Source organism: Zootoca vivipara, chromosome 14 (assembly GCF_963506605.1).
Source record: "Zootoca vivipara chromosome 14, rZooViv1.1, whole genome shotgun sequence".
Taxonomy (NCBI): Eukaryota; Metazoa; Chordata; class Lepidosauria; order Squamata; family Lacertidae; genus Zootoca; species Zootoca vivipara.
This window is the reverse complement of record NC_083289.1, coordinates 25810619-26045373: the sequence shown is the minus strand read 5'-3', so window position 1 is coordinate 26045373 and position 234755 is coordinate 25810619. Positions and strand designations below refer to the sequence as shown.

Genomic DNA, 234755 nt, shown 5'->3' with positions numbered 1-234755 from the left:
GAAAGTCTTTCCTTCACAGCAGGTCATTCCAAGAACTGTAAGTATGTGTTGTGTACACACCAAGCCTTTAAAAAGCATTCCAAACACGTTCTTTTCCCTCCAGGCATTCTGGCCGCCGGAGTTTACCCCTTCACCGTTGCAATTCCCAGCAACCCTTAACAAACTGCAGCTCCCCGAATTTAATTGAAAGGGAAAGGATATGTTTGAATGTGCTTTTACAGGTATAATGTGTAGCTGTTTTGTGTTTTTCCTCCTCCCCTCCACATTCCCTTTCCTTTTGTGTTGTGTCTTTGGAACTAAAGCTGAGAGCAGGGACTAACCTATCATTCACATTGCTCTAGAAGCCTGATTTGCCTGAAGATTGAGAGTATTGAAAAAAACCAAAACATTAAAAAGCTTTAAAATGTCAATTTTCTTCCCTTCCCCCTTGAAAAATAGTCAGCAGTGGGGGCAGACCAGCTTCTAGAGAAGCCACTATAAACATACTATGTGCTGCCAAAGCAGCACCCTTTTCCAACTCCCTCCCCCCACCAAGCAGTAAAACACCAAGGAGATTCTCAGTGGTAAAGGGGAGATCTAGGGCAGATCTCTGAGCCTGGGGGATTTCTTCTGGCACCTTTACAGCATCTCTCTCACATACACCATATGGCAGCATATGTATTTTATATGTCCCTTACATTTAAAGTGCACTGTTTTCCGCAGAGAATTCTGGTGCTTTCCCCAAAGAATTGGGCAGTGCACAATGTGGTTTGATCTTTTGAGGGCCTTCGCAGTAGTGACGCCCGCCCTGTGCAACGCCCTCCCTTCAGGTGTCAAGAAAAGAAACAACAACCAGACTTTTATAAGACATCTGAAGGCAACCCTGCTTAGGGTATTTTTTAAAGTATTGATGTCTTTATTATGTTTTTGGATAGGTTGTAAGCCGCCCAGAGTGGCTGGGGAAACCCAGCCAGATGGGTGGGGTATAAATACAAAAATTATTATTATTATTATTATTCCAGACAAATCGCTGGTGACACATTCTGACTAATTCTGATATGAATTTGGGTTGGTGGGGGGGGCTAGATTTCCCTAAATTCCTGGATATAGTAAAAGTTAGAATTAATAAAGGTTTGATTAAACTTTGCCAAACACAGAAACCCTCTGGATTTAGAGCTAGGTAGCTAAATACACATGGCCCTTCAAGGAGGGCAAGACAGCCAGGCAAGGGGAGTCACTGCCCCTTCTTGGCAAAGGGCAGGTTCAGGGTTTCAACTTTGAATGACATAGGCTAGGGGAGGCCCTTCCTATCAGTTAGCAAGGAGAAGGAGGATTAGGGGCAGAACTCCATGTGGGCAGGGGACGAGGGATGATAGGCTGGAACTAAGAAACACTGAAGGTGGCTTTTTGCTGTCCTTTGAATCCAATGCTGCCCTTAAGCCAGACGCTCCATGAATGTGAATGCAATCCCTCCGTCTAGGTGCAGGTTCTATATATGTGCAAATAAAACCATATTTCAAAAAGACACCACAGTCTCTTGGTGTGCCTCATTGTCCCAACAGGGAACACAGACCAATTTCCACATGTTGCAACCCCTGGAATGTTGCACCTCTTGTGGAGATTGGGGTGGTGTGTTGCCATAGTTTGCAGACTTCTTCAATGGCTAGTGTTGAGCATGAAGCCATGAATGGCTAAGGCCAGGTGCGCTTTCTCCAGAAAAGGGTGCAGCTGACATACCAGATGAAGTTACTAAATTGCTCCCCCCCACCTGCATACTTAGTGGGTCTAAGACAGGGCTGGGCAGAAGGTACAGTGGGATCTATTGGTAGATCTCTGGGTGAGTTGCAGTAGACCAACAAGGGATTCTAACTGCTATTTAACAATATCAACAACGAAGAAGCTTACCCCTCTAAAGGATAAATGTTTCTCAAAAAGAATGTTTGGGGGCGTACCAGAAGTGGTGGCTGCTTTTTGTAGGTGGACTTCATGTGCTCAAAGTTCCTTAATTCTTAGCATTTGTCTCCCCATCCCGGTTTAGGAGTCTTCCCAAGCCAGAACAACCCCAAGCTGCAGACCTATTGCTTCATGGGGATGACAACCCTGTCCAACACACCTGGATTAGTAGATCCCCTGACCCATGGAGCCTCCATCTTCTCTCAAGTTTATTCCCATCCCATCCAAAATAGCTTCTGGACATTGGTAGCCCAAATCCATGTTTCTTATGGCTCTGCCAAGTCGGAAGTACAGTACCAAGAAAGCAAAACAAATTATCTTATTATGCACTGGTTTGGTGGTTGTTTTAAGATTTGCTCTTGACTCTATCCAGGATTAAGCCTTTACACTTGCTGTGAATCCTGCTCATTGAAACCTTTACAGGTGCCCAAGTGTCCCTTTCTTCTGCTGCACCTATGCCAGATTTCTCTTGCAACCCCCTCTCCCCTAACCCAACACATCTCTAGGACAGATTAAAAAAACAAGGAAATGAACGGTAGAGAGAAAGTGATCCATCCATCCCAATGCCCTAATACTAGCATTCATCCAATTAAATACATTGACTATTAAGTTCATTTCAAAAGGAAAATGCTTTTTCACACGATGGAAAATTAACTTTGGGTACTCATTGCCACAAGGTAAGTTTATAGTCACAAGTCTAGATGGTTATTAGCCATGACAATTGGACAGAACCTCCATGTTCAGTAGTAGTAATTTAGCACATACTGAGTGCAAACACCATGTGGTGGGTATCACTATAGCGCAGTTGTAAAAAAGGGGGGGCTGTCAGCTCCTGCAAAATAAACAGAGAAACTCATATAGTACAATACCATGTGTGAATAGGCTGTAGTCTTTATCATTCAGGGTAATTGGCGAACTTCATAATTTGATTCAAATTCATTACATTTCTCCCCCCCCCCAAAAAAAGAAGAAAAATAAAGAAGAGCCCTGCTACCAATATTTGATATAATTCATGAAAGTCTTTGGCTCCCACTCATTAAAATTCTAGATGGTTTAGGGATTTTTTTAAGTTTAATCCTTGAATGGCCATTAGCGAAGAGAAATTATCTTTCTGTTCAATAACTTTATAATTTAAACTGGTACCAAAAAAAAAACCTCTTAATAGTCTCATCTCGAGAATATTCCAGGAATAGTGACTGTCCACATGGACTTTCAGTGCTGTTGAAATGAACCTTCTGCCAGAAGTCCCTATGTACCATTCAATGAAAATTCATTTTCTATTAAGTTGTAAAGAATAGGCTATGAAATCACAGCTTTTCTATGGCCTTACAGTCCCACCCTAATATATATATATATATATATTCATTCATATACCTATAGGGAAAACCAATTCAACTTACCAGATTTGCATAAATATTATGTAGCTTTTCAACATGGCTATTCTCTGCCGCAATTCCTTATTCCAGTTTGCATTGAGACAGCAGTAATCAAACTTCAGCTTTTTAATATTTTTCCTTCTAAGGCACCTCAGATATTTGCAAAGCAGCAGTGTTTTCAATTCTATGGAGAATACAGGAACAAACAAACCAGCTACAGAGCTTAGAAAAAAATATTCTAGTCCTATAAAACAATGACTCTGACATTGACTTAGATTGCATACTCAAGATCACTTAATGTCAATGAGTTACCCCTTAAGACATTTATTGATTAATTTATTCAAAGCACAGTACCAAAGGAGTTTGCGTAGTGCAAAGGTTAAACAGATGAGAAGCATGAATTAATTCTACCAGACTCCAACTTACAATTTCCCAAATGTCACTTGTATGTTCCAAGCTCTACCAATATACGCTATCATAGAGTCACGGGGACAGTTTGCTTGATTACTGCAGCATCAAGCGGTGCTTTGCATGTGAGAATGAGTAAATATGGATCAAATGACACAGACAGAACTTTGGAAGCAGTCCCAGCACATAAACGTCTGGAGACCCCAGGTTGGGGAAGCCTGAAATGACTCAGGGAGGCAAATTCAAATATGTAAAAAAAATGTGTGCATACATTCTTTATCAACCCCCAAAACAGCCCTGGAGCCAAAAATATGTGCAAATCACTCTGCATTGCCAAGGCATACTGTATTTCTCAAATACTGTAGCAGTTTCCTACTCCACTTGGCAACAGTGGCAAGTATCTTTTGAAAACTGATAAGTTTGAAGCTGTTTGTGTCAGAAATATGGCACTTGTTGGCATCCGTCTGTCTCCCGAGACAATGGAGGAGTGTGCCTTTGAGGGTGAAGTTAAATTGTTAGGCTGTATGCCAATCTGGTTGAGCTCACAACTTCTGAGTTTATAACTTTATAATGCCTTCTGTGTTGTTTTTGCTGCTTTAGCCTGGGGAGTGTGTATCAAGGTTCTGGGCTACCCAGACAATATCCCCCTCTTGGACTCGCTGATGTGGTGCAAAGGAAAACGGAGCAATACACTTGGCACCAGTTGGGCTGCAGGAGTTGCCAGAAGGAGGCATACAATATGTCATCCAACTGCCTTAGGAACCCCACTCTTGATTTGTGTAGGGTTTACTGCTTAGCCTTTTCTTCTCCCGAAAATGTACCACAAGGCAGTGGATACAGATTGTTCTTCAGGGTTTACTCCCAAATCCTTTCTCACAAATGAGTATAGCCACAAGGCAGTAGAGGTTTAGGATCAAGAGTTTTCCTTCTCCTAGATCAGGGGTCCCCAAATTAAGGCCCGGGGGCCAGATGCAGCCCAGTCGCCTTCTCAATCCGGCCCGCGGACAGTCCAGGAATCAGCATGTTTTTACATGAGTAGAATGTGTCCTTTTATTTAAAATGCATCTCTGGGGTATTTGTGGGGCCTGCCTGGTGTTTTTACATGAGTAGAATGTGTCCTTTTATTTAAAATGCATCTCTGGGTTACTTGTGGGGCCTGCCTGGTGTTTGTATATGAGTAGAATGTGTCCTTTTATTTAAAATGCATCTCTGGGTAATTTGTGGGGCATAGGGGTCTGTAGTTCAAAAGCCCCCCCCAACTGTGAATATCCATCCAATCCTGAGCGTGCTCTTGAAATAGCTCTACGGAACCCAACCATGGTGACAAAGCAGATCAGTACCAGGAGACTGAATTCCTCAATACTGTACATCAAAAATGTACAGTAGTGGGAGTGAGAACACATTGATTAAATATTTCAATACTGCTTTTCACTTAAAATCACAAAGCAGTGTACAGCACAATGTAAAAATCACAGTAAAGCCAACACCTAAATACTGTAATAATCATAAGAACAGTGGAGCCAAAGCAAACAGATCAAGAATAGACTGACCATTAATTGTCAGAAATGGCCTGGGAGAAGAAACAAGTTTTCAACAGGCGCTGAAATACTATCGTTTCTGCCTGCTATAACTCAGGCTGTATGCACGCCATACATATAAAGCAAACCTTTCTCCAAATAATTATGGGGACTGTAGTTTACCCCTCAGAGCTACAATTCCCAGCACCCTTGGCAAACTACAGTTCCCAGTATTCTCAGAAGAAGTAATGTGCTTTAAATATATGGTGTGCATGCAGCCTTAGAGGTAAGATGGTTCTGTAGAGGGCATTACTAGAGAAAAGGCCCCTTTGGCATGCACAAATGCACCACAAATTTATTTATTTTTTTCTCAGTCTTAACAACAGTTTAGATATTTCAGCCAATAATCAGATTCTCATTTTTTTCTTCTAAATATCACTTTGGACCAGATTTGGTTGCTCTAACTATAACCCCCCCTGGTTACAGCGGGCTACCATACAGTAATGCATCATTTATTTTATCTGTACATTGACTGGTGTGTGCATCCCATTCCTTTCACTGCAACAGGGTGGCAATTTTGTCCTTTTCCCATGAAACAAAATGAAAAGGTGCTTAAGTGCAATATGCACTACATTATTACAGAACACATTCAGAGTGAAAGGTACAGATTGGGCCACATTAACTATGTTACTCAACCTCCTTCCACCAGCTTCAGGGGCTCTGTAATTGTTTTTGCCAAGCTATAAATTTTTGAGTAACAACAAAATTATTGTGATTTTTCTTACTAAATTATTCATACATTACAAAGCATATATGTAACAAGGCCCATGAATCACAAGGCATATAATGACCATATCTTAATGTCAGTTCTTCAAAGAAGAGGAATTCAAATAGATTTATGCATTTGGGTTAACTAAGGCACGTTGTTTTTATAGCGTTCATAATTCTACCTGTTCCTCCCACCCCCGAAAACAGAAACTTTATATGTTCTTTTCTTTAAAAGTGCTTTTTTAAATGAAAGCTTTGGAGGGGGCAGAATAGCAAGCAAGCCAGGCTTTTGTGTTAACAAGTGCTTTATATCACGTTTTGCACTTGGGTTCAATTAGTAGTACTAGTATAATTGGAAGAAAAGTTTTGTAATGAACCAGTCCAGAGCTCATAAACTGTGCTTGAAATGGTGAAAGCATCATTAAAGCAAATCTAAGGCCCGTAGACAGCCTATAAATTCGTGGGGGTGGGGTGGGGTGGGACAATGACAAAAAAAGTAGGAAAGTAGATTATCTGGTCTGCAGGCCTTTTTAAGATAGGTTCATAAACTGTTTTAAGTTAATCCTTATTTTTCGCAGCCTTACTGCAAGTTAAACATTCAAGCAAATGCACTAAGCAACTTCAACAATTGTTACCGTACCTTTCTTGCTACCAACTAGCAAAAAAGATTAAAATAAAAAATAACTCGTTAGTAGAAGAAACAAGAATAAGCTACAACTGGAGTATAGTTTATAGCCCTGTTCAGGGAAGTTTTTAATGTGTGACATTTTAATGTATTTCACATTTTTGTTGGAAGCCGCCCAGAGTGGCTGGGGAAATCCAGCCAGATGGGTGGGGTACAAATAATAAATTATTATTATTATAGTTTAGAAATCATAGTTTATAACAAACATTTTCTTCAATGCTACAAAATGTAGTATAAGTTCATTCAAATCCAGGGCTCCAGTAACGTCCTTATTGTAACTTAAAAGAACAGGATTACGGTAATTTAACGTTGATACAATATTGACAGTCACTATGGATGTACCATAAATGTAATTATTTGGGGGGGAATTTAGGGTGAGCTACAGATAAAATTTAGGGAGGCAGCCCACCAAGCTGCAAGCCTACTTGGCTGCCTGTGCATGCTACCTTGCTTTTTTTTTAAAAGCAGAAAGGCTGTTATACTATCCCTTACTTAGCATTGTATATGAGTGTCAATCCACATTTCCATTTTAAATAGCAAATGCTTCTCATCTGAACTTTGCTTAGCTGTACATTGTCAATGGAACATGCATGCCATCGAATAAAGTATTTGTGACCTGTTCAGCATTCCTCAAGAGCCACTTCATAGCATTGTTATTACAGTATTTAATTAAATTTAATTATTTTATAAAATATAGCACCATGTATTTAATATTAGAATTTTAGGAAATAAGTGATGTAAATAATCAAGCTTCACAAATCTATGTAGCATAAGCATATTCCACTGATAAATTTTCCTGACTAGTTTCAACTTGGGGTTTTGTTTGGTGGTGATGTACCTGGTTACCTGTACATTAATTTAATCTCTGTAAGTACCTTTACTGTGTTCTTCCAAACTGTTCATGGAAGCTTTTTTTCGAGTTACAAAATATCAGGTTTTGCAAGGTCAACAAATCCAAACAATTGGAATGGGTCAATTAATCATGAATGACAATAGGCATTAGTTTACTTTCTGTGTACAATTAAGAGTTTTTCAGCAAGTAAGGTAAAGGTAAAGGGACCCCTGACCATTAGGTCCAGTCGTGACCGACTCTGGGGTTGTGCGCTCATCTCGCATTATTGGCCGAGGGAGCCGGCGTATAGCTTCCAGGTCATGTGGCCAGCATGACAAAGCCGCTTCTGGCAAACCAGAGCAGCACATGGAAACGCCGTTTACCTTCCCGCTGTAGCGGTTCCTATTTATCTACTTGCACTTTGACGTGCTTTCAAACTGCTAGGTTGGCAGGAACTGGGACCAAGCAACGGGAGCTCACCCCATCACAGGGATTCGAACCGCCGACCTTCTGATCAGCAAGCCCTAGGCTCAGTGGTTTAACCACAGCGCCACCTGGGTCCCTTTTCAGCAAGTAGAGTACCTAAAATACAATTTCACAAGACTATTTTGAAAGGTGAAAGTCACTGGATTTCTTTTCTTTTTTTCTTTTCTTTTCTTTGCTCCTTGTGCTATTTATTGTACCTTAGCACTAATCCTTAAATATCTAAATGAACAGCTTCACTAGTTTACATGTTGGCTTATTTATTTAAAGGATTTCAACCCTGCATGCCAGTCGAAAGAAGACTCCCAAAGCAGCTTACAAATATCAATACGATAAAGCCAACCTTAAGGTTTACAGTCTGAAAGATATGACACAAAAGGAGAAGGGAAGAGGAGGATGAGGGGAAAGCAAGCACAGACACTATGAATTTGAGTTGGAAAGTTCCTGCAATGTCTAGCTAAAATAGTGAGTTCAAGGAGAGCAGGATCCAAAACTTGTTGATATCTCAGCTGAGCTGGCAGGTAAGTTCTGCGTTCCCATTTACATTATTGGGCTTTAAAAAAACACCACCAAGACAAATGGGTTTCCAAGTCTATGGTGTATGTACGCACATTTCCAAGTGGAACAACTCTCCATGACTTCTATCAGTTTTGTTTTTTCATTGCTTTTGATTTAAAACGTACAGGTTGAAGCTAGGTTTAGTTCTGAAATTAAAATAAATTCCCATCAGATATGAGAAATCGATCTTTATACAAACATAGATGCTTAAGACCATTACATATTGACATTAGTAGACATTAATGCAAGCAGGACATTAACACAAATACACAAAACACCCAAGAAATCCCAGCCATTTGGATTAGTAAACAATACGCCATGGAACAGAGCTTCTGTTAATAATGTTTCTTATTGTTGGGAAATCTCTAGTGGACTAAATTTGTCAAACACACAAAAGGTCTAAAAGTGAAATATAGTAATTAAGACTCTCACTTTATTGATTGGGCAGCTTAAGTAATTTTTCATTACTAACATAAGATTTAATACATATAAGTAGTTAAAGATTCTGCCTTGGCACAGGCCATTAGCATGTAATTGAACTAGTAAAAAAGATAAGTTTAACCTATGTTGATTACCACCTTATCTTTGAAAGGCAATTAAGGACCTCAATCATTGAAACAAGATTTGATTGTGTGGCCTTTATTGGACATTGATCTTTCAGCAAAGCGCAGTTACATTTTCCATTAATTTACAGTAACACAGTTTAACTTCGATACCTTAGACCATTGACCCAGGTAAGATGTCAGGCTAAGCACTTGTTTAGGTTAAGATGCTCCCACTAGTCATTACTGTTTAAAAGGGGATGCTGAAAAAATGCAGATACCTATCAACTGAGTTAAGACTAAGGTTTCAGTTATCGGCATTTGTTTCATCGCGCTTAACAACAAAGTTCTCGGCCTTTATAATGTCGCCCCCCTCACTCTTTTAAACATCATCCTTGTATAGAGTGAAAGAGATAATTAAAGCAAGAGGTACAAGGCCAATCCTATTGTGTTTCAAAGGAGAATACAGCAGATCACATTTCCTGAAAGTTTAAGGGTCATTATGTATTCCAGTCATCTTAAATATACAACACACGTACATTTCAGAAGTGGGTATAACTGCATGCCAAGAGTAATTTATGGCCAATTGTACAGAATGGTCAAGAATCAGCAGGGGTATTGGGGGTTCCCCTCAAATCCAAAAGCAGTTCACCATGTAACATGTATGGGCAGGGAGGTTATTGAGAAACATGAGCCTGAAGCCGTCAGCTGGAAACTGCTCTGGATCAACTGATTGAACTAATCCATGTTCCTCAGCTAGCAAAGTTGACCTGGAGCTGCTAATTGTTTAGTCACCAAGATAACTCTTTTAAGCTGATTTTATACTAGGTGCAAATGGCCCTTAACATCAATACAGTATTTCTGTATCTTCCCCGTTCCCATAGAGACCTTTTTTTTAATTTTTTGGTAAAGTGCTTATTACAGTCGAGTGGTATACTGTATATGTTTTGTTAAAAATACGTACATATCCATATATATGACCCTGTGGGGGTCCTGTGTGGACCCTTCCTGGGGTGCAAGACAAACAAGTGTCATGACCACAAAGCCCAGCAGAGACTAGGACATACACAGTCACTGGCTAGAAAGTTGGACTAGGTGAAGAAGAAGTAGTTAAATTTATATACAGTACTGTCCATCAAAAGATCTCAGGGTGGTTCACAGAATTAATAAATAAAACACAAGTAAATAATTAAACCAAAACAACAAAACAATAGCCCCCCTTCCGACAGGTTCTTGGCTCCGAGATGGATATTGGTGATCAGGGGACCCCTGAACTTGAGGCTGGCAGGCAAGCAGGAGCTAACTGAACAAGATGTCACAGCACCAGGGCAGGAACCTCACAGACCCTTCCCCTACCTTTTACAGTAAGTTGTCAGCCCAATGGCACAGTGAGCACACCAAGTCAGAACCCTGGTCCTTTCAATTTTCTCACAAAGTGGGAGGAGCCTTGAGGCAGTGTATGGGAAGCAGAGGCTTAAAGGGCCTCACTTGGCTTCCAACTCTTCTTGGAGCAGATTCATGCAACAAGTTGTTAGGCGAAGGACTGTAGCTCAGAAGCATACAGAAGGCCCCAGGTTCAATCCCAAGCATATCCAGGGAAACCTGGGAGAGTGAAACCTTCGAGAGCCACAGCCTATCAATTTAGACAATATTGAGCTAGATGGACTAATGGTCTGACTTGATATAAGGCAGAGAACAATACATGTAATTTAAATTAAATGGGAAATACATATGAAGTCCAGTCTATCCAATACATCTCAGATGTGTCAACAATTCCTAAAAGTTTGCGTAAAAAAGTCATGTTTTCAGTGGATGTTGAAATGATATTGAGGCATTGAGTTCCAAATTCCATAGTCACACATCTGTCCTACACAGCCATATGAGCAAAAGGAAGCAGGCTTCAGTTAGTTGACACCCTGAAGGAATAATCCCTGCAAAATAAACAAACTCTCTCTCATGTATACACGAGAAGTGTAACATTTTATGAGCAGCATTTGTTCCCTTCAAGTACTTCAACAGGTCACCCACTGGTCCTAATGAATCCAACAAGTGATATTATTATATTTGAACTCTGCCCTCAGCCATCTTCCAAGTTCATCCCTCACCATGATCAACTTCAGAAGTGCAAGAGGTCCATTGATTTTCATGTAATAAAAGAAAATGTTACATTTGCTTAATTGTTACACAGTGAGAGCAGAGCAAGAAATCAAGTCGCTATTTAATGCTGCAAGCAGCACTGAATTCTAGTGGATCAATAGAGTACTTTGTCAAAGAGGTTCTCCAAGGAGGGATGCCCATCACTGTATGGACAAGGAGTCATGTTGCCTCCACTTATCGAAAAACAGGTAAGCAAAGTCAGCAGTCTCCATTATCAGAAATCAAATACGCTGCAGCTAGCAGAGGGGCCACTCCAAGGAAAAACTGTATTTATAGTGTGGTAATTAAAAAACATTTTATCAGTCTTGTGTTGAGACCAAACCTTTACAGCAGAATATTGACAAAATAAGGAGCAATGAATGAGCAGTATTTGATTTTAAACTTATGAGTTGCACTTATTTAATTTTGCCCATTACTGGGAAAAATCAGTTCCCGCTAATCTAGCAAAATGCTAATACTCACTTTTTATTATTAATGAAGCTTAATATAGTACAACAGCTACTCCGCAATGTAAACTATTTATTTAACCTGTGTTAGAAATATTCCTCGGTACCAAATATATTAGGTTAAGTGTTTCCTTGATTACAGATTTGTTTACAGTTGCTTTGAAGAGAAGCAAAGCCATTCACAATTCAAATCTGAAGTAAGCATTTTAAGACACATACTTGTGCATACATTTCATTGTAGCTTTACGCTTTAAAAATAATTCTGTGATATTTATTTTCATTGCAAGAAATATCTCTTCCTGAGGGGAAAAAATGCTGAACTAATTTAAATCAAATTTATCCATAGAGTCTTAGTGCTGCCAGCCAAATTTAATCTGTCCTGCAACACTTTGTTCTTCGTCAATTAAGCAATAATAATAGGTTCAGAAAGTTCAAAGAAAACTATAGTGCATAAAGGTAAAGGACCCCTGGGCGGTTAAGTCCAGTCAAATTTGACTATGGGGTGCAGCGCTCATCTCCACTTTCAGGCCAAGGGAGCCAGCATTTGTTCGCAGACAGCTTTCCGGGTCATGTGGCCAGCATGAGTAAACCACTTCTGGTGCACAGAACACTGTGATAAGTGCCAGAGTGCATGGAAACGGCGTTTACCTTCCTGCCGCAGCGGTACCTATTTATCTATTCGCACTGGTATGCTTTCGAACTGGTGGGTGGCAGGAGCTAGGACAAAGCAATGGGAGCTCACCCCATCACATGGGGGTTTGGACCACAGCACCACCCATGTCCCTAATATGCACTAAATAGTGCATATTTAGTTTGGAGAGCACAAAACCATTGCATGCATTAACTATACATTAGCATAACCCAAAGTTACTTTTTAAAGTTCAATTGACTTCAATAGGAGTTAAGCAGATGCTTAAACCCATCTCTGAAATCAGTTGAACTGAACTGCTCAGTTTGGACCAGATTATATCCAAACTGTCTGTGTGTAGCTTCTATTAAGCACCACAACCTACTTAAGTAATCCAGAATGGTATGCACAAAACTACTAAGTGAAAATGAAATTTTTCTTCTTCTGGTTTTCTGGACTTTTACACAAAGGACTTGTTTACCTATATGGGAATGAACCCCCCCCCTTTGTATATCATTTTATTTTTGTTTTGAAAATCAAAGTTACTTCAGGGGGGTAGCCAACATTGAGTCCTCCAGATGTTGCAGAACTACAACTCCTATCATCACTAACCATTGGCCTTTCTGGCTGGGGCTGATGGGAAATGTAGCCCAAAAGAATCCGGAGGCACCATGCAGGCTATCCCTGAGGTAGTCACATTTGAATAGTGTTACAAGTGTTGGGCAACACTGCACCAAAAGATACATGATCAGTAAATAAGCAAAGACAATTCCCAATAATGTATATTTTCATTATTATATTTATTATTTGCAGACCAAAAGTTTTTGAAAACAAAAGTAGCTTCAAGTAATTTCCCATGGTTTTTTAAAAATCTATTCTGCACTTTGCCAGACTCAAAGAAAACTAAAATGGTACTGAAGGAAAAATAGGGACATCTTGAAACTTGAACATATTACACACAACTAGATTGCAAACAACAATCCCCCTCTGTCTGTCTTTTGCTGCAATATACCATGAAAGTGTCAGTCCTTGAAATGAGTAGTTTAGTACATGGCACCTTCATCTTCTTTATTGAGGAAGTAAATAGTGACTGGGCCACAATGCGTGTGAACAGTTTCTGTGACACTGACAAGGAACCAGGAGCCAATTCCATATAATAAAGTTGGGATACCTATGTATAAAAGGGGGGGGGAGAACAAATAAAAAAGTAGAACCTCATATAACATACCGGTAGTACTGCAGGACTCTACCCCACCTCCACCAACAAGTTGCAAGAAGCAAACTGCAAGGCTGAATTAAGACATGATTTTGCCACCCCTTAAAGCCAGGCTGGTTCCTTGACAACAAAACATAAAGCATGCTGAGGTAACCCATTATCTGCACTTAAAGATGTTCTGATCACCTTCCTGGTGCCATTCTTTATTTGGCAAGCCCCTGCCTTTCACTGCATGTGCTTTTACAAGATACATGCAAAAGCCTTAGTAAATATATTTTGTTCTTAAAGTATTGGCTGCATTCCTGAGGACTAGGAATAAGTAGTCCTGTTTTTTGCACATGTTCAATGTGATCATATCCCAGTGTTCTCCACTGATGTGGCCAACACTGCTATGCATTCAGAGAAATTCTAGGATCAGGGTAGGGAGCCTCAGGCCTGGGAGGGTCAAGTGATGCCTCTCTATTTTGTTCTCTATCCTACTCTCGAGACTTTCTGCATCTTGTGCCCTCTATCCACGGACTACACCCCTCTCTGACCCTGCTCCAGCATCTCTGCCCAGCTGGAACATGTCCTTGAACTGTGACAATTACTCTTGCTTACTTGAATGGATAGAAAAGTGTGTGTGTGTGTACGCAGAAACCTGGATTTGTATGGCTGGATTGTAGTGTACTGCGCAAAGGTAAGAGTCACATCAGTTGCCCTATGCACTTTTAATTCTGATCCTTTCCCTGTCACTTTTGGCCCTGGCCCTGTGGGAGTGAGTTCCATAGGTGCTGTGTAAAATACTTTGTTGTATCTTCCTTGGTTTAAGTCATCTCCCCGTTACATCAGGTGTTAACTCTATTCAGGGTCTCATTGCGCCTCTAGCCCTGGCTGTGTGTGCCACCTCTGTACAGGCACAGCCCATTCGAAGACGCCACTCACCAAAGTTTATTAGTTTGAGAGCTGTGAAGAAGTAGTTCTGCATCGCCAGGTCCTGGTGGGGCGCTCGGGAACAGTGGTACTTGATGAAAGGGAAGCAGCCGGTTCGCAGGATGTGGTAGTTTGTCCCCTTCACCTCCCAGTTGAAGTTGGAGAGCCCAAACTGGTCATTGTGCACCGCGCTGTACTTGACGCAGTAGGAGGTCCAGTGGGGCAGCCCCCTCTGCAGCAGGTGCTGGCTCAACACTTCGGAGGCTTTGGGCTTAGCAGGGCCCCCCTTGGGCAAGAGGGCCATTCGGAGGAAGCCCTGATGCACCTGCTTCAGGAGGGCAAGGCTACTTGAGGAGGGCTGGAAGGCACCCCAGCCCACCTGCCTCCCCATGTCTTGCTCTCCGACCCCACAATATCCTGGGGGAGGGTGGATTTCTGTGTCTCCTACAAATATGGTTCCCTCCAATGATTTTTTTTTGGGGGGGAGGGGAGACAGCCAATTTTTTTCCTTCAGACCCCCCACCTCAAACTACTTGCTGACCCCTTTCCCAGGTAGCTTCTATTGTTGACATGCCCCTCCCTCCTCAATTGTCCACGTTGCTGAGGGAGACTTTTCTTCAGGATCTGCTGCCCTTCTCCTAAAACAACTCCACCCCCTTTGCAGCCCCTCCCCCCTCGTTAATTGCCCCCGATCAAGGGGGCGAGGTTCCTGCTTCACTTACTTGCCCCTGGCAACGACCTTCCATAACCTGGAAAGACACGAAGCAACGCCACTCCCCCCCCCCCCCCGCATCCCGGGAAACAGCAGCGGCCCCTCTCCTCCCCCCTCTTCCTGGAGCTCCCCTGCACCCTCTGCGCCTGCGCCAGTAGCTTCCCGACAACCGCTCTGCGCCTGCGCCAGAGTCGGCCTACTGAATTTGTTTGACTCCTCGCGCGCTCCTGACTGGACGACGCGCGAGGCGGGGAAGCGGGGGCGCGCCTAGCCGTCTGCGAGGATCTTTTCCGCTGAGAGGCCGAGCTTGCGCGCCCCTCATGTCAACATAACACTAATAACAGCAAAACAACAACAAACAACAACATGGTCCTCAGCCTCAAGCACCCTTTTCTAATACAACTAGTACACACGACTTAAATTAAAAGTATTCTTTCCACCGGAGTGTTTGTATTAGAAAGCTGTTGCAATTCGAACAAACAAACAAATGAACTCTGTGGTGATTTATCTGAGGGAAACGCGTGGCTCTGAACCATTAAGCATCGTCTCTGATGTGAGGAGAATAATTGCGCAGAAGAGCGAGCGAAGAAATGGGAGCAGCCTCTCTTCCCCCTCCCGCTCTCACCCACCCCTCATCCTTCAAATTTGGATAATTATAAACAATATTTCAAACTCAGCAATCTTAGACCAGTGAGCTGTAGAGCAAGATTGTGCTAATTAATCAATTACTACGCAACCACGTACCCTGTTTATGTACTAGAATGCACTTACAAGCTACTAATTATTAATCATCGTCAGTAACACATTTTGACTCAACTTTACCTTTGGATAATTAATAGAGCAGGGAGAGCTTTAATATATTTCTTTATTAGCAGAAACAATGGGGGTGGGGTTGTAGGCAAGACAATAGAGACCTGGATACTGGTGCTAGGGTTTTTTGGGGTGGGTGGGGGGTGGGAATATGTCTCTAGAGCAGCCCTTTGGGTGCCATTGCATTTCATGGGCAGCCAGTATCTTGTATCCCCAGGACCTTGCCTGGGTTGGAATGAAATTACAATGGAAGGGAAAATAAGTGTGTGTTTGTGACAGCAAGAACTTGGATGTGCTAATAGTTTTGAAGCTACTGTTTTGGAGTATAGCGGCACATTGGGACTTTGAAAAGTCACCTGTTTGGGTGGGGGTGATGCTCTTGTCTCTGAAGTCATTATCAAAAAAAGGTGACAGCAGGATCAGGCCAGCAGCTGCTGTAACTAAAAGAGACCAGCTGTTGTCTCACCCTTCCCCTCCTGGCCCTGTTTCCCTACTAGCTGGTGTTTTTCAGCATTTTGTATCTTTGAAGAACTCATACTCAAGTTTGCTTATTTCCACCTATAACAAATTTATGGAGAAGAGGATCAGGTTATCAATGGATAAAGGACACGATGGCTTTACAATACAGTACCCTCCAGGATGCCTCTGGATGAGTGTTCCTGCATTCCTGAAGTTGGCCTGAGAATATTTTTATAGCATTTGCTTATCCCGATATTTTAAATTGTAAACCAAAGTGGTATATAAATGAAATAAATGCACTGTTTGAAGGCTTCTCATTGAAGTATCTGTCTTGCCGTTGTGAAAATAGAAGAGTGGACTACATGGGTCCCATTTGATGTGAGCCAGAAAGTAAGGTTCTTCTGATGCTCCCATTCGGTCTGTTTTTGCCTGTTGTGTTTAGATTGTAAACATCTGGGTATGGGACTCACCTATTTTCAATCTGTGTACTGCACTTGGAAAATGTTATATGTTTTATGAATGAAAGTGATACAAATAATATCACCAGGACTCAGCTCCAAAACCTTCCCCCAACCCCCAATGCCAGAGCTGAAACCCATAAAGACTTGTGAAGTGGAATATGAGCACACTTATATGGAATCTGGTAGAAGAGGAGTGGCCCATCTATGGACTCCTACAAATGTACTCTAGTTATTCAGGAAAAGGAATGTCCAAGAAATCCTGTATTCTGTTAGGAAAGCTTTCATATGGAAAAAGCTTGGGAAATTAAAGGATCCCCCCTCCCCCCAAAAAGGAAGCTAAAAATGCCAAAAATATTTTCAGAAATAAATACACTTAATTTTATTGGAAGTATATATCAATACTCCTCTAAGCTATATAAAGGTAATAACATCTGATACAAAATTTTCAGTGAAAACAAATTCTGTGAGTCAGGATTCACTATTGACACTGGTCTATGTTCTGATACACGTATTTTTCAACAGTCCAAAACACAGTTGTAGGTGGAGTGTTTATTGCAGTTTGGGGTACTTTAGCACTGGAAACCAGGCAGATAATTTAAAGATGTTCAGTGAGCTTCACCTACAAGAAGAAATAAATTATAACTACGGTAAAAAACAATTTAAGGTTTGTTTGTTTTTTTAAAAAAAGAACTTTTCCCTGCATTCAGTGCCACCCCACCCTAAAGCACAGGGAGAGATTTATTGTATACTAACATTTTACTATTTGTTTCTAAAGTAGTTGAATTATGAGAGCAAATATAGTGTAGAATTAAACCAAATGTGTCTCCTTCCACAGGTTGTATTTGGGATGTCACCTCCCCCCCCCCTGACATACTTTCACAAAACATAATTTTAAAAAACCAGACACAACCCAAATCTGAGAAATGAAGCTTTGACTGTTGTGGCCCAGGTGAAGGATAGGGTTGCCATGAGCCAGGCAACATGGTTGGGAGGTCAACAGACAGTCACACTCTGGCAGAGCTTGTGGGCATAAAGTGACTGAAAAGGGCTATTTGAAAATGAATAACTTATTTTCCCCAGAGACATGAGAATAAGGGTGACGAAAGATTACTTTTAATGTCTACTAACTTTTTTGTGGAAGCTTGTGCTTTCAAGTGCTCCTCTTCCTCTTCAAATTTTAACTTGTTTTCCTCTGTAACTCCCAGAATTTTTTCAATCTCTTGGACAGCTCTCTATAACAAAATCAAACACTTCAAGTGGTAGAACAGTTGTTTATGCTCCCTGCTCATCATTGCACCAGTAGTATCAGGAACACAAAGAAAGAGTCACTCTTCACGACTGGCCAAACCAACTGCCAGATTTGGCAGCCTCCTTGGTCTGAGTAGTAACTAAAGGCAACACAGAGCTGAAGCAACATGCTCAATCTCATTCAGGCTAAGGCTGAAGTAGTCAGGATTTGCAGTGTTTCACCAGGAGCAATGTGGGAAACCTTTGGACCTCTCAATATTGTTGGATTCCCAACACCCATTAGCCCCAGCTGGAATGGTCCAGAAACATCTAGAGGGCTCAAGGTTCCCCATCATGGGGCTATAGCACAAAATACTAGTAAGTCTCCTTGACTTCTTTGAAGTCCTGTGCGTTTTTTAAAAGGCCCAACTAATCTACCTTCTGACACTGCTGTGGAGTTTCGACCTAGATCATTTTGTGGCATGTCTGTCAGGTTCTCCTGATAGTTGATAACATGGCCAGTACCAGGCCTGAGTAGGCCTTTAGCTTAAGGCTACCAATGAGCCCCCTTGGTGCTGACTTGGACCCCACTTCAATCAGCCCCTTCCTAACCACTGGTGTCCACCATCACTTGCTCCCCTGGCACCACTGTACCTGCCAGTCACTCAATCCCTCCCACTAGATGAACTTATCTAGTAGCACTGCATTCTGGGAAATATAACATGGCAGCCACTCTGTTCTGATTGGAGCTAAGTAGCGAAATGGCTCCTATTCCAGAGACCCAGGAAAAGTAAGTGTCAGACTCAGCCCTAGTGGTAGGTCCTGCTGGGATGCACTAAAACAGAAGTCCCTTCTTTGGCCAGGGCATCAGAAACTAATCAAGCTTACTTATTTGTCATTTCTTAATGTATGTTTCAATATATCTTGACGGTTTCATTTTGTAAATCAGTAAGAGTAGGCTTTAGGAAGGACTGCATGAATACTTTTCTGTGCCACCAATTAGGAACTCCAAGAAAGGATTAATTTAAGATGAAAACCTAATTGCTTTTAAAGAATCCTTTCAAGCATACCAGTGGCTCCCAGCTCAAGCAAGTCTATGTTACCACATCTAAAAAAAATAAATTTAACTAGCAGATTGACTCAGAATCCTTCAATATTGACCTGTACCAGCAGTAAAACATGTACTGCTATGGAAAGAACCCAGGATGGCTTAACAGTTGTTTATAATACAGCATGAGGTGTTTTCTGTCCTCTAACAGAAATTTAACTGGGATCGTTAGTTAATTAACACCTCACCTTAAAATTGGTCTCGGCATGCATATTAGGTGCTGATAATTCTTGATAGATGATGAAGAGTTGCTGAGCAAAGGTCATGAGGACCCCCTGGAGATGTTCTCCAATTGTTCTGTTAATGATATCCAAACAAATGACTTTGCCAATGATTCCATTCGCAGGCTTAAGAACAATCGCCCTCTCATTTGGGCCTGTCAGACCAAGGAATTTAATGAATATTTTCAATCTCGTAAGGTGGCAATCTTCAGGGAGATATGAAAGATGAGGCTCCATTTTAACTTGTCAGTAGAAAGGATTTGTGTAATAAATATTTTTTATTAATCAAGTAGCAGAGGAGAGCAAGAGGTTGAGTCATTCCAAGCCTTTTCACTTTGGGCATCAAGTATGTGGCTAGATACCACCAGTGGTATGAAAACATCACTGTAGTACTAATATTAGAGCATGCTGCTGTAAACACGTCCCTTTAAAGTTCCACTGTAACAAGTATGGGTTGAACTGTTTCAGTGGGACTTGGGCAGAAGAGGACATGCTGCTTGGTCATGCTCATCTTCTATGTACATCTATGGAATTCCTTGCACCATTTGGGGGCCTTACCCAGGGCTAGGTACATCTGCGAATGAGTTACTTTCTCAGGAGCATGTATGGAAGACTAACCCTTAGCCCACAGAAGGGAGTAGAGGTGTTCAACTAGAGGATTTTCAAGATGCTTCCAGAAGTCACTCTTGAAAACTTACATAATTCCAAATTTGAGCCTTTTATGGTCTTCATACAGAGTAAAAACAGTTCCTTCTTTCTGCTGTTGGAGTAGAGGGAAAGGTGTTAGCATTGCACAATATAAACAACAACTCCTCTTTAAAAAAGTAAGATGCTGAACTGTATTACTATGTGAATAATCAGAATTAGAGAGAGGTGGGCACTTTAAAACCAGGCCTCAGAGCTTTTTGCTTCTTGGCTGACATGTAAAGTTGTCTGGAAACCATGCTAGCTGATCTATAAGCCCCACCCCCTTAAAGCCCATATGAGTAGAATCTGACAACAGTTGCAACAAGCCAGCAAGATGTGTTTCAATTCAGAAGCTTGAATTTGAAAAGAGGTTTTCAGGCTTTGAGATTGGGTTAGTGATAGATGATAATCCGTGTTAGACTCTCAGAGTTCACAGAAAGATTCTCATGGATTATGGAGATATGTGAGAGAATCACAGGGGCCAAAAATTAGGCGATACCGGTACTAACTTTTCTAGAATGGATTTGTGTGCTGTTCCTCCTTCCAAGCTACTTTCCTACCTCTATTTCATTTAAATGCAAATCTTCCTACCTGGACATCATATCCAACCCCATGAGCCTTGCACATATGAAGGAAAACATTATAGTAGATGAGGGAAAAGTTGGCATGTCTGATCGAATTGCTCATGGCAACATAGCGGCTGACCACAGCAGGCTGACAAAAAAAGCAGAAGGAAAAAAAACCTGACTGTGACGAAGCACTAATACAGCCTTCCCAGATTTGATGCCTTCCAGATGTTTTGAACTGCATCTGCCATCAGTCCCAGCCACCATGAATGGCTATGCTGGCTGGGGCTGATGCAAAATGTGGCCCAAAACACCTGGAGGGCACCAGGTTGGGGAAGGCCAGACATATGTATTCTTGCTTCGGTACAGAACCCTTTTACAAACATGAAGCTAAATCTGGAGTTTATTATAAATCCGGCAAAAACAATTTACTTCCTAACAGACACAAATTGTAATATTTGAGGCTAATTTTATAGTCACAGGAGCAATAATAAACAGTGTTTGGTAACACAATTTATTATTGTTATTATTATTGTTATTATTATTATTATTTTCTATGGACACAGCCCTCCCAAGGTGGCTCAGCAAAGATAAATAGCTTCATATACATAACAAGTGAAAACTGAAAATGCTGGCGGCTAGGGGCCTCTGCAGACAACAAGGTGGACATCAAGGGGTGGACCCCAAGCAGTGATTGCCTGTGGGCATGGGTTGGCGGTTCGAATCCCCGTGACGGAGTGAGCTCCTGTTGCTCGGTCCCTGCTCCTGCCAACCTAGCAGTTTGAAAGCACATCAAAGAGCAAGTAGATAAATAGGTACCGCTCTGGCGGGAAGGTAAATGGCGTTTCCGTGCACTGCTCTGGTTTGCCAGAAGCAGCTTAGTCATGCTGGCCACATGACCCGGAAGCCGTATGCCAGCTCCCTCGGCCAGTAAAGCGAGATGAGCACTGCAACCCCTGAGTCGTCCGCGACTGGACCTGATAGTTAGGGGTCCTTTTACCTTTTAAGCAGTTTTTAAACTGCAAAAACTGATTCTGTTTACACAGCTTAAAAGAGAAAGTAAAAGAGAAAGCATACAGCCACCGGAGTGGCATAGATAAATTTAAAAATGTGTTGCAATAGTACAGTGGTACCTCAGTTTACGAACTTAATCCATTCCGGAAATCCATTCGTAAACCGAAACCGTTCTTAAACCGATGTGCGCTTTCCCTAATGAGGCCTCCTGCTGCCAGTGCCCTTCCACCATTTGGATTCCGTTCTTAGACCGAGGTAAAGTTCGCAAACCGGGACACTACTTCCGGTTTTGCGGAGTTCTTAAACTGAATAGTTCATAAACAGGGCTGTTCTTAAACCAAGGTACCACTGTATCTGAAAACACCAATCCCACAAGATAAATATAATCAGCTGAATAGTCTTTACTTTATTGAAGCAAATTAATTATTATGAGAAATGTCTATGCAGTCCGGAAATTCACCAGAGATCTCATCTGGGGTGCCAACTTGAATAAAATATGGGGAATAAGTCCCACCCTGCATAATCAATCACAAGATGTGATATACACACATCATTTGAATGGCAATGCCATCAATGTGGGGGGGGGGGAAGCGCCCTCAAATATTTCATTGGGTAGTAGCAAGGGGACATTGGGCCCTAGGAGCTGGATCCTATGGATCCAATTCTGCAAATTTTGAAAGCTAAATTTCTTTAAATTTCTAGAGGGGGTCACCAGTAGATGTGCTGTAGTATTATATCCCATGCTAGCTAGGGATGTTGGGAGTTGTAGTTCAAAACATGTGGAGAGCACCAGGCTGACAAAGGTTGCCATATTGGCTCTCATGCAATTATAATATATGAACGCTCTCTGTGATTTTGCTTTTGACTTGCCGGGGCTTTTCCTAATGTAACGTATGGCATTTTTAAAGTGATGCCCTTGGGTGAACGTGACACATTACAGAAATTGTTTTTCATTTAAGTTTTCTGGGATATACCTTAAAACATGATCTTAAGAGCTTAGGAACTCTTTAAATAGTTGTTTTCTTAACAGTGCGGCACTGGCTGGAACTGAAAGCAAAATGCTCAGATCGATATGGAATTTTTGCCCAAGATGTGTTTTCTCACCTTCTTTTATTTCTTAGCAAAGTGCTATTGATTGGGCAGTTTCAATAAAGAGGTAAATAATAACGTGCAAGCAAAACTGTGCTCCATTTCTAGAAGAAAGTGGTGGCAGAAGGACAAAGGTGTTTTGACCACTGCGTGTGATATTTGCCAAGTCATTTCAGAGCCAATTCACCAAAGTGTTTTAATTTCAGTGGTGCATGCAGTAATACACAAGAACAATGGAGGAAGCTTAGTAGAATTTGCATGCATGTTATTTCTTCTTAATGGGCTTCCTTGATGTTCTGTACAAACTTACTTGAGTTGCATTAGAATCTTAATGTTAATGATCAAAATGAAAAGACTTCAGAGACCCCGAGATGCTTTTTAGTCTAACCCTCAGACCTAAGGCATGAAAACTGCAGAGGTGGCAGGCCAGCCTCATCCCCTCTCCAATCTGCCGCTCTGGGAGCTGTGATCTGTTGCATGCCATGGCTATTCCCAGTGGCACTCAGTTCCCCAGTTTTGCCTGCCATGGTTCGCAAAGTGACATTGCAGGCAGACTTGAGCTCACATGCACAATATTACAAGAATGCTGGCAGCCGCCAGGAGCAGCAGGGGCCACAATTTGGCTGGGGTCCTAGCCTGAAGCGCATTTAGCACAAGGGGTAACCCAGCCTTGGCTGAGAATACTTGGAGAACTAAGAGTATTCATTGTCCAATCAGGTACCCAAAGCTCTCAGAAATTCCTTTTGGCAACAGAAGGCCACAAATAAAATAAATGAATGCTTGATAAAATAATCCAAGTAGCAGTTTAACAAGCGTAAACTTGAATGTGGCGGCAATAACACAGAACTATTGTTTAAGCGCAGGCATCAGTTTGATGAGGTGCTTATTTCAGCTACAAAGCAGGCAAACACATGCATAATGAACTGCCGGATGAATTATTAATGTCTTGCTTATTTAGCCTCATCTGTCTCGAAGATAATGTATCCTAAGTATAATGAGTGATTGGTTTTGTACATAATTACAGTAGCAGCAGTATCTAGGAAATTTGCTCTTGCAAAGGAGAATTCTAAAAATAAAAATCATCACTCGCACTCGGTCACCGCTCCATTTTATCAAAATCAAAGCAAGCAGCCTGGTGAATGTGTAATAAATTCGCGGGGACGGAAGCATTATTAACATCATAATTTCACATAAAGTGTTTTTACTTAATCATTCATTACAGATCATGCGCTGTAAAAAGATTTGTCTCCTGTTTATTTCTCTCGGTTCTTTAAAAGATATCTCTGACACACTAGTCCTCTTTTTGTTGCCGCTGACTGCTAGGTAAGCAAGATTTGAAGGAATAAAAAAGGGGGGATTATAGACTGGGAGTGACAAATTTACGTTAATCCTGACAGAATTTTAATTAAAAAGTTGCTACTTGATTACTTTTCATTTCTAAAACATGTACTACTGGGACTAATCATATGTAATTTACTCCTCTCCAACTCAAAGTAGTGGTGTGACAAGAACAATAGATCAGAAGCTCATTAACCTCTAAATTACAAAGCTCTGACACTTTGGATGACATAAAATCTCTATCTGTAGATGGATAAGAAGAGGTTTCTGGACCATTCTGACCAAGCCTAAAAATGAGAGGGTTCCACCCCTAAGGCAGGTTTTAAAAAGACAAATCTGAGTTAATTTTTCTGCAGATAGCAGGTTCCCACTTCTACTACTGGAGTTAAACACTGGTTCAAAAAAATGCAAATATGTTCCCTTTTGTGCAAGAAGAAGATCAATGGCAGGAGTAGGTAAGAAGGTGGATTAAGAACACCTAGCTACTTTAAATGGCCTGAAGTCTCCAGGCCAAGGATAATGACACCCTAGAATGCTGAAGGAACCTGTAGGAGGTGTTATTTCAAAACCACTATCTTCAATCTCTGAAAATTCTTCAAGAACAGGTGAGGTGCTGGAAGGCTGGAGATGGGCAAATATTGTTCATATCTTCCAAGAGGGATGAAAGGCCCATCTGGGTAAGTAGAGTTCTACCAGTCTGACACAGATACTGGGGGAAATCTCAAACAGATTAATAAGTAGTCATCCTATGAGCATAGAAAATAATGCACTGATTACCAGTGGCCAACATGGGTTTCTCAAGAACAAGCCATGCCAGATCAACCTTATTTCATTTTTTGGTAGTTACTAGTTTGGTAGATCATAGAAACGGCACAGGCATAGTATATTTTGATTTCAGCGAAGCATAGGACAAGACCTCCCATTTTTTACTTGTTAACCAGATGGTAAAATATGAGCTGGATAATACTGTTAGGACAGATTGTGAAGCTGAGGCTCCAATACTTTGGCCACCTCATGAGAAGAGAAGAATCCTTGGAAAAGACCCTGATGTTGGGAAAGATTGAGGGCACTAGGAGAAGGGGACGACAGAGGACGAGATGGTTGGACAGTGTTCTCGAAGCTACCAACATGAGTTTGACCAAACTGTGGGAGGCAGTGCAAGACAGGAGTGCCTGGCGTGCTATGGTCCATGGGGTCACGAAGAGTCGGACACGACTAAACGACTAAACAATAACAACAATACTGTTAGGTGGATCTACAACTGCTTGAGCAACTGTACCCGGTGAGTGGTCATTAATGGGTCTGTGTCTACCTGGAGAGAGGTCTTCAGTGGAGAGCCAAAGCGTTCTATCCTATGCCCAGTGTCCTTCAATATTTTAATAAGATATGATGGGAAAAACTGGGCAGGGTAGCTAACACCATAGAAGACAGAATTAAGATCTGAAATGATTCCTGCATTATGGGGGGGATGGACTAGATGACGCTTGGGGTCCCTTCCAAGATTCTATGATTCCACAGGCTGGAACCGTGAGACAAACAAACAAACATAGTAGCATTGATCTGCCTTACTGAATGTCACAGGGTGGCTCAGAACACCAGTGCAATGGATCAGAAGGGTAGCCAATCCTGTTCTGGCTCCCAAGCAATTATTTGCCAACACAGTGGCTAGTAGGAGGTTACTTGGGTTATTCATCACTTACCTTGGGTGGTTCCTTAGGGGGGCGGCGGCTTTTTGGTTTACTTGGAATGACCTGGCATTCAAAGCGGCTTAACTCACAATCCAGTGTTCCGTTTGTAACATACAGCAAGACCTGTGTCAAAGCCAGATGGTCGCTGTAGTGCAGATCCAGGTCTATTGCCCATACCTAATGACAGCAGGAAAAGTAAGGAAAAACTTTGTGGCAGCACTCATGTAAAGGAATAGACATTTGCTTTCTGACAGTTAACAGCACAATCCACCTCCTCTTCTAGGCTGAGAAACAGACATCACTACTTCAAAGTTAAAATAATATTTATGGTAGAGCAGTAGCTGCAGGTAACTCTATAAGATGGACTAATTGTTCGGGGGGGGGGGGGATTAACAGTTTGTAAACATGTCTCATATTAGTTCCCTCCCATCAGCCCATAACCCAACCACCCCCAAGCTGGTGCCCTCCAGATGTTTTAGACTGCCCCTCTCATTGCATTTGTCCATTTGCCATACTGGCTGGGGCTGATGGAAGTTGGAGTCCAAAAGATCTGGAGGCCAGAAGGTCAGGGATGGTTGCCCTAACTAACAGAGCAATCCAATCCCCCTGATTTGCCATGCTGGAGTGGGTCTAAATTAAGTGGAGGTGTCCCTCTGTCCAGCACACGTGGTTCTAAGCAGTTTCCCATCCAGGCACTGACCAGATCCAGACCTGCTTAGCTTCAGCAAGGTGGCCTCATGTGCCTATGGACCACAGCCCAGGAGAAATGTACTCAAAGATGGAGAAAGAAGAGTGTCACTGCTGTTTATGCATGCAAAGCCAAGCACTTGCTTGTGAGCACATATGTGATCAATTCCACCAGCAAGAGTCTTCCAGCATTAACTGTGATGTGCTAATGCATCAGTCAGCAACAGCAAAGCATCTACAATCCTGCTAGGTAGACTATAAAAATATATATTTACAGTTGCATTTTAGGAGCTCTGAAGCTAACTTGCCCCGGAGACAGCTTTGGGATGCAAGCCATATCTCAGTTCTACAATCGGACAGAACTATGCAACTGAGAAAAAATTAAAGAAAGTTATTATCTGATTTCAGTTATACATTAGGGAGCAAGGGCAGAATTTAAGAAACTGGGCAAGGCAGATAAGACTACACAACTGAGACAAATTATTCTTGGGGGAAACCAAAGTATTTTTTATTTACTTATTTATATATAGCACCATCTATGTACACGGCACTTTGTAAAGAATCAGGTTTGACAGATCCCTATCTCAGGGGGCTTACAATATAAAACAGACACAGAAGAAAAACAAATGGGAGGTAATGGAGGCAGGGAAGAATATGTGTTGATTTCAAGTGTCTGTACTTTGGGCTTAGTTACATGATGATATTGTTACTAGGAGGGTGCTCCAAAGATTTCTAGGAAAGGTAAGCATTGAGGAGAGGGAGGGAGAGAGGGGGGGGAGGGCAATTCCAGACATCAGTAGCAGCAAGGAGGAAGGGATGGAGTCATTTCAGAGAGCAGAATGGGGACATTTGGGTAGCTTTGGGTGGGGCAGCTGGTTAAGTAAAGGTCACGGGAAGAAGGGATGTGACTAGATAAAAGAACAGAGATTTTGGTAGGTGGGGTGCAGGAAGAAGCTGATGGAGGGTTTTGAAGGTAAGCCATGAAGCTTATGCAGGATCTGGGTCTGGACAGGAAGTAATGAAGGAGTTTAAGGAGAAGAGCCATAGGATCATAGGAAGTTGCTTTGGACTGAGTCAGACCACTGGTCCATCTTGCTCATTATGGTCTACCTACTGACAATGGCTCTCCAGGGCCTCAGACAGAGAACATTATCATGCTCTGCCCACTGAGCTAAAGTCCTTTCCCATGTGACATATTCAGAGCAACAAACAAGGCAAATACAGCTGGCAGCAGAGTGCTGGGTACAGGTGAGTGAGACCACAGTAGGCGAGGCAATAGGAGACCCTAGGGCAGGCATGTCAAACTTGCGGCCCTCCAGATGTTTTGGACTACAATTCTCATCCTCCCCAACCACTGGTCCTGCTAGCTAGGGATCATGGGAGTTGTAGGCCAAAACATCTGGAGGGCCGCAAGTTTGACATGCCTGCCCTAGAGAGAATAAAGTTTGCAGCCATGAAGATGAGAGCTACAGAGGGCACGGAGATATTTTGCTGAGGGTACGGACAGCAAAGGGCTGTAATTTGTCATATTGTAAAGAGAGAAGTGGCATGATTTGGCAACAGATTGCATTTGTGGGTCCAAGGAAAGATAATAGAAAGCCAAGGCTTTATCCTGATCAACAGGGTGGATGGTGATGCTAATGGATAAGGAGTGGGAACAAGGAGAAATGGGAGAAAATGGGATAAATTTTGTATGGACACATGGAGCTTGAGACAATGCTGACGCACCCAAGCAGACGTATCAGAAAGGTAACTGGAGATGGAGGATTGGATGGATGGCAAATGATATGGATGGAGAGGTAGCGCTAGGAGCTTATAGGTGGCATTGAAAACCAATAGAAGTGATGAGGCTACCCAGGGGGGTAATGTATACAGAAAGAAGAGCAGAGGGCCAAACGCAGAGCATGCCAGACATCAATGTGGGAGGGGCCACAGAGCAGCCACATGGGCAAAGATGTCACATGAGACACCCAATCTAGAAGAGAAACCCAAGATGCATCTTCCAACTGGGCCCATGATCCAAAGTAGGCTAAACACTGGCTGTGGTTTGCCTATCATGGAACATCCATCAGTATTTCAACTGTTCAGAGTGAAAGTGTCAGCGACAGAATGTTAGCAAGCAGTCTAGCTTCTTTAAGGAAAGATCTATCTGTGTCTTGGGCAAGGCGAGAATATTGGGCAAGGAAAAAGGGGGAGCAGTAGTGTGAGGCAGTAAGGGCAAAGGAGTGACAGGTACTTTGACTTAACTGCCCAACTGGCTGGAAAGTTCTGCTTCTGTCAAAAGTAATCTTCTGGAATTTCTATTCTCCCCCCCCCTCCCAAAAAACCACCACAGTCCTAATGACACTTATATGGGCAAAGCATGGGTACCCGGATGGGGGTGGGGTGGGGTGGGTAGAGGAAAAATACTAGGGGTGGCCTGCAAAGGGAACTGAAGAAAGGGCAGCCCCCACACCTGCATTTTCCTAATTCCTATTAGTGCAGGTGGCCCTGGCAACATATGTGGCCCCAGAGTTCTCCCCCGTTCCCCGTGAGCCATCTACACACCAGTCTGATCTATGAACATCAGTCCTTCGGAACAAATCTCGCACACAATGACTTGAATAAGCCACTGAATGGTAAATGGCATCATTATAAGGCTATTAAGAGGTCAGGCAGTCAAGGCCTCTTGCTAAACTGGAGCTAATTTCTGAATCATATTCACAAAATAATGCCCTTTTTATAACAGCAAATAAATCACATCAGTAACAGTTGTTAATAACGAACTGCCAAGTATCTGTTGCGCGGTTAAATATCCTATTTGTCAACTTAAATATTTCCCACTGCATGGAGGAAAATGCAAATTGGATGCTGATGGCCAGTATTCTTTGGTACATTTCAGTAGGAAGATTTGCCAGTTATAATTCTTTACTTCCACCCTTGCCCACACCTTCAAATTTGCTCTGTGGAGAAATGAAGGCCCTTCTCTAGTCCTGGCTTAGCATGCTGCAGAAGCTTAGATGAGCTACCTGGGTCTGTTTATTTGTTTGATTGGAACCACCCTTTAAGTTACGCCATAAATCAGTGCCTCTTTTTTAAACAGTATGTGTGGGGATAAGTGCCCACCTTGTGAATCTGCTACCTTTCTTCAAAGCTTGCCACTGTTTTCTAGACCCACTAGAAGTGATCAAGCCTGAAACATTGCCTGTGGACTGTGGCTTCCCATAGCCCAGTTTGGATTCCAGAACTCACAAATGTAAACGGTGAAGAAAGGGAGCATTTTTGTTTCATTTTGTCCCTTGCACTTAGGAAGCCAGAAATGTGGGGTGTCCTACTCTCCCCCACGAGCAGAATGATTCATGATGAAGCATCTCTAATTTCCACTTAGTGCCATGGGGGAACTGCTCATACCTACACTCCCTACGTCCTGCACAACCATGGCATTGCAAATGTGATGCCTAGTTCACAGCCCACTTTGTTCAAATGTGTGGACAATCTCAGAAGCCAGTGGGAAGCTGAGCAGGGCTCCCATCCACATTCCTTGCTTCTTTCCCCGCAATCATTCCAGCTTTAAGGAATTGTTTGCCACCAGACTGATATGATGGCGGTACTAAAGCCCATTTGGGGGAGATTTCCAAGATGGTTTGTTCCCCCAAACCTGTTCCTCTTAATGATGTATAGGGAAGAGCAGGGTCTAGGATCGTATTGCCTTCTTATTAGTTGCAACAGGGAAATTGCACAGCACTGGCACTCCCCAGGCCTGTCTACAAAACTGATTCTGCAAGATTTGGCATTTTGCCCTTCTAGAGAAATTAACCCACTGAGCTAGATTATCTAGCGACCTCTTTCTCAGTGTGTGGCTTCTGTTTATTTCCTATGTTAACAAGAATATATCCTTCCCATGACCACCCTTGGCTCGTTTATAATTTTGGAAAGATAATCTTATTTAATGCATAGTTTTGTCTGGACTGTTCATTCTGAAGGCACTATTTGTATTGTGACTCTGCTTCTCTCTCTGGGTTGGGACTATTGTCCTGATTCGTTGTTTTCTGTTTGACTAGGTTTTCACTTTGAAAAACTCTTCAGCTAAAATAAAAGCACTAGCTCAATTCTGGGAAATGCAGGTTTATTAATTACCTTACATTTATATCCTGCCTTTCCTCCAAGGATTTCCTGCTTTTATCCTCACAACAACCTGCCATGGTAGGCTAGGTTGAGAATTGGGGGCAGGCCCAAGGTCACACAGGAAGCATCCTTGCTGCTTGGGGATCTGAACCTAGGACTCCAGCACTAACCATTGCACCATGCTAGCCAAGAACAGAACATCCATGTTCAGAGACAGTTTCTGATCATTGCAGGGGATTACAGCAGTTATGCATACCTTTGCCTGAATCACACCTCACTTTCTGGTTAATCCCACTGGCCTCTGATCCAATCCAGGAAATGCAATTCTTACATCTCTAGCAGAAACACAATAAACTATGCCAACTGAGCAGAAATAGGGCCAAATCCATTTAGTTTGCACATATTGCAGATTTTAAGTTTTTAATGAAGGTCAGCCCTGCCGCCGCCATGCGCTTCTACAGAGATCATGGATATAAATGGAACAGCCCCCCACCTGCATAGTGAGAAGCAGCAAAGGTAGCAGAGCACCAGTCTCAGCTGCTAGTGGTTGACATCTCATCTCAAAGTAGAGGTCCAGCATAGCAGATGGGGCCCCATTATGTTAAGTCAGCAAGCCCATGACTTCTCTTTGCTGGTGGGTGGGTAGACCCTCCCGACCAAACCTGTATTAATGAGCTTCAGGCTTGCACAATTATCCCAAACTGCTAACCGCCACAGTAGTGCCTTGCTGCCTAGTGCTCACAAAACCGAATTGTTTTCATTAGTTCAACATACAGGTAGTGATGTGCTTATTTTATGAGATCTGGAAAGGTAGGCAAACAGATGTGAATGGAATCCTATTAGCCTCTTGGTTAATGGAGACAGTTTCATTTCCTGGGGCCAGGGGTAGAAATCCAGCAAAGAGGGGAGCTAGATATTGATCTTGGAATGCCTTGAGCGGAGTGCTTCTGCTAAAATAATATTTCTCTCCCATTGCTATAATCCCATCACTCTTCCCCTTAAGTCTCTGTGCTGGCATCCATCACACCCGCTATGAACTCCAGGCTCCAATATGTTCATGTTCAAGACTCTTTGGGCCGCAATTATATCCTCGGCACCACCTTCTTCCCTTCCTCACACCATCCATTCTGCTTCTAGTCCTTCTTCTAGGAGCTAGCTACTTCTATAAAATTGCAATGCCTTCCCAAGGCAACCACTTATTAGGCTGTTCTCTTATCGCCCATGACCACCAGCTTGCCTTTCCCTGCTCACTGTGCAACCTTTGACAAACTCTCTGCTTTGGCAAGCAATGTGTTTCTCCTCTTATGTAGCGAACAGTCCCAAAGGAGCTGCTAAATCAATAAATGATAATGGTGTGAAGCAAACATTTGCTAGCCACCTCCAGATGTTTCCAACTCCCATAGAGGCCAGAGCCTGTTGAGATATTTTGCCACAAAAAGGGGCTGCCCTGCTTGTCCTGAGAGGTGGGCAGGACCTCTGCACTACTGCAAGGGACCTAGGCGGTATGTGCCCTGCACCACTAGAGCCTGATTGATTTTGTTGCAGTTGCTTGGGATGCTTCTGCTAGTCAGCCATGGCTGTTTATAAGGCAAGAACCATAGGAAGCTGCCTTAAACAGAGTGAGACCAATGGTCCACCAAGCTCAGTATGGTTTGCAGCTCTCCAGGGTTTCAGGCAGGAGCATCTCCTGGGCTTGCAGGGAGATGCTGCTGGGGATTGAACTTGGGAGCATCTGCATGCAAGGCAGATGTTCTGCCTTGAGCTACTGCTCTTCCCAGCCATGCTCCTCCAGCCCTCCTTCCTCCTACTTCTCCAGCCTTACTTGTGGGATTTGGGTATGTAATCAATGAGGGTGTGACTGGCTACTTTGAAATTCCCACATGGGGTTATTTAATACAGGACATGGTGGTGGGCAAGATCTCAGGTCGTCAGCAAAACCAGAACCCAAGCCATTGGGTGTGGAGTGTGGAGACCGCAAAATGAAAGCATGGTGAGTGAATAAAGTCACAGTTATGGTGTTATTCTTTACAGCTGCCATAAAAATGTTTCAGCTTTAAAATGCGAGAAGGACAAGGAAGCATAAATTCTTAAACAGTTACTAAATTATCGCTTTTCTTCCCTTGCTTTAATTGTTTCTTTCTGCCTCCGATATTGACTTCTACATTATTATACAGAGTACACCTGCCTTTTTTATTTTTTTATTTTAAAGAAGTGGCTGGATGACACTGTAAAAATGCCAATTAGTAAAATATTAATGCAAGTCGGGTTTCTCAGAAGAGAGCTCTCTTTATTATGGTTAAAATTCACAAAGGGACTGAATATTTTAGCCAGGATTGAAGACTGTTATCTTATTTGATTGCCATCTAGTGGTAATAGGTAGAATCCCTCCGATTTAAAAAGCATGTACGGTAGCAGCCAAAAAACGACAGTACAGAGGAGGTTGAAAAAATTGCTTTGAAACAACGCAGATGAAGACGCATGGTTCATTAAAGAGCCTGTGGCCGGCATCCAAAAGGTATGGATGTATCCAAAAGTATGCAAGTGGAGATTTGCTTCTGAATTTCATTGCAGTATTTCCAGTGCCGAAGAGGCAAACTGGGATGCAGGCTGAAAAGCAGATTGTCTCTTCAGTGGCAAGAAGAAGAAGAAGAAGAAGAAGAAGAAGAAGAAGAAGAAGAAGAAGAAGAAGAAGAAGAAGAAGAAGAGGAGTTTGGATTTGATATCCCGCTTTATCACTACCCTATGGAGTCTCAAAGCGGCTAACATTCCCCTTTCCCTTCCTCCCCCACAACAGACACCCTGTGAGGTGGGTGGGGCTGAGAGACTTCAGAGAAGTGTGACTAGCCCAAGGTCACCCAGCAGCTGCATGTGGAGGAGCGGAGACGCGAACCCGGCTCCCCAGATTACGAGTCTACCTCTCTTAACCACTACACCACACTGGAAGTGTGACTGCGAAATTATAAAGCAAATATTTGACCGTGCATACGGTTCTCTTCTTGACAGGCTTCTACTGCTCCATCGTGATTCCTCATTATTCTCTTGCAATTTCTAAGCTTTCTTGTTTCGTTACTGCACATGCAAGCTGCCTTGTGAGAGTATATGTATCCTGAAAAGGCAGGGTAAAAAAAGCAGATATAGGGAAAAACAACAACAAATAGATTTGGGTGAAAAGGCCAACTCCCTTAAAAAAACAAAAAAACCCAAACCTGACTCATTGCTTCTGGGAAAACATTAACAGGTCAGCTTATCTGGCCACGCACTGGAACCATTCACAAGGCCAGCCCAACATGCAGAAGCCCATGGAGTCAACACAGGTTGACTTCCACACGTGAAGAAGGGCCAGGCAAGTGTGATTTTCAAATTTATTTTTTTATCAGGGCAGAGGACTGCAGCCAAGTGACCATTTGCCTCCTTTCCCACTGAGACGCTTATTAATAGTGTCAGTCCCAGAACGTAGCCTTTGAGAAGAAGGTGCTTTGGATCCTGTTATGTCGAAAATTGACTGTGCAGCCTCCCTCTTTGCTGTCTCTCAGCCATTTCCCTGTCTCTGAAGTGCTCCATCCTTCACCCGGTGACTCCTTTCGTTTCCTTGCGAGGGACTTAGTTAAAGGCAGCTTGAAAGTTCAAATAAATTACACCAGCTACTTCTCCCTTTTCCAATTTTCTAGGGCAATGTTCAAAGAATTCTGAGATCGAGGGGGAGGGATGGCGGAGGAAAAATGACTTGGTTTCATTTCACAGCAGCCATATGGGCTCGCTCTTTTCCTCTCATGTTCAACGAGGTGTTTATAGAGTTCTATCTCCAGGCTCTGCAATTCATAACTTTCCAACACGGGAGATCAATGCAGCCATTCTACAGGACAGTGAAGCTAGACGTCTTGGCAGTTGTTTTTGAAAGGTTGCAATTCAGATTTCCTCATTTGAAGACTAAACACTGTCCAGGTGGAATCTGGAACGAGTTAATGCTACTCCAAAACTAGCAAGGAGCAGAACTGAGGGTGACTACAGTGGCTCCAACAACCCCACGATGCATTCCAGAAATTCTGGCTGCCTTGCTGAAATCCAGAATGCTTTTTGCTAGGTTGGTTGCACATGTTCTGCCTAGAATTCCAGTGTCTCTCCAGACTGATGTTTTATTACAGGTGTATTCTTTCCCATGTTCTTGACACCATAGTATTGCATCAGTGGTGAACTTATTCTGCTTTATTAGTTGCTCTGTAATGCTTCCCAAATGCTATCACATTATTGTTGTTTGGAGGGGCTATATATAGCACAATAGCAGTAGGACAATAAACAACAATAAAACACAACCAGAACTTTGGTGGTGTTTCAGCAGGAAGTTACAGGAAATGAACTGGTTTGAAAAGAAGCAGTACGATGACCCCATAACTTTTGCAAGCACAAATACCATTTAAATCAGGATTCCTTATAACTGTCCTGATAGCATCATAAGCACAAATAATCATGAATGCACAACGGAAAGGACATCTGGAGGGACCTTCAGAGGGTTTTGTATTGTTGTTGCTTTGCACCATGCTAAAATTCTGCATTCAGAAAATACAGATTTTGAACCAGGAACACCTGATTTTTCTGCTTGAGCAAACTCACATATTTTGTTTCGTTTTGCATAATTTGTTGCAATTTTACTCATCTTGGGGAGGTGCAGTGCCAAACACAGGGCCCCCGCCTACAACTGTTGGAAATCTGACCCAGCTGCTCCTTAGACATGGGCTATTTTAGCAAGCATCGTTCACACACTTCCAAACCAAACGTGTCCTGGAAACGTGTTACATTAAAAACAAGAATAACCCGAAACCAAAAGCTGATACTCTTGGGAAGCTAAATCCTGTGCTCACTTGTCACATCCTTCTCTTTCTCTGTGCTCCCGGGATCCTGGCACTTAACTCAGTTTGTTAATTCAATACCTGAATTTTAACGATATTTTCTTGAAAAACCTTTTCATTCCAGAGCACATTGCTGAACCACTGCTGTGCCCCAGTGCAAACTCTGCTGAAGGGAAGGCATCTGCACAGGAGCGGTTCCTGCAGGATTGTGCCTGCTGCCCTTAATTGGCTTGAAAACTCATCATCCAATAGAGTTCTCTGTGGGTTAGATTGGAAACTACAGGGAAAGCTCCAGCAGGAATTGCTGTGTGTTGCTAAACCACAAAGTGTCTGGGCCTTTCTATTACATCCCCCCTCCAATTACATAATTAAAGTCACCTATGATATTTTGAGGCATTCCTTTGACATAGGCTACATCCCACTGGAGATATGTATATAATGAAGGTTTATATGTTTTACAAAATGTTCTGTTTTCAACAATAACTTCCATTACGCCATTTGTCTCTCAGTAGACCCTGCTTCTGCCTTTATAGCACTTGTGAAAAACAAAGTGCTTATAAAACCAGGACTTGAGAATATAGATCTTGACAAGCAAGCAAAAACAGCAGTTAAAGGGCACTTGCCTCCGTCGTAACAAGGCCTCCGTTCTGTTTTCTGGGCTGCTTTCACTTAAGATTTTGATTTGCTTGCTTTTGCTTTAGAGTCGGTTTTGTTCAGTGCATCAAAACTTTTGAGTCCCTTAAATCATTACGATGATGTGCTATGGGTGGGGGTGGGGGTGGGGAGAGCTGCATATTCACCAGCTCCTCTTGAGCTGATTACATTATCCCAGTCAATAGGTTATTGGGGTAATTTCTAGGACCGTTTGTAAACCAGTTAAAAGGCATTTCCCCTCCTAGCTTTTAATCAATGGAATAACAGATTCAAATAGGTATTATTAACTTAGTGCAGATTTAACTTTGTGGATAGCCATTTTTTCTCAGCTAAATAATCATAGATAATTTGTTTGGGAAATCAGCTTAAAACACAGGGCATAAATAAAAGAGCTGTAAGCACACAAAGCTGGATGGAGAGAGCCTCACATGCGCACCAGGGACCTCACAGAGCTCCAATACACAAAGGCTCTCCCATTCACTACAACGGAGGGGTCAGCATCCTGTGTGCAGAAGGGACAGATGCATAGGGCGTGGCTCCCCCTACTGGAATGAAAGGAAAAGTCCCGGAAGGGAGGGGAACTGCAGTGTGCCAATCAAGAGCTCTCAGGCTCCTCTTTATTTTTGCCCATATTGACCCTGCAGACCAATAAGGTGTTTTCTTTCAACAAGACTTTTTACTATACATTTTCTCAAAGCCACCTCTGGTTTTCTGCAGGCTAGCTCTTCCTTACCATGACCACCAAACAAACGAGGGACAAATTGCCTTTTCATGTTATTTATTATTTATTGAAAGAAAATTATATGCTCTAAAACATCATGATGTTCAATAAAATTTCCTTAAAATGAAATGAAAGCAAAGCTGTGCCTTACAAACAAAACCAAGAACTGTACCAAACAAATAAAATAAAATAAAAACAATTAAGAATCAAGAGTCCAGGAAAGTTTGGTGAAGTACATTTTTTAAAAGAGGTGCTTCGAGGCCATTGCTGTCCCTTCCTCGCAAATTCTCTGAGGGGGCGCACTCCAGAGGGTGGGTGCTGTCAATAGGAAGGCACACTTCCATATTATCACCAAGTGATAATTCACTGGCCATGCTAAAACCAACAGGGCCTCCTGGGAAGATCTAAAAGGTGGGTTTTGTCTGTATCAGGGTTGTGGGGTGGGGGAGAGGCTGCTAGTTATCCCGGTCCCCAGTTGTTTCTGGAGAACCTTTTCGCAGCCTAAGGGCCACATTCCCTTCTAGGGAACCTCCCAAGGGCCGCATACCAGGACAGGGTCAGAGGCAAAAGTGGGAAGAGCAATGAATATGCATTTTACCTTTATGTACTAGGCTGGTTCCTATGGACACTTCCACACACCCCTCCCCATCTTTCAGTGAGGCATGTGCCCTGGGGAGAATTTCAAAGGTGAGATGTTGAGGCCTGGAAGGCACGATTTGGCCCTCAGGTCCGAAGTTCCGCATCCCTAGTTTAGGCCTTTAAATGTCAACAACAAAACCTTGAACTTGGCTCAGCAGCTGACAGCCAGTGCAGATCTTTCAACATCAGTGCAATATATGTACAGGTGGGTGTCCCACTAATCAACCTAGTAACAGCATTTTGTACTAGCTGCAGTTTCTGAACCAGGCATAAGGGTAGCTCTGCGAACAGTACATTACAGCAGTTTAATCGAAAGGCTATCAATGTGACCACAGCAATCAAGCAGCAACATGTTTTCTGCACTGTATTTCAAGTGAAGTGCCACTACTGTTTTGTAACCTGCCCATAATCTCCTTCTCTTTTGAAATCTGGATACTCACTCAGTCCAGCAGGAAGAAACTGGCAGCAAAGCAGGTTCTCCTACCTTCACACTTTCCTGCCTTGGCAACCACTGCAAAGTAGGTGTGCTATTCCTGCCTGGAGGCTAAATTCTAGAATCTTTTCTCATCAACATTTGAGGAATTTCTCAAGGACACGCATTTGAGACAAGACACATTTTATATCTGAATATGAATTTTGCAACAGTGGAATTCTCAAAACCTAAGAAAATTAACCAGTCAGCTCTCTACCTGATGTATGAACAACACAAGCCTTGGGCTCTAACAAATCAATAGAACGGATTTTAACTGCTGGAAAGGAGAAAACACAACACATTGATCTAGGCCATAATAACTCTTCCAGCTGGTCAGTTAATCCTCAGGAAATGCCCAGTGCCTATGGTGTGGTTCCTTGTGTAAAATGGATATAAAATGTATGCTTGGAATATGGTCCATCATTGAACGATGCTTGAGGTGAACAGGTTCTGTTGCTCTTCAGAGACTACTGGGGCATACGTAGCTTATCAGAAGACCCATACACACATGGCTTGGTTCCTGCAAACATATGGATGTCACCCTCTAAGTCCTACTCAGAGTAGTCCCACAGGTCTCAATTTACATAGAAGCAGCAACAAGATCAGCCATGAGATTAGCATGTGTTTAGAACCTAAAGGCTAGAAGATGAAGCCACCAAGAGACGTGATTACCCTTTCACATGCCCCCCCCCCACATGGTATGTTTCAGCACCAATTGCGTAATATATCAGAGTCACTCATGTCAGGTGGTGTCATGGGCTGTCCTCATCATCCTGACTCAGCCAACCCGTGACAGGTGATGGCTAGGTGCCCTTGAACTCGGTCTGATCAGTCAGGCTCAATGCCTTTCCTCCTACACTGCCAGTGTTTTGTTTCACAGGCTAAGCTCTGTACTGCAAAAGTGCCATCTAGGCCCCAAGAACCAATTCCTGTCCATCAGGCCCTACAAAGCCTGAGCCTTCTAATCAATTCATCATACTGGAGAAGAAGAGTCTGCCTTTGTATGTTTTTGGACAAGACTTGCTTTGGATCATCTTGCTTTCACTTGGAACCTTTGGGAATGTACTTGGCCTCTGACCTTTGCCTAATGTTTCTAGAACTTGACCCGGGAATGGTGCTACTACCTGCAGATTGCTGACAACCAGAAAACTATGGCCCAGAAGCCTGACCCCCCCATCGAACCCAGACACACAACTACTTTACTGTGCGCACAGTCTGGGCCAAGAGTCAATTCATGTGGAATACAGTCCCAGTTTTTAGACTCCCTTGAGTGGATTCATCTCAGCCAAGTGGATAGAAGTTAAATATCCTATCCTAACTGGTTTGGGGGCAGGCAAACAACAACACACTGCTCAAAGTAATGTGGAAACCAGGCGCAAAAAAGTAAGGGTGTGTGTGTGTGTGTGTGTGTGTGTGTGTGTGTGTGTGTCTTATTTCAGCAACTTTGCAACTGGTGTACTAAAAACTTTTCAATTCCACTTGATCCAAATTTCCATGATGTCACTAGGGTCTTTTTCATTGGCCCCTGTTCTCTTTCTAATCACTCCATTTGCAAATCAGGGCCATTTCAAGACACTGTGAGACCCTAAGCAGCTGCTTTGCACCTGATATGCAAAGCCAAGGATCTCTTGCACCTGAACTGATGGTGCAGCTTTCAAGTCTCATGTGGCTGGTTCTTGACCAGCTCCTGAGGATGGCAGGGTAGGGCAGTTGCTGCAGCCCATCAAGAAGGTCAAAGGAAGCAGTTCCTAGGCAGCATTGCTCCAGGGAATAATGAAGCTGCCTGTATGCCACTGAGCATTAGGTGGTGAAGGTTGTAAAGATTATTTTCCATGTGGCTTGGCTTGCTTGCATGAGCCACCTGGACTCTGGGGTGACCTCTCAGTCTGCCCACCTCTTTCACTCTTTGCAGGCCAAGGAAACACATAAATGCCTGGGGGTCTTCCTGAATCCAGCCTACGGCTGCTTCACTGGTGGTACCTAATAATATTGCCTCCCCAAGCAACTGCTTGCACAATCAAGCCAGACAGATGCAGGTATTTGTCACCTATGCCCAAATGTCAGGGACCCATTTTTTCCCCTTATTTTAAAGTTGTGAGCACCCAGTAAAAATCTGGCCACTTTCTGTTGCCTAAACAGCTGCGTTTACGCAAGAGATTCATATCACTATGACAGGTTTTTTTTGTGATTTTAAGATATTTAACTACTCTTTGACTGTACTGGTAACAGATGTTTAATGATATATTTAATTTTTAGATTTAGCAAAACAAGCATAGATCATTGGTTATTTTCTGTAAAGTACAACTCCGGAAGGATGCCTAAGTGTACAGTAAGTTCCAGAGAATTTATTTGAGCCTTTGAGCTACTGATCTAAAATGGGAACTGGGAAATTAGTGTGAGAGTGTTCGAACAAGTCTAACAGGATTTCTAGTTTGCCAAAAAAATAATGCTTTCAGAAGCACAATCTTTGGTGTAATCTCTCTCTCTCACAACAAGACAGATGGCATCATTAATTGCCTCTATATCTAATTAAGTTGGGGGGGGGGAACTCAGCTTAACTAATGCTAAAGTTGTGGCACAAGCTCGGAAATGCAGGAAATTGCAAGGTAGAACAACTGAGTGGAAACGAAAAGGAAAGAGGAGCTGATGAGAATAATAACAGAGCAGGAAGGTGTGTTTTTTTCTGGTGATGAAAATGGGGTGAGATTCTTCCTATGGAACTGCCATCACTAAGGAAGGTGGGTGATATCAATCCCTTACTTTTCTGAGTAGAGCAAATTTACCCAAATATTGCAGTTTATTGCCTATTAGAAATGTTTATCATTGATGACAACTACACATTTTCTGCAATAGAAAAAAGTTAATGGACATGTTTTTGTTTTTCTTTTAGCCCCTATGCCTATCTATGTTTATCTATAGACTTAATTATTTACTTTGGGCTTTGGGGGTTAATTTAGGATCCTGGGTACTGAGTTGTAGTATTAATTACAAGCAGGCTATTCTGTCGTGCTGGGTTTGTGTATTATTTTTTTAAGCAACTGAATATGCTTGGTTGTAAGTTGGTTTGGGCAAGATAAAGTGACTAACAAATTTAATAGATTAAAAAATAAGAAAATACAAATATATTACGGGCTTTAAATATTTAATTGTTAAATGTTCATTTAATTGTAAACTGCTTTGATAGGCGGTATAGAAGCCATCAATCAATCAATATTTCTGCCTCAAAGATTAGTAACAGAGAGGTCAATTTGTTATTGTGCTGGGGCCACTGTCAGCCAAGGGCACTCAGCGTTTATCTCCCCTAAAAGATTTGGTCTAACAAGCCCCTACACAATACTAACACCTCTCAGTTCCTGATGTGAACTTCTGGGTCACACAGCCAGAGTAGGGGTGGGAGGAGAGAGAGGAATTACTGGTATATTCAGTTCATATTTAAAGGCAAATCTACCTAATTAATGTTTCCTGAAACATGATAACTGAAATGCAATTGTCCTTCGAATGCAGTTCTTCAATCAAGGCATGTGTACAAAAATACATATACATAGTACACCATATTAGGAAAAAAATACTTGCAAAATGTGTATATTAGGTAAAAACACATACAATTTGTAGATTTAGGAGAAATTCAGACTAATATGCTGATGAACTTTCATGAGGACTAAAAATAAATTATTATTTTTTTTGCAAACTGATGTGGTAATATGAAGAACTGAACTTAAGAGTGGAAAAGTGAGGAACTGAGAGAAACCGAAACTGACAGATGGGACCACCCTTAAGCCAGGCAGGTCTAAGGACAAAAAACTTGATTTTTAAACAGTGGTTCCTGTTTTCAAGGTAATGTGTTGTGAATCTCACCCCTGGAGAGAAGAGGGAATACAAGCGAAATGGTCATGTTGCCACTTTCCTCTTGGATTCGTGCATTGGCTCCCAGTACGTTTACAAGCCCAATTCAAAGTGTTGGTGCTGACCTTTAAAGCCCTAAATGACCTCAGCCCAGTATACCTGAAGGAGCATCTCCACCTCAATCGTTCAGCCCAAACATTGAGGTCCAGCTCCGAGGGCCTTCAGGCGGTTCGCTCCCTGCGAGAAGTGAGGTTACAGGAAAGCAGGCAGAGGGTCTTCTCGGTAGTTGCGCCCGCCCAATGGAATGCCCTCCCATCAGATGTCAAGGAAATAAACAACTATCTGACTTTTAGAAAACATCTGAAGGCAGCCCTGTTGAGGGAAGTTTTTAACATCTGATGTTTTATAGTGTTTTTAATATTCTGTTGGGAGCCGCCCAGAGTGGCTGGGGAAACCCAGCCAGATGGGTGGGGTATAAATATATTATTATTATTATTATTATTATTATTATTATTATTATTATTCCAATGTGTCAACCTTTCTGGCCTGATCTTTCCCTCCTTCATTCCAATGGAACCTCTGGAAAACCACCATTTTGCCAAACCCATCCAACCTGTCTTTGTAATACAGCATGTTTTCCGAGGATGGAAATTACTAGCCTGTGAGAGGAGGAGAGTGCCCCCCCCACTCCACCTTTTATCATGATCACATTTCACAGTATCTGCAAGCGTGTCATAGGAATTTAAGATTTCGCTTCGCCGACTCACCTGCTGCCCCATAGTTTGAGGGTGGATGAATGTCACAAAGTCAATGGAGAAGTATCCAACCACTCCTCTGGATCTGCAGGCCTCTCCAATCTGAAGACACAGCGTGTTAAGGACCCGCGGCTCAACAGAACACTGTGGAAGGGTGGTTCCTGTGGAGCACAGGGGACCATCCGCATGGAACTGGTCTCCAGAGGAAACCATTGAGATCTCTCCAGTTGGCTCTATTAGCATGTCCACTTTGAGGCTAGTTATGCTGTCTGAGGGCGGGAAAGCTTCTATGATGCCACCTAGTTAGAGAGAGAAAAGTTGCTATATAATAATAATAATTTTTTATTTGTACCCCGCCCATCTGGCTGAGTCTCCCCAGCCACTCTGGGCGGCTTCCAGTCGAATATCAAAACAATACAGCAATAGCACAATTACAAAAGTCACAAACAATACATAAACCACATCAAAAAAAAAAAAAGGATTCCATCAAGCAGTGCCACCCCATAGTACAAATCAAATGCTTGTTCTGGGATGCAGTATTGCCAGTATTTTCTCTTTAATGATTGTTGCCTTCCAAAAATAAACAACTTACTACGGAAGGTCCTGCCTGGTTCAATGGAAATATTGAACTTGACTATCACCAGGCACTGTGACTTTCAGTTTCCTCTGTGCTCACGTGTGAGGGGGAAGGAGTACAGAGAGCCCCCCCATCCTGAGGAGCAGCTCCTCCACCAGCAGCGGCGCCATAGCTGCCAAGTTTTCCCTTTTCTCGTGAGGAAGCCTATTCAGCATAAGGGAAAATCCCTTTAAAAAAGGGATAACTTGGCAGCTATGAGCGGCGCCAGCGGGGAGGGGGAAGAGTCCAGTGAGGAAGGAGGAAGAAGGAGATGGGGCTCTGGCAGGATAGCAGAGCCTCTGCTGCACGTGGGAGAGGAAGAGAGAGGGGGGAAGAGGGGGAGAAGGAAAACATGGAAAGGAGACCCCTTTTCCCTCCGGTTCTGGAATTATGCAGGAGGAAGTGCGGGAGGAGATTTGGGGTGCCCAGACTCTTATGTTGGAAGAAGACGCGGAGCGCGCCATTCCAGGGTTCTGGGTCAGACTGAGAGGATGTGTCCTGTATAGCTCTAGCACTGTAAATAGCCTGCACTTAATAAAAGCATGAAAAGGCAAAGGTCTGGAGAGTCGTTACTCTAGAGTAGTCGCAACACATCCCCTGTGACATTACGGTTATAAGGAGAGCCATTTTCTAGCCTTGGATGCCACCTGAAAGGGCATGTTTGTTGTTAGAGAGTAATTATTGGGACTGGAGGGATATAATTTTGTGTACGTAGCAGTAGAGATGAGATCAGGATTACCCAGGAGAAAGATGGAATGGGCATAGCCGCAAAGCTGAGCTCCCTGGAGAGGAATGGCATAACAATGCAACCAGATCAATAAATATGCTGTGCTTCCATAATTACATGAGCCAGCACAAAACTTGAGACACTTTGCTTCAAGTTCATGAAGAAGTTGTTTGAGATATCGGAAGCCAAAAGGAAGTGCTGAGCAGGAGTCCCATTGGTCAGGGAATGAGATTTCCATGATCTCCATAGCTTCTTGACCCAACTTGATTCTGACTACCCAATCTGAATTGCTAATGAAATAAGTCTAAGGAGAATATGAATTGGCTGACATAAGGTCTTCAGAAGGTTGCAGAATTCTACAGTGTAGAATTTAGAGGTACTTTTATTGCAATAATAGCTCACTAGCCTCGGAAAAGCCACAGAACACACTAACGCCACAGCTAGAGCACTCTAACTTGAAGCCACAAAATGTTGCCAGTAGTCCTTTGAGATTTCTTTCTTCTCAAAGCTTCTTCTCAAGCATCTTTTGCCACCCAGGCAATTCCTAGCCATATGTCTGTTTCCATGTGTTTTCTAAAGTGTTCAGCAGTTTCCAGCAAGGAAGCCAAGCCCACCACAACTAGGCGGAATCAAAGATGGCTTCCTACATCTTATTTTTCAACAGTTAAAACTGCAATGGGGAAATGAAAAGGGGCAGAGAAATATCTAAATGAATGAGAATGAAGTACCGGTGATATAATTATCCCTCATAGCACTTAGCAGGAACTTAGCAGTCTTATTTACCTTGACTCACAAATGTTTGGAGGAATTTCCCCCATGTAGGAAATCGTTTCTCATTGACAGCCTGAGCGTGCTGTGCTAAAAGGCCCGGCAGCTCCTGGGAGATCTTCGCCAAAGCTGGTTCCTGCAGAAACAAATTAAATAGAACCACAAGCAATTTTACTGCAGAAATGAAAACTGCTTGTGGGGTGATTAAAAACCAGGCCTCCAACAGGCTGTGTGGTTACTGTTTAACCACAGCCAGAAAGCCTTTTTTTAAATGTTTCCTTTATCTTTTTCCTTATTCTTCTTTCATCCATCTGAGAACATTTCCTCATCAAAGATACTTTCTTTTTAACCACTGGTTCTATTCTTCATTTCTTTTATCAGAAAACTGAACAAAATAAACAAAATGGGAAAGATGGCAGGCTGCAAACATATCTGTTGGTCTACCAGGGTGATGGTAACTCTAATAATAATAATAATAATAATAATAATAATAATAATATCCATTCATTAGCTCCTTATTCAGATGCATGTTCCCATTCTCTCCCGAGGGTTCATGAGGGCTCTCCATTTGGCAACAATCTACTCTGGCTTGTCTCCTGGACCTCACCAATTTGGCTAAACCTTCTGGGCATACCACTGTTGTCACCTCCGAGCACCTTGACCTTGGGTAAGGTAGCAAAACTATTATATTAAGTCACCGTGCATGAAGGAGATTCAAGGGATCAGCAATGTACGAGATTAGCAGCATGTAGGGATGGAAAAAGGCAGAGATTTCTGTTCCAACCTGTATTCACCACCATCAATGCCGTTTCCATTCTGCTGCAGTTCAGTTCCTACCAAAAACAACACTGCCTCTGTCTGCTATTTGGTGTAGGTTACATAACTTATGTAACTATGTAACTTATATTTATTTCAATGTAAAGGAAACATCGAAACAATGTAAAAAATGAGCAACTAATTACGTATTGTTTGCAGACTTAACACAACAATGGAAACAAATACTGATTTCCATTCCTGATCACAGGTGAACTCACCATCAACACAATTTCTACTTTCTTTCCTGTTTTTGTCAGTATTCTCTGACATCTGTAGCAGCAACTCAGTGGAAACATCTTCCTCCATATAATATTCATAGAACCAAACACCCACAATGTTGCAAGCAAGCAAGCAAGCAAGCAAGCAAGCAAGCAAGCAAGCAAGCAAGCAAAGAGAACCCAATATTAATTTCACAGCCTTCCCCAACCAGATGTTTTGTACTGGCTGTGGCTGATGGGAATTGTAGTCCAAAACATCTGGAAGGCATCAGATTGGGGAAGGCTGTCAAAAAGTCAGAGCGCTGAGCAAGCACATCAAGCTTAGGGACTCTGTATGTTAAAACTCCAGGTCGCTTTTCTCTAGCTGCATCATGATCACTTCTTTGCTTCCCTTGGGCCTCTTTCCTTCTGCTTCATGACCCCTTGAAATTGGAAATGTCCCATGCTCCAAAAGAGGACCAATTGCCCACTTCGCACACCAATCCCGGGACTCTGTTCTTGCTCCCCTGGACTGCAGGATGGACTAGTGAAGCATCATACTCATTTCTTTTCCTTGCTAGACAGAGTTTCTCTTCATTTTTAAATGCTGTGTTTTAAATGCACTGTATGTGGAGGCAACGGCTTCTCTTAATAACACACTACAAAGTAAAACTGCTCTGTTGTGTTTGCCAAAAGGCAGTTTGTGAATTCTGAACACAAATGAACATCTTTGAGCCTCAGCCTGGGAACAAATTACCTTTCCCTGAAGCATATGGTTTAACTCACTTGCTTAAGATATCTAATGCCTGCAAAGCAGAGAGCGCTCCAGAAACTAGCCTTAAAAAAAAAAAAGCATCTGCAACAGCTACAGGAGAAGCACTCCAAGACATTAGAGACATGTCAGCCTATCCTTCATCCCAGGCAAACTGGTAGAAAGAATGATTTTTGCTAAAACTGTTAAACACACAAACATATACAGTATAGAAGAACAAGCCTTGTTGATTAAAAAAATCAGCATGGCTTTTGAAAGGGAAGGTTTGGCCCAATCAACTTTTTGGAATTCTTTGGGAGTGTCATCAACCTTTGCTCTGGAAGATACTGTATATTTTGATTTTTTTAAAAAAAAAGATTTGAAAAAGGTATTATTCTTACATTACATTCTTCATGTGACAGAAAGCTTGATGGTGCCTATAAGGGCACCAGTACCAACAGCTATTACTGGCAACTAATACTGGAGAGTCCCCTCTAAACTCCTAGAAAAGAGAGAAGGTGCAGGGTATCTGTATACACTGAGGGAGGATTTGTTAATAAGTTATAGATTCCAATGCCGTTGCAGTAGCACTGAACCAGCTGAAAAGCACCATATAGACAAGAGAGGGAAGAATGAATGGCTTGTGCTTTTCTTTCATGTATAACTAATTTAAGAACTAGTGAGAACTAATGATTTCCCATATTGGGGGAGGGGATTGCTTGGTCCACATAAATTTTCTCTTCATTGATTAATGCTAGCAAGATGCTCTATCTACAAATCAATAGGTACCATTAAGTTGCTTCTGTCTTATTTGCAGTGCACTAGATAAAGCCATTCCCTCTAGTCACTCTGGGCTGGATCCCAATGCATATATTTGTTGCTTCTAATCAGGGGGTTGGGGAAAGAGAGAAAATCAGATCCTTGCATTGCACAGTGGCTGTTGAAGTTGTTTTTGCTTCACAGTTACAGTACCCAGTATCAATACTGATGTCACATCCTATGAGACTAACTGGTTTATTGAAGAGCGCTGGACCAGGTAGATCTGGAGAAAATAGGATAGCCTTCTTCATATATATATATATATATATATATATATATATATATATATATATATATAGGGGTATCACACTGAAGTGGGAGTGAGCTTGTTTTCTCCTGCTCCAGAGGCTAGGATCCAAACCAAGGCCTTCAAGTTACAAGAAATGAGATTCCGACGAAACATCAGAAAGAACTTTCTGAAAGTAAGAGCTGTTTGACAGTGGAACAGACTTCCACATGAGATGGTGGACTTTCCTTCCTTGCAGGCTTTTAAGCAGAGGTTAGATGGCTGTCTGCTATGAAATTCCTGCATTGCAGGGGTTAGACTAGATATCCCTTCAAACTCTACAATTCGTTGATTCTATGTTTCTAAGCTAATCACCATCTCCCACCTAACCTAAGGTTATGCACATGTGGTGAACAAAAAATGAAAGGAAAGCCTAACTGTTCTTCAGGAATGGACGAATCTATCAATTTTGATTTCTCTCATTTTTCCAATGTGAAGTTCAGTTCACCCCATCTCCACATAAGTTTGTGATTTTTTTAAAGTCCTCATGAAAATTTGTCAACATTTAAGTGAGCATTTCTCCTACATTACATATATTGCTTGCTTTATTTGCAAGCACTTTCCCCTAACATAATGCATTTTAATATCTTATTTTCACTAATATATGCATTTTTATGCACATACATTTGTCCCTAACATATCATATGGAAGAACTGCACTGCAAAATTCGTAAAAGCGCACATTTCAAAGTGCACGTTGCGTATTCTTTCAGGAAGCGTGAGTTAAGTAGGCTTGCATTAAAATGTGAACCAGACTGAATTCATCCACCATCACTACTATTCACAGGAAAAGTGAGATAACAAAATGAAAAGCGATCCTGGCGGTTGTACTTTTCTTCCCCCAGATGGGTGCATTCATTTCCCAACTTCTGAGCTCTTAAAGGTAAAGGTACCCTTGACCATTAGCATAGCTGCCAAGTCTCCCGTATTCCCTGGGAAACCCCCATTTTCCCCAGCCATTTCCTGCTGGCAGCCCGGATTTACCCCCCCCCCCCCGGTAAATCCCCCGGATTCTTACCGGCCCGGGGAAGCTCCTTCTGCGCATGTCTGGAGTCTCTGGACATGCGCAGAAGCGATTTCTGGCGCTGCGGCCATTTTGGAAATGGGCAGAGCATGCATAGAAGAGACTTCCGGTGCTGCTCTGCCCAGTTCCAAAATGGCCGCAGCACAACTTCCGGTGCTGCGCTGCGCTGATCCCGGATTTTTCAATCTGGGAGTTGGCACCTATGCATTAGGTCCAGTCACGGATGACTCTGGGGTTGTGACGCTCATCTCGCTTTACTGGCCGAGGGAGCCGGCGTACAGCTTCCAGGTCATGTGGCTAGCATGACTAAGCCGCGTCTGGCGAACCAGAGCAGCGCACGGAAACACTGTTTACCTTCCTGCTGGATCAGCACCTATTTATCTATTTACACTTTGTGCTTTTGAACTGCTAGGTGGGCAGGATCAGGGACCGACCTTCTGATCGGCAAGCCCTAGGCTCTGTGGTTTAACCCATAGCACCACCCGCATCCCTGAGCTCTTACCACTGTTTAAAGTTCTCCCCAGAACCCCAAGGACTGAAAAAGTACTTAGCTGAAAAATCCACTTCCCAGTCAAAAGTTGTCTCTCATGGTTTCAGCCACTGGGTTTAAGAAAAAGCTTATTGTGAGGCAGCCTGAAATGGAAACGCTGTTGGGTTCCTTCCGCTAGACACACCATCCAGCAGTTTGCAAGTACTTTAGAATTTGTTTCGTTGGTTTTTTTGGGGGGGGTGTTACTCTCTGGTGCTGCAATCTACGCAAAAGAACAAAAATGCTGGAAAATGTTTTTGGAAGCGATCAATCGCCTTCCACACTTACTTAGAATTCACATGCCGCTTTTAGGGCTGAATGCTTGAGTGTGCAACTGCAAATTTTAAAATTAAAAAAGTCCCGATTTTGCCTTTCATGAGAGACATTCTTTTGGAAGGTAACATCATGTAAAACAGCTGCCATTACCAAGTCACGCAAATGGTTTTTGTATGTAAAATGGCTTTGTAAAATATTTGCTCCATCTGCTGAAAGTAGCAAAAGACAATTTTCCCCGATACCTAATGGCCCATTTCAGCTGGATGGCAAGCGATTCGCCGGGGTAGCGCCTTGCATTATGTCGAATGGCGAGAACACTCCACAGAACTCTCCACTTATGCGGTATTATCTCCTCTCTGCTTCTTGAGAAGCCTGTCCCTCATTACCACGGCCCGTCGCTCTGGATCAACGCACAGGCCAAGGGGCTGCTTTGGGCTGAAGAGGGCCTTTGTCAAAGGGAGGCACATATGCTGCGCTTCAACAGCGGACCGCCAAGCAGCCACTCGCCTCGACTATTAGAACAAGGAGGTTAGCCCTCTTTCAACTTTCCACCACTTAAACTGCTGCTCCCGTTTTCTCCACACCACATGGGTCACGCTATTCTCTTCTGGCTCGCTGTGCTCGCTGAGGATTTCAGTACGTACAGATTAATCAATCCCTTTTCATTCTGAATTTGGCCACACACACAAAGCCTAGAGAACATTGTTCTAGCCCCAAACAACCCCCTGCAGCTCCAGGCTTCATTGTGGAGAGATCTCTCCATTTAGAAGCACATGGCTGCCTTGTGCCCTGAACCACGTCAACATCTGTTAACAGGCCAATAAAAACAAACAAACTAGAATGGGGGGGGGACTGCGTTCCCCCTCCCCAAATCCAAGCCCAATGAAGAAACTACATAGGGACCACAGGGGATCTTTTCGGGGGGTGGGTGTGGGTGGGTGGATATATGTCACAAAAACTGGGATCAACCCAATGTTTTAAAATAAAGGCAATATACTGAAACACATACAGGACAGCTTTGTAGTGTAGTAAAGAAATATCACATATTTATACAATTTTATTTATTCATTCATTCATTCTATTGTTGCTGCTTTTTGTTTTTAGCAAAGCAATCGTCTGGACAATTTATTTTGCCAAGGTGCTTAAAATCATGCCATGCCTAAATATAGAGCTGGTCAGATTTCATTTCTTTAATAATGTCTAATAGGCATTTTTATTTAAACAGGGAACACTTGTTAATACTCAAAAGCTATTGTCACTATACATACTTATTTCTTTTTATAAAAACTCCCTTCCTCAAACAATAATGCAGAATTTAAGATTTTTTTATTTGTTGAACAAACAAAAAGGCCACAGTGCAAAGGGCACACCCCTTGCACACCTCCCTATTTATTTTGAACTGCCTTGTGCAGTTCCACCCATGCGAAGTGTAGTTTTGCACTTGTCTTGCCACTGAAGTGCAAAGTGGGATCAAGAACAAACGTGAAATATTCTTTCCGGCTGCTGTGGTTGAACGTTTTCCAAATACTTCCATTTTTTAAAAAACAACAACACCAAAAATATAATTTTAAATAATTTATTCCCTGATGTTATGTTCTTTGTTTTTATTTACTTCTGAGAGGAAGTCTACAAATGCTAAAATAGAATAAAAATTAAGTCCTTGGAAATTCACAGGAGCCCCCTGTTAATTGTTAGTCATTGAGTTCATTGTTACTGTTGAATTAACTGTTGAGATAGATGACTTTCAAATACCCCTGCCTAATCCCAAAATAAAACAAAAAAAATCACCCTTTGCAGCAATGCACAGTTGAAATCTGCACTCATTTTTAGCCTGCCTGTGCTTCTTTGAATTTAGCAGAATAAACATTTTAATATAATCTACAGAGGCATTTTATGGCATGTGATAACACTGATGAATTCCAGATTTTCTTTCGTGATCTTGCTTTATTCTCCTCATCTCTGCACGGTTACTGCTAAAAACTGGCAGTTAAATTCAATTGATTCAAAATATTCTGAATCCATATGGCCTAAAACCCTGAAGCTTGAAGCTCTGATATTGCCTCACTGCTGTTTTGTAGCATTTGCAAAGACTTCAGTCCCCAGATGGTAGAAGTAACATTTAAACCTCCTTTTCTCTGCTTTGTACAATAGACCTTGGCATCATTTCAACTGTTTACTCCGGTAATTAACAGCACTGATACCACAACAATTACAACTCCTACAATCTTAACACAATAATGCTATGAATTAGTGAGAGCTAATGGCTGGAAGGTATAGTGGTTCCAGACTGCGAGATCCGTGCATTTTCCCCGAATAAAATAAAAGGTACCAAACAGCACGGCTCGCGGTAGACAATGATTACCTAGTAATTAGTTTACACAAAGCTTCCTATTTAATGGCAAAACGCTGTAATTAACGCGTGACAGAAAATCAAAGGGTGCTTTGTAAGCATATGAAAAATTAACACCGCAGGCCCATAGCTTTATGTACTGATTAGAAGAATATTAAATCAATAGGACATGCAAACAAACAGCTTGCATATCTGATTATTGTAGGTCCTAGGAATTTAAACAAGGGACATAATAAAATAACAAGACACAACAATTAAGGAATCAGGGAATCACCTGAAACCCAAACACTGGTAGCCACATTAAATATAATAACCGACTGAGCAGGAGAATCACAGCTTGTTCTCTGATGTAATAGGTAAACACAACTTGATATCCCGTCGATGGCTATATAGTTTAGAGACTAGTGTAGACCTCTTCTGCTAGCCAATATAATTTTAACATCCACTATTAAGCTACATGACATTCGGAAAGAGCTATCAAAATACTGCTGCTGGAAATGGCGTTTCTTTTTTATTTCAGATCATAATCGGTCTGGAAGACCATGTTCCCTATGTAACAATTATTACATAAACTCTGTAGTGATAGCTGGTGGTCACATACCAGCAGCATCTCTAGAAACATAAACCACAACGGTGCCTCTGGGTGTGTGGGATCCAAAACACATCCCTTCCCTTTCCCTGAGCCCATTCCTGGCATGGGGTCAGGTGGTTGTTGTTGTTTAGTCGTTCAGCCGTGTCCTGCTCTCTGTGACCCCATAGACCAGAGCACGCCAGGCACTCCTGTCTTCCACTGCCTCCCACAGTTTGGTCAGACTCATGTTGGTGGCTTTGAGAACACTGTCCAACCATCTCATCCTCTGTCATCCCCTTCTTCTTGGGCCCTCCATCTTTCCCAACATCAGGGTCTTTTCCAGGAAGTCTTCTCTTCTCATGAGGTGGCCAAAGTACTGGAGCCTCAGCTTCACGATCTGTCCTTCCAGTGAGCACTCAGGGCTGATTTCCTTCAGAATGGATAGGTTTGATCTTCTTGCAGTCCATGGGACTCTCAAGAGTCTCCCCCAGCACCATAATTCAAAAGCATCAATTCTTCGGCAATCAGCCTTCTTTATGGTCCAGCTCTCACTTCCATACATCACTACTGGGAAAACCATAGCTTTAACTATACAGACCTTTGTCTCTGCTTTTTAAGATGATGTCTAGGTTTGTCATTGCTTTTCTCCCAAGAAGCAGGCGTCTTTTAATTTCGTGAGTGATCTGCAGTGATCATGGAACCCAAGAAAGTAAAATCTCTCACTGCCTCCATTTCGTCCCCTTCTATTTGCCAGGAGGTGATGGGACCAGTGGCCATGATCTTAAGTTTTTTTGATGTTGAGCTTCAGACCATATTTTGCGCTCTCCTCTTTCACCCTCATTAAAAGGTTCTTTAATTCCTCCTCACTCCTTCATGGATCACTGCCTTATCGTGGAGAAGGGGCTTGAATAACTCAGAGAAGCTATGAGCTATGCTGTGCAGGGCCACCCAAGATGGACAGGTCATAGTGGAGAGTTTTGACTAAACGTGATCCACCTGGAGCAGGAACTGCCAAGCCACTCCAGTAGCCCTGCCAAGAAAACTCCATGGACAAAGGGGTCGGGTATACGCATGCAATTCAGGAACCAACTTTATGAAATGGAGGGAGGTTTTCCCTGACGCTGGTTTATGGGTTCATGTGGAAGCCCTGCTGAACGTTCTTGCAGGGCACACTTGTCCCCGTTCCACAGCTATAACTGGCTCTGCATGGTCTTCTATCAGAGCATGGCTGAGGGCACAAGTCCAGTGCTTGACAAGCTGCCCATATGGGGCCCACCCTTATTTGTTATCAGTCCTACTCAAGAGAAACATGGCGAACTGCCTTACACTGAGTCAGACCATTGGTCCATCTAGCTCAGAACTGTATACAATTGTTTGCAGTGGCTGGTCAGGATTTCAGAGAGGGATTCTCTCCGAGTCCTACCTGGAGATGCTGGGGATTGAAGCTGGAATCTTCTGCATGCAAAGTAGATGCTCTACCACTACCACTGAGCTGCAGCCCTTCCCCTGGCATAGGGAGTTGGGTAGGACCACACAGTCGTTTGCTTCTTGCATTTAAATTAATGAAGTTACCCTTGTGGGGTGGAGTAATTGCGTGCAAGCACTGAAACTCCCATACTCCTGGAAAGTTGTCAAACAAAGTTTTGCAAGGCATATTTTAATGATTTGGGTCCTGATAATGAAATAACAAGTACTTTCAATACTATAAAAAACAACATAAGAAATGTCTTGCTGGATCTGACCATTCTGTTTCCAGAAGCAGTTGGTCCAATGGACTCTTTGGAACATCACAAACAGGGCATGAAAGTGATGGCCTGCTTCTTTCAAACATTTGTTGGTGGGGTGCCAGTTTCTTCAGCTCCTAGTAGTTCTTCTCAAAGCATCTTCCGTGACAAAAGATGCACAGCTTTCCACAGACTATAGCTTTGTGGGGTTTTTTTTTCAAGAGTTGGGCTGACTCTCCTTTGTGATGGGCAATCGCATGAATGCCACTTGAGAGCTTAAGGGTGGAGAGGTATAGCTCAGCTAAAAGTTAGTCAACCAGTAGTTGGTAGGAAAATTATCGATGTGTTTTACCTACACGTAAGTCTTTAGAATGGTTGGTTATGTGTGTTGGACTGAGGGCACAAGCATTGGGGAGTGTGTTGACTTGACGAGATGATTCAAATTGCCACATACGCTCTTAGACCACGAACATCCTCAGGATTTCTCTTGAACTCACAGAAAGTTTCAGAGGAGATTACTGTGATGACTGTCTGTCCTGAATGGAATGGTCAACATCCTGGTCTGGAGGATCCAACAATTAAGACTCCATTTTTACATGGAATAGACACTCAGTATAAACTCCGGTAAACCACATTATGTTTAATCGGTTGCCCTACTACATACCAATGAAGGAAAAACCTTGGGATTGTATCATAAACCGCTATGCAAATGATGCTATTTGTAAGTATTAACATAATTTAGTGCTTAGAGTCATATTCTCGTTTCTAATAACTCTACCGGAATGGAGAGTCTTTTGCCATGTACTCCTAGCCTGCAGGATAGTCTTTCATCACAAAGCTGAATTTTTTAATAACCTGCCAGCATATGTTTGGTAACGTGGCAGCTTAAGTCGATGACACAATGTCTTCATTATCGAAAGCAGGTCTCCATACTGTAATAGGACATTAAAGCATGCCTGTGCTCATAAACTAATGCTTTGATGTCTAAATGCAGGAGCATTACAAGAGCATTCAGTAACAAAGGAGGATTCTAATCCTCTGCACTCATTGGAAACATTCAATGGAGACCGCAATTCGTTTCTAAATATGAAAGACTGGTGCTGCTGAAAAGCCAGGTGAGAAATGGCAATATATTATTTGGAACGGGGAGGGGAGATGCTCTCAAGGAGTTTGATCAAATTGCTTGCAGTCTTTCTCCCTATTATATGTGTACTGTGACACTTCCATGGGAAGAACACCAATGGGTCAAATGCAGCGTAACAGGGCACTCAGGCCCACTCTGGACTGCTATTTTTTGTGTGGGCATATCCTGCAACACAGCATTGATGCGCAACAATAGTGCATTTGTGGTGTGTTTGTACTAGATCGTCTACACACCATTCAGCTTTATTAGTTGCTCCACGATGCTTCCCCAATGTTACTGCATTATTTGTTGCTGATGGCAGCACTCTAGCAACACAAGTGGGACAACCCCCCGCCCCCCCCCCTAAAAAACACAAGCTGTGGTAGAAAAAAGGTACAGGTAGGTAGCCGTGTTGGTCTGAGTCGAAACAAAATAAAAAAATTCCTTCACTAGCACTTTAAAGACCAACTAAGTTTTTATTTTGGTATGAGCTTTCGTGTGCATGCACACTTCTTCAGATACCACTTTTTGTGGTAGAAAAACGTTACAGGATTTCAGCAGGAGACCAACATTGCTACCGGTAGGAAAAAAGCAGTATGACCACGATGAATCTTTTGATGATATGAACATTATTGAGAATTGTGCATAATTGCTCTGAAACCATCATCTGAGTACAAATAATCATAAATGCGCCATAAATAGGGATGCGTGGAGGGTCTTCACACTGGGGTGTAGTGCCAAAATGAGTAGATTGCAACCAGTATGCTTCTGAATACAAGTTTTGGAAACTACAGGAGGGGATAACACTGTTGCACTCAAGTCCTGCTTGCAGGCATCCACGTGGCTACTCTTAGAACTAGATGGGCTACTAGCTTGATCCAGCAGCAGGGGTAACTTTGGTAATACTTTGTCCTGAGCGAGGACAAAATTTGACACCCTAAGTATTTATTTGGCACCTTCCCCCCTCTCACCTTCCATTCTGTGCATGCTCTCAAGTGCATTACATCATAGTTGCAGCAACTTAATCACCTGTCTGGCACTACAGCCCAATAGATTATGAGCATGGAACCTTGGTTTTGCAAGCCAATAACCCTGCCTATAACAACCCCTCGTTCATTCTAATGGTGGAAGCAAATGGGAAGTCTAAGATGCAAATTATTGCCCCATTGAAATGAATGGGGCACCCTGTACAGCCTGTAAAAGATCTGTGAGTGCATCTGATCATACACAGAGACCTGGAGATCAAGGTGAAACAAGTTATTTAAACTTTGTTTCATCTCTGTTCCTAAATGGAATTTAACTGGATGATTTTAGTTTAGAGACTTCTCAGTTTGGGGCTATATGTTTTCAGCAAAGCAATTCATTACACCATGTAAGATTTCAGCAAAGCAATTCATTACACCAACATGTAAGATTTCTCACCAGAAAGTCCCAAGGTGGGTTGCAGAAATACAATTAAAAAGAAAAATAAATAAAGGAAGCTAAACAGTTTGTATACAATTATAAAAAACACAAATAAATTGAAGCAAAAGGATCATCAGGTTGATTAATCCAAACAGAAGAAATACACACACAAAAAAACTTAACTGTCAAAGACTAGGGTAAAGAGGTATTGTCTTCAGCATACTACAGAACTATGTGATGAAAACATTAGATCAGGCATCCCCAAACTGCGGCCCTCCAGATATTTTGGCCTACAACTCCCATGGTCCCTAGCTAACAGGACCAGTGGTCAGGGAAGATGGGAATTGTAGTCCAAAACATCTGGAGGGTCGAAGTTTGGGGATGCCTGCATTAGATACACCTCTGTGAGAACAGAGCTCTACAATGTAGGGACTGCCACAGAGAAGGCCCTCTCCTAGGCTACCATTCCCCAAATTTCTGAGGGCAATGGAACTACCAAGAGGGCCCTCTCTGTTGATCTCAACACCTGAACACATAAGAAGTGAAGGCGGTGGTCTTTCAGATATTTGGAGCCTAAGTTATTCATGGCTGTAAACACCAATGTGAGCCCCTTAAATTAGCAACCAGTGCAACTGTTTCAAAATAGGAATTACATGAGCTCTAAATGGAACCCTGACCAGTAATCTGGCTGTTGAATTTTGCACATGTTGAAGCTTTTGAATCATCTTCAATGGCAGCCCCATGTCAAGCGTATTGCAATAATCCCATATAGAAGTTATCAAAGCATGGAGCTCAGTAGCCAAGTCATCTCTGTCCAAGAGGAAATCATAGCTGTCAAACCAACCACAGCTGGAAACAGGTACTCCTTGTCACGGAGACTACTTGAGCCTCCAGTAGCAGTGTTAGATCCAGGAGCGCACCCAGACTAAATAAAAAATGGCATGAAGGGAGAGTTCTGGCTTGCCACCATGAGAACAAGGTGCTGAAATAGATGGGCCATTGGGCTGATCCAGCAAACTCCTGTTATGTTCTTGTGGTTTTATGTGGGAATATGCATGAGATTATTCTGGTCCAAGCTTGGCAAGAAGAAAGCGCAGAACAGAAAGAACTTCCAAAGCCTGATTAGTTTCAAGAAGCCAAGAGTATGAAAACCACTGCAACACCCCAGATATACACAAGGTGGGGTAAGCCTAATGAAAATGTGCTTTGCAGAGACAATCTGGAGTGTAGCAATAGCCACTAATCCAAAGAAAGAGAATGTGAAAGTACGGCAGTGACTGCACACTGTGGTTCATGGCTAGAATGGGGTGCTTTTCTCATGAAGAGAATATAAAATGGGTTAAGGTGCTTCAGTTAAGAGAACAGATGGGAAGGAAGGTAAATCATGGGTGTCTTTGATAAAATGAATCATGATTGGTCTTATGTAGATTTCTCCTCCATCCTGTCCCAAAGGCATGTTACAATACATACCACACTGAGATGACCCCGGTGAAGATTTTACTAAAATAAAAAGTAACTTCTCAATGCCAGATTTTACCTTTAAAGTCCTAAGCAACTATGCCCCCAAATTAACTGGGAACGAATTCTTAACAAGTGTTCCCTATTTCATACAGGACGGTTTAGGTGCCTCTCTCCCCTTGGAACTCCTAAGACCTGCAATGTGCCAGGTACCAGAGGTTATGTTGACACCTTCAAAGTAGCTCAGCTTCTATTGCACATAAAATATGAACTCCAGGAGGCACTGGAAAAAGTTCAAAAATGAAAGACACCTGAAAATGACTAATGGACTTACATGCGCCCACTGCAACTTCCATATCTCAGGGCCGTATCTACGCATCTCCCTCTGAAGCCAGGGGTAGCATTTGAGGTTCACAGAGATGTCACAGAATGCTGTGCCATTTCCTCCAAAGTCGCTGTCCACTTTGAACACCCAGCGTTTCACTTCTGGGTAGTCAATTATCAGCTGACTGAGGACTTCAACCATCTAGGAAACACACATACACACACAAGGTTTTCAGTTAAATCCAAATGGATGTCATCTTAGCCACTCTCCACCTGAAACTGATCGCCTCATTTTCTTACAAACGTGTAAGACTCAGGTGAGACTACAGGGACAGTTTGAGCGGGGAGGAAAAGCCCACAAAACACTGTATTTGTGTAATGGCAATGAAGACTGTACTTGAGCTTTATATTATTTATCCTTTTTTAAACTAGATGGTTCTAAAAATACCCTTTTCTATCTTGAGGCTTCATTGTTGGTGGGTTTGACTGTAACTGCAGAATAGAATGTCTCAGGAAGTGTTTGTTACAACAGCCATTCCAAAGCACTTTTTATTATTTGAACTTCAATCACAAATGGAATTATTATTTGTTTGCTCTGTGTCCCGTTATTTGTTGCTTTTGAAAGCCCAATAAATGGGTTTTCTGTTGACGACTCCCCTACAGAAATGAAATGGATCGATAGTATTGTAAAGATTGCACCAACGGAAAGAGTTATGAGGTATCTTTAAGTGAAAATTGAACTGTGCCTTAAATTATTGTCATCTTCCTTTGATTATTTAACGCCTCACATCAATATTTCCTGCTGTAACAAAAACAATCTGAAACAAATTGAAAGGGAAGCTAATGTGTACAATGGTTTGGAGGGTACCATTTATAGAGAAGCAATATTAAAGCCAACTCTTGGGACAAGTCTAAGCCTGTGAGATTTGTAATGTTGTGGTTTACTTTGGCTATGAGTTGACCTTCTGCCATCTGCTTCAGCATTTAACGCATGGTTAAGGGATGCAGCCACTCTGTTGAGGATCTCTGGCCCCATGAAATGGTCAGTGCACAGCTGTTTTCTCTCTAAGCAAACAGAATTCTTACAATTCTGGTACGAATTGTACCCCACCTGCCATCAATGTCCCACCCAATGAGGGTGCAAATGCAACCTCTTTGAGCACTTGTCCCTCTAAGTCTTGACAAGGCAATTCTAGCTTCATTTCCTGTCTTGGTTTACTCATCCTCAGCTCTGCCTTGTTTTTTGCCCTCTCATTCTACCCCAACCTGATCCTACACATCCTCCTCTCTGGGCAGATCAGTCCTGCTTTTCACTTCTATATGTTTCCTTAGATTATTTGTGTGTGTGTGTGTGTATTTAAAGGTAAAGGGACCCCTGACCATTAGGTCCAGTCGTGACCGACTCTGGGGTTGCACGCTCATCTCGCATTATTGGCCGAGGGAGCCGGCGTATAGCTTCCAGGTCATGTGGCCAGCATGACAAAGCCGCTTCTGGCAAACCAGAGCAGCACATGGAAACGCCGTTTACCTTCCCGCTGTAGCGGTTCCTATTTATCTACTTGCATTTTGACGTGCTTTCGAACTGCTAGGTTGGCAGGAGCTGGGACCAAGCAACAGGAGCTCACCCCGTCACAGGGATTCGAACCGCCGACCTTCTGATCAGCAAGCCCTAGGCTCAGTGGTTTAACCACAGCGCCACCTGGGTCCCAGTGTGTGTATTTAGTGTATACCAAATAGATTTGATGTGTATCTCAGATACCTTAAGTCAGCACTAAGATGAAGGAAACATTTAGAACAGAAAAGATATTGTTGCCTCAGTCTGAGCACTGGTGATGTGCTCTATCTGCCATCTGGAATATGCAATAGATTTGGTTATCTTTTGTTATTTACAAGCCATTGTTTAAAATGGCCCTTCTGAAAACCAGCATCATTCATAAATCAAAGAGTAATCACAACCTCCCCAAAATCATTATGATTCATATCAATGACAAACAAAGAACTATTGATTCTTTTCCTTGGAAGATATAAAACAGGATGCAATTTTCAAATTGCAACACAAAGAGTCAGGGTTCTTGTTTCCAAGGAGCTTTCTGTGTTATGTAATCGGTTCAGAACTGTCCAGGGAACGTTTACGGTACATGAACCAAATTAGGAGTGAGTACTGAAATAAATTTTCATAGCTACTGATACTCCTGAGTGTTTCAAGACTTAGAAGACACCATGAACTGGCCCCACACTGAAGAACAATGGCATGCATCAGATTTTATCCATGTTTGTCAGATAATTTGGTGGTGCAATTTGCATTCATGCATAACAGGGAGGGAAAACCTGTGGTCACCAGAGGTTGTTGGACTACAGCTCCCATCATTCCTGACCACTGGCCATGCTGGCACGAGCTGTAGTTCATCAACAACTGGAGGGCCACAAGTTCTCCATCCCTGATGCATGGTTCGCTTGCAATTATTTAGCAATCATGGTTGATGCCCCAGAAAACTCATATGCTCCATCAGGATGCATTTACTGAGTTCGCATTGTCTTTAGCTCTTTGCTAACTTGGCTTTGCTAATTGTTGTGAACTCAGGTGAATTCCGGGTAGTATTCCTACATCCCAAGACACTGTCTTGCCTTTGACTGCTAGATAGGGCTATAGACCTGACCTGACCCAATAATCTTGTCACCAAATCTTTTAGTCCAGGGATACTTTACATGCATCAAATTATCAACAGAAGATGAACATGCAACATTGATCTCTGAGACTGACAGGCAGGAGTATGCCTGGCGGCTGGCATAAAATGCTCAGATCCTTTTCATCTAGCGTTGCCTGTTCAACAGAGCATAAGCTCTCTGCTGCACTTCAGGCTCCTGCTTTCAGTTTGAGTCTGAATCAGACCATGACTGGATTCAGCTTTTGCTGCACAAAGCCCAGCCTGGCCATGACATCTGGGAAATTCTCCCCTAGAAAATGGGAAGGAGGTTCAATACATGGGGGCTGCGACCGAGCAAGCCTTCTTAGTGGCTGCACCTTTTCTTTGGAGGCCCAGTTCTCAAATGCAAAGGATGTTGTGGAAACTGATCAAAATGGTACCTTATAGAGGCAGCCGCATGGTAGAAGCAGTTTTGGTTGAAGCAGCTTCCGTGCATGCAGGTTGAGCAGTTGCACATGCAATTGCCTCGAACATCTGGTTAGTTACGTGGAGCTGCCCCCGGGCACTTATGTTTTAATTGGTTAGCACAACCCTATTCATATGTATGAGCTGGGGCACAGTTCAGGAAATTTACTGAGAGCTGTTGTGCAGACTGATGCTAATGCAAACACTAGCAATTGGCAACAACCACCCCAATCCTAAGCACAGATACTTGAAAGAACGTCCCGTGAATTTCAAAAGAACTGACTTCCAAATAAATGTGTTCAGCAATAAAAAGGTGCCAGGCTCTAATTCACAAACCAGGGTGGTCTCATTGAAGTCGTGCAAGAGGTTCAAGGGTTGTAATGTATGAACGGTTGGACGTAGGCCAGCAAGACCACAGTTCAAATCTCCATTCAGCCATAAGGAGGCAATGTGATGCAGTGGTTAAGGTGTCAGACTAGGATCTACGAGACCAGGGGTTCAAACCTCCAATTAGTCATGAAGTTCATTGGGTGACCATGGGTCTCTCAGCGTAATCTTACAGTGACGGGCAATAAATAAATAAATAAATAATAAAATTATAACCTACCTCACATGGCTGTTGTGAGAATAAAATAGGGAGGAGGAGAACCATTTATGCTACCCTGAGCTCCTTGGAGGAAAGGTGGGATATAAATGGATAGAATAGGAAAGGGTAGGGTAGGGTAAGGTAGGGTAAGGTAAGGTGATAGGATAATGGAATAATTAATAAAATAAAGCTCACTGGCAAAGACGTTAGTATCCCACTCATAGATCCTAGGGCTGGTCCCTGGCACTGAAAACAGTTTCCCGGACTCAGTCCTTATGATCCCTGGTGTGTGTGAAGACTTCACCTTCAAAGTAAGATTTGACTGGGGACACCCAGATGTCTGAATGGCCCAGGTTCTCCGAGTCACCAAAACTGCCACCAGTCTTACCTGCTGCCTGCTGTAGATGTCATAATGCCCTGGGGGTACTGGCACACAAGCAGCTGCAAACACCCTTTTGCTTCCTGACTTGGAACTGTAGAGCTGAGCTACTTCCGGGGTGGGACCTAAAATGGGCACATTCAGCTCATCAGCCACTGCCAGGTCATCTTGGCTTAGAAGCCCTCCGACAATGTAGGCGTCTGTGCCCTGGATCAGCTTCTTGATCCTTTTGATGGTCTTGGGGCTGTACTTCAAGAAGGAAGCCAGGGACATGGGGCGGTTCTGTATGAAGATCACATTAGTCTTGTTAAGAGGTGCTCCTTCGCTTTCTTCCACGGAGCTAATTTATAATGTTGAGTGCAATAAATACATTATTAATAGCAGGCTGGGTTATGACCTATCCTGTAGCGTAGCAGTTTAAATTGATAAAAGCTGTTGGGGTGAGGCTCCATAATCGCTCACATCTTTAGTGTGTCGGAAATGGGCTCGCTGGGAATAGAACTAATTACTACACATCTGTATTTATTTGATCCACACGGAATTCTCCTTCTGTCACTTGGAAGAGAGGCTTGCGGCCTTTGGATAACGGTGATTCATCTAAACACTTCTGGCACGGGTTGACTCTACTGCGTCAGGGGGGAGAAATCAATACAAAAAAATGAAGAAGACCCACTCCCACAACTGGGCAATATTTCACTTTATGAGGAGCAACATCTTAAACGGTTCTTTCAGAACAAAACACTCTCGAGTTACAAAAGACCTTTGCAGATCACATGCCGTTCTGTGGGATGAACACCTTTTCATTAGCCACACAAAGTTCTTATTGTAATTATAATCCTGGTCAAATACAGAAGGAGGACAACTACTTAGAAACACAATGGAATATACAAGTCACGGCTGCTTCTCACGTTACAGTTTTAGCTGTATATGTAAGAAAATGTGACATGTGAAGGTCACAAATATTGTGCTTGCAAATACAGGCAACTCCCCACTTACGCAGGGGGGTACATTCTGGGTCCCTGCGCAGAAATGTGTTAGAAGGGAGCCCAGAACAATATAGCTTCCCACCAAACAGCTGTTGAGAGGGGTAGTGCAGTAGCACCGATACTTCCCACGTGAAATTCTGGAGTCTTTTTTCCCCTGGACTTTGGGTTCTGGGGAGGGTCTCCTTGCAAGCCACGAGGACCTCCCAGCTCTCTCCTGCCATTTCATGTTAGTATTGCATTATTTTCTGGCACCATGCGTATACATAGAAGCATGAGAGTTGATCGCTTGCAAGTGGGGGGATGCCTGTATGTGCAACCACATTTATCAGGGAATTGTGCTGAGCTGCAGTTTCCTCTTAATGGTGAGCTGAATTGGCAAGCGCGGATTGTCTCTACGTAATGTGAGAAGAGCCCTAAGACTTTACTGGATTTTTAAAACTTTGATCTATGAATCTAGCGTATAGGAATCCCGCTGTCCACAGAAGAGATTAATCTCTTCTAAAACTTCCCTTTAGAGCAGGGGTGGGTAACCCATAGCCCAGATCCACCATGCAAAGACTTTTTTATTGGCTAAGTTCCCCATAATTTGGAATTTAAAAATTATTTCAAAGTCTGGCGTTGTCCCCCACCATGGTGCTATCGTGTTCCTGATGTGGTGCTGTAGGGGCCCTATCAGTTCTCCAAAAAAAATGGGCACCTTTGCCTCTATTTGCGCTGCAAAGGGGCACCCTTTCTCCCATTGGTGTGTCTTAGAGCTCAGAGAACAAGACGCAACTTTCTTTTTCAGAACCCCTAAGACCTTGCAATAACACTGCACTTGATAGAGAAGAGGCTCCTTTGCAACACAGAAAGACCCTTGAATTGATTTGCTGTCAGCATCCCCACACATTATAGTGTTAGGGCAGGAGAAGAGCCTCCTTCCTCAGGGCTGCCATGGGGAGCAAAAATGCTGGAAAGTCTGCTATCCACCTGTCTGCATTAAGGTGTGTGCATACCGTAAAACTTCCTGTCTGCTTTTCCCCACTGGTCTGCTAAGCATGGGTGTATCTGCCTACCTGTATGCTGCCTCTCCCAACTGACAACTGAGTGTGTGTGTGTCTGCCAGCTGCCTGAATGTGTGTGAGTGTGTCTGCCTGCCCATGTGCATGTGTGTGCATGCAATGGCCATGGCCATGGCCTTCCTCAGAGGGGTGGCCAGCCCTCAGAGTTTAGAAGGAATGAATGGAAGTTGTGCACAAACTCATCTCCGACTCCTACCCATTTAAACCTTAGAATTGCACTGGGAAGAGCTTAATCTCATAAAGTCTAAACATCCCCACTGTCATAGCCAGTCTCATGCATGACATAAGTCTGCTGATCTGAGTGGGTGACTTAGCTGGATACTATAACCTTCTGCATCGTTGTTTTACATTTTTCTTTAGAACAGCAGCCCTCATATCACAACGCACCTTTGAAAGTTTCCAAACTTTCCAAAGTGCTTTGTCCTGTGGCATCAGGGGCCGTTGTCTGAGAAATCCACGCCCAAAGCCCTTTCAGGCATGCAGAACTAGCTGCTAGGTTTTATGGATTCCACTCCCCCACCCCCAGCTTCAAAGAAAACTGGGTTTATCTGCTTTTCAAACCTCTTACTTTGTGGGCCTCTGTGCAGCAGATTAACTGCTAATGATGTATTTCCATATATGGAGCTGAAGACTGCTGCCCACCTCCACAATTCTCACCCTTAAGTACGCCTGATTGAAATATGCAATTAAAACTTCAGTACAATGGACTGTGCCTGTATTACAAAGAATCCACGTCCTGCTTGTGCAAGGTATTCAACATTCACCCTTTGTCCTCCAAGTATGTGAACATGTGAACATACACTTTTGCCCACTTTTATGATGGTGAGAAGCCCACTGGTGTCGATAACATCCTTAAGGTCACTGCGCACCGAAAAGCTTTGCGAGACTGAGGCTGATAAGCTGGAGGCTGTTTGGACTGAACTAAAGGATGACTTAACTGTATGAAAATCATGGATTGGCTGAACTGAAATAAAATAATAATAATAATAATAATAATAATAATAATAATAATAATAATAATATATTTATACACCGCCCATCTGGCTGGGTTTCCCCAGCCACTCTGGGTGTCTTCCAACCGAATATTAAAAACAGTACAGCATCAAACATTAAAAACTTCCCTAAACAGTTGTCTTCTAAAAGTAAAATAGTTGCTTATTGATTTGACATCTGCTGGGAGAGCGTTCCACAGGGCGGGTGTCACTACCGAGAAAGCCCTCTGTCTGGTTCCCTGTAACCTCACTTCTCGCAATGAGGGAACCGCCAGAAGGCCCTCGGTGCTGGATCTCAGTGCCCAGGCTGAATGGTGGGGGTGGAGACGCTCCTTCAGGTATACAGGACCGAGGCCGTTTAGGGCTTTAAAGGTCAGTACCAACACTTTGAATTGTGTTTGAATATGTTTATAATAGGTCAAAATTTAAGAGCCAACAAATTTGCATGTTGCGATTACTGTTCTCGTATGGTGCGGCATCATAGTTTTATAGTACAAATAATTACCCAGCAGCAGTGATCTTGCAGTTTAATATTAAAAACAAACGAACAAAACGGGGAAGGGACAAATAACAGTAGCTGATGATATAGCCAAGATCACCAACTTACAGCTGAGGCTCGGAGTTCAAAATGATCCAAGGAGCATCCAAACGCGCCCTGCCATAAATGAGCTTTACTGCATTGCAGCATTATCAAAAGCTCTTCAACAATGCAAGGGTACAGTAGTTGGAGGGGCAGAAGAATGGGGTGGGGGTGGCAGTTTCCTTTCAGAGTGAATTCTAGAGAATTAAAACCAACTAGATGGGTTCAAAACAACCAAGATATCCAACACCCCTCAATTAAAGCCATTAAACGATCCAAGGGAAAAAAGAGTGTCTTAAATTGGATTTTGCCACAATAAAAAGCTAGAGAGAAGGGAGGGAGGGGACTCACTGTCTGCGCAGCTGCAGAGAAGGAAGCTCTGAGCAGCAGAAGGCATTTTGAGTACTTAGTTTTCCATTGCATTATAAATCTATTTAAGTTCAGAGATCTAGATGAGGCCAAGCGTTGGGCAGGGACCAGTGGAGAAGGGCTGAGCTCAGCTCAACTTTCAGCCTGCAAAGCTAAACCAGGATATTTCTAACAGTCTTAACTAGTCACTTAATCTGTGAAGCTCTTAAAACTTGCAATAATATTTCACTGACGGCTACCAGAGCGTTGCAAGTTATAAAATTTCCAATTTAATTTTACGGCATTCCCCCCAGCTGTAGTAATTAGAAGACACAAACTCACAGGGAAGCTCTTTATGGCTTCAGGGGTGAGGATTTTGAACCTGTCCTGCAGGTCACCAATGTCCTTAGGGCTTCCAGATATAACAGCTGGCTGCAGACCCAAAAATGTATTGTAATAGTGCAGCATCTCATCGCTCAGTGGGAAGGGGCAAATGTAGATGACGTCCACATTAGGATCTTAAAGACAAACAAATGAACAGGAGACTCACTGTTAATTATTGGTAGAAAGGTAACTTTGCTTGCCGGTATTACTTTTCATAACCACTTTATTTATTTTACAAATATCTTTATCTTTACACATGTGTGCACACACCTCTGTTCCAACCTCCCTCCCTCCCTCCCTCCCTCTCTCTTAAGAAAGTAGAACAAACCAGCCAGTTTTCAGAACCAAGTCCACAAAACACAAACTGTGGTATTGTTGGCTAAAAGTTCAGAAGTGTTGCAAGAGAGACTTAGCTGAATGACCTGTTTTAATATGGATGGGAATTGTGTGGGGCTTTGGAAACACCCGCCATTAAAAACCATGGTAGCTTATAGCTTTGAGAAGGTTGAAGAAGAAGCAGTTTCACACACTGCCCAGACCAATGGTGGAAGGAACTCCCAATCTTGTAACAAGGAAGTCTTGAAGTGTGTTTGGTCAAATGTACAACACAATACGGTGTGTAAGACACAGTACTTTAGGGACTGCCACTTCCCATATGAACCTACTTAGATCTTGCAGTCATCATCTGAGGCTCTTTTCTGTGTGCCCCCTCTGAGGGAGGTTAGGCAACACAAGAACAGCCTTTTCAGTGGTGGTTCCCTGACAGCGGAATACTCTCCCCAGGGAGACACACCTGATGTTAAAAGGCGATTAGACAAATTCATGGAGGATAAGGCTATCAGTGACTACTCACTAGGATGGCTATGCTGTCTACTTCCATTGTCAGAGGTAGCATATCTCTGAATACCAGATGCTGGGAACCACAAATGGGGAGAATGCTTTTGTTATCAGGTTCTGTTTGCAAGCTTCCCATGGACATCTAGATGGCCTAGAGGGATATTTGGCCTGATCCAGCAGGTCTCTTCTTATGTCCCTGCTGTATTATGTTAAAGCCAAACTAGATTTCACAATGGAAATGTGTGAATAACTAGTTAGTCTCTTTACACACTTTGACATTGAAAAGGTATCATACTGTTGGGAGAGGGAGGCATATGACTTACCAAAAAACATCTTCCCCAATTTGCCTCCTGAGTTTTCGTGTTCTCTCCACTCATGGAGAAGCCAATAAAATCTTTCCCAGAGGTGAGTCGCAAAACACTAGCTACTCCAATCTAGCTACTGTGTGCTAGAAATGCTGCCTTCTTTGCCTTGAATTTTTTTATTTGTTTCCCACTGCTTGTCACCACTTGCTGAACCACCAGTCTTCAGTGCTAGGCTTAGAACAGCCTTCCCTTCTCTCTGCTCTCATAGGTTTCTAAATCCCTGCCTGTGACCTTTACTCCCCCAACTCCAGCTTCCACCTGCACCCTGGAATGACCCCACCCTTCCTCTCCTGCTGCCATGGATATTGGGAAATGCTTCCTTCCTAATATACCTTTGTGATGTTACTTCTCACTTCCTTTAAATCCTCCTCAAAATGTTTTCTGTGAAGCCTTTTGCAAAATCCAAGGGTCTCCATAGCCTGCTGTAGCGTAAGTCCCAAGTACATATAACTAAAATAATCACATTCCCTCCCCCCAATTACTCCAGTCTCCATTTCACATCCTGATATTTCCTGCATGCTGTGGACTGCTGTGTTGCTGATTTGAAGCTATCATTTGCCTAGGTGCAGATCCATTTTGGAGGGACAGCCCAAATACACATGTAACCCAAGTAGGAATTTGAGAAAGTAGTCTTTTAATATCTCCCAGGAAGCTTCTTGGGGAAAGGTGGGAGACAGATGCAATAAACTAAGAGGGGGAAGGAGGTTTTTAATAGAAGGAGCTGCAAGCCTTCCAAGTGGTAGTGTGATATGGTGCCTGCAACTTTCCCATTCATTCAGAAGTAACAAATCTTTCCTAAAATAAACACTACCACATAAAAGAACCGCACTGAGGACAAAACAACATTAGTGCCTTCATAATATATAAAGGCAATTAAGTGATTATTTTAGACCCCTGTAAATTTTCAGAACTAATGCATTTTTGTGCAAAATTCGCTAAATGGCATTTATGAAATAATAATGATGCTGAAATATAAATGAATCATGTAAAGTATGTCATTCTGGGGAGCCAGAAAAGTTGCCCATTGACAAATTAATATTCTTTGTTCCTTTGCTTAAGGAAGGGCTGCCACACAGGGGACCCTCCCCAGTTCAGTTCATGTCCCTTGTTGACTCCTATTCACTTATAATATTTCCTTTAGAATACTTTAAATAAGGGATCACCTCCTTGCAACCCTTCAAAGGAAAACCTTGTTGTGAAATTATTTATAGCTCCAATTCTGCAAAATGCCGAACACCCACATTTGACTTTTTGGGAAATGTATTTATTAAAACATTTCTACCCTACCCTTAGGGACCCAGGTGGCGCTGTGGTTAAACCACTGAGCCTAGGGCTTGCTGATCAGAAGGTCGGCGGTTCGAATCCCTGTGACGGGGTGAGCTCCCGTTGCTTGGTCCCAGCTCCTGCCAACCTAGCAGTTCGAAAGCACGTCAAAATGCAAGTAGATAAATAGGAACCGCTACAGCGGGAAGGTAAACGGCGTTTCCATGTGCTGCTCTGGTTTGCCAGAAGCGGCTTTGTCATGCTGGCCACATGACCTGGAAGCTATACGCCGGCTCCCTCGGCCAATAATGCGAGATGAGCGCGCAACCCCAGAGTCGGTCACGACTGGACCTAATGGTCAGGGGTCCCTTTACCTTTACCTTTACCCTACCCTTCTGGTGCACAACCACCACTGAGGACATTTAAAAATTAGAAATTTATAAAACAATAAAAAAGCAACAGGATCAGCAATTAAAACTAACACATACAAATAATTATCTGCCACATACAACAAAGGTCTGCCAGAATAAAAAGGTCTTGAATGACTAGCAAAAAAGAGAGCAAGGAATTGAGCTAACCACACTTTATGAGTTTCATAGTCTGGGCATAGTCAATAACCCTAGAAGGGACACTCCTTCTTATCTTAGGGAACATGCATGATGATATGGGAGAGGGGTAATACGCCAAAGGGTAATGCTTTGAATTGTGTCTGGAAGCAAATTGCAGGATTGGTGTAACATGATCCCATGGCTAGGTGGTGGCTTTCGGGACCAACTTAAGCACCTAAAGATTCCTCAGACGCGGTTCTATTTACATAGTAGTAATCCAACGCGGGTGGCGCTGTGGGTTAAACCACAGAACCTAGAGCTTGCTGATCAGAATGTCAGCGGTTTGAATCCCCACAATGGGATGAGCTCCTGTTGCTCAGTCCCAGCTCCTGCCAACCTAGCAGTTCGAAAGCACGTCAAAGTGCAAGTAGATAAATAGGTACCACTCTGGCGGGAAGGTAAACGGCGTTTCCGTGCGCTGCTCTGGTTCGGCAAAAGTGGCTCAGCCATGCTGGCCACATGACCCAGAAGCTGTACGCCAGCTCCCAATAAAGCGAGATGAGCGCCGCAACCCCAGAGTCGTTGGTGACTGGACCTAATGGTCAGGGGTCCCTTTACCTTTAATCCAACCTAGACACAGCAAAGGCACAAGTTGCCAATCTTTTTCAGACCAGGGGGCATATTTTGGATTTTGAGAGTGCTAAGGGCATCAGTCACAAAACAGCTGATATGGGGCATGGTATATAACACAACATTGGGGGCATGACACAATACAAAATTAGATGGAGTACAGCCATTGCTGCTCCAGGGGCAACCTCATGTTTACTATGGGAAGTAAGCCACGGTCTCTGGTTCTGATTGTGGAAATATACCTGTTAAAGGCACAAAAGAACTGTTCCCCTCAATACCAATCTTAGCCTAAGCTACTATTCTGCACCCACTTAGCAGGGAGCAAGTGTCATTAAATGCAAACACTTTTGAAATTGTGACGTATACCACTGTACTACATGTTAACTTTACATTGAATTCTTAATGGGTGCCTGAACAACAGCTCCTGCCCAATAGGCGACATGCCTAAGCCTCTTTGCAAAGTTTTCACATTTTGCATTTGCCGTTTTGGGAGGGGATTATTTAACATCCACCTGCACTTATTGTGCAATAGTCTTTGCAGAAAATAACTTCTAGGGAGTACCTCATCTCAAACAAACCCACAACAGGAAAGATGCATCCTGGTTGCTGGGGGGAAAGGAACGGCAAACGGTGGGGATTCCAAAAGCTACTAGAAAATAAGACTGAAGGAAGGAAAGTGCAGTAAAGGGGAGGGTGGAAGTGCTTTTTTAGGACCCCAGGGATTCCTATTACTGCGTGTCCAAACAAATCACTTATCAATCACAGGTCTGACTTCACTCAGTTCTGACAGGTAGGAACAGCCAGGCTGGCTCATTTCACAGAAATCACATGGAAAGGTACCCACACATCTTGCTTCATAGCCTTATTTCTAGGAGGACTAGATACTTTTTATAAAATAACACAAAAGCTCAAATTCGGGAGTCCCTTCCTCAGGGCACCAATGCAGGCCTTTGTGAGCGCCATGGCCATTCTTGCCATAAGCCAAAGGCCAAGGTGCCAAACAGTATTGCCTCAACACCCCTGTCCAGAATCAGCTTTCAAGGAAGAACCAAAACCATCACAAAATGGTTACTCTTAAATCTATTCCCATCATGGTTACTTTAGAGTTGAAATTGTATCCCATAAACTGCTTTGGGATCCTTGATGGGAAGTGGTCCATAAGCGACTATAATGAATAATATGTCTTTGGTGGCAACAAATGGTTGCTTGCATTGGCTTGGAAACATGTATCCACTGAAATGGGTCTTTTTTCCTTTGGCAAACATGAAGGATGTATGACAAGTAGGAGCATGTCCGTACCTCGTATTTCACAGAGTCTTCCAAACTGTGTCCCCTGATAAATAGTGAAATCAGGAGTCGTCTCTCGAACAGAATATGCATACCCTGAAAGAAGCCACAACAACACATTATCTGCAAATTGCACTTGCAATGATCTCCACACATGGGGCTGTATCCAAAGCTAGTCATACTCAGAGCAGATCCATTGAAATTAATGCATATGCCTAACTCGCATCCATTAATTTCAACTGGCCTACTCTGTATAAAACTTAGTTGGCTACAGCCCCAAATTTAAACCTAGGGTTGTACACTTGGATGGCTGTGTTCTTTGTCTCACCTAGGAAATTTTGATGTCAAGGTTTTGTAGCAGTTTCACTGCTTAGAACGAAGCCTGTCCACATATGAAGTTGATATTTGGTACAAAAGTTGTCCAACTATGTACTGCAATCATCAGAAAAGTCTTCAAATAAGAAATTTTTTGCCTTAAAAGACCTCAAGACCACAATCCAAATAATAAATAAGAAAGTATGGGAAACATTACTGTGCACACTCAAAATCACATCCTTGCACTGGGCTTTGAATCCAACTGAAATCATAGCTGCCAAGTTATCCCCTTTTTTAAGGGATTTTCCCTTATGCTGAATAGGCTTCCTCACGAGAAAAGGGAAAACTTGGCAGCTATGCTGAAATGTGTTAAAACTGTGTCTTGGATTCCTTCTGAATATGGCAGTCAAAATTCTTTCCTGTGAATTACAGAAAATTATACTTCCATTAAACAGAGCAGGAGCCTAGATTTCCCTCCCCCTTTAGTAGAAACCTAATCTACAGCCTTTTAAAGAATCTCTAAGTGCCTAAAATATCCACATCTCTCTGTAATACTGTTCAGAAGCAGGAGAAATGAGGCATACCCAGGTTCAAACATGGCATTCCTAATTTAAGATTTTTAATTGTCTTGTTTACTATCACTTCTCCAAAAGCAAGCCATGAACTAAGGTTTTGCGTAACAGAAGACAATGAACAAAACTAGATTATTTGCATTATTATTGAATAATACCACACACAAATAAACCATGTTAAAAGGAGACTGTGATGTTAAAGCTACATAAAATTCATTCAGCACCCATATGTATTTTTATTTTAAAAATGTAAAAGATAAATAACCCATAAAAGCAAGGCTATTTTTTGAGACAGCAACTTGAGACATTTTCAGTTATAAGTTTGTTTGTTTTTTTGCAGTTTCGCACACACTCTGTCTCATTAAATGCATATTTAGTTTATAATAGCTGTGACATCTGGAACACTTTTCACCCATTCAACTAAAGACTTCTGCTCCCCGTTTGTTAAAGTAAAACTTGTGTGGGGTTCCCCAGAACACACTGCTTAGGGAATAGCAAACCTTTTCTTTGTCATAGGACTGAAAATGAGTACATAGGATACATAAACTGTTAAAGACAGAACCATAACTACAAACCAATGACATGATTTCCTTCAAAATGGTTTATACATAGCGACTTGTTAGTATGTCCAATTTACAACTTTAAACTTAGCTAATTCAATGTTAGCCTGCCTAAAAACTGTCCTAATGTAAAAAAAAAAAAAAAAGATCAATTGGCAAAAGAAAGGGCTGTCATGAAATCAATAGCAAGTGCTATTTAACAAACACAGGCTTGATGCGGGTTCTTGAATGGTTTGCTAACAAGATTAAAGCAATGCCTTTTCCATAGGACTAATGTACCAAGAATCTTGAGAAACAGGGCCAAAATTCCTGGGGAAAAGGGCTACAACATGGAAAAGTTGTCCTCAATGCTCTCTATGTTTGTCTGTGTGGAGTGGGTGGGTGAAAATTCAAAACTTGATCCCGGGAAAAAATCATTATACGAACATATATATGAATGCTAAGTGGCATAGCATCATGCTTCCAACAGTAAAATGAGCTTTTGGAAAGTTTACATGCGGAGTATGAAAACAAAAGTTTTTCTCTGTCGTTCATATCTAACATCAGATAAAGACTACGTAAAGGTGTAAGACATATGCTACAACTGAAGTTCTATTTAGTTATCATTTGTGTTAACAGAAGAAGCTATCAGAAAGTAACCGTAAGCAGCAACCAATCTCCTTAACTGGATTAGTATCCTCCAAATCATAACCCACAATACAGTGTTCCTAAGCATATTTCTTGGGGGTGGGAGTCTGGCTGGGGAAATAGAAGTGTATACCGAAATAAGGGCACTTAAGTTAGCAATTGGAGTTATCATCTCAGATGGTCTGGACCATCTGAAAGAATAACCGAAGGTGCAACAAGACGGTAGCAGAGCAAGGAGAAAGTTTAGCAAATCCTTTCCAGATGCTCATGTGAGCAAACCAAATTATGAGCCACAATGGAAGGTGAAAGGTAGCCCAGCGGTTTCCCCTAAGGGGAAGTTCCTTCTGCTCCCCAACATGATGATTAATTATTAGATCCTGAGTGAAAAAGCAAAATCTGCCAAAGCTTGACAAGAAAAACAGAAATCTGCTTTGAGACTAACACCCCAAGCTGGTCTGAATAAGCTATCATGATGCATGTCCTTAATAATAATGCCATGTGCACTGTTTGTGACATTATCCTGGTGTCACGGCCAGGAATCCCTAAACCAGGAGATATGAGGCACAGCCTGACCTTCCCAAGGCACACACTTACCTGATTCTAATAGTGAGAAGCCTCTGGTACCTCAAAGGAAGCATTTGTGGATGGGTGGCAAATCTTAGCACAGCCTTCATCGACCTGGTGCCCTCCATTTTCTTTGAACTACAACTCCCATTAATCCCAGTTGCAGTCTAAAATATATGGAGGGGATCAGGCAGGCAAAGGCTGCCTTAGCATAAAAACATAGAAGTATAGAATCATAGAGTTGGAAGGGATCACAGGGGTCATCTAGTCTAACCCCTGCAATGCAGGAATCTTTTGCCCAACCTGGCACTTGAACCCACAACCCTGGAATTAAAAGTCTCATGCTCTACCGACTGAGCAGGCACATGTTATGAGCATATAGTAGAGATAGCAATATTGCTGCAATGTCATGAAGACTACACATTTCCAAAGGAGAATTATGAGCTGAAATTGAGCAGTAAATCTTCAGAAGCTCTCTGTGGAGCTCATGGATCATAAAATCATAGAATCATAGAGTTGGAAGAGGCCACAAGGGCCATCCAGTCCAACCCCCTGCCAAGCAGGAAACACCATCAAAGCATTCCTGACAGATAGCTGTCAAGCCTCCGCTTAAAGACCTCCAAAGTAGCAGACTCCACCACACTCCTTGGCAGCAAATTCCACTGTCGAACAGCTCTTACTGGATGTTACTAGAGGGTCCAAATCTCCTGCCCATTCCCCACTTTTTTACTTGCTTATGGGGAGGATGGGCACACTGAAAAGCACAGCACTACTGGTGAGAATCCAGCCACCTGCCATCTTAACTACCACAGAGGCATCTATACGTAAAAAAATTCTATACAACAGGAAACTGAGATCTGCTTAAGGATGCTGGTGGACTTGGGTCTAAAAGGCAGATCTTCTCCAGGCAGCTACATTCAGCCCACAAACAGATGTTAGGTTTTATTCTGAAAATCCAATGGTATCTCAGTAAGATCACGGCCTTCTAAGAATTGCCAAGCAGGGCTCCTTGTACTGAGGAACTGCCTTTGTGACTCACTGCTCTGCACATGTGTAGCAAAACTGGGTAGTAGTCAGAAACAAAAACTCCATTCAACAGCTAAAGGAGGTTTAAGATGGGATGGTGGGGTTAAGGGGAGAAGGGAATGCTTCCATAAATCATACATTATATGCAGCTTCCCCAGAGCTGTGCTGCGGAGCAGAACTGTTTATTTTATTAGGATGTAACACCACAATAGCCCAGTGTTTGACTTGGCGAGAACCCCTTTCTGCACCATCATAACCCATAAATCATGTCCGGAACGCTCTATTGCAATTTCAAAAGTAGTATTAATTTTTAAAATTCACATGTTAATTTAGGAAACAGGATGGAATGTTTTTTATTGAAGAACTGCATCCCACTACGGTATTTGCCTAATGTGTTCATAGAACGGTCCTCTGTGTAATCGGGAGATTTCCTAGAGGTTACAACAGATAATGGAAGGGAACTGGACAAGGCAGTAGATTAAGCACAGCCATAGATTTAAATATTAAATATTATGTAGTGCAGGGAGGGGATCTGTAATTCATTTGAAAATAAAAAATCCAAGTGGAAGATTTATGCTAAAATCACAGAAATATTCTCACAATGAATGCAACCTATGTTATTGCCCTTTAGTATTACCACAAATGAAATGGGCCACTAAGATGACATTTCAAAGAAAAAATAATAATTTATTATTAGCTAAATTCTTAAATATTTTTATTAATACTCGACTTTTAAAGCTTGATAATTTGAATTATTTTTGAAACTGATTACTACATCTCTCCCCCCCCCCCTTTGACCTGTCCTTTGCTTGTTAAATATTATGGTTAATAGATGAATAAATTGTTTGTTGCTGGAGCGATTTCATTTTCCCAAAATTGCACTGAAAATTTGCAAGGCATTTTGCCTCTACTGTACTGCCATCAAGATAAGCTGAATATGAACAGAGAAAAATGAACCACATACCCAACTAATCAAAATGTCATTTCATTTTTCCAATTCCAAAGGTTTACATAAGTCAAAAACTATATGCACACCATTTTTAATATCAGCTTTTTTCAAAGAGAAAGCATCATTATAGCAGGCTGGTTACAGAAAATGCATTGTCTCCCCATACAGCACTCTCAACAAGTGTCTCTTAAACTCAGGCAAACTATTAATGTTAGAATTATGGCTGTTCCTCAACAATACTGTTGCCTTGATGCTCAAGAATCAAAGCATAACATTCACAAGATACACCGTGATCAAGGAAGGGCACATGGTGTGCTTGGATTTTTTTGCACTTTCATTTCTAGTCTTAAAATGACTGACTCTTTCAGAGACAAAGTTGCCAGTAACATGGCTTGCACACAAAAGCAGCAAAGGAACAAATATATTTGCTTTAGCTTTATCCACAAATATTTTGAAATGCAAGTTTAGCCTGCTGCCCAAGCTGAAACATTAGCAAACACCAGCATAACATTCCAGAAACACCAGTTTAATGGCATGTTTTGTGCTATGTGGTAATTCTTTTTGTGTACTGTGGTGATTCTTTTTCTCAAGCATTTGCTGCTACAGAGAAACTGACAAACTGATCCTAATACTGGGAAGAATGCCTCACTCATCTGAATTTATGTGCAGTATGTATAGTTATGATTGCCAATCTAAGGATATGGCGACTTGCCATACGGACAAAAATGAAGCTTGGCTTCTTTATACCAACACATACTTGTGAGTGGAGAGGAGTGGTCTGAGTGTAGTAAAAACAACACAAAAACAGTTAAGTAGACTTCTCCTGCTTTGATATAAACATTTAGTAAAAGTGTTACATCAGTTTGTGGATTCTTTTTTTTTTATGTCCTGAAAATTCACCAGCATTTTAGTGCAAAGTTATCTTGATATATAGATTATTGTATGCAATTTCACCTAATACACACATTTTGGGAAGTGATTTCTCCTAACATAATGCATTTACCTAATATATAGATTTTTGTACACATTACTTGATTACATTGCAAAATTTGGGTACTTTAAAATATCAAAGGATGACTGTGTTTCAGTTTACATATTGTTTCAGGAAGTGCAATTTAGCTAGATACATCTTCAAATGCAAACTGAATGAAGTATCTCCCTCAGCCTGACTAGAGAGTAAGTCCCATTGAACTCAGTGGGATACTTCCCTAGAATTTGTGAGGTTCCTGGATGCCAGAAAGTGTTCTCCATAGATCAGGCAAAATGTCAATTTTGAAACGGAAATAGTCTTTTTAAAGTGCAAATATTCTAAAGACGCTAATTGCTACCCCTTTAGTTATAGCACCAACATTTTATTTTTCTGTCAAATGTTCTCCAAAAGGAGAAACAAATTATTTCTTTAAAAAACATCTTCAAGACATTTGCATAATCTCCAATGACATTTGTATATTTTGCTAGAGGTAACAGAAAGCAAAAGGTTATATAGAATATTAATGGGGCTCACTTGCAGAAAAATCTTCATCTATTTTTATTATATCAAAAGAATTAGAAAGGACTTCTAAAAGCACTAAGCATGTGGTAATATTGCTGACGTCTGATTCCAAAGATCTAAAAATGTTTGTTTGCCAGCCATAAAAATTATTGCCCAACTCCTCTTTGCATTTTAGGTCAAGAGCAGTAGAAAGTACAAAATAAAATGTTAAGGTACTATGGTAGAAAAGGAAGCTAGGCGGCATATTCCAAACCAGTGTGACACTTTACATGTGGCTTTGAAGAGGAATGACTAAATAAGACCAACGGATTGCAAACAATTGTTGGGACATTCACAGCTACGAAATTGCCCCTTCATTTTGTTCATTTTGTGCCTGCCAAGTCACCCCAGAGGTTCACCCCCTCCTTCAAGCTGAAACCATAAGCAAGAGCAAAGATGCATATATTGAAGAGAAGCATTTAATACTTCTTGCATAGTTTTCACTCCTTTGGATTAAGCCAATTACATTTCCTGAATTTAAATTGATTTTAAAATGTGCGACCACGGCTTATATTTTCACCAATTTCCTAGAGAGAATATTTCTACCCTTTTGAAAAAACACTCAGGCTACCCCATCACTTTCCAGGAAAGACTTTTTAAGCCCCCCAATTCATAAATGTAATTAAATAATTACATTAGCGCTAATTAACATGAAACTGCAGATTATTTAAGTACAGGGGGGAAACCCCACTATTCAACTTCTTAATTATTCTTGTGCACATAGCATCTCCTTTTGCTCAGGCGCCCAAGGTGCAAATAAAGCATCCCATCTGCTCGTAATTAGAACTAAATAATTTCAGAGAATGCAGCTTATCATTTTGACTGCACATTTGATTAAAAACAGGGCGCAAGCAAGATCCCAGTTTATTGGTGTAATAGCAACGAAGCAGGCAAGCCCATGTCCCCCCTGTCATTAACAGATACTGGAAACATTATCTGCTATATTGAGGGGAGGGGAGGGGGGAAGAAGGGAGGGGAAAATACAACTTTTTAGTTCATTTCATACAGATGAAAGCGAATTACAGCAAATCACCTCTCCACTGAATAGCGGCCTCTACATAATGACTTTATTTGCTTAATCCCCAAATTAAACGCCGTTTCAAGCGAAGGCCCTGTGTTATTACTCTCATCATGTCGACAACATTTTCCTGCCGAGACCAATTTGAATAAAACAAGGGCCTTCCTTGAACTCAATCAAGGAGTCATAATGTGGTGGGTAATAGAGGTTGCTGATAGATCCACAGACAAAAGCGTTATACCTAATGATGGGATATGGATAATGGTCCTCCTAGAGGTCCTGATGCGATTCCAGTTGGCGGCCAGATGCTAAAAATCAAGAGAAGGCATTGATCAGTGACAGGGGGAAGCTGTGGCGGATACAATCCAGTCAAACTTCAGCTGTTTCTCTCCCCCCCCTTCCCTTTTCCCACTGTACAGTTAAGCCAAGCATAAATTATATTAATTGATTTAATCACATACTTAAAACATCTTCCCCAATTAATTTAATTAGATGGCTACATGAAGCTACTGGCAGGGGAAGATTAGAGGCTGATCACTTAATTAACAGAATATGAATGAAAAAAAAGAAAGCAAACATAAATGAAATGGTGAGCACTAATTAAAAGCCTGTCTGCAAACTTAAGTACTTTCTGACAAAGTAGGGACTGCTACAGAAGCAAGTGAGAATTCTCTCCACCCCCACCCCCAAAATCAAGTGCACAGCACAGGTGTAACGGGAGAGGAAAGGTCAGGTAGAGAGAAAACATAGATGAAGGGAGAAGAGAGTGGAACTAGACTGGAAGTCAGATGTGTGCTTTAATACCCAAAATGGCAGCACTGAATCAAGTACACCCTACGCTCCCCTGTACTATTTCTAAATGGAAGCACAGGGTGGTACCCAACAAAATGCTTATGCTACTTTTGGTCATGCAAGGGAATTTCCTGTCCAACTCCTCTCCCTAAGTGACCTTCCAGTCTGTCCTAGAGTGACCCCCAACTCTTCAGACTTGGGAAGGGCCTGGAGAAGAGAGATGGGGCAAGTTTTGTTGCACTAACAGAAGCATTTCACTGGACACTGCCCATGTTAGGCTCATTCCAAATTTATTAATATTTTTATTATTAAAGTTATTAGTCTCAGGAATAGGGTGGGTCTTGAAAATACACATCTTAGGTGTCAATGGCCAGGGTAAAGGGGTGAGATTCAGCATATGATGAAAGCCGGGATGTTGAAAAGTTTTTCAGATTGTGCAAGTTAAGAGAGATGATTGAGTATTTCACTGTATTTTAAAATGCATCTCTTCATTTTTAGCTACGAGTTTATTATTGTACTCTTGTACCCCACTTAAAGATTTTTTTAATACTAAGAAGAATATTAACAGTGTACATAAATACATAGAATTATGGGGGAGGGGAAACGTAATAGGGTTGCCATTTTCAGCCACAATACGACATTCATTGCGGACTAATTTCAGCCTCTGTCAATCTATTTAGATAGATAGTTTTCTAACAGGAGTGACCCAAGTAAAAACAAAAGGAATTGGAGGACTTCCGGTTTGCCGCGCTGGCGGAGAGGCGCAGAAACCTCGAACTCTGAGGTTTCTGGCTCCACGGAGGGGGGGGGAATTCTGTGGGGGCGATGCGGATCCCCGTAAGAACCCCGGGTAGAGCATCCCGGGGGCGAAATAGCCCAGCAGAGCCCCAGGGCGACTCCCCCGCTGCCCGGTAAGCTTGTTAGAGCCCCGAGAGCCAGCGGAGTGGTAGTCGCGGGAGCCATTTTGGGCGCCATCGTTACCTCCACGAAGCAAAGCTCCGTGCCTGCAGTCTGCAAGCGGCGGATTATTTCCTTTAAAAAGAAGAGATTTGGATCAAGTAAGTCAAAAATTTGTGAATTGGACTTAGTAATTGGCGCTGGGAGGAGGCTTAAAAGGGAAGTCAGCCCCCCCCCACTTGAGTAACGGACAATGCAGTACAGTGGTACCTTGGTTTATGAACACAATTTGTTCTGGAAGTCTGTTCATAAACTGAAGCGTTCATAAACTGAAGCGAATTTTCCCACTGAAAGTAATGGAAAGTGAATTAATCCGTTCCAGACAGTCCACAGAGTACTTAAACTGAAGCGTTCATAAACTGAAGTGAACTTTCCCATTGAAAGTAATCCGTTCCAGACGGGTCCACGGAGTATCAACCTGAAGCGTACTTAACCCGAAGCATGGGTGTAATTGGTTCCGGAAGTCTGTTCATAAACTGAAGCGTTCATAAACTGAAGCGAACTTTCCCATTGAAAGTAATGGAAAGTGAATTAATCTGTTCCAGATGGGTCCGTGGCGTTCATAAACCAAAAATTCATAAACCGAGGTGTTCATAAACCGAGGTTCCCCTGTAAAGCTATGGAAAGCCCAGAATTTTTTTTAAAAAAAACTTTTTCCTGATGCAGAGTAAGGGAAAAAGATAAAGTGTGTATAAATCTCTGCAAAAGACTGTGATTTGACAAGGGGAAACCCCCCGTGAACTTGGAGTTGGGTCAAAGGAAGGACCGGCTAGCCGTCTTTATGGCGTCACAATAGAAAAGAATGTGATTGTTGGTATGAGTTTGAGACTGAGAGCTGCAGACAAGTAAAAGAGGAAGCTTTAAAAACAAATCTCAAGGCTGCTCAGTGCTGAATTTGAGACTGAATAATAAGAGAAAAAGTAAAGAAATAGAGGTTGGATCCAGTTCAGACGGGATTTTATTTTTTTTATATTTGGAAAATACAAAACAAGGACAATAACAATACCACTTCCTGCTCTGCCACAATTATGGAGGCGGAGAGCACCAACAGGAAGGAAGAGAAGGTTCTGGACTGTGAGAAGAATGGTACACAGTGGGACTTGATTTTGATAACAATTCTGGAAATGACAGAGGAGGTCCGCAATCCTAAAGGTGTTGCAATAAGCATGGATGAGAGGACTGATGAATTAATATTTTTGGGTAAAAGGGTAGAGAATATTGGGTAATAAAGGTAAAGAGAAGTATGAAGGGTAAACGGTTAAAAAGAAGTTGTAAACTGGAAGAAAGAATGTAATTCTAGATTTGGAAACTGCAATAATTAGTGATTAATAAGGAACTCAAGAAGGGGAAATGAGGAAGTCCGAAATGTTTATATTAGAAATTGGAAAATATTATTATGTCTTTTTATTTTTATTTTGGTTTTTTCTTTCTATTTTTCCTTCACTCTTCTATACAAAATGAATAAGAATTATTTAAGAATAAGGTTATGAAATGGGAGATAAGACGTAATTTTATGATGTTTAGCTAAGATTTGGAAATGGTAAGAGTTAATTATTAATAAGGACTGTAAGGAGGGGAAGTGAAGAAGTTTGAAGAGATAAGATGTGATAATATTGTTATTTTTGTTTTCTCTATTTTTTATTTTTTATTTTTTTTCCTTTCCTTTTTTTCCTCTATGTAGAATTCAATAAAAATTATTTTAAAAAAACAAAACACAAAAGGAATTGTCCCCCTAGTATGTAAAGGGGAGGAAACAGGCAGCAGTTCTGGGTGCCCCTCCTTTTTGTGGGAAGAGGGGGTTGAGGAGAGAACTTATGCACAGAAGAATGAACATCTAATGAAGGATGAAATGTGCTTGGACATGTGTACAGTTAAATGAAAAAATAGTAGCATTTTAACGCAACCACTCAAGCAAGTGATGTTTAGAGAAGGAGCACTGCCAGAACAGCTGGCAGCCTTGCCGACCTTGGCCCTGATGTAGAAATTCTCCAGGTGTTTCTGTCGCGATTCCTTCAGGGTATTTTTGACACGCCCCCGGTGAACATGCACAAGCCAAGAGATTGCAATCACTCCTGAGGCCCACTGCTGCTGCCTGAAGTCGATGTAGGCTTTTCTCAATTTGTAACACCTCCATAATGCCTGTATCTTGGTAGCTGCCACTGCAGTGCCATTTTGGCCTTTGTATCTCTGGCCAGGTTTAGTTAAGAGCTTTTTGACCGCCGAGATGTTCTTTATTACAGAGAGAATTTCCTCCCTAGTTGGCCTCTGGTTCAGCTCAAAATCTGGAATAATCTCCATCACTCTCTTCCCCTTGATGATGGCGGAGGGAACAGCATAGTCCTTCAAAAAGTTAGAGACGTGCTCCAAGAAGGAAAGGACACTTCCCCAGAACAAGCAGCAGTGTCTTTTAAATCCTTGGAGATCAAGAGCTGTGTAGTCTATGGCTCCCTTGCGAACAGGTATCTCAAACTCTAAAGAGATATTCTGGAAGGTTGGAGAGGATGTTATTTCTGCGGTCTATGGAAAGAGTGAAAGACGTAAAGAGAGTAAAACAAGCAGTGGAGACATGCTGTCCCATTAATACTTACAAAGAGATCCTAAGGACCCAAATCCTGGAATATGATGACTACCAATTCAACATGCATCCAGCCTAGCTATGATATCGCAAGCTCTGATAGCAAAAGCTTTGTAGTTTATTTAGGGTACCGCAATGTGCTCTATGTGGGGCTTCCCTTGAAGACCGTCCAGAAGCTGCAGCTGTCTGCAATGTGGGATAATGTATTACTGATCCTTCAAGCTCTGCATTGGCTCCTGCTGTGAAATTTCCTCCCACTGGAGATGCAGATGCCCTTCACCTTATCTGTTTCTAGACCTCACTAGATGTATTTACAGTGGTGCCTCGCTAGACGAATGCCCTGCAAGACTAATTTTTCGCTTAGCGAAGAGATTTTTCGAGCGGAGGTTGCCTCGCAAGACGATTTCGTTTTGTGAAAAATTCGTCTAGCGAATCGCGGTTTCCCATAGGAATGCATTGAAATTCAATTAATGCGTTCCTATGGGCAATAAATAAATAAATAAATATTCAATCCATTCCTATGGGATTTGCTAGACAAATTTTTCGCAAAACGAATTGACTCACAGAACGAATTAAATTTGTCTAGCGAGGCACCACTGTATTCCTTCAGGCCTATGGAAATGAGTGATTTAAGGACTTATTACTTTTGGTGTTATTGCTTTTTATGCAATACTGTCACGTTGAATTTTGTGTACCACCCTAGAAACCTTTGGGTTGAAGGGCAGATTATAAATACTGCTAACAACAATACTAATAACGTTGTCAATGCAAGGATGGTCTTGATCAATCACAAGAGAAATAAAATACTTTACGGGTCGACTGAAGAAGAGTAATGGTTACCTAAATGTGCACTGAGAAAGCTATTGGGGAAGAGGCCGGGGGCTAACATGACCAACCATGACATAATAGCTATTTTTCTTTGTCTGTGTGTCAGGAGGACTTTCATGGGGTCGGTGCAGCTAGTTCCATGATCTAGCAAATGTGCAGCTTGGAACACCTTCCTAGCAGTGAAGTACCTTCAGACTCTGGAATGGCCACTAAGTCCTCCTTGACAGAAACAGCTATAAAAAGGATTCCTCTTTGGTGTAAGATCTTGCCTGAGCAACAAGGTCTTCCTGACACTTGTATGTCTCTGACCCTGACTCTGACTACCAAGTTCCAGTTTTGGTTCACTTCAGACAACTGGATATAGCTCAGTCCTGACAATGTGTCCCAATCTACATTTGGAGTCTGTGAGGGATTCCCCGTTTACTTCAAAAGAGAGGGCAGCTCCATCCCCAGGGAAACTCATCTGCATACGGAGTCCTGAATGCTATATCATCCTTTCCAAATCTGGTGCCTACCACACGTACTGTATATTTTGGATCAGAACTCCCATCAGCGCCTGATCACTGGCTGCGCTGGCTGGGCTTGAAGGGCATTGGGAGTCCAACAACCTCTGGAGGGCACCAGGTTGTAGAAGGCCATATTAAAATTGCTTGGCTTGAAACGTGGGTTATGTAGCTGGGTGCTATGAATCAAATGGATACCCAACATTCACAGGATGGAAATCATAGACGTACCTTCAGCATCATGGAAGAAGACTTGGACAATGCCTGCTTCTGAATTGCCTGAATTAGGGGCAACTTTGATTTCTTGGGCGAAATAACAGAGATGCAGGATGGGGGTGGAGCAATGTTGCCCTTGCTTCCTCCTCTTCCCTTGCTTGAGGTGGAGGTGGAGGTAGGCCCAGACTTTCGATAAGGAGGAGGAGCTGGGACTTCCCCTTTCTTGCTCTCCACACCTCCATCTACAGAAGGGATGAATGTTTTGAACAGCTTTTATTAAACATAAATATTAGATCACTAAACCTCAGGTATCAAATCTAAATAAATAAATGAATAAATGAATAAATGAATAAATAAATAAATAACACTGATGAATGATGAAATACACAGGGAATTAAGACTACATCTGTTTTGTTATTCCCAACATTTCCAACGAAAGCTACAACTATAAGCATCCACTGTATTAAACTACAGGTTACAATTTGGACTCTTCCAGGCTGTAGCTATTTTCTGGGGAGATTCAATCACACATGGACAAATTCAAGTTGATTTGCACACGCAGAGAGACACTCAAATTAGACTTCTTACGAAGATGAAAGTGCAAGAAACAACCTCCCTGCAAACAAATCAGGATGAATGCTCAACAAACAGGTCAGCTGGAGGCAACCACAGACACAAAAAGCATGGCACTGGAAATGGTAAAACCATTGGTCAGCTCAAGCAAGCTTGGCAAACTGAACTCTATTTATTTAGAGCATTTGTACACTGCTCTTCACCCAAAAGTGGCTTACATGAAATCAAAACAAGACACTCCCTACCCACAGACTTATGTTCAAGCAAGCAAGCAAGCAAATGATAATACAACAGAGAAGGGGAAAGGGACAAGAAGAAGAAAATAAAATTCAAAACTCAGCACCAATTTCTAGACAGTTGTTCCTATATTGACCAACTTGTAAAGTTCAGAGGCAGGAGGTGCCTGATGGAGCTGGGCCTCTAGCAAAGCAGACAGAATGAGCCCTGATTCCCATCTCTCCCTCTGAGGCAGCCTAATGAAATGTTTGCCCTCAGATGACAGTTGAGGGGAGAGGAGGCCTGATGGAGCTGGCCTGTCGAAGCAGAGCTGATGGGGTAAGCTCTGCTACTCAGCTCTCCCAGTGCTGGAATGGCTGCCCTCAGATGAGAATAGGGAGGAACTGTTCTGGCAAGTTACCAGAAAGGAAGAAAGACCACCCTCAGACTCTACTGGGCTTGTCTGCTGCTGTGACCACTAGTCCTTAGAAACACCAATGCCATTGCCAAAACACGGAACACTGACCAGACAATGGAGAAAGTTTCTCCTTTACAGTATCAGCAGCATCTCTTTGTCCCTACCTGCAGCTGGTTTCTTGTGCTTTTCATGAGATTCATGAAGAGGAGCAGCTTGAGGAAGAATGGGAGGCTTCGCTAGAGTAATCCTAGCTGCACGTGGAATCAGGCCTCTTTCAATTAGACTCAGGATCCCTAGATAAAAACCAGGGAGACTCAACAAGTTCTTTCAGAAGCAGCTTGGTCTGGGAAGTGTAAACTCCTCACTCCTAAAGCCAGCCCACCAATATCATAGAACTGTACAGTTTGAAGGGACCCCGAGGGCCATCTAGTCCAATCCCCTGTTAACGCAGGAATCTCAACCCATGGTCCTCCATCCAATCTGAAACCATACTGGACCCTGCTTAGCTTTGCAAAATGTGCCAGCAGTTTTATTACTGCACTGCTACCAAGCAACATTTTTAAGACCAACATTTGCTTTTGGTAAAGGTGAAAAGGAGGGAGATGGAAAAATGCTGAGAGGAAGGAAGCGATTCCCTCTTGCTTCCATCTCTCTCACCCTTCGGAGAAAGGAAGTGGTTCAAAAAGGAGATCAAGGTAGAAGAGGAAGAAGAATGTATAAATGAGAGTATTCTTTTTCCTTTTCACTATCTCCTCTAGTTGGAATATGACCGAGGTGGGAAGGGAGCAGTGGTGGTGGCTGGTGCCCCCTGGGCAGAAGGTAAGGAGTAGCCCAACAGCAGGTAGCTCCTGAACCAATGATGGACAGAGTCAACTATTCTAGTTTACCTCCCCTCCCTGCTTAGTTTTTCACTAAGAAGGATGCTGACAGCCAGGGACAAACCCAGGACTGGTTGTAAATAAGAACATATTTGCCCTCACAGACTAGCCTATGGTTACCAGACGTCCTCGTTTCCTGGGGACAGTCCCCGGATTTACAAATTTGTCCGCAGACAAAATCTGTCCCCGGATTTCATTTAATGTCCCCGGATTTATATTTTAAGTGTTGTAGTTTTATTAATAGGGAATGAATGTTGCGTGATTGGTTCAACGGCACAAGAAACATCATATGGGGACTTCTGGCGAGGCAAAATGGTGGGCGCCACAGCAGCGAGCAGCTCCTGAAGAGAGCCAGAGCCAACTGCGCTACCAGGCTGGCTCCGGGCTGCTGAGACTGCTGCTGCCACTGCCACGGATGAACAAGGGATGCCCAGCGTGTCAACTGGGGGAACCGCTGAAACACACACCCCCACGACCCAAATTGAGCCAGGAGCGAGAGTGCCCGGCAACCCTGCCAACCAGTACTCTAGGTGAAGTTATATATGCCCAGTTACAGGTAGGTAGCCGTGTTGGTTTGACGTAGTCAAAACAAAATTTAAAAAATCCTTCCAGTAGTACCTACTGGAAGGATTTTATATATATATGCCCAGCGTAACATCATGCCAGGACAAGTATAGCAAAATAAATCCCAGCGGATTGGGCACACAGCTGTGACTGACCTTTCTCCGCATCTATTTCAGAAACTGGAAAGGAAACCTTCTTCAAATGGAAGGAAGGTGGAGCTACTGAGAGGTTGGGGACCGTAACACCTTTTGCTATCTTCTGAGTTGGTGCCTAAGGAGAGATGAGAGGAAACCTATTCCTTCATCAGCTGCAAACCTTTTTGATATCAAGGAGTTCTTCACGCACGCGTGGCTAAATAATAAATACAATTTCCGCTATGAATAGTTTCATTAAGGTTTAATAACAAAAAACAGTATGAGCTCAGATTTTACTGCTTAGAAACATGCCACACGATTGTCGACTGTCAGCGGTTGAAGCAATTTAAAGGAGAGTTAATTAAAATCTAATCAATGTCTTGTGATGTCCGCTATGCTATTAATAAAATAAATTTATGAAAACAAAAACACCCATGGCCTTTTACAAGGAATTAGCTAGGTTTCAGCAATGACACTATGTAAACCAAGGTTGGTTAACCTGTGGCCCTCCAGATGTTTTTGGACTACAATTTCCACCAGGCCCAGCCAACATGGTCGATGTGCCAGGGATGATGGGAACTGTAGCCCAGCATCATATGGAGGTTAACCACCCCTGCTGAAAATGTAAAACTGGTTATTCTGAAACAGCCACCATATTAAGGCCATTTAAAATAGTTCCCTGTGGTAGTTCATAAAGTGGTTTAGGCAAATCTCATCCTTCCACCACAAACGCTCCCTTTTGGGATATTTCTGGTTGCCTGGTGAAACTCACTCAATTCCCTGATATACGGTATACAGTGGGCCAGCAGCTCATGCATAATCTACTTAAACAATCATAATTCGAGATGAGTAGCCGAAAATTAATTAAACAAATAGGAAACCTGCCACAGAAATAGCTTTTGAAGCCCTCTGCCTTGATTACTGGTCTCTTGGAAGATCACGCAAGGACCCTGGAACACTCCTAGAAGCCTGCTCTGGACAGGTAGGGATGGTTGCATGGGAATGATGGTTCTGAGCATTCCTGGCTTTATGTGATTTTGCCTTTGCATGTGGACCCCCAGGACAGAACCCTCACATAAGTGATAGGCCCCGTGTACATGAATGGCTCTTCATCATATCTAACATCTGCAACATGGAGCAGTTTTAAGTCTGGTGTTTATTCACTACGGTACTTCATGTCAAATAAGTAAGCGGCAAAATCTGAGCTTAGGCTGTCAATTTACACCTCTGTTTCAGCACAAAACAGGGGGTGGGGAGTACAGAGGCGTTGGACTTGACCATCAAAGGCTGTTCAATTATCTTCACAACTGAAGATATCTTTCATCAGAAGTGAAGCAAAGGCCACAGCAAAGAGCTGTCAGGAGAAAAGAGATGGAGAATGAATGACACACCATAAGGAAAGCAGAAGGGGACAAAAAGTGCTTTGTCCATCCTCCACACCTCCATGCTTGAAGTATCAATTAGTTAGATAGGAAACAGCTCCTTACTAACCTAGAAGAGAATGGGTGGGCTACAGACAGATTGTGCCTACAGTATTTGTCATACATGACAGTGTTCTTAGGAAGAGAATTGGGGGCAAAGTTGGGAGGCCAAAAGGATCCAGTTCATTCCAGATTTCCAGATTTAGGATAGTGGAGAAAGGCACCCATTGCCCACTGCAACACACTCCCAGCTGGTGGTGTGAAAGTTACCTAGGAAGTTGCCTAAACTCAAAGACTATGGAATGCTGCCATAGGTAAAAAAAACATAAAGCCATAGGTAAAAACAAAAAGAAGAATTTAGTTTTTTTCTAACCTTTACACTACTGTCAAGTGTAAGTTCCTTCAATTGCAGTGCCATGTCTGGCATTGGTTCCAACACTAAGGCTGCAGTCCTAACCATGTCCTATTGACTTCAATGGAGCTTACTACCAAGTAAGAGGGGTTAGGATTGCAGCCTAAGCCATCAACTGATTGTAAGCCTGAACACACCATTTGAGAGCCTTTTCCAACATAGCATTTGGCAACAGGGGAATGCTTCCCCCCTTTCTTCCCCCACAGCAAGCACACAAGCAACCTTTCTTTGGACCAGGTTGACCACACAACATGGTCTGTGGTAATCTCAGGAGCACGAAGGAATCAGATTGAATCTACCATCGTAGTCACCAGATCTTTCTTGAAAAATCCCCACAGATGACTCATTACAACACAATGAATTTGACATATCTAATTTCACAGAAACATTCTGGCGAAGAGAAACATTACATCAGAACACAATTTTCAAAGGTTAGAAAAGAGATCTTAATTCGGGCTGCCGGCAAACATTTGCTCTGCATAATATGCCTGGAACGTGCTGCAGAAGTATTTTCTCCTGATCTCAAGCAATTCTGTGTATAATTAACTTGAGGCCTGAGACAAAACAATTCTATTAGTCTTTTTGAACTGCATTTCTCTTGTGGATAAGAACTCCCACTCAATATGGTTATTTTTCTCTGCTTCAATTTAAACCGAGCATTTCCCCCTCCCCCCCAAAAGCTTTTCTGTTCAGCTCATTGTATTTCTTTTGTTATTAAAAAGGAGTGCAGAGGCAAAAGAAGCTTTTGAGACAGAAACACATTTCAGAAAAGGGGAATGGACACTGGAGGTTACCATCACTCTGTCCACCTTATACTTGCATAGCTGAGTGGCTGACAGACAAGTTTTCTCTTAGCATCAGATCAGTGCTCATGACGGATCACAAGCAGATTTGGCTTCAGATGCTGCTCTTTAGTGACACTGACAAATTAGTTGGGCAATTATTTCATATTACTAGTGGCCCATGGAACTGATTCTACAAAATTATGGACACATGGAAAATATATAGTCCATGCGGAAAAAACAAAAACAAATACTTTCCATCTGTGATGAAACTCTTAAGTTTGAGTATTTGATAGTCTTCCAAAGGAGGAAAAAACCCTCCTGATTTTGTCACTCTCTATTAAAATGCTTTTTGACTGTGGAAAAAGATGTAAAGATAATGTAAACTACTGATGTTTTTACACATTTAGTAAAGCCTTAAATAAAGAGTACTGCACAATTATCTATTCTTAAATATTTCCATGCGTTGAATATGGCCCCTCTCTCTAGGTAGTTAGAAGCGCTTAACATATATGTCAGTAATCCTTCCAACAGTTCTGTAAGGTAGGCCAATATTAGTGGGGTGGGGGTTACGACATATTCAGGCCACTCAATGAATTCATAGCTAACATGACATTTGAAATAGATATTTCATAGCTCATCCCTTTAACCACTAAGTTAAGCCTGCAGCCTCCTTACCATCTCACTGAGTCAATGCCTTTCAGTTCTTTGTGTGCATGTGTGCACTGGTGGGGTGCAGGAGTCTGCCTTTAAACTGTTAGGAAAGACTTTTTTTACTGAAAACCTACCAAAAGTCCCCCCCCCTCCTCAAATCTATCCATCTCAAAACTCTGCCGTACCAGGTGTTTGTGCAAAAATAGCTACACAACTCCAGTCCGTGCCACATGTGCTTTTCAAAAAACGAAACAGAAGCAGCACAGAAGGAAGTGAGCGAGATAATTGCTGGCTTGAAGTGCCACACATTTTACTTGTGGGCAGAGGGCCAGCTTACACCAAGCAAAATTGGCCAGCGCTGCTTATTGGAATTCTGGGCTGGGCCTTCATTCTGGTCCGGCGACAGCTGTAAGCCAGCAGCCCATAGCATCTCAATCAGGCGCTGAGCTCCGTCAAAGAATGCTGATACGGACGGAAGCCGCTTCAGCTGCACTCCACCTTGCAGAATGACAGTCAATCTTGGATTCCAGATGACAAGAACTGGATAAAAAATGTAAAACAAATGGTGACCTTTCCAAAGATTAATTTGTTTACCAACAAAGAGCTCTCCGTTTGTCATCCAGGATAGGGGTGACCTTCACATTCCCATTTCTAGGTTGAGAGGAGGCTGAATGTAGTCATCTGTTCACTTAACTCTGTCTCACCAATTATTCCCTCTCTTATTTTTGGTGAAAGGGACAGTTTATTAATTCACTGTGGTCTCCTGTTATGTTCTTATAAATGCAGTCAACGTATTCCAGATTACTGCAGTGGAACATCAATTTGTTTAAATCTAATTCTGCTACTGATGCCAAAATTATGGTTTTCTTTGTAATTGCAGCCGTATGCAAGCATTTAAAGTGTGTGTGTGTGTGTGTGTGTGTGTGTGTGCTTCTATGTACAGTAAATTCTTTTCTTCAGATCTTACAGTGCTTCTATCCACTCTCCTGTTCATTTGAAATGAAAGAAATTGTTTTATTGCTGTCATTTTAAAAATGTATGCATGCATCCCATAGGAGATTAATTCAAATACATGCGTACATAGCACAAAACACACAGAGAGAGTAAAAGCGGGAAGAGGAAAAGGAGCAATTGGAGTAACTTAGTTGAACGGGCAGCAGAAGACAGCAACTCGTAAAAACTCGAGATCGCCACAGCATTAAATTCTTCCTTATGAATAAATGAAGAGGTTCCAAGTTTACATTATTTATTTATTTATTTATTTGGATATTGGGACCAAAATGCCAGTATAAGTCTATGGCTGTGCAGCAATCTTTATGAAAATGAGAACGATAGAATGCTCCTTCCAGGTCACAGCAATTATTTAGAACTATCATTGTGGCAATTTCAATGGCTATTTTCCTTGGTGTATGTTCTATGACCGAGGTGAGCAGCTCATTAGGCCATGTCAGAAATCACTGGCGAGAGGAATGTTAGAGGGATGCAGCTCATTTGCATCTCTAAGATGCAGGCAATTAACATAATTTGCATCCCATTTTAATTAACATTGCTAATCTGCATATTTTAGCCACATGTAATTAACATAATTTCATGTGTTCACAAACAATACTAAGCTATACATTTTAATTGCTTGCAATTAACGTAATTTGCATGTAATTTTAATTAATAGTGCTAATTTGTATATTTCCATTGCTGTAATTAAAATAATTTCATATTTTCACAAGTGTTGTCTTCTTGTATATCACAGTTGCATATAATTGATATAATTTGCAGATAATTTTTCATGAATACCAGTAAGTTATACATCCAAGTGGTTTGTAATTAACATAATTGACCTATCACTTTTATAAACAAAATGTTGATTTTCAAGGACCAGGATTTATTGTAAATGTGTATTATCTGAAACAACTTCCAAGATCCAAGTTGCTATCTTTTGTAAACTTATGGCCAAAAATGGTTAAGCACAGAAAACATGGAGAATCTAATTGAAACAGATTCAGGGCTAATTTGTATATGCAAACTAATCATCACTACAACATCAAGTGATGGGTTGAACATATGAAGGGGCCATCACACATTAAACACGTTAAACACAACTTTCATTCTACCTCCCATTGCCGCAGGCACAAAACTTTTTAATGGAAAGAGTTTACTCATCAATAAGGTGTGGTCGTCAAATGTAAAGAAATCAATGCAATGTCATTTGAAGCCCCATCTTCTGATGCTGATCTTCTAGAACTAGGACTGCATCTCCTAACCACCCACCCCGAAAATGCTGCTGCAATACTGCCTGCCTGGATTGTTTTGGGGAATAATTTACAATAGTAACAAAAATATTGAAACAAATAAGGCATTGAACCACATCTTTGTTACTTACAGGGACTGTTTGTCTCTGATTCATTATTGGGAAGTCAATTCCATAGCTCTCATTTACCAAATTACGATGGCAAGCATTGCGTGGATTGTACAAAATCTTCACCATCATTGAAAGTTTTTGCTGCAAGAGAAAAAGCAGTAAATAGATACTAAATGGAACAAAAACTAAGGTTCTAGAGAACTCATCTGCTGATAATTTGCACACATACTTTGAAAGCATGTGTGGTGTTGCTAAGGATGTATGTGCAATGGGTTTTCTTTGGCAATTGGCTTAGTGCACTGATGTACAACCACAAGAACAGAATGCAAACAAAATGGCTAACTAGAAAAAGCATACATATACAGTCCAAGCTCACATCCTGTGTGGATGAGGGAGGTCAAAGAATGGAGCACTAGAGTAAGAAACATTAGATTGTACTGTATAACCCCTGCTTTTGCCCTTCTGTCACCAAACCGGGAACTAAACTCTTAGCTACTACCCTCTTTGTGTCCCAAAACTCTGCAGTAAAGGTGATCCTAATCTCAGAGGCTCTTTCTGGCAACTTTGGCCTCACTTAAGTCAAAGAGCTCTGGACCCTGGGGCTGGCAGCCATACATTTGTTGCAGGACCTAGGGCTTATTTGGCTGCCTAGACTCAAAAGGGTATCCCATCACCTCTGCCTGAGCCTGACACCACAGAATACTTGAGCAGCTCTGTGGCAACCTCCCTGCAGAACCCTAAGAACATAAGAAGCCCCTTCTAGGCCACCACCCTGTTCTCACAATGGTCAACCTGTAAGTAGAACCTGAGGGCCACAGCACTCTCCCTACTTGTGATTCCCAGCAACTGGTACTGGTATTCAGATGCTTACTGATAAGCAGCCATTGCTAGCCTTATCCTCCATGAATTAATCTAACCCTCTTCCAAAGCCATCCAACTTGGTGGCCATCACTACCTCTTGGGGGGTAAATTCAATCCTGAGGGTACCTCCACCTAGCGGCACTCTTGGCTTGGCATGCTTTGTTAGGAAACTGCAAAGGACCCAAGAAGGCATGAATCAAGGCTTCAGGATATCAGCTGCAGGGACTGGGTATGAATTAGGAACTGGGTATGAAATACATTTTAAGTCCTTCAGCAAGAAACTATCCACATATTATTAACCTTGCCTTTTGTGGGCTAGAATCTTACCCCCCCTCCAACCCCCCCTCCCCCCACCAATGTTGAGATTCTCTGGATGCTGAAAAAGCCAGAAAATCCACTGGGCTCCTCCGCTTAGTATCTTTTGCTCTAAACATTCCACTGTGTGAAGCGGATGTAGTTGATTCCTAGTCTGATCAGCAGGCTACATTTGTGGTCCTGCCAAACTTGCTGTAGATTTTTATTTAGTTATTTATTTTTAAATCAGGGATTACCGGCCCAGTGAACCAAAACACCTTCCTCTGGTTCAGCTTCAGTTCACTGACTCCATGAAGGTAAAGAACATGCTTAGGAAGTAAATGGGAAATAAATAATAATTAAAGAAATGGGAATTCACAATCCTGAAGGGAGTGATAATACTGGTTTTAGCTGGATGGAATGTCTCCAGCTATTTTGCTTGCTTTAAAAAAAAAATCCAGCGGAAGAAAATCCTAGTGGAAAGGAGGGGGGACATATCTTTAATAAGCTCATCTTTGGCTTAATGAATATGATGCCTTCTGTTTTATGGATATAAAAATAGAAGCCACAGAAGTTAACACACAGAGTAGAATTATCCCTGTGTGCAGGCACTTGCGTTTCACACAGAGCCTGTCTTTTAATTGTGCTGAAAGGAGAGGCAACAACACATTTGGACCTGTATCAAGAGCAGTAATACCTCCCTGTAGTTTTCCCGTAAACATGGCACTGAAAATGAACATAGGCTTATTCCCCAGCTGATGAATGGGGTACAAGCATGGCTACTTAGAGCTCTGATTTTCTCTGCTCTTACTCAAGCAAGTTCAGCAATCTATCAAGGTTGAAGATCTGGCACCAAAATTGATTCAAAATTTATGCCATAACAAAGCCCAGGCCCTCAACATAATTATGCAGTTCTGCCAAAATGAGTCTCATTTTAATGATTTACTTGAACTTCCATTTTTGGGGCTTTCACAGAATCCAGAAATCATAGCAAGCAGGTAACAGGCAGTAATCTCTTAGCTGGATTTCACAACTGTTTCGTGATAGTCATTCTGCCAATGCACCAACAATTGAGAACAGCTGGCAAAGCAGAACTACATTTATTTTCTGTAGTTAAATGACGGCTGGTTTTTTTGGTCGGCAGATGCCATAACGACATGATATGAAAGGGCAGTGGGGCTTCAGCCCTACAAGATAAACCCTTGGAAGGCCATAGCATGCTCTTCTCCAAATTATGATCAACCATGCATAGTGGAGAGAGTTTGGAGGTTGGTATTAGAAGCAAAAAATATTTAATGCAGGAGCAGCCCCTTTCTCGCTTAGCCTACTGCCATTGTGGGTTTGGTCAACCTGCTTCTGATCTGTCCATAGATCCTCTACATATTTTGTGCTTCTGCTGCTCATTACAGCGTTTCATTTCCTTATGATATAGTTCACTTAGAGCACCCACACTTTACATTTAAAGAACATTTAATGCACCTTTAAAATATGTGGCTTCCCCCAAATAATTCTGTGGATTATAGCTTACGTTTTACAGAGGTGTAATTTTCAGCACCATTAACAAAACTAGGATTCTTTTGGGGAAGTCATTTGCTTTAAAAGTATGTTGAAGGTGTGACCTTGAACTGGATTACGCCTGCTGCACCCCTTTCCACCCCTCATTTGGCTCATGTGTGGTCTCACAAGCTACATCCATTGTCCTTGCAGACAAGGACACACTCCGATACACACTTTCTGCTTTGCAAAGCAAAGCATTAGGCCTGCCCTTTGGGACCTGAGAAGTTCTTTGAGAGAGCACTGGGGAAAAGAGACTCAGTTGGGAGCAAAAGACGGTTACAAAATCACTGGAAGGATTACAAGCCATGAGTTCCTTCAGACCTTTGGTGCAGAAGACCTATGTGGTAGTAACCTGCCGCAGGGCTGAGTGGTAATTGCAGACATCTCTGGGTAAATTATTTCTTTCTGTGAAGTCTCCATGGGGAGCCCCCTGAGAGAAATAAATAGGGAAATGTTGCAAGATTTGGTTCAGTTCCAACTTTATTTCCACACCTGCAATAGTTTAAACTGCTGCAATTTATTTATTATCTGTTAAATTTATATCCCACCCTTTCTCCCAGAGGAGCACAGGCAGCAAGCAACAAACAATAAAACAATAAAAAAACTTAAAATGTGGGTTAAGTATATGAACTTGAAACAACAACAGGAGGCATTATTAGTGTTCTTAACTCTGTAGACACAGAAATGTACAGAATCCTGAGAACAACTTGCCAATTTCTGTTATAAGACGGAAGGCATATCCTCTGATACAGCTTTTTGTGTGTGAATTTTTGACTATTTGTAATATGCCCTATGAACTCTAGGTAAAGGTAAAGGTATCCCTGACCGTTAGGTCCAGTCGCGGACGACTCTGAAGTTGTGGTGCTCATCTCGCTCTATAGGCCGAGAGAGCCGGCGTTTGTCTCCAGACAGCTTCCAGGTCATGTGGCCAGCATGACTAAGCCGCTTCTAGCGAACCAGAGCAGTGCACGGAAACACCGTTTACATTCCCACCGGAGTGGTACCTACTTGCACTTGACATGCTTTCGAACTGCTACATGGGCAGGAGCTGGGACCAAACAACAGGAGCTCACCCTGTCACGGGGATTCGAACCGCCGACCTTCTGATCGGCAAGTCCTAGGCTCTGTGGTTTAGACCACAACGCCACCCACGTCCTTTCTATGAACTCTACAAACTCCCAAATACTACAATTAGAATATAAACATCTATATTTAAAAATATACAGATAAAGTAGCATACACAAATAAATTTCAGTACTCTTACCATTTGGACACCTGTCTTGAACGCAGATCCACACCAGAAGGTGACGAAATCGTTAGCACAGTTTGGTTTACAGCATTTAAATACTTCTCAGTGTGTTTCTGTTCAGGGATAGGGAGAAAGAAAACATAGGATAATGAGGTGATGGCAGAGCTACCTGAGCCAGCAGATCTGAACAAATTTTGAGCTTTGAAATAAAAAATGAAAGACATCACCCCAGGCTCTGAATTTGACCAAGTTTATGCTATGTCTAAGATAGCCATATAATGCTGAGCACCCAAGAAGTACTGTCATGGCTCTAAAATACAATACGTGGCACTTCAAACCATTTACTATTCAGAAATGGAATTTAGAAAGTGATGAGGTGTCACATTTTCACTTGAGGATAAAATATTGATTAACACTTTCACTCGGAGATGTTTCCCCATTTTGTTCGAAGATTCTCCATCCACTTACCTTTAATCTGTTCTCTGTACTTTCAATAGCAGCTTCAAGGTTCTGAGCATCCTGCAGTTCCCAATCATGGCTGATGTCTCGCAGCTGGTCCTTCAGCTGTTGAAGATCTTCTTGAACCTAGAAAATTAATTGAAGCTTGCAGTAAATGCATGCATCATCAGAAGGTGTAAATATATTTAACAGAAACTGAAAGCAAAACAGATTTATTAAGCACTACACACAAACACACACTTCAGGGAGCGACCTCTGCAATTTTACAGAACACAGAAGAGGAGATGAGCAGGTTGAAAGGGGCAAGGAGGGGTGTAAAACATTCCACCCCAAAAAGCATGCAACAGGAAAAAAACTTTATAACTATCATTTCTTGTATACAGGCTGCAATCCTAAACACACTTATTATTTAAAATGTATAATCTGCCTTTCCGCCCTGAAGGGAACCCAAAGCAGCTCACAACAATAACATTATATAAAACAATGCAAACACTGCAACATGTCACAGACAGTACTTAAAATCAAAAGTGCAAAAGTTTCATTGCTAGAAAATGCAATCAGATTTTTATTTATAAACCTGCATAGGGTTGTACTGCTTAACTGCAATCCTACATAATAACAATAATTTATTATTTATACCCCCGCCCATCTGGCTGGGTTTCCCCAGTCACTCCGGGCTGCTTCCAACAAAATATTAAAAATACAACAAAACACCAAACTTTAAAAACTTCCTCAAACAGGGCTGCCTTCTAAAAGTAAGATAGCTGTTGATTTCCTTGACCTCTGCTGGGAGGGCGTTCCACAGGGCGGGTGCCACTACTGAGAAGGCCCTCTGCCTGGTTCCCTGTAACTTTGCTTCTTGCAGTGAAGGAACCGCCAGAAGGCCCTCAGAGCTGGACCTCAGTGTCCAGGCTGAACAATGGGGGTGGAAATAATAAGTCCTATTGGACTGAATGAAACTGGCTTCTGGGTACATATGCTTAGGATAGTATTGTCAGTTTTCTAACCTACATCATCCAAAATGCTTGAGGCAACTTACAACATAGTACATCCAAAACGGAAAGGGAAATAAATATGATGAAAATATCTATGAAATACACTGTCAATTTAAAATTACCTTCAGGAGCTTAACTGAAAACAATAAAGGTTCGCAGCACTTTAAGCCTGGACTTTGGCAACACTCTAAAGAACACAGCAACCAAATTATAATGTCATATATCATTATCAAATGAGCATCATATTATAACAGCAAAGAGGGCATTCTTAGCAGACAGCCAAGATGGTAATGAGACACAGGACTGGAGGTGGTTTTTTAAAATACACAGAGCCCAGTGCATGTGGGCCATGTTTTTCAGCTGGAGGACCACATTTCCTTGTGGGGAATCTTCCAGGAGCAGCATGCCAGTGGTGGGTGGAGCCAGAAGCAAAAGTGTGCAGGGCAACAAATGCACATTTTACCTTTGTTTCATAGGCTTCATTCCAGTCACACAAAGGCCACAGGTTTCTACGCCTAACACCTACCCCACTCTAGCCTCCATCCAGTCAAGCTAGAGGCATTATCACAGCCCAATGATACATCCCAGCCAAACAAAAGCACTTGAGAGGAGTGTGAAGCAGGGTAGGGGAAAGGGGTTATCTGGGGAACGGATGCGGTCTAGTGAGAGTCCTGATGTCCACAGGGAAAACATTTGGCTCCCAGGCCCAAAGTCAGCCTATTAAACAGGAATGGACAGCACAAGCACCTCAGATTGTACCTGGCATGAAGAGGAACTTCATGGAACATGCTTTCTGTAACCTTACTAATCCGAAAGCATGCATATTGCTGACAACATACTCCAAAACTCTGGATAGCCCCACTAAGCAGTTTCATGTAGATATTAAATAGCATAGGGGAGAAAATAGAACCCTGAGGAACCCTCACTGGAGGATCCACAGGGCTGAAAAGCACTTCCCAAGCATCACCTTCTGGAAATGACCATCCAAGTACACCACAAAGCAGTGCCAGCCCCCTAAGCATAGCTGCCAAGTTTTCCCTTTTCTCACGAGGAAGCCTATTCAGCATAAGGGAATTTCCCTTAAAAAAAGGGATAACTTGGCAGCTATGCCCCTAAGTCAGACAGCTGTTCCAGAAGGATACCATGATTGATCGTCTTGAAAGCCATTGAGAGGTCAAGGAGAATTAACAGGGACACATTTCCTTTCTCTCTCTCTCGACATATAGTAGGTCATCATACAGGGCAACCAAAGCCGTTTCTGTGCCAAAACCCCAATTGAAATGGATCTAGAATATCAGTTTCCTCCAAGAGCACCAGGGTCTGGTCCACAATCACCTGCTCAATAACATTTCTCAAGAAGTAGAGGATTAGCAACTGGGCAGTAGTTACTTAGATTTTCTTAGTCCAGAGAGGGCTTCTTGAGGAGTGGTTCTACCATTGCCTCCTTCAAGCAGGCAAGGACCACCCTCTCTTTTGTGGAGACATTAATCAACTCCTTGGCCCAGCCAGTTGTCCCCTCCCTGTTAGTTTTTATCAGTCAAGAGGAGCAAGGGTCCAGAACTCAAGTGGTTGCCCTGAGTGAGCCAAGCACACTGCCCACCTTATATCAAGTCAGAGTACTGCTCTTATCTAGTTCAGTATTATGTACTACTCTGTCGGAAGCAGCTCTCCAGGATTTCAGACAGGAGCTATTCCCAACCCCATCCAGCGATATTGGGGATTGAACCTAGGACCTTTTTCATGAAAGGCAGATACTCTACCACTGAGCTATGGCCACCATCTTTCCTAAACATTACTGTCCATTCAAGAGACTTTTCCAAAATCTAAGCTTTGCAAGATCAAAGCAAGGGTGTTCACTGCAGACTAATCAAACGTGCTACCTAATTCTAAGCATAGCTTACTCAGAAGCTAGGCCCAGAGTTCAATGGACTTTATTCACCAGTTAAGTGTGCATGACATTGCAGCCTCAGCTACTACAGAAAATCTCAGCTCCCTTGAAATTTTCAATAAACATTGCTAAAACCAATCTTTCTCTGCCAAAAAGCTATGCTTCAATGTGCAAAAGGAGAGGAAAAATAAACATTAACATTTGAAGAAAGCTGGGAGGCATCAAGGAAAGAACTCACAGAAGTTACGTAAAAGGTGCAATTTGAAAAACAGTTGGAAAGAGGGTCTGGAGCAACCAAAGCGTAGAATGTGTTCTTATTGTATCTTTCCTATGCCCAGAACTCAGTATAGCCCACATTTCATCCTCACAACAATCTTTTCAGTTGGGTTAGGGCGAGTATGTACATGTGTGAGATGTTAAGTCTTTACAGTGCCACATGACTGTTTTTAGTGAGATAGTTTGGTTTAATTTTCACTACCATTTCAGACTGGTGAGGGCTGATTTGATTTAAAACAGGGCAAGTCCCCACACATAGACATCTAGCATATCAGAAGGCTTGGTTAAAGCCCTCCTTTCTGATATGCTTTTTGTCTACATGGAGGGACTTCACCTTTTTGCATGAATATTTCAATAATAAGAGCACCCAGGAGAGGCACAGGGACTGACCACTTCAGAGGGGTCCACAGTGAGCATAATGCAGGGTCCCCAAACTAAGGTCTGGGGGCCGGATGCAGCCCAATCACCTTCTCAATCCGGCCCACGGATGGTCCAAGAATCAGCGTGTTTTTACATGAGTAGAATGTGTCCTTTTCTTAAAAAATGCATCTCTGGGTTATTTGTGGGGCTTGCCTGGTGTTTTTACATAAGTAGAATGTGTGCTTTTATTTAAAATGTATCTCTGGGTTATTTGTGGGGCATAGGAATTCATTCATAATTTTTTTTCAAAATATAGTCCAGCCCCACACAAGGTCTGAGGGACAGTGGACTGGTCCCCTGCTGAAAAAGTTTGCTGACCCCTGGATGTATGAGGGGAGATTTGCACTTGGGTTGGTGTGGCTATGTGCCCTATGGTGAAGGAAACATTTGTTAGGCTGCCTAGTCAAAACCTGGTTTAAAGAAATTCTAAGGGAGAAGGGAGAGCTTTAAGTTGCCCATCAACAATCAGCAAACCTGGACAGCAGAGGAACCACACTAATTCATCAGGTCACAATGGTGGCAAGATGTACAGGATTGCTGTTTAGGAAACAATGGGAGCTGCTTTATATTGAGGGGAAACCATTGGGCCTGTCAACTTGCACTGAGAGGTGGCAGCTCTCCAAGGTTTCTTTCAGCCAGGAGGTATTCTCAAACCCACCTGGAAATGCCATTGAGGATTGAATCTAGGACCTATGACATACAAAACAGATACCGGTACTTTACTACTGAATTACATCTCTTCTCTAAACATATAGAATCATAGAGTTGGAAGAGACCACAAGGGCCATCCAGTCCAACCCCCTGTTCCTGTCATGGAACAGTTTAAAATGCAAATGTAAGCTCCCACTGTGCTTATTTTTAAATGTGCATCTACACATATGAATTGGCATGTGCCACTTTTAAGCAAACCTGTGTCCTCCTTGTGGACGCTGCTGCTCCTCCTCGTTTTTTTCTTGGCTGGCCATTGTAAATTGTAAATGGCCAGCCTAATCAGGGTCTTCAGGCCAACACTGCGTCCAATGGGAGCGACGCAAGGGAACTTGGGAATTATGGCTGGGTGGGCGCGGGAGGCCATAAGAGCAAAGGTTCATGGGAGTTTGGTCAAGTGGCCACAAGGCCAATAGAAACGAGGCTAGTGAGGCGGCCGTGAGGGACTTGCCTGCAGTGCTATTTGGACCCACCTGGACTAAAATGTGCCCTATCTCCGCCCCCGGCCCGGCCACCTCAGCCATGGGTCCTGACTGAGGCTCCCTCCCCACAGCGGCGGGACTACGGTGCACCACGTGACCGTGGCCTTAGCAACGGGACGCGCGGCCCGGGCGGGACCATTCCTGTCAATCTGAGGGGTTTTTGTGTGGAGATGAAGCAAGGAGAAAACATAAGCCATGGGGTGAGGCGGAACCCAATGTTTCCCTCTCATTTCACATCTCGTTTCCTCTACACAAAAGACTTAAACCTCAGTCCGCAAACATTCTACGTCTCTGTCCCCTCACCGGGGCGGTAATAGTACGACCCAAATGGACCGGAAGGGGCGTGACCTAGACCGGAAGAGGAAGCACAGGGCCGTTTCAGAACATCTAGCGGGTGTCATGGCTGTTCCTTGCGCCTTGATCACGAGCTGCGCCGCCGAGTTCCCCGGGGAAGAGCTGGTGAAACGTGAGTCGGCTCGACCCTCGTCAGCCTTGTTGTTTTAAAAACTGCTGCGCCGTTGCGTCATCTCCCGGCGCAGCCTCTGATTTTGGTGCCGTTTCTCGTGGGATTTTCACCTCCCCCGCAGCTGCGCGTCGCAGTATTTGAGAACTTCCTCCCCCCCTTAAAATGCAAACAAGTTACTCAGTTACGTGGAGTTAGACTTGGAGCCTGCTTGCCAACTCCAGAGTTTCCCTCCTTTAAAATCAGGGAAATAATGGAGTGTCCACGAGCATGTGCAGAGTATCAACAACAGACTTGCTCTCGGTGTCAGGCTTGAAAATAGCTACTAATAAACGGGAGCGAGCGAGATAAAGTAGACTTTAGGCCTGTGCGGATTGCTCTTCCGAAGTGTGAGGAGTAAAGTGGGTTATAGAAGGTGCTCAGAGCTCAGACTCTGAACCTTTGTATTCATATCTTCAGACATGTGAAGTAATAAAGAGTGCTTTGGAGTATATGCAGAGATCATTTTACTTGTCTCCTTGGTGGCCACAGTCAGTCCTCGCATAGGTGGGAAGGGCTGTCACATTGGAGACCCATTTCCTCTCCTCTCTTGTCCTTCCTCCAGTACCTCCCGTATTCTGCATTTCACATTTCTCTTGATCTGGTGTTCTCCAAATGTACCTCTTTGGTATCTGCCATCTGTACAGCACACAATATCTGTGCAAAACATTGCAGTGCCACTTTTCTAGTAGTATATGCTCAAACCAGGTTATAATAAAACAGTTAAAACATATAATTCCAATAATTATTAGACAATTAAATGACAGCAATTTAAAACCCCAGAAACAAAAGGCATTGTCTGAATCCTCATTTGTTTGAAATCCGTTAACCATAGCTGCTGTTTCTCATATAATGGGAACTATGGTTAACTCTGGCTACTTAGACTATTTTTCTCCTTGTGCAATAGGACTGTGGGTGGATGCAACAAAGCTTTTACATAATCTGATTTATTATACCAAAATTTGATCATGTGAACACAGCCTGTAGATTTTCTTGCAATTCTGTGAGAGGTTTTCTGAAGTTTACTCCAGCAGGTGGCTCTCCAGACACATAAAGCAGGAGCTCTGTTTGCATACTTTCCCAAACCAGAGAGAATTACAGTAAATGAGATTACTTTAAAAAGCATTTGAAGGAATCAGAACTGCTTATACTATGAAGTAAGCTGAATACCTGTTGGGAACACTGTCAAAAGTCAGGCTAGAAGGAATGTGTAACTTACTAGAACAGCTAGTACCTAGTAACATACAAAGAATTTTTTTTTTTGTGTGTGTGTGTTCTGGATTGAAGTCATAAAAACAGCCACCTATTTATTTGAAATGGAAATTCTGCTTTTGCACAGTCACTGTCTAGTCTCCTGGGTAGGCTGGACTGGAATCTGTGGCAATATGATATTTTTTATATTAATTGATGTACAATTATATGAAATAACAACAAAACAACTAACACAAACAGGCATGGAGAAGAGAACATATAACCAAATATGAATACAGTCATAGCTGAAATCATCATACAAGTATATTACAATGTGATTACTCCCAAATCAGATTTCCAAAACAATAATTGAGATGGCAGGAGGGTGAATGTCTGGCGCCCCTGTGTTGATGTATATATGAGTCTAGCTTAGTTGTGTCTGTGGTCATTTGTTGTACACTCTAGTGGTACTACAGCTGAAATCCACCTGGGGCCACAACTGCTGATGTGGACACTGTCTTCAATCCTGAGTGAGAGAAGGTGGGCAATATCAGTGTGGGGAATTGTTACGGGTTGGCAGGCCAGATCCTTATTCCCCCCCCAATCCCCATAGGCCTATTTTGACAGATGGGTGGGATCACCCACCTGCCAGTAATAAAGATATCAGGTGATTGATGCCTGTCAAAGTTCAAAGGATGACACAGTGACCAATCATGCTGATTGTCACTTGCAGCAACATCTTTTGAAACTTGCAGCAACATCCTTTGAAGGTGCATGTTCAAGCACCAATCAGCTGGTTGATGCTGGGAGTAGATCTTCAGAGAGGCTCCTTGTAAGTAACAGTAAGATGAACCTTGGTTGCATGAAGTCCTTTTGAAGTCTCTGCAGAGGAGGAAATGTTCTTAAAATGGATTATTTCCCCCTCTGCAGAAAAAGCAGCTTGCATTCAAAGCACTCAGGGAACTGGTTTGAATACAAACTACTCCCTCCAATGTGGGGAGAAAAAAAGCCTTCAGGAGCAGGACCTTAACTTGAAACAAGAAAGGACTTCTGCTTTTGTTTGTTCTTGGCTAGAGCTCATAGTGAGAAGAGAGATTAACCACAATTCCTTGCATGGCATGGCTGTATAAAGGATGGGAGAGGAGCAAAGTGGCTGCAAGCACATTTTCCCAATCACAGAAAGCCATATCATGGTTTGCCTTACTGTGTCATGTGAATCATACCACTGCATAGGTGATTTAAGCAAATGTTCGGTCTTCGTGCTTTCCCCTGTTCTACGCTGACATCTTGCATGCAGAACCGGCCCTCTGGTTCAGATGGGAGCCCAAATCCACCCCTGTTCAATGTAGTTCACTTTGCAAATGTGAGTGAGCTGGGTGCCTGCTGCAGCAGATCTTCTTTGTCGGAGTACAGTAGGAAGGTGTCAAAGAGCTGGCTTGCGTTTTGTGAAAACACAAACCACAGAGGTTGGCCTTGAGGCGAGCTGAAGTGTTGTGGTCACCAATTGCGTCTGTTGATTTTTCAAAGCTCTTTGGATATGAAACCACAGACCTTCCCTATGGTTGTGGAGATCAAAAATGAAAAGCGATTGATTCCATCGAGACACGGTTGTTTCCAAACCCACGTACTTTTGCTTTTATAGCAGTTTTCTGAAAAGCCTTTTTTGGGGGCCAAAAGCAAGTGTGGACTTGAAAGCTTATCCTAAAATGGCTATGTTCTCTCTGCAGCTAGATATAGAAAGGTATCATTATAGTGGGAGGGCTCTATGATATTTGCATGAAAATGTACACTGCTTTTTAGGGAAACTTCTGAAACCCAATGGCTTGAATGCATCTATTCCAAGGTTCTGGAGGGCTTGTGGGTGCTTTTGCACACTAGCGTGTGGGATGTAAGTTAAAGTTGGAGCTATTTGATACAAATGGATCACACATGAATCAGGTTGCCCCTCCCTTTGGCTAGGCTAAGAGCTACTTTTATGGGAAGGCCACTTATGGGATGAAGGTGGGCCACAGCTCCACCCAACCCACAGAGTGGGCCGCCAGGAAGCCCTGCTGCCACAATCATCTCTCTCTTCACACACTTTTTGTTGTCTATGTTAGCAACTGGAGCGGGGAAACTGGCATTCCTTAGTGACTACCTTTGCCTCCACAAACCTCTTGTTCATTTCCAGGAGCTCTTCTCTGGGCCTATCTCTGCCTAAGGTGTAGTAGTGGTGACCAGGTGGGTGTGGTTTGGGTAAAAGTGCCTCCTGGGTCTGATTAGGAGGTTTCCCTATCCCTGGTGTGCAGCATTTTTATGCCCCCTTTAACAACAAATTCACTGGGTGGTGAACAGGGCATCTGACGAACAATAACAGCAACCCGTTCCTACAGTAACATCTGTTTGGGCAAGATTGTGCAAGCATGCTCTGGGTGTCCCTCTTTTCTCTCCCCACTCCCAGGGCTTCCCAAAGAGGATAGGGGCTGTGAGGTCATGATCGCCACCTCTTAAGGTCCTCCATATGTTCCTCTTTCAGGTATCATTGGGACAAATGAGCTTCCCGGAGATGTTTCCACGGGCAGCGGGGCCCGGTTTTACCCCTGGACAATAGAGAATAAATACTACTCAGCTGACATCCATCTCTGCGTTGTGACAAATCAGTTCCTTGTGACAGCTGAAATTGCTGAGTCTGTGCAAGCCTTCTTGGTTTATTTTGACAGCACATCAGTGAGTACTTCAGAACTTCAGTGCCTGCCTGTCTTAATGGATCATGTGTGATCTTTTAAAATTGCTACTGGTTTTGCTTGCTAGTTTGTTTTGCTTTCTAGGAGGGGGTTTGGTCTTGTTATTAGATTTTACTTTTGTTTTGTACTGTTGCAGTTTCCTGTAACCTGCCTTGTGTACTTTTGTAGAAAGGCAGGGAATGAATTCATGAATAATAATTTTGATCTCTGCAACCCTCTGTCTCTGGAAATTATAATGGCCAGTTCTGGAACTGACAAATAACTTGGTAAGTTCCTTGAAAGTAGTTTTAAGGTTGCCTGCCCCAAAACTGAGGTAAGGAAGAGCTTGTAAAAAGCAAGAGGGAATTCTTGTTTATATTTTGCTCCCAGACACTGGAACACCTTCATGTGATAATTCCAGCATGGATATTTATGTGCCTTTTAATGTTGGCTACTTTCCCCTCATAATAAATCAATGCAGTTGTTAGAACGTTTTTCTCTCTCTTCAACAACACCTATGTTGTGTAAATTAGCCTTTGCCAACTTGCTCTTTTGGATCACAACTTTTGTGCTGGCTGGAGCTCATGGGAGATAGGGACCAAAACATCTGGAGGGCACCAGGTTGCTGAATGCCTTTTTGGCTCTGTTTTCAGACCAACACCATCCCAGTTTTTGGAAATTCTAGCTGAGTTACATCATTACCATTTATATTGCACATCCATAATGCTTGTAGAAAAAAGGTTCCTGAGAAATTGCTAAGCAATTTCTATTTGTTTTATATAAATTAGTATAGCAGTCAGGGGTCGCCAACATGGACTACTCTCAGCTGTGTTTTCTTATCAGGGCTATGTTATTTATTTACTTTGACATTTATATACTGTTTAATCATTAGCTTTTCTAAGTGGTGTACATAAAAATAAACTATGCAGAGAATAAACAATTAAACCTAAACACTACCATAAAATGCCTGCTGGAATAAGAAGGTTTTTGTCACTGTGCACCTGAAGTTCAGAAAGGAGAGTGCCTCTCTATAATGGTACTTAATGCACTTTCAGTTGTAATACTAAAAAAAAATACCTAGAGAAGGCCAGCAACCTCTGTGTAATTTTTATAGATCTCTGGGCTAGACAGCATCTCTACGTGGCTCCCTCTCATAGAAGAGTGGCTACCAGAAGTGATGATCTTAGTCTGTGACAGAGTCTCTGAAAATGGTAAGGCAACATGGCCAGCCTTTGGGAGGGTGGGCATGGCTGTTCTAGCTGGGGTTGATGGGTGTTGGAGTCCAGAATATATGGCAAGAACTGGGTTGGCGAACGCTGCTCTCCATCCTAGTAAGATAGCACAGTTTGTGAACATGTGCTGAATGCTGACCTTGACTGTGTATATATATCCTACTTTTCTTCCATCGTGGGACTCAAAAATACAATTTGAGTTCTGCATCAGCTGCATTGATCAGATTGTTGAAAGTCCCACATACTGTTCTGCAGTTTCCAGCCTTTAATGGTTGCATAAATTAGTTTAAGTGTGATGATATATGATGGCGAGGTTCTGGGCAGAACAAGTTGCCCATATATAGCTTCTAAGACAAAATAAAAGCCCTTCCCAAGGCATGCCATCCAAGGAGCTCCCAGTACTGTGGTTCTGATGTGGCTGCAAAAGGAAGTGCATCTGTTGTTGGCAAAAACCAGATTCCGTTTATTTTAGGCATCAACCGACAGAAAGCGCAAGAGTGGTGCATCAAGCACGGCTTTGAGTTGGTGGAGCTCAACCCGGAAGAGCTGCCAGATGAGGATGGTGAGTTACTTCCTCCTTCCATGAAGTTAACTTTGCTGCCTGCCTGCCAGGCTTCTGCCTAGATCAGGGGTCCCCAGGCTACGGCCCGCGGGCCGGATGCGACCCAATTGGCCTCCCAGTCCGGCCCGCAACAACCCCTGCCGCCCTCTTGCGGCGCGCTTCCAGATCTGAAAAAAAATCACCGAAAATCGTTTCTGCGCATGCGTATGGGCCTCTCCCGACCCAGAAGAGGTCATTTCCGGTGCACTTCCGGGTCGGGGGAGGCCCATACGCATGCACACAAACAAATTCCGGCGATTTTTCCGACCTGGAAGCGCGCCACCGCACCAGTAAATGGGTGTGCACATGCGCACTGGCGCGCACTCCCCCACCCTCCGGCCCACTGCGCGCACACTCCCCCGCCCGCCGGCCCGTCGCACGATCGGCGCGGCGGGCACCGGCCCGAAGGCGGGTAAGTCTGGGGACCCCTGGCCTAGATTTCTGCAGATTCTTATTTCTGGGCACGCTTCTTCTCCAGCTTCTCTGCCTGCACTGGTGCCGTCTGTTGTTGGTGACAGACACAGCACCAGAATTACGAACCAGCTGTCTTCAGCATTGTACCTTGTGCCATGGCTGCAAGCTGGCTGCTGATGCTTTAGGGACATTGGATGCTGCCTTATACTGTACTGAGTCAGACTATTAGTCCATCTAGCTCAGTATTGTTTACACCAGGCATCCCCAAACTGCGGCCCTCCAGATGTTTTGACCTACAACTCCCATGATCCCTAGCTAACAGGACCAGTGGTCGGGGAAGATGGGAATTATAGTCCAAAACATCTGGAGGGCTGAAGTTTGGGGATGTCTGGTTTACACTGCCATCGGCGCTCCAGAGTTTCAGACAGGCAGTATTTCCCTGTCCTGCCTAGAGAAGCTGGGGATTGAACCTGGGACCTTTTGCATGCAAAGCGGATGCTCTTCCATTGAGCTACAGCCCTTCCTCATGAAACAGCATGCCACATCATAATCTCTTTCCTACTTTTAAAAATTGCTAGTTTAGAGCCCAATGGGAAAATTTCAAGGTGACTCATCAGTTTAACAATAAAATTGAACCAGCTGAATTGTTTCCAGTCTTTTGATGGCATCACAGTTTCTCTGGCTTCTTTTGACTCCATGCAGGAGAAAATCTGTAGACAAATGCTAAAGGCGATCAAACATAAGTTGTTGGTTGGTGTTCCTTTCTTTTTTAACCCTTCTTCGTTGCTTCCAATTTGAAAACTGAGCTAGAGCAAAGTCAGCTTTGACAGAGAGCAACAGCTGGCTGAGAACTCAGTATTACATTTCTCATCTTTGTTCCAAGCTCTTTATTTGCATCTCACTCTCCTCCAAAGGTTCAGGATGGGTAACGCATTTTGGGGTGTAAGTTTAAAGTAAGAGTGATATTTTGCACCTTAACCAAAGAAAGTCAGTGTTGTTCTTGGGAAATTGAATGAATATATGTTTATCTGCTGAATATCTGAGAAAGTTCCCCAGAATTTACAGAATGGCTTTAAAAAATAAGAAACAGCAACATTATCAGAGGCTTCTTTGTGTGTTTAAATAAGTGCACCCAGAATTCCTCACTAAATTAAGAGATAGTGTCTTCTTCTTCTTTCCAGTTTCTTAATCTGATGCTTGATTTCTGAAGAAGCCTTTTTAAAAGCACATTTCCTTTCCCCTCTCTGGTTCTTTAGACGACTTTCCAGAATCGACAGGAGTGAAGCGAATCATCCAAGCCTTGAATGCCAATGTTTGGTCAAATGTGGTGATGAAAAATGGTACGTCATTTTCGGTCTGCTTTTTAAAAACGGTGTCTCTTCCTCTATAACTTCCTCTGCTCTCTCACTGCTTTGCTCAGGCTCCTCTTCATGCCTTCATTCTGTGTCAGAATTGGCACTCGAGGCTTATGAGAAATTAAAGCTCATTCAAGCAGAGCCCTGGCAGCCTCAGGTCGCTCTAGCCCCTATAACTAGAAATGAAGCTCCCTCTGGTGCTCTGTGCTTCACTTCTAGATTTACGGCCTTCCATCCCATCACAGAGCGATGGCCCGGAGCACATCTCCTTTAAACAGGGTCTGAAATGGCTTGGGTTGCAGGAGGCACCTGGCTGGACTGATTCCCCAGGTGCTTGGAACTGGATGCATTTCCTTTGCAAGAGAAGAGAAACAAAGAGTGCCTGGATTGGTCAGATAACGTCACCTGTTTGGACATATAATTACATTTTGATATGGGAGTAGAGATTTGATACTAGCCGAAAGAAGTGCTGACACCCTGGATTGTCTTGTTCCGTATTGCTTTTCCTTCTCCTTTCTTTTTATATTCACTTTCATTCACATGTCTATCTCGCCTTTCCTTAGGGCGATATACCTCATTCTTCCCCTCTCAGTTTTTCATCACAATAACCCTGTGAGATTGTTTAGGCCAAAAGTGTGAAAGGTCCAGGGTCAATCAGGGAGCTTCATGGCTGGTTGGGATTTGACCCCCTGGTCTCTCCCAGCTCCTAGTCCAGCACTCTGACCACTGCACCACCCTTTCCATTGTGTTTGCTCACCTCAAAGGCTTCTGGGTTGTGGAGGGGTGAAGTTGTGTGGAGATTGGCCTTGGGGTTTTGCATCCCTGTATATATGACACCTGAAACTCTGTGCTTTGAATACTCCACCCTCCTTAGTTCCATAATACAGTGGTACCTCGGTTTAAGTACACAATTGGTTCCGGAAGTCTGTACTTAACCTGAAGCATACTTAACCTGAAGCGAACTTTCCCATTGAAGGTAATGGAAAGTGGATTAATCCGTTCCAGACGGGTCCGCGGAGTACTTAAACTGAAAGTACTCAAACCGAAGCGTACTTAAACTGAAAGTACTCAAACCGAAGCGTACTTAAACTGAGGTATGACTGTAACAGAATGAGCTTTCAATGGTGTCGAAGCACATCTGCTCAGTTGGGGGAATGTGCAAGGCTAACCACTTGGTGGCTTCAAGGTGGGAGTTTTCTGACCTCCTTTCTTTAAGTCCGCAGTCACAGATGTTAACACATCACAGCAGAGCAAACTCTGTAGGACTCCACCAGGGAGGGAAATTTCCCTTTGATTGCACAGATGGTTACAAAAAACTCAGGGGGCTTCTGAATTTAACTTCAGTGTGGCACCATTGTAGCAAATGGCAGAAGAGGTCCCCCCCCCCCTGTAGTGCAGGGGAAGCCTGCTTGGGAAAGTTGTTGTGTCCTCCCCGGAGAACAGCCTAGTTACTGGGCAGACATCTCTCTCTAGTCGTGGCTGGTAGCTTAAGGAAAATGGGGGGTGGGTGGAGGTTAGAACTCACCAAGATAGTTCTTGCATAGGAATTCTACCCATTCATCCCTTGATCCACAGCCTTCTCCCATGATGCTTATGTCAGTCAGCTGATCAGCAGCTACACGAAGCTCCTGCTTATGTTTTTATACGGAGAGCACACCTCACACACAAAGTGATACAGGAAGGGCTTCTGCTTCCCCCTCGAAACTGGCATCACTTCAAGTGTTATACTCACAGCTCTTTCTTTTCAGATGTGAATCAAGGCTTTGGCTTCCTTCCTGCTTTAACGGGCACAAGTCGCAGGCTTAGGACAGAAGAAAACGAAGCTCCAGAAGTAAACAGTAATTTTTTTAAATCCTTTTTTTTTTAATTCTCCCTGCCCTCTCCACCCAAAAAACCTTCTTTGTCCATCCTTTCTTGCACTCCTGTCCCCTTTATTGCAGCTATGAGCTCCCTTTGTGGGTTAAATTGGTCAGTTTACAGGTCCATAACTTAAGCTTATCACAGCCATGAGGACTAGGAACTTAACTTGCTCTTTACCTTTTTAAAAAGGTAAAGATTCCATGGATACTACATTCTTTGCCCAGTACCAAATCCTGCTGTCTTCTTAGCAGTGTGGAACAAAGCCAGTTCTGTCAGGGCTTGTGGGGAAATTTCCTTCCACATTGGTCTGGGACTTGTGGCCTGTGAAAGACAGAAGACCAGCTCTCTTGTTGCATATGTTGTATCTAATTTCATTTCTCCCTCCCCGCCAGCCTGATCCCTTGCCAGTGGAGAGAGCTGTCGATGCAGGAGAAGACGTGGCTGATGCAAACAGCCAGCAAGCTGACCCCGCTGCTGGTGAGGAATTATCTTTGGTTTGGGAGAAAAGAGCAAGCAAGACCAAACTTCTTACTGGGAGCAACTAGGGCCCTGCCCCTCCAGCAAGCAGCTGGCAGGTCACAGCTGCCTATGTGCCCCAGTGCTGTGGGCTGAATTTGTTTGAATCGGGGGGGTATCTTTGGGTCCACGCCTTTGCCCAGTGCAAATGTATATGGTCTAAATCAGGCATAGGCAAACTTGGCCCTCCAGATGTTTTGAGACTACAGTTCCCTTCAACCCTGACCACTGGCCCTGTTAGCTAGGGATGATGGGAGTTGTAGTTCCAAAACATCTGGAAGGCCGATTTTGCCTATGCCTGGTCTAAATCCACTTAGCTTTTCTTTAAATTTCTTAATGCAAATGTAACAAAAAGAGGAGACACCTGATGTTGGTTGCAACTGCTGTTAGTAATTGCCGTTCAGTGATATGTGTGTGTGTTTAGTGAACTGGGTTTTTTAATGGGTTTTATGTATTCTTATTCACTGTACTTGTTTTTGTTGCAAACCGTGGCTTAAAATTGTTTGAAAGAAAAAAAAAACAGCACCAGCTCACATACATATAAAATCAATCCTGACTTGTAGATTACTTATAGGTAGTCCATATGTCCAAATAGATAGCCAAAAGAGATGGGCTGCAAATGTGGACATACATTCATTCCGCTCTTATGATTCTTGCAGATCCTATGTTGGATATGGATATTCAAGAGCTTGCAAGCCTCACTGCAGGAGAGGGTGACCTAGAGAACTTCGAGCGATTGTTCTCCAAGCTGAAGGAAATGAAAGGTACTGCCCTTCTCGTGTATGACACAGTCTCTTGCAAGCCTTTCTATTTGGGCCAGCAGTTCTTGGCCACAAGTGAAGTTTCCTATTTTTTTTAAATCTGGGAGTTAAGATTTCAATATAGATTCTACTCAGCTTTCTGTTTTCTAGTGGTGGGGGAAACTCTCCTTGTCAGACTTGGGGGGGGGATGTTTTCTAAAACTTGAAAGATAGTTTGGTTTAACCTGAGCTTGCTTCATCCCCAGTGATGTCACTGAGATGGCAGTAGAATCTGACTCTTCCTCCTTGCCACTCTTTGTAGCTTTTGCAATAGTCATACCTCATGTTGCGTCCCACGGCAACATGGAAGTACCATAATGGGTTACTTCTGGGTTTTGCCGCATGCGCAGAAGCACTAAATCGCGCCGCATGCGTGCGCAGACGCAGCACTTCGGCTTGTGTCAGTTCCGTGTTACGGACGGGCTTCCAAAACGGATTCCGTCCGTAACACGAGGTTCCACTGTAGTGGCAGCAAAGGAATGAAGTAAGTAAGGTATCTCCTCCTACAACAGAGAAATGCAAGTGGCCCTAGGAAAATTGAATTTCCCAGTACTCCTTGCACCTGGCATGCTGCTATAACAGCATCTCAGGCATGGAGGAACAGAGGAAGGACACTGCGGCCTGCCTCCTATTACCTTGTTAGCACAGCAAAGGTAAATGGGAGGTTTAGGAGAGAGCAAAGATGGAGGATTAAAAACTGATCCAGAGATGAATGTTTGGCCTCCCAGTACTATTTTTATGCTTTAGATGAGCTTTATGAGCTGTCCAGATTTCCTGTTTCTCATTCAAAAATATGCCTTTTGGGTACATTGCTGGTTTGGTATCTGGTTCTTCAGCAATGAAAGAACCAGTGCATACTTTCTATTTTCAGGCTGGTCCCTTTTGTGTAGTTTTCTTTCAGCTTGGCCAGTTCCCCCCCCCCCCCAAACTGGAGAAACACCCTTCTGCTCTTTCTTGACTCCTGACCAGTTTTAACTGTAACTTTCTTTCCTTTTCATTCCTACAGAAAAGGCTGCCACACTGCCTCACGAACAGAGGAAACTGCATGCAGAAAAGGTGAGAGTTTCAGAAGAGCTCAAAACTTCCCTTAAAGAGTCATTCTTGGCCAACATTTCTAAGTAGAAATTGCACTGCAAGCATTCTAAGCCAAAAATAGCCTAAAGCAACTATTTGGGGGGGGGCCTTTGGTACTTCGGCTCATTGGCATATTATCAACTAGATTCTAGTGGCCTCGCCTTTTCCTCAATTAGCGAAAGGAGAATTTATGGGAACCTGCTTAATTTGGTTTATCTTTAGAGAGAATGTTAATGCTGTTGTGTTTGAGGCCACACAGATTGGCCCTTGGGAACTTAACAGGGAACCTCCACTCTTAACCACGGGTGTGTAAATGAGTTGGTTTCTTATCTGCTGCAGGAGCGTGGCTGTCCCCTGAGACTTTATTGTCTTGGTATCTCTTGAATTGTAGGTTGCCAAAGCATTCTGGATGGCCATCGGAGGAGACAGAGATGAGATCGAAGGCTTGTCTTCCGACGAGGACAACTAAGGCCTGTATGTTGCGACAAGGATTGTTTCTTGCGAACCAGCCGTTGTTGGCTGCCATAGCAATTTTTCTTTGACGAAAGGCCTAGTTTTTTGCATTGGGTGCAGCAGAGGCTGGAGAAAGACCTACTCCTTGCTCAGTTCCAACACACTGAAATGTGGATGGCCCTGTTGTTTATTTCCTTGCCTGGATCTGTCAGTGGGAACCTGGGAGCTATCAAGTCAATGAAGCAGCAGATGTGTTGCTATTGCATCTCTGGAAGAAAAGAAAAGAAAATCACAGTCCCTACCCAACCCCAACAGAGAGCTGTAAAACATCTCTTTGTGAAACTCTCATTTGTGTACTGTATACCTCCACACATGCACATCTTTTCATTTGCCGTCATTTCAAAGGAGACCAAGGGCAGGGGGGAGATAATAATCAGCAAGCCTTTGTTAGTGGAATGGGCGGGGGGGGGGAGTGATATTTCTGGGTGTACTTGTACATGATGGGAAAATCTGAGACCAAATGGTACTCGCACAGGCTAAAATGCTTTTTGAATATTTTATCAACCTTTTGTCATCACAACAGGCATGAGAAAGGTGTGGTATGGAAATGTTCCCTGCCTGTCCTATCCCCACCTCCACACACCCCATTCCTCTTATGGCAGCTGAAAATGTAGGTGCAGCAGTAAACAGGCAGGAGAAAGGCATGCAGTGTCCTGTAGTATTTTATAAGCCCAGTTTCCTTGCCCTGTGCACCAGCTCCCAGTAACTGGGCAAGGTGAATGAAGCTGAGTGTGGAAGATTGAAACCCCAACACCTCCATTAGAGGAAGGCAGCTATTTCTGCAGTTTCTAGGGCAAATGATGGGAGCATCTTGCTGCTAGAGATGGGGGCAGGTGGGATAAGGGAAAGAGGGTGCCCAGCCAAGAGGCTTGAGGACCACAGCTGGTCTATTTGGCTCTCATGTCACTGTAGTAGTGTATGACGGAGTGTGGTGTCCATCTCCTTCCAGAAAGCAGGGTTAGTGTGTCACTGTAGTCAAGAGTTCCTACCCTATGGAGATTTTCTCAATTGCTGGCTTCAAGTGTAGCCGCTTGGGGTCAAAAGCTCTGTATGCAATCCCCTGGGAGAGGGGAATTTTATCTCTGACCAAGCAATGGCAGAATATAGGATTAAATTCACTGCAGCAAAGGAAGAATTAAACTGCTTTTGGTGCAAACAAAGTGTGGATAGAAGCAGCATAAAACTTGAGTTTGCACAAGCCCCGGCGTTTCCTTTTCTGCTTTTGAAGTAAACGAAGACCACAATCCACTGATATTTCCCTGCATAAGGGAAAGCCTTGGTTGGTTTCTTACTCAGCATCATTTCATCACCGGGGTGGGGAGGGGCTTATGCAGGGGGGATCTCCCCCGTAGGTGGTGATCTAGACATTAATGGGGGGAAACCCACAGTGAAAGCCTGTTGTACCTCTTGTGTTTCTTTTGTGTACTGTAAATGGGCTGAATAAAGTTTGTTATCCATGAGCAGTAAATCTTGAACCCTGGCATTATAGACAGTGAGGAATAGGTCAGGTCATAAACTAAATACCATATTTTTCCATGTAGAAGACGGTGCTTTTTGCTATTTAAAAAAAGGCAATAATTTGGTGTTGTCTTATACATGGATAACGAATGCAGAGGGGGGATGTGCAATTAATGGCAGTAGCAAGCAAGAGATTGGCTGTGGCTGCGGCAAGGTGTGCAATAGGTAGTGGCTGTGGCAAGTGATCGGCAGTGGCGGGTGAGTGATTGGCATAAGTGACCCCCCCCCCCAAAGCTAAACAACTTAATTTTGGGTTGAAAAAAAATGGGGTTGTCTTATACACGGGGGCATCTTGTACATGGAAAAATACGGTAGGCCTAACTACTTGTGTGGCTTTCTTTTGGGGGGGAAATGTCATGCCCAAATATATTGAAATTTCAAAAGCCAGTCACAATTTCATTCAAACAGCATATGGAGGGCCACAGGTGAGCTACCCTGAACTGTTTGGTACCTTCTGTTGTGTATTACAGGACCTCCCACCCCCAGCACCACAATGCCCATGGCAGGGGAAGGCGGCTAAGGCTGCCATTAAGTTTTATAAAGCAGAAGGGATGGTTCTGTCTGACCAACCTCTCATTTGAATTATCTGCACAATCATGCACCCAGAGTGTTCATCATGCATGAGGGATTATTAAGCAACCTGCAGTTCACTATCAACTCACTGCAGATGGTTGTCGTCAAAGGTGGTGCCCCCTAACTGATGTAGGTGTCATTTAAATGCAAGTACCCTCCTAAGAAGGGATCATTATATTTAACAACCAGCACACACACCCTGGGGGGAAAAAGAACTGTACAAGTTTCATATAAGAAATGAGAGGACATGGATATTACAGGCTTTTTAATAAAAATAAGCTTAATAAACTAAAGACCCATAGATGACAAGCAAAGGTTCATTAATACATAATCCTCAGGTATAAAATTGAGAAAAAGCAAATACTGGATGTAGACCAGATTGCAACAGCCAGAGAAACGCTTTTTTCAAGGAACTGATTGCTGAGCTAACTCCATCTAAAGACGGAAGAGGCTTGAAGAACACGGCAGTCTCCTGAAATGAGCAGCTACTGGTTGCAGGGGAACAGAGGTGGAAAGGCAAACCATACTATTTACTCCATATATGTTTCACTGATAATAATAATTTTTTAAAAAACAAACAATTTCAGGCTCTGGATACTTGAAAGCATTACAAGTAACAGCTCATCCACCTGAAGATGTTAACCACTAACGAAGCAGGAGAATGCATATGCAAAGCAGCCTTTACCAATGTGGGGCCCTTCAGAGGATCTGGGACTACAACTCCCATCAGCCCCAGCCAGGATAGCCAATAGAGTGATGGGGTTGGTGGCAGTTGTGGTGCAAAGCATCTGGGGGGCGCCAGGGTGGCATAGTGAGCCAACCACTGTTCATTTCAATAGGTCTAAATTCTAGCACATTGAAAACGGAGGGTACCTAATACCACTCAGTGTCTTGTACTAAAAATTATATGCCACGTATCAAACACAACAGAATAGGGCTGGTTTGGGGGGGGGGGTTACTGTGGGCATGATCCAGCGAAACATTAAGTACATCCCCCACTGATATAATCGGAAGAGATTAGTCATTCACTTAACTCTCCCACTGCTATCAGTGGGCTGTAAAAGTGCTTAATTTCGGGCTGGATAGGGGTCCTTTTTTACTTTCCAAATCCAGCTCCATCAGGTGTTGTATTTTAAGTACAATCCTCCCCCCCCCCCCCCACACACAAATGAAATTCTCAATTCTTCAACCCCAAAATGTCCCTTTTGGACAAATTTAAATACCTGGTCCGATCTTGAATATTGAAAGAAGTTACATAAATATGGAAATCTATAAAGCTATATCAACAATTTTAACCCTGTGGCTCAAACTGGACTACTCTACAAAAAGAGAAGGCGGAGAAGGGCTAATAATGTCTCACTCTACCCTAGAAAAGGTATAAGTTAGGATATTACCACTGGTATGTTCCCTACCACACAGGACTACTAAAGCCCCAGGAGCAAGGGGGAGTGTTTTGTAGTTATCATCCCTTTTGTACCTCCAGTCCCACCAAAACCTACCATTAGGTGTAGGTAGGCAGATTCAAGAGTTGCTTCAGAGCAGGGGTTTTCCCAACTTTTCATAACGCTCGGCTTAAAACGGCCTCTTCCAGGCCATTCCTCCATCTTCTAACACGCTGCCTTTCGTCGAGGTGCCCTGCCAGCCGCAGACCCATTTCCCAATCCTTCCTGCAAGTGATTGCTGGCTGTTAAAATTTGCTGCCTGTTAAAATTTCCCTGGACCTGGTAGCCTCCTCCGTGCTGGCTGGGGCAGATGGAACTTGGTAGTCCAAAAGCAGCTGGAGGGCAACCGGACTGGGGAGTGGGGTGGGGAGGAAGAGAGTCTGCTCTACAGTAAGCTAGATGCAAAATAATACACATTGCAACTTGATTCAATACGTTAATTAAACAAAACGAAAAACAGTTTCACCACAGTCACACACACACACACACACACACACACACACACACACACACCAGTCAAGGCCACCTGGGTGTGCCGGCCAGCAGCCATGTTAAAGAAAAGTGTAAGAGTCAAAGACCCAGCTAGTGACTCAATAGCCAGTTAACAAGGTACCAAAAACTCCTTGCGTAGAGGCTGAGGAGTACAGCTTAAAAAAAGAGCAGATTCCAGTATGGGTACACGTATAAATCTAATAGCATACACTAGTGCTACATATCAAAATCCTGTACAAGATAAAAAATATTTTTCTTAAAAGCCATGTAATTACAGTCACCCTTTTGGCATTTGTGGGAGGGGGGGGGCAGAGCTTCGTTGGAGCCAGGGCCCAGCCCTAGGAACCAAGGTGAAATGCCAGGAGCGTGTGACATCACTGTAAACTGGAGGGTGCCTCTGAGCATGCGCTGAGTTTTATTTGATGGAGCCTCTCTCTTTTTTTTGGAAATTAAGCATGGCACATGGAAGTTACAGGCTACATTAAGCAAGGCCCAAGTGCTTTATGATTCCCTCTTAAATTAGTGTCAACAAAGAAGCATATTTAAGACAAATGGGGGCAGAGAGTCAAGACTAGTAGAAGGAAGGAAGTTCTCCCACAGCAGCCTCTCATGTGGCCCCAGTCCTGCTCCCAGCACATGGTATCTCCCTTCATTGCAGTGGAGGAGGTGGACCTGTGGACACTGCAAGACAGGGAAAAGGGGGGGGGGGCGTCAACTAAAAACAAAAGTTTATAATGTGGGCAGTACTGAACAATAACCTTCTTGCGCTTCATCTGACCACCTGGACCAAACTACCACTTCGATTGGGCAAAGCTCTCCTACAAAGTAACATATACCCAGCTTTAGGGCTTGTTGGCTGGTTTACTATAAAAATAAACATCTGTGCCACTCAAAACCAAATCAGAATTGTGTGACATAATTAAGACGCTAGTGGTGTGCAGCTCCAGCCAGAACAAGGTGATTGCAAGGCTAGTGCGTTTTTTTACACAGAATCTTAGAACTGGAAGGGACCCCAAAGGTCATCTAGTTCAACCCCCCTGCAATGCAGGAATCACAACTACAGAATCCCTGACAGATGCCCATCCAACCTGTTTTAAAACCTCCGAGGAAGGAGATGTCCTTGCCAACACCTTCTTGCTCTTGGAGTGACAAGCCTGGGATCTGAGCTGCTCTGCAACAGAGCATCTAAGGTGACATTATTAAGTTTTAACCTGCAGAAGAGGATTTGCAAAAGACAGAATAAGGAAGCCCTGGAATGCAAGGAGGGCAGGGAAACGGGGCTCTTCCTGCTATGGTGCTGCCTGCCAATCTCTCCAAAATAACCACAGCTGAAACATAGGAGGTCATCCTCCTTCCAGCCATTTCTGGTTCCTTCCTTGGTCCCATTGCGCACAAGCCCTTCTCACCTGCAGTGAGGCACAATGAGAGGAGGGAGGAAAGTAGAGGGAGAAGGTCCACAAGGGGAGTGTGGTGAGGGAAGCTATAGCGTGAGTCCCTCGTTTTGCAGCTCCACTTCCTAACTGCTATCTGGCAAGGCACGAGGGGCCTCTGGAACAGGTACTAAGGATGCAATCTGGAGGAAGTTAAGTGCACTTGAGAACATTTGCCTGGATTCCAGCTTATATCTAGAAACAAAACAAAAAACCCTCACTTTATTAAAAAAGATAAATAGTCTAACTCGGGAGGCGTGCATATCTATTATGAAAACAACAGTTTATAGTGCAGAAGTTTATAGTGTAGCATGTAATCGTGTGAAACGCCTTGGGCGAATGGACCCAGTTCAGTGGCAGAGCATCTGCTTCCATGCAGAAGGCCCCAGATGCAATCTGGCACCAGCCCCCCCATCCCAGGTAGGGCTGGGAGGCATCCCTGCTGGAAACCCTGGCAAGCTGCTGCCAGCCAGTGCAGACAGTACTGAGCTAATGGTATAAGGCAGTTTCCTATGTTGAGAAACTCGATGGGGGAGAAATGCTGTCATTTTGAATTCTACCATTTGGATACGAGGCAGATTAACCACATCTGTCAGGAACCATTCCACCACCCCCCATTGGTTTCAGTTGCATGTATTGCATTCTGAGGACACTTGATAAATAAGAAAGGGGGTCTCCCTCCATCAGACCTTGAAACTTGGAGGGACATGTGAAGAGGAGCATCTCCAATATGGGAAACAGCACAAATCTCTCTCATGCACAATCATTTGCTGGGCGTTATGGACTGGGAAGCCTTCCTTGGTAGTGAGTGTGTTCATGTGGCACATTTCACACGAGGAAAGAGGCACAGGTAGGCTTATCGAACATGCTTGGGGTATATGCGATTTGTCTACAGAGAGGAGAGACCTAAGAAGGAAACTTGAGTGTGCGTGGATCCTCGAAAAGCTGATGAGATGAATGTGTGTATGCTAGAAGGTGGATTTCTGAATTTTGAGGTTTCCTCTACCTTGCCTTGCTAATCGTTTGTGAATTAAAATGGGAGTCTGCATACAAAAGGGACAACAAACATTCCCCCAATGGCAGAGTATGTACAAACGACAAATCCACAAAGACCACACCATCCAGTTATATATGGGGAAAGGTCACAAGCTCCATGGTTGAGCATCTCTGTAGTTCAATCCCCATCACCTTCAGATAGGGCTGGGAGATAACTTTGCTTGAAACCCTGGAGAGCTAAGCAGTGTAGACAACACAGAGCAAGATGGACCAGTGACCTGACTTGGCATTAAGGCAGCTTCCTATGTCCCTATGTTAGCAGATACCAGATCCTACAGGTATTTAAGCACACCAACATATGTGACACAGACTACGAAGTACAGTGGTACCTCCGGTTACGAACTTAATTCGTTCCGGAGGTCCGTTCTTAACCCGAAACCCGTTCTTAACATGAGGTGCGCTTTCGCTAATGGGGCCTCCTGCTGCTGCCGCTGGCACATAACTTTCGCTCGCATCCTGGGGCAGTTCGCAACTAGGGGCATCTACATCCGGGTTAGCGGAGTTCATTACCTGAAGCATTGGTAAGGAGGACGGTACATAACCCAAGGTTCCACTGGAGTCCCATTGAACTTAGTAGGACTACTTTGTGTTCTGTGTGTCACATATATGTGTGTGTACTGGGCAAATAACAGTAGATGAAAAGAAAGGAATTTCCCTGATCCAGGAAGTTGCCCATCCATTCTGTAATCCCTGCTTGAGCAAAAGCACCTTGAGCAAGCACAACACCAGTAACCAGGGTGCACCTGGCAATTATATTTCAGTAACAAACACAGCTGGGCTAAAAATAATGCTCTTCACGGTCCTGATTTCTGTTACTGCCAAGACTGGTCTGTCCATTTTGACAAAGGCCGCTTATCTGGTTCTTGCATATTCCCATTAACAGCAATGGAGCTTTGTGATGGTTTGGCTCCTACTAGATTTGACAAATACCTGACCAAATTCAATATGTGAAACAGAAACGGCATCTTCAAACCAGCATTTACAGATATTTGCAAATCCACTATGTTGCAAAGGCAGAAAATCTATTTAGCACATTTTAAGCAGCTCCTTGAGTCATCTTACAGTGGACACAAGGTGTCTCAAATAGGGTTCTCAGGAACTATGGAGGAAGGTAGTTCACTAAATTAATCGGAGTAACAGCTCAATGACAGCTGCTTTAAGTGCTGCGCTGGGCCTCTTGCAAATCATCCTAGAACTGGGAGATTTAACCACCTGCACATTCCCATGTACCTGCAACAGGTCCTGGCTGGGCACTGGTAATCTCACATTTCTTGATCAGTTTGCTTTTGCCCTCAAGTCCAAAATGCTGACCAGAACATAGAGCACTGAACAGACACACACCTGCCATCCTAACAGGACAGGAAGAGTGTATGATCTATTTACAGCTCCTTAACCACTCTAAGAAGCAAAAACTGTCAGTCAAGCAGTCTTGGTCAGATGCACATTTCTTACTAATTGCAGGTGCTACCTGCCCTTGGCAGAGGAACAGATCAATTTATACAGGTCAAGGGCAACCAATGGGCAATGCCACAGCCTTGGCTGAATCTGCCCTGGGCCATTTATTATTAGCATCTCTCTTCCCTTATCAGATGAGCCTTTGACTGCCAGCCCGTTAAAGTGAGACCGCTGAGCTCCCTTTCCCGAGACTCCCCTAATGAACTTACAGAGCCTTTAAAACAAGTTAGTTATGGCAGCACTTTGTGAGGACAACCCACGAGTTAAATAGGTTAATGGGGAAATCAGAGGAAAGTCAGCAAGATCTCCCTGTGACAGAGAAGGAACACTGAAATATACACTGAAGTGGAATGTGGTGATGTTGTGCATAATACCACCTCTGAGATCGTTGCAATTACAGTATAAATCAGGCCTTCCACACTGCAAGAAGTGAAATATCTGTATGTTTGGGGCAATGCTGCTTCACTGAATTGCTACTCTCTCCTTACCCTTTCCTCGCCATTCCTTCAAATGGTCTAACAGGGATGGGTCTGGCAGGTGGAAATGCAGGCACAGAAGCAAAAGCTTGTTTTTTTAAAGGAATGTAAAAGCAGTCTCTCTGCAACCCATTTCCCAAGCTGGATGTCCTCTAGTGAAGCGGCCAGGCTGGCGGTGGGATGGCAGGGGATCGAGACAGACAGAAGAGGCCCTTCTCCCTGCTCTCCCCCATTCTGAGAACTGTTGACAAGGGCACCTGTGGACATCCAACGTGAGCTGCAGAACCTCTGCAAGGGACGTCGCAAGTCTTGCTCCACTTCAAACTTGGCAGCGTGTGTCAAAACATCTTCTACCATAGTCCAAAATGTCTCTACGACTGAAGTGCCAACTGTCTGGGCCAGGTCCACGAGGCACTGCAACGGCAAAACCTCTGTTCATTCTAGCAGCGCCAGAGCAAAATCTTTCACTGAGAGGAAGGCGCCATCACTATGCGGCATTGGGCTCCAAGAGACTGTCGGCCGCAACGTCACTAGCGAACCCTAAATGCTCGTTTTCAACACGAGCCACAAGTTTTCTTTTTTAAAAAAAAACAAAGAGAGGTAAATTCTCAGGTGAGGGACTGACGTAGGTTGCCCTTTGCCAGGAGTTAAAACAGATTCCACTTGCAAGTCTTGGCTTCTGCTCCCAGGCTCATTTAAGACACGCTGGAACAGCGGATGCTCGGGGAGCCCATTTGGGTCAGGACCTTGTCTAGCCACTGTAAGGGGCCATTCAGATGCAGCTCAATCCAGCAGGGAGTGCTTGTGACCGTCTGCCGCCTAGAAATGAGGAGAAGGAAGAATGATAATCAGGGCTATGTGCTCCCCACACTAAAAATCGCAAGAGAAGGTATCAAAGTTTTGCGCCAGGTATTCTGCAACCAGTACAGATTGTGTCAGTTCCATAGCTGCATATTTTAAAGTGTGCATCCCCTTGTTTGGCTTCTACTAATCAACAGGAGCGAGAGGAGACAGCCCTGCACAGCCCCCAGAACTTGCATGGCCTATCAGCAGCTGGGCAGCCCCCCCCTTTCTGCAATCTAAGGGAGGGAGACAGAAACGGGAGGTTTATTTGAGACATGGGGAGCAGGCAGGCAGGCAATGTTTCACTGGGTGAGTCTCCAACTGTGCAGACTTGACAAAGAGCTACACAAAGGTTTTAGATGCCCCTCTGCCCACACACATAAGGCCCTGTCCATAGCCTTGAGGACTAGAAGCTTATACTTAAGAACAAAATAAAAAGGAAAGGAAAGGGGTTTCTTGGGATGCCAATTTGTGTGCCAGAGTCCAAAGACTGAACCCTGTAGAGCTGTAAACCCTCCCAGGAAGCTTTGCAGGTGTTAAGAAGCACCTCCCCTGTCTCTGCAAGCACAACCCAAACACTATTTTGGCTAACCTGTAATTGTCAAAGAGAATCACCACACCCATTCCCAAGCCACTGACTTGGGGGGAGGGCAGGCAGAATGGGAAGCTCATTCTGTGCAGCTACATGGCTCCCTAAAGCACATCTTTTGTACAAATCAAGTCTGAAGAGTAAAAACAGCAAAGGCGAGTGATTTGGGAAGTGGGGGTAGCTTTGCACTGGGACAGAGACCCAACTAGATGCAGCACCCTGGCGATGCCAAAGTTAACTCACTGGAGGATAGGGGCCATATCATACCGAGAGCAAAAGGCACTCTGGACTGGAGCACCATCCCTGAATGAGAGCCAGTCCCTCCCCACCCAATGCAACCCACTCATCTGGATCTCATTAAGAGCCCTGGCCCTCGGCCAAGACGAAACACAGTCGGCAAGCAGGGAGGGAGGGAACAAGCTGGTTTCAAAACAAAATAGACTCCAGACATCTGGAGAAGTTGAAGGGGGTAACCCGAGAGGCCTCGGCTCTGGGCTTCATCTCCAGTCACTTGCAAGGAGGAGGTGGGGGGGGTGGAGGAGGAGGAGGCCTGCAAAGGCACAACTGCGAGGAGACTTTGATGGGGAGCCCTCTCTTGAAGAAGACCAAGGAACGGGGACCAGAAAGCCCTTTAAGAATCTTCCTGGCTTTGATCATGTCTGCAGAGCACCTTCAACCAAGCAAGAACTAGGCTGTGTTCAATCAACACCCCCTCTTTTTCAGAGTTATTAGCAAGGGGATGCACAAGGAGTAGCCATTAGCAGCAGCGCTTCTGAGTCTTTGCTGCTGGAAACCGCAGGAGGGGAGAGGGCTCTTGGGCTCAGATCCTGCTTGTGGTTTCCCACAGGCACCTGGTTGGCCACTTTGAGACCAGGATGCTGGACTAGATGGGCCACTGGTCTGATCCAGCAAGGCTCTTATGTTCTTAACTGAAAACACTCTCACCTCTCACATGGTGCACAATGGTTGCTTACTTAGAAATAATTCATAAAATTGTGGAGTTGGAAGGGACCCTGAGCATCATCTAGTCCAATCCCCTGCTTTGCGGGAATATGCAGCTGTCCTGTATGGGGATCAAACCTGCAACCTTGGGGTTATCAGTTATGAACTTCTCCAATCTCAGAAGAGATTCCTTCCATCTCCTAGTCCCCTAGACTCCAACTTTAAACGTGCAGAGCAGGGATGATCGACGCGATGCCCTCCAGAAGTCGCTGGACTCCATTTCCCATCAGCCTCAGCAAGCCTGGCCAGTGGTCAGGGAGGATGGGAGTTGTAGTCTAACACCACCTCGAGGGTGGATTAAAAAGGAGAGAGAGAAGACAGTCCCCATGCGAGACGGATTGAGCAGCTAAAACAGAAGGGGCCCTGACACTACATCACCACCAGGGCCCCAACCTGGAGAATTCAGCCATCCTTGCCTTATCCACAATGGAGAAGCTTGCAGGATTCCCTGCACTGTTGCCCCCTCCCTCCCACAGCTCCCCTTTCTCAAGGGCATGTAAGCTGAGTCAGCCCCCACAAAAAAGTGAGATTTGGACAGTTCCCCCCTCTTTTCTAGCCACCCCAGCACCCCATACGGAGCTGCCTTGTTTTGACTGCAGAACTTCAGGGTCTGCCTGTCTTAATGGATCTTGTGTTATCTTGCTGCTGGTTTTGCTTGCTAGTCTGTTTTGCTTTTTAGAGTCCCCTCCCCCTTGTTTTTAGATTTTCCTTTTGTTTTGTACAGTTGCCAGTCTCCTGCAAGCTGCCTTGTGTACTTTTGCAGAAAGGCAGGGTATGGATTCATTAACAACAACAACAACAACAACAACAACAACAACAACAACAACAACAACAACAAGGACCTGACCTGTATTCAGCTCCCCAGCCCTTGACAAAGCTCATTCGGATTGTGCACATTCTTGTCAGCTGGTAGACGGCTTCAAAGCCCTGGTTCACAGACTGGGCCAGAAGGGCAGCAAATTCCTGGTTGTTAAAAATCTTCAAGTTACAACCTGTTGAAGACAAGACCAGGGCAAATGTCAACGTGCAATTGCTGAAATGCAGAGACACATGGAAAGATTTGGGGTTTTTTTACTGAATGAGAGGTGACAACACACTCCTCCACAAGCCAGAACTTTGTAAGAAAGGCAGCAAGGTCAGTGAACACAACGGCAGGCACCATCCTGCACACACCTGCCTCAAACCCCTTGCAAGGTCAGGAAGAAGAATCTCCTGATTGAAAGAGGAGTCGTGGTAGGGAGGCGATAACCCTGAAAATGCCAACCATAACCTTGTAATATTTACTAATAATGCAACGAGCTCATCTTCTTCCCTGCTTCCACGCCTCCCCCCCCCAAAAAAAACCCCCAACAACCCTGCCATTCTAACAGGAGAGGAATAGTGTTTGAAGATTCAGGGCAGATAAAAGAAAGGACTTCTTCACACAGCACATAGTTAAATTATGGAACTTGCTCCCACCGGAGGCAGTGACAGCCACCCACTTGGATGCCTTTAAAAGGGGATTTGGCAAATTGCTGGAAGATAATGGCTACTAGCCACAAAGGCTATGCTCCATCTCCACAGTCAAGAGGCAGCAATGCTTCTGAATACCACCTGCTGGAAACTCCAAGAGGGAAGGAGAGAGCTCTCATGCTCAGGTCCTGCTTGTGGGTTTCCTTTGGGGGCATGTGGTTGGCTACTGTGAGAACAGGATGATGGACCAGATGGGCCATTGGCCTGATCCAGCAGGCTCTTTTTTGCAATCTAAGCCTGAAGTTTGCCCAGCCCGTCAGTAAATGATGCTGCAGACTAAGACCCAAGTCCCTCCCCATGGAGGTTAGCCTTCACCCACACCCACTGCCAAGTGGAGACTGGGGGTGCCTGGGAGAAGAAGATGCTCTTAGCAACATGGCGGAAGCACCTGCGCTCAGTTCTGGTAGCAAACTGCACAGTCAGTTCTTAATGCACACAAACAAACACAAAGCATCGTTCACTCCCTTCGTCACCCACTCAACGTTCAGAGGAGCTCCTTCCTCCGAGTCCAGGTTTTTGATGCGCAGGCCCAGCTGCTAGCTAAAACTCCCTCTCTTTAAAAAAAAAGTTTCACAGCTGCTTTGGAGCACAGGGAGGCAGGAAAATAAAAAAACTTTTCCCATCGGCTGTCAAACACATGACAGCATCGCCGCGCTTCGCTCAGTGCCCCAACCAGATGAACTCCCGAGTCTTGGCAGGCGCAGAGTTGCTGATCTAGGCACAAGCTCAGGCCAACGCCTACAGATACACACACAAGCACAGCCTTCTGATAGTGAGGTCAGAAGGCAAATGAAGGGAAAGCTGCAATCCCTAGGATATATTGTGTCAAGTTCTTTCTACAAATCTGACGGTACAGGAGCTTCCCCAAGCTGGTGCCCTCTCAATGTTTGGGACTGCAGCTCCCAGTGATCAAAACACCTGGAAGACACCAGCTTGAGGAAAGCTGTTCCGAAGGACCTTGCCATTAAAGCCCAGTTAAGGAGCAAAATAAGTTCGGTTTGAGAACCCGTGTTGAGGACTCCTTGCCATGGACCCAAATGGAAGATTTGCAGAATTAATATCTTTGCATTGTCTCAAAAAAGGGATACTTCTTCCCCAGAAGTGGAGTGTGTGACATGGTGGGCTCTGGTGCTGGAGAAGACTTCCCCATCAATGTTGTTTGGACAGCTGTAGTTTGGGTAGGATGGACACAGCCCTGCTCAGAAAGCTGGCGGCATCTTACAGGTAAGGGTTGGCAATTGTCTCCCATCCATCAAAGAGAGACCACATCTATTCCTCCCTTGCAGAATTTCAAAAGTCATGGCAGCTGGTGGATGGGGCCTTCATAGGGACAAAAGAAATAGTGGCAGGCATGCAGCAAGAGGAGGAAAGCCACTCATGAGTTACCTGGTGGGATCTTGCACACAGTGGCCGGATGCCACCCATAGCGCTGGTTGCAGTTAGGAGACTGGACAAAAATGGCACTGTCGCTAAGGCACTCCGCGAACACCTCCCCTCCGATGTAATATAGCCTCACTCCTCTCCCTAGGAAAACACAGGGCAGCAAAGTCAGGGCAAAAGCAGTCAAAAGGCAAGGAAGGACACATTTGGAAGCGACGGCTCTCACTCTCTCAAATGGCTTGGAAGCTATCCTGGGAGCACCTGCCTTGCCACTGCAGACAGACACAATGCTGGGCTGGATGAGACAGTGCATTAACCAACATGGAAATCAGGTGTTTAAATTTTATCCCTGCCCTTCCCCGCCCCCAATAAGTCACATGGTTGCTCGTAATTTATCCTCACGGCCAGCCTCCGAAGTAGCTCAGGGTGGGTGGCTCAGCCTAGCGGTCCAAACTCTCCACCAAATCCCACCACCAAACTCTCCTCGGATGCAACAAGGCAAGAGACGCTACCGATGTGTCGCCTGGTGAGCTCCACCGCTGCATTGCGGTTGACGTTCGACAGCAACCCGAGGCAGAAGCGCTCAGAGTTTGAAGGGTCGGTGAAGCCGTCCACCGTCATGGAGGGCTGCGACGCATGGAAAGTTTCCCCGACACGCTGGTTGAGCTCGTAGTAGGAGATGGAACACCAGAAGGCAGGTTCACAGTAAGTGACCGGCTGGAGATCTGCAAGAAGTGGAAGGGAAAAGGCAACAGTAAGACTTCTCAGCAGAACTCTGCATCCTTGGCACTGTCACACAGAGTGACAAAATTGTAGAGTTGGGAGGTGTTTGGCCTAGATCTAAATATTCTGGCCAGTTTAACAGGTGTTAAATACCACCTGCAGAGCATTTTCATGCAATTTTCTGTTAAGTCATAACATGCAGTCATAACTGCAGTCAGGACCTTCTTTCAAATCCAGCCTTAAGCTAATTATTAAAACAAACCACCACGTGCCTTTGCAAGACATTTCCCTCTTAGGTGCCCCACCCACCAGCTTCATATCACTGACTAGGCCATCCCCAAAACAACTCTATGTGAATTTCAAAAAAGCCCAAGCGGCACCGTCCTTACCCAGATTGTTTTGTGCAGGGGACATTGGATTTGGAGATAAATTTGGAGAACCTGGGTAGGGAGAGAAAGATACAATTATGGTAAGCTACTATCTGCCCAAGAAGAAACACGGAATCCTAGTACTGTAGGGTTGCAAGGAACCTAAAAAGTCATCTAGTCCAACCCTCTGCAATGCAGGAATTAAGTTGATATCGCTACTATAGTACTTTTAAAATAGTGATGACATTCATATCCACAACAATCGCTTGAGGAAGTTCTTGGGCAAGGCCAAAGAACAATTCGTGAGGCACTTCTAACTGGGGGTTACCTGGGGTCCCACTGCTGCCTCTTCAGCGGGTGGGTGGGTGACATTGCTGGCACAGGGGCAGCAGGGCACCATCCTGCAGCTGAAGGTGGTGCCCACCAGCAGATTATAGGGCAGCCAGCGGGGACTGTACTTCCTCCTTCTGCTGCCTAAAGCCTAGTGCAGTGATGGCCTCCAGCTGTTTTGGGACTACAACTCCCATCATCCCTAGCTAACAGGACCAATGGTCAGGGATGATGGGAACTGTAGTCCCAAAACAGCTGGAAGGCCAAGTTTGGCCATCACTGGCCTAGTGGGCTTCCCATGCCCAAAGAGAAAGCAAGGAGGACATCCTCTTTATGTCTGAAAGAGGAGAGCGAGATTGGGCATTTGCACCCTGCTCTTCTGCCAAAAAAAGGCTCCTCAAGTGGCTTACATACAGCAATCAAAACAAGAGACAGTCCCTGTCTGGACAGGCTTGCAATTCAATTTTTTAAAAAATGACACACAAAGGAAAAAGGACAGAGAGGGAAGAGGGAAATAAAACATAGACTTGGGTGCCAGTTCTTAAACTGTTCTTACAATAACCAGCTGGCACAGCTCAGGGGAAGGAGGTGCCTGAAGGAGCTGGACTTTGGGTAAAACTGATGGACTGAACTCTGCTTCCCATCTCTCCCCATGACTGAATGGCTGAATTGCACTCCAAGACATCTGGAGCCCACCAGGTTGGCAAAGGCTGCACTAGAGGCTCAAGCCTTCACCATATGGCATGGACCAAGACACCTGCTGCATGTCAGTTCCATGAACGCATGCCACTGAGCCATTCTTTGCGTGCCCTTTACCTTTGTATTTTGCACGGAAAACATCTGTTTTCAAATAAAGTTTTAGGAATCGAAGACGCGGATAACAACTATATGTTTTCCCACGCGGACAGGGCACTCCAAGGGTACATTCAAAGCCAAAGCCAATTCAAATAATTATGCCCCTGAAGGCATGCCCCGTATAGCGTTTCAGACAGACGCCGACCGCACGGCCAATAATTGCACACACCAATGGTGTTGTGCCAAAGAGGGCTGAGCGTGAGGCCTACCAGCAATCCCACGCCGGCCTCCTCCCACCTGTGTGTGCTTATGGCAAAAGACGATAAATGTGTCACTCATTCCCCTTTTAGAAACCCACAAGCATTCTTCAGCCCCAGCTATGGCGAAGGAGATGGCAAACGATACGTGGCAGGGGTGTTGGCGTGGATTGTCCCATTCTCTCTTCCCAACTCGCCAATTGTCCCTTGACCAGCCCTTGTGTTTGCCCCAACTTTCCCCTTCCTCTTCAGCTGTAAATGGAAAGCAGAGCCATGTGGAGCCAAGGTGGTGTAATGGTCAGGGTGTTGGACTGGCACCTGGGAGACCAGGGTTCAAATCCCCACTCGGCCCATGAAGCTCACTTGGTGTCCTTGCACCAGTCACTGCTGCTCAGGCTAACCTAACCGTGCAAGGTTGTTAGGACGACAAAATGGAGATGGGGAGGATGCTGTGCCAGCCTGGAGACGGGGCAATCAGGCCCGGATCAGGCATGATGCTGTCTCCCCAGTGCCCTGATATGGGGCTTCTGCCAGTGGGATTCCGCACCTTTGACAGGCAAAACTGAGAAATGCATGCCAGAGGAGGGATGTCAGCATCTCTCCTCTGGTGGAGCTGTCCAGGCTGGGCAGAGAGAGATCTCTGTCCCTTCCTTCACTACTATCTTGCCCACTTCTAGGCATGATGAATCAGGGGTTTGAATGACAGCCTAAATAAATAGAGAGAGATGGAAGACTCCAAGCCAGGTGGAGAAGGGGCAGTGGGTGGCATTCAGCTAAGTTTCCCCCCAAGTAAACTCATTTAAATTAACGGACCTAACTTGGACTTCTTGAAATTAATGAACATGACCAAGGAAAATATGGCTGCATATATACGGAGTGCAAGAGACTGGGAGAGAGATCATTTCTAAGGAGTTTTCAAACTCTGGTAGATTATTCTACTAAAATGACAAGAGAGATGAGCACAATTCCATCAAATGCTGCATATTAATTTCCAGCGTGATGTACCTGCATCCATGCTATGGTTCATCTGATGGTCACTGGTTTCTCCATCCTCACTCAGATAACCAGGAGGGGGTGTTTCTGCAAGTGGGGGGGGGGAGAGAAACAGATCTGTTGTAAAAATCAAGCAAAATTCAGGAAATATGAGCACATATTTATAAACAATACTGCCCTTGTCCTATGTCTCGAAAAGAGATTTTTAATCCAACACCTCCTTGGAGTAAATGCTGTAAGATCAGTAGCTACAGCTTCCCCTTTTACAGACGGGTCAACTGAGGGAAGCCTCTAAGGTCCAGGACTTGCAAGGACCTTATCCTGAGCCCACTCCAGAGTTAATTTTCAGAAGGCCTCCTTCCCCATGCTCCTTTATTCACTGGGAATGGAAAATGAGCTAAGATGGACAGGCTCTTTCTCTCTCTACTCGGAAGCAAGAGAAAAGGAGCAAGAAGTTAAAAGCCCTGAGGTGACACCCTTCATTGCTATAGTTAACTTCCATTCCAAAAAAATGTAGATTGGAAGAAAGACACCTAGAAGCACAGAAATGTTAATGTGTTTGAGTGTCTAAGCCAGGGGTTCCCAAACTTACCCGGCTTCGGGCTGCTGCCCGCTGCACCAATCACGAGGCGGGCCGGAGGACAGGGGAGCGTGCACCCATACGCGTGCGCACATGCAATTTACAGTCCACTTCCGGGTTGGAAAGGTGCTGGAAATAGCTTGTGTGCATGCACACGGGCCTCTCTGGCCCGGAAGTGCACCGGAAATGATGCTTACGCATATGCACAAGCTATTTCCGGCGCCTTTCCGACCCGGAAGTGGGCAGCTGCACCTTGCCATGCCGGTGAGATCGGGTGGCGGCAGCGGGGGCCACATAAATGAGGCCCGTGGGCCTTAGTTTGGAGAACCCTGGTCTAAGCCCAGAGGTGGGCCGAAAATAGGCCAGACTGACTGGAAGATACGTGCATATCTGGTTCTTAGTTCTGGTATTGATCACAAATTCCTGGACTGAGCATGTGCTCAGAGGCACTCTGGGCTGAATCCAAAGTAACACTGAGTAACACACCCATTGCTCCAGCAGAAATCCTTGAGTTGGATAACACCACCTGTTGCTTAATTCACAGCTCACCATTATTTTTGTACTTGAGTCTGGTAGACCTGGGGAGGGGGTGGTTCTAGTCAAAAGAGACAATGTAGATCTCCCAGGCCTTGAGCCTGATCACCTCTGGTCTCGCCAACAGAGCACCTGAGCTGTAATTCCATCCACCCAACGAAAAGGGTCCGCGCACCACTTCTGTTGGGGCAAGGCATACTGTACCTGGAATGTAGTTGCTTTGAGGTTCTATGCCTGCTGGGAAGTTAGTGTTCTCTGGAATGGAGTGGCTATAATCATCCAGTGGAGGAAACTCAGCTGGGATCTCTGTATGCCTCGGAACCAATACTGGAGGTAGCACTGAAGAGGTAAGACAGCCAAGGAGCAAATGTCAGCAAGAAGTCTAACAAGAAGGTCAGCAATATTGGGTGCAATTCCTGTACAATGCTGGGTGAAATTCCACCACCTGCTCCGGCTTCCTGTGTCCCAGCCTTCTACACAAACACTAAAAAAAACAGCAACAGAGGCTCGTTATAATACCTGGTGTCTCCACTCTTTGATAGTGATACGGATTCACACAGACTTCATCCTTCTTCATGTTAAAGGCGTATTCACACATCTCCATGGCTCGCAGTTCGTGGTGGCTGTGAAGATCTGGCCACCGCCAGAGCCGGCAATAGATAACATGAGGGAGACCCTTTCGGTGGGATACTTGCAGCCGGCCATCTAGCGATCTGAAATGTTGGAAACGAAAAGGCTATATTGTAAGTTGAAAAGGCAGAGGGCTTCGGTTTGGGAGTTCTTCCCTATTGAATAGAAAAATCTTATGGCAATTGGAAGGAAATGAATCCACAGAGACAAGTTGGCTGGTTATTAATGTATCAGCAGCAGGGTGGGAAGAACAGGACAACCAGACGTTTTGATCCTGCTCTCCTGAAAAATCAAGGAATAAGGAATAACCACTGGACCTAGATCCATACCTGCCAAGGCCCGGACTGCAGAATCCGGGACCGGCAGCCGTGTGACACTGGAAGTTGCGTAGACGCAACTTTCAGTGTCGCTTTGCCCATCTATGGGCACAAAAAATGGCCGCCGGCGGCTTCGAAAGTCACGTCTATGCATGTCCGGAAGTACGTAGACGCAACTTCCGGTGTCACTCTGCCCATCTATGGGCACAAAAATGGCCGCCGCCGCCGACACCGGAAGTCGCGTCTACGCACTTCCGGACATGCATAGACGCGACTTTCGAAGCCAGCGCCGGCCATTTTCGGTGCCCATAGATGGGCAAATCAGAAGGGGGAAAAATGGCCTCTGGCAGGAGAATAAAAGGAAGAATAACGGGAGACGAAGTGATACAGGGGACCGCCGGGAAAAGGAAAGAAAAAACGGGGATTTCCCGGAGAAAACGGGGTACTTGGCAGCTATGCCTAGATCCAACCTACAAGACATTTACTTTAGCATGTACTGTACAGCCAAGAAGGGGGAAGCAGGAAGCACATCGCCTCAAGAACGAGAGAAGAGGCTATTAAGCTTCTGTATTCTTGCTTGTCACTATTATTTAGGCACTCCTCTCTCTAACTCTCACATGCTTGCACACATTGAATTTTTAAAGTCTTTCTCCCAACTCTCTGTACAGAACAGATTAACAGGGGGGAGGGTATTTAAAAAACACAAGAGCAAAGGGATGCAAACATTTAGAAAGTAACAGTGACAATAACAACAACAACAAAACTGCAAGGAACATGCAAAAATAGAGATTACTCTGAGCTGGAAATCTCCACTCCATTATTTATTTATTTTCCCTGGAATTGTACAGCTAAAGACTAAATTATAAAGTTCCTTAAATGATTTTATAAAAAAAAAACCCACAACCAGCCATGTCTGAAATGTTGATGTTATAAAACTCTTCCCTGTAGCAAAATTACAGCTCCTGCAACATGGAACACCTTTTGCAGAAAACTTCATAATAATTTTTGTTTTTAAAATGCACCGTGTGATTGGAAGTGAACCGCAGAGGATTCCTGGTTTAAAAGCACAGCAATGTAGAACACTGGCAGAGAATTCCCCCAGGCGAAGAAGCCTCCAAGCATCCCTTCCCTGCCCTCGACAGAGGCTATTCCAAAAGAGGGGGAAACAGAACCATGGCAAATAAGGGTCTTCTAAGCAGGCCAAGCCAAGGAAGCAGGTGAAGGCAAGAAAGGTGGCTTATCTCAGTCATGCCAAAATCCGTTAGTCTCATTTTTCCAAGCTCCTTCCATTTCCAAACTTAAATTCAATTTTCTCCATTTCCACAACAGTTCACAATTTTAAAAAAAAGTTCTCATGAAATCTCACCAGCATTTTAGTGTTAATGTCCCACAATAAACATATTTTTATATGCAGCTTTCACTAATACACACACTTTTCGCAAGCAATTTCCCCCCTAACATAATGCATTTTCAAGCACACTTGAAAGTATATGCATTTTTGTACACATTACTTGGCTGGAGAACAGCACTACAAAATTCAGAGAAGGGCAAAGTTTCAAAGGATGTGTTTTGTGTTTCAGTTTGCCTATTGTTTTGAAAAGCACACCATTGGTTCAGCCATGTAATTGATTGAAAATCAAGACAGTATATACAATGTACTCCAAATCAGCAAAATCAGGCGCATCTTTCAATCTGAACTGAACTAAATCTCTCCCCAATCCTTACTCTCAGCTCTGCTTCACTCCTCCCGCCTCCTGCGCCAGGATTGAAATTACAAAATTACAATCGAAGCCATATTCCAAGTGGCTTTAAGGAGTCAGCCATCAAGGTCCAAGCCAGCACAAACACAGTGGCCAACTGCAAGTGGACGCAAGTTCTGCCAACGCCCTACTGTGCTGCTTCCTTACCTACCATTTAAACAGCCTCCCCGGCACACCAGATCCATTTATTTGGGACAAAACCGGTGCCAGCTGGGAAGCTTTCCCACGCCCATGGCTGACTGGCAACAGCCCTGTTTTCCTACTCAAGCTCCTCCGTGAAAGGTTGCAACGGTGGTCAGCCCTGTCCAGCATCAGCACTGCCATTTCCTGTGGCAGGAACTTTTTAAAGTTTGCTCTCATAGGCTAAAACCGAACCCAAGCAAACGTCCCAAACATCCTCCGCCCTTTGAGCTATGTCTGGGCAAGAAGAGATGGAGGTGGGCAGTGTCGTCTATGGCACACAAGGGAAGGTGGAGCCCAACTCAGTTATTCTGGGTTGACCCCCCAACCGACATGAACTAGATGAGGGAGCATAGCTGGATCTGCATTGAGAGAGAGAGAGAGAGAGAGAGAGAGAGAGAGAGAGAAGCGGGGATACACTTTGTGGGCAGGCCGAGGAGTAAGAAGGACTTGGTCTGCCAGAAAGTGCACCCAACAGTTCCAGGGAGGGATTTCCAAGGCACCCAACAGCACAATCCATTATCTACATCTGTGCAATTGCAGCAGAAGTGTTGTAGTTCTAGAGTAAAAAGGGTAAAGGGACCCCTGACCATTAGGTCCAGTCGTGACCGACTCTGGGGTTGCGCGCTCATCTCGCATTATTGGCCGAGGGAGCCGGCGTATAGTTTCCAGGTCATGTGGCCAGCATGACAAAGCCACTTCCGGCGAACCAGAGCAGCACACGGAAACGCCATTTACCTTCCCGCTGTAGCGGTTCCTATTTATCTACTTGCATTTTGACGTGCTTTTGAACTGCTAGGTTGGCAGGAGCTGGGACCAAGCAACGGGAGCTCACCCCGCCACAGGGATTCGAACCGCTGACCTTCTGATCAGCAAGCCCTAGGCTCAGTGGTTTAACCCACTGAGTAGGCACCCCCAAACTCAGCCCTAGAGTAGGCATCCCCAAACTCAGCCCTCCAGATGTTTTGGGACAACTCCCATCATCCCTAGCTAACAGGACCAGTGGTCAGGAATGATGGGAGTTGTAGTCCCAAAACATCTGGAGGGACGAGTTTGGGGTGCCTGTTCTAGAGCAGTGTTTCCCAAACTTAGGCCTCTAGCTGTTTTTGGACTACAACTCCCATCATCCTTACCTAGCAAGATCAGTAGTCGGGGAAGGTGGGAATTATAATCCAAAACCAGCTGGAGACCCAAGTTTGGGAAACACTGCTCTAGAGCAGGGGTAGGCAACCTAACGCCCGTGGGCCAGATGTGGCCCAATCGCCTTCTCAATCCGGCCCACGGATGGTCCGGGAAGCAGCATATTTTTACATGAGTAGAATGTGTGTTTTTATTTAAAATGCATCTTTGGGTTATTTATGGGGCATAGGAATTTGTTCATTTTTTCCCTCCAAAATATAGTCTGGCCCACCACATGGTCTGAAGGATGGTGGACCGGCCCACGGCTGAAAAAGGTTGCTGACCCCTGCTCTAGAGCATAAGACAAGCCTGCTGGATCAGGCCAATGGCCCATCTAAGTCCAGCATCCTGTTCTCACTGAGGACAACCAGATGTCTGTAGGAAACCAGCAAGCAGGATTCAAGCACAAGAGCCCTCTTCCCCTCCTGTGGTTTCCAGCAACTGGTGTTCAGAAGCATTGCTGCCTCTAACTGTGGCAGCAGAGTATAGCCATCCTGACTAGTAGCCATCGATAGCCCTCTCCTCCATGAATTTGTCTAATCCTCCTTGAAAGCTGTTTAAGTGGAAGATGGTAGAGCATCTGCTTTGCTTGCAGAAGGCCCCAGGGTCCCATCCCTGGCAACATCTCCAGATAGGGCTGTGAAAGTCTCTTTTTGCAAAAACCCTGGAGGGCTACTGCCAGTCAGGGCAGACAATATTGAGCTAGCCGACTCAGCACAAGGCAAACCAACATGTGGCCACATCAAATTTTTTTAAAGGGTCCCATCGCCCCTCTCTTCCTCCTTTTATCTTCCAGGTTGTTGCAGTGAGTGTGGTTGGTGATTCAATTTCATCATGGCAAAGACCAATCTATGCAAATTAAGAGAGAATGACCTCTCATCTCAAAAGCACTTTGGTGAGTAAGCTAATAATCCTCATTCCAGATCCACTGGAGTTGTGAGTCTCATACTGCTAAATTAAACAGTCCTTTGAAAAAGAAGCAGCGATTCCAGGCATACCAATTCATTCACGTCTCAACATCCTACATGATCCAGCAGGGAGTTTCATCCGAACAGGAAAAGAGCGGAATGTCAAGGAGATTCTCTGGCGGGCTGAAGAAGGAATTGCTTAATGCAGCCTTTGCCAACCTGGTGTACATCTGCTCCAGCCAGTATGGCTGTGCTCCTATCAGCTCCCATCAGCAGATGACTGTGCTGGCTAGGGCTGATGGGAGTTGCAGTCCAACACATCTGGAAGGAGGGCACCAGTTTGGCAAAAGCTGGCTTAAAATAAAGACAGTCAACTCTGGTCCAAGAAGGTCACCAGGAGACAGAGCACAACACTTGAATTTGCACATTGTCGAAGTACTGTTGCCTATTTGGGGAAGGGCCTTGGCTCAGTGGTAGAACACCTGTTTGGCATGCAGAAGGTCCCAGGGTTCAATCCTGGCACCTCCAAGGTAGGGCTGGGAGAGACCGCAGCCTGAAAGACTGAAGAGTGACTGCCAGTCAGTGTAGATAATTAGGAACAGAGGGAGCTGCCTTGTACAGAGTCAGCCTGTTAGTCTAGCTAGCCTAGTATTGTCTACACCAGGCATAGGCAAACTCTGGCCCTCCAGATGTTTGGGACTACAATTCCCATCATCCCTAGCTAACAGGACCAGTGGTCAGGGATGATGGGAATTGTAGTCCCAAACATCTGGAGGGCCGGAGTTTGCCTATGCCTGGTCTACACTGGCTTGCAGCAGCTCTACAAGGCAGGGGGCATTATCAGCCCTACTTGGAGATGCTGAGGATTGAACCTAGGACCTTCTGCATGCAAGGCAAATGTTCTACCTCTGAGCTATGACCCTACTCCATAGCTAGGTCAATGCAGACCTAGACTGACCAATAGTCTGACTTGGAATAAAGTCAGTGGATACCATCATAGGGAAGCAAGTGCGGGCAAAGTTCTCCTTGGTCTGAGTTATTTTTCTTACCAAGTTCTTATAAGTCTGTTAACAGACCCATCCCTGCAGATTCAGAGACACAGAGGTGGTTTAAAAAGCCATGAGGTTTTCATATTTTTAAGTTCTTCTGCATCTGATGAATAATCCAGACCTGTACTTTCTTCCTGAGGCGGTTTTATGACTGGATTGGCCCATTTTTGCCAAATACTAAATAATATATTCCACCACCACCCCCCGCTGCCAATTACAGAAGCACTCCCAGGACTGGAGAAAATCTGCCATCTAGTCATGAAACCCAGTTTGCCAGCCCCCTCACACCAGACTCTGCTTTAGAGGGGCAGATGAGAGGGAGGGATGGAGGGGGGGGGAGGAAGGAAGCCTTTACACATAGAAGAGACCAAAAGGGATCCTCTTAAGTTGCTCTCTATCCAACTGGCCTTGTGGTTTGGGGACTGAGGGTGGGGAGAAAGCGAGAGAATAGAGGTGACCCTCCAAGCCCTCTTAGTCCCAGGGCCCGCCAGCTGCAGTCTACATCATTCTAGCTGGTCACCTGTCATGAGCAAAACCTCCTCAGGGCAACCAGGCAAGGAAGCCAAGATTTTTTTTCAGGCCACTGATACACTTCCGGTTCTGGGTGAGAAGGCAAGTGAGTGACTTTCGGAGGACCATCCTACGGGCTTGTATTTTGTACAATGCTATGTCACCTGCTTTGCATGCTAATGAGCACAGGAAACTACCTGATACCAGTACCAAGTTAGACCACTGGGCTCATTTAGTTCATTATTGTCTCTAAAGTAGTTTGCACCCGCTCTCCAGAGTTTCAGGCAGGGGTATTTCGCAGCCCCCACCTGGAAATGCCATTGAGGATTGAACCTGGGCACTTCTCCATACAAAGCAGGTGCTACTGCCACAGAGGTATGGCCCTTCCCCATGGCTAGGCAGGCCCCATCCACTGTACTTTTAAGTGGGCCTTAAGACAGTGATGGTGAACCTATGACACGCATGTCAGACGTGACACGCAGAGCCCTCACTGCTGGCACGCGCCCCATTGGCCCATTCACACTGTTGTCCCCCCCCCATTTGTTCCCCCTCTCCTCCTCACGCTAGTCTCCGCTGTTAAAACCTGGATCCTTTTGTTGTTGTTGTTGTTGCTGGTAGCCAGAGATTGGTTTTTTAACCCTTTCTGTGCTGTTTTTCTGGCGCTTTGGCAGACGAGGATTGGGTGTAACAGCATTTGTTTTTTAACCCGTTCTGTGCTGGTTTTTTGGCGCTTTGGCAGACTATGTCAGTGCTGCGTGTTAGTTCCAGTGAAGGTAGTATTCGTCATTTATTTGTGTTCTCCCCCCCCCAAAAAAACTGCAGCAGCTTTGGGGCATCCCCCCAAAAAAGCAAAGCAACTTTTGCACCCCCCTAAAAAACCTCCAAAACTTTGGTCAGCAGCTCCCCCCAAAAGCTCAACAACTCTGGGCATTTTGTGATAAATAAGGGGTTTTTGGTTTAGTTTGGTTAAATAATTAGTTTTTGGTTTATTAAATACAGTTACAGGTATATATTTTTGTTATTTAAACTATAAATATCACAAAATTATGGTTTTTTCTTGAAGTGACACACCACCCGAGTTGGCGAATTTTGACACACCAAGCTCAAAAGGTTGCCCATCACTGCCTTAAGACCTAGGCCTTCCCAGAGGCCTTTGCTGCTCGAAATAAGGCTATAAAGCCAGGGCTCCACTGCCAGGGTCTGGAAGAGTTCTATTCTCACCAGTGCTTTAATTTACTTCTGCTCTGGTGGTCAGCCTCCTAGTGTTATGAAACCAACATTCCAAATGGTTTTGCATTGTATTTGAACTCCGGTGGCGACTGCATTTTGTGTGGTGAGCTTTTTTGTGGAGCACGGTTCTCAAAAAAAGCTGCAAATCCTTCAAACAATAAATAAGGCATGGGGGGAAGCGCATGTCACAGAACGTTCCCTGTCTCTCCCCACGACAAAACTAGGACTTCTTGTGACCTGGAACCAACTCGCCTTCCGGGTGTCCGGCCCTCCAGTTCTCGCTGACCTCGTTCAAAGCTGCTAATGAGCGAGCACAGGGTGAATCATTTCCTGTTCGTCCACCGCACGCTCGTCCCAGGAGAGGCTCTCAAAGACTCCCCTTCCCCACGTTGAAGTGTGGGGCAGGGGTCCGATGCACCTGACAACGAGAAGAATTTCCCTTCTTGCCCTTACCAAAACACCCTCAGAGTTTCCACAAGAAGAAGGGGCATAAAATGTTTGTGCCTCTTGAGGGGGACGTGACTGACACAGCTTTCTCGGGGGAAAGGAAAGGTGAAAAGGGCAGCGGAGAGACAGCAGAGTCGAGTTTATTGCTCTCCAACTTCCTTAATTATGAGTCACCATCGGCAGAGAAAGAAAACCCAGTTCCATAAACAGATAGAGATCACATATAAAAAAAAGTGCGGAGAGAGGATGGAGGACCTGATAAGGCGCTTTTGAAAGTAACTGTGTTACGCAACGCAGGGTTACCAAAGATTACTTGCCGACATCTGCAGCCTCTCATTTTCCCAGAGATGCAGAAAAGACAAAATCTCATTTGCAACCCTGCTCATCTGAAAACCAACACAAAAGCTATCAGGCCATGGGTGCTCCCTCTCGAACAGAAGTCACAGAAGCGGGCAAGAGGATTTTGACATCTCGAGGTGGAAAAGACAATAGGCATCCGGCCCCTTCCACACAAGCCTGGACCTGATGACATGGAACAGGAATGCTGCTCCTGGGTTTAATTTATTCATATTTTCACAGAAGTGGGAAATCCAACAAGATCTGCTCCTTTTTAGTGTTCCAGGCAGCCATACCTTCTTCCAGGACACACTATTCCAGCCCCCTCCCAGTTTTATCTGGGGCTGATAGGTACTGTAGTCCCAAACATCTGGAAGACATCAGGTTGCCTAATACTACTCTGCGTCATATTCAATCATAATGTTACTAGGGGTGGGGTGAGCAGATGATGATTACTAGTATATAAAAAAATATGATTTTGCTGTTTATTGGTTATATGTTTTTGTTGCTGAAAATTCTGCTGCTCTTTATGGGTTACTGTACGGTTTTCCTTATAACATGCTGTTCTTTTTCGATTTTACGTTATACTTTATATCCTTAAAAGTTTTGCAAGTTGCTTGCAATTCCTAATGTGGCAAGCAATTATTGGTATAAAATACCATCCAGAGACAAGCAGTTACTTTCAACTCTAGGTAAGATGGACAACTAAAAAACTAACCCTGGAGCAAAGTTTTCACAACTGCATATTGACACATCCAAATGACATCACACGAAAGAGAGAGAGAGAGAGAGAGAGAGAGAGAGAGGACTGAGCTCATCATGCTTGGTTTTCTTGCAAATATCACCATTAATAAAAACAGGGGAAAACAAGATAAATTGGGGGGGGGGAGAAAGAGGGAACATTATCTTGGCAGAGAAGCTGGTGTCACAAGCAAACTGGTGGGACAGCTGCTCAACAGAAGACACAGAAACCAGAGAAAAACACTTGCCGGTTAGCTGGGGCTCATGGGAGTCATGGTCCAAAACATCTGGAGTGTGGGGATGTAAACCAGGTGCAGTCAAGTCACAACATTTCCTAGAGTGACCACTTGGAGGAACACCTGACCAGGTCAGTTTCCTGTTACTGATCTGGGATGGACTTCCTCTACATGCAAATGAGATGGGTAAGCTGCCAGGTAAATTCACTGGCCAGCAGCCTCCCCCCCCTTTGGATTCTGACTTCAGAGAAGCAACATCTTAGTGAGAGAAAATGGAGTCTCACCCCATATGAGTGGACTTCACATGTATATATTACTTTTTCTAAGCAAGCCTGCCTTTCTGAGATTATGCTGTTAACTCAGGATGTCTTGTAAGTAAACTCTTTTTAAAGAGCATTGTGTCATGTATTTTCTTTTAAGAGGGATAAAGGGGAAATACCAGGAAATACGGTATATATATATATTATTCTAGAGGCTTCAGCAAGCCTGAGCAACCGTTTCTGCTGTGCATTAAAAAGGGGGATGTAACTCTGCTAAGTTTGGAGCTTGTTAACACAAGCTAGGATAGGATATATTAAACAATATCTCCTCATCCACATTCCTGAACATTCCCACATGGAGGGCACCAGGTTGGGGAAGGTTTACTCAAGTCTCCCATGAAAAGTCCCGATATTGCAGCAAACATCCACCCACTGCATTACTACAAATACTTGAGGACTCATTGAACAGAAGGAAGGGGAGAGGAAGGGATGCAGATCGGCTGGTAAGTGCTACCATTTTTGCAAGTACCGTAGCTCCCTTCTCATTCTTTGGCTCCTCCACCGTTGACTTTTCACTGGTAACCAGTAAATCAAAGAATCACACCCAAAAGTATTCATCCATCCAACCAACCAACCAGCCAACCATCTGTCCATCCACCCCATTAGCTTTTGTGGAAGGTCACCACCCCAACTGAACAGAGAGAATGCACCCTAAATTTAGCTTAAGTTGCATGACTCATGACCTCAATACATCCAGGGCTGCCTTTCTTATATGAACCTACTCCGATCCCAAGATCAGCATCAGAGACCCTTTTCTGTGTGACTTATCCTAGAGCGGGAGGCAACAAGACACGTTTAAGGAATTGCTCTCCCCCAGGGAAGCTTGTCCGGTTCAGACTCTCACCTTTCCAGCGCCAGGCAAAATGGATTTATTTTCCCAGGCATATGGACAACAATAACAGCCTGACTTTTAGTGGCTGTGCTTTTGTGTTCATTTCATCTTGATGGAGGAAAGACATATATATTTTCCACTGTGCACGAGCAACCTTGTGTACACTACATTGCTTTAAATGGGTAAGTTTGCCATATACTGTGTTGTTTGAATTTCAACCTTTGCAAGTCACTTCGAGAGAGGACAAATACTGGTTTTCCACTTGCAGGAATTTATAATTGGGAAGGAGGAATTACATAAGGCAGCATTTAAAAAATGCCACCACCACCCCACTTTCAATTCCCAGGAGGTACTATTCATTCTGTCGCCTCTGCTCTCCACCACTTTATTTCCGCCTCCTTTCCCTGTATGCGTAGGCCAGAAAAGCATGCTTGCTTTTAAAATCTTAAGAAATAAAAATAAAAGAGTGGCCACGTGGACCTACATCACCAGATTACTGTAGGTGTGATGGCTTTAACGAACTGAGCTATCCAAGCTCAATGGATGAACCGACTCCATTGAGAAGCCCTGCATTTATGAGACAACCTCAAGCAATAAAGCAAAGGGTGCTGTGGCTTATGGCAATCGATGTGCAATGGCTCATTCACACATGCAGCTTGTCGCCTGACATCAAGCGACACAAACCTGTGAGAAGCAAGCCATGGATTCCGACCACTTCAGAAGATGAAGACAGGGCTTCTATTCATGGCTGCCGGCCTGAGAGCAGGATGTGCTTTTCTGCAGGGCTCCCAAGTGTGTGGCAAGATGAAAGTGTTCCTGCACAAATGTTCCCTAGGGGGTGGAGATGGAAGGATGACAGCCACAAAGCTCTTCTTCCAAACCCCACATTTGCCTGTGACTAAGGACTTTGCTTTGCACACCCACTCGGCCCTCTGAAAGACACCCACATGCCCCTCGTCAAAATCAGCTAGCTCACTCAAAAATGCACATATGGGACACCAAATCACGCCCCCTCACCACAGCAGTAAGCCTGTTTACTAAGAAAGCCTGCACCCCCGAACGTCTGCTTCATGAGAGGGGGACACCTTCCAACTAGTCTCCCCCCCTCTTTTTTTCCAATCACAAACCCAAAACAACACATTATGTTCCAGAAAGGGCCCGAAGCTCTTGCTGTTATTTTCTTTATTCCAGTTCCCAATTCCACCCATTTACAAACCCTTCTGTTCTTGATTCTGCACTTTAGATTGTCTCAAGCTCAGGAAACATTTTACGCCATATTCAAGCTGCATTCAGTTAACCAGCCACTGAGCCTGTGCAGAGATCAGGCAACAAAAGTCCCTCGCAACGTGCAAAGAAATGGACGTGTTTTCAAATTAGAATCAGTGCTGCCTATAATAAAACAGCCCGGCCAAACTAAGCCCCTGTAAATCTTCCAGCTCTCAAGAAAGTAAGCCTTGAGAGTACAAAGTGGCATCATTATAAGGGCAACCTTGCAAACAAGCTCATAAAAAGAGGGCTGGGCCCGCTAGCCTACATGACAGTGCTGTGTAGTGGTTAAAGGTGCTGTACTAGGGCCTGGGAAACCAGGTTTCAGATTCCAGCTCAGCTATGAAGCTCACTAGGTGACCTCAGGCCAGTCACTGTCGCTTAGCCTAGCCTGCCTCACAAGGTTCTTGAGAGGATGAAATGAGGAAAGGGAGAACAATATTATGGCCATCTATTGAGCCCCTTGGAGGAAAGGCAGGGTATAAATGTGAGACATCCAAGCAACCAAGTTAAATTTATACTGGCTGTCAGGGACTGGCTGGATGAAGAGGAGTGGTGGGAGGCACCAGCTGGGGAATCCCCAACGGAAACATCAGAGGAGGAAGGCTCAGAGCTGGGGGACATGGGTGAGAGGTCAAAGGGAGAAGATTAGGAGGAGGCAACAGGGTTTGTTGAGCAGGAGGAGCATAGGACAGGGAGCAGTTCAGACTCCGAGGCTGAAGCAGAGGAGGGAGATCAAGAGGTTGCTGAAGAATCCAGGGAGTTTCCCACTCCTGCTGGCAAGACCTGCCGGGAAGGGTTGCTAAGTTGTATGCCATTTCCCTGAATAAATTGTTAACTTCACTGACAGCAGAGCCCTGAGTCTTTCGTGCTGACCTGCATCTGACTCCAGTTTCATGAAATCCTTGGGGGGTGGGGTCTGGAAATGCAACATGAATAAAGACGAGATAAGATTTTGACAATATCATCAGCTATGGATGGCTCCGCACAAGATAAAACATGCCCGAAAGCAGCAGATGCAGACAGATCCTACTCTTTGAACAAGGTAACTTGAAATGGGTCGCTTTCCATCTCCGCCAGCACACAGCTTTCCACACTCACTGGTATTACAGTCCGTCTTAAGACACAGATTGTTCTGTTCCAGCCCAAGCAAACTGTTGGGACCGGATTTCATTTTTGAGACTTCCATTTCAAAACTAAACTCAGTTACTGGATGCAAGCTAAAAAGAGGCAGCTACCTGCAGAAAGGTACAGTTTCATTGCAAATTGCCCAATTCAGCATATATCTCCCTCTGCATCTAAAGCAGCCCTCACCAATCTGAGGCCTCCGGAGTTTTTGGACTACAGCTCTCTCCTGCGCCAGCTACCTGATCGGGGCTGATAGGGGGTTGCAGTCCAAAGTATATTGACTAAATAATAAATTGTGAATTAAGCCAACAGTATCTCTCAATATTGGCTGGACAGACTTTTCTTGAACACAGTACAGTTATCTTTTTATTAACATCAGGGTTGGTCACTGTAAAATGTTGCATTGCCATTGCGGCGGCAGCTCAGACAACAGAAAAAAATTACTGAATGACACAGAAAGAAAAAGACAAGACTAGTTACAAAACTAACACAAAGTGTTTTCCCATCCTGTCAGTACCTGTAAAAACAATAATTGAAGACAAATGCTGTAGGGAGGGGGAAATATGTTAACAACTTTTTCAGGTTAGGTGTTGTTAATCAGCAGTGTTCTGCTTTTTAAAGTTTTAGTACTATTTTATCTTTAGATTAGATGTGCATTTGGTCTAGCAAAACACCCCCAAAATACTTTACTTTTTAAAAAAGGCATGGTTGCAAGTTATGCAAGACATCTCAGTTCATTCTTCACATTTGCCAAATATCCACTTCCAGAATAACACAAAACCTCCCCAGGAAACTTTTTTCAAGGCCAACAGCATCTCTCTAAGATCTTTCATATCTCTGCTGCCTTTTTACCGGAGATGTCAAGGACTGCAGTTGAACCCAGAAACTTACATGGGCAAAGCCCACCACCCAGCTCATTTCCATGGACCTTCACACAGCATTACTTTTCCATAGGCTGCAAAGCACCATAAAAATAATGAAGATTTTAAAAAGAAATCTTTTCTTTAATGGCACTAATTTAAAACCCTTTAAAATAGTTAATGAGAGCCCAGTTCAAACATTATTTTGTTTGAGAACAGCAAAATAGTACCTCGAGTTACAAACACCTCAGGTTACAAACGCTTCAGGTTACAAACTCCGCTAACCTGGAAGAGTTACCTTGAGTTGAGAACTTTGCCCCAGGATGAGAACAGAAATCATGTGCTGGCGGGGCACATTGGCAGCAAGAGGCCCCATTAATGAAAGCATGCCTCTAGTTTCAGGTTAATAACGGACTCCAGAACAAATTAAGTTCGTAACTAGAGGTACCACTGTATTGTATCATCTTAACTATAGCAGAATGGGCTTCTAAGTCTTCTATTTTCCCAGCAACTGCCAGGGACAATTTTATTGGTCAACGGAGGCCCAACAGAAGACGCATTCGATGTTTAAAAAAGATTTCCAGAGCTCCAGATCTGAGGTGATTTTTGCAAAAGGCCGAAGAACAAAGTCCCCGTTGTGATGAGGTCTTAGAATCAGCAACGGCTGCTCAACCACCAATCTTATTTGCACCAAAAATAAAATGTTTTGAGAAATGTTAGACTTCAAGCCAGTTTGTCCCTTCTATTAATGGCACATTACTCTCCACAGAGGCAGGACGTTTTTGCTGCTTAGGGAATTTTGCCGTAGACAAAGCCCAAGCCATTAAATGGAAAGCACAAAGGCCAAGATTTTCATTTTCCACTTTCCCTGCTGTGAATAAATCAATATGATGTAAGTGAGATTAATACAGATTTGAGATTAGCTTCCTTCTTATGAATATCATTGCTGGTAGAATTGTGCAGTGAAAATGGTGGGCAGTTAAGCTCAGAGCAAACTTAGAAAAGGGGTCAGCATCTAGTCAACCAAGAGATGCAGTTTCCCTCCACCCACTGACTGCCCCAATCAGCTGACTGCGTGGATCTAGCTTCCTCTAGCAACTCTTGAGGCTGAATGAACAGCTACGCAATCTCCACCTCGAGGGCTACAATATCGGGTAATGCTCTGTAGCTGCTGCCTCTGCGGCTCAGGAAACTTCGCTGCGGTTTTCCAAGTGTTGTGCTTACACAGGAGGCTTGGAGGGAAGTGAGATCACCAGCCCCTTCTACTCGCTCAGCTAAGTAGAAACAGCTGCACTCAAGACACACAGTTTTGTGTTATTTTTATTCTGCACAAGCCAGCCCCCGTGAAGCTCCAGCCTTCTCTAACCGGGTGCCCCCTCCCCCTCCCACAATGGGTGAGGGGATTTTTGGTTTTGGATTACAACTCCCATCAATCCAAAACATCTGGGGGGCACCCGGTTGGAGAAGGGCGTTCTAGTACAGTTACAAATTGTATTAAAAGTCATATAAATAGAATCCAATGCAAACCTCCAAACGGTGACAGGGAGCACTAACAGAACATAAGCCAGTTTTAAATCAGGTACAACTGTTTGCTTTTTAATTTATAGCTACGACACGATAGATGCCAGCTGTCTTGGTTTTCACCACCCAGCTCAGCAAAAATAGATATAGACTGACAGACAGAGGGAGAGAAGCAGGAAGTACATCCGTGACTGTGGAGGATCCGGACCAACTCTGACCCTTGTTCAACCAACAGAGAATAGATATAGGAATGGGATTCAGAGCACTTGCTTTGCAAGCAGAAGGTCCCAGGTTCCATCTCCAGGATTCTCCAGGCAGGGCTAGGAAAAACCCTGGGGATCAACTCCCAGTTAGCATCAGCAATAGGAAGAGGCATTTTCCTGTAACCAGAAGTGAACTGAGCCCAGTCCTTTCACACAAAAGTCCTCTCCTGGTTTGCTTTTGACAGTTCCACAGCCTCACTTAGGTGGGAAAAGACACTGTGTTCTCCATGGGTACGCAAATCCGGGCTTCTAAATCCGGCCCACGGATGGTCCGGGAATCAGCGTGTTTTTACATGAGTAGAATATGTCCTTTTATTTAAAATGCATCCCTAGGTTATTTGTGGGGCATAGTAATTCGTTCATTTCCCCCAGCCCCACTCCAAAATATAGTCTGGGCCCCCCCAAGGGACTGTGGACCGGCCCCCTGCTGAAAAAGTTTGCTGATCCCTGTTTGCTATCGTTAAACAATTGGAAGTCAGGAACCCTTGCAAATTTACTGGATACAGGTAGGTAGCCGTGTTGGTCTGAGTCGAAGCAAAATAAAAAAAATCCTTCAGTAGCACCTTAAAGACCAACTAAGTTTATATTTTGGTATGAGCTTTCGTGTGCATGCACACTTCTTCATCTGAAGAAGTGTGCATGCACACGAAAGCTCATACCAAAATATAAACTTAGTTGGTCTTTAAATTTACTGGAGATTGTGCAGAGATCTACAGTGGTACCTCGGTTTAAGTACACAATTGGTTCCGGAAGTCTGTACTTAACCTGAAGCGTACTTAACCTGAAGTGAACTTTCCCATTGAAAGTAATAGAAAGTGGATTAATCCGTTCCAGACAGGTCCGCGGAGTACTCAACCTGAAGCGTACTTAACCCGAAGTATGAGTGTAATTGGTTCTGGAAGTCCGTACTTAACCTGAAGCATACTTAACCTGAAGCGAACTTTCCCATTGAAAGTAATGGGAAGTGGATTAATCCGTTCCAGATGGGTCCGCGGAGTACTTAAACTGAAAGTACTCAAACCGAAGCGTACTTAAACCGAGGTATGACTGTATTGGTAGACCAAAATCTACCTTCTGCCCACCCCTGTCCTGCATGACAAGAAATACCATTTGAATGAAGACTGGAGCAGCAGTGACGCCCCACGTTGGGTGAAATATTCTGGCATTGCAGGGGGTTGGACTAGATGACCCTCAGGGTCCCTTCCAGCTCTACAGTTCTACATGCACACAAAGCACACTCAAAAGAAATGAACTTTTCATAGCATGAGGAATGAAGTCTTTCTCTGGGGTTTGAAAGGGAAGGGGACACGTGCAATGCAGGAAAAGCCAGCAACTAAACCTGCTTCAGTGGCATTTATTACCAAGACTGACACACAGGAGATTTCAAAAAATGCAACGGCCACAAGGCTCTTCCCCCTTTCCTACCCCCCAGCAGCTGTCAAAGTCAGAACTGGTTGCATCTTGTGGTTCACAGTTTACACACATTAGGACTTTCAAAGTGATGGGGAAAGGGGGAAGGGGAGGGAGGGGGGGGAGAGGGAGAGATTCCAAGGCCATAGGAGAGAAAGTGTTATTCTAAGGCCAGATTCTTTCACTCTTTCAGGACGGCACCCAATAAAGCACCAAAGCAATTTCACTTTGTCCGCAGCTGAGCAGTAGCTGTCTCTCCCCCCCACACCCAGAAGTTAAGTTTCCAAAAAGAGCTTCAAAAGCCAATAGCTGATGTTAGAAGTCACTGAGTTTTACAGCTGGTTCTGCTCCCTTTTGGAGAGACGTGTTCACACAGGCATCCCCCCCCCCAATTTAGCGCAATCCTGACCATATCTACTCAAAATAAGTCTTGCATAATTCAGTGGGGCTTAGCTTTTTTCTGATAACTGATTTATAGGCAAAGTAGACTGGAGGTATCTTTACCTAGTGGACAAACTCAAATCTCCAAAACCAGGTCCTTGGTGAAATTTAACAGGATGCAATTATTTTTTTATGCATCCTTGCATTTATATTTCACCTTTCCTCCAGTGAGCTCGCGGCAGCGTTTGTGGTTTCCCCCCCCCTCCCCATTTTACCCGCACATCACAACCATCCTGTTCAGGGAGTGCCAACTTGAATAAAATATTGAGGGGTACGAGTAAGCCCTGCTCTGCATAATTGATCACATGTGCGGTGCACAAACACCATTTGAATGACAATGGCCGTTAACTTTGCAAGGGCCTGCCCACCTCAAATATTGGGGAGGGGGGCTGAAGACTCCTCAGCCCCTAGGAATTGGTTCTGTTAGGTAGGTTACACTGAAAGGCTCAAGGTTATCCTGTGAGCTTAAAGGCACCATGTAGATTTGAACTCTGATCTCCAACATTCTAACCACTACAGGATAGCAGCACCCAGATATGACAGATATGAAACAGGAGACATAGCACCTGGAACCTCCTCTACGGATTCCACTGAGTGCAAGTTGTACAAGAGCCATTCCATGCACAACTCCTGCACACTTTCCACTTACCTCCTGAGAAATAAGCCCCATTGAAATAAATGGGTCTAGGGTGCAAAAAGAAGAAAGGAAGAAACTGGTGAAGGCAACGCAATAGTGGCGTTGTGACTTAGACTCTCCCTCGGAGTGTGCTACTTTTCCAGCCACTGCAAGCATGAAGCAAAACACTAACCTCCCTTTCCAAAACAAAACAAACCTTGTCAGTTCAAACCTCTTCAGACTCGTGGCTAGCAGTCCCTTCCCTCACAGATGGTGTTCTTGGTTACACGGAAACCCTACAATACTGTGTCTCATCCTCCTCAAACCACCACCTATTGCCCACACTTCGTTTTCAGTGAATCAAACCCACCTAGCAATGATATGGACTCAGTTACAGCAATCTGGGCTTCTTGTGACCCTGCTCATAGGCAAGCAAGCATATTTCAGATGGGCAAAAGCCATATGCCCCCTGTTTTTCTTTTAAGTCTCAACATTTATTCTTCTTCTGTTGATTTTATCTATATTTTGATAATTTTCTCTTTTTAATGTTTGTTTTTATCACCATTCCAAATGAATATTTTGTATTATTTTATGTAAACTACTTAAGAAACTTACTTGAGGCACATCAGAGGCTGCCCAAGTCAGACTATTGATCTATCTAGCTCAGTATTGTCTACACTGACTGGCAGCAGCTTTCCAGGGATTCTGGCAAGGGTCTTTACCAACCCCACTTGGAGATGCTGGGGATTAAACCTGGGACTTTCTGCATGCAAGACAGGTGCTTTACCACTGAGCTACAAACCTTTTTGATTAAGCAGCGTATAAATCTTGCTGATCTTGCTAAATAACTAAATAAAAATAAATAGAAAACTTCTTGAAAAATTCATTCCACCGAAACACTCTATTGAATATTTATGTATTATGTATAAACTAACCAACAATTTATAAGTCATGCATCATGGAGGGGTTTCCAGATACCCCACTCCCTGCCTTTGGAAGCCTTATAATAAGGACGAAGATGAAACTGTCAAGCTCCCTTGTTATTTCTGCTAATGCCAGGGGGTGTAATGTTGCTAATGCAATCTTGTTATATATTTAGTACTGAAATGTGAGGGTTTTGCATGTTGCTATATTTGTTATTACTGTATGTTGTTGCTTTAGTATATTACAAAATTGCTCTTGCCATAGTTGATTTTGAGATGCATTACTTTTTTCTTCATCGTAAGACGCTTTGGGCATCTGCAGAAAGGTGGCATACAAATGACATTATGATAATGAAAACAGTCCGATAAATAGATGGATCCCATACCTTTTTTCATTTAAGGTCTACATTTGTTTTAACATATGATCTACTCCAATCCCAGCTGTTCACTGACCAACTCTGGCCTATAAACCTCCAGAGAGAAGGCTGTACCAGAAGACCGAGGGAGGAGGGCAATGCTCTCGTGAGCTCCCTTGAACTCTGTACAGCACAGAAACTCTCTTGCGTGAATTAATGCAAAAGGGGAGCTCAGGCTGTGGACTGGAGGCCTTATCAAGTGGAGTTCCCGGGGGGGGGACCTTTTGGAAAATAAAAGAAAGGGGAAATCCAGCAAAGTCACAGGATTTTGCTTAGCAAGGAGACTGGACCCAACTTAGGCTGCGTACACACATCCCTTGCCGCACACAAAAAAATCCTGGGAACAGAAGTTTGCCCGTCACAGAGTTACAATTCCCAGCACCCTTAACAAACCCCAGTTCCCAAGATTCTTTGGGGATGGGGAATGTGCTTAAAGTGTGTACCGAGCCTCAGATTTCTCATTAATAATAATAATAATAATAATAATAATAATTTTTTATTATTATTATTTATACCCCGCCCATCTGGCTGGGTTTCCCCAGCCACTCTGGGCGGCTTCCAACAGAAATATTAAAATATTAAAGCAGAAGTGAAAGTATCCCCTCTCTTTTGATTCACTTTGAGGGCTGTGTCTTTATATAGTGGAACCTCGGTTTATGAACGCGTTCCGTTCCACGGAGGCGTTCATAAATGGAGGCATTCGCTCCCCGAAGGCACACTTCTGCGTGTGCGCGAAGCACCGATAGAGCGCTTCTGCGCATCCGACACCGCGGAACCCAGATGTAAACACTTCCGGGTCCGCAGCGTTCGTAAATGGAGGCGTTCGTAAACGGGACTGTTTGTAAACCGAGGTACCACTGTATTAAAGTTCAAGGATGACAGGGGCTCCAGCACCAAAAATGGAGCACCTCCCAAAAAAGGTCATGCCTTGATCCCACCATCCTATTTCCAGAAGGATGCAAATAGGGGTTGCAAGAGAAGGGGCCGCATCCCCCTCCCTTCAGGGGCTCCATCTGGCTCATCTCAGGGAGAAGCTTTTATTGCCTCCCTCCAGTCATGAGACTGCAGACAAAGGTTACTAAAGGTTAAGTCTCTGGCGCAAGAGAGAGTCCCTGCACAGCCAGTCGCCATGGTTACAGCGTCCTCTATGGTCATGGTGAGCTCCCCAAGGCTGGTTGCTAAGGAAGGCCTAAACTTCACCCCCAGGCCCAATTCTGCGCTTTATTTGGCTTGGCTGGGAGTTGCTGGTTTAATACCCATCCAAGGAGTGGGCTGGAAAGAAAGGAAGAGCCTTAATTATGTTCTTCCACTGTAATATTTTAACAAGTAAACCCAGCCGTTGCCAACTTGGAACCCTCCAGAGGCTTTGGACAACAACGCCCACATGTTCGCTGGCTGGGGCTGTTGGGAGTTGTAGTCCAAAACATCTGGAAGGCACCAGGTTGGCAAAGCCTAATTTAAATAGTTGTTTAGCTTCCGTTGACTGAATTTGCACCCACCCTTATCTATTAGTAGGTTCAAGGCCACGAACAGAATTAAAAAGTGGCATAATGGGATCATTAAACCCACACACAGAGCTAGAGGATTAAAGACCTGCCCCAGCCCCTCTTGCTATGGCTGGTGGCATATGACCAATGTAAGGAATGGCCCAGATCTTTGCTGCGGTATAGTCCATGCTCCCTGAGCCAGCAGAAAGATGGCAACTGGACAGAGTCCACATTCACATCATACATTTAAAACACTGTAATACCACTGTGAACAATCATGGCTTCCCCCAAAGTATTGTGGGAGCTACGGTTTGTTAAGGGTGCTAAGAGTTGTTAGGAGACCCCCTATTCTCCCCAAGAGCTACAATTCCGGTGTTCCCTAGGAAGAGGGACCGGCTATTAAAGGGGAATGGACATTGCCTAACAACTGTCACCGTCTTAAATTACAGCTCCCAGGATTTTGGGGAGGAAGCCATGATGGTTTAAAGTGGTATCACAGGGCTTTAAATGTATGGTGTGAATGTGGCCAGAGAGGGAGGGAGCCGTGCGCTGCTTCTTAAAGAAGTAACATTTGCAGTGGAGGCTTTGCACACCTGTCCCGTTTCTGGGAACCATACAGCGTCTGCCTGCTCACAAGGATGGAAACAGTAAAGGCCTTACCCAATCTTAAGAGTGCCAATAAAACTCCAAGTGAACCATAAAAACACAGAGTGGGCAGCTGATCCTGAAGGGCCTTTAAAACCAACAAGAGGGTTATAAACTTGACTTGCTTGATTGTAGGACAGGAACAAGTCAGCAGATGGACTAAGCAGCCCTTAAAAAGCCACAACTCGCCCTTTCATCTCAGTAGCCACTGTGAGTCTCAATGAAACCCCCACAGGACATGCTGTGAACAATTCCATCCTATGCATTGTTTTATCTCCATTATCTCCAAACGCTGCCCCGCCCCCCCGCCGAAAGATGTCTGTGCCACCACTGGTACAACACACCTTAGCAAACACATCACAAGCATGTAAAATCAGTGTGGATAGTTGAGTCTGTGTCCAGCATAGATCTGCCTTTCAAAAAGCCTTCAATTCTGAAGGGGGAAATCTGTCTCGCCTTGACCCTTGCATAAGGATTTACAGTGGTACCTCTACTTACGAATTTAATGCGTTCCGAACGCACATTCGTAAGTAGAAAAAAATTGTAAGTCGAATCCCATAGGAATGCATTGGGAGAAAAAAATCGTAAGTCGAAGCAACCCTATCTAAAAATTTGTAAGTAGAAAAAATCCTACCTAAACCGCATCCAAGATGGCGGACGGAGCTCCGTTCGTAAGTAGAAACATTTGTGAGTACTGTAGAGTTATTCATAAGTAAAGGTACTACTGTATTTATTTAAAATATTTTTCACTGTGCTTTTTTAACTCCCTCACCTGAATTGCACACAAAGTTGCTTACAAGTAAAGCTGCAGTGCTAGATACACTCAATTGGGAGTAAGCCCCTCTGAGTTCAATGGCATTTACTTCTGAGTAGACAGGTTTAGAATTGGAATGCATATAAAAAAGCACAACAACAAAACCACCAGATCCTAGGTGTGGGTGGGTCACCATCTGCCAGCTGAAAGCCGCTGCTTTGGAAACTTGGGGAGTTAAAGCACCTTTGTAAGAGTTTGGGGGACAGGGCCGGCCCTATCATTGGGCAGAGTAAAATGGCTGCCTGAAGCAACAGGGATGCAGGGGCATAGAGTAGTATAATGCCTTCAGTTGGCCCTGGAGTTGTCTTTTTGTCCTGCATTTCCAGCATCAGAGCTTGCCTTGTGGCTACCGTTATGAACTGGTTAAAATGTCCTACACCAGTTACCATATTAGTTGCTATTCTTGTTACTCAGGGAGTAAACAGAGAAAGTTCTGTACTGCACACACAGAGAGAGAGGATGAAAATGATACATGCCTCTATAAGGTGAACCTACCTTTTATCAATAGTTTACTTACTAAACGTCTCTACGCAGAATTTTATTATGATGTCTGAAAAAGTGCTCTGAACCTCCTGTTTGCTCAGTACTAACTGCAATAAGTGCTGCATGCAGTCACATGTTTCTTTACTGTTTCTTTTCTTTATATAAAGTTATTTCTGAAAACTCAATAAACACATCTTTAATAAACAGAGGATGGAAATCTTAGCCCTGTCCCGGTCGCGCCACCTCCAGAAAAGACAAGCAAGACAAGAAAGGCCAAGGCATATACATCCTCAGTAGGACATTCCCACTTTGCCTCTCCATATATGGTCCGGCTTGGAGCACACCAATTGCCAGAAAATTGCAAGTGGGTGATGAAGAAGAGCTCACTTAAACAGATGACATCTGCAAGAAGCACACGAAGCTTCGTGCCATGTGATACTCTTGGCCTAAAATCAGTACACCAAGTTGATTTAAGAGTCCGAATCTTGTCCACTGTCAGAGAGATAGCAACTTGCCCCAAGACCACACAATGAGCAGCACAGGACAACTAGGGAAGAGCTGGGATCTAGGATTTCAAGGAATATATTCAGCACTCTGCCCATTGGACTCCTTTGGCAAGCTCTGCAAATACGTAATCGTTTGAGCTGTCTTTCAGCCAGGAGTGAATGATTAAGGAACCGTCTGCATGAGATGCTTGGCCAGGATTTAAACTATGATCTAATAAGAGACTCCCATTCCAAACACTGTAGTATTAACTGTCCTGTGACCATATATAAACTACTCTTATCTCAACTTTTTTAACATACACACACACAGCCTCAGCAGACAACAGTTTGGGTTATCTTAATTCACTCAAAAGGAGCAAATTTTTAGATCAGCAGAGCATGAGACTCTTTAGTCTCACCGTTGTGGGTTTGAGCCCCACGTTGGACAAAAAGGTTCCTGGACTACATGACCCTTGTGGTCCCTTCTAACTCTATAATTCTATGAAATAGAATTATATCAGACTGGGACCCCCCACTCAGCCATGAACACCCCTGGGGACTGCCTCTGAGCCTAACCTACCTCACAGGGTTGTTGAGAGGATGAAATGGAGAGGGGGAGAAGTAGGCACGCCTCATCAAGCTCTTTGAAAAAAAAGTGGGATATAAATGTAGTAGTGATGGGCATGCTTTAGTAGCCCGCAACGTGCCCATCCATCCCAGCTAGGACTGGTGAGAGTTATGGGCCAGACTAGCATTCAGAGAGCACCAGCTTGCTGAAGCATGGCTTAGAGATACTGAACAATTAATCTGGGTTTGGAAAGATTCTGTGTGACAAATCTCAGAGGTTCCCTCCTCCTCCTCCAGGGCATAGACAACCCACGTTTGACTCCCCACTCCACCAAATGGCTTGGGGCTGGCTTGCTCCACTCTGGCTCCCCCTTTCCCCCACAAAAATGCAAGCTTGAGAGTAGGAAATGCTTGAAGACTTTCTTCCAGGCCCTCCTGACAACAAAAGCTCAAGCAGAACAAATGATGCAAAACAAAACAAATACAGGAAGGTTTCCTTCATTTACACAGCTTTTCAGAACTCAGCTACTGTACATACACAAGGTTTTTTTTAAAACAACAACAACAACAACAACAACAACAAAACATAAACAGAGTACACTCTCCCTGATCAATTGATATGGAGTGGGAAAAGAAAGAAAAGGGCTCAGCTTCTGGGGGCCTTAATAAAATAGAAACTGCATATTTACTACAAAGTTTGCCAGCCAAGGAAGGCACAATCTGACCAAAAACTGAAGCTTAAATTTGAAAGAGGAAGCACAATGTTTTAAACATGCAACACATGTACACACACAAACACGTCAACACCAGCAGGGGTTTCCCCCCACCCCCACCCCGTAGATCAGGTTCTACAAATCCCACAGAGATCTGTTTTAAATACACACTTAAATTGACGCTATGGGGGTTTTAGTTGACATTTACAGCGTACTGGTTACAGGTAGGTAGCCGTGTTGGTCTGGATCGAAGTAAAATAAAAAAATTCCTTCAGTAGCACCTTAAAGACCAACTAAGTTTTTATTTTGGTATGAGCTTTCGTGTGCATGCACACTTCTTCAGATACAGTGAAATGGAAGTTTCCAGGCACTTATGTAGAGAAGGGGTGGGGAGGGGTGGGGATGGGGAGGGGGGGATCACTCAGAAGGGTGGTGGAAATGTGATTTCCACCACCCTTCTGAGTGATCCCCCCCTCCCCATCCCCACCCCTCCCCACCCCTTCTCTACATAAGTGCCTGGAAACTTCCATTTCACTGTATCTGAAGAAGTGTGCATGCACACGAAAGCTCATACCAAAATAAAAACTTAGTTGGTCTTTAAGGTGCTACTGAAGGAATTTTTTTTTTTTAATTTACAGCGTAGTTATTTTTTTAATCCTTTTTAAGATCCTGATAAAGATGAGCTACCTCCCACAATACTAGGTAGCATTGCTTGCTTTGGTTCCTAGAGAAGCATTGAAGATTCTGCTCACTCACTGCACACAAACATTTTCCATGTGTATACTTTGATAAAAGCCCGGGGGGGGGGGGCTTTCCAACATCCTTGCAACTGTGGGGAGGAGGGAGCAGAATCCCACCCACTCCCAGCCCCACTCACAAACACAGAGTACAGTAAATGTCTGATGCACTCCACACAAATCAGGAGTTCTCACGTTCCTAATTGCACAGAGCGTCTAAACTAGACTTCGCCAATGTATGAAACTTGGGCTGATGGAATTTGTAGTCTAACACATCTGGAGGGCATCAGGTAGGGGAAGTCTGCTCTGCATTGTTGATTAAAGCCACTGGCTTCCAAGCAAAATCCAGCAACCAATAATCCCCACACAATTCCTGTTGAAAATCTTGAGCTGTTTTTAGCAGCAAGGACCATACAGGTGACTTCTTCGTTTGGTTTGTGGGGTAGAACCCACGAGGAAGAAAGACACAAGGGGCTCTTCTATCCAGGTATTGAGGGAAGGAAAAAACTTCAGAACTTTCTTGTGTGCACACATAAACCGTTTAATCCATAGGAAGGCGCTGCAAACTCAACAAGACGCCCCCGCAGTCAAGCCAAAACATGCCTTTCTGAGCAAACAAGAATCCCTTTGAAAGAGTCCCGTTTCTTCCCACTGAAGGACCTTGAGCAGACTGCAGTTCTAGAACGGCAGCACCTGACAGCTTCCATAAGGGAAAAAATAAGAGTACTGTATCCTCTGCCTCTTCCTCCTAAAACCCTTCTGCCAAAAATAAGAAGCTTAGATGCTGGTGGTTGTTTTCAGGAACATAATGAGCTCTCTGAGGCACTGAGGGTCTGGGACAGACATACCCCCTCCCATTATTTTTAATCCATAAATAAAGGGAAGGAAACAGCAAGGATCTGCACTAGCCATAAGTGATGTGGAGTTGGGTTAAGCAGCAACGAGGCTGCTTATTTGAAGTCAGAACCAAAATTATTTAAATGGAAACAAAAAGACAGCCAGTGATGGGCAGTGGTGAGAGCACTGGACTAGGACCTGGGAGACTAGGGTTCATATCACCACTTGGCCATGAAGCCTGACCTTGGGTGGGCCAGTCACTGGCTCTTTCAGTCTGACCTACCTCACAGGGTTGCTGAGGGGATTAAATGAGGAGGAGGAGAACCATGTATACCACCTCGGGCTCCTTGGGGAAGAAACTGGGATATAAATGCAATGAAATAGGTAAAAAAGGAATAAGGGATTGTTTAGAGCTCAAAAAAAGATTGATGAATGGGCAGCAAAAGGGCAAAATGGTGTTCAATATAAGTGATGTGCATTGAGGCAAGAAAAATCCTAACTAACAGGGATCAACCAGGAGAGAGAGATAAATTCACAGAGGAAGTTGCTTCGTACTGAGTCAGATCATATTGGTTTATCTAGTTCAGTATTATCCACGCTAACTGGCAGTGGCTCTTCGGAGTTTTAGATGTGAGACACTCCCAACCCTACCTGGAGATGCCTCCCTGGATTGAACCTGGGAACTTCTGCATTTGGGATCAGCCTCATATAACCAACATGCCTTAACACTAATCTATGCATGAAGGGGTTAAGACCATAAAGTAAATTGCCTTGCCCGGCTTAGCTAGGTCACACACCCTTACCTTAGGAGGAACGGTTAGTAAACCTCTTTGTTCTCCCACTTTCCACTATTCCTTTTCTTTTCCACCAAGTGATCTGACCAGTATGGATGTCTACGCAGAATGCTCCAAGCTTAGACTGTGTGGCTTTAGCAAGCCATCTTTGTGTTTCTATGATAACATAGAAACATTTATCACTTTTTGTTACCTAAGTGAAACTGCCTGTGCTTTCTTGCTGCTGTATGAAAAAACCCATGAATCTGACCTTTGAAAAGTTTTTAAGTACACCATTTTTAACTTACCAAATGTGTGGTCTCTTTCTATGCAAAGCGAAGTTTTAAAAGTCTAACAGCCTATATTTCCACACTTTACTTTGTTGCATATTTTGTGTTTTAAAATCTCTGCTGGGGCTCTCTCACCAAAGAGTACTTGCCCCAAACCTGAATCTAGGCATCTAGGGAATTCTCCTTTTATTGCTTAACCTAATTACCAAACTAAAATACCAACACTGCGTGCAAACCCAATGCTCCACCACTGAGCCAAGGCCCTCCATAACAGCCAAAGGCCCCACAGTTTTATAGGAACATAGGAAGTTGCTTTATACCAGACATCCCCAAACTGCGGCCCTCCAGATGTTTTGGCCTACAACTCCCATGATCCCTAGCTAACAGCACCAGTGGTCGGGGAAGATGGGAATTGTAGTCCAAAACATCTGGAGGGCCGAAGTTTGGGGATGCCTCCTTTATACAAAGTCCATCTCACTCAGCGTTGCCTACTCTGACTAGCAGCAGCTCGTCCTGGTTTTCTGGAGACTGAACCTGGGGCCCTCAACACATCTCTAAAGGGCTGTCACATGGAAGATGGAGCAAGCTTGTTTTCTGCTGCTCCAGAGAGGAAGACCCAAATCAGTGGGTTCAAATGACAAGGAAGGAGATTCCAACTAAACATCAGGAAGAACTTTCTGACATTGAGAGCTGTTTGACAGTGGAATGCACCACCTCAGATGGTGGTGGTGGACTCTGCTTCATTGGAGGTTCTTAAACAAAGGTTGGCTGGCCATCTGTCAGGAATTCTTCAGCTGCGATTCCTGCACTGCAGGGGGGTTGGACTAGATGACCCTCGGGGTCCCTTCCAACTTCTACAATTCTGTGATTCTATTACTTGAGTTATGGCCCTTCCCCCAATACGCAGCAATGCTTTTTGAGGCACGAAATCAACACAGCTCCTTTCCCTCAGGAAACGGGTAGAGGGAGAGGCAACCTTGCCACAGAAAATCTTCAGGCCGCAGTGAAATCTTCATCCAGGGGGTGGGGGAGGGGAGCAGCAGCACTCCTGGCTCACGGCCCACACTGAGCCAGGGCCCTCGCTCCTTCCCCAGAGAAAAAGCCTCCCAGCCGGGCCCCAAACATTTAAAGACCCTGCCCTCTGGAAAAGTCATGAACAGCTGCGAAGGGGAAGAAGAGAATGCAGGGAAGGAGCCCGAATAAAAAGCAAGCAGAGCTGGAGATTGAAAAGAGGCAGCTGCAACTTCCCCTTAAGGAAGAGCAATGATTATTTCTGCAGTGTTTCCACAGGGGACACGAGGGTTGAACCCGTTAGGATTTTTAAAAATTCATTTATTATGCTTGCAGTAAAAGATGGTTTTCAACCACTTTGGAACCATTAAATGTAACAGTATGTATATATATATCGCAACGCATAGGAGCTGCAACTATAAACTGCACTTTTATCCCTCAGCATTTCACTGTGTTTCTACCCCAGCCTGTTTGGCCAGTAAGGTCCTATCTTTCTCATTTTAGTGAAAAACAGTTTCTGAACACTCATCACAACACACACACAGAGTCAGTATCTCAATGACTGCAGCGAGAGTCAAAGCCAGAGAGCAGTCCTCATTTAATATAATTATATAGAAAAAAAGCTTATGTAAAGGATGTGAACCTTGCTCTTAGCCAAAGGCATTTGTTCCCCAGCTGAGCTAACAAGGGAGAAAGAAGGGAGAAAGAAGGGATCCCAAGAGGTGGGGGAAGGAGAGGAATGGGAATATTTATGCTACAATTCCAAGCAAGCTTCAAGGCTGCGAAATTGTGCACTGTACATTATCACTAAACCATCGTTTAGCCCAGAGGTGTGGTGGTCAGAAGCGGGCGAAGCAATGAATACAATTGTTAGCTTTGTACAGTAGGCTAGCTTCTATACACACCCCTCTCTGTATTCCAACCATGCAAGCAAGGGGCATTATCAGTGTTCTAAGACACAGTACAGTGGTACCTCGGTTTATGAACACAATTGGTTCCGGAAGTCTGTTCATAAACTGAAGCGTTCATAAACTGAAGCGAACTTTCCCATTGAAAGTAATGGAAAGTGGATTAATCTGTTCCAGACGGTCCGCGGAGTACTTAAACTGAAGCATTCATAAACTGAAGCGAACTTTCCCATTGAAAGTAATGGAAAGTGGATTAATCCGTTCCAGACGGGTCCGCGGAGGACTTAAACTGAAAATACTCAAACCGAGGCGTACTTAAACCGAGGTATGACTGTACAGTGGTTGGGGTTAGTGACATGACATACTGAGCAAGCAAGTGTCAGGAGCAAGCCAGCTAAGTCTTCATTAGAAGGAACAGGGTCTGCTCAGGAGTGCCAAGCTTAATGACCACAGCAATTCTTCGATATGTCTTGTCCCTATTAACCAGTTGTGGAGACTGAAGGTCCCTGCCTTCCCACAGCTGCCAAAGTCTCCTCCTCTCCTAGGTCCTTCCCAAGCAACCTGATACTATGCCGGCGTGCCTGGTCTTTGCTCTTCCCCACTTCATACCTCTCCTGGTCCTGGGAGACCAGGGGAGAAGGGAGCTTGTCGCAGCAGGAGAGAGAGACACCCTGGCTTCTTCACCAACCTGACTCATCTCTGCCTCTTGGCCTCCTTCCTCCCCTGCTTCTGCCTCTGGACTTCTCTCTGTCACAGACTCTCCCTGCTCACTAGAGCCTGTTACCTCTTCAACTTCTGGCACCTCCTCCTCTGATTACTCATCGTTGTCCCACTGTCAATCCCCACGCTCTGAGCCTTCTTCCCTTGGGGTTCCTCAGCTGGTGCCGCCCACCATTCCTCTGTGTCCAGCCCGCCCATGACATCAAGTCCAATTAATCCAGCATTCTACTTCCAGTCATAGCTGCCAAGTCTCCCGCTGAAAAATGCGGGATCAGCAGTGGCGCAGCACCGGAAGTCGCTTCTACGCATTTCGGATGCCGCTCTGCCCATGGCTGGGCACCGAAAATCGGGCAGCGCTGGCACCGGAAGTCGCTTCTATGCATGTCCGGACATGCGTAGAAGCGACTTCCGGTGCCAGCGCTGCCCGATTTTCGGTGCCCAGCCATGGGCAGAGCGGCATCTGAAATGGAGCCTCCCTGGCAGGTAGCAAATCCGGGGGATTTCCAGGATTTTTTTCTATTCGGGATAACAGCGGGAAACAGATTAAATTCCGGGGCTTTCCTGCGAAAAACGGGAGACTTGGCAGCTATGCTTCCAGTACTAGCTGCTTCTTTTCCTGCCCACTACCTGTTTTCCCCATGTATACTGCCCATGAATAAGGAGGCTCCACTTGGTTCTTATGGCCAATAGACCCAGCTTCCATGAATTTGTTTTCTCATAGTAGCGAGGCACTCCCCAGATGTCAGGTTTTAAACCCTACTGACTCACAACAATACTCAGAAATGTCCTGCTTCTTTTGAAGTGGCAAAGATGTTCGAGAATTATTAAAAACACACTTTCTCACCCACAGGACTGGCACGGTGAACAATCATTTTGTATTTGCATAGCATTTCCTCTTCGAAACCATCACAGGAGTGAGTAGGGCAACTAATGCATAGTGATAATAAAGCCTGGGATTAATGAATTCAATGTTTATTGAGGGGTTTTTTCAGGAGGATGGGACTGTAACTCTTGGGGAGGGCAGTGCCACCCTCTGGGCTGGTTGTAAGTAAGCAGGATCGGGATGGCTGAGCTGCAGGCGGAGATTAGCAGGGCAGGGCCCCATTCGCCCCAAACAGACCAACCTCCACTGTCTGCAAAGTGTATTTCCAATAATTATAAAGTCTTCCTGGATGTCATTATGGTGAGCATTGCATAAGCTAAAATCAAATGCCTGTGAAGGGGAGGAGAGTAACTCCAGAGCTATTGGAAAAGTGATGACACAGTACACAAAGCTTGCTGAGACAAGCCAGTGCCTGGGGCTAGGGATCTCAACATTCACTTGTGCAGGCGTGGGGAGGGGAGAGAAAATGTGTCCCTGTCCTAAATTCACCTTGGGAATAAGTACTTGACTCAACAATACAATCCCTTCCACCACTACCCCAAATAGAACCCTGCAGAAATTAAGTTTTGCTTGTCATTAGTCTTAAAAAAATAAAAATCTGAAAGTTGTTGTCAACTCACCACACTAGGGAAAACTGCAGTTCAGAGGCAGAGTGTTGGAGGATACCAGAAGACAGAGGATACCCATCAGCCCCAAATCTGTGCTCTTGGTAGGCTGGAATGCTTTTTAACATCATCTTTGTATTTTTATCCCCTTTTCCCTCCAAGGAGCTCAAGGTGGCATGTACATAGTCTCTCCTCTTCCCCATTTTATCCTCACAACAACCCTGTGAGGTAAGTTAGACTGAGAGTGAGTGACTGGCCCAAGGATATCCAGTGAACTCCAGGGTCAAGTGGGGATTTGAACCCCGGTCTCCCAGGTCTAGTGATGTAGTGGTTAAGAGCAGGCATCCCCAAACTTCGGCCCTCCAGATGTTTTGGATTACAATTCCCATCTTCCCCGACCACTGGTCCTGTTAGCTAGGGATCACGGGAGTTGTAGGCCAAAACATCTGGAGGGCCGCAGTTTGGGGATGCCTGCTCTTAACCACTACATCACGCCAACCTACTAGAGCAGGCACCCCCAAACTTTGGCCCTCCAGATGTTTTGGACTACAATTCCCATCATCCCTGACCACTGCTCCTCTTAGCTAGGGATCATGGGAGTTGTAGGCCAAAACATCTGGAGGGCCGCAGTTTGGGGATGCCTGTACTAGAGGAAGGCACGTCAGAACCTTACAGGACACAGATACGGTAACACTAGTTGGCTGAGAGTCTTGGGGCTTCTGTCACAGAACAGCAGGAGGCAGAAAGGGGGTTGACTTCATGAGACATCCCTAAGGCTGGTCCAGTCACCCGTATTAGTTGCCCTGGCTCTCAAATTTGTAGTTGTCCTTCTGTCAAAGAACTCAAGATCTCATACCTAGCAGCCACATTTGGACACAGTAATAAGCCAGGTAATCTCAACCGAGTCCAGTATTGTGGCTTATTGTGCACAAGCAACTGCTACCCAGGTCTGAGCCAGATAAACCAGCTGTGACACCTGAATCCCGAATCGGGATAGGCTGACCCCTAACAAGGCACGATCCCGGGTTCAAAGGTAGCGGGAAGCAAAATCTTCCTGGTTTATTTACCCCACTCAAGCAGGAGGAGGAGTGAAACAGGAGCAATTGGTCAGCTTGCACCAGCATAATGCTTGATCCTGATAAACTAGGAACACTGGCTTATTTAGGCTTGTTCACACATTACACTTAACACAGGTACAATTATTATTTATTTATTTATTACATTTGTATACCGCACTATACCCGCAGGTCTCAAGGTGGTTACCAAATAAAATCACAATATAAAAACACAAAATGCATAATAAAAACAAAAACCCAATAAACCAGTCACTACACATGTACTAGTATTTATGCGAAAGAGTCCACACTTGTTGAGGTGTGCAGCTCAACTACCGGTATGTATTTGTGTACGCAGGTACACAAATTGTATGCTTGTTGAACGTGCAATGATTCAGCAGAGATTTGTAACCAGGTCACCCCAACAGAGTCTAACACTGTAGCCACTCTTGGGTGACTTGTTTATATTCTCACACACTGCTCTGCCATGTCTCTTTATTCAGATTTTACATGCAATCCCATCCTGCAGGATGAGGGTGGCTTACAATGGGATGTAATAAGTTCGGAAACAAAACTAGTAAGTGGTTTTCAAAATGACTCAGGAATGAAGCACCAACATGTTTTCCTATTTTGCAAAAAAGCAGTCCCGCACTGAAGGGGTGTCCAGTTTAAAGATAAAGACCCCCCGAGAAGGGAGAGCCTTGAAGTTGCCCATCAACACTTAGCAAAACCCGCATAGCAGACCAAGGAGGCCTATTTAGGTCACCTGCTCAGTCTTGCTCCCTGGGATGTTGTATATTTCTATTTAAATTACACAGCTTCATTGTAAAACAAAACCTCTAAGCAGTTTGCAAGAAATATTAATACTGTCACTTAAAATAACAGCCAAAAACAAGTAATTTAAAATGTGTAAAAAGGTCATTAAAATTAACAGGAAAGGAGATTAAAACTTGTCAATATCTAAGTCTCTGAAATGTTTTAAGCAGGTATCTGAAAAAGTACATTGAAGGTGTTGCAAACTATAGCTGCTGCCACGTCAGAATAACAATTTCTTAAAACTACAACCTGAGTATTGTGTGGCAGCTGTAACAATGTCAGTTCCACAGATCAAAGTAGTCAAGTGCACAACATATGGCATAAGGCAATTCTGCATGTTATTACATTATAATCTTTTAAAGTTTGCATCTGTTTTCTTCATTTCTCCCCCTTTCAGCCAAAGAAAAAGTGGCTAAGAAACATCACTTCCCCCCAAGAGAAAATTGCCCTCTTTGGGCAGCAAAGGGTTTTATTGTTTCAAAGTCCCTTCAAAAGGCCCTTGGCTGATATTACTTGCACTTCGCTTAGATCAAGAAGGGCTGATCCAGCCATCAGCGAGCCAAGCCTTGACTCAAAAGCCTGAACATTCAGCAAAAAGCAGCAAGTGACTCAGCCCCTTAATAAAAGCTTCCCACATCACTGATGGGAAGTTCTCCCAGATATCAGAATGTGAATCACTTGACAAACAAACAAGGGCCAGAGGGCCCTTGTAACTTGCAAAATCTGGGCTTTTTCCAAGATCTGGATCCGGGAGGCTTAGAAAGCGCAGTTGGTTTAACAATGACAAACCCTGAAGGCAAGGTGTTTCTGCAGACCAGAGCCACACCCTAAGCGTGGCTTGTAATCTGTGACTGTGTGCACGAGCGTGCGTATGGACGGAAGTGTGGCACACCCAACTCTCCACTACTTCTTACAAAACAGAAGCGCTCAAAGTGGGTAGGTAAGACAGGAAAGCCTCTGGCAAAAGGCTCAGAGCTGGCTCAGGATTACAAGGAAAAGTAAACCTCATGCTACTGTAGGTAATTTGTTAAGGACGACATGTGAACTACCTAGCTAAACATTGATTCATTTGCCTATCAAGTTTTATACGACCCATCAGGCCAAAACAGCCCCCATCAAGGCAGCTCACGGCCCAGAAACATAGAATTGTAGAATTGGAAGGGACTCCTAAGAGTCATCTAGTCAATGGGTAAGCAAACTAAGGCCCGGGGGCCGGATCCGGCCCAACCGCCTTCTAAATCTGGCCAGCGGACGGTCCGGGAATCAGCGTGTTTTTACATGAGTAGAATGCGTCCTTTTATTTGAAATGCATCTCTGGGTTATTTGTGGGGCCTGCCTGGTGTTTTTATATGAGTAGAATGTGTGCTTTTATTTAAAGTACATCTCTGGGTTATTTGTGGGGCATAGGAATTCGTTCATCCCCCCCACAAAAAAAAATAGTCCGGCCCCCCACAAGGTCTAAGCCAGTGTTTCTCAACCAGTGTGCCTCCAGATGTTTTGGGACTACAACTCCCATCATCCCTAGCTAGCAAGACCAGTGGTCAGGAATGATGGGAGTTGTAGTCCCAAAACATCTGGAGGCACACTGGTTGAGAAACACTGGTCTAAGCGACACTGGATCGGCCCCCTGCTGAAAAAGTTTGCTGATCTAGTCCAACCCCCTGAAATGCAGGAATGACAGCTAAAGAATCCGTGCCAGGTAGCCATCCAACCTCTGCTTAAAAACCTCCATCAAAGGGGAGTCCATGACCTTCTGAAGTAGTCAGTTCCACTGTTGAGCATTCAAGGGATAAATTTTATGAAATAAATAAATAAAAAATAAAAAGGAGAGCAGAGCAGAGGGGGGAAAACCAACTACAGTATGTGATTAACTTTAAAAGTGATATAGCCAATAATAATATAATCAAAGCCCTTTTTGAAATAAAATAAATAAAACCTACAGCTGTCTAGGCTTCTGTTTTGATCACTGTTCCACAGCAACTGCTACAACCAGGGTTAAAACAAAAACTGGACATAGAGGGCAAGAAGTTACAAAAACTCAACATTTCAATCCATGACTTCCAAGGTCTTGGGATTGGGGATCTGACTGAAAGGCGGAACAGTAAACCACATGGATTGCTGAAGTTTTTTAATAATAAAAAAAAGAAGGAATTCAAGTAAGTGGGCAGGAACTTACTGGAAATGGGATACCTTTTGCCCAGAAAATTCATTAAGGGTGAGGAGAAAGAGGTGGGGGAAGGAGTCAGGTTTCGTCCTTCTTGGCTTCACATCGTGTTCCACATGTGCAACAGCTGTACTCCTCTGGAGAGAAATATTCCCCATATCCAATATGTAGGAGGGGCATGACTTCCGAGCTAACAAGAGCTTAGCAACAAGAACAAACCAAAAATATTCCAAGGAAGGGTTTTAAGCCCTCTGTGTCCATTAAGGAACCTCTGCAATCGGCAGAAGAGGAGTAAGAGACTATGATTTACAACACACTCAGTCAACACACTTCCCCACTCGCCATGGCAAGTGTGACATTGCCCTTTGGCGAGCACAACCTTCTTCCTTGAGAGATGATGATCCTTCTTCGACTGCTATGTCCAGAACAGGGCACAGTACTCCAGGTAAGGTTTCACCAAAGTAGAAAAGAGTTTATTGGGATCTGGATCTGACCTCCCCAATCTGGTGTCCTCCATACATTTTGGGCTGTAATTCCCATGACTCCAGCCAGCATGGTGAAGCGTTAGGGATGATGGAAGTTGTAGATCAAAGCACTGGAACCAACCAGGATGACAAAAGCTAATCTGGACGCTATATTTCTGTTGATACAGCCAAGAATTGCATTGGCCTTTTTAGCAGCCACATCACACTGTGGGGACTCACATTCAGCTCAGGGTCCACGCAGAAAGAAAGAAAGAAAAAAACGTAGTTGCTTTTCACATGTACTGCTGTCAAGCCTGGAATTGCCTATCCTATAGTTGCACATCACTGCCCTATGCCCTGTGAGCAAAGCCAAATTCCTCTCCCCTTCCTGCATTTGCAACCAACTGTGGATGTTCAGGAGCAACAGGGAAAATGAGAACCTTGGGACAGCTTGACTCCAACCATTCAGATTCCATGAAGTTCAGTAAGTAACACTGGGTCAACCAGTGTCTCTCCTTCCTTGCAGGACAGGTGAGTGCATAAGCTGGATAACGCTGTGAATACCACCCTGAGTTCCTTAGAGGAAGGATAAGACATAACCACGAGAGAGAAATAAAGGAAGTAGAAAATATCAGAGGGTAGACTCCAGGCTAAAGTGGCTCCACAGCAGATCACAGCTGAGTGATGGATAAGCAGCAATCCATCAAAACGGCCTGGGAGATGGGGTGTGCATGCAATGAGCCCACAGAGATGACTGCTGCAGTATTTTGAAGACTGGTTAAGGTTTACCGCCAAACATCTGTGGAATGCTAAGGCGTGCCCAGAGGTGGCACATACCTAACTATAAAAAGGATGTTTTCAACTAAAAGCCAAAGTCAGCTGCCCTCCCTGCATTTAAAGACTGTTAAAACGATGCATCTGGAAAACGAGTAATAAATATTAGGTCCCTTTGGAAAGATCCTGATCTTTGAACCAGGCACGATTGGGGCTCACAGGAACTGCCCTGCTGGATCAAGCCAGTGGACACCTAGCCCAGGCTCCTGTTCTCATAGTGGCCAACCAGATGCCTGTGGGAATCCTGACAAGAAGCAGGACCTGAGTACAATACCACTGCACTCCCCACTTGTGATTCCCAGCAATTAAGAGTTATCTCACTTTCTTTTTACATTGGGTTGGGTTGTTGTTGTTGTTGTTTGTGTTGTTGTTGTTGTTTGTGTTGTTGTTGCTGCTGCTGCTTACATTATTTATATAGCATGCTAGACTTAGGCAATGGTTTGCTATGGCCAGTACAGTCGTACGTTGGTAGTCGAATGGAATCCGTTCCGGAAGCCTGTTTGACTTCCAAAGCATTCGACTTCCAAAGTGCAGCTTCTGATTGGCTGCAGGAAGCTCCTGAAGCCAATTGGAAGCTGTGGAACATCGGCTTCCGATCGTTTGGGAGCCAAAACATTTGAGAACTAAGCTGTTCAAAAACCAAGGTAAGGATGTAGTTCCTTATTAAGCTGAAACATGAACCAGCTCCTTTGACTCTCCCCTCACGTGAGCAACATTAAACCAGCAAATCTCTAATTAGCCACAGTTTACTGTTCCATCTGAACTGAGAAACTACAGGGAAACTACTGTTGCCCATTCAGAACAAGTCATGGAGGGAAACTTTGTTTTATTCATGGCTTGTTCCAAAGCTGATAGCCACAGTTTTCAGGGAACTTATGATCAATTACCGACTTCCCCGCTTAAACATGGCTCACGGTAAAGGGAGGAGTGAAGGCGCTAACTGCATAGGCAAAAGACTTGCATCTTGGCTTAACAAGCAAATACACAATCATCAGGATACAGCCAGGCCCTCACACTCACAGGCACCACCAGCCCTCTTTATTTCATACCCTTACAAAGAATCTCATCACCATGTGAGTAGTTATGCATTATGAATCAAAGAATAGATTCCGTGAACGGACTAATCTAGGAAGACTTGGGAGAAGAGAAAAATATTCAACAAATGGCAAAAAGATCACAATGCTGGGGATCGCTTCACATCTAGGGCATTCCAGAGGGCTGCTGCCACAGCACTAAAAGCCCATAAGCTAGTAGCAGCATGGTTTACTTGTAGGGACCCCATCAACAAATCTTCGGCCACAGATCTGAGTAACCAGGGGGAGATACAGCTTTGCAGATTCCCTGGTTCAGAATCAGACAGGGCTTTTTACACAAGTAATAAAACCTTGAAATGAGTGCAGTAGCTAACCAACAAGCAAGGGACTGCCCTCTCATTGCCCCTTCTCTCAATTTGAGGAAAGATGCTAGCCACCTTCAAAGGGCTGTTGCTATTACTGAGATAACACACACAGAGGTCCTCTGTAATATTACAGCACAAGGAAGAATGAACTCAGTAATTATCTTTGAATATAGTTTATGGGAGTCACACTAGGAAAATTATAGCCTACAATGAACATTATGAAGCTATAAACCAACCTTTGCTAACCTGGTGCCCTCCAGGCATTTTGGACTACAACTCCCATTTGCCCCAGGCAACACAGGCTGATGGGAGTTCCAGTCAGAAACACCTGGAGGGCACCAGGTGGATGAAGGCTATTGTGAATTTATCCAAAAAAAACCTTGCCCCTCTTTCCACTGCAGAGTGTCCTGCAGGCCCTTCTTTCAATCTTTAAAGTGGTGCACAGCCCCTTCTCCCAGCCCTTTGCCTCCAGTGGCTGTGTGGTGCCAAAGACATCCCAACATATGCCAGGAGATGCCAGACACACAGGTGTTAGCAATGGACTCCTGCTCTCCTCCACTCCTATGCTTCCTGTTTGGAATTCCCCAAGAGATCATAATCCGGTTGGAAGAATGCAGGCCAAAGATTCCAGCAGCCACAGCCTTTCCTAAGAGGGAAGTTTACAGCTTTGGGGGCTGTTTAATTCAGAGAAAAGGAGAGGAAGACGCAACGCAATAGCAGTGTCTAAAATTATGTGTGCAGTTGAGGAAGTGGGTAAAGTTTTTTCTCCTTGACTTAGAAACACGAGAAATTGAGGACACCCAATGAAATGGAACATTGAGAGACATGAGAAATAATTGATCTACACAGCGCATAGCAGAACTGTGGAAGTGGCAGTGATGGTCACCAACTCAGATGGCTTTAAAAGAGAATTGGGGAAACTCACAGAGGAGGATAAGGCTATGACATCATTACCAGTTGCTGGAAACTACAAGAAGGGAAAGTGTTGCTGTTGTACTCTAGTCCTGCTCACAGATTTCCCATAAAGCATCTGGTTAGCCAATATGAACAGGGTGCTAGACTAGGTGAGTCTCTGGTCTCACCCAGCAGGACTCGTCTTGTGTTCTTAAGCAAAAGTGGGCTTACAACAAGCATTTGCTGAAGTTCAAGGGAGGCAAGCCTCATCCGGACACCCACATTCTACCAGTGTCTCCAGCTTTTCATGGCCAATCAACACAAGCACTTTTGAACTGGAATCTCCTATCCCTTTTTATATTTTTAATCCCAACACATAGAAGCAGGCAAGGACAAATTGTTTATCTGGACGATCCAGAAGTCCTGCAATCTCAATCTCAATCTCTGTATCTATTTTGCAGATTTTGTGCAAAATTTCGCAGTGGAATTGCTGCAAGTCCCACCAGGGCAGAGAGGTGGATGAGCACAGGCAAGTCTAGACATATCTCCTGTCTCCTTCGTCTAAGTTACTTATACTGCTGAAGACAGGAGTTTGGATTTGATTTTTTAAAGAGAATTTCAGGGTTATGTCATCTGGTACAGGGGTGGAAATCAGGAGCCGTTTCTGATTAATTGTTGTTGAATTATTATGAGTTTGCATTATTTGTTTACTGAATTATTGTTACACTATTGTGTCTATAGATACCGGTATGATATTGATGGAAATCTTAAATGCTCATTTTAATGTTCTTTTATTATCATGAGCTGATTTGGGCTATTGGAGAATAAAATCAGAACATCCCTATAACACCCCCCAGGATCTTCTGTAATGTACAGCAGAAATCCCATTGCATATAAGGCCTCATACACACCAGACATTCCACCTGCCAATCAATCATCAGAACTGTAGTTAAGGGTTCTAGGAGCTGTCATTCAGCAAACTTTTTCAGCAGGGGGGGGCGGTCCACTGTCCCTCAGACCTTGTGGGGGGCCGGACTATATTTCGAGGGGAGGAAATGAACAAATTCCTATGCCCCACAAATAACCCAGTGATGCATTTTAAATAAAAGCACACATTCTACTCATGTAGAAACATGCTGATTCCTGGACCGTCCGTGGGCCGGATTTAGAAGGCGATTGGGCCGCATCCGGCCCCCGGGCCTTAGTTTGCCTACCCATGGGGTAAACTATAGTTCCCATATTTCTTGGGTGGTGCTTTAAATGGATGGTGTTTACACAGCCTAGTCAATACAGAAATGATTCCCTGGGGTTACAAAATCTGAGATATAGATTTCCCTAACCACAGTTTTTTATTACTCTCCTAACTACTCACTGGAAACGTTTCAACTGTTTGATACTTCACCATGAAGATAAAAAGAATTGTTTTGCCAACTTGCGTTCTTACTGCAGAAATTAATATACCTGCTGTGACCCTGTGCTTGCAGCTGCTATCATTCTCCTAAGGCACTTTCAGGGTATCTACATTTAAACACAGACAGCAAGGACTTCATCAGACGTCATTAATCCTGCATTGTTACACATTTGTTGTTGTTTAGTCGTTTAGTCGTGTCCGACTCTTCGTGACCCCATGGACCATAGCACGCCAGGCACTCCTGTCTTGCACTGCCTCCCGCAGTTTGGTCAAACTCATGTTCGTAGCTTCGAGAACACTGTCCAACCATCTTGTCCTCTGTCGTCCCCTTCTCCTAGTGCCCTCAATCTTTCCCAACATCAGGGTCTTTTCCAAGGATTCTTCTCTTCTCATGAGGTGGCCAAAGTATTGGAGCCTCAGCTTCACGATCCGTCCTTCCAGGGAGCACTCAGGGCTGATTTCCTTAAGAATGGATAGGTTTGATCTTCTTGCAGTCCATGGGACTCTCAAGAGTCTCCTCCAGCACCATAATTCAAAAGCATCAATTCTTCGGCGATCAGCCTTCTTTATGGTCCAACTCTCACTTCCATACATCACTACTGGGAAAACCATAGCTTTAACTATACGGACCTTTGTCGGCAAGGTGATGTCTCTGCTTTTTAAGATGCTGTCTAGGTTTGTCATTGCTTTTCTCCCAAGAAGCAGGCGTCTTTTAATTTCGTGACTGCTGTCACCATCTGCAGTGATCAAGGAGCCCAAGAAAGTAAAATCTCTCACTGCCTCCATTTCTTCCCCTTCTATTTGCCAGGAGGTGATGGGACCAGTGGCCATGATCTTGGTTTTTTTGATGTTGAGCTTCAGACCATATTTTGCGCTCTCCTCTTTCACCCTCATTAAAAGGTTCTTTAATTCCTCCTCGCTTTCTGCCATCAAGGTTGTGTCATCTGCATATCTGAGGTTGTTGATATTTCTTCCAGCAATCTTAATTCCGGCTTGGGATTCATCTAGTCCAGCCTTTCGCATGATGAATTCTGCATATAAGTTAAATAAGCAGGGAGACAATATACAACCTTGTCGTACTCCTTTCCCAATTTTGAACCAATCAGTTGTTCCATATCCAGTTCTAACTGTAGCTTCTTGTCCCACATAGAGATTTCTCAGGAGACAGATGAGGTGATCAGGCACTCCCATTTCTTTAAGAACTTGCCATAGTTTGCTGTGGTCGACACAGTCAAAGGCTTTTGCATAGTCAATGAAGCAGAAGTAGACGTTTTTCTGGAACTCTCTAGCTTTCTCCATAATCCAGCGCATGTTTGCTATTTGGTCTCTGGTTCCTCTGCCCTTTCGAAATCCAGCTTGCACTTCTGGGAGTTCTCGGTCCACATACTGCCTAAGCCTGCCTTGTAGAATTTTAAGCATAACCTTGCTAGCGTGTGAAATGAGCGCAATTGTGCGGTAGTTGCAGCATTCTTTGGCACTGCCCTTCTTTGGAATTGGGATGTAGACTGATCTTCTCCAATCCTCTGGCCATTGCTGAGTTTTCCAAACTTGCTGGCATATTGGGTGTAGCACCTTAACAGCATCATCTTTTAAAATTTTAAACAGTTCAGCTGGAATATCATCACTTCCACTGGCCTTGTTATTAGCAATGCTTTCTAAGGCCCATTTGACTTCACTCTCCAAGATGTCTGGCTCAAGGTCAGCAACCACACTACCTGAGGTGTACGAGACCTCCGTATCTTTCTGGTATAATTCCTCTGTGTATTCTTGCCACCTCTTCTTGATGTCTTCTGCTTCTGTTAGGTCCTTACCACTTTTGTCCTTGATTATGGTAATCTTTGTACGAAATGTTCCTTTCATATCTCCAATTTTCTTGAACAGATCTCTGGTTTTCCCCATTCTATTGTTTTCCTCTATTTCTTTGCATTGCTCATTTAAGAAGACCCTCTTGTCTCTCCTTGCTGTTTTTTGGAAATCTGCATTCAGTTTCCTGTATCTTTCCCTATCTCCCTTGCATTTTGCTTGCCTCCTCTCCTCCGCTATTTGTAAGGCCTCGTTGGACAGCCATTTTGCTTTCTTGCATTTCCTTTTCCTTGGGATGGTTTTCATTGCTGCCTCCTGTATAATGTTACGAGCCTCCATCCATAGTTCTTCAGGCACTCTGTCCACCAAATCTAAATCCTTAAACCTGTTCCTCACTTCCACTGTGTATTCATAAGGGATTTGATTCAGATTGTATCTTACTGGCCCAGTGGTTTTTCCTACTTTCTTCAGTTTAAGCTGGAATTTTGCTATAAGAAGCTGATGATCTGAGTTACAGTCAGCTCCAGGTCTTGTTTTTGCTGACTGTATGGAGCTTCTCCATCTTTGGCTGCAGAGAATATAATCAATCTGATTTCGATGCTGTCCATTTGGTGATATCCATGTGTAGAGTCGTCTCTTGTGTTGTTGGAATAGAGTGTTTGTGATGACCAGCTTGTTCTCTTGACAGAACTCTATTAGCCTTTGCCCTGCTTCATTTTGAACTCCAAGGCCAAACTTGCCAGTTGTTCCTTTTATCTCTTGATTCCCTACTTTAGCATTCCAGTCCCCTGTAATGAGAAGAACATCCTTCTTTGGTGTCATTTCTAGAAGGTGTTGTAGGTCTTCATAGAATTGGTCAATTTCACTTTCTTCAGCACCGGTAGTTGGTGCATAAACTTGGATTACTGTGATGTTAAAAGGTCTGCCTTGGATTCGTATCGAGATCATTCTGTCATTTTTGAGATTGCATCCCATTACAGCTTTTGCCACTCTTTTGTTGACTATGAGGGCCACTCCATTTCTGCTACAGGATTCTTGCCCACAGTAGTAGATATGATAGTCATCCGAACTGAATTCGCCCATTCCCTTCCATTTTAGTTCACTGATGCCCAGGATGTCGATATTTATTCTTGTCATCTCATTTTTGACCACATCCAGCTTACCTCCACTCATGGTTCTTACATTCCAGGTTCCTATGCAATATTTTTCTTTACAGCATCGGACTTTCCTTTCGCTTCCAGGCATATCCGCAACTGAGCGTCCTTTCGGCTTTGGCCCAGCCGCTTCATCAGCTCTGAATCTACTTGTACTTGTCCTCCGCTCTTCCTCAGTAGCATGTTGGACGCCTTCTGACCTGAGGGGCTCATCTTCCAGCGTCATAACTTTTATATGCCTGTTGTCTTTGTCCATGGAGTTTTCTTGGCAGGGATACTGGAGTGGCTTGCCAGTTCCTTCTCCAGGTGGATCACGTTTAGTCAAAACTCTCCACTATGACCTGTCCATCTTGGGTGGCCCTGCATGGCATAGCTCATAGCTTCTCTGAGTTATTCAAGCCCCTTCGCCACGACAAGGCATTGACCCTTCATGGATCAATGCCTTGTTACACATTATCCCACTTTAATTATCTAACCTCAGAAGTCAATAGAATGACTCTGAGGACCCAACTAAGGCGTAAAGAAAGCAAAAGAACACTCTGGGCAATTCCCAAAGCACAGAGATTTATTTTTAAGTCACTAGGCCCATTGTGCTCATAGAAGAACTACACCCATTCCTTTGGCAAATGTTTGTTTCTTAAAACAAAAAGAGCCAGTTGCAGCAATACCCAAGATTTCTTTAAATTGCAGACTCCCGCCTCCCTCCACCAAAAACCAAGATCACTATGGTGAAAGTTCAAGAACACGTTTTAATCAGGCTCCCCCTGGAAGCAAAAACTCTCCAGATCCTAGCTGCAAGGCTGCACACATCATGCATTAAAGAAGAAAGAAAAAAGAAATAAGACTCCTGGGGTTTGTGTGTGTGCTTTCAATGTCCTTTAACAGAGCCTCTCCTCCCTTCCAGAGGGGAGAGGTTGAACGTGGGGCCCGCCTCCCGAGTCTGCAGGGGGGCGTGGTCGGCCCCCTGCACCAGCCCCTCCCCGCCGCAGCATCATACCCCTCAGCCGGCCAATAGGGCTCACTGGAGGGGGGGGGGAGTCCAGCTCCGTTTAAACGGCTGCTGCGGCGGGTTAGGGCCATGGCACGACCCCTGGTGACGTCAGGGGAAACTTCCAGTTGTATTTGCATCAACAAGCTCCTCCCACTGTTTGTTAACCTTTAAGTGTCTCCACACCAGTCACGTGGAGTCATGTGTTGCGTTCCCGTCCAATGCCTAAGCCAATACCACTCACATGCTATAACCAATAAAGTTGTGGCCTTTATTTACCCATTAACCTAAAATCATGTGTCCTTGTGTCTTATTTACTCCACGCGGGTGACGGGTCATCGACGCGCAATATAGTGTGTGTACGGTTTCAGCCCATCTAACTGCAGAATCCAAATTTATCACTGTAAAAGCTGATACCTAGCAATACACTCAATGGTATTCCACAAGACTCCGTTGTATTCTTGGAGGAGAGGTTTCTCATTCAATCAAGGCGAACCACCACCTACCTGGCAAAAGGGCTCCAGCAAATAAATGTACATCCTCAAGTGACCGTTTCCAACCTGGCTCTCAGGATGCGTTTTCCACATTCCCTGAAAATTTAGCTCTCTTCTGGTTTACTTACTGCATCCCCCATATAGTACCTTGACCACAACCTCCCCACCCGAACTGTGCGTCGGATGGAGCCGCCATCCCCACCCTCTGCCTGCGTGGAAAACTACGTAGTTTTAAGGCAGATCCAGACCATCCGTTTCAAGCACTTCACATACACGTTTAAAGCACACGACTCCCCCCCCCCAAAAAAAAACACACCTGGCAGCTATAGTCTGTTAAAGGGCTGGGAACTGTAGCTCTGTGGGGGGGGGGAACTGCAGTTCCCATGATTCTTTGGGGAGAAGCCATGTTTTTAAAATGTGCATGGGGAGTGCTTTATAAGTTGTTTTAAACTATTTTTAATACAGACGACTCCCCACTGGGGGTTACATTCCCTCGTATATGTGAAAATGTTTATTATGGGGAACACCATCTAAAAAGCCTGTAAATACCATCTAAACCTCTGGAAACCCTTGAGAAGCCTTTTAAAAAACCAGCAGCGCTTACTAGCCGTCCCCCGTCCCCCCTGGCTCTTTTCATGTTTCTAGTTTTCACATTCTTTTCAGGCCGTTTCTGCCCTTTCCATGCCTTTTCGCAGTTTAAATCAATTTGTTTATTCCCTGCCACCGCGCATATACGCAGCCGCACATGAGTCGAACACATGTTAAGTGGAGAGTCGCTTGTACTGTTTTTAGTGCCGTAATGCATCCTGGGACCTTAGAGTGAAGGGCAGGTAAATAATAATAATAATAATAATAATAATAATAATAATAATAATAATAATGGATGGTGTGGAGGCTCCCCTACAGTGGGAGAACAAAGAACAGGCAGTACAGTCATACCTCGGTTTGAGTACTTTCAGTTTAAGTACTCCACGGACCTGTCTGGAAAGGAGTAATTCACTTTCCATTACTTTCAATGGGAAAGTTCGCTTCAGGTTAAGTACGCTTCAGGTTAAGTACAGACTTCCGGAACCAATTGTGTACTTAAACCGAGGTACCACTGTACTAAAAAAAAAAAACCTCAGTCTGGAAGCGCGGCAAGTCTCAGGGTGCTGCAAGACTGAATGTCACATACACTATAAAAGCAGGAATATAGGAAGTGTCTTTATACAGAGTAAGACCTCTGATCCGTCTAGGTCAGTACTGTCTCCAGGGTTCTGGACAAGAGACTTTCCCAGCCCTACCTGGAGATGCTGCCAGGGATTGAACCCAGGGCCTTCTGCATTCAAAGCAGATACTCTGCCACTGAGCCATGGTGCCTCCCACTCTCTCTACAGATTAAGGTGCTTCCCTGAAGCCTGCAACAATACAGTAGAACCTCAGTTTTCAAACTTAATCCGTTCCAGAAGACCATTCGGCTTCTGAAAAGTTTGAAAACCAAGGCTCAATGGGCTGGTCAATGGGGGGGAAATGAAAACCACGGCTCAGAAGCCGTTCAGCTTCTGAAAATCGTTTGAAAACCAGAGTAGTTACTTCCGGGTTTTTGGCATTCGGGAACCGAAAGGTTCCAAAACGGAGGCGTTTGGGAACTGAGGTTTGACTGTACTTACATATTCACAGCCCTTCTGCCCACTGCAAGAATTCAGAGGGCATTGGGCTCGGTAGGTAAAAAGCAGGCAGAGAGAGATAAAAAGAGATGAGAAAGTGAAGCAGTAGAAAGGAAATGTATTGCGGCCTGTAACCAGAGCATATTGGGATTAAAGGTGGATCTGCATGTGAAAAGGGCGGACAGCTATTTGTCTATATTATTTCCTGAGGGGCAGCTGGGTTTGTCTCTTGCAGTAAAAACAATCAAAGGAGTCTTGAGGCCCCTGACAAGACTCACACATGTATTATAGCAGAAGCTTTTGTCAGCTGTAGCCCAATCCACCAGATGCATGGGGTGAAATCTTATCCTAAGGCGGGAGTTGAATGGCAATGAGATGCAAACAATTACAGTCAGTGGTAACTGGGGCCTAAAGGTAGGTTCAAATTAGGCACATCTTTTACAGTAGTAGCAGGTTGGTGATAATTACTCAGCATTGTGGAGCACTGACTGTAGGAGGGCACAAACCACCCATGACAAAACTGGCTTAGATAACACAGATGCCGTAGCAAAGATAAGCCACTAAATACATGTAGTGTGATTTTTAAAAAAAACCTTGTCTCAAGCTCTACCTTTACAATGGTACCTCGGGTTACAGACGCTTCAGGTTACAGACGCCGCTAACCCAGAAATAGTACCTCGGGTTAAGAACATTGCTTCAGGATGAGAACAGAAATTGTGCTCTGGCGGCGCAGCAGCAGCGGGAGGCCCCATTAGCTAAAGTGTGTCTCAGGTTAAGAACAGTTTCAGGTTAAGAACGGACCTCCGGAACCAATTAAGTTCTTAACCAGATGTACCACTGTATTCCAAAGGCAGCAGCACAGTATGTCAAGCCCCAGGGGAAGAGGGAGGAAGACCCAGAATTTAGAATTTAAATGTGAGCTCAGTTGAGTTCTGGGCCTCAGAACAAATTCCTGCCCTCAGAATTATTTTTGCATTCCAGTGACAGTTGGAGGAACTCATGGTTCTAGTTGTGTGTGTTTTAAAGTGTATCTTACAAATTGTATATCATAGACTGACCACTTCTGTCCTAGATTAGCACCCTGCCACCCACACCCACACAAAAAGATGTCAACAAAGGTGGCATTCGGACATTGCTGGGGATAGCACTCCACAAACAGAGAACCACCAATGAAAAGGTCTTCTCCCTCCAAACCTCCCTCGAAGGAGGGACCAGGAGAAGGGCCTCAGATGAAGATCTAAGGGAGGTTCATACTGGGAAAGGCACTCCAGAAAAATATTGGAGTAAAACACTGTAATAAACCAGCACTCTGAATTGGGCACAGGCGCGTACAATGCATAATACATGTTGTTGTTGTTTAGTCGTGTCCGACTCTTCGTGACCCCATGGACCATAGCACGCCAGGCACTCCTGTCTTGCACTGCCTCCCGCAGTTTGGTCAAACTCATATTCGTAGCTTCGAGAACACTGTCCAACCATCTCGTCCTCTGTAGTCCCCTTCTCCTAGTGCCCTCAATCTTTCCCAACATCAGGGTCTTTTCCAAGGATTCTTCTCTTCTCATGAGGTGGCCAAAGTATTGGAGCCTCAGCTTCATGATCTGTCCTTCCAGGGAGCACTCAGGGCTGATTTCCTTAAGAATGGATAGGTTTGATCTTCTTGCAGTCCATGGGACTCTCAAGAGTCTCCTCCAGCACCATAATTCAAAAGCATCAATTCTTCAGCAATCAGCCTTCTTTATGGTCCAGCTCTCACTTCCATACATCACTACTGGGAAAACCATAGCTTTAACTATACGGACCTTTGTAGGCAAGGTGATGTCTCTGCTTTTTAAGATGCTGTCTAGGTTTGTCATTGCTTTTCTCCCGAGAAGCAGGCGTCTTTTAATTTCATGACTGCTGTCACCATCTGCAGTGATCAAGGAGCCCAAGAAAGTAAAATCTCTCACTGCCTCCATTTCTTCCCCTTCTATTTGCCAGGAGGTGATGGGACCAGTGGCCATGATCTTGGTTTTTTTGATGTTGAGCTTCAGACCATATTTTGCGCTCTCATCTTTCACCCTCATTAAAAGGTTCTTTAATTCCTCCTCACTTTCTGCCATCAAGGTTGTGTCATCTGCATATCTGAGGTTGTTGAAAAATGTTTAAAAGTGTTGCAGCAACAGCATTTTTCACACGGTGGCAAGTTAGGCAACGCAGGCACACCCTGGGATCAACTACAGAAGGCCCCAGAGGCACTCCCAACTTCCCTCTGAGAGACAGTTAGAATCCAGAGCAATGTATGTACTCTGGAGAAAAGCGTCTGCACTGCAAATACCTCCAGACTCCTCAAGAGAGAAAGAGAGTACAGTGGTACCTCTGGTTAAGAACTTAATTCGTACCGGAGGTCCGTTCTTAACCTGAAACTGTTCTTAACTTGTAGCACAACTTTAGCTAATGGGGCCTCCTGCTGCCGCTGCGCCGCCAGAGCACAATTTCTGTTCTCATCCTGAAGCAAAGTTCTTAACCCAAGGTACTATTTCTGGGTTAGCAGAGTTTGTAACCTGGAGCGTTTGTAACCCGAGATACCACTGTATCCCTGACAGGGGAACAAAACACACACATACCAGGGTCATGGGCCGGTTTGAACGAGGGGGGCAATTCCATTTCAGCCACAAATAAAGTGGTTAGTTCAAGACCCCAAAGCAATTCCACAGAGAACATTTCCTACCCAAAACTATGCAAAAAGGAGGCCTGCCTCATCCGTAGTCACTCCCTACATAGAACACCACAAACTGATTTGGATTTCTTTAAAACTGTACAACGGATTTACTCACTTCCTGAAAAAGCGGCCTACAATTCATAAAATAATTAAATAAAGCGAAATAACAATGGGGAATGTCAGGAATCGCCGCCCATACAAAGAAACATTTCAATCCTACACGATACTCTCCATCTTCCCAGAGGGGCCGAGCACAACAGATGCCCCTTTGTGCAAGCCAGCCACTCCATACTAAATCATTCTGACAGCCAAGACACACATTTACGGAGCGTTAGGAAAGCAGGAGGCAAGGACGAAAACAAACAGGGGGAGAGACATACACAGAGAGAGAAAGGACTATTTCAGGACTTTCTGGACTTGTATAGCACGAACTTTAGCCTTCTTTAAAGAGAGAGAGAGAAGCAGTGATGATGCCTTATAGCTCAAAAGAAAAGAAAATTTTTTTAAAGCTGCCAAACAGCTCATTTTTTCCAGTTCAGCAAAACCTCATAACAGAACGCTAAGCACAGCAGCTCCCACCCCCCAAAGACACTTCTGAAACTTTACAAACTTCCCAGCTCATGCGTGCAAAACATGAGTGGTGTGTGCCTGCACACGCAATAACAGCCATGCACGGAATGTAAAGAATGAATGGCCAGAATAACAACCATGATTAATTACTTGGCCTATATAATAATCCCCACCCTGTTCAGTTTAGGTGTTACTGCCCTGCCCGTAAGAAAGAGCTGCCATCGCCTGGGCCCACCAAGAGTCCTGGAAAACAGAGTCGTGCTGGTTTCAACACAGTACATGCAAAGTTTTTTGCGTAGAAGTGGAAGGAGGAAGGAACACCAGCGTTTGGCACTAACAGGAATAAAGCAAGAGACTCATACTGTTATTTCCAACCCAAGAGGAAAGTAAGCGAGATATGGATGCACGGACCCCAACAGAATATTTGCAGGCTCCCCAGTTTGCATAACACACCTACTGTATTCTAGAAATTCAAGTTAATGAATACCATGCTCTTGGGCAGCCTTCGCCAACCTGATGCCCTCCAAATGTTTTGGGCTAGAATTCCCACCAGCCTCATGCCTGCGGAAGCTGAAGCCCATAACATCTAGAGCAGGGGTCCCCAAACTAAGTCCCGGGGGGCCGGATGCGGCCCAAACGCCTTCTTAATCCGGCCCGCGGACGGTCTGGGAATCAGCATGTTTTTAGATGAATAGAATGTGTCATTTTATTTAAAATGCATCTCTGGGTTATTTGTGGGGCCTGCCTGGTGTTTTTAAATAAGTAGAATGTGTCCTTTTATTTAAAATGCATCTCTGGGTTATTTGTGGGGCATAGGAATTCGTTCATATTTTTTTCTTCAAAATATATTCCGGGCCCCCCCACAAGGTCTGAGGGACAGTGGACTGCTGAAAAAGTTTGCTGACCCCTGATCTAGAGGGCATCAAGATGACCAAGGCTGTTCTTGGGTGCCTCCTGCAATTTTAAGTCCACCAGTACCTCTATGGGTTGTGAGGGAAGAGATACACAAGAGGATCAAGACCAGGGGTCCCCAAACTACGGCCCCTGGGCCGGATGCGGGCCAATCGGCCTCCCAATCCGGCCCGCGACGACCCCCGCCGCCCGCTGCCACCGCCCGCTCTTACAGCGCGCGGCGCGGCGACGGTCTTAAAAATCGGCAAAAAATCGCCGAAAATCCTTTGTGCGCATGCGTATGGGCCTCTCCCGACCCAGAAGAGGTCATTTCCGATGCACTTCCGGGTCAGGGGAGGCCCATACGCATGCGCACAAGCGATTTTCGGCGATTTTTTCCCGACCGTGTGCATGTGCGCATGCGCACTCCCCCGCCCTCCGGCCCGCCGCGCGGTAAGTCTGGGGACCCCTGATCAAGACTGTCCATCACTTATCCAGACATCGCTGAGGAGCACTACATTCAATGCTTAAAGGTACACTGCTTCTCAACAGTGAGGTTCTATTTCTTTCTCAGAGGTGGTCTGCATAAGCCTGACTTCCAGTACAGGGGAGGGTTTTACTGTATGAGAGTGTCTAGCTGCCTGCCTACAAATACCTAGAAATGAGTCACTTTACACCTGCTTCTAAATCAAGGTGTACCTCCTTCATATATATGCCTAAGCTAAACTAACTGTTAACTGCTTCCAGGGAAGACCAGATCTTTCATGCTCATCAGTCCTACCCAGAGGCCCACAGGTTCCCCATCCTTGTTTTGGAACATAGAAACCTGCCTTATACCAACCCAGACCCTCGGCCCATCAAGAGCAGGCTTTCAGGCAGGGGACATTCCCCAGGGATTCCTGGAGATGCCATCCAAGCAAAGCAGATGCTCTACCACTGAGCTGCTGCCCTATATGTGAATCTGGCCTCTTCATTCTACAGCTTTTGGCGAATGCTTAAGGGGCACCTCTTGACCCTGGCTTTTGACATTTCAGTTGTATATTTGTAGGTCCCATCTTATCTCTTGCGACTGCAAGTTGTTTTGAACTGTTTTCAATATTGTGCTTCAATTGCTGTAAGCTGCCCTTGGACCTTATGGGGGTGGGCAGGTAATTAATAATACGGTAATATTAATAACAATACATGGATACAGCTGCAGCAAGTCTTCTGGGAGGCCTTGATGAAAGCACTCGCTCTCACTCACTCACTCACTCACTTGGGCTTTCTAAAATGCCAAAATAGAACTATGAGCAGGTGAGCTGACCTTCCAAAGACAAGACTATAAACAAGGACTATAAATCAGCTTTCCCCAACCTGGTGCCCACTAAAAGTTTTGGACTACAATTCCCACCAGCCCCAGTTAGCATGGGGAGCCCCAGGTTGGGGTAAGTATTTCATGATAGAAATCAACTTTACATTTAAAAGGAAATAATCTATTTATACTTTTCACGATATACAGCGAGATTTAAAGATCTCAAACAGGAGGTTGGGAATCCTTTTAAAAGCTGATTCAGAAAATGCATGTGTACAGATTTGCAGTACATAAAGTTAAAAAGCAGCAGACACTCTCCTTGCATTTCCAACTCCTTAAGGGTGTGTAAATGCTCCAAGGTGTGGAGAGATTGTCCCCAAAGTGCCCAGCTGTGTACAAGAGCCTGTGTCCATCAGCCTTCCCCAACCAGGCGCCCTCCAGGTGTTTGGGAGTTGTAGCCCAAAACTTCTGGAGGGCACCAGGTTGGCAAAGGTGGCTTACACAACACCTTGAATGGATAGAGATCCCACGCCTTTTACACTGGGGCACTCCAAAGAACTACACCACTGTTTCATTCTATAGTACTGTACCGACATACCAAGTTTTTTAAAAAAACTCTCAGCACAATCATAACCATGTCTACCCAGAAGCAGGTCCTAATGAATTCAATGGGGCTTCTTCCCATGTATAGGGTGGTGCTCGGATCGCAGCCGTAACGCGCTGCACAGGGGCAAGGAGGAAGAACAGCCGATCCCCCACTTTTTGTATTGTTCCACCCCCGCATAAGACCAAGTCCAAATGCACGGTTACAAGCGACATGCCGGAGATCCCGCTTAGCAACCCACTTTCCTCGCCGCGTTGCGGAAGAACCGGTCGGCGTGGTTTCCTGTGGGGCCACCAGGTGGTTCAAGGAGGTGAAGGGGTCCCCAGCCTAGCCAGAAGAGGTTTCAGAGAGGGAACCAATTTCCCAGCAAAAGCAGACGAAAGCGTGGCAGGACCCCAGAGGCACCTGCTTCCCCGCCTCCGCCTTGGCCGCACGCCGGCACTCTGCCCATGCCCAGAGGCGCCCTCTCCTCACCTGGGGATGGTGATGCACTTGGTGTTGACGCTCTGGGTGGTGATGGCCTTCTCCAGCTCGTCCAGCTGCCCGGTCTTCTTGAGCTTCTTCACGAGGCTCTTGACCGCCTTCTCGCACCACTTCTCCTCCTGCCCGTTCTGCTCGCCTTTCTTCCAGCCCAGCAGGCGCTTGACAATGGGGGGAGTGAAGGGCAGGATGGACGACATGGCTGCGCCGCCGGCCCCAGACGGGGAGGAGGAGAGACGAAGACGGGAGAGAGGCCGGCCAGCCGGCGGCGGCGGGAAAACGACGGAAAGGCGCCGTCAAAGAGCCAACAACTTCCCTTGACTAGAACTTCGCGGCGGCGGCGACCCCCGGGCCGGCCCGCAGGCTGCAGCGGCGAAGAGCAGGCGGCGGCTGCACAAAGGCGGCGCGCGTCGGGGTCGAGGCTGCGAGGGGCGGCCGCTGGCCGGCTTGGCCTGGGGACAAAGCCGAGGAACGCGCCGCAGCTGAAGCAAGCTCCTGCTGCTGTTCCTGCTGTTGCTGCTGCGGCTGCTGCTTCAAACTTTCTCCCGACTTCTTCCCCGGCTCCTCCGCGAAGGCGCCTCCCCGAGCTCCTCCTCCTCGCTGCGTGTTCTTGGGCGCGTAAAAGCGCGCGCTCCGCGGCCCGTCTGAGTCTCATGCAAATGCCCGAGTCGCCCCCGCCGGAGGCGAAGCGAGGGGGCGGGGAGAGGGGGCGGAGGAGGAGGCTGCTTGCCGGCGGCCCTGACGCTCCGGACGCCGCTCCCGGGACAGGCCAGGCGGCGCGACTCTGCCTGCGCGGAAGGGGAGCAAACAGGGGGAAAGTTTCCTTCCCGCGCAGCGCACCACCTTCCGATGGAGGCGGGGGTTTTGCTTGCTGCGTCTCTCAACCTCCCTGGGCTTCTGGTCAAAGCCACAAAAACAGGAGAGAAATAGTGCTGTAGTGGTTAGAGCGGTGGCTCCCAAACTTTTTCCATAAACTCTCGCCCCCAATGCCCCCGCCCCTGCCCCATAACAAGGATTATTCAGAATACGGCTTTGCGCGGCCCACGAAGGAGGATAATAACACAATGAAAGGCAAAACAGTAACAGTTGCACATTTATTCGAAATCCAGTTAAAGCTATCTAATTCAACAAAATCGATGAACTTGATCCAGGGATAGCAGCTTTCGCCTTGCCTCAGTGCCCTCCCCAAGTAATCCCGCCCCCCGCCACGAGGACAGTACTTTGGGAACGACTGAGTTAAAAGTGATTCTAGAGTCGCTCCTAGGTTCCAAAAAATTCTCACACTGCCATAAAGTTCACTGGGTGAACTCTCTAGCTCTAAACCGGGCATCATAGCTGCCAAGTTCTCCCTTTTTTTAGGGAAATTCCCTTATGCTGAATAGGCTTCCTCGCAAGAAAAGGGAAAACTTGACAGCTATGCCGGGCATCCCCAAACTGCGGCCCTCCAGATTTTTTGCCTACAACTCCCATGATCCCTAGCTAACAGGACCAGTGGTCGGGAAAGATGGGAATTGTAGTCCAAAACATCTGGAGGGCCAAAGTTTGGGGGTGCCTGCTAAACCAACCTCATAGGATTGTTGTGAGGATAGGGGGGGGAGAAGAGAACTGTTTGTGCCAACTTCAGCTCTGGAGGAATGTTAAGGTGTAAAGGTCATGTTTACTTACTTCATTGATGAATCACATTTCCATGAGGTGTCTGGAAGTGATCTACAATATTTATTTATTTATTTATTTATTTATTTATCAATCAATCAATCAATATATATAAACCAATTACATGTAGCAACAGCATATATCGAAACCATTTTTAAATACATGCATACATACAGTTTAAAGCTGCAAATGGCACATACATAAAGTTAAATCAGATCCAAGGCAGAGACCAACTAGGATAAAGATTTTAGAGGAATGTCTTTCACAGGTGCTGAAGAGATAATAGAGGAACCTGCCTGGTGTGCAATAGGAGGTGGTAGTAGTAGTAGTAGTAGTAATAATAATAATAATAATAATAATAGGCTTTGGTACTATTTATATTATTATCTAGGGACCCAGGTGGCGCTGTGGTTAAACCACTGAGCCTAGGGCTTGCTGATCAGAAGGTCGGCGGTTCGAATCCCTGTGACAGGGTGAGCTCCCGTTGCTTGGTCCCAGCTCCTGCCAACCTAGCAGTTCGAAAGCACGTCAAAATGCAAGTAGATAAATAGGAACCGCTACAGCGGGAAGGTAAACGGCGTTTCCATGTGCTGCTCTGGTTTGCCAGAAGCGGCTTTGTCATGCTGGCCACATGACCTGGAAGCTATACGCCGGCTCCCTCGGCCAATAATGCGAGATGAGCGCGCAACCCCAGAGTCGGTCACGACTGGACCTAATGGTCAGGGGTCTCTTTACCTTTACATTATTATCTCTGATAAAATAATAAATTCCTTTTCCCACCAGAGGGTTTGGCCTTGAAGCCTCTGTGGAATACCAGAGCTGGGTGCTGGAGTCGTGGAATTATAAGCAAACAACATGCCTTGGAGCATGTGCAAGGTGCCTTAATAGTTCACTCTTTCATTCTTTACCGTATTTTCATCCTGCTTTTCAGACAGACAGCTCACATCAATTTAAAAAAAGACAGAAAGACGGAGTAGCCCTGCCTGCCCTCAGGTATTCCAAATGGAAAAGTCAAGACACTCAATGAAACTGCAGCTGGCTGGAATAGCTCGTGCTACACCCAGCCTATTTGCTGCCCTGAACTCAAGAACTGTAAGAAAAGGGAAAGAAACAGAGCGGTGCAATGGTTAGAGTGTTGGACTAGGACCTGGGAAACCACGTGCCAATTTGCCTTTGTGACAACCCTGTGAGGCGGGACTTCTGTTATTTCAATTTTAACAGATTTTAACAGATGAAAGGTCGGGTGAGAGTGACATGACCAAGGCGACACAGCCAGTCAGTGGCAGAGGAAGAACCTGAGGGAGTTCTCCCGACCCACCCAGAGCCAATTTTGAGAGGTGGAAGGCACAGGGGAAAGAGGGGTGGGATCCCCTTTGCTTAAACAGAAGTCCTCATGCAGACCTTCTGCTCTTGGGGTTCATTAGGTGATTCCCACCCTATACCATTAAAGCACATTTGAAGCACATTCTTGCCCTCAAAGAATTCTGGGCACTGTAGTTTGCAGCTCACAGAGTTCCATTTCCCGGCAACCCTTCGCAAACTACAGGGCTCAGAATTCTTTGAGGGAAAGAACGTGCTTCAAATGTGCTTTAAAGGTATCGTGTATATACATAGTCTTAGCTGGTGGGATGTAGTTCACGCCTCAGAAGCCGCTTGAGTTTCTGAAGATCAGGCTGGATCTAAAAGCACCGTGACTGCAAACCTCACCTTAAGAAAGAGTAGGACTCCAGTCCATATCATAATGTGCCCACCTGCAGCACCTCCATCTTGTCTGGACTGAGCTTCTTTGTTGTTGATAGTGATATTTTTTTTTTTTTTGGCCTGCATCCAGTCCACTACGGATCGCAAACAACAATTCAGCAGTTCTACAGCTTTTTGAAACTGGTGGAAAAGAGAAGTAGAATCTGAGTACCATGAGCATACTGATGAAAGCTCACTCCAAACCCACAGACAATAGTGAGCCGGTGCAGGGCTTTTTTTTAAAGCCAGAACTCACCAGAACTCAGTTCCAGCACCTCTCAGGTGGGCGCCATTGCCATTATAAGAGAACGAGGAAGGCGTTCATGGTAAGTCCTGGCCCCTCTATTTCTAGATAAATTGCACTGGGTGGGTGAGTTTCTTTGGGGTCAAGGGCGATGTTAGATCATAGAAGTTAAGCCTCTGGTGGCCATAAGAGGGCCACTGAACCTCTAGTAGCCAACCCTTATTATACAGCTAATGGTTAAGGCTCCCATAACTGTGCAATGTATTAGACTGGATTTTGACCTTGTTTTCATTCATTTGCTTTGGCCTGGCCAGAACCTTCCTCACCAATCTATTTCAACTACAAAATTTGCTTGTAAATTTTCTATGGTTATGTGAGTGTTAGGATTACTCCAAAGGCTACCTGCAAACCCACAGATCTGTCTCCAAAGCCCTAGACAGGGTTGCTTTCTGGCAAAGAGTTTTGGACATTCTCATAATGGAAAAATAACCGAAAGGAAAAGGACAGAGTCGTCCTAATTTTATACGGTCTGGATCCCTTTTCTGGCATAATAAGAGTCTGGTGCCTTACAAGCTTCCTTCAGGATTATGTAAATCGAATAGTGTGCCCTTTTAAGTGATGAGAATGGCTTTTCAGCACATGCACACACCCCCAATAACAAACTACTGGAAGCAAGGCTCTTTAACCCAGAGGTTTTATTTTCTGTTAAATATTAATATGCGTCAGTGTCTGTGATCTGGAGGTTGAGATGAAAGTGCACCATTCTCCATAGTTTATGTATTGGAAAAGCACTTGAAATAAAAATAATAATATTTTCATGGGTAGCATGCGCCACTCAGTCCCGTAATAACAAAACCACGAGATCCTAGTAAATGTTTTTATGTGTCTAGCTAATTTTTAAAAGCCTCCTTGGGGGCAATCCTATACTAGAGTTATGCCAGCTGAGAGGCTTTAGGATTTGATGGAGTTCCCACAACGCCAGTGGCATAACAGCTAAGCTGGCAAAATCCCCCTCCCCAATACACCAGTGCAATGGCTGAAACAAGGCGGGCATGTGGGCAGCACAGCTGAACACTGAATTCTATAAACCCGAGGCCTGGGGGTCAAATGTGGCCCTCCGTGCCTTTCCATCTGCCCCCCCGGAACATTCCCCAGGTCACACCCATCACTGTCCAGCATTACACCCTGGCTGGAATATGTCCTTGAACTCTTGATAATACATCTCGCTTGTCTGGATAGAGGAAGCAGACAAGTAAGATTTAGAGAACTCAACAATTAAGAGAAACAAACACAGTATCATCAAGTGGGAAGGGCCATAGCAAAGTGGGAGAGCACCTGCCTTGGATGCGGAAGGTGCCAGGTGCAATCCTCAGCATCTCCAGGTAGGCCTGGAAATGTCCTCTGTCTGACAGTCCCCTAGAGGGACGGACCATTGGTCTTGCTCAGCATAAAACAAATTCCTCTATTCCTGGGAGGGACTCATGCTTTGCACATGGAAGGTCCCGGTTTCAATCCTCAGCATCTTTAAGAAGGGGTGGGTATGCCCCCTGCCTGAGACCCCAGAGAGCCACTGCCGGTCAATATGCAGACAATACTGACCTAGATGGACCATTAGTTTGACTAGGTGTATTCTTGAGTCTTACTTGCAGGTTTCAGACGGGCATTTGGTTGGCCACTGTCAGAAGAGGATGTAAGGCTAGATGGGCCCTTCTTACGGTTTTAAGCCATCTCCCAAAGTTTGGGGCCCATGAGGCTCAGGCAGCAGGCTGGGGACAGCTGGGGGAGTGGCAGATCCAAGTCCTAAGGAACACACCGTTCACTGCTTCCTGTGTTTGTCACCCACCCCTGCCTCTTCTTCCTCTTCCTCTTCCTCCTCCTCCTCTGCCCTCCCCACACCACTGCCTGCTCCTCTCCAGACTCGTTTTTTCTCATCCGCCTCTTTCAGTCTGCTGGGGTTCCCTCTGGGCTGCCTCCAGTTACCTCAGGTGGCAGGAATGAGGTGGCGGGTGTGCGCGCGCCATTTTCTGCTCTGCTTCAAACAGCGAAATGTCCTGGGTCGGCCCTGCCAATGTTCCTAAATTCATAGAAACCCAGGATGTGTTTGCAAACCCGACACCATCTTCCCCGGGGTGAAAAGGAGGTGGGAAGTTTTCTCACCCTCCAATGGCGAGAAAAAGGAATGGGGCTGCTGTTAGAAATGGCAGGGAAGGCTGGATCCAGCTGGCTGGTGGGATTTATTTATTTTTACAGAAAGGTGGCGGGTAGGGAAAAGCTGTGACCTAGAGGGTGATGATGCTGAGAGGGGGTGGAGAAGCAAGGTGGACCCAGAGATGGGGATAAGGGTGTGCTCAGACTGGGGCAGCTAGTCATCTCCCCCCACACCCGGCTCCCCAGCCACCGAGTTCTCTTACGTAACCCTCAAAGCCAATTCCGCACACAGCTGTCTGTTCCTCCTGAGTACTTCTAATGTTTGTCCTCACCTCCGCCTCGCCAGAACACATCTGTTTAAATCTTCACTTTCCTTTTCAAACTGGGCATTCCGTATCCGAGTGAATGTTTAAAGAAACACGCACACAACCCACCAAACTGCCCCAAAGCATTTTAACAAGTAAATATGGTTTTTTTCCCTTTTCATTTTTATGAATGGGGCCCTGTTATCCCAAAACTGGTCTGTAATGATTCTTTGTTCCTTGAGTCTGCTGGACTCCGATAAAAGGGTATTCCTATTCCAGGAACATTTTTGCATTTTTATTTTACTGGGTGAGAGACTAAGGAAGGAGGCTTGGGTCAGTAGTGATGGGAGGCGTTCAATGAAGTTTTACTCAAGAGTAGACCCAGCTTAGTCAGGTTCATTAATTTCAATAGGCCCACTCGTAATAAAACTTAGCTGAATGCCTCCCATCATCATTTGCCAAAGCCTCAATTATCCCTCTCCTCTTCTCCCACCAAGCAAAATTAAAATGCATGAGATAACATTTGCAGAGGAGGGCGACCGAGATGATAAAGGGCCTTGAAAGCAAACCTTCTGAGAAATGGCTGAGGGGGCAGAGGAATGAGAATGAAGAGGCCATAGGGATGGAGATAGTAGGTTCTGAGGAAGGGAGAGAGTCACTGCTGTGAACATGTTAGACGGAGTTGCAGTTTAGGTGGTCATTTTGAATTTTGTGCTCAGTTTTGTTTTAATAGCTTGGAAACCAAGCCTTATGAGGACCGTTTAAGGGAGTTGGGTATATATTTAGCCTGGAGAAGACTGAGAGGTGATAGGACATCCATCTTCCAATATCTGAACGGCTGCCACATGGAAGATGGAGCAAGTTTGTTTTCTGCTGCCACAGAGGGTTTGGGTAAGACCCAAACCAAGGGATTCAAATGACAAGAAAGGAGATTCTGACTAAACCTTAGGAAAAACATTCTGACGGTAAGAGCTGTTGCGCAGTGGAACAGACTCCCACGAGAGGTGGTGCACTCTCCTTCCTTGGAGGTTTTCAAAACAGAGGTTGGATGGCCATCTGCCATGGATGCTTTTCCTGAGATTCCTGCATTGCAGGGGGTGGACTAGGGACTCAAGCTACACAGCTGCAAATAAAACGTTTTAAATGTGTTGTAAAGTGCAATATACAAATGAGACACAAGATGGCGACAGTGAGCTCTGCAAAATTCAATGTATTCTTCGAAACATCTTAAAATAAAGCATTTTCACAGCATTTTAAAAAATGTTTGTAGATTCCACCTAGATTCCATTCTATGATTCTATGACAGATGGCCACCCAACCTCTGTTTAAAAACCTCCAATGAAGGAGAGTCCACCACCTCTCGTGGGAGTCTGTTCCACTGCTGAAGTGCTCTCACTGTCAGAAACCTTTTTCCAAATGTTTAGTCGGAATCTCATTTCTTGCAACCTGAAGCCATTGATACGAGTCCTACCCTCTGCCAGGCGGCAGTGGATCCAATCCCCCAGCAGGTCGCCAGGAACGGATAAGACAAGGAAAAGTTATTACCAATTGCTTTTTATTTAAAATTCACAGAGAGAGGCCCAGAAATGCATCCTCTTGGAATAATGGTGTTGCTCCGAGTGAGTCTCCCCCCCCCTCTCTCCCTTCATGCGTCATCCCTACGGGGGCTGAGCAGTGGCCTCTGCCTCTGAACTCTCTGCTCTCCTACTTTCAATGCTTGCCGGGTTCTGGGAGAGGAGGGTCTGAAATGCTTTCTAAAGACACTGTGTCCATCAGCTTTCCCCCCTCTGGTGCTTCTCTCCCATTATTTCCATTATTTCCCAGCTTCCCCCCCCCTCATCTGCTTCTGAGCTGTGATCTCCCTCACACCCCTGTTGTAATTCTGAACTGTTTTTTTCTTCTCTTTTTTAAAAATAATATTTATTCATTTTATAACAAACAACAACATACAAATAACATTTATAACAAATAAGAAATTCACATAATGCTACAAACCAACTAGTACAGAATGAAACTAAACAATAAAGAGAAGCAAAAATACATAAAAATATTTCTGGTATAGACCTTATTTTCATTCACTTCTTCAAATGACTTCCTTCATTTCCTTCTTTCTGAATTTCATTATAATACATCTTTAGCAGTTTATTCTTCATCTTCTTTAACCAAAACTTAATTTAATTGTTCCTTACTTTATTAACCAATTTCTAAATTCTATACTAACACTACTTCAAATCTTATTTTAGCGCATATAACCTATATATCTTCACAAAGGAAATAATTTTCTAAATCTTACAATATTTTTTCAAATATATTTTTTTTTAAATTTCCCAATCTTCTTTCACCGTCTCTTCCTTCTGGTCACGTAGTCTCCCAGTCATTTCGGAGAGTTCCATAAAGTCTAACATCTTAATTTGCCATTCATCTACCATAGGTATCTCTGATGTCTTCCAATTCTTGGCTGTTTTCTTCTTCTCTGGAAGGGTCAGGCTGGGGAGGTGGTTTCCTCTGCCCAGTCCCTGACACCTGCCAGAGCAGGAGGGATTATTTAGCTGTTTTTCCTGCACGGCAGAGGATTGAGCTACATGACCCTCAGGGTCCTTTCCATCCCTACAGTTCTATGATTCTATGAAGTAGAGTCGGCAACAGATCACCTTGACACATTGACCAGGCCTCAAATAACAACAACAACAACAACAACAACAACAACAACAACAACAACAACAACAACAACAACAACTTATTATTTATACCCTGCCCATCTGGCTGGGTTTCCCCATCCACTCTGGGCAGCTTCCAACAGAAAAATGAAATAAAATAATCTATTAAACATTAAAAGCCTCCCTAAACAGGGCTGCCTTCAGATGTCTTCTAAAAATCTGGTAGCTGTTTTTCTCTTTGACATCTGATGGGAGGGCGTTCCACAGGGCGGGCGCCACCACCGAGAAGGCCCTCTGCCTGGTTCCCTGCAACTTGGCTTCTTGCAACGAGGGAATCGCCAGAAGGCCCTCGGTACTGGACCTCGGTGTCCGGGTAGAACAATGGGGGTGGAGACACTCCTTCAAGTATACTGGGCTGAGGCCATTTAGGGCTTTAAAGGTCAGCACCAACACTTTGAACTGTGCCCGGAAACGTACTGGGAGCCAGTGTAGGTCTTTCAAGACTGGTGTTATGTGGTCTCGGTGGCTGCTCCCAGTCACCAGTCTAGTTGCCGCATTCTGGATTAATTGTAGTTTCCGTGTCACCTTCAAAGGTAGCCCCACATAAGTCCTGCTTGTTATGTGGTCCTAGTATGGTGGTGACTCAGGGCTTATCTACACTGCAGGCTCTCAATAAGCATTGCATCTCCCTCAGGGACCGCCAGAACGGAAGCTTGCTGAGAGGGACTAGGGATCTTTCCCAGAGAATTCCCAGCACACCCTCAGCAAACTACAATTCCCAATATGCTTCGAGGGGGAGCAAAGGAAAGTTAAAACACCTACAAAGTTGGCGTAGGATGCACCTGGCAACTTATTGTGGATTTGCTGCACGGGCCAGCAAATGCCTGCACAACACTGTCCTCAGCAAAATGCTGTCCCATAATTCAATCCAGATTGATTCCTTCCTCCTAATTTATTTATTAATCAGAATTTCTGCTGAACTAATAAATCCAGATTTAAACACATGCAGACTATACATTTAAAACACCACTCAAAAGAATCCTTGGAAGTACGGTTTGTTAGGTGTGCTGGGAAATGTAATTATAATAATAATAATAATAATAATAATAATAATAATAATAATAATAATAATATATTTATACCCCGCCCATCTGGCTGGGTTTCCCCAGCCACTCTGGGTGGCTTCCAACTGAATATTAAAAACAGTACAGCATCAAACATTAAAAACTTCCCTAAACAGGGCCGCCGTCAGTTTTCTTCTAAAAGTAAAATAGTTGCTTATTGCCTTGACATCTGCTGGGAGGGCGTTCCACAGGGCGGGTGCCACTACCAAGAAGGCCCTCTGTCTGGTTCCCTGTAACCTCACTTCTCGCAATGAGGGAACCGCCAGAAAGCCCTCGGTGCTGGATCTCAGTGTCCGGGCTGAATGATGGGGGTGGAGACGCTCCTTCAGGTATACAGGACCGAGCGCTGTGAGGGGTAAATTACAGTTCCCGTGATTCTTTTCCCAGGGTGGGGGGATGTGCTTTAAATTTATGGTGTTTACGCAGCCCCTATGGGTAAATATGGGGTGCCATCTCTAGATGAGGATAGGGATATCACCTATCTGAAACCCTATGGAGCTGACAGTACTGAGGTAGAAGGACCCATGGTCTGACTCTGTAAAAGGCAGCACCTTGTGTTTCTGTCTGCCAGCTTCAGTTTCTCACTTCCCCAAAATGTGGAAATGTGGGAATTAACATAACCAACCTACCTTACAGGGTTGTTGTAATGATTACTTAGACGACTAATGCTTTCATGCCCTGCTTTAGAGCTTGGCAGAAGAGACTGGCTAGATTCCAGATGTTCTGCTGGACTTGGTGGTCTTTTGGCCTGATTCTGGAAGGCAGCTTCTTACGAGCATAAGGATAAGGTGGTTCAAAAGTGTCAAGGGGTAATGAGCATGCACAAACTGATCTTTCATTTTTGGATGCACTAAAGATTTATATTTTTTAATCCAGCAAAAAAAAATGAAAAAGGACTTTTGGTTCAAGTAAACTATATTCCACTTTTGCTAGATGCAAATCTCTGGAAAACACTGCTGGAAATCCCACCCAGTGGGATTTTTAAAAGAAAGAGAAAGAAAAGGGGGGGGTTTGGAGCCCCTAAGGCTGGTTTTACATAAAAGTTAACCTGTCAAATCAATCAGCATTGCAAAAATAATTATGATGATGCTGTGCGACTCCAGCAGTGGGGGTTTGGCTTAATCATCTTTCCATTCCAACTGCACCATTCCAGTTCTGCATGAGTAAGGCAGCAGACTGCTCAGTAATGAGCATTATTATCGCCCTTCCTCACCACTGGGGCTGAGGGAGCCTTGCAAGGCCGGCAAATGGCTGTTTCCAAAAGGGCGAAGGCTGAAATCCAAACCTCGGGCATGTGACGGAGCTCTCTCAAATGCCAAGCAGGCAGAGGCCCCCTCAAGGGTGGAAAATCCTGCTCTCAGAAACATTTGGATGCTCTCGCCTCAGCCCAGAGAGCCTGGCGTGCTCTCCATTGCTCCCCTAGGAGCATGCAGCCTGCTCTGTGGCATGGGGCAGGGAGAACTCAGCATACAAGCCTGCAGGTCCCATTCCTGCAAAAACTCAACCTAGGGCACATGCACATCCCATACATTTAAAGCACGTGGCTTTCCCCGCAGAGAATCCTGGGAGTTGTAGCTCATTCAGGGTGCTGGGAACTGTAGCTCTGTGAGGAGTTGGTTGGGCACTGCGAGGACAGGATGCTGGACTAGACAGTCCATTGGCCTGATCCAGGAGCCAGGCTGTTTTTCAGTTCTTATGGTCTGACTCTGTTTAAGGCGGCTCCCCATGTTCCAGTGCAAAATATACCTCACAGAATCATGTACACAGAGGTTTCTGGGGCTCACCCAGGTCAGACGAGGACACTTTTTCTTTGCCTTTTTAGGGCAGCAGAAAGGGAAGGGCTGGCCTTGTCCAGCTCAAACTGAATCCTGAAATCCAGCGCTTTCATCTTGCCATTGCTTTCGGCCTTTGCCAGAGACTTTGAGATAACATAGGTAGGCTGAGCATTGCCTCCCCCTTCTCTGCACATGTGCACAGCCTTGCTCTTTGCACAAAGAGAGGCCTCACAGAGGGGTACAATTTCAGAGTCAGCCTCCAGAAGCTTTGAAGAGGCAGGGTGGGGACGGAGTGTGTTTCATTTGCAGGGGGGCGTTTTCACTGGCATCTTGGGATGGGCAAATCTCGCAATTTCAGACAGTTCCTTCTTTTTCCATTCTTAAGTTCCATTCTCCACATTTCCTACTCAGTTTGTGAATCTTTTGTCATTGTTGAGGTTACCAAGAAAATTCACCAGCATTTTAGTGCAGATTTCTTCTGATACAAACACGTTTTTGCACACACCTTTGCCCAATACTCACATTTTGACAAAGGGATTGTCCCCAGTACATTGCATTTTGCATATGTTGTTTTCACTAATCTATGCATTTAGGTCATGGGTCAGCAACCTTTTTCAGCCGTGGGCCGGTCCACCGTCCCTCAGACCATGTGGTAGTCCAGACTATATTTTGAAAAAAAATATGAACGAATTCCTATGCCCCACAAATAACCCAGAGATGCATTTTAAATAAAAGCACATATTCTACTCATGTAAAAACACCAGGCAGGCCCCACAAATAACCCAGAGATGCAATAGGACATATTCTACTCATATAAAAACATGCTGATTCCCGGACCACCCACGGGACGGATTCAGAATGCTATTGGGCCGCATCCATGGGCCTTAGGTTGCCTACCCCTGATTTTGGTGCACACTTTATCCCCAGTCTATGCATTTTTGTAAACATTACTTGGTTGGAGAACTGCATTGCAAAATTCAGAGAAGCACAAATCTTGAAAGATGGCTGCCTTTTGGTTCACATCTTGTTCCAGAAAAGTTTCAGGTAAGTTCACCTTCAGGTGCAAACTGCATCAAGAAACTGCTTCCGCTCGAGACGACCCAACACAACCAGCGGCAGCTCCACTCCCAGGTCAGGCATGACCCAGGGGTGCAGCGGGCTCCCTCCATGCTCCACTCCCCTGGGGGCGGGGCGCTCCTCATGTACCTACCCCGGGCGGCGGTAGCATATGTGCTCCACTACTGGTTAGATTAGAGTTTTGGACTAGGACCTGGGAGACCAGTGTTCAAACCCCCGTCAGCCATGAAGCTCACTGGGTGACCTTGAGCCAATCACTCACCCTCAGCCTGACCTACCTCTTAGGGTTTGTTGTAAGGATAAAATGAGAAGTATATACACCACTCTAAACTCCTTGGAGGAAAGGTGGGATATAAATGTAGTAAATAAATAAACCGTTTATCGCCCACCCTCTCCCCTTATAACAGGGTTGCAATGACTATGTTGTTGCTGGATCAATGTTGTTCAATCAACATCTTCACTCATCATAGCTGCCAAGTCTCCCGTTTTCCCCAGGAAACCCCCATTTTTAAAGCCGTTTCCTGCTGTCATCCCGAATGGTGAAATATCCTGTAATTCCTCCGGATATCTTCCGGTGCCGCTCTGCCCATGTCTGGGCACCGGAAATCGGGCAGCGCCAGCACCGGAAGTTGCTTCTACGCATGTCCGGACATGCGTAGAAGCAACTTCCAGTGCCAGCGCTGCTGATCCCGTATTTTTCTAAGCGGGACTTGGCAGCTATGTCACTCATATAGCCATGTGGGGCACCTGCTGTGCCATTGATCAGTGTTTTGCCAATGTACCGACCTGAGCATTAAAGAGTTCAGTAGAAAATGCACCTTGAGCTTCTTAGCTCAGAGATGGAAAGAAGATAAAGTGCCTACGGAGAAGAATGGCAAATGAAGCTGTTGGGCTGTGCCGAAATGGCAAAAACTGACCGGCAAGCTCAGGAACCAGAAAGACCAAAACTTTAATAGGGAGTGGGGAAAATTTACAATTTACGTTTAAGACCACTGTAAGCAGCTGAAAACATTAGCAGGATTGCAATGACACTTGTAATGTAGCAATAACTATGGATACAATGGAGTTACAATATTTTTTTTTTGGTTTGTTTAAAAAAAGATGCAGTTGAAAAAGGTTTAATATAGAACCCATCGAGGGGAAGGTGGGAAGTCCAGAGATTCGGGAGAATCTTGTAACTTTGGATGTGTGGTGGTATGATTGTAAACTTAAATATGTAAGCTTAAATATGTATTATGAAAAAAAGAAAAAGAAAAAAGAAAATGCACCTTGAGTTTGAGTTCTTCATTGAGTGGGAGCCAGGACACAAGGCTGCCCTTGCAAAACCCAGCAGGGAGGACAATGGAGATCTTCTAGATCAGGCACCCCCAAACTGTGGCCCTCCAGATGTTTTTGCCTACAACTCCCATGATCCCAGCTAACAGGACCAGTGGTCAGGGAAGATGGGAATTGTAGTCCAAAACATCTGGAGGGCCGTGGTTCTGCTTGGCATTGGTGATGCCTGTACTTCCTGTTGGGTCTCCCTGCACTTCACCCAGCCAGTCTTGAGAGACCCCGCCATCCACCACTAATCAGAAACAAGTGAAGTGGAAACTGTTGGTCCAGGCAGAGGTGTTTCTGTTTTTTGTTTGCAAAGCCTTCTACGGTTATGACGCAAACTAACCATTTCCCTCTCTGTAATTATCTTATTGTGGTGATCCAAGCCGCATGACTATTGTACATTCTCCAACAGGGCCAGCCCTACTATCTGGAAGGGTGAACCTGCTGCCTCAGTCGGCAGTAATCTGACTTCCACCCCCACCCCCACCCCCACCCCCAGTTGTGTCCCATAAGCTAGCTTGCTGCTCTCAGGTACAGTGGGGTATACTACCCTGCCACTGGCATTCAAGTAAGATTCAACTGCAAGTCTGGTCAGATTCTGTACATGGAATGTGAAAGATCGCCACCTTGGCTTTTACCTCGGCCAGGAAAATGTCTTGGCTCTGCTCTTTGAAGCCATTTTGACTCTTGTTAAGATAAAATGGATTTCTTTTGGACCCAAACTGGGGTCACACCCACACCTTACATTTAAAGTAGTAGTCTACAGCTTTAAAAGCCCCCCCCCCCAAATTCTGGGAACTGTAGTTTGTTAAGGGAGCTAAGATTTGTGAGAAGCCCATTCCCCTCATAGAGCTACAATTTCCAGAGCTCCCTAGGGAGAGGGATCGATTGTTAAACCACTCTAGGAATTATATTTTTCTGAGGGAAAAGGGGGCTCTCCTAACAAGTCTACCCCTCTAATAAACTATAGTTCTCGGGGTGTTTGAGGGAAACCATGGCTGTTCAAAGTAGCTGGATAGTGCTTTAAATGTAATGTGTGGACGTAGCCTAAGACTCCGTGGTTCTTACTAGTTCCCTAGTATTTGGAATACAGTGCATGTGCCAAGACTTTGGGCTCAAGATCTCAGGATGTCATGCATGATAAAGCATGTTACATGCGTGTCAAAGTATGACATGTGACCAGGGGCACATATGGGGCTGGTTACACTGGGGAATGCCACTGCCCTCCATTACTCATGGCCCTCAGAGACCCAGAGCTGGATTTACAAGTCCTGTTCTTGCTTCCTTGCCATCAAAGGGGAATGGAGGTTTGTGGCTGTGCAAGTCAGGACTTGGCAGAGTGTGTTTTCGTTTATATTTCACAAGAAGTATGGGAGGTTAGAAGGGCATTCTTTTTTCTTTTAAAAAATAAGATGTGCTTTTGAAATGGGATGCTTATTTTTGTTAGAATGATCTGCCAGTGGTGTGTGGGGTGGTTGGGAGACAGACCTTCCCCCAATTGTAGAGGATGTGAGAAGGGAAGTCTTTTTGTTATCGCCTTTCTATGCAGGAATGGAGGTGGTTGAATACATTGGACACACCAAAAAGAAAAAGAAAGAGAGAGTTTGTGTTTTGCTATGATGAAGAAGCTGTTTTCCCCCTTGAACAGACAAATGCAGTCTCTTCCAAAAGCACTGAGATACTGCAGTGGTGTGCATTGTTGCTGCACTGTTTCCTTATGAGTGAAAACTATACCGCTTACATGGAAAAATATCTGAGATATACATACCCGGTAAGTAAAAATACGCATTGGGCACTATCAGCCTGTTGCTATTTTGCACAGGGAGTTCAAGTGTGTACCATAACTATAGGATAACTATAGTATTCCCGTATTCAATGAATCTGCTCCCCCTCTTTTTTCTTTCTTTCTTTTTAAAAAACCACCCTCAAAATGTACTTTTTTGCAGTTTAAATGATGAAGAAATGCATTGAAAAGTGTGGGAAGGATTAATGACTAATGGGAGGCATGCAAACACCCCAGAAGCAAATCCAAGTGTCCCTATTTTCCAGGGACAATCTTGGATTTACAGAAGGCATCCTGGTGGTTCGTTGCTTACCAGGCAGAGCTGGTAAGTTGAACAATGGAACTCACTCCTACAGGAGGCAGGGAGGGCCACCACCTTGGATGGCTTTCAAAGAGACAAATTCATAGAGGAAAGTCTACTGCCAATGGCTACTAAGCTATGACGACTATGACGCGGGTGGCGCTGTGGGTTAAACCACAGAGCCTAGGGCTTGCCAATCAGAAGGTTGGCGGTTCGAATCCCCACGACGGAGTGAGCTCCCATTGCTCAGTCCCAGCTCCTGCCAACCTAGCAGTTCGAAAGCACGTCAAAGTGCAAGTAGATAAATAGGTACCGCTACAGCGGGAAGGTAAACAGCATTTCCGTGTGCTGCTCTGGTTCGAGATGAGCGCCGCAACCCCAGAGTCGGTCACAACTGGACCTAATGGCCAGGGGTCCCTTTACTTTTACGACGGCTCTGCTCTGCTACCACAGTAGGAGGCAGCAATGCTGGAAACCACAGGAGGAGACAAACGCTCTTGTGCTTGGGTCCTGCTTACAGGTTTCCAACTGGGGCAACCGTTCAGCCACTGTGAGGACAGGATTCTGGACTAGATGTGCCATGGGCCTGATCCACCAGGCTCTTCTTATGTCCTTATGTTTCTATGCAAGTTTTTGCAGTTGACAGATGCGTGTTGTTGTGTGGAATCTTTCTCCATAAGCAGGGGAAGCCCTGTCCCCTTCTCTGAAGGAAAAATGGGAAACACAAGCACTGTGATTAAAAAGTATTCAATGCACACCCACCCCAGAAGTCAGCTCTGAACTTGGCTCTCTTCTGAGACTTGGGCCATTAAGCTTCCAAACCCTGGAGCTGCTCCAACAACAGCAACAACATTACATTTAAATATTCCAGAAATCACATTGCCTTTTTTAAGAAATGCAATTAAGAAAATAAGCACACTGGGGTTTTTTATTTTCTGTTTTCCCCACCCATCTCTCTATGGTTCCCAAGCTCGAAACAAACTCCTATGATGTGATTAAACTTAGCAACTTGGAAATAGGGAGAGCATCAGAGCGACCTTTTGTTAGGACACAGTGGTGATGATCTGAAAGGTTTGTAACCTGAAGCGTCTGTAACCTGAAGTGCTTGTAACCCGAGGTACCACTGTAGCTCAAAAACTCATTTTGTTGTTGTTGTATACAGATATACATGCAAGTAATGTAAAAAGAGTCCTGTCTTTTTTTTCTGTCAGATTAATGAGAATTATAGTTCCTCCTCCTCCTCCTCCTCCTCCTCCTCCTCCTCCTCCTCCTCCTCCTCCTCCTCCTCCTCCTCCTCCTCCTCCTCCTCCTCTTACTATATGGGGATTTTTATTCTATTTTATTTTATGCACTGCATGAAGAAGGGTTTTCTTCAAGGCCGTCTCAAGCAGGTCGGGCGCCCTGGCGCTGTGGCACGGAGATCGCTCCGGCGCCCCTGCCCTAGTGGGCGGGCGCAGTGCGCAGCATGGCTTCCGTGCGGCTTTGCCGCGCAGCACCCCCCCGCCAGCCCAGCGCCCTGGCTCCCCGCGCCACTGGGACTACCCCTAGAGCTGGGCCTGGTTTTCTTTTATCTGTCTGGAATCTTCCAACATACCCTTGTAAAGTTAGTGAAAGACTTCTGGGAAACGATTTATAATGAACTGAAAAAAGCTCAACAACTTTGCAAAAAAAAGCACAAAAAACTCAACTTTTGTGTCCTGATTTTCACTTTTTGAGCAACTCTGCTCTATGACCAGGCCTTTAGTTGATTAACAGTCTATGTCTATTTAAACGTATTTGTGTGTGCGGGGTGTGTGTGTGTTATGGGTTTGTTTTGTTCTTGTTTTTATTATGTATTTTTATACTGTGAACCACCCTGAGATCTTCATACAAAGGGTGGTATACAAAATAAATACATATATACCATTAGCCATTAAATAACCTTACCCTGCATGGGTACAAGAAGGCTGCTATGGAAATGAAATATAAAGCGGCAATCATTTTATTTCTAAGCCTGTGGATACACCATGCATTTAAATCATTCCTTGAAAGAATATCATGAATTGTAGTTCATCCCTCACAGAGCTATAATTGTTGGGCAAAATACGCACCAACCGAGTGGCAACAGCGGCAGGGTCGACGAAATAACAAAGTCGTCTTTAGTATCTTTGCTTGCTTTTATTTACAATTATATACAACACACTCCTCTACTCCTTTCCTCTCATTTCACAATACATCACCACCACCACACCCATGAACCATTTGCTTAAATACAGAATTCAAAATAGTCAATTACCCAATCACATTACAGTAAGCAAACTCTACCTTCAATTATTCAAATTAGCAAAAGCTCACAGGAGTGCTATCATTCAGAACAAGGTTACAAACACACATCTCTGTGTAGCACCATTGACCACATCAGTCTTAAAGGAAAAACCTAGCAATAATCCCCAGCACCCTTAACTACAGTTCCCAGAATTCTGAGTAGGAGAGGAAGAAAGTGCTTTAAATGCATGATGTGCCCACAACCTTAACTACTATTCTATGGAACCCTCTTCGACCTTTGATACCTATATGCTGCCTTTGGATCCTTGGGATCCTTTGGGAGGGAAGGCAAGATAGAAATTTAGGGTGGTATTCATAGACCCACAGAATTGTAGAGTTGGAAGGGATTGCTCAAGAGCCACCTGGTTCAAGCCCTCACAATGCAGGAATCACAGGTAAAGAATCCCTGACAGGTGACCATCTAAACCCGTGGTTCCCAACATGGGGCACACGCCCCACAGGGGGGCAATTTGATTTGGGGGGGGGGGATTCAAGAATGAATTATTAACAGTGAACGGCCTTTTAGGCTTCCTCCACGTGAATAGGAATTCACTTTTTGAATAATAAGAATTATATGTCACGGGGCAGGCATCAGGATTTTAGAGGTGCTTAGGTGGGGCATGGCCAAAAAAAGGTTGGGAACCACTGATCTAAACACTGTTTAAAAACCTCCAATGAAGTAGAGCCTGACATCTTCTGAAGGAACCCATTCCACTGTTGAACAGCTCTTAGCGTCAGAAAGTTCTTCCAAATGTTTGGTTGGAATCTCCTTTCTCATCATTTGAATCCATTGGTTCGGGCCCTATACTCTGGAACAGCAGAAAACAAGCTTGCTCCATCTTGGCGGCCCTTTAGTTTTACTCAGAATAAGCCCACTGAAAGTAATGGCCATAACTTACTTAGGCCAATTAATTTCAATGGGTGTACTTTGAGTAAAACTTAATAGGACCCTTATTATACAAACAAACAAACAAACAAACAAACAAACACTATCTTCTTGTCTCATTCTACAGCTGTCCCACGCAGGCTACAAGAAGGGCAGATGGGAGAACTGGGAAATGGGGTCACAGAGGAGATGACCCTCTTTCCCTCTTTTATGGAATCCTTATCTGAAGAGCCCAACTCTGCCTCCTCTTCCTCCTCATTTGGGGAAGGGCTGCAGCTCAGTGGCAGAGCACCTGCCTTTCATGCAGAAGGTCCCAGGTTCAATACCTAATGGCATATCCAGGTAGGGCTGGAAGAAAAGCTGGCTTGAAACTGTGGAGAGCTGCTGCTAGTCAGTGCAGACAGTATTGAGCTAGATAGACACTGCTCTGATTCAGTATAAGGCAGTTTCCTGTGGTCCTATGCAGATCACAAGTACCTCCTTCTCACCCATGAATGGCTGCTTGCTGTGTTTGTGGTCTCTGCTGGCACAGGTGCGAAACCTCCACTCCTCTGACCTCTACATAGGTCCCCCTGTTTGCATTTCCCTCAATGAAGGTTGCTTTCAAGGGATCCTTGTTTAACACAACTTGCCCCTGGAGCTTCAGGCTCATGGGACAGCCAAGGAACAAGAACACCCACTTGCTTGTGAGCAGTATCAAAAGACTCCCTGTGGAGATTTTGCTCTGAGGAATACCTTAGCAACGAGGAGAGATGCGATTCAGCCCACACTTAAAGATGAGCCTACTAATCTGCACTTCCCAAAACAACATGTGAACAAAAGAACAATTATTCAAAGTTCGCACTTCTCCAAATTTTGCAATGCAGTTAGTTCTCTTGCCAATTAATGTGAACCAGAGTGCATATATTATGGTAAACGAGCATAAAAATGCATGTGTGAAAAACACAAAACAAAAATGTGTTATATTAAGGGAAATTGGTTGGAGGGGGGAATGTGTGTATTAGGAAAAATCACCTACAAATATGTTTATCAGGAGAAATTTGCACTAAAATGCTGATGAATTTTCATGAAGAGAGAGCGAGTACAAACTGATGTGGAAATGTGGAGAACTGAATTTAAGATTGGAAAAATGAGAAGCTGAAATTGATAAATTGAGGGAGGCTTGCATGCTGGTGGAGCAGAATTCAGCTGAAGACCGTCCTACGGGTGCCGTGTGGGCCTCTTGCCAGGAACCTTGAAGAATCTCCTGAAAACGCAAGAAAGCTGCTGCGTACGGTTCAGGGCTGGCTCTAGGTAGAGTCCCGGTGGTGTGGTATGCCAGGGTGCCGGGCCGGCAGGCAGGGCGCTGCGCCCTGCGAGGGCGGGGGCGCTGGAGCGATCTCCGCCCCTCAGCGCCAGGGCGCGCGACCTGCTTGAGACTGCCCTGGTACGGTCCCAGCTCCTGCCAACCTAGCAGTTCGAAAGCACGTCAAAGTGCAAGTAGATAAATAGGTACCTCTCCAGTGGGAAAGTAAACGGTGTTTCCGTGCGCTGCTCTGGTTCGCCAGAAGCGGCTTAGTCATGCTGGCCACATGACCGGGAAGCTGTATGCCGGCTCCCTCGGCCAATAATGCGAGATGAGTGCCACAATCCCAGAGTCGTCTGCGACTGGACCTAATAGTCAGGGGTCCCTTTACCTTTACAGTTACAGAACTATCCAGACCAGCCTTCTTAAATCCAGCAGCGCTCCCCTCAGCTCCATCACCTCTGGGAAGATAAGAGATTGCTGGCAGAATGCACCCTTTGCCCTTAATGGGCTAATCTGCACTCTATGGGCTAGGTAGTAAATGTGCGCACACACACTTTTGTACATATGCATGTGTACATATATCCATATCTGTTTTACTTCAAGGATGAGGACACAAAATCCTCCATTCAGCCCATGCTTGCATCTTGGGTTTCATTTCCGCAGCTGTTGGATAATCCCCAGCCTAGGAGACTGAAGACTGGAGCAGCCCTAGCAGATATCCTGCCCTTAAGCAGCAAAATAATCCTCCCACCCTTATCAAGGGATACCTTCCTCCCCATTTCTCTGCTGCTGTTTCTCTAGATGGCACTGCCAAGGCTCGCAAAACCAATGTTCGATTCCAGAGATTAGCAATGTACCCTCCAACTGTCCCGATTTTCCCGGGATGGTCCCAGAATTACAAAAGCCATGCCGCCTTCTGATTTGACCCCCAAATGCCCCAATTTCCCCCTCCAGCGCCACTGCCAAGCTTTGGGAGAAGAATGAGCCAGTGCATGTCCTGAAGGAGTGGCGGCTGCTGCTGCAAGAGAACATCCCGTTGCCTCTCCATGGCCACCGCTTGCCTCCTCCCTTAGGCAGCTCAACCTCCCTGCAAAAACCCCACAGACTCCAGAAAGAGTTGACACAGGTGGGCGAGTTTTTTCCTGAGCAATGCAGGAGCGGAGTGGCGCTGCTCCAGACCTCACAGCCAACCTGAAACTACAAATCCCATCTCCAACTACACCTCTCAGCAGGAGGGTGGGGACCAGGCGTAAAGATGATAATAAATAATACCCAGGGATATAATGTATTATGCATATTCCGTCAATTTCATTTATATTTTGAAAGTGCTATGCAGTCATATCTTGGATCTCAAATGTCTTGGCTCCTGAACAAATTGGCTCCCGAACAATCGAAACCCAGAATTGAGTGTTCCAGTTTTCGAACGATTTTTGGAAGCTGAACGTCCGACGTGGCTTACGCGGCTTCCAATTGCATCCTGCAGCCAATCGGAAGCCGCGCCTTGGTTTTCAAACAGTTTCAGGAGTCGAATGGACTCCCGGAACACATTCTGTTCAAGAACCAAGGTACAACTTGTTTTAAATGTCCGTTTTCATCACTATTTTGTAATGAAAATTTGAAACTATTTTATAAACTGCCGGTTCACCAGATTATGAGTCCACTGCTCTTAACCACTACACCACGCTGGAGTGAAAAGGGTGACTGGGAGCAGACCAGGTCACTGCGACATGCTGACATTAGACATGAAGCCAGTTCCCCACTTCCACACCATACAATTAAAGCACATGGATGCCACTTTAATAGCTTCCCCAAAGGATCATGGGAACTGTAGTTTACCCCGCACAGAGCTACAATTCACAGCATCCTTAACAGACTACAGTCATTTACTTCAAATGTGCTTAAATGTGCATAGCATGGATGTGACCTGTGCGTGTGAAATGATGCTGCAATGGAGGCAGGAGGGGCAAATCCATAATATAAATTTAAAGCGCATCCAGCACACATTTAAAGAACATGAATCCCCTCAAAGAAGTGTGGGAGCTGTAGTTTGTTAAGGGCTGCTGGAAATGGTAGCTGTGTGAAGGGAAAACTACAGTTCTCAGGATTCAAGGGGGGGGGGGGCGCGAGAGTCATGTGCTTTAAATGTATTCCTTCCTTGTGCAACGTTTGAACTCCTCCATCCACTAAGCACAAGGGGTCTTGCTTTAGCAGACAGAGAATGTTGGGTGTGTGTTTATTTCTGGAGGGTATTTTGGTTCTCGTAACTTACTAAAGTAGCAAACGGCAAAGAGATAAAGAGATCAGCAAAAATTCTTCCTTTGTTTGACAGGCATAAATATAATAGAAAAATGCCTCCGGGCTCATGCATAGTTGTTGCATTAAATGTACATTTATGAGTCAAAATCTGTTTGATTTAATTTACATGTAATATCCTCCTTTTGCGGGAAGTACAAGTGTGTGTGGGGGGCAGGGGGCCGGGAGGTGAAGGGGTTGACAAATTAATGTATTTTGGATCAGCCACTCCTTGGAATTTATCTTGGCTGCTTCTTTCCTGTTTGGCAGGCAAGAGGGAGAAACGCCAAGAGATCTCTGATGAATCCCAGGGCCGTTTGTCTCACGGACATATGCAAATTGTTACAGCAGCCGTGTTGCTAACTCACCCACGCAGGCAAACAGATTTTACTCACCACCTGATGAAGGCAGAATGAGTCACAGGTGGCTCTTTGCAACAATACCTGCCGGATGGGCCTCTGAACATATGGCTCAAATAGCATTATTAATAGCAGAAATCAGAGGTTTCCCATTAGTCACATGGGAAAGAACCAGACGGAACGGGGAGAAACACACCTTTGCTGAAAAATACCTGATACACACCAGCCCCCATGATTCACTTGAAATCAGGACACTGCATCCCTGCTTCGACTTCCTTGCTCAGTTATGAGGCTAAAGTTGTTTTTTCCTTTGCAAAGGCTGGGCTGGACAAAGGCCAGGCCATAGGCTCACCAGAGCCAAGTTCCTGTCTGGCATGCCTGGAGGCTACAGGTAGAGGAGCCGGCACGTTTTCATGCTCCCTTAACTTCAGGGCCAGTCCTGCCATTAGGCAGAGTGAGCGAGCCTCCTCAGGCTGCCATTGCTAAGAGAGTGGCGGAGAGATTCTGAAGGAGAAGATGGTGTGCCCAGGCCACTTTAGTAGCATCTCAGAATTGTAGAGTTGGAAGGGACCCCAAGGGTCAACTGGCCCAACCCTCCCCCCCACAATGCCGGAATCATAGCCTGCTGCCTTCAGATGCAGTAGAGGATGCTGTCCTGTCAAATTTCATTTTGTAGAGTTGGAATTGTAGAGTTGGAAGGGACCCTGAGGGTCATCTCGTCCAACCCCCTGCAACAATATTTTGCCCAATGTGGGGCTCGAACCCACAACCCTGTGATTAAGAGTCCCATGCGCTACCGACTGAGCTAGAAGAAGAGGAGGAGGAGGAGGAGTTTGGATTTGATATCCCGCTTTATCACTTCCCGAAGGAGTCTCAAAGCGGCTAACACTCTCCTTTCCCTTCCTCCCCCACAACAAACACTCTGTGAGGTGGGTGGGGCTGAGAGACTTCAGAGAAGTGTAACTAGCCCAAGGTCACCCAGCAGCTGCATGTGGAGGAGCAGAGACGTGAACCCGGTTCCTGTAATTCCCCAGATTACAAGTCTACTGCTCTTAACCACTACACCACACTGACTCTCTAGAAGGGTGGAAAGAAGATTCTGCTGCCTGTCCAGCTCACTTCTGTAGGTGCAGTAGGGGTGGGTGGGTTGCCGTCTTCCCCTTTGCATCGGGCAGCAAAATCCATTGGATGAGCCTTAAGTCTGAAGGTGCATTCAGACATGGGAAGTATTGTGTTAAGTTTCCCCGATTATAACACTGGTGCCACTATCCCATTTCCTGTTGTTGCTGTCTCACTGCAGTACCTGTTGCATTATGGAACTGTGGCTTTTTGACTGACCTACCAGCAGGTTGCATAAAATTTCATGCACACCAGTGGGGTGGGGTGTGACGCAACAATGAACATCATTGGACAGGGTTGCTACTCCCCAACTCTTTCCGCACGTGCCTGCGTCTGTTTCCCAGTATGATTCCCCTAAGAAAACTGAAGGGAAGAACTGTATGTCAATATCCAGCTCCAGATTTTGTCACTTTACTCCCACAATTTACAGGTAAAAAGATCTGTAAACGGATTTTTTTCCTGGAACCAAATGATGTGGAAACGAGTTCTAAACTTCTAAGCTAATTCTATTAGTTTTTCAGAAGTGACTTTTACGTCAACTGAAAGTTCAAACTAATGCAGAAATCAACTCTTAGGAAAATGGAAGAAATGGCACTGTGAATCCATGTTTCACATGTTGCTCCTATGAAGGGGCAAAACATGGAGGAAGGTTCTTCAGCAGGCAGGGCACAGGGGCACTGGATCTGAGCTGCAGGACAGATCTTTGTCTATTTCCCCCATCCCTCGCTGGCGAAGTTTGACAGGCTGTTCACCTGTCAATCGCTTAACATCACAATGATGTCAGATGACTCTTTATCCCCAAACATGTCTTGAGAAACCCCTTATGAAGCACTCTGTAAGACGTTCTTGAGATGCCCCTTGAAAAGCACTTGCAAGACCTCCTTGAGAAGAACTGCAAGACCTCCTTGAGAAGATCCTTGAGAAGCACTCTGCAAGATCCTCTTGAGAAGCACTCTGCAAGACAGCTTTTTAAGGCCCGACAATCAGCTCAACATTACCTCAACGCTTTTCAGGGAGAGGAGTTTTCAGTCAGCTGATTGGCAATGTCTGGAAAATGCCTTTAGGTGGAGCTAGGTTTGTACCTGCCCCACACCTGATGTGCTGCCCCACACTTGTGCTATGCCATCTATTTATTTGTTATTACTTTTAGATCCAATTTTTCCTCCAAAGAGCTCAAGGTTCTCCCCCTCCTCATTTAATTCTCCCAGCAACCCTGTGAGGTAGGTTGGGCTGAGAGGCCCTGACCATCCCAAGGTCACCCAGAGAGCCACATAATTCAATGGGGATTTGAACCCTGGTCTTCCAGGTCCTAGTCAGACACTAACCACTAGACCGCACTGGACATTGGGGCAAGGCTTAGTCAAAAGGGGTTTAACAAGGTAAAAATGCAACTTTAAAATCACTTAAAACCATGGTTCAAAACTGACTTGGTAATGGAGCTCACTAGGGGACCTTAGGCTGGTCACTTATTCTCAACCGAACCTACACACAGGGTTTTTGTGAGAATGAAATATGTAGTGGGAAACACTTGATAGGGACACAGGAGAGGGCCTTCTCGGGAGCTGCTCCCATACGTTGGAACTCCTTCCCTAGAGAAGCTAAACTGTCTCCCTCCTTGCTGCCCTTCTGACTGCAGGTGAACACTTTCCTGTTCTAACAGGCTTGGGGGGACTGATTGCTTTTGATGCAAAGGCTGGTGCTGTGTGGTTTTTATTGTAATTATTTGTATGGTTTTAATAGATTTTATATATGTACCGGTATGTAGTTTGAATTTTATCACGGTTTACTTGTTTTTTTTAATGTTTGTCTTTCCCCCCTGTTTTTAGCAGTTCTTAATTTTTGTCAGGGAAAAAGGAGAGGTATAAATAAATTTATAATATAAAATAATAATAATAATAATAATGAGGAGGAGGAGGAGGAGGAGGAGGAGGAGAACCATGGATGCCACCTTGAGCTCCTCGGAGGAAGGGTGGCAAATGATAACAAGAAGAAGAATGTCTTAGAAACATGTATCTCAGGTGCCAGAGGCAAAAAGAGGTTGGAGACCTTTTGTTACCAATTATCTACAGACGAACCGGAAGTGAGTCAAGCATCTCCTAATAAACTGAGGACTCTCTGCTGCTCTGAGCTGGCTTTGGCCTCAGCTGGCTATGCCTCATGACGGACTCCACCGAGAGGGGCAAAGCGTGAGCAATTGTGTTTGTTCAGGATAAATGGCAGTGTAAACAAGGCCTCTGTCACCGGCTTCCTCTCCTAACCCCGCCATCCCTACACACCCCTGACTGACTTCCTACACCTCAAAGGCTTCCCTTACTATTCTCTCCAATGATAACCACATATTTTGCCTCCTGGGGTCCTGGGTAAGAGATCAAAGCAGCAGCAGGAGGAGCAATGCTGGGAGGCTGGGGCAGCGGGGATGTTTCATGCAAAAGCAAATCCCGGAGCTGGGCCAAGGAGGGAGGAAGGAACAGCCCGCTGTCTTCAGCAAGCTGGGGCTGAACATCAAACAGGCCGCCAGGGCGGAGAGTCCTGCGCGTCACGCTCTTGCTTATCTTCTCCATCCAAGTGGATGCCGAGAAGTGGACAGTCTCATGAGCAATTTTGAGCTGGCTGGGCGCTTTTTTCCTCCCCATGGGACAAGACCCGAGATCTGTATCAGCTGGTTTTCAGATGTTAAGGAGGACACATGCCTTATGCAGAGTCAGAAGCTGCAATAGATTGAGTCAGACTGTTGTTCCATCTGGCTCGATGTTGTCTATGGGCTAGACTCTACACCAGGCATCCCCAAACTTCGGCCCTCCAGATGTTTTGGACTACAATTCCCATCTTCCCCGACCACTGGTCCTGTTAGCTAGGGATCATGGGAGTTGTAGGCCAAAACATCTGGAGGGCCGCAGTTTGGGGATGCCTGCTCTACACTGATCGGCATCAGCTCTCCTGGGCCCCCCCCCAAAAAATAACCAAATAAATGTTCTGGGAACCTGGGATGTCTTCTTATTTAGCAAAGGTCCCCGATTCTCACTGCTATGCCATGGGGACAGAGAGGGCAGGCAGCCAATAACCCCAACTTCCTAGGAGAACAGAAGGCCTATCTAGCCCTGTATCCTGGTCTCATGGTAGCTAACCAGATGCCTGGGGGAAGCCTGTAAGGTGGATGTGAAGCAATCAGCACTCTGCCTGCCTGCATTTCCCACCAGCAAATGATCTCCACAGGATCTGACAGTGGAGCCTGAGTTTAGCCATCATGGCTAGTTGACATTGTCCACATTGCCCTTTACGGATTAGTCCAAACCTGTTTTCAAGCCATCTAAGTTGTTGGCTATTACTACCTCCTGCAGGGGTGAGTTCCATAGTTTAACTGTGCATCAGCTAGGGTTGCTGGGTTTTGCTCCTGTTTTTGTTGTCCACAAGAATGCCCCACAATTTATTTATTTATTTGCAAAAGGACTAAAGTGGTTCTGGGGGGAATATATATATTCATATAGGGTTGCCATACATCCGGAATTTCCCCCGGACATAGCTGGTATTCAGCCCCATTAAGCACCGTCTGGGTGGAAATTGCTGAAATGTCTGGGAAAATCCGGACATATGGCAGCCCATGTCAGTCGTGTCGACTTTGTTGATTTTCATTTAAAATAGCTCAAAGTCTCATATTTTTTTAATACAGATATACCTGCAAGTAATGTTTTTTTAAAAAAAGTTGTGTCTTTTTCTTCTGTCAAATTAATGAGAATTAGAGTTACCGGTACTTTTTCTTCTTGTTCTCTTATTATATAGGGAGTTTTATTCTATTTTATTTTATGCACAGCATGAAGAAGGGTTTTCCTTTATCTGCTTGGAATCTTCCAACATTCAGCTTCATTGGATGCCTATGAGTTCTAGTGTTGTGAGAGAGGGAGAAAACCTTTCCTGCATCCACTTTCTCTTTGCTGTGCATAACTTTATAATCTTCCATCATGTCACCCCTTACTCACCTTTTCTCTTAATTAGAAGTCCTAAACGCTGCAACCTTCCTTCATCATAGTGCATTCCATCCACCCCTTTAATAATTTTGGTTGCTCTTTTCTATGCACTGTGAGAAGATTGGCCGGTAAGCTGAGTTCCAGGGATGCTTACCCACATTTAACTGCTCTCAATGTGCGATTTAGTTTGAACACCATTGATCAGCATCATCCAAGAGAAAACAAGAAGACAGGCGGACATCAACTTCGGTGTGGATTCCAACACTGGCGAGTATGGATGGAGGGACCAATTTGCTTTGGTTCACACTGTAATGTGAAACCTACCTCATTCATGCATCCCAAACCAACCCAGGAACCAGGAGCACAGCTATCCTTTGAAACTTGCACTTCTCCGAATTTTGTGATACAGTTATTCAATCAGAAAATGTGTAGAAAAACACAAATATTACAAAAAAGTGTGTTCAATACGTACACATTTAAAAACAGCATACAAAGCTAAGTTGAGTTTGATAAAGTTGCTTAGAAAAATGTGTATAATAGGATAAAGGCACACTTAAATACTAGTGGATTTTCATGTGGACTCCAGAAATAAAAATTGCAATCTGAGGTAGAAATGAGGAACTGAAAGAAACTGAAATTTACAATTCATCCATTCACTCTGAACACATAGATACTTCTGAACAGATATCAACAGGTATGTTTCAACAGTAAGGTGAGCATCTTACTATCGCCTCAAAGAGTGAGTTACCTCCCTGGGAAAACTGGCTGCAATGGTTATCTGTAAGCATGGCAGCAACAGTGCAAACTTCCATCCCCAAAAATAACCATAATAACAAATGGGGAAAAAACCATTCCAAAATAACAGATGCTTTTGTTCTTTTAAGTCTTTGTGCACCCTCTTGTGGTGATGGAAGTACATTGCCGAGATGCATTTCGATACAAAAACGTGAAAAGGTTGTGCAGCTGCTCAGGCAGCGGCGTAGCGAGCCGCCGCGACACCCAGGGTGGCAAATTGCCATGCACCTGGGGGGCGTCGACGCTATGTAATGACGCATGCGTCGCTACGTAATGACGCATGCGTGCTACGTAGAGGGGGATCGCACCCCCCGCGACTTCTAAACGGAGCCTAAACGGAGTGTCCAGGCTCCAGGCAGATAACCCACTGGCGCAGCACTCAGCGTCGTGCCAAGCGGGCTTTACCGGGAGGCTGGAGGGGCTCGCCTTGGGAGCCGACTGTCACCCCCCCATAGTGGAACCCAGGGTGGACCGCCCCCTACGCCCCCTAGCTCCACCCCTGTGCTCAGGATCCAAACATCCCTTGATTGCCATGTATTTACTGTGATAGATGCAGACGTCTTTACCTCTTCTCTTGCAGGAAAGCCACATTTCCCAATGAAAACCCCACTATTTTCTGTTCCGGAAAGCAGGTTTGCTTTGTTTCAGCAAGAGGTTTGGTGCCCTCTGAGCATCTGTCTCATTGCCAGAACAGGGGCATTTATTAGCCACTGTTAAATTAAGCCTGGCTGGCATCATGATGAGCTGATGGGGTGAGGAGAACAGCCTTGTTCTTCTCCAGCAGCAGCTACACACACAAAGACCACCCACTCTGCTGGATTGTGTACCACACACATCCCCATGATGGTATGGAGAAAGTGGGTAGAGAAAAGTTTTTGCTCCTCTTTCATAACACTAGAACTCATCTGCATCTTATGAAGTTGAAGGCTGGGAGATTCAGGACGGAAAAAGGAAAGTCCTTCTTCATGCAGTGCAGAGCTAAACGATAGAACTTGCTCCTACAGGAGGCAGCGATGGTCATGAACTTGGATGGCTTTAAAATAGGATTAGACAAATTCATGGAGGAGAGGGCTATTGATGGCTACTAGCCATGATGACACGATGCTCTGCCTCCACAGTCAAAGGCAGTAATGCTTCTGGGTACCAGTTGCCAGAAACCACCAGAGGGAGAGGGCTCTTGTGCTTGCAGATTCTCCATAGGCATCTAATGAATCATAGAATCATAGAGTTGGAAGAGACCACAAGGGCCATCCAGTCCAACCCCCTGCCAAGCAGGAAACACCATCAAAGCATTCTTGACATATGGCTGTCAAGCCTCTGCTTAAAGACCTCCAAAGAAGGAGACTCCACCACATTCCTTGCTGGCAAGTTCCACTGCCGAACAGCTCTTACTGTCAGGAAGTTCTTCCTAATGCTTAGGTGGAATCTTCTTTCTTGTAGTTTGAATCCATTGCTCCGTGCCCGCTTCTCTGGAGCAGCAGAAAACAACCTTTCACCCTCCTCTATATGGCATCCTTTTATATATTTGAACATGGCTATCATATCACCCCTTAACCTTCTCTTCTCCAGGCTAAACATACCCAGCTCCCTAAGCCGTTCCTCATAAGGCATCGTTTCCAGGCCTTTGACCATTTTGGTTGCCCTCCTCTGGACACGTTCCAGCTTGTCAGTATCCTTCTTGAACTGTGGTGCCCAGAACTGGACACAGTACTCCAGGTGAGGTCTGACCAGAGCAGAATACAGAGCAGAATACAATGAGCTGATGTTCCTACTATTGTGCACACAGTGCCGTCTGTCTATAGGTCTGATTTTGTTATTGCGTATCATTTTCACAACCATAATTATTTGAGAGTGTTTTTTTTAAGTAGGCTTGAATTATGAATTATGGTGCTGGAGGAGACTCTTGAGAGTCCCATGGACTGCAAGAAGATCAAACCTATCCATCCTGAAGTAAATCATCCCTGAGTGCTCACTGGAAGGACAGATCCTGAAGCTGAGGCTCCAATACTTTGGCCACCTCATGAGAAGAGAAGACTCCCTGGAAAAGACCCTGATGTTGGGAAAGATTGAGGGCACTAGGAGAAGGGGACGACAGAGGATGAGATGGTTGGACAGTGTTCTCGAAGCTACAAACATGAGTTTGACCAAACTGCAGGAGGCAGTGGAAGACAGGAGTGCCTGGCGTGCTCTGGTCCATGGGGTCACAAAGAGTTGTACATGACTAAACGACTAAACAATAACAAAGGCTTGCATACCCTCCAACATTCCTCAGGAGAAAATAGGGACATGGCTCACTCCCACCCCTCAAATGACCCTCCTCAACACTCCCATTTTGGGTCCCCCCCCCAAAGCATGTGCTATCAGAAGAACGGTGAGTGCCACCACCATTTCATCAACAGGATACAGCACACATGCCCCCCAATGTCCTCGGAAAACCCTTAAATCCTTGTTTTGTTTTAATCTTTGGTAGATTTATAAAAAAGGAAAAAAACACCAATAAATAAATTTTGGAAAGAGGCAAGATTAGACATGGAAGCAACAAAGCATGAAAATAAAATAAAAGCAAGACCCCTGGTGCTCTGCTCCGCTTGCACTTTCTTCCCACTCAGGGCTTCCTGTGGGACATTTCTCCTGTGACTTTAACAGCAGCTTGATCTGCAAACATTAGCAAGTGAGCATGCTTATCTTTTTCTGGGCAGTTGGCAATCCTTCCCAGGAGGAGGAGTGACGTCAGTGCAGCCATGTGGGGACGTCCCACAGGTCTCTTCAGCTCTGCTTTTAAGAGAGGATGTGTTCCTTCATCTGTGGAGAGTAAACGAGGGACAAACTCTGCTAACATTCCCCACGAAAACGTCAGAGCAGGGGAATGCATTCATTTTTAAAAGAGGTGCCCGTATCCCTCAGACTGGAGCCAATGATGCTGTAAGTGTGAGCAGCACCAGCAGGAATGGCCCAAGACCTTTTGCTGCCTGAGATAGCCACCCATTCTTCCATGTACCGAAGCCAACCAGATTGGTGGCTGCCTTGCTTCAATACTTTCAGTGGGAAGAATTGCAAGCTGAAGGCCTAGCGCTCAGTGCTAGAGTATCTGCCTTGCAGGCAGAAGGTCCCAGGTTTAATCACCGGCTCTCCAGGTAGGACTGGGATAGAATCCCTGTCTGAGATGCTGGTGAGCCGCTGCCAGTCAGTGCAGACAATAATGAGCTAGATGAGCTAAGCGTCTGACACAGTGTAAGGCAGATTCCTATGTTCCTATGCAAGGATGGTGTCCTCCACTGTTCCTGAGGCCAGATTGCTAGTTTAGGATACTCTGATTCCCCCAGCATCTGAGATAGGTGGTGCATTCTGTCTAACGGTACGGCCTGCCTTGAGCGCCAACCCTTAGGGACCAATCAGAGGTAATCCAGAAGATGTTGTTGAACTCCAGCTCCCATCACCCCTGATCGGGCGGTAGGTCATGCTGGCTGGGGCTAATGGAAGTTAGGCTCCAGCAACATCTGCCAGGCACCAGTTTAAATTATTTGGAGCCCAAATGGAGATGTCTCAGGAAGCAAGGGTTAATTCTGGATGCCACGAAAGAGGGTGCTCAAGTAAAGGGTGCCAGAAAGGTGCCTCTGCAGCGGCTTGTTTACCAACACAATTAAACCGATCGGCTATTTACTTCCTTTCTTAAAAAAACAAAACCCCGTCCACACATCTGTTCTTGATTTCTGATGTGGCGTTGCTGGGCTGGTTGTGAGCAGCAGGTGCTGCGAGTATCTGGTGAACATTAGGGGAGAGTCAGTTCGGAGGCAGAGGCGGCGCCAGGAAAGGATGCCGCTTGGACAGATGTTAGTTCATTACTGTTAACTTGGAGCCTCGGATATTTAAGGGAACAGTTGTTTGTTGGGGGAAACACAGCTGTCAATGGGGGGTGGTTTTGACGGGGGGGGGAAGCAAAGCAAATTTATTCTGCTGGCCAAAGGACACAGAAAGGCAAAGCTATGAAGGACAGACACACAAACACACAGTGACCTCACAAAATCAAATGGGCATCCCCCCCCCAAGAAGCACAAATTAGGTTTGTTCCCATTAAACTGTGACTTTTCTCCCCTGTCCTGAATGCACATTCTTTAAACATCTGGGAAACCTATAAAGTCACATTTTCATAGAATCACAAAACTGTAGAGTTGGAAGGGACACCCCAAATGTCATCTAGTCCAACCCCCTGCAATGCAGGAATGCACACGATACGGCACTGGCAACCTATCTCAGGGTCGAGGAGACTAATTTTGGTACCTGCTCCACCTGGCACCCTGTGGGAAAGGTGGGACAGGGTGGCCCACTCCAGTGCTCCAACTGCCCTGGCAGCAACTATCATGATCTGCCTCCTCAGTGATCTGCTCATGATATAACTGGGAACTTTTGATACCTAGGATTTTGATACCTAGGATTTGCTTTCCTTCTTTTTGCAACATACCAGGTAGATGGGGGTAGGCAACCTAAGGCCCGTGTGGCCCAATTGTCTTCTAAATCCAGCCCGCGGATGGTTCAGGAATCAGCATGTTTTATATGAGTAGAATGTGTCCTTTTATTTAAAATGCATCTCTGGGTTATTTGTGAGACCTATGCTTTTATTTAAAATGCATCTCTGGGTTATTTGTGGGGCATAGGAATTCGTTCATCCCCCCCCCCCCCAATATAGTCTGGCCCACCACATGGTCCGAGGGATGTTGGACTGGCCCACGGCTGAAAAAGGTTGCTGACCCCTGAGGTAGATGGTAAGCTTGCAGGCTGAATGTGCGTCGTGTGTTTGTGCTTTAAAATGGCTTATTGCAAAGTTTTGCAGTTTTAGTTATAATTCTGAAATTTGTGTACAGCACCTGAAATATTTTACGCACTTTATAAATTGGTATGTAGACAGGAAGTTACTTAACTTCTCGTTCATGGTAGATATTTCCCAGTGATGGAGAGATGGACAGTAGAAGCGCAACAGGATGTCCTTCAAAGGCAGTTTGATGCTACTGCTGTGATTTTTGTATCTCAGTTTCTGGATTTCACTGGCTGATCTTGCCTGTTGGTTTGGATCACCAAAGTCATCATGAAAACTGGATTTATATATTTATTTTTACAGGATTTATATACCACTTCATTCTCAAAACCTCCAAGTGGTTTACATAGTATGTTTTAGTGCGCCTTTCTTATAAAATGCGGATTTTTGAATGCAATTTTGCCTAATATACACATTTTTGCAAACAATGTTCCCTGATATAATGTGTTTTTAATATGTAATTTTCAGTATATTATTATTTACATCTACGAATCACCTGACGTATAAGGAGTCTCCAAGCAACTTACAAAATGCAAAATAATTGCATTTTACGTGCAATTTCCTTTAACATGCATTTTTTTGGTACATATTATTTGGTTGTGGAAATTGTATGACAAAATTCTGAGAAGTGCAACTTTCTAATGCTAGCCACAAGAGCAAATTGGGTAGGTTTGCATTAAATTGTGAACTGAACCCAACTCCTCCATCATTCCTACAAGCTATTTGCCTTCTGGAAGCAGCCTTAGATACTTCTTTAGTGAGCATCGTTTCTCAGTTTGAAACAGGACCAGCAAGGACGAGAATTCGGAACACGGGCTTTATGAGATGCCTCCTCTTGAATTTAAACTTGAGATCTGCTCTATCAAAAGCCAAGAGTTCTGAGCTGCTATCTTCAGAGGTGGTAGGCAAAGATCTCCACGGCCTTTAGTGGAACTGCTAGATATAAATATATATTGGTAAGTTAAGCAAAATTAAAGAAATGTTAAGAATTAACTAAAGGCAAGCAAGACTGAACGGATAATAAGATACCTCCGGATGTTCATCATAGTGGATTTCCAGACAGTTAAATTGTTTAATGTGTTTCCTTTGGTTCGCCTATCAATCTCCCGGCCTGTCTGAAAGGCCCTCCTAATATTCTTCCCCCTTTGACGTGATTATCGCTTAAATGCCTCAGTGGCACAACAGCGGTGGCTCTCCCACCAGGTAGGGCCTGTGATTCATTGATGGCACTCGGGTGTGGAAAATTGATTGCTAGCTATTGTCAGCAGGCTCCGATTAACTCGCCAGGGTTGTCTCTGTGACACAAATTAATAGTGGGGAGAATAAAAGCAGGGAGAATAATTTTATTAATTAATCACTTCCTGTAAATAAATGAATCGAGATTTTTAAAAAAAATAATATAAAAAAATTCTTTACATATTAAAAAGTCAAACCATTCAGTTTGTTTCTAAAAATGGGGGCATCCTCCCTCTGGGGCCCACCACATGTTGGCTTAACAAAGGAGCTGGAGGAAATATGAATGTCGAAGGCACGATATTCTCTTCAAAACAAGTAAAGAGGAGATCAAGTCACCCTGAGTTGATCAAGGGATTATTCCAGTAGCCTTTGAGAACCAGTGAGAATGTACGATGGTGGGGCTGATGGAAGCTGTATTTCAAAACATCTGGAGGACACCAGGCTGGTGAAAGTTGCTGTGGACCACTGCTTGTGCTCTGACGTCATTTGTTCCTGTATTCTGTCATCCAATCTGCTTAATGTGAAGATAAATTCTAAGTAGGCCAGTGACCCATTTCCAAACGATTGATTGATGATTGATTGATTGATTGATTTAGTATCCCACCCTTCCTCCAAGGAGCTCAAGGTGCCATGATGTCATGAACTGGTTGGGCGTAGAGGAATGGTGGGAAGAACAGGCTGGGGAAGCGCCGAGGCAAGAAGGCTCGGAGCCTGGGGATTGGTGGTGGGACAATGATGAGTGGTCAGAGGGAGCAGACTGGGAGGTGTCAAAAGCTGAAGGGGTAGAATAATAGAATCTTAGAGTTGGAAGGGACCACAGGGTCATCTAGTCCAACCCCCTACAATGCAGGAATCTCAGCTAAAGCATCCATGACAGATGGCCATCCAACCTCTGCTTAAAAAACGGCCAAGGAAGGAGAGTCCACCACCTTTCGTGGGAGTCTGTTCCACTGCCAAACAGCTCTTACTGCCAGAAAGTTTCCCCGAATGTTTAGTCAGAATCTCCTTTCTTCTAACTTGAAGCCATTGCCTTGAGTTCTACCCTCAAGAGCAAGAGAAACCAAGCATGCTCCCTCTTCCTTGTGACAGCCCTTAAGATGTTTGAAGATGGCTATCCTATCTCCTCTCAGTCTCCTCTTTTCCAGGCTAGTTTCCACACCCTTGATCATCTTGGTTGCCCTCTTCTGCATACATCCCAGCTTGTCAACATCCTTCTTAAATTGTGGTGCCCAGAATTGGACACAGTATTCCAGGTGTGGTCTGACCAAGGCAGAATAGAGTGGTGTTATTACTTCCCTTGATCTGGACACTAGACTTCTGTTGATGCAGCCTAGAATAGCATTAGCTTTTTTTGCTGCTGCATCACACTGTTGACTTCATGTTTAGCTTGTGGTCCACCAAGTCCCCATTACTTACATGTATGCAAATATATGAATATATTATTCCCCAAACCACTTCAGTCCTTTTACAAATAAATAAATAAATTCAGTTGACTATATAGCATCACTTTACATGTTTTCAGATGTTTTCAAGTGCTTTCAATTGTGTTTTTACTTTTAATTGTATAGATTTTTTTTACTGATGTGTTCGCTGCCCTGGGCTCCTTTGGTGAGGAAGGGTGAGATATATATTTAATCCATCAATCAAGAAAATAAATATTACTGATCAAGCGAAAACTCTTTAGCAGTGGAGTGGGGTAGATTTTGGGATGACACACTTTGCAGGAACTCCAATATTGTTAGATCAGAATTCTAAGTTCCAATGGGGCCTCATTTTGCATTACTGACACTCTCTGTCTGTTCAGGCCTACAGTTCTTCCACCAGGATTTTGCGGCAGTTGGACAACAGAAACCCGCTTGCAGCGTTTGTCTGGAGAAGAGTGCTCTGAGCAGGACAAAGAATGTTTTTTGTAAGTTCTGGAAGCAGCCTCTATTGCGCTCTCTCTCTTTCCAAGTTGAAGCCTGAACCTGAACCTGGTCTTTTCCGAGTCTTGAGGCTCCAGGCAATCTTCGATTGATCGTTGAGACAAGAAAATTAAATTTGCATTTTAAACTGACAGCAGCTGTTCCTCTAGTAATGTTTCAAAAATGCCTTGGAGGGCAGATTATCCCAGGCAAAAAAATGCACACTTGTGGGGTTTCTTTCTGTCTGTTGGACTCTGTGGCACAGCACACCCTTGGCACACTGCACACCAATGTTTGCACGCTGCTTGGAAAGGGCTGCCATTTGACCTTGACACACTTCCTTCATCCTCTAGCCCATTCCGGGGCAAATGGCTGCTGGAGGCCAGGGTGGTGAAGCAATTTTGGGTAGAAATAAAGAAAGAAACCGCACTCCATTTCCAATGCAGCCCCAACCCAGATCAGGGGTGAGGAGTAAAAAAAAAAGAGAGAGATAACTAGTTCTAAGTAGGGGAACCATTCTCAGCCCAAGAGGAACATTCCCCTTTGGGCAACCTTCTGGGAGTCACATGACATTGGTGGGCAGGGCCAGAGGAGAACATGGGCAGAGTAATGCATGTAAATTTTGCCTTTGTACAGTGGGGCATTTTCTATACTCATCCCCCTCTATCCTCCATCCAGGCAAGCAAGAGGTATTGCCAGAGTTCAGGGACACATCCCAGTCAGGCAAGAACACTTCAGCTGGGTGTGAAACAGGGCCAGTACGGGATGTGGCTGGGAAGGAGAGGGGTGCAGTGGTGGGGAAGTCGTGTTGGAATGGCTCTGCTGTTCATAGCTGCCAAGTACCCTGTTTTCCCTGGGAAACCCCCGTTTTTACTTACCTTTTCCCGGTGGTCCCCGTTTTTCTCCGTTATTTTCTCCTGCCGGTGGCCTTTTTTTTTTTTCTTATTTGCCCTTCTATGGGCACCAAAAATGGCCGCCGCCGGCTTCAAAAGTTGCATCTACGCATGTCCGGAAGTGCATAGACGCAATTTCCAGCGGCGGCGGCGGCCATTTTGGTGCCCATAGATGGGCAGAGCGACACCGGAAGTTGCATCGACGCACTTCCTAACATGCGTAGAAGTGACTTTTGAAGCCGGCGACGGCCATTTTTGGTGCCCATAGAAGGGCAAAACGACACCGGAAGTTACGTCGACGCAATTTCCGGTGTCACACGGCTGCCGGTCATGGATTCTGCAGTCCGGGACTTGGAAGGTAAGCTGCTGTTGTGTTTGCACCATCATGATCTCCCAGCTGCCTTGCTTTTCCTCCTTTCATTCCTAGTAAGTGGCAATGACTCAGTTCCCAAGTGAGCACAACAGCAATCCCATCCGCTACTGTGCAGACCATAGTATGCTGTCGTGAAAAAGAACTTTGCATGACTTCTGAAGGAGAAGTCCTGAATCGCTAATTTGTTAGAGTTCTTTGAGAGTGACAGCAAGCCTGTAGATAGAAGAGATCTAGTTTACATTACGCACTTGGATTTTCAAAAAGCTTTTGACGCGGAACATCACCAAGGACTCTTGAGCAAGCATAGCAGTCATGGGATAAGAGGAGAAGCCAGGACCAGGAACTCGTTATGAAACAGAAAACAGAGAGTAGGACTAAATGGATAGTTCCCCCAATGAAATAATAATAATAATAATAATAATAATAATAATAATAATAATAATAATTTATTTTTACCCCACCCATCTGGCTGGGTTTCCACAGCTACTCTGGGCAGCTTCCAGCAGAATATTAAAATACAATGATTCATCCAGTATTAAAAGTTTCCCTAAACAGGGCTGCCTTCAGGTGTCTTCTAAAAGTCCGATAGTTGTTTATTTCTTTGACATCTGATGGGAGGGCTTTCCGCAGGGCGGGTGCCACCACCGAAAAGGCCCTCTGCCTGGTTCCCTGTAGCCTTACTTCCCATAGTAGCCTTACTTCTGGGAACCGCCAGAAATCCCTCAGTGCTGGATCTCTGTGTCCAGGCAGAACGATGGGGGTGAAAGGACGTTGAAAGTGGAATCCCTCAAGGATCAGCTAAGACCAGACCATGTCATTACCAAGGAGGCAGGTTTAGTCGTTGTTTGAGGACTATCCCTGCCTCTGGGTCTGGTCTTGTCTGGGCGGATACTGGAATCAGCAAGGGATACCCACACGACCTGAAGGTGCTGCTGTGCAATGCCAGGTCAATGATTCATAAGACCACTGCCATCCATGACTTGATTGTGGATAGAGGCCTTGACCTGGCATGTGTAACAGAGACTTGGTTGGATTAAGCAGATGGGCCTGTCCTTGCTGCTGCTTGTCCACCAGGTTTCTCTTACGCACAACAACCCAGGCCTTGTGGGTGGGGGGTGGGGGTGGGGGTGTTTCCAGTCGGGATTCAGGCCTCATCATGGGACTGAAACTGCCTTGGTCGCACTGGTCAATGATCAGCTAGGGACAAAGGTGAGAGCTGTTTCCTAGTTCTGCCGGATCTCTCAGCGGCTTTTGACACCATCGATCATAACATCCTTCTGGACTATCTAGAGGGGTTGGGAGCTGGGGGCACTGTTATACAGTGGTTCCACTCCCTCCTCGGCTGTGTTCAGAAAGTGGTGGTGGGGGATGAGTGTTCAGCCCCCTGGGCTCTCACTTGTGAGGTGCCTCAGGGTTATGTCCTCTCCCCCATGCTTTTTAACATCTACATGCAGCCGCTGGGAGATATCATCAGGGGGTTTGGGCTGGGTGTTCATCAGTATGTGGATGATACCCAGATCTACCTCTCTTTCCAATCAGAACCAGTGTAGGCAGTGAAGGTCCTGTGTGAGTGTCTGGAGGCGATTGGAGGATGGATGGCGGCTAACAGATTGAGGTTGAATCCTGACAAGACAGAAGTACTGTTTTGGGGGGACAGGAGGCGGGCAGGTGTGGAGGGCTCCCTGGTCCTGAATGGGGGAACTGTGCCCCTGAAGGACCAGGTGCGCAGCCTGGGAGTCATTTTGGACTCACACCTGTCCATGGAGGTGCAGGTCAATTCCGTGTCCAGGGCAGCTGTTTATCAGCTCCATCTGGTATGCAGGCTGAGACCCTACCTGCCCACGGACTGTCTTGCCAGAGTGGTGCATGCTCTAGTTATCTCTCGCTTGGACTACTGCAATGCCTTCTATGTGGGGCTACCTTTGAAGGTGACCTGGAAACTACAACTAATCCAGAATGCGGCAGCTAGCCTGGTGACTGGGAGCGGCTGCCGAGACCACATAAAACCGGTCTTGAAAGACCTACATTGGCTCCCAGTTCGTTTCCGAGCACAATTCAAAGTGTTGGTGCTGACCTTTAAAGCCCTAAAGGGCCTCAGCCCAGTATACCTGATGGAGCGTCTCCACCCCCACCGTCCAGACCGGACACTGAGGTCCAGTGCTGAGGGCCTTCTGGCTGTTCCCTCACTGCAAGAAGTCAAGTTACAGGGAACCAGGCACAGGGCCTTCTCAGTAGTGGCACTCGCCCTGTGGAACGCCCTCCCACTAGATGTCAAAGAGAAAAACAACTACCAGACTTTTAGAAGACATCTGAAGGCAGCCCCGTTTATGGAAGCTTTTAATGTTTAATAGACTATTGGATTTTAATATTCTGTTGGAAGCCGCCCAGAGTGGCTGGGGAAACCCAGCCAGATGGGTGGGTTATAAATAATTTATTATTATTATTATTATTATCATTATTATTATTATGACCTGCACTTTTTAACATGTTCATAAACAGTCTAGAGTTAGAGGCGAGCAGCCAGGTGGCCAAGTATGCTGGCAGTGCTATATTGTTCAGAATAGTTAAAACAATAAAGGGATTGCTAAGAGCTCCAGAAAGGCACCTGCAAACTGAGTGAAAGGTCTTTTGAGACTTTTTAATTTAGAGGAAAAAGTGAGCAAGCTGTGTATAAATTTATGCAAGGTGTGAAGGAAGTAGATAGATAAGTTTTTCTTCTGCCATGGCTTCCAAAAAAACCCTGAATGCTGGAAGATTCAGGACAGAAAAAAGAAACAACTTTTTCACATGTTGCATAATTCTGAATTCTGGAATTTACTCCCACGGGAGGTAGTGATGGCCACCAACTTGGATGGCTTGAAAAGGGGATTAGACAAATTCATGGAGAATTGGTTGGATAGTATTGGATGGTTGGATAGTGTTCTCGAAGCCACCAACGTGAGTCTGACCAAACTGCGGGAGGCAGTGGAAGACAGGAGTGCCTGGCATGCTCTGGTCCATGGGGTCACGAAGAGTCAGACACGACTTAACGACTAAACAACAACAACAGGCACCCCCAAACTCGGCCCTCCAGCTGTTTTGGGACTACAACTCCCATCATCCCTAGCTAACAGAACCAGTGGTCAGGGATGATGGGAATTGTAGTCCCCAAACAGCTGGAGGGCCGAGTTTGGGGGTGCCTGAACAACAACAACATGGAGAATAAGGCTATGCTGTGGCTCCACTTTTAGAGGCAGGAATGTGTCTGAATACCAGGAGGAGAGGAGAGTGCTGTTGTGCTCAGGTCCTGCTTCCATCCTTCCCAAAGGCTTCTTGTCAGCCACTGTGAGAATAGGATGCCAGACATTTGCCTGATCCAGTAGGTTTTTCTTATATTCTTGTGAATGGAATAGCAGCTCTCCACACTTGTTGTTCCCAGCAACTGGCATTCAGAGGCACCCTGCCTTTGACAGAAACCTGACATCTTGTTCTCCGTCTTCAGCCTGCTCCACCTCCCTTGGTTTCACTAGTACTCGTTTTGGCAAAGCAATCTCTCCAGGGCTTCAGCCCAGCCATTGTCAGTTCCTTATTGGAGAGCCCCTCTCACCTGATCATTGTAATATTTGCTTTACCTTACCTGATCATTTCAGATCACAGACATTCCTTTTGACTAACTGCTCACACTGTGATGCTGGGTTTCCTATCACACCAGATCTAAGTTTGTAAAGTTTACAAGTTCCCTGACATTCATGGTAAATAACTGGGCAGATGGAGATGTCTTCAAAGGAATATCAACCATGAGAATTCGACAGGGCGACTTTGTTATGTCAGAAACCACACATGAATTTGTGCTCAGGAAAGGTTTTGGCCCACACCAAACCCAGTATGAAATGGAAAGTGGGTTGGACTTTAATATAAATACAGAACATTAAAGATGCATCTCATGGTCATCAATAAATAACCCAGAATGGGGAAAAACACACAAGATTTGTCACCAAACGGGAGTATGTTACAAACAACGAAAGTTTCCAAAATTAATTTTCCTCATTTTAGTTTATTAAAATTGCTTTCATCCATCTCCCATGTTAAATATTTTATTTTTCCATATTAATGGCTGCAATTTCGACCGTGGCTTCCTTCTGTCATTAACACTGTACAAACTTAATATCATTAGTAGTTTTTTCCTTTAATTATGTGACTGGAAGAAGAAAAACATCAAAGTTTCCGTGAAATTGGAATAGTATATCTAAATTGCCTCATGTTTATTTTAACATTAACAGTAAATGAAGCTAATGGGCTTCTATATTATTAAAAGCAGCCATTTGTGTCCTGCCTGCTTTAAAAGATGTTAAATAATTAGTTATTTAATAGAGAGGTGCAAAATAAATCAAACAAGCAGAAAAACTTCCATGTGAGCCGTAGTGCTCCTTCCTTCCGGAGCCCTTGGAGAGGGTGTGTAGATTGAAGACGGCGCCCCCAAGCAATGTCCCCCCACACCCTACTGCGAATCTGATAGCTCTAATTTAATAACAAGCCCTGAGGGCCTCCCTGCCACCTCTGAGATGTAAAGGAGCTGCATATCTGGAAATGATCTCTGGAAATCATTTAATGAGTTTTGATTGGATTCCTTCGCTCCTCAAGTTCCTTCGCTCAGCAGCAGGAAAGTGCTGACCCACAGTCCCAGGCTCCCAGCTCAGCACCCGAGCTGGATGTGTTGTTTGGGGACGACGGGTGCTGTAGTTTGAAGCAGCTGGAGAGGGCACCAGGTTGGGGAAGGCTCCTGCTTGAGTCATGAGCAAAGGTAGCAACCCTATTGTCCCTGATCTGTTCCCAACATGGTCTCTCAGTTACAAAGATGGCAGGAAGGCAGGCCACCTTCGATCTCCCTGCACTGCAAACGCCTGCCAGTTTCGTACCACATTAGCAGTCGCGGCTTACCCCAGAGCATCCTGGGAACTGTAGTTTGGGAGGGCGTTTGGAATCAGTTTGGAGGGAGACGGAGCTACCCAGAATTAATGGCTTTTACAGGTTCAGGAGATTCCCTAGGTATGCAGACGTTCCGCGAGTTTATAAATTAAAAGAATCAATTTTTAAATAGGCTAACTAGACCTGTGAGATTGCAAGACATAAGGACACTCCAGATGACCTGTTTATTGAGCATTCATCCTGATTTGCTTGCACGGAGTTTATGCAGAGGTCTGATCATATATTGTCTTCACTGAGCAGGATGGCTGCATGATAATAAGCATCGATCCTAATTTGCTTGCACATCTTCCCCTTAGTAATTCATTCACCCCTTACTGTTCAATGCCATTCCCATTACTTTCCAAAGTTCTAGAGACAAGAAATTCTGGAGTGACTCACCTCATTGTCTGGAGATGGAACTCCCAGGTTCATGGGGCTCCTGGCTCTGCTGCGATGTTCCGCTTGTGTGTAGCGCAGGGGGGATAACATTTTGTCCGTTCAGAGCTGTGTAAGCATCTTTCATTACCCTACTGTTTTCTGTGGGCAGTTTCCCCTTCTGCTCTTCAGTGAGAAAATAAGCAGGGACCAGAAATCGGGTGGAGCCTGTAAATCTGAAAATTCAGTCTCTATGGGGAGGAGTAGTTGAGACACAGAGAATGCTAAGGTTTCAGTTGAGGGTGGGGAGTAGGAATAAAGGAAATTCGGAAGCAAGAGAAGGGAGGGTATTGAACCACTCAAGCCCCTAACCTAACACAGTCGTCTGCAATGTGGTGCCCTTTGAGTGTTTTGGACTACAACCGCCATCAGGCCAGGGAGTTACTGTACTCTTACGTATTTCTTCCCTGAGTTGGCGAGGTTCATCTGACAACAAGAAACTGAGCCTTTAGTCTGTGTCATCGACCCAATCTTGTGGAACACTCTGCCACAAGAGATTGAACACGTCCACCTTCTGCTTCAACTTTAAACACCTGCTGAAAACTTTTTCTTCATTCCACCAGGCCTGTGTGGGCTATTAAGAATGCATCCTTCCACAATGGTTAATTAACATCCATTTTAAACTTTTTAATAGTTTTTATTCTTGTGTGGTTTTATGTTTTTATTGCTGTAAACTGCTTTGCACTCTCTCTCTCTATATATAATGACACAGCAGTATATAAGCAATTTTTATAAATAAATAAATAATAATAAAAGATTCCTAAGCTGGGACACAGGAAAGGGGCTCTTTCAATATACAGTACTCCTGGTACTGGTGAAGCCCTTTGCCCTTATTATTTGCTTGGCTGCTCATTCCTGTGCATGTGGCAGAATATAAGGCACTGGTAAGGAGTGCAGGCAGCCAAAGTGTCTGGGCTCAAGTGACTGTGCCCAAGCCTCTTTTACTGTTCCTATTGGGGCTGGCAAGGGGTTAAAGAGCCCTTTATCTGAGATGACTTATTCGCTCTGCCTAATATATGACCTCCTGCGCCTGCCTTCTCAGACATTTGTTTTACCTCTTGGCCAGAATCCAAGAGGGCTAAACGTAACTTCTAAAAACTGACACAGTTTTTGAGAGGAGGGGCCTCTCACTCTCTCAAGATCCAGGGCCACAGTAATAATAATAGCAGGGGCGTAGGAAGATAGGGACGGTGGGGGTGGGGTGCCATCGGGTGGCGCGATCCCAGGGGCGCCATCGCGGCTACCCACCCCACCCCCCAAAACGTGCGTCCCACCCCCGCCCCCAGAACGCGCGCCACGTCCTTAGGGGCAGCGCGCCTGCTCTCTGGCCCCAGTGGCGGAACATGAAGCTCCGCCGCTGAGTAATAGTAATAGTTATAATACTGTTATCACTAATACTAATATACCAGAATCCACATTTTTGTTTTTGGGTTCCATATGAAAGTGGTCGCTTGAGGCCTTGGATGGGAAGTAGAAAAAATTTGATTTTAGCCCATCCTGCTTGCCAATGTTGTACCCCCCCAAAAAAACCACCCCCAGCAGACACACACATCCAATTTCCTTCTGTACCAGAAAGAGACCTCTGAAGCCTGAATGTACAGAATCCTAGCTGGGTGAAGCATCCTCAGGTTAGGAAGGAGAGGGTAGGTAAGGAAGCCACTGGGTATGATGATCTAGGGCAGCTGCAGGGAACCTTAATCAGCCCAAGGACCACATTCCAACCTTCTGGGGGCCACGGTTAGAGGCTCTCTGAATCTCTCTCCAGCTTGCTGCTTTTTCTCTAGGTCACATCATTGCCAAATCCTAACTGTAAACTCAGGTTTTGTCCTTCTAATTATCTCTGAGCTGTTGTCTCGCACAGAGTACCCTTTCCTTCATTCTCCTAATGGACCATCACCCAGGTGATCACCTCAACACAGCAAGCTAGCCTGGCTTATATTTTAACACTCACTCCAAGGGTTAGAAGGCTCCTGCATACAGCCTCCCCACCAAACTCATGACAATATTAAGCTTTCATCTGGGGATGTCCTTGAGCACTTTTATGTCAAAATTAATGGGATTTTTTAAAAGCTTAAAATTGGCAAGGTCATGCCCTTTATCCTTTTTTTTTACAAGAACAACAGCAGCAGCATCTTCCAAAGATGTGCATGAAGTATCGTCCAATTCAATATTGGACAGCAAAGCTACATTTGATAATAGTTGTACCAAAGGGAAGAGGTTGGTGATGCCCCTTCTCTTGTGATAGGAGAAACTGTACCAGTCCTTGCTATTAAAAAACCACCAAGCGGAGGGGGCTGTGCCCTGCAATGACCAACTGTGGTTTCTCAGACTCGATTGGAAGAAACAATAAAGGCTTTCTAGTGCCTTTAAGGGAGTCTGAATGATCACTCCCATTTCTGTCTGCGAATTATTACTTTAAAATGCGACTGAGGCTGTCAGATGTGCAATAAGGAGATTCAGAAGGCATCCAGAATCGCCAAATACCTTGTCAGAATCCAGCTCTTTGAATATCCATCACGCAGTCCTTAAGACATATTAAAGCAGATTTAAAAGACATGTGTTTTCTCTCTTTAAAGGAATACATTACTGCTACGTAGGCCTTTGTTTTAATTAAAATAGGTATTGAAATCCTCGACACAGCTCTAGCAGGATTGTTAAAAGGGGACCAATCCATTTGCTTATCTGCAGCACAGCCAAAAAATATCCTTGTAATTGTCATTTTCCAATGCAGCAGAAGGCTTAATTTAGTTCAATCAAATCAAAAAAGCAGCTTTAATTTACGGAGCAATAAAATCCACAAGCATCACTTTCGATCAAAGAACTAAAAAACAGTCCAGAGCGCAAGTGGAATGTTTATTTTGTACAATGGCCCATAACTGCATTTATGTGATTTAAAAGCTTTTTGAACCATAGGGTAATATTACATGCATATAGAATTGAGCACTTGTTATGGCTCATTTCTCCCCGCAGAGACCAAAAATCATTTGCTACTCGATTCCTACCTAAAATATTTCTTTTTACATATAATTCTCACCGCTTACTTTAAATGGGATCTTTGTATTAAGAATTCCAACCCCACTCCCCTCACAGCAGATACAAAGTCAGTTAGTGAAAGGGTGCTTAATATCTCTCAAAATATTGGCCAACATTTCCATGTGGTCTGGAGAACAGACATAAGAACATGAGATGAGCCTGCTGGATCAGGCCAACGGCCCATCTAGGCCAGCATCCTGTTCTCACAGTAGCCACCCAGATCCTTGTGGGGAAACCCACAAACAGGACCCATGCACAAGAGCATTTTCTCCTCACATGTTTTCCAGCAACTGGTACTATAGCCAGAAGCATTACTGCCTCCTGCGAGGCAGAGCACAATCATCATGGATCACCTTCTCCTCCATGAATTTGTCCTTTAAAGCCATCCAAGTTGGTGGCCACCTCTACTTTCTGTGGGAGCGAGTTTCTTTTCTCTGCCCTGACTCTTCCGCCATTCAGCTTAATGGAGTTCTAGAATTAGGAGAGAGGAAGAAAAAACTTTTCTCTATCCACTTTCTCTGTGCCAGGCATAATTTCAAACACTTATATGCATGTCCTCCAACACTTTGAAGCCAAAATCTGGGGCGCTGTAGAATAGTGGGTAAGAAGGATGAAGACACAGCTCTCAAAACAACCAGCTCCTTATTTTAGCTCTGAGTCCAGACTGAACAGTAGCTTAGCCAACTGGCTTATATAGTACTCAGTAACTTGCAACAGTAACAAATTTCCCCTAGCTACCCAATCCGTGAACAGCACTCTCAATCCTTCATTTGCATGTTGTGGACCTGAGTGAGAACTGCAGCCACAGTGGGCAGGGTAAGAACTGCAGCCACGGTGGCCAGAAGGAGTACTGCAGTTAACTTAATACATAACAGGCACCACCTTCCTGTTTGTTATTGCGAGAGCACGCCGGCCATTTTAGCTTCCATGATCTCACGCAATTTCGTAATGCGGTTCCCCGCCTCCAAAAAGCGCTTTTTATCAGGCACAACACCCAAAAACATGCATTTTGGGCACCCTGTGAATTCACCGCTCTGAAAAAAAAACGCTTTTTCTTTTTCCTTTTTAAACTGATTTTTATTAAATTTTCCAAATAAACAACAATTAAAAACAACACAACATAAACAACAAACATAACAACAAACAAAATTTTCTCAATTTACCCTCTAATCAACTGTTCTAATTTAGCTCTGCCGAGTTTTGACTTCCCTCCTTCCCAACCTTCGGTTTTCTTTCCCACTCTTATCTCGCAGTTCCATTTAGTCTGCCTACTTAAAGTCAATTTGTAGGATTTATTTCAAACGTGGAAGTGTCTTCAAACTTCTACAGTTCTTTTCCATATAGGAAACTTTCAGGATATGTTATATCATGTCACCATCACAAAGCTGCAATTTTGGGTTCAACAGAAGCTTCCTAAGGGAACCACCCCTTGGCCTAGCATGGACTG

General features: G+C 44.5%; 4 protein-coding genes across 4 annotated transcripts; 1 reads left to right on the top strand and 3 right to left on the bottom strand.

The window, feature by feature from the left end:
• Positions 1–13113: 13113 nt before the first annotated feature.
• On the bottom strand, positions 13114–15238 carry C14H15orf61 (chromosome 14 C15orf61 homolog). Its single transcript, XM_035132284.2, has 2 exons — positions 14473–15238; positions 13114–13503 (listed from the first exon to the last, which is right to left on the bottom strand). The coding sequence occupies exons 1-2, from the start codon at positions 14849–14851 to the stop codon at positions 13376–13378; spliced, it is 507 nt and encodes a 168-aa protein (XP_034988175.1). The 5' UTR covers positions 14852–15238; the 3' UTR covers positions 13114–13375.
• A 1282-nt stretch (positions 15239–16520) lies between these two features.
• IQCH (IQ motif containing H) lies at positions 16521–102373 on the bottom strand. The gene is made up of 22 exons (XM_060282764.1): positions 102299–102373; positions 97548–97664; positions 97095–97192; positions 96152–96260; positions 93140–93259; positions 87515–87629; positions 86082–86210; positions 84726–84952; positions 82554–83105; positions 79081–79147; positions 71690–71773; positions 66706–66881; positions 62406–62678; positions 58332–58523; positions 44686–44806; positions 42572–42858; positions 25853–26017; positions 20737–20859; positions 20157–20218; positions 19426–19534; positions 18014–18134; positions 16521–16540 (listed from the first exon to the last, which is right to left on the bottom strand). The coding sequence occupies exons 1-22, from the start codon at positions 102347–102349 to the stop codon at positions 16521–16523; spliced, it is 3318 nt and encodes a 1105-aa protein (XP_060138747.1). The 5' UTR covers positions 102350–102373.
• Positions 102374–102659: 286 nt separating this feature from the next.
• Positions 102660–116535, top strand: AAGAB (alpha and gamma adaptin binding protein). Its single transcript, XM_035132283.2, has 10 exons — positions 102660–102773; positions 106516–106706; positions 107817–107913; positions 108407–108496; positions 110206–110289; positions 112053–112135; positions 112557–112641; positions 113340–113444; positions 114487–114536; positions 114946–116535. Exons 1-10 carry the CDS (start codon positions 102707–102709, stop codon positions 115021–115023), a joined length of 930 nt encoding a protein of 309 aa, XP_034988174.2. The 5' UTR covers positions 102660–102706; the 3' UTR covers positions 115024–116535.
• SMAD3 (SMAD family member 3) lies at positions 109711–187202 on the bottom strand. Its single transcript, XM_035132282.2, has 9 exons — positions 186543–187202; positions 133935–134128; positions 133620–133754; positions 132314–132388; positions 129948–129998; positions 129348–129560; positions 128842–128979; positions 126791–126935; positions 109711–124328 (listed from the first exon to the last, which is right to left on the bottom strand). Exons 1-9 carry the CDS (start codon positions 186746–186748, stop codon positions 124205–124207), a joined length of 1281 nt encoding a protein of 426 aa, XP_034988173.1. The 5' UTR covers positions 186749–187202; the 3' UTR covers positions 109711–124204.
• Between the last annotated feature and the right edge of the window lie 47553 nt (positions 187203–234755).

Excerpts from the sequence above, each read along its gene's own strand:
- C14H15orf61 (XM_035132284.2), bottom strand. The coding sequence starts at position 14,851 with ATGGGGAGGCAGGTGGGCTGGGGTGCCTTCCAGCCCTCCTCAAGTAGC. Across the intron at positions 13,504-14,472 it reads TCTCAAACTAATAAACTTTG|GTATCCCAACTTTATTATAT; the intron begins GTGAGTGGCGTC and ends TTTTATACATAG.
- IQCH (XM_060282764.1), bottom strand. The coding sequence starts at position 102,349 with ATGGCTGAGGTGGCCGGGCCGGGGGCGGAGATAGGGCACATTTTAGTC. Across the intron at positions 83,106-84,725 it reads CTTCTTCCATGATGCTGAAG|ACCGCAGAAATAACATCCTC; the intron begins GTACGTCTATGA and ends CTCTTTCCATAG. Across the intron at positions 66,882-71,689 it reads AAGACTCTGTGAAATACGAG|ATCCTAATGTGGACGTCATC; the intron begins GTACGGACATGC and ends TTTGTCTTTAAG.
- AAGAB (XM_035132283.2), top strand. The coding sequence starts at position 102,707 with ATGGCTGTTCCTTGCGCCTTGATCACGAGCTGCGCCGCCGAGTTCCCC. Across the intron at positions 107,914-108,406 it reads TGACAGAGTCTCTGAAAATG|GCATCAACCGACAGAAAGCG; the intron begins GTAAGGCAACAT and ends CGTTTATTTTAG. Across the intron at positions 112,642-113,339 it reads GCAAGCTGACCCCGCTGCTG|ATCCTATGTTGGATATGGAT; the intron begins GTGAGGAATTAT and ends TGATTCTTGCAG.
- SMAD3 (XM_035132282.2), bottom strand. The coding sequence starts at position 186,748 with ATGTCGTCCATCCTGCCCTTCACTCCCCCCATTGTCAAGCGCCTGCTG. Across the intron at positions 132,389-133,619 it reads TCAAAGCAACTACATTCCAG|AAACACCCCCTCCTGGTTAT; the intron begins GTACAGTATGCC and ends CCCCACTTGCAG. Across the intron at positions 128,980-129,347 it reads GCTCACCAGGCGACACATCG|GGAGAGGAGTGAGGCTATAT; the intron begins GTAGCGTCTCTT and ends GTGTTTTCCTAG.